Here is a 288,358-nt window from a genome sequence, read left to right on the forward strand (position 1 = left end):
CCCTTAGGAAAGCTCTGGTCACTGTGGAGGCAAATAAAATATGAGTGACATTCAAGAGGCCAGGCCTTCCACTGCTACCAGTGACTGACACCTGTCTTAAGTTCAGAGATCTGCTACAGCAGATACTTTGGTTGCTGGGGTGCAGAACCAGACTTGAGTCTTTACAAAGAGTATGTCTAAAAATTTATTTTGATTTTTCCATGACATGTAACATTAAGGAGGCTATTTTTATGAGCACAGTCAAGGCAAAATTGGGGTGGCATACGACAGGTAACAGGAAGCCCGCTGCACCTTGTAAGTGCAACTCAGAGAAAAACCTTAAATATGACACTTGCAAATATTAACACCTTGTCTCTCCTTAGATCATGGATCTTGAGCTGAACATACTGAAACTAGTCTCGACATAGGAGCAAAAAAGAATATCAGCAGATAAGAAGTTTAGTGATTAAACTCTAAATACCTTCTGTTTTGGCGCACTTTGTGCTAAGCAACATATACGCACGCTGATGACAGCTAATATGAACATTAAGTTTAAACACAATAAGGCAGCACAGAACATGTAAAAATCTGAAATAAGTCAAGCTTTATTGTAAACCATTATACAATGTAAGTACATCATATACCCTTAAACTTTAATGCAACACCACTGAATAAAACAATATGGTTCAAACAGAGGGCAGCAGATTTCAGTGAGTGTTGACAATTTCTACTCCCAATTTACTTATGAACAAATAAACCTGAAGTTCAATTTGACACATACCCAGGCAAGACAAAAACCCCAATTATAAACGAGTCCCTTTTTAAAAAGATAGTGTAGTTTTACCTTGTAAAACCATAGTAGTCATTTTCAATTATTGAAACTAAATATTGTCTAAACAAACAGTTGCACTGCTATTCTGTAGATTTACTCTGACCTGGTGTGGCTGGATTTGTTCACTTTCACTACTGTTTACAGCTGCAAATAGCGCAGAAATTGCAGGCTTGGGGTTAGTCAAGCAAAGTCAGAAATTCCGTAAGATGCTCAACCCTTGTTATGACTGAACATTCCTTCCCCTATCAAGGGCAGCTGGAAACTGTGCGTACACCTGTATGAAGACCTCGGGAACACTTTGCATTGCTTTAGTTAGGTTCACAACTCAAAGATGAGTCTTCCCTGAAGAAAAGCTATTGTTCGTTTTAAACAGCAACACTTATACAACACTTTACGTACATAAATTAAAACAGAGACATGACTGTACTAAAGCCAGAACTTTTATACCACATATAGATGACATGTCACAGCACAGATATGATCTGTTCATGTGTTATAAGGTGGACAACTTGTGATAATCTTGACCTCCACTTTTTCTGCATTTCATCTGTAAATTTAATGTTAGAACTCTTATTTTGCATATGCAACATGAGCTTATTTTAATTCAATGGGAAAATTTTAATGACTACCTCTTAACAACTACTGTCTGAATTAAACCTATTATGAACTGTCTAAAAAGATGGATTTGCCACATTTGAAGGAAAAAAAAAAATCACATTGAGCTGCCAGGTCTTCAGATTATATCAGCTCATTGGGAATAGTTGCTTTTAAACTGTGCTGCCAGCATACTCCAGCTAACAGCAAAGCAGTGAAGTACTAGATGTTACATATCCACGCTTCAAAGAAGAATGCAGAAACTTACAACTACTGCATGGATTCATTTCTTTTTCATTTAAGACTTTTGAAAGCAGAAAAACAATTTAACATTTTCCTTTTCTTTTTTGAAAGGGTAATGAAGCTAATAAGTAAAAATAGTACATCATGCTGTCACCTGGGATGATTTTAAGAGTCTAGTATTAAAAAGCAGGGAGTATGTCAAACAATGTTCAGGCAGTATTTTTAACTAAAGATATTCATTTTCCACCCTGTGACAGTAGGAATGTAAAATGCTTGAGAATCTTTGGCTAACAGAACTTTACCATGTCATAATTCCTATTACGATACCTATAAATCTCACTCAAGAGATACTGAAGCACTTGAGGAAAAAAAAATGGAGGGAAGCATTTTTACCCTTAAAACCATGACAAAAACTGCTTTGTGGTGCTTTATATGATCTGCACTTGTACAATAAGTCTGAGGTCTGTACAAAACAAGCTTATTTTACATGATTAAGGCCATTTGATGGTTCACAGACTAAATTTGAGATTAGAAACAAAATCCATTTTGATATTCTGCATAATTTGAACACAGGAAGTCAAAAATAAAGCTCTTGATTTGCACATTGTTGAAATGACTCCTAGTTACTGAAGTATAATATGATGAATTAGAGAAAGCATCTGCTGTTTTATTTCATTACTTAAAATGGTCAAGACCTAGGAGAGTAGATCTTAATTCTCATGGGGATTGCAAGGCTGTACCAGACTATATTGTGCACTGAAGCGAATTTCTTTTGAGCTACTGTACTGGAGAGGCTGAACCTGCCTGATTGTATAATACTTAAGATAAGGTATAAATGACAAAAGCGGAAACACTTACCAAAAATGTAAGCTAATAAATTGGGAGGCAATATTGATTAGTGACATTTCCCCACCTCATGCTCCACAGAAACTCCAATTAGGCAAGTGTGTGTTTCCCCTTAGTTTCTAGATTTAGTGAGAGAAACATTATTGCAAATATTCTGTTCTAGCACACAGTAATCGTGGTCAGTGGCTCCCGCCAGCTCAGATATCAGGTTCGATAAAATGTCCCTTTTAGGCAGCTGGACAGATTGAGGTGTACAGAGGAAGTCCCAGAACATTTATTTACCTCAAGTAGCTGAGCAATAAACAAAGATTTGAACAGTGAAAGTAAGCAAGGGAGCACGCAGTATTTCCTATGGCCTATCGATCCCACTTCAGGAGGATAGAGAGCATGCCACATTAAGACATACTTAATGTATAAAAAAATGTAAAAAAAAACTTTAAAAAGTTCTGAGCTATCTTCCAGTGAACTTGTTTGGTTTTTTAAGGCTTGAAACACATCTGATGTCCAGATATTACAGCAGACTTGCAACTTGTTTCTGATCTTTGCCATATTACCTTGACCTACATGAGGCTTAACCAAAGCAAAGCAAAAAGTCATCAGAACAGCAACTACTATTTGGGAAACACAAAAGGAACAGGTAGTCGTTGAAAACATATCTACAAGGATTCAGCATCAGCAGATATGTTTTCATATGCCACAGAAAGACTATACTAAAAGCTGCAGATATCTTAGCTGTAGTAACAGGTGCATTATACCTCTCAGTTTTATTCCAAATAGAGAAACCAGTAGGCATTTTTTAAAAAAGGAATTAAGGAATGCATGTGTTGAAGAAGAATGCTTTAAAGCCTTCAAGTGAAGTATTTTTACTGAATATCAGCACTACACATTTATATTTATAGGGAAAAATATTAAGCAAATATGCACCCCAGAGAAATAATTGTATATACTAAAGTAGTGTTAACAGCTCAAATCAGATCAGAATCTCATGAACTACAAGCCCACATAGGAAACATAAAAAGGGAATGTTCTGCCTCTTTTGGAAGAATTGAGAGGTATGATCAGAGACTTGCAAGTTCTTAAGAGACTATTGATGAAGCATCCTTAAAGTTCATTTCACAGACAAAGAAAACTTTTCTATAGTTTCCTCCTCTGCTAAAGTGCATATTGCCAAATATGCAGAGAACATCTCCATTTTACAAAATATTACTGTCAAACAATGTGGCCTAAGCCACTCTTGGGGCTACATTTGGTGGTTTCAGCAGTGAAAGAAAAGCTCTTCCCTTTGCGAAAGCTTCATTTGCTATATCTTAATCAACTGACAAGGATGAATGAGAACTCCACTGCAAATCTTCCAATTGTTTTTCCCCCACACAAAAAGGGAACTGTGTCCTTTTCTCTGACAAAGAGAATTCTTAAATATAACAGTATGAAAATATAACTTAAATATAAAACAGTCAAATAGGTTAGAGGAGACTTGAAAAAAATCCTTGTTCCACCTATTAGTTCATTAGGTACCTGGTAGGAAGTAAACATGTACTTAAAAAAATAACATTAATTACAGCTTGTAACCATAAAACTATTCTGCTCTAAGAATTAATATGTTGCAAAAGCCTGTTTTAGTAATAGAACACATTGGCTCCACTTAGTCAATCCCAATGTCTTGTACGGAATGACTTAGGAACCGTAAGTGAGACACTGAGTAATTGTCTGTGGTCTTCTCTGAAGAGTCAGATACGAACCATTTAGTGACTGGTCCCTAACAATGCTGTGTTTCCATAAATGATGAAAAGACACTCCTGCACATTTGGTCAGTGTTTCTGTAGTGCAACTGAATGGAATGCTTCCAACTACCTGCATCCTAATCACAGAGTTGTTAATAGTTTGTAGCAAAAAAGGATGCTGCTGCAAAGTGAAAAACCCACTGACCAAGAAGCTCATGCCACAAAACCTGCAAATACACAGGTCAGGAATACATCATACAGGCAGGCCAAAACGATGCTTCTTCTTAACAGGTTTTAAGTTAGTCAGTCTCCGTAGGTCCTCTTCAACTTCTGACTCCTCCATTTCATCGTCTGCTGAAATGAGGATCTAAAAACAGAAGTATGAACATGTTTACGGTAAGATGCGATCTCTATTCTTGCTTTTTAAAATCTTTTTGTTTACAAAGAGGTTTTATTAAAACAACAGAATTTGGGATCATTTGTCATCATTTGTCCAGTTCATGTCACTGCATGGCATTACTATGGGATACTTCAAATATTTCACTAAAAAGTAACTTTCAAATATCAAAATGATTTTTCATACTTCAGCTACTCTGCAAGTGATAAAATCTGTGCCCAAAATGTGCATCTAACCCAGAGCAGTTTAAGCAATTTGCCATGAACACATTTGCAGAAACTAAAGACTGCAGCTAGCTTCGTCTCAAATACAGATATTAGCCAATAGAGTCTGCAGGTATTATCTGAGCTTAGAGAAAGGTCATCTGATGCAAGAAAGCCCTGCAGACTGGGACCTATAGTATTCTGGAGTCCACAGATGGTCAGAGAACCTGTTGGCCCACAACTGGAACATCTTTTAATGGCAATTTTATTTATTGAACAGAAGTGGTTACTGTTGATAATGTAGAAAATGGATATTAAACCATGGTGACAAAAGTGCTCACATACGCAGGAAAGCTGCTTGTCCTGAAACAAATCAAAAGGTGCTTCACAAAATTTTAAATGAGATTATCTTAAAAGCACAAAACTTAAAACTGAGAAAGTTAAAAAAAATGGACTTTTGGCCCCTTTACTTTCAGCATCATTATTGAAAGTCCTACATTAGACAAAAAAATGGGCAGCTCAAACATGGTCATGACTCTTACATAGCTCTATGGCCCATCTGAACAGTCTTTCATCATGGTGAAATTCTTTTAGTGTGTATCAATCCAAAGTAACATTTCCATTCCACATTAATTAAAACTCCTTTTTAAAGAGAGACACAGCAGATCAGACTGGATGGTCTCACCCTAATACTGTAAATAAAGTAAAATGCAAGTTATTTGCAATATTGAATGGGGAAGGTGACATGACACTTGTTTGTACAGGTTGAAACCCTGAAATCTGGGACTCTCTGGGCCGACATGCTGGACCACGGATGTTGCTGGACCAGAAAGCCCTGGAGGCCAGGAGCGGGGGCCAAGTGAGAGTCCAGCGGCGGGAGCCCCACCTGGGATCAAGCTGGCAGAAGCCAGTAGTGGCTGGGGCAGCAGAAGTTGGGAGAAGCTGGCAGGAGCTAGGGGAGACAGCAGTGGCCAACACAGACGGAAGCTGGCAGCAGCTGAGGCCAAGGGGAACCATGGCCATGGGGGTCCGTGGTGAGCTGGAAGTGGGCCAGCAGCCTAGAGGAATACCCAGAAGGGGCCAGAAGGGAAGTCTGGTCAGGGACTATTCTGGTCCTGAGTGTGTAACCAGGGAGGTGTAACCTGTAGTTTATAATCTGGTATATGAATGACTAGATACAGTTTTAAAAGTGCTGTAGACACTAATCACACCAACCATAAAAAAACATGGGTTTTATGCTCAGATGTGTAAAATTTTATAATAGAAGATATATCTGTTAAATCTCAAGTCACCATTTTTAGATGCACAATATTCCTTGTAAAAGTAGAAACATAAAACTGAAATTAACTGAATTTGTTAACACTACAGGACCTAAAAACAACCCTTTTGAAAACCATCAGTAGACTTTTGAGGGACCCCCAACTCCATGAAAACCATCAGCAGCTGTGTAAAGGGCCAGTGAATTAGCAGCCCCTGACTTATTCAATGGGGTGGGGTATCTGACAAAACAAGGGTGTGAGCGGTTTGCACCTGGGCCCGGGTGGCCTAGTGGCTAGGCCCCCTGACCAGGGCCTGTTGGGTTGAGTTTGGGGCGTGGCCCCAAGAATCTAGTTCCCCCTTTTGGCAGGAGAGGGGTTCCCCTGGGGGGGGCACCCCGCTCCCCTCAGTACCTGGGGGAGGGTCCTGGGTGCGCCTTCCGGCAGCTAACTGGGTGGCAGCTCTGGCCTGGGGCCTCCTGCCTCAGAGCCAGCTCCTGCCTCTTTGCTGGTCAGCCTCAAACTGAGCTGGCTTCCTTCCCTTTACACCCCTCCAGGCCTGACACTGGTTGCAGGTGAATTTGGGGGAGGGGCAGGGGGGGCTGATTGGGCTAACAGGCCTTGTCTAACCCCTGCCTTGCCTGGCCTCCCTCTTACACTCCTACAAAGGATTATAGGCAAATTTAGCACAATCAATCAAGCTTAAGATAGCATTTAAGTCAATGTTAAGAGGAACGGAGATGATTCACGCACAGCAACTAGTGCATCTACGTACTTCTGACTCCGACTCCTCATGTGATGCTGCTCTTCTGTATCGGACTTTACTTCCATTCCTTGAGTTTTGCCCCACTTCCTTTTCTTCGAGTTTAGCTTTTGTCTTCCCTTTCTTCATAAGAAAATTATCCACCACCCAGAACATTAATGCCTGTTAAAGGGGGGAAATTCACAGTTCAGTTTTTCTCTGTCAGCATGTGTGCTAGTCATTCAGACCTTGCAACAGAGTTGGGTAACAGTTGCACTAAGTGGGAGTTACCCAAACACTGCAAAATTCTGTACAGCTTCAGCCACATGACCTAACCGACTACCTCCTGAAGCTCAGCTGCCCTATCTCCTCGTCTCACACCAATAAGGAAAAAACTGCTGTTCAGGGGACTTTTTTTTTTAAATGCTCTTAATCTGGACATATGGCTAGTCTTGCTTGGCCAAGAGAACTTCAACGGGATGTCTGTTTGGAACTCCAAAGCTAAATTAATGCTTTCTTAAATAAACCTAATTAACTGGATTTTTAACTGGTACAATAGTATTCAAAAAGTACATTCAAAACTGGGCAGTGTATGCACCACTCCCCAGCCAAATGGCATAGCTGACTGTGGATTTTGTAGATACGTAAGTATATAATCACACAGAGGTGCTGAAGACTTGTAACATTAAGATATGACCAAGACACACTGTGCAGTAAGAATTAATTGTAACAGATGGAGAAGGGTATGGGTGGGGGAGACAAGCCAACTATCTCTGAAAAGCACACAGTTGTACTAACATTAACAAAGAAGGGAACTATCAGCATGACGATAGCCAGCTCCAGCTGGGGGTTCTCTATAGGATTCAATAAAGCTACCTGTGAAAAGAAAGAGACCAAATTCAGACCACAACACTATGTGCATGCAATTGGGTTAGAAAGTATTATAGAAAGTATTAGGCTGGCAGCTCAATGAATGAGACAGGAGAGTTTCATAGTAAAGAAATGTAATTTTATTAAAGACGGTATATCATTTGCATTTAGGAAACAAGTGGGGCTGAATGAAAAATCTGCCATCCAACTACTTTGTGATTTCAGAGTGAATGTGAGGAATTGTGGGTAGACAAAGCAACCAGATATTACTTGACAAATTAATCATCTTGTATTTGATGGAGGAAAAAACAAAGCATAGGCTATGTTCAAACAGTCACTTAATCCTTTTCCCAGAAAGCTTTGACTGGAAGAACCAATACCTTCGCCTCGGTTTACACCAGGGAAGAAAGTTGATCCCAGATTTGCAATTCTAGCTACACCATTAGCATAGCTAGAATCAACTTTGTTCCCGGGCTCACACAGGCATCTCTTAACACGATAGTGTGGATTACCAGGTTCAACAGCTGAGCTCAGAGAGATGGATTTTGCCACGTCTCCACACGTGGCAAAAATCGATCTCTGGAAGACTGACTGAACCCTCTGTAAGTATAGACATACCCTTGGAAATGGCTTACAAACATATACTGCAGTTTTAAAGACACTTTAAAGGTGACCTACAATACACTGCAGTGACTTCTGCTGCTACAGTAAGTACTGTCACACGTTATTAATCAGGGCACTTACATGTTAGGATTTTTCACAAAGATGTCAGCCTGAGTCATTCCTCACTACAACTTCATTCTGAGTACTAAATATCCGACCATACACTTACTAGTGCAAATGACCATGCAGCCACAAAATCGAAATGGTGGTTTACAGTACCTGTATAACAAGGTTCAAAATACACTTTGTGATGCAGTAACTGACTTTCGTTTGCAAGCTGCAGGGATGGGGAACATCGGGCCCATGGCTTGCCTTGATCCAGCCTGTGAGGCTTGGGACTGCCCTTCTCTTCTTCCTCCCCTACAGCAGCAGGAGGTGGTGTCTGCAGGGAGCACTTCTTTGTGGAATGCACAGCCATACAAAGATACCTGTGCCCCTCTCTCCCTTGGAGCTGTGCCAGGTAGGCACTCCCATCCACTGCTTTCTTCTGCCCAGATCCTGCATCCCCATCCCAGCCCACTGCTGCACCCTGAACTCCCTGCAAACCTCACTCCCGAGTCCACTCCTGCAAACTACCTCCTGCCAACTCCCTGGCAGCCCCCAGCCACACACTGAACCTCTCATCTTTGGCCCCACCCCACAGCTTGGGGAAGCCTCACAAAATGCATTAGTCCAGGGCCCCCAGAAAAGCTAAGCCAGACCTGGGGGCTCCCCCTGTGGGACTGCAGCTTGAGGTGGGGTGTCTTTTTCTGTTCTCAGTTGGGGGGCACTTCTGGGAGGGTTTTCTTTCCTTCTTACTTGCAGGCCAGGTCAATGAAGGTTGGGGGTTTGGGGTTTTTTTGACTCTCACTGGCTTACTTCCCCACCCCTCCCGCACTTACTGCCTAATGTTCTCAATTCACTAATTCAGGAATGAGTCTTTTGTTGCTGGGTGAATTACTAAGCTTCTCTTACAAAAGATGTAACACTGGTTTTAATTCAAACATTTAGGAGAGATTTTCTAAAACAATGGAAAAGAATACACAGCAGATTGTAATTTAGCTCAAATAAAGGCTGATGCGCTCTCCCCCTTTAGGTGTATCTCAGCTTAGCACGAGATCACATCCTGTACATCAGGGTTCCTCAAACTGTGGGTTGGGACCCCAAAGTGGGTCACATCCCATTTTCACGCGATCACCAGGGCTGATGTTCAGGCCCAGGGCCAAAACCTGAGCTCCACTGCCCCAGGCTGAGCCCTACCACCCAGGAATGAGACCAAAGCCCTGGTGGCATGCCTCAGGTTACAGAGCTTGGAGGGGAGGGGGTCAGGGTGCAATGAAGTTTGAGAAGTCCAGTTGTACCTGATGCCAATACCTGCTAAAAGCAAACACAATGTCACCAGTGAAATATGATAAGTGGTATCAGGTTGCTCCATTACCACAGGCAACAGCTGACTTGCATCAACAGTGGTCCATTACACGGTGTATACGACTTAGTCTTTTTGGATTAAATAATATTATTTTCTAATATTTGAAATTCATTTAACTGCAAAAATGGTGTAAAGACTCAAACCTCTTTCCACTGAGGTATTAGGAGGACTATAATGATGATGGTTTTCTCAAACATCATGATCACTATGTACAGTGCACACTGTCCCACCCAAGCACTGCACTGCAGCGGGTCACCTAAAAAACAAAAAGATTGAACATATCCAAGTTAGCCCATTTTCACTTGACTTACACCCTTTAAAAACAACAATTAGACAAAGGAGAAAACTTAATAAGCCAAAGTCAACTGAAAGATTTGGCAAGCAATTGCTGTGTACAAGCAGTCTATTGAAAGGTCCCCCCATGGGGGAGGGAAAGAGGGCAGTTTTCCCAGGGCCCAGCGACTCTAAGGTGCTGGAGGCTCCTGGCTGCCACTGCTGTGACAGCTGAAGCCCCGTGTGTGCTCCATTATGCACTTCAGAGCTGCACACTGCATGCTCTGGGCACCAACAGGGTGTGGGTGCGGTGCCACGCCACCAATCAGGGTGGTGCTGAAAACTCACTGTGGCAGCCCCACCCATTCCAGGACTGGCAATCATGCCAGTTCCTGTCTATTGATAGTTATGAACAGCAAATTTACCTTCCCTGAGCAGTCTGAATTTTTGTTCTTTAGAGATCTCAAAAGATATAGGTCGAACCTGTCTACTCTGGCACCCTCCGGACCAGACCGGTGCTGAATGAGATAATTTGCTGGACCATGGTCAATTACCAACACTTTCATTGCTTACTGGGCTCTTAAAAGACATTTAGGGGTTAAATTAGAGCTAAACAACAGCACTGAACACTCAGAGCCAGGAGTGGTAGCTGGAAACAAACTTTATGGGACCATAGGAAACTTGGTCACACCGTAAGTGGTCACCAGCTAACTAAAATCATGATGGATTATGGATGTTGCTGGAAAAGAGTGTGTCAGACTACAGAGGTTCAACCTGTATAAACTAATAAACTGACCGTATGAGCGCATTTTGTTCGGTTAGGGCCTACCTTGTTATGGTTGGCTCTATTACACATCACTAAAAGCAGCAGATAAAGCACAGAATGAGCTTGTCCTCATGAGATCTTTACTTTCTCATAAACCCAGTGTTGCTACATATTCTTTCCCATTTTGTCAAATAGTTGTTTTCTAAAGCAGAAAACTTAGACTGTACTTGGCTGTTGCACTGCATCTTGCTCTAGCATAACATAACCTTTTAAAAGAAATTAAAATATTCCTGTACTTGTGCTCTTGCTACCCTGTATCTATAGGTATCGTATACAAATGTCGGCAACTATGATTAACGGATAATTATGGCAAAAGACTGCAACAGATTACAAGAGTAGCTTTCAAAAATATAATTTTATTCAGAGCTTCTGACAAGCTAATCAGGCTGTATCTTCCTTTCACTGATTAATACAGTATAATATGCAAATCTATAAAAAGAGATACAGTTTTGCAGAATCCCAGATAAGGTGTTGCACAATGAATATCAAGCTAATTATCCACTGCTCTGGAATTAGATCTGTCATTCAAGCATTCCAAAAAAAAGGATATGTCCAGGCCTGCCGACCAGGCTGGGGGTGCAAAGAGGGCAGCTGTCTTGGGGCCCAGCATTCAAAGGGGCCCACAGCTCTGGCTGCCGTTGCAGTCAAAGTAACAGCAACAGCAGCTGGAGCTCTGGGCGCCTTTGAAAAGGTGCAGCAGCATTGTGCCGCCACTCTGTGTTCTGCTTTGAGGGTCTATATACCTGACATACCCCAAGGGCTGACTGCACTAAGCCCCTCCCCTTCCAGGGGTGTGGAGCTGGGCCCCTTCCCCACTTACCCCTGGATTCACGGTGGCTCTTGGCCCCACTGTATATAACTACAGCATAATTTAACATATCTGGTTGCCTACTAGGTGGAGTGCCTACTAAAAGTCAAGGGAATTTAAACCAGCATTACCAGGACGTGGCACTCAAGAGCACTTGGCCAACAGGGTGCATAAAAATCATGATTTGTAAGAAGTTTTTTTTAAAAAAAAGTCAATAAAAATACTAATTTTTTTCTTTTAAAGTAACAGTTACAATTAAATTCCATTACAAACATGGTGGACTTCATGCTCAGTCACATAAAAACAAATGAGTGGTTCTAGGCTGTCCAGTTTGACTACCAACTCTTGCTTCTTGAAAGTCTGGATTTTCAATTTCTGTTTCTCAGCAGACTAAAGTGACATGCCATACCTATCTGGCATGTTTTTGCACCTTTCGGTGGTAAGGCCCACTTCCTCCGATTTGGAAGAAAAATAAGAATCCAGGGTGTGTATGTATGTGTGTAATATATAAATAGACAGCAGGGAAGAGGTGGAGGAAGAAGATGGTCGGGGGGGGGGGGAGGGGAGGAGGGATGGGGAGTCAACTGTCAATAGGACCAGAGGAAGAAGTAAATTAAGTTAAGTGGGATGGGTGCCATTCCTGCGACTATCACAGGTAGGAAATTGTCCTTGTAATGTGTAAGATAATTGAGAGCGCTGTTAAACCCCAGGTTAAATATGCCAAACTACAATGACAGTAACTATTCTTGGGGCACAGTCATGCTGTTTTGTTTATACACATTTAATCTGCTGTATAAATGGTAGCCACTTCTAAACTTCAAATTCTGCTATCAGTCATTTTCTTGAGTCATTTACATTTTACAATTAACCTCCATATAAAGACATACTGTCATTACAAGCAGTAATAGTGCTATTTCTGTTGGGCAACATCTCAAGTAAAGAATCTCTCGGGATCAAGTAATAGGGCTAAGAAAGAAGATGATTTCATAGCAAGAACAAGCATGAGAATGATTATATAGTTTCTAGAAATATAAAATAGCCCAGGACTGCATCATTGGGCAGTTTAACAGAGAAGGCAGCCCTGTTTTTTATTTATACTTGCAGTCAACAAGAACACACACTCTTCAGAGGAAAGAAGTTTCTTTGCCTACCTCCAGAGAAGATGTTCAGTAAAATATTGAGGTTTTTGCCCACAGGTCTAGGTCTCCATACCCCACACGGCCTTTAAGGACTTAGATCTGAGAAACCCCTCCCCCCAGTTAACTTCTGAGATGGAGAAATATATTTGTATTTAGTTGATTTATCTTTGAAAATTAAAATTTTGGGGATTAAAGGCATTTCCAAGTGCCCGTGGCTACACAGCATGCTGGCACTTCAAAGTTGCCAAAGGACAGAATTTGCCTAATGACATGCTGCATAGGCATTGCAGCCCTTCATTAATAATCTCCCATCACCCTGATTACCATGCCCCCTTCAAAGAAGGGGACAAGTGTAGATGTAGCATAATTGTTATTTCCGAAAGAAAAGAAAAGCAAAAATAGGGCAGCAAAACACAGCGATTTATCATTTTTAAACAGGTTTCAGTTCTTTCACGTTAAGACCACAAATTGGAGACCAAACACACACTCATTAAGATTAAAAAAAATTTCTTAAAGTGTCATCAGAATGTTCTGTGGGAACTTCACTCCACCTCAGTTAGGGATAAAATAATTGTGCACTCTATAACAAGCTCATTTAAAGGAATCAGATCTTATTTGCACAATTAGTAATTTTTCAACTGGAACTACTTTTGTACATTATGTTTCCACCTTATCCTTGGCATAAATAATTTTTATAGTATAACTTCCTGTAACTGCTCAGTACAAAAGACAAAATAAATTAAACTCATAGGACCTGGAAAAAATGCATGCCAATTTATAACATTAGGAATCACGAGGGAGGAAAACACATGAGATACACATGATTAAAAAGATGCAAAAATAAACAAAACAGTCATCAGATCTTTAAAAATTATCAAATTATTGCAGGCTTCAGTTATAGGTACCCAGCTGGGGGAAAAAAAAAAATCTTGGTTTTCCAAACTGAAACGAAATGTGAATCATATAGCTACTGAGGACAAATAAAGAGACTGCCTTGGTTCCACAATTGAACAGATAAGAATGGTGGTAAGTTAGTTATCCTGATCTGAGGAACATAGCTATTGTGTCCTGGAATAGCCATCAGTGACTCGGGGGGAAAAAAAAGAAAAACAGGCCTTGACCTAAGAGAAACTTTTGAACTTACTCAGGTCTAAGGTGGCTTCTAAGTTGCTTACCTTTCTAGCAGAGATGGGAATATATTATTCAAGGACACAAAAGCAGTTCAGTTAACAACACTAAGACAGAAAGCCTAACAGAAGACACTTCTGACAAAATTCAGGTGCCCAATAACTAGAACTCAGTTAGGTATTTTTGTCTTAACAGAAAGTATAGAGCTAGCTTAGTGATGTGGGTATATGAAAGGACAGACAACTGCCCATATGTAACAACATATTAGTTTCTGGTAACACTCATCACAAACAAGAAATACTGGCTAATATATATTAAAGGTATTAAACTTAAGGAAATCACTATCAAATTGGAGAAGACTGAGCTCCAATTTCTGTTGTATCAACACAATCCCAGTAAGGTTACTGGGGTTACAGTGGTGATCTACATTTCCCAACTTAGATAAAAGTACTTGTGTAGAATTTTTTTTCCCCCTTCAATACCACAACCTAAAGCAAAATTTTGTATCAGTGGCAGAGTTTTTCTTTTATGAAGATTTGCCCTGTGGTACAGACATGAACAGAAACAGTGTTGCATATTAAAAAATAAAGGGACTTTCTGAAATTTTAAAGAGGCAAAAGCGTAACATAGAATATGAGTTAACAGTGTGAAGATTGTGAATTGCAAGGCTTTTTTTTTTAATTAATAAAATAGTTGTCTAGAAATACTCCATATGTAACAAAATGTCAAGTATAGCTGCACTGAGCAGTCATTTAAGACCAATGACTGAAAGTTTCTAAGGATGGTGACTCACCATTACAAGCAGCCAAAAAGGACACAATATCAGCTCTTAATTTAAGAATGGAGTTATTATGGTATCACTATCTTGTCCACTGTGCTATAAGCTTGCCAGCATTTCTATTATAAATATCTGATGTTAGGGTTTTACACTAGAAAATTGTTTGGAGTTGGTCATAAAATTCACAAGTCTCCAGGCAGTAGTATTTTACATGTTTATTTAATGTGTGTTATTTTATTAACTTTAAAAAATAATCATATGTAGTTAACTGCTAGTTACAGTATCTGACGAAAAGTTTTTGTTCTGTTAACTGAAGAAAACCTCATTTAAAAATTATATATTCAACCATAAATAGTTCTTTTCTATAGTATTTGTGAAGTATCTGAGCTGAGTGTTTGCTCTGAACCAAGGCTAGAAGACTCCCAATCTTTGATCTTTAAATGTGGTTGGCTTAGTTCAATTAAAGCTTCATATCCAACTGATGTTAGACTGCAACCAACACCAAGAGATCTTGTAAAATCAGAATTCTGTTGAATATTTTGGAAGATGACTTTTTTTTTGGTCTAGTACATCTTCTTTATACATTTAAAAAAGATCACACAGTACAAATGCAGTAAACCCTCAAGTTACATGGGGGTTGTGTTCCAGCAACCCTGGTCTGACTTGAATTTTTGAGAGCTGGGAAACTATCAGCCCACCCAGGCTGGTTAGTTTCCTGGCTCCAAGAGTGGTGGGGAGCTGGGAACCAAGGGCTGTGAAGTTACTGTCTCCCTGTGACATAAGGGACTGGAAAACTGACCAGCTCACGGCTGGTCAACTTCCCCGTCCTGCAGCAGTGGAGAGCTGGGAACCAAGCTCAAGGCTGGTCAGTTTCTTGGGTCCCACAAGCAGAGGAGAGGGAACCAAGAGGCAGCCTCCATCTGGGGCTGCTGCTGGGGGATGGGCTGGAAGCCCAGCTGTGGGTCTTCCCACCCCCTCCCCCATGGTACTGACATCCCCCAACCCCTCTCGTGTAAAAGTGAGATATGTACATTTCGAATGTCCATATCTCGAGGGATTGCTGTATAAGCCTGTCTGTAAGGTAGCTCATGCTGTGTTCTCTCTCTCTCTCTTTTAAATATAATGAACAAGTTGTTTAATCACAGGCTCCCATGTAACGGTCTAGGTATTACTCTTAAAAACTGCTATAAAGATGCAAGTCAAATGGAAGTCAATTCTAACACAACCATTTTTGTCAGTTAAATGTTAAGTGCAAAGTTATTGCAGTGTTCTTCTCTCCAATTCATTGAGTTGCAAGAAAATAAATATTTACCATATTCACCAAAGCGAAGGGATTCCCATTGCTGCCATTCTACAATGATGCTGACTGCACGCACACCAGCGTAGATTAGCAGCATCCCTAAGGTGGCATCCAACAGGAAGTTTATAAGGTACCTAGAAGGATGTAGAAAGTACAGAAAACAATGAGCATGGATTTTCCTCCACTGAATTTAGGAGGCATCACATTTCTTCAGCTAATGAAGGGCACATGTGCCTGCTTCTCTCTGAACAGCCAGCATCACTATGAGATTTTAAAAAAATTGAACAGCTGTGTATTTGCTCCTGTAACTGTATTCTTATCTTAGATAAGCAGTTTTAGAACCAACTCCCTACTTAGTATTTGTTTTTCAAATTAAAAGTCACAAGAAGCTCCACGTATTTGTGTACAGACTCATTTCATTACTTGGAAAGACTTCATTTAAGTGGAGCCGGAGAACAAAATTTTATTTAATTCCTACCGCTCTTATTTCTCATATTGGCTACGTCTACACGTGCAGCCAACATCGAAATAGGCTATTTCGATGAATAACGTCTACACGTCCTCCAGGGCCGGCAACGTCGATGTTCAACTTCGACGTTGCTCAGCCCAACATCGAAATAGGCGCAGCGAGGGAACGTCTACACGTCAAAGTAGCACACATCGAAATAGGGATGCCAGGCACAGCTGCAGACAGGGTCACAGGGTGGACTCAACAGCAAGCCGCTCCCTTAAAGGGCCCCTCCCAGACACAGTTGCACTAAACAACACAAGATACACAGAGCTGACAATTGGTTGCAGACCCTGTGCCTGCAGCATAGATCCCCAGCTGCCGCAGAAGCAGCCAGAAGCCCTGGGCTAAGGGCTGCTGCCCACGGTGACCATAGAGCCCCGCAGGGGCTGGAGAGAGAGCATCTCTCAACCCCCCAGCTGATGGCCGCCATGGAGGACCCAGCAATTTCGACGTTGCGGGATGCGGATCGTCTACACGGTCCCTACTTCGACGTTGAACGTCGAAGTAGGGCGCTATTCCTATCTCCTCATGAGGTTAGCGACTTCGACGTCTCGCCGCCTAACGTCGAAGTTAACTTCGAAATAGCGCCCGACGCGTGTAGCCGCGACGGGCGCTATTTCGAAGTTGGTGCCGCTACTTCGAAGTAGCGTGCACGTGTAGACGCAGCTATTGTGAGGAAAACAAAGTGAAAAAAATTACACTCATACCAATAAAAATAATGAGGAGTCCTGTGGCACCTTAAAGTCTAACAAATTTATTTGATTACAGAGAGGTAGCCGTGTTCACAAAACCAAAAAAGCAGTCATATAGCACTTTAGAAACTAATAAAATAATTTATTAAGTGATGAGCTTTCGTGGGGCAGACCTGTTTCTTCAGATCTGAAAATGTGACAATCTGAAGAAATGGGCCTGCCCAACGAAAGCTCATCACCTAAGAAATTATTTTGTTAGTCTTTGAAGTGCTAAATTACTTTAAGAAAGTTTTGGGGGATAAGCTGTCATGGGCTGGAATCCATGCTGTCAGATGCATCTGATGAAGTGGGTTCCAGCCTACGAAAGTTCAAGCACGAATATATTTGTTAGTTTTTAAGATGCCACAGGACTTCTCACTGTTTTTACTGAAACAGACTAACACAGCTACCCCTCAAACTCTTTCCAGTGATGGAATATATTGATTTGCTGCAGATGAATGTTAAAGGAAGGTACAGCTCTTAGATATGTCAGATGATAAAACTGTTTTTCTGCTGAAAACTAATACTTGTAGACCCAGCCGTAAACAGCCTGGCGCTGAATACAATACTTTTATGATGTAATAACGATACAGTACAAATTTAAATACAATACAAATTCCAAAAGACAGTAAAATGGACAGACTTAATTCAGCCAAGTCAATTACAGTTTAAACATTCTGAATATTGTAATTGTGTGCAGCTTCAGAAGAAGGCTGTTCAAAGATGCTGCTCTTTTATTATATAATTGATTCAATAGTTGTGCAGTTGCTACGGTACTGTTTATCTTGTTTCAGAAGAAACTTTTGGCTGTATGGCATACAGCAAAAGCGAAAAGGATTATTATGGAATTTAAGTGAATCACGAGTGATACCTTAACCCAAATGTCATCAGAACGTTTGTAAGTCAATGTAGCTCATTTGCTATTCTCCCTATAAATGACTCTTGGCTGAACAAGGTAATAGTGCAGATGCTGCCAGTATCACGACAGTAAACTGTTCTTTTACAGCCACACTGTTGAAAAAATTTTAAAATGAATGTCTGAAGCGAGTCAGGTGGCTTGATGGTAACTTTTTGCACTGCTACCTAGAACTCTTGCTTCCATGTGAGTGACATGCCTGAACGTAAAGGGGGATAGTAAGAAAGAGGAAGCCGTGCTAGTCTATACACTATCAAAACAAAAAGCAGTCAAGTAGCACTTTAAAGACTAGTAAAATGGTTTATTAGGTGAGCTTTCGTGGGACAGACCCACTTCTTCAGACCATAGCCAGACCAGAACAGACTCAATATTTAAGGCACAGAGAACCAAAAACAGTAAGCAAGGAGGACAAATCAGAAAAAGATAATCAAGGTGAGCAAATCAGAGTGGAGGGGTGGAGTGGAAGGTCAAGAATTAGATTGAGCCAAGTATGCAGACAAGCCCCTATAGTGACTCAGAAAGTTACCATCACGATTTAAACCATGTGTTAACGTGCCAAATTTGAATATAAAAGCCAGCTCGGCTGCTTCTCTTTCCAAAACGGTGCGATAATTCCATTTCAGTAACACACATACGTTTGGGTCATTGACAGAATGCCCCATTCCATTAAAATGTTGACTAACTGGTTTGTGGATCTGGGGTGTTTTGATGTCTGTTTTGTGCCCATTGACCCTTTGTCTAAAGGGAGTTAGAAGTCTGTCCAATATACAAAGCATCTGGGCATTGTTGGCACATGATGGCACATATGATGTTAGTAGAGGAGCATGAGAAAGTGTCCGTGATTCTGTGAGTAGCCCGGTTAGGTCCAGTGATGGTATTTCCAGAGAAGATATGTGGACAAAGCTGGCAGCGGGCTTTGTTGCAGGGAAAGGTTCCAGGACTGGTATTCCTGGGGTATAGACAGTGGCTGTTAGTGAGGATCCTCATGAGGTTGGCAGGTTGTCTGTAGGAGAGAACAGGCATGTCACCCAGGGCCTTCTGGAGTGTGGCATCCTGATTAAGGATAGGTTGTAGGTCATTAATAATTCATTGCAGTGGTCTGAGTTGGGGGCTGTAGGTGATGACCAGTGGTGTTCTGTTCTCGACTTTTTTGGGCCGATCTTGGAGTAGCTGGTCTCTGGGTATTCGTCTGGCCCTGTTGATTTGTTTTTTCACTTCTCCTGGTGGGTAATTCAGGTTTATGAATATTTGGTAAAGTTCTTGTAGTTTTTGGTCTTTGTCAGTTGGATCAGAGCAAATGCGATTGTATCTAAGAGCTTGACTGTAAACAATGGATCTAGTCACGTGTGCAGGATGGATACTAGAAGGGTGTAGATAAGTATAGCGATCAGTAGGTTTTCGGTACAGTGTGGTACTGATCAGGCCATCCTTGATTAGTACTGTAGTGTCCAGGAAATGTATCTCTTGCATGTTGTAATTGAGGCGTAAGTTGATGGTGGGGTGTAGATTGTTAGTCTCTGTGGAATTCCTCTAGAGCCTCTGTACCATGGGTCCAAATCATAAAGATGCCATCAATGTCTCTTAAGTACAGGCGTGGTAATAGGGGACAAGAGCTGAGGAATCGTTGTTCCAGGTCAGCCATAAATATATTAGCATATTGTGGGGCCATGCGTGTGCCCATAGCAGTTCCACTAATCTGGAGGTATAAATTGTCCCCAAAACGGAAATAATTGTGTGTGAAAACAAAGTTACAGAGGTCAGACACCAGATTGGCTGTGGTGGCATCAGGGATGGTATTCCTGATTGCTTGTAATCCGTCTTTACGTGGAATATTAGTGTACAGAGCCTCTACATCCATTGTGGCAAGGATGGCGTTATCAGGAACTTTTCTGATGTTTTGTAATTTCCTCAGGAAGTCAGTGGTATCCCACTTTGGAATTCCAAAGGAAATTACAACAACTACTGAAGGAACTCCCTGCTGCTACTCGGAACCTCATTAACTCAGACACACCATCTGAGCCGCAGCCTGGATTATTCTATTTACTTCCCAAAATCCACAAACCTGGAAACCCTGGATGCCCTATCATTTCGGGTATTGGCACCCTTACCACCGGACTATCCAGTTACATAGACTTCCTCCTCAAACCCTATGCCACCAACGCTCCCAGCCATATCCCAGATACCACCGACTTCCTGAGGAAATTACAAAACATCGGAAAAGTTCCCGATAACGCCATCCTTGCCACAATGGATGTGGAGGCTCTGTACACTAACATTTCACATAAAGACAGATTACAAGCAATCAGGAATACCATCCCTGATGCCACCACAGCCAATCTGGTGTCTGACCTCCGTAACTTTGTTCTCACATACAATTATTTCCATTTTGGGGACAATTTATACCTCCAGATTAGTGGAACTGCTATGGGCACCCACATGGCCCCACAACATGCTAATATATTTATGGCTGACCTGGAACAACGATTCCTCAGCTCTCGTCCCCTATTACCACGCCTCTACTTAAGATACATTGATGGCATCTTTATGATTTGGACCCATGGTACAGAGGCTCTAGAGGAATTCCACAGAGACTAACAATCTACACCCCACCATCAACTTACGCCTCGATTACAACATGCAAGAGATACATTTCCCGAACACTACAGTACTAATCAAGGATGGCCTGATCAGTACCACACTGTACCGAAAACCTACTGATCGCTATACTTATCTACACCCTTCTAGTTTCCGTCCTGCACACGTGACTAGATCCATTGTTTACAGTCAAGCTCTTAGGTACAATCGCATTTGCTCTGATCCAACTGACAGAGACCAAAAACTACAAGAACTTTACCAAATATTCATAAACCTGAATTACCCACCAGGAGAAGTGAAAAAACAAATCGACAGGGCCAGACGAATACCCAGAGACCAGCTACTCCAAGATCGGCCCAAAAAAGTCGAGAACAGAACACCACTGGTCATCACCTACAGCCCCCAACTCAGACCACTGCAATGAATTATTAATGACCTACAACCTATCCTTAATCAGGATGCCACACTCCAGAAGGCCCTGGGTGACATGCCTGTTCTCTCCTACAGACAACCTGCCAACCTCATGAGGATCCTCACTAACAGCCACTGTCTATACCCCAGGAATACCAGTCCTGGAACCTTTCCCTGCAACAAAGCCCGCTGCCAGCTTTGTCCACATATCTTCTCTGGAAATACCATCACTGGACCTAACCAGGTTACTCACAGAATCACAGGCACTTTCTCATGCTCCTCTATTAACATCTTATATGCCATCATGTGCCAACAATGCCCAGATGCTTTGTATATTGGACAGACTTCTAACTCCCTTAGACAAAGGGTCAATGGGCACAAAACAGACATTAAAACACCCCAGATCCACAAACCAGTTAGTCAACATTTTAATGGAATGGGGCATTCTGTCAATGACCTAAAGGTATGTGTGTTACTGAAAAGGAATTATCGCACCGTTTTGGAAAGAGAAACAGCCGAGCTGGCTTTTATATTCAAATTCGGCACATTAACACATGGTTTAAATCATGATGGGAACTTTCTGAGTCACTATAGGGGCTTGTCTGCATACTTGGCTCAGTCTAACTCTTGACCTTCCCCCCCACCCCTCCACTCTCTGATTTGCTCACCTTGATTATCTTTTTCTGATTTGTCCTCCTTGCTTACTGTTTTTGGTTCTCTGTGCCTTAAATATTGAGTCTGTTCTGGTCTGGCTATGGTCTGAAGAAGTGGGTCTGTCCCATGAAAGCTCACCTAATAAACCATTTTGCTAGTCTTTAAAGTGCTACTAGACTGCTTTTTGTTTTGATAAAGGGGGATAATGTCTGTTTTGTTTGTACATTTGTAGCAGTAAAACAGGAGCCTCAGAGGAAGCAATTGGCACTCCAGTGTCGGAAGAAAAGGGCTGTAGTGATGAAATTAGGTACTATGAAAAAGAGGAGAGAGTGTGCAACAAAGAATATAATGGTAGTCTCCTAAACTGAGTTTTGGGATTCAGGAAAGGCTCACCAAGAGTACAAAAAGAAAGCAAAACTTCTGCTGACAGACCATATTGTACCCAAGTTTTATATACACAGCTTTTGAATAGAACTGGTATTTACATAATCATTTTAAAAAATGTAAACATCAGTGTGCTCCAAAATTACGATTAAGAGAACCATATAAATCAATTTAAATGCTTAGTAGAGGAAATTCAAGTGTAACACAAGTAACCAACACAAACTATTTTATTCTGAAGACCACAAGGGGTCACTGCCGTTTGAAGAGTGGGAAAATATATTTTATAGTGCTGTTGCTTGCTCATTTTTAATTAAGTACTTAAAATTACAATCTTTATCTCTGAGCATTTAAAACCTACCCATAAAGTTTGTTCAGGGTTTTTAACTGGCAGCTCCCTGAATTCTCAGATAACGTTTCTTGATGCTTTTCTGCGTTCCCAGAAGTTAAAAACGACTCAGTTTAGCTGGACACCCTAACGTGACAATCTGTAGCTCTGCTTTTTGCATCCCCCACAAAATTAGGAGCCACCAATGAAATGATCCAACCGAATAAACTGAAATGAAGAAAAATATTCTTATTACATCTGCAAAAGAGGCTACTGCTGTCAAAACCTGGTTTCCGGCCACTCAACAAACTTTGGTTCCAGATGTTTAGACAGTGAATACCACCAATTCAGTGGTTTGGCTATCTTTAAAACTTTGGCCTCAAACAGGTACTGCTTGAGTATTTCTTTTAGTTAATTTAAACTATTTTACTAGATTGTCAATTTCAAATTTATTTTAAAGCTTTTTTTTTTTTTTTAAAGGAAAATATACTTAATATAAATTTTAAAATCTGCCTTTGTTTCCTCAAGGTATTGATTTTCATTTGCCTGGTACATAAATCATAATCAAATTCTTGAGAGAGAGTGGACTGTGGGAAATGGGGGGGGTGTGATATTTTCTCGGAGACTCAACGTGTTTTCTCCCCTCAACCCAAGGTGTCAGAACACTCAATTGCCTCTAAATGATTCCCAGTTCACGCTGACAAGGAAGTGATACCAGAATTCTGATCTTTCATTAGCTATTCTTAACACGAGCTTTTAAATAACCCTTTATTTAGCCTCAAGACAGTGTTGCAGATTCTTTTATAAATCAACTACAATTTATCAGCTTTTCAATGAAACTCAAAATACCCTTCCCTAACGGATCATTTACTCAAATTCACAGCACTCACAATGAGCAAGGGTCCTCTTCAGTGAGGTCTGATAAATACACATTTGCGAAGTGTATGAACAACATCCCTATGGCTTGTTTGGAGGTATCTAAAAACCTGTATAAAATAAAAAAAGTAGATTTTAAAAAGTACTTATATTAAACTACCAAAATACAGGAAAACCATGTGAAGTCATGCTAATTTTCAGAACCCAGAAATTATGGAATTTTTCAAATCACTAAGTCTGAACATGCTCATCTCTTATACTATACAGTTTTGACTTTTGAATTTTGTAACACAGCAGGTCCTCATAATAAGTCACTTCGCTGTAAGTCATTTCACATATACAACATTAATTAATTCATGAAAGCAGATCCATTGTAAGTTGCACTGATGCACACTTGCATCATTTGGGGGCCGAGGAATCAAAAGCCAGGAACATAGCTGAGCTGGGTGACAGAGGCTGAAGTGCAGAGGCCCTGGAAGTAAACCCTGAAGTCATGGGAGACTGGCAGGGAGCAGCAGAAAGCTTGGAGAAGTTGCGGGGCGGGGGGGGGGGGGGTGGGTGTTGAATTGGCAGGTAGCCAGGGGAGCTGTGGGGAGCCAGTGGAGTCTGGCAGGGAGGAGCTGTGGGGACCAGCAGAGACCTTCATGGAGCCGCAGGGAGCCAGGAGGCTGTGAACAGCTTCAGCCTGCCTGGACCTGTGGGCGGTAAGGAGCCACAGTGAACAGTGGCTGCAAGGACCCAGGAACAGCCAGAAGCTGGGACCTGGAGGGAGGGGCAGGCTGCATGCTGGGCTGAAGAGAGGTGGCAAAATGCAGTGTCCTCCCAGTGAGCAGGGGGAGGACTCACAGGAGCAGGCTGTGTGCCAGGTTGAAGGGAGGTGGCAGTGGTACGTGCCCGCTCTGTGTGCAAGGGCAGCGTCCCATTGTGAAGGGAGAACAGCTGGGGCATGTCTTGATTGCACTCCCTGCAGCAGAGCCAGCTTCCTGCCTCCCCCAGTTAGTGACACTGTGGCCACAGGGAGCAGGACTTTGCTGTGACCCCATAAAAAGTTTTGTGCCCCTCCCCCGAACTTTGCGCATCCCTGCTGTAGTGTGCCGTGACACCACACCACAATCCTGTGTGTTGGCCTTACTGTCTGTAAATTTTGACGTGAATGCATTGCAAGTACATGTGCTTTATCTTAATATATTGTACAGTACTATATTTGTGTACACTATTTCTATTTATGGATTCTGTGGCTTATAGGTTCATTGTATGTACCACATGTATGAACTGTATGTATGTGTTGAGAACATATCTCATGATTCCTCATGGTTTTTAATTCCTTTTTGTAAGTCGTTTCACTATAAATTGTATTATTTAGGAACGTAACCTGGACTTATAACGAGGACCCACTCTATAGTTGTTCCAAATAGTTAAGTTTTCAATAACATGAAACTTCATTATCACCTCTTCCGTTATAATGTAAGCAGTGGGGAGAGGCTGCTGGTATTGTGTGTGGATTAGAGAATAGTACTGCAGTAACATTAAAGAGATTGATAAAATTTTATAAACAAAAATAGCACAGTTTTGCTGGAAAGAATCCCATCCTTTGTTTATGAATTTATAGTAGGTTTATGACACAGCGAAGAAGAAAATGCAGATCACCCAGCCTCTAGTTCTGCTCCTTAACAGTTGGGTAGTGCTTCCTTCTTCAACAGTTTAGTTTACTAAAAAAATCTGATGTTTGTATTTTAGTCTCAAAGTAAATAGCTGAATGTCAATTAATTTACAGTATCTTCTGTTGTATTCAGTGTTATTGTAGCCATGTTGGTCTCAGAAAAATAGAGCGCCAAAGTGAGTGAGGAAATCTCTTTTACTGAACCAATATCTGTTGGCAAGTGCGCCAAGCTTTTGATATGGCAGAGACCTCTTTCTCTTGAAAAAGATAACTAGAAGTACAAGGAACTTCTTCAGCTTACCTTTTCTTGTTTTCTATTTCTTTTAATAAAATGTAGTCCAAGGGAAGTTTTGCAAGGAAGATAGTATTTGTTTATATACAATACTTGTATGGGATGTTTGTGCTGATGTTACTTTTGCCTTTTGGTCTAGCAAGGGGTCAGCAGCAAAGACGGGAGCACAAAATAAATACATGCTCTATTGTTCAACACCTGCACTTTCTGTCCATTTCCACCCCACCATCTCCAAGTAAAGCAAACAGCCCATTAATAGTGGGAGACGAGGCAGGTGAAAGGAATTATTTATTGGATCAACTTCTCTTGCTGAGAGAGGTTTTCAAACTCAGAGAACGCTTCTTTCTGAAAACCTGTCTCCCCATCAACAGAAGCTGGTCCATTAAAATATATTACCTCTCACACTTTCCCCCATAAAATTACCATATACACATCACCTATTACTATTTCAGTTCATACATCAAATATCACAGGCAAGTAACTAATTGAGAAGTATGATCCCTTGCCACTAGTGGAAGTTTTTAAAATATGAGTCCTTTAGACTAGTTCAACACTATCAGAGTCCAGAGCAAGAACATTCTCTTCTCTTCCACACAAAATTGGAGGTCAGACACATTTTGTTCACATTACTACTTACAGGAAATATGTATTTAAATAGGACTAAATCTGTTCTCTACTGCTGTTGCTTAATATTTTTGTCCTTTTCTTTCACTGTCTATTGTTTTGTTTGCTAGCCTTTTTATCAACTCATTTTCTTTTCCTTTTTACTGACTAGCATATCGTTCTTGCCCTGTATTCAACGAACCTTAGGTTAATCAAGCCCCAAACTCATAATCCTCAGCCTGTAAGGCATAAACAGACTAACTGTCACTTTTTTGCCACTTCCTTTCTTTTGTACCACCTTGGTGAGTGAGCAGAACGAATGGGAACGCACATGGCAAAGACACTGCCAAGCTTCATGAGAGGTCACTCACCATCTCACACGAGGCCACTGAGGACTATGTCTGTTTTCAAATGCTAAGTAGTCAACAGCTCAAACTGATTTACTATGGTGTCGTCCTTGTATCTGTGAGCTGAAATGAAGTGCCCCATGGCATATATGCCTTCTTAACTTTCCCACTGTTCCTGAAGGAGAGCGTATACAACAGGAACTTAATCTCCACCAGACAGTGGGTTATGCAGAGGGGATAACAGAATTACTCATGGGAGCGCTGGTTCACTGATGAATGTCTGTGCATAAAATGAGCATTCACAGTAGGTTCCTGCAAAACTGCACTCTCTCTCATGAGGCCACTCCTCCTTTAGGGCCATCAACAACTTCTATCAACATTCTTTTCAAAAGAGTTCATACACCCGATAGCATTCATCCTAAAGCCAGGCCTATGACTGATGCATGTGTTCATCATGAATCTCAGGTACTCCAATAATCACATCACAACATGTGATTTTCAGGTCTTCCTGCAGAAAGCCCTGGCCAGTGAAGTTGTCCAGACAAGAGATAAAACTGAATTTTTTCCTCTCTTAAAGCTGGTATAAATTCTACAGTGATTCTGGAAAAGATCTGGGAGCCACAACCAGAAGTGGTAATGGCCACATGTTCAACAGTGTCATCCAAATGTAAAAAGAAAGTTGCCTGTGGGTAGTGATGGAAGCTGAAAAGAGGTGACATCCATGCACAGAAAGGAAGAGTTGTCTTTGGAACAGAAAAATGGGAATTTCTTACTACAGAGTCTGGCAAAAGCCAGGATTGTAAGTCTACTCTTCTTATGTCTTTGAATAGCTTTAATGTCCCATAAAACTTCCCACAGCAGCAATATGAGCTAGGAATGCATATCCAGGGGCATCTGATTGGAATGATGAAGGCCTCGCATACCTTCATGAAAAGATGTGTCCTGCTATGGTTTTTCTTCCAGGAAGACAACCTTATGCCATGGGATTTCTAGGTTGAGGGCTCGTACCTGCAGTACTGCCCACCCAGTTTAGTACTGTCTGTGAAAGAATGTGAGGGCATTAGTATGTTCAATGGAAGTGCTGTGTAGTAAACAGGCCATAGTTCAGGTAAAAAGTCTGCCCTATTTAGAAACAGTAAGTCCCTGACAATATGGGAAGATAATGACTTGCCCCAAAACCCAGTTTTTCCACAATCTTGCCTCCCTCCTTTCCTGCCTGGGAATGGGTGTGGGGAGCTGAGGCAACCCGCCTGGACTCTGGAGTCTGTGCCTGTGGGTACATTTATACTGCAATGAAGATAAGCATTGCAGGTTGTGCAGGCCCACCCAAAGCTGACATGGGGAGCTCCTTGGATATTTACCCAGTTCTTACACTAAGGATAGCCCCTACTTCCAGAGCTACATTGCTATTGTTCTAGCTTTGATCTAGCTAGATTGCATATCATGTGGGAATACATGAGCTAGCTTCAATCACACCTCCCAGCTGCACAGCAGACATATCCTGCAACCTTCTTGGCCTCTCCAATCCAGCCTAGCTTTTTTGGGCCCAGCTGATGCAAATACATCCCCAGAAGAAACAGCACTAAGAGGACAATGTTCCCAAAAGCAAATGCAACCCTAAGATACTGCTGGTACGTAGACAACTAACTGAGCCAAACTATTATTCAGAAATTTTAAATACAAGGTTGAACCTTCCTTCTGAAAAGCTCTGCTGCAGGGAGAGCTGTCTGGATCCCTTGTCATCATGGAGCCAGAGAAAACTGAAGGGTGCTTCAATGGCCATGACGTTTCCCTGCCACTGGTGAATGGCAGATCTAGTTTTGTCCCCAAGCAGTAAGAAGGCTGAAGGAGCCATACTCATGTATCTGGTGACCTTTACATAATGAAAACAGATTGATTGAAAGGGAAATTAAATTCAAAGGAACACACTGGACCTATTTTCAGAAGGGAAGTCATGATCCTTTGGATGCAGGTTCCACCAGGTATAAGTTACATACTGAAGTAGCTGAAGGAGAGGAGAGCTGTGTGGCAGCACTTAGATGGGGAGGTCTCCAGATGGGCCAGTGTCTCCTACGACTTCTGGGTGGTGGGGAAGCTGAATGGCTCCTTTCACACCGCCCCACCACAAGCTCTGCCTCCATATCTTCTACTGGTTATAGTTCCTGGCCAACGGGAGCTGTGTAGCTGGAACTCATGGAGACACCCGCTCCCCTGCCCCACCTTTCTCTGCTTCCCGAGAGCCGTGTGAAGCTGGAGAGGAAGCCTGCCTGCCCCGCCAACTCTCTCCCTGACCTCCGGCCCCTGCAAATGGCTGCACATTTCCCTTAATGCCTCTGTGAGGACCTGGCCCAAATTATAGTTAGGGGTACACAATACAAGTCATGAAGAGTCATAAGCTGTGACTTTTTCTTTATTGTCTGTTAACACACCCATGACTTTTACTTTTATGGGGGGGAAGGGATCACTCAGTGTTTTGAGCACTGGCCTGGCAAACCCAGGGTTGTGAGTTCAATGCTTGAGGAGGCCATTTAGCAGACTTGGGCAAACAGATTTAAAAAAAAAAAATTGTCAGAGATAGTGCTTTGTCCTGCCAAGAGGGCAGGGGACTGGACTCAATGACCTCCTGGGGTCCCCTTCCAGCTCTATCAGATGTATATCTCCATATATTACTAGAAATACCCATGACTAAAACACAGCTTTAACCATCACTCATTTGAAATTTACTTTAAGATAGTATTCCATAGACAACCACAATGATTTCAAACTCTACAACACCTCTCTAGGATATGATGAAACAAATAGCATGTAAAACAGAGAATTTATTACCATCTTAAACACCTGAAATAGCTGCATGTTGAGCATAAGCTCAAACACTGAAATTACACAGGATAATGTTAAACTTCAAATTACATTTCATGCTCAAACAATAGCTGGGAATTCCAGTCATGTGTAATGCAGCTAGAACATTTACTCTAGCCACAAGCAGCAAGGAATTTACTTTCAACCACTGGCAACTCCTTTCAAGAACGTCAGCTAGGAACCCCTAAACTGACCAGTCTTGGTATTCATTTTAGATACTTTTGTCTGGCATATGATAAAAGTGAAACTGTTTACAGAGGCAACAGATGTATTCAGAAAGTTTGAGCCAAATTTTTAAGCCTGAGGCTTAGGTTTTGAAGTTATAACCCTGGCTGTCCCCAACAGCAGTTGTTAGTGCTGACCCCTTGAAAAGTCAGGTCCAGCTACTTACTTAGATATCAATTTACAAGCCTCAAGGAGATTTCACATGCATATTTTAGGGAAGATTTGCTTTAGTGCACAGAAAAGGGAATAAAACAACTGCTTTAAAAAAGGATCCCTCAATCTTTTACATAAGTATTCTTTGAATTTTTAATGTCTAGAAGGAGGTTTCTAAAGCCACACTTACACAGCACTCCCCTTCCAGAAGGGGAAAGCAAATGAGTGATAAAAATGCAAATGAAGTGTGGATTTACATCTCATTTGCATATTCTCACACATTCATGAGAAGAGACTTTTCTGGGAGCAAGAACAGCTGTATAGCTGGGGTTCCTTTGGGGAAAAACCCATTTTCGAAAGAATCCTTTGAAAGAACCCACTAAACATGCATATTTTGTTCGCATTTATTTCAGGAAGAAGAGTTCTTTTGAAAACTTTTTTTTTTTCTCCCAAAAAGGAACCCCATCTACACAGCTGTTTGTGCTTCTAGAAAAGTTTCCTCTGGAAGCGCAATTGCACAAGAATATGCAAATGAGGTGTGAGATGTTAATCTGCACTTCATTTGCATTTTCAGTCTCACTCATTTGCATTCCCCTTCTGGAAGGTGAGTGCTATGTAGACATGGTCTAAAGGTATTTGTAGTGAAACAGTATGAACAGGGAAAATATAAAGTGAAATAATTGCTGTTCATCATTCCTCATGTAGTCTCCAAGTCTGACTCTATTTAAGTGCTTTCACATGTTACACATTATATGCCAGTAATTCTTTCACTTTCCATAAGCTAAACATCTAGGATATTAAAAAAAATGAAGAATTATTAATAATAGATGACTTACCATATCCTCCAAGGACGTCTTTCATGCTTTGGTTCTCTGAAGCGTTTTACTGAAAGAAAATTAAAGATAATCAGTGATTACCAATGTAAGAAAAATATAAAAATTAAGTAGATCAGCAAATGGAAAGATATTATTCAATATTGTAAGTTTGGAAACATGCTTCAGCATATCAAACTCCTAAGGAAAGCCACATAGAGCTGGCTCATGGGAAGACAGTTACATCAACAGCTATCTTCCAAAATGGTCAGGGACACAGCCGCATGCTTTGGGTGCCCTAAACATCTCCAGAATCTGCGAATGGATGACAGAGGATGGATCACTCAGTATGTGCCCAGTTCTGTTCATTTCCTTTGAAGCATCATCGCTGCAAGATGACATGACATGGGCTAGAAAGACCATTAGTCTGGTTCAGAATGGCTAGTCTCAAGTACAGTAAACCCTCAATTTAATGGACACTGTCTGCCAGCTCTCCCCTGCCCCAAAAACAAAAAAACAAACAAACAAAGCCCGTGACTCACCAGAACTGCAGGAGCAGCTGGTGCCAGCAGGGCTGCTGGAGCTGCCATACACTCCTCCCACCAGGGGTGGGGCACATGCATGGGCAGGCGGCATGCACTGACATTCTGCAGGTTCAGATTTAACTGACTTTTGACATTAAGAGATACCCTTTCCACCCATCAGTCTGTTAAATTGAGGGTTTACTGGACTAAGCAACTGACTTTTTCCAGTTGCAGACTTCTCTCTAGTTTGAAAAAATCAACTATTACAGACTGTTGCGTATAATGACAATGATCTGTCCATAGTCTTGTTCTTCTTGTAAGCCTGGACTATGGTTGGTTCTGTGCCAAGCCATGTTGCAAGGTCACCTGATGCTGGAACCCATTTTGGATGTGGTTACTTTTTCATAAGGCTGTGAAAGGGTTGAGGCTCAACAGAGAGGATTCCTGGATTAGGCAAAATTTATTTATAGGCAGGAAACCAAACAGGAGTGTTGGCAGACCCCAAGGGACCTCCTGCTAACCACCATGGCAACGGTTGGAAACATCTAAGACCGAACAGAGGTACTGAGAAAGGTTGATTACAACTTCTGTTAGGGTAAAAAACGGATGTAGTAAGTTTCTTAGAGCAGTGGTTCCCAACCTGGAGTCCACAAAGATATTGCAGGGGGTCCATGAAAAAATAAAAGAAACAATTATTTTCTCTGATAATTTTTATTGGGGTTGGGGCATACAATAGCTGTGCACCTCTGTTTGTTCACTGATAAAAGGGAAGGAACAACTTTTCAGCATGCTCTGTATACTTTTACATCAAGTAAATATCTGGGGTTCAGGTCCCACTGAGGATGTGCACCTGGGTGCTGTGTCAAATCCATGTGGCTACACCTTCCCAGAGCTGAGCTGCTCTCAGGGTCTCTATTGTTTTGTCATGGGCTGTGATCCCAACTCTGTGTCTCTGGTAGGGGAGACCAGAGGCTCTGGCTCAGCAGGACATGGTGGTGGAGGCACCCAAGAGGTCAGACTAAATTGGTATGCCCAGCTCATCAGATGACTCAAGGGGATTTTGGTGACCGAACCTGTCAGATCTCTTCCGCCACTTGCTACACTCAATAAGCAAATATATACAGCATGAAGCACAACTATGCAGAACAAACTGTTCAGACCGACGAGACTAGAAACTGAAAGGTCATGAGCAAAAGAATTAATATTTACTTGCAGGGCAAACGCAATCTGTTCCTTACTTGAAAGAGGGTACACAGTACTAATTTTACTGGGGGCATCATGATCTTTGTGTAGCTTGTAGAGCTGTCAATTAACATGTGTTAACACCTGCAATTAATGCAGGGCAGAACTGATGAGTCAAATGTGTTAACATGAGTTGATTGACAGCCCTATTAAATAGTGACCCACCTGCTGTCTTCAACACACTGTCTCCCCAGCTGTGCACATCTGGAGCTAACCACACAGCTGCCTGCTCCTGGCCTGGAAGTAGGCTCTCTGGCTTCTGCCAGGTATCAAGTGGGGGAAGACATCCGAGACTACAGGAGGCCGCGGCAGAATGGGATGTGGCAGCTCTGAATTTGGGTGAGTGTCTGCTCCAAAAGCACCCGCCTGTGGTATGTCTGCAGGGGAACATCTTCAGCCCCTCTAATGGTGTCTTTTACAACACTACCGCCATAGCAGTCCACTGTAAAACCTGCCGATGCAATGCTGTACCAGATTTGGCAGCTGTTGCACTGAGACCACAGCCTGTGGCCTTACCTGATGTCTTTTTATTACTTCCTTTTGAGCCTCCCCCACCTGCCTACACCTGTGTGGTGTTGCCTCTTCCCTGCGGCTTCTGCGGGGAGATTTGGTGAAGACGCTGCACAGCACCTAGCACAGCAGCGGTCCCTGCCTGATAACAGCATCACAGCTGGAGCAAGGGTCCCCTCTGGAAGGGTCTGGTGCCTGGGACGTCTCCCCAGCTAGTGGGACCCAGCTAGTCCCGGGACCCTGCCCTGCAGCCATGTGAACTGAAACCAGCAGGTCCCAGTACAGAAGTCTGTGTAAAATTTGTGTGGGAGGGAGACATTAAACATCATTTTAAACCCCAGGAGAAAAGCCTGCATCACAGCAGGCAGAGGCAATCGATACATCTGCAGGAGAACGATTCGTCTTTCTTGTGCCATACCCCCAAAGGGTCTAATGAAACTGGGGGTCTTTGAGTTAAATGGATGCCCACAGCATACCACCCGCTGGGCTTCCATCCTGTCACATGCGCTAGGTCTATAAAAGCACAAAGGGGGCACAGAAAGCGAGTAAGGGATTGTTAGTAAATTAACGTGCATTAATTTTTAAAAATACTGTTTAATCGTGCCTAATTTTTTTAATCGCTTGAGCGCCCTAGTAGCTTGCATTACTCAAAATTAAAGCAGGAATTGTTTTCATACCGGACAAATCCTACATGAAAGAATACTGTATTGCCTTTACTGCCCACTTACAAAAAAAATCCGGCATTGAGTGAAGCCAATGATATAAGCCTACAAAAATAAACAAAGAGCTAAACTGTTCACTCCTTGCACAATTTGTAATGCAATCATTAAGTGATCTACTGCTGTAACCCAAGTTAGTTTGTTTGTTATAAGGTTCTAGATGCTACAGACATCTGAGGTAGTTACAGCACGCCCAGCAGCAGTGAATTGTGAGGTGTGTGGAGAATATTAGTCAAGCTTTGTTCCTTCACATTGGTGGGAACAGGGAGAAAAAAATGGCGCCTGGAAGATAATGGACCATTTCAGTTGGATTTAAAAAGTCACTCTGCCAGCTAAGAAAACAGAAAATACCAAATTAACATATAAATGGTAAAACAAGGAAATTTTGATTTAGTTTACCATAGTACAAGATTTACCTCATAAAATTCCACATGAAAACCATATGCATATGTATTGCAATACTCAGATAAAGCAGAGTTATGCAAAAGATGCCATCAGTGTCCTGGCCAGCCAGACTGCTACTGCACATCAAGATCTAGGAATGAGAGAGTGTTTCTGTGGGGGTTCCACAGGGACTGGTGTGAGATCTAATGCTAATCAACATTTTCCTCATGACTGGAAATATAAAAATCACTTAAGATTTGCACATGATAAAGATTTAGCTAAATCATGGGTAGGCAAGATATGACCTCTGGGCCAGATCAGGCCCACTAAGCCTTTTGATGCAGCCTGTGGCCTGCCCAACCAGGACTTTGAAGCAGCTTCCCTGGCTGCTGCAGCCTGGGGCTGCTCAAAATGTCTGGCAGCTCTCTAGAACCCGGAAGCCTATTGCAGGGGGAAGGGAGACTGTGTGTTGCTCCCATCCCCTACCCAATGACTGCAGCTCTCATTGGACTGGGAGTGAGGGCAGCATATGATGTCTCTCCTCTATGCTCCCCACACAAGAAGCATGCTGCGGAGAGTGGTATGTGAACAGCCTCCAGTAGTTTTGAGCAGATTGGAAGCTGCAGCAAGCAGGGGAGGCTGCTTTGCGGTCCTGCTGGGCTGCTGGTCAGGAGATGCCTCGGTAAGCGCCTCCCATCCAGCACCTGCTTCTGGTACCCTACCCACTATAGCTCCTCAACTCCCTGCCCCAGATAACCACCCAAAAATGTTTTCCTCCCCAGGCAAGCCCCTCCCGCAGGCCAGAATCCTCTCCTGCACCCATACCCCCTCCCTGACACTACACCTCAATCCCCTCCTTCACCAAGACTCCCTTGCAGATCCTGCACTCCTGTCCTCTCCCCCAAGCCTCCTTCTGCACCTAGCTTTCATCCTAGATCCCACACCTCCTCCACAGAAAATTGTGGCTCTTGAACACTTACCAGTTGCTCTCCATCAAAATTATTGCCCGTCTATGAGCTAAATGGCAAAAAAGGAGGAGACACAAGTTATATTGAATTATCTGGATTGCTCGGTAAACTGGGTCCAGTCATTTAATATAGCCAAATGCAAGAGACGTCTAGGAACAAAAATGAAGGTCATGCCTACAGAATGGTGATTGTGTCCTAGAAAGCAGTGACTGACAAGGATCATAGGCTCACAGGACAAGTAACTCAAGGAGGACCTCACTATGCAGAAAGGGATAAACATGATCCTTGAATAAACATAGCAAGGAGATTTTGCTCTGTGTATATAGCTCTGGTGAGACTGATCCTGGAACACTGTGTACAGTTCCAGCATCCGTGTATTTTAAAGGATGTCAAAAAAAGTGCTCAAAATTGGGGAAAATGCCATGGAGTGAGACAGACTAACAGCTGACTTGATTACAGTCAGTAAGTATCTTCATGAGAAGGAAATACGGTGTGCTAAAGTGCTCTTCACTCAACCCCAGAAAAGCATAGCACGATCCAATCAGCAGCAGCCCCTTAAGATTAAGGATGATCCTCCCCCCCACCCCCCACAGGTTTTATTTTTCATGGGTTCTTTTGTGACTGAGGAGTGGTTATGAACTACGGGTTTGTTGGCAGATATCACAGGTAGTAATGGAAGACGCAGTTGGGCCATAATTGCTGCATAAGAGTCGTTTTTCTTCTCTGGCATTTTTCTGTGACTGGGGCAAGGTGGTTTTCCTCAAAAGTGGAAGTTCCCTTTTTGACAAGTTAACCATGTCCTGAGCTGCTGCCTGCTAGCTTGTGGTGTTACTGACTTCTCTTGATGTTTACCTTGGGGATGTCTTTAAAAAGTGTTTCTTTTGGCCTTCCTGCTTTGGTGAGCTGGCCATACAGCAGTTGTTTTGCCAAGCATATATCATGCACGCTCACACAGCATCTGCTTCAACTAAGCTGCTATGGATAATCAGGGCATCAACACTGAAGATGTTAGCTTCTCTGAGGACACTGACAGAGTGATGATCCTCCTACTTTATGTTGTGGCTCTTCTGAAGAAAGTGTTGATGTTGGCATTTCAAGTTCTTGCTATGGGTCACCCAGATCTCACAGCCATAGAAGAGAGTTGAGGTCACCACCACTTTATAAACAAAATGTCTTACGTGTTGTGATTTTTTGAGCACCAAGTGAGACAGTCTGCCAAAGACAAGCCTGGGAGATGGCTGACAAAACAAAGTATTCTACATTTTCCAGCTCTTCTTTTATCAATGTTGATCATTCTTCTTGGGTCTTATGACTGACCAGGTACTGGCTGATGGAGAACTTTTCTTCTACCAATGTTTAGAATTATTCCTAGGCTTTTTTAATCTTCAGAGAGGAAATTATGGAGTTGATTGTGCATACTCAAAAAGGATAACTATATCACAATCATCTATACACTGGAATTGGGTTTTTGTTACCTGTATTACTTTAGTTCTGGAATGGAGAAAAGAAAGGTTGAAGAGGCTGCTGTCAGTCCAACATTGGGTGACAATGCCCTGGGGTAGATAGTTTGGGGTTAATGTTTTCATAGCTGCAAAGAAAATGGAGAAAAGGTGTGCCGCTAAACACCTCATTTTACACCAGTTCAGATGACAGAGGACTCAGCTGTAGAGCCTCTGGACAGGATAGAGGCAACCATCTTGTCATGGAGGAGTCTTACACTGGTGATAAATCATGTCAAAGTTTGACTGCTCAAGAAAAATTTTCAAAGAGCTTTACAGTTGACAGAGTCAAAAGTTATGATCTGATTGATAAAGACCATCTACATCTACATCTACTAGTAGTATTAACATCTTTCCTGGATTTGCTTGGCTATGAAAATCACGTTGGTGATGCCTTGTGATGGTCTAAAACCATACTGGAATTCCTAAACTTCTTCCTCTGCAAGAGGGAGCAAGCAATTCAGTAGGAGTCTATCAAGAATCTTCCCAGAACTGCAGAGGAGGGCAATGCCTTGCTAGGGGCTACAGTCAGCACTGTCTTCCTTTCTGAAAATGAGATATGCAAGTCCACAGGGATTTCTTGGTATGCCACATTTTAAGGAGCAGCAACTGAAGCTTCTTAGTGTTTCTTGCTGCTCCTCCTTCAGTATTCTAGATGGTATGCCACCAAGACCTGGCATGTTATGGTTCTTCATTTGTTTAATTGCTTTGCAGACTTCATCAGGTGCTGGTGAGCTGGCAAGAGTTTCCCAGTTTGGGTGCTGAGGGATGGAGTTGATTGTATAATCAGAGTTGTTTCATGATTTAGAAGTTTTTGGTAGTTTTCCTTCCAGGGCTCTTTGATTGATTAATTGGAATAGAAATATTGTACTTACATTTCAGTGTAAGGTATATAAAGTAGGAACGTATCATTATCCAAATAACCTTTTAGACTGTACTGACTTTAAAAAAAAAACTAGTAATGTAGCTTGTTGTAAACCTAAGCAAATATGTTGATGTACCCCTGGAAGACCTCTGTGTACCCCAAAGGGTACATATACCTCTGGTTATGAAACACTGCCCTAGGGTGTACATATTGGGACCAAGCCTAGTCAAATAATACATAAATGTTTGGAGACATGGGTAACCAGTGAGGTGGAAAATTTTACAGATGATACAAAATTGCTCAAGATAATTAGAGGTCCACAGCAGACTGCAAAGAGCTTCAAAAGGATCTCACAAAACTGGGTGATTGGGCAACAAAATGGCAGATGAAATTCAATGTTGATAAATTCAAAGTAACACTGGAAAAAAAATACTCCCAACTATACCTCTAGAAAGATAAGGTTTAAGTTAGCTGTTGCCACTCAGAGAGATCTTTGAGTCATTGTGGATAGTTCTCTGAAAACATCCAATTAATGTGCAGTGGCAGTCAAAAACCAAACAATGCTGGGAATCACTGAGATAGAAACGATCTTATTATGTATACCTATCTTATTGCCACTCTATTAAATCCATGGCACACCCACATCTTGAATACTTTGTGCAGATGTGGTTGCCCCATCTCAAAAATGTATGGGAACTGGGAAAGGTTCAGAAAAGTGCAACAAAAATTATCAGGGGTATGGAATGGCTGCCACATGAAGAAAGATTAATAAGACTGGGACTTTTCAGCTTGTAAAAGAGATGACCAAAGGGATAGGATAGCTTCTATAAAATCTAAACTAGGATGGAGAAAGTAGATAAGGAAATGCTATTTACTGCTTTCCATCACAAAAGAACCAGGGGTTGGGTGTGTATGTGACCAAATGAAAATTAATAGGCAGCTGGTTTAAACACAAAACAAAGTTTTTTTTTCTCACTGTGTACCATTAACATGTGCAACTTGTTGCCAAAGGGTGCTGTGAAGGCTGGGAGATTGACAGAATTCAAAAAAGAACTAGATAAATTCATGGAAGATAGGTCCATCAACGGCTGTTAGCTCTTCCTTATTTACTTTCCCCATTGCTTTTAGTGTGCTTTGTAAGGTCCAACTGTGCTTGGTTTTTGGCAATTCTCATTTTATCCCTACACTTCCTGACCACCAATAGTTGCTATCCTTGTTGATACATCCTCTTTCCATTCCTTGTGGGCTATTTTTCCGAAGAAGTCTATTTGAGATGCCTGTTCATCTGAAAATGTTCAGAGCCAAGATCAACAATGACAAAAGGCTACCGGATGGTACTGATGGGGTCATATGAAATGAATTAGTATTTCTTTCCAGCTCTCCAGACAACAGATGTGCAATCCACAATTAGCAATACTCAGTAGTCAAACAATAAATGTGTAGAAAGAATCCTAGAATTGATTTTTCAGATCAGAGTTGAAGTACACTGACTACTGTTGTGTGTTGAAAACTTGCATTGATGCTTTTCAGCTATAGTTGTGTGAACAACTAATTTCTGACACAGAAAGTGAGTCTTTTCACAAACACTGCATTCACTTATATAGTCTGCTAACTACAGTATTACAAAGAGAAGTTACTCACCGTAGTAACGGTGGTTCTTCGAGATGTGTCCCCGTGGGTGCTCCACAATAGGTGTTGGGCTCGCCCGGCGCCGCAGATCGGAAATCTTCCAGCAGTTTCTCCTGGATCGCGCATGCGCGGGCACACACCGCCCCCCTGCGCGCCCCCGGCCGTGTGTGCGATCCGGTCCCCGCCAGTTCCTTGACCAACCGCCTCGGATGCTCCTGAAAAATACTAAACAGAGATCCGAAGCGGGGAGGATGGGCGGGTGGTGGAGCACCCACGGGGACACATCTCGAAGAACCACCGTTACTACGGTGAGTAACTTCTCTTTCTTCTTCGAGTGTCCCTGTGGGTGCTCCACAATAGGTGACTACCCAGCAGTAACCCAAGTAAGGAGGTGGGTAATTGGTTTATGTGCAGCTTGCCCCCAAGAGGACTGCTGTCGACAGACGGGTATCCTCTTTGAATACCCGAGGCAGGGCATAATGCTCGGCGAAGGTGTCGTAGGATGACCAGGTCGCCGCTCTACAGATGTCTTAACGTGATGCCCTTGAAGAAGGCTGTTGACACCGTCACGGCCCTGGTGGAGTGAGCCCTGGGCGGGGCCAGCAAAGGAGCATTTTGAAGCTCGTAACACATTTTTATACAGGACACAAATGTGCTTAGAGATTCTCTGTGAAGAGAGACCTTCTCCTTTTGACCTGGGAGAGAGAGAGACTAGGAGCCTGTCCGTTTTCCGGAAGGACTTAGTTCTGTCTATGTAGAAGGCCAACGCCCTCCTCACATCCAGGAGATGCAGGCGTGCCTGCTTGCCGGAGGCTTTGGGTAAAACGAGGGTAAAACTATTGGCTCGTTAAGATTGGACTCCGAAGAGACTTTTGGAACAAAGGCTGGGTGCAGCCTTAAGGTTACTGCCTCCTTTGAGGATACTGTCCAGTGCGGCGTTGCCATAACTGCTGTGAGCTCACTCACCCTGCGAGCTGACATAGTTGCAAGGAGCAAGGTTGTTTTTTTTTTTTTTATCGTAGGGAGACGTATGGGAACTGTGGCTAATGGTTCAAAGGTGGACCCGATAGCATGCTGAGCACCAAGTTCAAATTCCACTATGGTGGAAGCGGTTTCCGAGGGGAGTACAGGTTTACCAGCCCCTTCAAGAACCTGGTAACGATAGGATGGGCGAATACCGTGGGCCCTTCCTCTGTATGCCGAAAGGCTGATATAGCGGCGAGGTGGACCTTTAGCGAGGATAGAGAAAGCCCGCCTCTCGAGGTCCAATAAGTATTCTAGTATTACAGGTATAGGAACGTCAAGGGGAGCTAACTGCTTGGCGGAACACCAGGCTGTGAATCAAGTCCACTTCTGCTTTTAAGTCCTCCTGGTGGAGGTCCTTCGGCTACATTCCAGGACTTGTTGTACTCCCTCCGTACACGTGCTCTTTAAAGAGCTGAGCCATGGATTAGCCATGCTTGTAGGTGCAGACCCTGAGGGTGTGGGTGCACTAAGGACCCCTGAGCCTGCGTGAGTAAGTCCGGCGCCACTGGTAGAGGGAGCGGTGGGCAGTCCGACGAGCAAAAGCAAGAGAAGCCATTGCTGCCGATCCCAAGCGGGGCTATGAGTATCATGCAAGCTCTCTCCCTTCTGGCTTTGTGCAAGACTTTGTGGCAAACAGATCGATCTGGGGAAACCCCCATGTACGAAAAATGCACTGTAGCAGATCGGAACGGATCTGCCATTCGTGCGTGATTGCGAAGCGCCTGCTCAGCTGATCTGCTTTCACATTGTGAGCGCCCGGCAAGTACGAGGCTTTCAACGTTATGTTGTTGGCGATGCACCAATTCTACAATTGGACTGTTTCCGCACACAGAGCACAGGATCGTGCTCCTCCTTGTCGATTGATGTAGAACATAGTGGAGGTATTGTCGGTATTGAATCCCGACTACTTTGCCATGCAGGTAATCTCGAAAATGTTTGCAGGAGTTGAACACTGCTCTGAGCTCCAGCATGGTTATGTGCAGCGTCTGTTCCGCAGGGGACCATAGCCCTTGCGTTACCTTGTCGCCGACGTGCGCTCCCCATCCTACGTGGGAGGCGTTGGTAATAAGAAAAAAATAGAAATTTGTGGTTGGTGAAAAAGGCACACCCACTAGCAGATTCTCGGGGTTTTCCCCACCACGCCAGGGATCTCCGCGCCTCTGTTGTGGGCGACACCACCCTGTGGACAGTGTGGGATGCTGGTTTGTAAACGCTCGCCAGCCAATGCTGCAGGCTTCACATGTGCAACCTGGCATTCTGTACCACAAACGTCGCTGCCGCCATGTGGCCCAGCAGCTGTAAGCACGTTAAGACCGGCACCGTGAGGCTGTATGTGATGACTTGCACCAGCAAACTGATGGCGCGGAAGTGGGCATCGGGTAGACATACCCTTGCTGTAATAGATTTTATGCGTGCCCCTATGAACTCTATATGTTGTGTGGGTTCAGACTTTGACTTTGCGAGGTTGATGACTAGGCCCAGCGAAGAAAAATGTGTCCACTGTGACGCGTATCATGCGTGAGACCTCTGCCTTCGAGGCCCCTTTTAGCAGGCAGTCGCCCAGATATGGGAAAAATAAACACCCCCTGTCTGTGCAGGTAGGCTGACACTACTGCCAGGGTTTTGGTAAAGACTCTGGGGGCTGAGGAGAGGCCGAATGGAAGAACTCTGTGCTGGAAGCGCTCCTGGCCGACCGTGAAGCAGAGGAAGCGCCTGTGTGCCGGGTGGATTGTTATATGAAAGTAAGCATCTTGTAAGTCGAGTGCTGCAACCCAGTCTCCATCGTCCAGTGCCGTGAGTATCAAGGCAACTGTGATCATCCGAAAACATTGCTTGCGCAAGTAACGGTTGAGGCCCCGAAGATCTAAGATGGGCCTCCAGTCTCCTGTTTTCTTCTCTGGTAGGGAGTAGCGTGAATAAAAACACTCCCCTGGAATTATTCCGGCACTCTTTCCACCTCCCCTGTGAACATAAGGTGATTCACCTTCTGCTTGAGCCTCGCCTCGTGGCAGCGTCCCTGAGGTGAGGCCTGGTGGGAGGCTTCATCGGTGGAAGCGACTGGAAGGGGATCGCGTAACCCGTGGCTATGATCTCCAGCACCCATTTGTTTGTGGTGATCTTTTGCCATTGGGAGTGGAACGGTCTGAGGAGATGATAGAACATGAGATGAGAGTGGCATTGAGCGAGGGTATTAATAGTGCAGCCCCCAACATACCCGTCAAACTTGTTGCCTTTGGGCCTGACCCGAGGGCGTACGGCTTTGTTGAGAATGTTGCCTAGGAGTTCTGTACTGTTGCTGCTGTTGATAGCGCCCTTGGCTGTAGCCCCGTTGATATTGAGCACGCTGTGGTTGTAAGCGTAGTGTCTTTGCTGAGGATAAAATTTTTCCCTCCTGTATGGGGGAGTATAAATGCCCAAGGTTCTAAGTGTAGCACTCGAGTCCTTACTGGAGTGAGGGACCGAGTCGGTTGAGTCTGCAAACAGCTTTTATGTATCAAAGGGAAGGGCCACGATCTTCGCCTGTAGGTCCCTCAGGATACCCGACGTCTGGGGCCAGGATTCTCTACGCATGACCACTGCTGTAGCCGTTGAAAGTGCCACCGTGTCCACCACGTCCAGGGCAATCTGGACTCCCATCCGGGGGAGAGACATCCCCGGGGGCCATGGCCTCATCTGGGGAGGATGAGGAGGAACCACTAGGGTAAACCTCCCTCGAACCCTCAGGCTCCTGCGGTCGATGATACACTTGCTCACTGGAGGATTGCGAAGGAAAGTCTCGGGGTTCTAAAATTAACTCCCCTTGAGACAACTGTGTTTCCGTCCCCAATTGGGAGTGCCCACAGGGGTACTGAGCGGCCAGGGGGGACCTGCCCCTGGGTGTAGGCCTGTGGTGTCTGTGTCCAGCATGATAAGGACGACCATAGCAGCATGGGCAAGGGTCCGGGGATGGAGACCTAGACCACTCACGGGGTGTGTACCGCCGATGTCTGGGAGAGCAAGACCTCCACGACGACACAGATAGAGGTGAAACTGGCTTGTGATAATACTCCAGGGGATCCAATCCCAGAAATGGTGAAGGTGGCCCAAGCCATGGTGACATTGGTTGGAGGAACGGAGAAGGAGGTTCCGGATGGGCCGGTGGAGACACAGGCCTTCGGTGCGACGTGTGTATCACAGGGGCAGTGCTTGGTGCTAACAGCAGCGCAGCCCTGTCTGGAGATGGACTGCGGTGCCGGGCTTTTGATTTCGCCTTGCCCCTCCCCCGCGGGGCCAGCACCGCCCCCTTCCGTGCCGGGGATCTTGGCCCCGCTGTCAGCGCTGCGCTCGGCACCGTCAGCTGCGGTGCTGCGCGGGTATCCTCCTCCGGTGCCTGCAGGTTCCGTGCCTGGCGCCCCTGCACCATTGGTGCCGCGGGGGCCAGTGCCGCCTGTGGTGGTGCCGCCGGGTCCGGCGCTTGCCTTGGTGACGCTCTAGGCGCCGCGTGTGCCGGCTGTTGTATAACCGGAGGCTCAGCCTCTGCCATGTGCGCTGCCGCTTGCCCGAGTATGCGGCTGGGGGCTGTGTGCTCTGCTCATCCTGCTCGCTGTAAACGCTGGCAAGGATCGAGCCAGGGAGAGTTTCTTCCGTTTCTGCACCGAGGGGGTCAGAGAAAACTGCCCTCCTCTTATGCAACCCAGAGGACCCTTCTGGGTGAAGCTTCTTCGGCAAGTCCGGCTGGAGAGCCTTTTCAACAAGAGCATTTTACGCCTCATCGCTCTGTCCTTCCTGGCACTGGCTGTGAGCTTAGCACAGTGAGAACACTTCTGGGTAGCCTGTGATTCCCCCAGGCATCGGATGCATTCGCTATGCCCCACGGAGGCCAGCATAGCTTCACGACATGACTCACGCTTTTTAAAACCTAAAGAGGCCATTGCGGTGAGTCCTTTACTGTTAATAGGGTACTCAGCACTTAATCCGTGCCTTTCCACCCCAAATAGTGATCACCTGCCTGCAGGGCAGCGGGCGGCCTAAATGGCCTTCACGTCTGCTCTTCTCTTCTCCGCTCCTCTTATTTTTTTAATAACCAAAAACAACAAATGACACGTAGAAAAAAACCACTATTTAATCTGACTCTGGCCTTAGCCCAAGTAGATTCCGTCTGCAGCCGATGGTGGTTGAGAAGGAACTGGCAGGGACCAGATTGCACATGCAGCCGGGGATGTGCAGGGGGGCGGCGCGTGCCGGTGCATGTGCGATCCAGGAGAAACTGCTGAAAGATTTCCGATCTGCGGCGGCGGGCGAGCCCGACACCTATTGTGGAGCACCCACGGGGACACTTGAAGAAGAAGAATAGTTGTGTTCCATCACTTGGTATAGTAACACTTTACTCTCAGTAAAATTACTACAAATTCATTCTTCCCACTACCTGTACAAGCAAAGCAGCAACAAAAGAAGACACTGCCAGAAAATGGGTAGAGAGGCAGATGGCTGTTTTAGTCCCTTGTCTCAATTGCATTTAGGTGGAATTAGACAATCCCATTTTCCCCACAGTCACTATGTGCCCAGAATACCTTAAGTCAGTGAACAGGAAAAGGAGTATGAGAAAGAACAACAGTACCAAAGACTAATTTTGGGAGACAAAATGTAACACATGACCTAACTGTTGAAGGGCATTAATCAATGCATTTAACTTACAAAAGACTGGTCATGTGAATTATCTGAATTAAATACTTCACACTTTCCCCTATTATTAACACAGATCTATTCAACTGTTATTAAAAGAAAATGTTTCCTTCAATTCTCAGAAATGTGTTTTGATATTGTAGCAGTCTTATGAATGCAGTGCACATACACAATCCTGCTGCTAACACACTAGTTACCTTATATTGACAACCCCTGAAAAAATATGCTTTTCTAGAGAGAATAGAACAATTAGTCACCCTAGGTAATGTCCTAATAGTGCAATAAAGCATATTGATAATAAAATGGTAGGCAATCTTATATTGCTCAGTCAACTGCTTACCTACGATAATGTTTTCAGTATTCAGACCACCACATATCCCAGCAGCACATGAATGGATCAAGCTTTGCTTTTGTGGTGGAGGCATCACTTACAAGCAATGGCTGTTACTCTGTACTATTCATCTGTAATGGAATCATTGCATAAAAGGCAATGAACTCAAAGAATGTTTTGTTTCAAGAACATCTTTTTAATGTCTACTAAGAGGCTTTACCGTAACAGAGCCTTTAAAAGCAGTTAAACAAAGTCACTAATGGAGTACTCTCACTCCTCTCATTTGTTCCTAAATGCCAAGAACAATAGCTTTTACTGTGGATATTAAAGAACAAAAATTCAAACACACCTCCCCTCTGGGAAGTATTGGCAGGAATGTTGTATGCACAAGAAGTAATTCTTTCACTCATGCATTGATGAGGCATCAATTGGAGTACCGTGTCCAGTTCTGGGCATCACATTTCACGGAAGATGTGGAGGAACTGGAGAAGGTCCAGAGAAGAACTACAAAAATGATTAAAAGTCTAGAGAACATGACCTTTGAGGGATGACTAAAAAAAAACTGGGTTTATTTAATTTGGAAAAGAGAAGACAGAGGGGACCTAACAACTTTCAAGTATCTAAAGGGTGCTACAAGGAGGAGGAAGAAAAGTTAGGCTCCTTAATCTCTGATAGGACAAGAAGCAATGGGCTTAAATTACAGAAAGGGGGGTTTAGGCTGGACATTAGGAAAAAACTTCTCATACAGGTCGTTAAGCACTAGGATATATTGCCTAGTAAGGCTGTGGAATCTCCATCATTGGATATATTTAAGAACAGGTTCAAACAAACATCTCCCAGGGATGATTAGATGGTGCTTAGTCCGGCTGTGAGTGCAGGCGACTTGACACAATGACCTAGAGGTCCCTTCCAGTTCTAGTGCTTTATGATTCCACAAGAGCAACAAGAAAGGTTAAAGGTCTAGAGAACATGAGCTATGAGGGAAGACTGAAAGAACTGGGCTTGCTTAGTTCAGAAAACAGAAGACTTAGAATGGACATGATAGTGGTTTTCAAGTACCTCAAAGAGGGTTACAAGGAGGAAGGAGAAAAGATTGTTCTCCTTGGCCCCTGAAGACAGGACAAGGAGCAATGGGCTTAAACTGCAGCAAGGGAGGTTTAGGTTAGACATTAGGAAAAACTTCTTAATTGTCAGGGTGGTTAAACACTGGAATAAGTTACCTAAGGAAGTTGTGGAAACTCCATTGCTGGAGATATTTAAGAGCATGTTAGATTGTCTAGGTGGTGTTTGGTCCTACCAAAAGGCCGGGAACTGGACTCTATGACCTCTTGAGGTTCCTTCCAGTTCTAGTGTTCTAGGATTCTAAGAGTTAGACCTAGGAGATGAACTTTATCTTGCTCTGCTACAGTCTTTCTAGAGAGACTGGAACATGGTGAGATAAGGTGACCATCTTTTGAAGAAGTGAAACCAAGACACATGCAAGAGCCCTTTCCCCTCAGTAGCCCTGTGCCTAGCCCTCTTTTTCCCCCCCATCTCCTGCAAGGCCCTGACAGGAAACACAGTTGGCCAATAGTAAAGCTGTCCAGGGAGCCCTTGAACCCTCCATCTGTCTTGACAGAAGCCCCTGGACTGTGTCCTCATCCTCCTGGATGCACTTCCCAGGGCAGGAGAAGGTCTAGGGCTCCCCTCAGCTGCCCAGACTCCCTGGAATGCTCTTAAAAGTGCCCCACTCTGACTTTGGCCTGTCGGGGCCTTGGGGTGGGGGGAGGGGAGAGGAAGAACAGGAAGGCTAGGCACAGGGCCACTGAGAGGGGAGGATTCTTGCATGTGTCTTGGTTTTGCTTTTTGAAAAGGTGGTTACTTTGTGGTGATTGGGGGAGGCTGGGAATCTAAAGCAATCATCGCACCAGAAGAAGCTACTGCCATCCCTGAGCCTTGGGCAGGTACAGAGGAGCAGTGCATGGAATCAGTGTTAAATGCTATCCCACAGTCAGTCATTCAGCCCAAACTTGAATTCTGCATTTCAGGACTCTCACATTCAACTTGGAAAAGGTGTTCACCCTAGTGAACTGGGAACAGAGCACAGGGAAACAGGCTGAAGGGAGGCTGAGGAGATGCATACAGAACTCGAAGATCATTGGGGTAGTAAGTGGAAAAGGTTGAGAGTGGCAGGTATTCAGAAAGGTCTGTTCCAGCCTTGGAGGGGGAAGCAGCAGATTGAGCAAGAGATGCACAAAGCCAAGGTAGACTCTGGGTACTTCACAGCAGCTGGGAAATTAATTCCCATCTGGGTAGACATACACACAATAAATCGAGAAGAACATTTATGCAGGGAGCCAAGTGGGACTGTACTTGAGCAAGAAGCCCAAGCTGCTATGGCTACATGGCTGATTGATGGGCATATCTACTTTGCAGTTAAAAAAATAAAACACACATGGCTTGCCTGTGCCAGCTGACTTGGGCTTGAGCTAAGGAAGTGTATAAATGAGGTGCAGACACCTACACTTGAGCTGCAACCCAGGAGACCCTGTGAGGTGGGAGGGTCCCAAATCTTAGGTTGCAGGTCAATGTGAAAGATCTACATTGCAATTATACAGTTCCCTAGACGAAGCCCCCTATTTTTAGTTGATGTGTAGACATATCATTAGGTGTTAGTTTGAGCTATTAAGTCTGCCTAAATTGTAAATTACACTTTCCACATGTTGCAAAAACAGACCCTTATAAGGACAGGAAATTGGACAGAATTATTGCAAATGAAGTAACCCAGATACACAGGATCAGCACTGGGAACCAGGCAGGTTGTTTTGACTGCTGAAACCTGCAAGGAAAAATGGCTATGCGGTCCTTGAAAAGACTCTAGAATGTTTGCGGACTTGTAGTCTAATTTACATTTTATCTGGATACCCTGCTAGCTGGAGCTGTGCAGAACTATTGCGGCAGCATGGGAACAACACAGAGGGGCCCTCATCAAGACACACCATGAACTCATCTTGAAAAAGACCTCCCTCCTTCCTTTGGCAACTGAATATTCACATTTCAAAATGTGGGTCTGGATATAACATCTCTGTAGTTTCTATGGATTAAAAAACCATGAATGCTGAGCACTCATAATATCTTGAGCTAGAAGGGGGAACTTGGTTATGAAAAGCAATTGAGATTACGGTACAATCATAAGAAATTCCAGCCCTCTTGTTCAGTTCTAGAAACAAATCCTCTTTAGATTTTTGCAACTACTTCAACAAGAAATTATCAATTTAGCACAACAGAATTTGGCACTAGAAAAGAGAAGTTACTCACCTGTGTAGTAACGATGGTTCTTCAAGATGTGTCCCTGTGGGTGCTCCACAGTAGGTGTCGGGCTCGCCCCGGCGCCGCAGCTCGGAAAATCTTCAGTAGTCTCCGTCGGGTCGCGCGTGCGCCGATGCACTTCAGCTCTTCGCGCGCTTATGGTCATGTGCGCAATCCGGTCCCCGCCAGTTCCTGATCAACCGCTCCGGACGCCCCTGAAAAAACACACAAACAGAGCTCCGAAGTGGGGGGGAACAGGTGGGTAGTGGAGCACCCACGGGGACACATCTCGAAGAACCATCGTTACTACACAGGTGAGTAACTTCTTTCTTCTTCGAGTGGTCCCCGTGGGTGCTCCACAGTAGGTGACTACCCAGCAGTAACCCCCCCCCAAAAAAGGAGGTGGGTACCCGATTTATGTGCAGCTTGCCCGTGAAAGGACTGCTGTCGACAGGCGTGTATCCTCATCAAGCATCCTGTACGTGGCATAGTGCTTGGCGAAGGTGTCATAGGAAGACCACGTCGCCACTCTGCAGATATCTCTCAGCGCGATGCCTTTGAAGAAGGCCGTTGACGCCGCCATCGCCCTAGTAGAGTGGGCTCTTGGCGGAACTGGCAGAGGAGTCTTGCAAATCTCGTAACACAGTCTTATGCAAGACACAATGTGATTTGAAATCCTCTGTGAAGATAGCGCTTCTCCTTTTGACCTGGATGCAATGGACACCAGGAGTCTGTCCGTTTTCCGGAAAGGTTTAGTTCTATCGATGTAGAAGGCCAGTGTCCTTCTTACGTCAAGTAAGTGCAACCGTGCCTCTTCATTTGAGTTGTGAGGCTTAGGATAGAACGAGGGCAGCACTACTGGTTCGTTGATATGAAAGTCTGAAGAGACCTTCGGAACGAAGGCTGGGTGTAATCATAAGACCACCACCTCTTTTGAGAAGATCGTGCAGGGTGGTGTGGACATTATGGCTGCGAGCTCACCTCACTCTGCGAGCTGACGTGATTGCCAGGAGGAAAGTCATTTTAATAGAAAGTAGTTGAAGGGGGACCATAGCCAATGGTTCAAAGGGCGGTCCCGAGAGGGTGTGTAGAACTAGGTCTAAACTCCATGACGGCGGTATTGGTTTCCAAGGGGGGTACAGATTCACCAACCCCTTTAGGAAACGCGAGACAACAGGATGGGCAAATGTGGTTGATCCCTCCTCTTCATGCCGAAATGCTGATATAGCCGCCAGATGCACCTTTATACAGGATAGCGAAAGTCCGTTTTGTTTAAGTTGTAGCAAATAATCCAGAATCATAGGTGTGGTGGCGTCCCGGGGTATTAGTTGCCTGGAGGAACAGCATTCGGAAAAACGCAACCATTTGTGCTGATAAGTCTTTCTGGTGGAAGTTCTCCAACTACATTCAAGGACTTGTTGTACTCCCTCTGAGCATGTAGTCTCTAAGGCGCTTAGCCATGGATTAGCCATGCTTGCAGCCGAAGTCTCTTCGGTTGTGGGTGCAGTATTGACCCCCGAGCCTGAGTGAGAATGTCCAGTACTGTTGGTAGGGGAAATGGCTGATGTTGAGCCATGCGCAAGAGCAATGGGAACCACTGTTGCCGGTCCCAGGTTGGGACTATGAGTATCATGCGTGCTCTCTCCCTTCTGGCCTTCTCCAAGACCTTGTGTCTAAGTGTCGTGGGAGGGAACGCATAAAGTAGAGGGCCCTTCCATGGGATCATGAAGGCGTCCCCCAAAGACTCCTGTCCCATGCCTGCTCTGGAGCAGTATTGGGGACATTTCTTGTTTTCTTGGGTGGCGAACAAGTCGATTTGGGGAAAACCCCATCTGCGGAACACCTGGTGAAGTAGGTCTGAACAGATCTGCCACTCATGAGTGGGTGCAAAGTGTCTGCTGAGTTGGTCCGCCTTGACGTTGTGGACCCCTGGTAGGTATGAAGCCTTTATGATTATATTGTTAGTGATGCACCAGTTCCAGAGTCGGACTGCCTCCGCACAGAGCGTACGAGACCTGGCTCCCCCGTCGGTTTATATAAAACATGGTGGTGGTGTTGTCGGTATTCACGCCGACTATTTTTCTGCGCAGATAATTGTGAAAATGCCTGCACGCATTGAACACTGCCCTGAGCTCTAATATGTTTGTGCGCAGTGTCTTCTCCACGTGGAACCATAATCCTTGAGTGGTTTTGTTGTCCATGTGAGCCCCCCATCCCATATGGGAGGCATCTGTTGTAATGAACACAGTAATTTGCAGTTGGCGGAAGGGCACCCCTGTTAGGAGATTCTTGGGGTTTCCCCACCATGTTAGCGAGCTTCGTGCCTCTGTTGTAAGTGACACCCTCTTGTGGACGGTGTGGATTGAGGGTTTGTATACGGTTGCCAACCAATGCTGCAATCCTCGCATATGGAGCCCGGCGTTTTGCACCACAAACGTGGTGGTTGCCATATGCCCCAACAGTTGTAAGCACGTGAGAACTGGAACAGTGGGGCTGTACGTTAGTAGTTGTACGAGAGATTCGATGGCACGAAAACGAGCCTCGGGTAAATACACCCTTGACGTGACTGAGCCTATCCGAGCCCCTACAAACTCTATATTTTGCGTGGGGTCGGTCTTTGACTTTGAGAAATTGATGGTGAGGCCCAGTGAGGTAAATGTGTTTGTGGTGATGTGTGTCATCCGTAATACCTCCGCCCGGGAAGTTCCCTTTAGCAGGCAATTGTCCAGGTACGGGAAAATGAAAACTCCCTGTCTGTGTAGGTATGCTGACACCACCGCTAAGGTCTTGGTGAAGACTCTGGGTGCTGAAGAGAGTCCGAATGGGAGGACTCTGTACTATCTGTGCCCACAAGGAACCGGAGGAAACGCCTGTGGGCTGGATGAATTGCGATATGAAAATACGCATCCTGTAAGTCGAGGGCTGCAAACCAATCGCCATGGTCTAGTGCCGTGATTACTGAAGCCATCGTAGTCATTTTGAAGCGCTGTTTGCGTAGGTACTGGTTCAGTGCGCGTAGATCCAAAATGGGTCTCCACCCTCCTGTCTTCTTTTCTGTCAGGAAATACCTGGAGTAGAACCCTTTGCCTTGAAATTGTTCCGGTACTCTCTCCACTGCCCCTATGAATAGGAGGTGGTCCACCTCCTGCCTTAATTCCAGTAGGTGAGAGGGGTCTCTGAGAAGGGGTGCGGTGGGAGGATTTGGTGGAGGTAAAGACTGGAAGGGGATCGTGTATCCCGTGTTTACAATCTCCAATACCCACTTGTCCGACATGATGCTTTTCCATTGTGGGTAAAATGGCTTGAGTCAGTGACAGAACATGTACTGAGATTGGCACTGAGGTACAGTCTTGGCTTTGCGGCCCTCGACATACCCGTCAAATTTGCTGTCTTGCACTTTGCCCTGCAGAGGCGTTGCCCTGCTGAGGCCGGCGCCTAGGGCCCTTATAATGTGTTTGTTGATGACGTCCCTGATGATACCCCTGTTGAAATTGGGTACGTTGCTGTTGGTAACCATAACGGAGTTGCTGAGGATAAAATTTCTTCCTTCTGAACGGTGGGGTATATATCCCCAAAGTCCGAAGTGTCGCTCTGGAATCTTTGCTCGAGTGTAGGACTGAGTCGGTCGATTTAACAAACAATTTTATTTTGTCGAAGGGGAGGTCTGCAATTTTGACCTGTAACTCCTTTGGAATGCCGGATGTGTGAAGCCATGACTCTCTCCGTGTTACCACTGCAGTGGCCACGGCGCAGGCCGCTGTGTCCGCCGCATCCAGAGCAATCTGCACGCACGCTCGAGAAGCCGCAGAGCCCTCTTGCACAATTGCCTTAAGAATTGGCCTTTTATCCTCCGGAAGGAAGTCCATGAAGGCAGTAAGCTTGGAATAGTTGTCGAAATTGTGATTCGACAAATGAGCGGCATAGTTGGCCATGCGGAGCAACAGAGTAGAGGAGGAGTAGGCTTTTCTACCCAGAAGATCCAGCTTCTTTACGTCCTTGTCCAATCCCCCAGATTTGTACTGGGACGATTTGGACCTGCGTTGGGACAATTCAACCACTAGCGAGTTTGGCTGTGGATGACTAAATAGAAATTCCATACCTTTCGCAGGGACGAAGTACTTTTTGTCCGCTCTTTTGTTGGTAGGAGGAGCGGATGCTGGAGTCTGCCATATATTAGTGGCTGCCTCCATGATTGCATCATCCAGAGGAACAGCAATTTTAGAAGAAGATGGAGGCCTGAGGTTTTTAAGGAGTCTGTGGTGTTTCTCCTGCACCTCCGCCACTTGAATATCTTGGGATTGAGCTACTCATTTGAACAGCTCCTGGAACTGTTTCAGGTCATCTGGGGTAGAAATGTCTCTAGGGACCACAGCCTCGTCTGGCGAGGATGAGGAGGTATCACTATGGTATCTCTCCTCCAATTCCTCTGGATCCTGGCTGTATTGATGTGATTGCCTTTGGTGGAATTTCGAGGTGGGGTTCAACGTCTTTAGACCCAGCCTCTGATTGGGGAACTCGTGGTGTTCCCCCAGGTGGAAGTAGAACACTGTGGCGTTGAGGGGTGGTCGACGGGGATCCATAGTGAGACGTCGACCTCTTATGCTGACGCCCCACATGATGATGGCGGTCGTAGCAACAGGGACAGGGGCCCGGCGATGGAGACCTGGACCATAACCCAAGGATGTAAGGGTGGTGCCTGGAATGTTGAGACCTCCAAGATGATACCGACATACGAGAGCCTCTGTGAGAAGACTTGTAGGGATCTCTGCTAGATGATGGAGAAAAGCGTGCAGACCCCTGGGATGGACTCCGAAGAAAAGGAGAAGGACGTCTGTGGCAGGCTGAAGGTGTTGCTGCCCGTCGAATCTCCGGTGGTGATCGTGGTGACAGAGGCAGCGCAATTACCTCAGGAGAGGGGCTGCGGTGCCTGGTCTTTTTTTTAGCCTTTACCCTCTCCGGTGGTCTTATCGGTGAACTTGGTACTGGAGCAGGTGTCATGCTGATTTCCACTGCTTCCGGTGCCATTGTTGCTGGTGCCTCTGGGGAAGTCTCGATCGGTGCCGCAGTAGCCGGTGCCGGACTGACTAGTGCCCGCATGGCTCTCGGTGCCGTCTCCCTGGTAGCTGCAGGGCCTTGAGTGGTTGCATGCACCGTGGCTTTACCAGTGGAGGAGGCCAGCGTGCGTGGGCCCTTTGTTACACTCGGCCCGCTCCCAACAGTAAGGGGCAGGGATCGAGTAGGCGAGGCTCTTCTTTTCTTCTGTGCAGAGGAAGTCAAAGAGGCAGCCTTCCTCTTGTGCGATCCTGAAGAGCCCTCTGCATGCGTTGTCTCCGATGAGGCAGGCTGAAGTGCTTTGTCAACTAGTAGCATCTTCAGCCTCATTTCTCTATCTTTTCTAGCTCTATTAGTCAACTTGGAACAATGGGAGCACTTCTGGGGCACGTGCGTCTCCCCGAGGCACCATATGCATCTGCTATGGCCATCCGAAGCAGGCATGGCCTCCCGGCAAGATTCACACTTCTTAAAGCCGGGGGATGGCATTGTTAAAACTTAACTCTGAGTCCTTAGGTGCTAATAGTACACTTAACAGTCTATTAGGAGATGTTAATAACCGTTGGCCTTTGAAGGCTGACAAACAAAAGCAGCGGGCCCGCCCGGAAGCGGCCACTGCAGTTTTAAGATAGCCTTTAACTTTTAACAACTTTTAAACAGAGTAACTAACTATAACAACTATAGACTTGCTAACTATGAACTGTTAAAAACTATTAACACGAGAAAAAATAAGATTTATCTGTCTCAGGTGTTGGAGCCGGAGAGGATTCCGTCTGCAGCCATTAGCTGTTGAGAAGGAACTGGCGGGGACCGGATTGCGCACGTGACCGTAAGCACGCGAAGAGCCGACGCGCATCGGCGCATGCGCGACCCGATGGAGACTGCTGAAGATTTTCCGAGCTGCGGCGCCGGGGCGAGCCCGACACCTACTGTGGAGCACCCACGGGGACCACTCGAAGAAGAATTTAAAGATACAAGGCATACAAAACCTAGAGAATACTGCTTGGAGAAGTGCCTCTTGATTCAAAGGGCATATTTCACTTTCACAGTTACAGGACACAAAAATTCCAGTTTAGAATAAATTGACATGCAGTGGTTTCGTATTTTGGGATGGCAAGAGAAAACAAAAAAGTATACTTAGGTTAAAAAGGATAAGATTTTCAGCTGCAAATCTCGATAAACTTAGAGTGTATACAGCAAAACTGAACTGAAAATATTTCCATCAATGATCATCAAAATGCACAGATAGTCAAAGGAAGCAAAATGTGACTTGACAATTTAAGAGTTTGATTTAAGGATATTCACTGGGTATATTTTGATAAATTTACCTGAAGATTTAAATACTTTGAAACCCATAATTTTACACAACCGAAACCTTAAAATAAAAATTGAAAAATGCCTTACATATTGATATTATCCATGAACATTTTAGAAAAAAATTGAATTCTGCCAATCCTCAATCTGACATGTAGACCCTGCGCATGGCATCTGATGTCTACTACTTCTAATAAAAAAAAAAAAAGATACACCTAGGCTGTGTCTACACTATCTCCCTACGTTGAAGGGAGGCTGGTAAGTAAGGTGCTGGGAGATTATTAATGAAGTGCTGTGCTGCATATGAAGAACTTCATTAAGCTAATTCTCCCCCATGGCAACTTCAAAGTGCTAAACTTCAAAGTGCTGGCTTGCGTGTAGCCACAGCTAACCTTCTGGTACTTCGAAGATGCCGCAGGGGAGAATGAGCTTAATGAAGTGCTGTATATGCAGCGCAGAACTTCATTAATAATCTCCCAACACCCTCATTACCATCTTCCCTTCGAAGTAGGGAAGTAGTGTAGACAAGGCCCTAGATTAAGGGGAGGGATAGCCCAGTGTTTTCAGCATTGGTATACTAAACCTAGGATTGTGAGCTCAATCCTTGAGGGAGCCACTTAGGGATCTGGGGCAAATGGATTTAAATAAATAAAGGGGGATGGTGCTTGGTCCTGCCAAGAGGGCAGGGGACTGAGCTCAATGATCTCCCAAGGTCCCTTCCAAGTCTATGAGATGTGTATCTCCATATATTTATTTATATTTAGACTCATGGCTATCCTAATATGGTAAATATGTACAAAAATGAGAATATGGTAGAACACAGGAAAAGTATAATGCAGCTAAGTCACCACATGAAACTGGTTATACAAATGGGAAAAGGGAAGATACTGCAGACCTAAAAGTCCAATCAATTAACTTAAAAAAAACCCATTTCTGGCCAATTTCAGAACAAGAGCAAATTTGTACTGTGTAAAATGAAGAAATAAAATGAACAAAAATTACTAAATATGCATTAGGAAATTCCATTTCCTTATCCAAGTGAAAAAGTATCAGTGTGTAAAGCGAATACATATCTAGTGCTTGTTTTTACTGGGTGTTTGGGCTAATACAAAGCCAGGACATTTCCGGAAAGCCATTTTCATTAGGAATATTAACTATTCATGCACCTCCCAGTAAGCATTGCTTGTTAAGTTACAAAAACATCCAGCTTCTTAAATGAAATGTAGTTAGCCTTATATACAAAAGTCAGGGCCAACTGTTTAAGACTACAGTAAAATGACAAGGTTTCACCTTCAGAATGGAGGTCTAAAACAGCCAGCTATATGTTTTGTGATTTAGAAAAACCTAGTATCCCCTATTCCATCTAGAGCTTTTCATTCTTGGCTCCTTAGAACAAAAGATCCAAAATAACTAATGCCTTGAAAAACTATGTTTGCACAGTACTATGCATGGGTCAAAGACAAATACAATGCAATAAGTGCTTGAAACAAGTTCAAGAGCTATTAAAATGTGACCCTGCAATCCTTCAATGATGCCGTGAACGTTCATGAGTACAGAAGCCTTTTTGCTTACCAATCAATGTCAATAATTGCAATACACCCATTAAGGCATTTCTCGTGTTCATTAAAACAGAAATCTGTACAGCAGTAGGTGATAACAGTAGTTACATAGACAAATACAATTCGTAGGTGACTTTAAACTGGTATATTTCTTCAATTAAATAATGTAGCAGATTTTTTTAGAACCATGTGTCATCACTTGCTAGAAAGTTGTGGGCCTTCTATTTAGCTATCATAGAAATTGCTTTATTCGTTAGTGCTTCCAGCTGTTCTAACAGTTTTTCCTGGCACCTGTATTACTACTGCACTAACTGGGAGACTCAACCTTATGTCGGTTGACAGATGGAGCTCAATCTGCCAATTCCCAAAAATGTTTAATATAGGGGCAGCCTATCACATATGGTTGAAATATGGGTATGCTATTTTCTCCCCAGCAGGAGTTATCCATAATGGAGTTTGCTTAGATTAACTCTGCACAAAATTTGATAGAGTTATCACGCAGTTGGTATAAATAAAAATATTGTTACTATGTTGATATATTTCATGCCAGAATTCTTCAAAGGAACTTTTGCCAAGCAGTAACATGAACTGCCAGCTGGACAGAAGTTTGTTGAGGGAAGATAAGAGTTGGAGGCTATTCTCTTAGCTATGGAGTAATTAGTAAAAAATATTCAGGATCATTAAACTGTTGTAACAATACATCATTCCTAGAAATAGAATGACTGATCCAGGTGCACTATGTGAGGGATTCTAACAGTTGTTTTAGAATACATTCTAAATAAGGCACTTTAAGTCATGTGGTAAAACTGAACTTTGGAATACTCATGCCAGAAATGGCTTTATATGTACAGGAAAGAATGAAGCTCCTTAGACAAAACAAAGGACAATTAAATTAGTCATTTTCAGACCTCAAGTGAGCAAATTAGCAATGAAAACTGCATTTAAGATTGCCCCACCAAAGAAAGGTTACTCACCGTAGTAACGGTGGTTGTTCGAGATGTGTCCCCGTGTGTGCTCCACATTAGGTGTCGGGCTCGCCCGGCACCGCAGATCGGATCTTCCAAGCAGTTTCTGCCGGTGTGCGCCGCTCCCTTGCGCGCTCCTGGCCACGTGCGCGATCCGGTCCCCACCAGTTACTTGACCAACTGCCTCGAATGCTCCTGCAAAACACTAAACAGAGATCCGAAGTGGGGAGGATGGGCAGGTAGTGGAGCACCCACGGGGACACATCTCGAAGAACCACCGTTACTACGGTGAGTAACCTTTCTTTCTTCTTCAAGTGTCCCCGTGGGTGCTCCACATTAGGTGACTACCCAGCAGTAACCCAAGATAGGAGGTGGGTAATTGGATTATGTGCAGCTTGTCCCCGAGAGGACCGCTGTCGAGAGACGGGTATCCTCTTGGAATACCCTGTGAAGGGCGTAATGTTTGGCGAAGGTGTCATAGGATGACCAGGTCGCCGCTCTGCAAATGTCTTTTAGTGCAATGCCCTTGAAAAAGGCTGTTGATGCCGCCACCGCCCTAGTGGAATGAGGCCTGGGCGTGGCCAGTAAAGGAGTCTTTTTGAGTTCGTAGCACATTTTTATGCAGGATACGATGTGCTTTGAGATTCTCTGCAAAGAGAGACCTTCTCCTTTTGATTTGGGAGCGAGAGAGACTAGGAGTCTATCCGTTTTCCAGAAGGACTTGGTCCTGTCTATACAGAAGGCTAGCGCCCTCCTCACGTCCAGGAGGTGTAGGCGCGCCTCTTTGTTAGAGTTATGAGGCTTTGGATAAAATGAGGGTAAAACAATAGGTTCGTTAATATGAAACTCTGAAGAAACTTTAGGAACAAAGGCTGGATGCAGCCGTATGGTTACCGCCTCCTTGGAAAAAACAGTGCAGGGTGGCGTTGCCATAACTGCCGCAAGCTCGCTCACCCTGCGAGCTGATGTGATTGCGAGAAGAAAGGTCATCTTTATCGTAAGGAGGCGGAGGGAAACCATGGCCCCGTTAGCGCATTAAGCACCAGGTCCAAGTTCCACGAAGGTGGAAGCAGTTTCCGAGGGGGGTATAGGTTTACCAACCCTTTGAGGAACCTGGTAACCATGGGATGGGCGAACATCGCGAGCCCTTCCTCTTCGTGTCTGAACGCCGAAATGGCGGCAAGGTGGACCTTTAACGAGGATAGGGAGAGTCCTCCTCTCGAGGTCCAGTAAATACTCTAATATTACAGGTATAGACACCAAAAGGGGGGGTAGCTGTTTGGTAGAACACCATGCCGTGAAGCGAGTCCATTTCTGCTTGTAGGTCTTCCTGGTGGAAGTCCTCCTGCTACTTTGTAGGACTTGTTGCACTTCCTCCGTACATGTGCGCTCTAGGGAGCTGATCCATGGATTAACCACGCTTGTAGTCGCAGGCCTTGGGGTTGCGGATGCACTATGGACCCCTGCGCTTGCGTGAGCAGATCCGGTGCCACCGGAAGGGGCATCGGTGGCCGGTCCGACATGCGCAGGAGTAGAGGGAACCATTGCTGTCGATCCCACGTTGGAACTATCAGGATCATTCGGGCTCCTTCCCTCCTGGCTTTCTGCAAGACTTTGTGGATCAGCACTGTGGGAGGGAAAGTGTAAAGCAGGGAGCCCCTCCAGGAGATCGCGAATGCGTCCCCCAGGGACCCCCGTCCCAGTCCTGCCCTGGAGCAGAATCGTGGGCACTTCTTGTTGTGTTGAGTAGCAAACAGGTCTATCTGGGGAAAACCCCATGCGTGAAAAATCGGTAGTAGCAGATCGGGACGGATCTGCCACTCGTGCATGAGTGCGAAACGCCTGCTCACCTGGTCTGCCTTCACATTGTGAGCGCCTGGTAAGTACGACGCTTTCAAGGATATATTGTTGGCGATGCACCAGTTCCACAACTGGACTGCTTCCACACATAAGGCGCGGGACCGAGCTCCTCCTTGCCGATTTATATAAAACATGGTGGAGGTATTGTCTGTACTGATCCCGACTACTTTGCCTTGTATATGGTCTCGAAAGTGTCTGCAGGCGTTGAAGACTGCTCTGAGCTCCAGTATATTTATGTGCAGTGACTGCTCCGTGGAGGACCACAGTCCTTGCGTCACCTCTTCGCCCATGTGTGCTCCCCACCCTATGAGGGAGGCATCTGTAGTAAAAAAAAACCCGATATTTGTGGTTGGTGGAAGGGTACCCCTGTTAGCAAGTTCTTGGGGTTTACCCACCATTGCAGGGATTTGCGCACCTCTGTCGTGGGCGACACCACCCTGTGGACGGTGTGCTCTGCCAGTTTGTATACGCTCGCCAGCCAGTGCTGCATGCTGCGCATGTGTAGCCTGGCGTTCTGTACTACGAACGTCGCTGCTGCCATGTGGCCCAGCAGCTGTAAGCACGTCAGAACTGGCACCGTAGGGCTGAAAGTGATGACTTGCACGAGAGAGCCGATGGCCCGAAAGCGTGTCTCTGGTAGATACACGCTCGCTGTAATAGAATTAATGCGTGCCCCTATGAACTCTATGTCCTGTGTGGCATTTATCTTTGATTTTGCCAGATTGATAACCAGGCCGAGTGAAGAGAACGTGCCTGCTGTGACGCGTATCATGCGTAGTACCTCCTCCTTCAAGGCCCCTTTGAGTAGGCAGTCGTCCAGATATGGGAATATAAATACCCCGTCTGTGCAAGTAGGCTGACACCACTGCCAAGGTCTTGGTGAAGACTCTGGGGGCCGAGGAGAGGCCAAACAGTAAGACCTTGTATTGAAAATGTTCTTTGCCTACCATGAACCGGAGGAATCGTCGGTGAGCCGGATGGATAGTTATGTGAAAATACGCGTCTTGTAAGTCGAGGGCTGCGAACCAATCTCCATCGTCTAGTGCCGTAAGGATGGAGGCGATTGTGATCATCCGAAAGCGTTGCTTGCGCAGGTACCGGTTGAGGCCTCGAAGATCTAAGATGGGCCTCCAGCCTCCTGTCTTTTTCTCCGTGAGGAAGTACCTCGAGTAGAACCCTTTCCCTCGAAGTTGCTCCAGCACTCTTTCCACTGCCCCTATGAGGATGAGATGGTCTACCTCCTGCTTGAGCCTCGCTACGTGGGAGGCCTCCTGGAGGTGGGGCCTGGGTGGAGGTCGTGGCAGTGGGAGTGACTGGAAGGGGATGGCGTACCCCGTGGCTATGATCTCCAGCACCCATTTGTCTGTGGTGATCCTTTGCCACTGGTCGTAGAATGGTCGGAGGCGATGGTGGAATAACCGCTTCGGATGACCTTGTGCGATGGTAGTGATGGCGCAGCCCTGGATCTGTGTGTCAAACTTGTGGCCTTTGGCCCTGCCCCGAGGACGCACGGCTCTGTTGGGAACGTCGCCTGGGAGTTCTGTACTGCTGGTGCTGTTGATGTCGCCCTTGCTCGTAACCCCTGTGGTACTGGGGACGCTGTTGCTGGTACCGGTACCGTCTTTGTTGAGGGTAGTACTTTTTCTTTCTGTATGGAGGGGTGTAAATCCCCAGGGTCCTAAGTGTGGCTCTTGAATCTTTACTGGAATGAAGGACCGAGTCTGTTGATTCAGCAAACAGCTTCTGCGAGTCGAAGGGAAGATCAACTATCTTTGCCTGCAGATCCCTCGGTATACCCGAAGTCTGGAGCCAGGACTCTCTTCGCATCACCACTGCTGTAGCTGTGGAGCGTGCTGCTGTGTCCGCAACATCCAGGGCGATCTGAACTCCCGTCCTCGAGGCCGCGTAGCCTTCTTGCACAATGGCCTTGAGCACCGGTTTCTTGTCCTCTGGAAGCGAGTCCATGAGGGAGGTTAACCTAGTGTAGTTGTCCTAATTGTGGTTCGCTAGATGCGCTGCGTAATTTGCCATTTGCAACAGTAGTGTGGAGGAGGAGTAGACCTTTCTGCCGAACAGCTCCAGCTTCTTGGCATCTTTGACTGTTCCCCCTGTCTTGAATTGAGATGTCTTTGATCTTTGTTGCGACGACTCCACCACCAAGGAGTTTGGTTGTGGGTGGCTGAACAGGAACTCCATGCCCTTCGCCGGCACGAAGTATTTCTTGTCCGCTCTCTTGTGGACAGGTGGAATAGTCGCAGGGGTCTGCCATATCATAGTGGCGGACTCCAAGATTGCTTCGTCAAGCGGTATTGCTATTTTGGAGGAGGCCGGAGGTCTCAGATTTTTGAGGAGCTTATGGTGTTTCTCTTGCACCTCTGCTGTCTGGATGCCTTGCGTGAAGGCCACCCTTTTAAACAGTTCTTGAAACTGTTTAAGATCGTCCGGAGGATGGACGTCGCCCTGGGCCGTAGCCTCGTCTGGGGAGGAGAGCGAGGAACCACTAGGGAACGCCTCTCTGGACCTTTCCGGTTCCTGTTGGTGATGGTACGTCCGCTCGCTGGAAGCTTGCAAGGGAAAATCTCGGGGTTCCATAACCAGTTCCCCCTGAGATACTTGAGTCTCTGTCCCCGTTCGCGATTGCCCTTGGGGATATGGGACCATCTGTGGGGATCTTTCCCTGGTAGACTGCCGGTGGTGTCTATGCCCCACATGATAGGGATGACCATGGCAGCATGGGCACTGTTCTTGGGAAGGTGACCTGGACCACTCCCTTGGTGCATACCCCCTGCGTCTGGGGGAGCGAGATCGTCGAGAGACCTGGGACAGTGGAGAGAGCGATTTGTGATAGTACTCCAGCGGCTCAAACCCCAAGAAGGGTGAAGGTGGTCCCAGCCAGGGCGAGGCTGGTTGTAAAAATGGAGACAGGGGCTCCGGGTAAGCTAGTGGGGACCCCTGCCTTCTCGTTGGAGTCTGCAGCATGAGCGGAGGGCTGAGAGAAAGCAAGTCTGCAGCCCTGTCTGGAGAGGGGCTGCGGTGCCTTGTTTTCTGTGCAACCTTCCCCCTCCCTTGAGGGGGTGGCTCCGCCCCCTGCCGTGCAGGGGATCTCGGCCCCGTCCGCGCCGAGCTCGGCACGCTCACGGGCGGTGCTGCACGGGCGGTGTCCTCCGGTGCCTGCAGGCTTCATGCCTGCGTGCTCTGCACCGCCGGTTCCCCGGGGGTCGGTGCCGCTGCCTGCGGTGCCGCCGGTACCGGCGCTTGTTTAGCCGCCGCCCTGCCTGCGGTGTGGGGCGGCTGTTTGATCATCGGAGGCTGAGCCGCCTCCACGTGGCTCTCCGTGCCGCCGCCGATCAGCTGTTGCTGCGGCTGGGGGCTGTGCACTCCTCCCGTCCTGCTTGCTGTTGCTGCCGGCAGGGATCGGGTTGGGGAGACTTTCCTCCGTTTTTGCGCTGATGGGGTGAGGGAGGCAGCTTTCCTTTTATGGGCCCCGGAGGGTCCCTCCTGCTGCGGCTGCTCCGGCACGTCTGGCTGGAGGGCCTTGTCGAATAGCTGCATTTTAAGCCGAATCTCCCTGTCCTTCCTTGCTCTGGCTGTTAATTTTGCACAGAAGGAGCATTTCTGCATGACATGGGACTCCCCAAGGCACCTTATACAGTGACTGTGCCCATCAGACGCTGGCATTGCCTCTCGGCAAGACTCACATTTTTTGAATCCTGAAGAGGACATTGTTGGTGAGCCTTTTAGTTGTTAATGGGGTACTTAGCACCTTCTCTGTGCTGTTTTCCCCCTCTCAGATAGCCTGCCACGGCAGGAGGGCTAATGGCCCTAGGCTCCTGGCCTCCGCTTGTTACTAGGACTGGACTGAATTCCGTCCCGCTTGTTGTTTCTTGTTATTTTCCAAAAAAAAAAAAAAAAAAAAAACAACAACAACTGGTTAACTTAACAATAGCCTAAGAACTTGAAAACTTTAAAGAAAGCAGCTAAAAACCATTGAATACGCTAACTTGGCCGTAGCCTAGTCAGATTCCGTCTGCAGCCGACGGCGGTTAAGAGGAACTGGCGGGGACCGGATCACGCACGTGGCCAGGAGCGCGCAAGGGAGCGGCGCGCACCGGCGCATGCGCAGTCCGGCAGAAACTGCTTGGAAGATCTGATCTGCGGCGCCGGGCGAGCCCGACACCTAATGTGGAGCACCCACGGGAACACTCGAAGAAGAATAACACTTACATTTTGTTAATATGAAGTAATTTCCATACTTTAAGTTTAAGTCGGATTTTTCAAAGACACACAACTTCCCAAAAAAGATAGTTTTCACAATGAACCTTGAAATTTATAAGCCAGTTGTGTGTATCAGTCCTCAACCAGTCTAGAACTACTTTTAATAAGGTCATTGGAGAGGATTCAAAAGTCAAGTGTGGAAAATGATGAAAACAAAGCTACATAATTCTCAAAAGATGATATACAACCAGTTTTCTAGTCTTACAGACTGAAAAATACTCCACAAACACAAATGGGATATCATTCAATCTCCTCAATCCAGTGCTCTAGAAACTTTTTCATCACTGCAAGACCAGGGACTTTGTGAATAAGCACCCTCTGTAGTTTTCAAAAATGTTACATAACAGTATATATATTTCTTTCCTATTTTTCACTGAAAGTGTTCATATAACATTTTGGCCTGGAAATTTTAATCTTCATTTGCTACTAACAGCAGCTTCAGATTCTGACTCCAATATGCCTGTCTGAACAATTTCCAAAAACCTGTTTGTCCATTTTTAGAACAAAGGTGTAGCTACCAATGCTAATTTTGTAAAACATTCATTCATGTGAAATTTGCATACATGAAAAACTGATGTCTAGTAAAAACATAACGAAGCTACAACCACACAAATCATCCTATACAAAAGAAGTAGGATGACAGTTCACATTAGATTTAAACATTTTGTGTCTGTAAATTTTTAAAAAACTTAGATTAAGAAAAATCTACTTGAGAACATACTACAATAAAACCCTGATTTTCGTGATTTCAATTTACATGTTACTTGGATTAATGCAAGTCAAAAATAGTCAGTGAATGTTAAAGGGAAACCCCGGATGTGTCATTCATGTGAATTTGCAAACATGTGCTCCTGGAGTTCCCGGCAGCAATGGGGGTTGGCCAGGGTGCAGCGCTTTAACCCAGCACCAGCCCCAAGGAGCTGCCATGTCTGGGGGGAATCTCTACCAGCAAAGCAGCTATGAGTTGGCCATGTGATGCAGCACTCCACCTGCCGGAGTGAGTTTCCTGGCTCCTGTGCTGCATCTGGCTCTGGGCTCCCTGCTGTTCATGGGAGCAGGCAGCCAGGTGCAATGAGGACCGGGGAACCCATCCCAACTTACGCAAAATTTGACTTACACGTAGTTGTCCAGCAATGCAGCCTACATATAAGTTGGGGGGCGGGGGGAGTCTACTGTAGTTTGATTTAAAGGTACATGTTGAACCTCTCTAATCCAGAATTCTCATCTAGCAACATCTGTAATCCATCATGATTTTAGTTTGCTGGATGACCAAATTATCATGGGTGTGGCAAAGCTTCCTGTGGTCCCATAAAGTTTGTTCACAGCCACTAGTCCTGGCTCTGAGAATTCTTTGTTCTTATTTAGCTCTAATTTACTCCTACACATCTTCTGACAATGTGCTAGACAATGTTGACTTCCTGTGGTCCAGCAAATTCTCTCATCCAACACTGGTCAGGTCCTGCAGGTCCTGGATGAGAGAGGGCCAACCTGTATTCACTTTACATATTTTGGTGTGATTTTGAAAGTGTGTGTTTTAATGGTCATAAAGCTTTCGTATTTTGACTCTCAACATCTGCCATTACATTATTGTCTTATCCCTCTATTGTCTGACCCTCCTGCATAATTTCCCACAACTGTGAAAATTTAAATAGATTAAAAATAAAAATGCTTTAAATATTATAAAATTTAAAATCTCAAGTTAGCCCAAAGACATTTTAGCTCCACCATATTAGATTTTAATGTTTTTATAGCTGCTAACTTTTTAAAATATAAATCAATAAAAATCAGAATGTTTCACATGTACAGAATACTGAAAAGTGAGAGGATAAAAAATATTTAATGATAGCTGATGAGATTTTAAAAGTTAAAGTTTTGTAACCACTAAAATACAGTGAACATGTACACAAATAAAATCTTTATTTAAATTCTAAATTCTCAAAAGCATTTCTTTTACTTCCATACCCATACATTTTAAGTGTCCTGAGGGGAAATATTTTAGTCAGTTTGTATGTGACAAGACAGTCCCTACCCTACACTATTTACTTTATACAGTAATAAAAAAACTGTTACAAGGGATGTAACAGAGAGAAAGTGACAAGGGATGTTTTCAAACAACAAGTTAACAATTCTAAAGTAAACAGCATTCCTCACTAAGGAAGTATTTAGCCAAACATTAATATACGAAGCGGCAACAAGGAGCATACTGTCTCAACTACATATCATCATTTCTTTCTGAAAGATCAAAACTATTTTTCTCAATTCTTGTCTCTCCAGGTGATAGGGTGCCAGTCTACTTGAGTCATTATTACTCAGGGAAGGTCTGGAAAGGATCTTCCACTGTAGCTTAAACATGGTATAACTTGGGTTCATCTCGATGTCTCTGTGGTAACTGCTTTCCAAAGAGAAAAACCAGTCACAACTTGCGTGCTAATTGTAGACAAGAAAAGAAAGCTACCAAAAATTCAACAGCTTTCTCATTGATAACCTTGAAACAGGACTACCCTGCCATAAAACCCTACATATGCATTGCACTCAAAGAAAAGTGTTCAAAGGTTATGCTGCTCATGATGTCAATGTTTGTTTTAGCAGACCGGTGATGAAATACAATATGTGTGAACTAAACGTGCTTGAACGCTGTTTTATGTGGCTTATTCAAGCTTCTTGAGGCAACAGTAAGAAACAGTCCATACCACTATTCTAAAGTACACTTTAGTAACAGGTCTCATCCCTTTGTGGTGGGTGGGGGGAGGCAGAGGTGATTGGTGCTTTTGTGGAGGTGTCTCTGGGAGGCTCTTCATCTGGCAAGAGGGGCAGCAAGTGAGCTCCTGGCTTGGTAAGGCAGCCAGTCTAGTCCCCTCTGGGTAAACTGGCACTGAGCACGGGCCAGGTGAGACTAACCTGTGGTGGCTCCATGGGCATGGGCTGAGGTTGGCAGAAGAAGAGACTGCGTGCAGCCAGGTTTTTATGCCGGCTCCGAGCGGCTGCACCCTGACTGGACCCCTTCCTGGCTGTGGACTGGCCAGCGCCGCCTGTTCTACCAGTGGCTGGAACTCGTGGTCCCTGCTCCCAGCTGGCGGGAGGGACAAGCCTGGCCGAGACACAGTGCCTGGTCACTTTTAGTCAACAATGTCAGAAATGCATATTCCCTAAGCATGCAATACATAACGCTGGTCTGTTTTCTATGCAAAGTCATTTTTAAATTCTACACTGCAGCTAAGCAAACAAGATTGATAAACTATCTACAAGGTCTTCCCCAAATATGCATTACTCAATGATCACTCATTTTCCCCAAAGTCACTTTATTAGTACCCATGCTGTAAATGTACAAGACACATTATCTTCAATATGCCCCGTAAGTTCAATAACTGAACCAAACACCTTTGCACCTTTAAATTGTAATGCTTAGAACATCAGTTATAGGTAGTCACCAGCCTACTTTGATGAGAGATTACTAAATTATCTGAAGTACCATCTTTAACAACATCAGTCACCTTCCCATGATCATCCACCTTTTGAGTCTTGCTTTCTTTCCTATGCCATGAGCTTTCTGGGGCTAAGAGTTTTTGATCTCTTTCTGTGCAATGACTAGGACAAATGAGTGCTGACTGGGACCTCTGCCAACTACTGTAATACAAATACTGAAACTGGTTCCGTGGTCCCAATGTAAAAGGAGCTGTCTGTGGTCTCATACAGAGGACACTGCTAAGAAAAGTTATAAACGGAATTGAGACCGCAAAAGCAGTAATTCCTAGGGAAAGTTTTACTACAGGATGGGTTGATTTAAATCACCCTCCAAAAATCATTGATTTACTCAAGTTCCCCCCAAAACTTCTTCAAATAGTTAAATTATGCAAATCACTAAAATGTTAATTTACAACTTGGACAGCCTTTTACATTATCTAAGATGGTATTCCTTTGTGTAATTTTTTTCAGCTACTTGATTTTATTAAATTTAGGAAATAGTATATAATACTCATTATGGCTACGTCTACACGTGCACGCTACATCGAAAGTCTATTTCGATGAATAACGTCTACACATCCTCCGGGGTGGCAACGTCGACGTTCAACTTCGACGTTGGGCAGCACCACATCGAAATAGGCGCTGCGAGGGAACGTCTACACGCCAAAGTAGCACACATCGAAATAAGGGTGCCAGGAACAGCTGCAGACAGGGTCACGGGGCGGACTCAACAGCAAGCCGCTCCCAGACACAGTTGCACTAAACAACACAAGATCCACAGAGCCGACAACTGGTTGCAGACCCTGTGCATGCAGCATGGATCCCCAGCTGCCGGAGCAGCAGCCAAAACCCCTGGGCTAAGGGCTGCTGCACACGGTGACCATAGAGCCCCACAGGGGCTGGAGAGAGAGCGTCTCTCAACCCCTCAGCTGATGGCCGCCATGGCGGACCCTGCTATTTCGATGTTGCGGGATGCGGATCGTCTACACGTGCCCTACTTCGACATTCAACTTCGAAGTAGGGCGCTATTCCCACCCCCTCGTGGGGTTAGCGAGTTCGACGTCTCGCCACCTAACGTCGATTTCAACTTTGAAATAGCGCCCAACACGTGTAGCTGTGACGGGCGCTATTTCGAAGTAGCGTGCACGTGTAAATGCAGCCTGTGTGTGTCAAACTGCAGATGCAGCAGTACTACATTAGGAATGGTAACAACTAAATCATGTATCCAGACACAATAGCACTTGTATTTTATTTAATAAACTAAATAAATAAAATAAAATAAAAACTTGTACATTGCATAAATTTTTCACATTTGCAAATGCAGCGCACTCCTTTTTAATCTTTTCTCCAAATTTTATGAACTCTTGACAAGACAGAACACTAAATGTAGGGTGTCCTTAAATCTTTGAAAGCTAATTTTCACCTTCCCCATGCCCATTGTCATTTTGATTCACAAAAGACAGAAATACAAGGTTTCCTGCTTTTTTCAACTCCCAGTCAATCCAATTGATGAGAATATTCTCTGTGTGCCCGCAGCAGTAGCTACTGCTATGAAAATTTAGCTTAGTAACTGAATGAACTCTGCATCTGAAGAAGTGGGTCTTTGCCCACGAAAGCTTATGCTCACACATTTCTGTTAGTCTATAAGGTGCCACAGGACCCCTCGTTGCTTTTGAATGAACTCTGTTTCAAGGTATCTGGCTAATGAGTCCCACAAATTCAGGGCAGTGACTTGGTTTAAAACATCATTGATAAACCATAATCACATGGTTTTGCCCCAGCTCTGAAATAACTGGCATAACTGAGGAGTGATTTTAAGATGCCCATGCCATGGCAGCAGCAGCATCTTCAGAGTTGGACATCTACCTTCATATCTGGGGTTGAGAATTTTCACAAGAAAAGGAGGCTGTTTCTGTTTGATCCATCTGCTTCTCTACCACACGATCTTTAACTTTCTGGTCATTTTGAAGTAAGGTATTTCTTTCAGCAATATCTCTGAAGTGCCTTCCAAATTTGAACAGCCTCAGCAATGCAGCAGAATTTATCTGAAGTTCTTTAAGGCAGTGGATAATAGCTTTCAGTAAACTGAGCATATCCCTACATTCCTTTTTAATCTGATGGTACTTCCACCTATTCAACCATGGATTTTCTTCCCACAAAATTTTATGAGAATAAGCCAATTCTTATTAAATGTTGAAAAAACCATCAACCATAACATTCCATTGACCAATCTGAGATCGAATTAGTTTGAATCCCCCTGCTCTCTTCTGTGAAGCTGAAGCAAAATGGTTGCTGTCATGGCTCCTTCCCCACTCTAGCAAGATAAATGCAGAAGTGGGGGCCACAGAAAAACCTAACCTTCTGTCTGCCCCAACCTGAGGCAGCACAAAAACAAAGGGGAAAAAAGAAGAGGAAAAAAATGACAAAGCTTGCAGCACAAAAGAAAACCCTGTCCTTTTAAAAATCCTGGGTTCTCAACACTACTGCCACCATGTCATTGCTCCTTCCCCACTCTAGCAAGATAAATGCAGAAGTGGGGGCCAGCAAAAGCACCTCCAAAACCTTATCTACCAGGTTTTGGTATAAACTTCCCCCCAAAAATCTTACATTTTGGGGATAAAATTCGCAGCCAGCACCCAAGCAATAATAAGGAAACCAGGGAGAGACTACTTGGGAAATCTCAGCCCCAAAAGTAAAAACCAGGACACGAACATTAACCAGTACCAGGTTAAATAAAAAAAAAAAAAAAGAAAACTTTTTATTGCAAGAATATTTGTGTTGCAAGCCTCATAACTAAACGGAAGAATCACAAAGTAAAACACATGGGGAGTCTCCACCATGGGCCTAGAACTTAGTTACAAGGAGAGTAAAAGAACATTTCTAAAAAGTGCACAGACATTAAACCCCACTTCCCAAACCATAGAACAATAAAGCCTAACGGATCTATTTAAACTTTACCCTACTTACAGAAGATTGGAGAGCCTGTTCTTGGAGGGAGATATTCTGTCTCCCTCCCTCATGGCTGAAAAGAAGAAGAAAAGACAGAACAGAAGAGGGAGAAGCCAAAATTCAATTCTTATCTACATTCCTATAGGCCAACCCCACCTGGCTAAGGAGGTTAACCCTTTTACTCCCAGGCTGCTGGCTAACCCTCATGATCATAACAGTTGCCATTGAAGTATTTTGTGACTTCAATATTTTCTTTACTTACTCAAATCATTGGCTAAAAGATGCACTAAATGGGCACTGCAGCCATATTTTATTATTCATTTCTTCTAATTATCTTCTCATCTTTGCCTGTCTGACAAAACTGTGCATGTTACAGCTGAATTTTTGTTCACCATTTATTACGGATTTCACCACCACTTCTGTTAATTATTCTTTTGTGGGGGCATTTCCCGATGTATCTACCCATCATCCGTTGTCATTCACATGGACGTATGTTACTGGATCACTGTGTACATTGCTCTGCCAAGCAAACTGGAAAATTTCCCCTTAGTTCCTTCTCATGCACTGCATCTGAAGGCCTCTACCGAGGTCTGTTCTACCAGGTGGAATGTAGACTGGTCATAAGGATTCAACCATGTCAGTGAAAGCGTTTATTATTAACAATGTGAAAAGAAGAACTTGTGGCATAAACGAACTGAGGCATCTTTTCATCTACAGTAAACCCCAAAATACATGGCTTCAAGCTGCCGGCTTTAATGCAAGCTAAGCGCAACCTGAAGCTGCTCTGCAGCTGGCAGCCTGCCTTCCCCCAGCTGTGCGGCTGGCAGAAGGCAGGCAGAAGCAGCCAGGTGGGCTAGTCAGCAACCCTGGTGGACTGATCAATTTCCCAGGTCCAGCAAGTGGTGGGGAGCTGGGAACCAAGGGGCAGCCTGGTTCCTGGCTCCCCACCCCGATTTGTGCAAAAATTTGCATTACACAGGTCGTGCAGGAATGTAACCTGGGGTTTTACTGTATTGTGTCTTGTTGATATTTGCTGGTCCTCACTAAAAACCCATCCATGGTGCTGGTTTTACTGGATGACAAAATCTTGCGTTTGCTATTGATGCTTTGTTATCTGAAATGTTTAGCTGCAGAACTGCTGCTAAAAGTACTGATGGGCAACTGTGAAGGTGTTTCAGATAGTATACCTCTTTATACTTAAATGGTCTCTTGAAACAAAAATAAAAAAATCAGACTAGGATCATTAATTCATTGTTACGACACCAAGGCTGTGTCTACACTACAAAAATAACTTCCAAGTTGCTTACTTCAAAGTACAACTTTGAAGGTGAGAATCTACACACACCGTACTTCAAAGTTAAACTTTCAAGTAAGGGCACTACTCCATTCCTGGGAATGGAGTAAGGACTTCAAAGCTGGGCTCACTATTTAGACATTAACTTTGAAGTAAAGGAAAATGCCTGTACACTCTGCTGGCTACTTCGATGTAGTGCCTAACTTTGAAGTTAACTTCGAAGTTAGTTCCGAGTGTAGATGCACCCTAAGTGTATGTGTAGCATGTTTGTGAGGAGGTTTAATTGCAACTTATTTTAAAATGAGAAAATTAGTGTTTAAAATCAGATTTAAAATAAAAATAGATTTTTAAATTGTCCATTTTATCCACGTTGCTTACAGCATATTTCCATAACACGCTGTGCAGCAAATTTATCCACACATCTTTATGAAGACAAAAGTTATGCCATTTTCAGTGTTTCTCCATTAATATTTTCTGAATAAGTCCAGTCTTTTATACAGTGAACCCTCAATTTAAGGGACTAATGGGGGCAAGGTGCTGAAAGTCCATTAAATCCAAATGGTTATACTGTATGATGATGCACTGACCCTCCCATCCCATCACTCACTCCTGTCCTCTACCCCTCTCCTTCTCTCCCCTCATCCTGCCCCTTTCTTCTGCCTCACACCTCCATCTCCTTCTCCCAATTAATGGGAAAGGAGCTGTATGCTGGCCTGGCTCCTTCCACGGCTCTTGGCATCCTCAACACCGTCAGCGCTGCGGCTCTTCCCACCCCCAGCTCAGAGCCACCCGCATGAAGGCAGAGTGCGACTGTCACCCCCAGCTGGACAGCAGGCAGCAGCCTCCAACTCCACGGCAGTGGCGGCTGGGTGCCGATATGCGCTGCGCACATGGGACTAGGGGAGATGAACTCCCATGCCCTAATGCAGCTCTTGCTTCTGTGGAAGCCATCTTGTATAGAAGCCATTTCACATCCCTTCCTTCTGCACACACACAAGAGCCTGTCCTTTCCTTGACCTGTTTGGGACTGGCTGGGAGGATGAGCGGTACAGAACGTGTTAATGAACTGTTTGGAGTTGGGGAACCAGCTCCCTTGTACCTGCTTTTCCTTGCTGATAACTGTTTCTCTTTGGAAAGTGATTTACGATTCTCTAACTAATTGCCTCTGACACTGGGCTTGTTTGTGTAAGGGTATAAAATACTAGAGTTAGCTGCATCAAGCAGCCTTGCTGGACCTGGTTTTACTGGTGTCCAGTTTGGCTCATCTGTTGCCTTATTGAATTCAATAAAGCTGAAAGTTAAGCCACCTAAACACAGAGAAGTCATGTGCTTCCACACCTCCCATGCAGCTCCTCCAGCCCTGAGGAGTCACTGGCATTTAATTGGCAGAAGGTGGGGCGTTACTCTACAGTCAAAGCTTTACAACAGTACATCCCATTACTCATACAATGCAGTCATCTACTCATCCTCAACTGATTTTTTGTCACACCATAAATTTAAGTAGTATTGCCCTCTCTCTCTCTTTCCATTCCAGATAGTCAGAAAGAAAGCTACTATGAACACCACCTAAAACAAAATGCCTTACTTTTTTGAAACCTAAGTCTTCATTGGGTCATAAGAAACATCTTGGTTCCTAGTTTGTTTTCCATGAGATGGGCAATCGCAAAGTATGCATATGGAAAGCGTAGTAGAAGAACATTTAAGTTGCTCAGCAAGTTATGCTCAAGTCAACATTCAACTGTACATGGACACAATAAATATCATCCATTAAGTTTTCTAGATGACAAATTCTCAGGAGAAAAAAGTCTATGGACTGTTAAGCAATAAGATTTTCAGTTTACATAGATTTTAGAAAGATGCTTGATCACCTGTGTGCAACTGTCTCCCTCCGAACAGTATTCTTCTATAACAGTTTTTCCCTGACTGAAAATATGTAGCACAAGTATTAATCTGGTAATCATATTGTGATCAAAGTGCTCCAGGTTATATTCAAGAATCCACTTCTAGAGATTTTCAAGAAGATCTATAATCAAAATACCATACTCTGCCTCTCTAACAAATGTGATGTTCAGTCATTTATCAGAAGCAGCAAATATGAACTATTGCTGCAGTCTTCCTTCATGAGTAACAGTGAGGTCTGTTGAACTAACATGCTGCAGTACTGTTAATTTCGACGAACCAAAGACAGAAGCTGTGATCCCCAGCAGCACTAATGAGGCAATGACATTCAAGTCCCCAGTAATTAAGTATACTGGAGAGCACTATCAAGGTCTGCTGAACCAGCTATCTGAGCAGCGCTGGGGACAACACATGGAAAACACACAAAGTCTGGTAACAGACAACAACCCTGAGGTCCCTCGACTACCCAAAGCTGGTAGTGTAGTTATTGCCTTCCACTCAGCCTAAGAGCAGCTCCAGGGTCAGTTAAATAAGGTCACTGATGGCTACTGTGCCCAGTCGTCAGCTGGTAGGATATAGGTTATTACGGAAGTCTGTATTCCAAAACCCTTGCAGCTCTCTGATACAGTTTAAACCAGTGGGGGGCAAACTGCAGCCTGTTGGGATTCCATCTGCAGGTCAGACTCCCTGACTTGCCCGTCTCCTGTGCCCCTCTCACACACTGGAGAAGGAGCACCCCACACTTCCTATGCCTTTTCCTCCCTCCCAGTATTTTTGGAGGAGCCATGTTCATGCTCCATCCCCACTCTTCCCCTTCTCTCCCAGATCTGGAACGCTGTGAATCAGCTCTTTGCGTATTCTGAAAGTGCTGGGAGGGAGGGGGAGGAGCAGGTAAGCATGAGGTTCCAATGCCACACTGTCTGAGAGGCTCATGAGGGAGGGGACTAACAGGGGGCACAGCTGGAACCCCAGTGGATTACATGGTGCTGCAGCCCACTGAGGTGAAAGGCGGCCACGCATGCATCCCGCTTGCTGTTCATTGCTGGCCATTCCTGGTGTAAACTTATTAAAATCCATAAGAAGCCCCTTGGTTCACTAGGACCTGGGTTGTAATTACAATAGAAAATCTCAAAGAAAAGCTTTAAGAGAAGCATGCGAGTCTGGTTATTAGATACAGGGTATACAGAATACGGGAAGTAACACCTAAACACACCAACAGCGTACTCTAATGAAAGCACAAACTGCAAAGGTCTTAATTATTTACTACCTAAGGCCATAGTCTACCCTTGACCTTTGGGCAAACCTTCCACTATCATCCCTGTAAGTTCCACTGAGAAAAAGGGTAGTATGTGGTCCTAAATTTACACATTTCCTGGACTAGATTACAAAACCTTTTAAAAAATGATTATGTCAATAAGGTCCTTAGATTAAGTTTTTCTGTTAATACCTTTGGTCAATTAAAATAAACTCTGATATCTGGCAACCCTGGGACTGCAAGGTTGCTGGATATTCAAATATGCTGGAAACGTGGGAGGTTCCAATATGCTCTGGGCAGCTCGGTGCATGGCTGCGCCATGTGGGGAACCGTCAGCTGCAACAGAATTCCGATTAATAGCGAAGTCCAGTTATTTGGCTGCTGGTTAAAAGAGAGTTTACTATACCTCCTATTTCACTTAGTTAATATGACTTCCGCACTTAGTATATTATGAAACTTTTTACTTAGAACTTGCAGGATGTATGAGCTACATGTTTGGAAAAATGAACATACATTTAATTGCAGTTCTGCAAATACACAATTTTCTGTAGTAAGCAGGAGTGTACATGTGAGAACACTGAAGAAACCACAAAACCACTATAAATGACTTCACCTGCTTTATGTTACTTATATATTATCTGGAAAATATTGCTATAGCATGCTTCCCTCTCGCACTCAGTCACATTTCAATATGCAATACTATCCAGATAATGAGTGAAATAACTAAAGATACAACTTCTTATATCTCAGGTCTCAGATGTAGAATCTTGTCAAGATGATTAGGACACACCACATAAATACGGTTTATCTGAAGACTCAGACATCACTGCATCAATGACTCTCCTCATAGGCATGGGTAATAGAATTTTTCTACAATCTAAGTTTTAGATTTTCTACATATTGTAGAGAAAACCATGCAAGACTGCGAGAAAATCTGACAGCATACCAGCTCAATATGCTATGGATTCATAATCATTAAACCTGGAATGTATGCAGCTCCATACAATTTACAGCTAATATGATATGCATCAATAAACCATCACTCAAGTTTCACTGGTCGCTCTGAGAAGTCTTCATTTACAGTAATTCTCAGTAATATTGAAGTACTTTTTCTAGATTTGATCATCTTGACTGCCAACAGAAATATCAGATTTTTTTTTTTTTTTAAAAAGTGTTGGTCTATTGCAACTTCAACTGAATTCAGAGTTGTTGGGAGATAAAAATATGAAAATGTGATTATTGCAAAAATGAAGTCAATCAATCTTACTATGGTATCAGTAAATTTAAGATGCAAAAAACTGAAGGCATGCGTGCTCAAACAATATAGTGCTGAGCTAGTCAGTAGAACCCAACTAATGTATTTTATAAAATTGTTCTTATTTGCAGGTTCCCCCACTCACCTGAGTCAGACACATACATTTGACAAGGCCATAATCAATCGCTTCAGAACATACTACATTATATCACTATATCAAGACCCAGTGCCTCAATGACCAGAGGATGTCAGTTTTAAGTAGCTACCCCATTTTCATTTGTAAGCCATTTCCTTCCTATGCACTAAGTAGTAGTTCAGGGGCTAATCTCAACAACTGCTTGTGCAAAACTTCGTTTATTTAGTTTCTTGCTGGGCTAGATTGCTTCAGACAAATAAAGAACCAAGATCCTCTAATGAACCAGACAGAAAAAAGAAGCTATTACACTCCATCATGAAAAGGAAGAAAAGACTAAATTATACGTGTTAAGTACCAACTTTGGAAGTGGGGGGGAAATGTGATCTGTTCTCCAAAGAACAAATTACATCTCATGCTCAATACTGTCATCAAATAGTCTGACAGGAGTAACTGTGTTAATCTGTACCTTCACAAAACAAAGCAAGCCATCCTGTAGCACCTTAATGACTAAGGTGCTACAGGACTGCTTGCTTTGTGTTTCAATTAGGCGATGTACTTCAAAACACTATTACTCTTTATATTAAACAGAAGCACGTGCAAGCTTCTGTGAAAAACTCCACTAGATTGTCAACACTTTAAAAAAGAAACTAATTGATGGCATTTTCTCCATATGGTACTAGGAAAAAAAAAGTAGCAAACACAATAAAAGAAGAATGCAGCAAACAATGGCACTCTGCCTTCTAGTCACAGAATCATGATGACAGAATATGAATGTCTTTAAACAGGAAAAAGTCTGACTAGATTTTAATCGTCTCTTCACAAAGGACAATATTGTGCAGGTACAACCGATTAAAGGGGCACTATCACACAAGCCTTACAAAACAGAACCCAAAAGCAAAGATTCCACCTAAACACGTGACACTGATTATATTGGATTTTTTTCATACAAACCAACAGAAACATAAGAGACAAAGTGAGCCTAAACACCAGCATGCAAACAGGGACTTTCTTCCCCAGTGAGAGGTGTTTCGGGTTGAACAAAGAAATGCCTGCATTGCTGATGCAGGAGGTTGCTCACTGAGAATCTAGACAAGGAAACAGCGGTTGCCTGAAGAGGCGAGGGTGGGAAACCCCAACCAGATCCCAATTGCAAAGACACACTCGTGCCAGGGGATGCTGGATAGAAGAGAGCCAGGACAGGGGCACGCCTGCTGTTGCTGAACGAGGAGTCTCACTCGCGCAAGGCGGTGCTGGGGGTGTGAGCAGTGCCCTTAGGGGCACACGGGCTAGAGAGAGAAAGGCTCCCGAATGAGAAAGGTGATAGCAGAGACCAGACCCGGCGGCCGGCTACGGGGGAGAACCCACAGCTGGGTCCCAGAAGTCTCACGTACAGGGGTGTCAGAGGTTCGGGCTCCCCATGTCACACACCCCGTGTGTGTGTGTGTGTGTGTGTGTGTGTGTGTGAGTGTGTGTGAGAGAGAGAGAGAGAGAGAGAGAGAGCGCGAGCGAGCGCCCGCCGGGGAGGCAGGTCCGGACGGGGGAGGGGGGCAGGGGCCGCTGAGGCAGGTGTGTGTGCGGGGTGGGGGAGGGGGGCTGTCACTCACGCATAAGAGTGCTGAAGGCCACGACGCCCAGGAGCCCCTGCAGGAAGATACCGAAGCTGTCCATAAGGGCCCCGTTCTCGCAGCCCCGGTAGCCGCCACCGGGCCCGGCGCCCGAGGAGGACACGGCGGGGCGGCCGGGCCGAGCTGTCAGGCCCAGGCTGCCGTTGGCCGAGACCAAAGCGAGCGGCCCCCCCATGGCAAGGCTCGCCGGCGCGCGCCAGCCTCAGCTCCTCATCGCACCGGCCGAGCAGTCCGCGAGCACCTCGCGTTTCCGGTGCGAGGCCCCCTCCGCGTGACGCAACAAGCCGCCCCTGATTGGCGGAGCCCCCAGCGGAGGGGGCGGGGTTTCACTGCCCTGTGACAGGGGCGGAGCGGGAGCAGGGCGCTGGGAAGCTGCGAGCGCCCGCGCTGCTCGCTGGGGGGGGCGGGAGCGGTAGAGGTGGAGGTGCAGGTGCAGGTGCAGGTGCGTTATTAGGCTACGAACGGGTGAGTGCAAGAATGATGGTAGCACCATCCAAAGCCAGCGTCTCAGTCACTCGGGTGTATTCACCCACCCCTGACAGTGCGGAGGAAGAAACTGGGCCATTCCGTGAAGACTTGACACAGACGGTGGAGGGGAGACTGAAGCAAGAGGTGTCGATCGCTGGAGGAGACTGGAATTCAAAGGTTGGAACAGATGAAGGTTGGGAGAGAGTCATGGGAAGGTTGGGATATGGAGAAAGAAATAAACGAGGTGAGAAACTACGAGAGATTACTAGGGAGCACGAGATGGTGAGCTGCAACGTGAGATGCCAACAAAAGGACTGTAGGAAGTGGACATGGTGATCGAGTGATGGGAAGTCCAAGAACATGATAGATATGATTTTCAGAAACTAAGCCACTCTGCACTGGACAGGGAATGACGGAAAGGAATAGTGAGAGGCATCAGACACCAATGGGTGCTGAGCCTATGGTTATTGATGATGAACAGGTGTCTCTTAGTCGTAGTAGTAGGCATCCTTCAGTCTGCATAGACCATGGATCACGCCCTTCAAAGTTTCAATTGAGGACTTCATTTACAGCATCTATTGTGACTATAAAGACCCACGTGAGAGTGACAGTCCTTGCTGCATCTTTTGCAGATGTAGTGGGTGTCTGGCAAGTCCTTATTGTGCTCTCTGTGCGCTCGCTTCTCCTCTGCTAGCTGTCTAATCTTCAACTCGCCCTTCTGAAGGCCCTTGTGTAACCCCTGCCTCCATCTGCTGCGGTCGTCTGCTAGATCTTCCCAGTTGTCCAGCTCGATGTCTACCTCTCTGAGGTCTCTCTTGCAGACATCTTTGTAACGCAACTGGGGGCGTCCGGGAGGTCTTTTGCCAGAGGCTAGCTCACCATACAGGATGTCTTTTGGAATCCTTCCATCGTTCATCCTGTGGACGTGGCCAAGCCAGCGGAGTCGACGCTGCCTGAGGAGGGCGTGCATGGTTGGGATTCCAGCTTGCTAGAGTACGGCAGTGTTGGTCACTCTGTCCTTCCATGATATTCCAAGGATGCGCCTGAGGCAGCGCAAGTTGAAGACATTCAGCCTCTTTTCCTGGCGGGCATACAGGGTCCAAGTCTCGCTGCCATAAAGGAGGGTGCTGAGGATGCAGGCTCTGTAGACTTGCATTTTGGTGTGAGTGTACAGTTTGTTGTTATTCCACGCTCTCTTGCTGAGTCTGGACAGAGTTGTGGCCACTTTTCTGATCCTCCTATTTAGCTCAGTGTCCAACGACAGGGTGTCAGTGATGGTGGACCCGAGGTAAACGAACTCGTGGACGACCTCTAACGTATAGTTGTCAATGCTGATTGATGGGGATTCAGCAACAGCCTGACCGAGTACGTTCGTCTTCTTTAGGCTGATGGTAAGCCCAAAGTCCTTGCACGCTTTGGAGAACTAATCCAGCAGTTTCTTGCAAGGCTGAAAGCTAAGTCTAAGGTGCGAGAAGTCCTCATCAGAGACATGCTGTTCGCAGACGATGCTGCTGTAGTGTCTCACACAGAAGACCAGCTTCAAAAACTGCTGGATTGGTTCTCCAAAGGTGTCTCTTATAAAAGCCAAAACATGAAAACAACAAACCACCATATAGAGGAGGGACTGGGGGAGGGGGGGAGAAACTATTTACATGTTGGTTTCCTAGAATGGGGATAGGTTTCAGGGTCTAAACACCCCCCTGGAGTGGATAGCCATGACCGGTTCCAGCCTTGATTGCCACTACCGCCCCAAGTCTGGGGTCTCTGTTGGCGCCATGATGGGGCCGTGACTATGGAGAGGTAGGGGTGTTGTTGGGTCACACGGGCCTCAGCCATGGTGGGAAGTGTGCAGGTGGAAGGGGATGCAGGGGGGCTCCAGGAGGTGGTGGTCAGTCACTGCCTGGGTAAGGGTATTAAAGGCACCCACCACCTCACCCCAAGCTTCCCACTCCACTTCCATCCATTTCCTCAACAAGGCATGTTGCTTTCACAGGGTGGCCATGTAGGGGAGGTGCTCTTTGCTTCTGTGCTGGTGGGGGGGATTGGCCTCCTGCCACAGAACATCACAGGCCTAGGAAGTGGGGTTGCCATGGCCATCTTGGTGTCTGCTGCCATGGGGATCCGCCCTGCACAGGGATCATCTGGGACGGCAAAGTTGCGGAGAGAGAAGGGGAGAGGGACAGTCCATTAGTCCCACCCACCCTGGACAGCCCCTCCCATCTGCTGGCCCCGTGTCCCCCTTTGGAGTTCCCAAGTGCCGAGGGGTCCCCATGTTGGTGCAGCAGGCACGCTCCACCTCCCTCATAACCAGACGCGCAGTTGCTGGTGGTGCTGTCCCTGGAAGCGGGTGCTGAGTGCTACACGTTGCCCTTTCTGGGGTCAGCTGGTGTGCATCCAGACCGTGGTCTATGGCCATAACACCAGCCTGCTGCTGGCTGTGGTGTAGCTGGACTCATTCTCCCTCCCCCCGATCCTGGTTTGCCCAAAGTGCACGGTACAAACCTGATGGTCCCTCCAGGAACTCAAGGGAAGCCCTGGTCAATGTTGCCTGGCTGGAGAAGCTGGATGGGATAGTGATAAGCAGGGCACCATCTCTGGGTCCCTCTTCCTCCAACCCAGGCTCAGGCTCTTGCTATATCATTGCAGAGGCCTCAGGCTGGTCCTTCAACTCTTTCCTGGGCTCGTGTTCCGGTGCTGCAGTGTCCTGCACAATAGTTGAGGGGTGGGGGCAGGCTGCCTCCTTGTTCCCAAGGAGCAGGTCCAAGTCCTCATGAGGATAGGTGGCGGGTTCACCTCTTTCCCCCCACCCCCATGTGGTGGGCCACATCTCTGGCCTTCACCCAGGCCTGGCGCAATACTTTTCCTTTTGATTGCACCTGGTCTAGGGTTCGTGGTGGGTACCGCCCCCCATGCGGTCAGGCCAGCTGAGAGATGTGCAAATGCCACAGTGTTGCAGCGTTCTCCCTCCACAGACTGAAGAGGTCCCACAGCTTGCCCGTGGACCCTGCTGGGAACCCCCTACTGAGGGGGCTCTGGAGGGTGCCTGGCTCCTGGCCATGTAGGCAGTCCAAGCAATAGCACAGGAGAATCCTTGCTTGCTACTGACTCACTTGTGCCTCTGAAGCTGATCGCATGCTGCACCTTTAAGATGTAGCTGAATGCAGGGAGCATAGTGCTCCGCTCATGCTGGCCCTGGCATCTCTGCAAACCAGCTGGCCAAAGTCATGGAGGACTGCTCTTCTGAAAGAGCAGCCTGCGGAGCACCTACACGTTTTCTTTCAAAAGAACGCGCCCTTCTTGAAAGGGTGGTGGAAGCGTGTCTTCGAAAGGAGCGCAGTGTTCTTTTGAAATTACATTCAAATGAATGTGCGTGTACACACGCTGAACACTTTCGAATGAGCACCCTCTTTCAAACTAGTTCAAAAGAACATGCTAGTGTATCTGTACCCTCCTTGGTTTAACATAGGAATTTTCTATTGTTTATTACATTTTAAAACCAAGTAACTGAGCATTTATGTTTTCCCTGTGGCCAAGACTTTAGAACATCATTTGCCTGATGATTTTTTTAGCCAGATTTTGATATTTGGGTAGAGTAATGTGTTTTGTTCTGCAGAGTTTGTGCATGGCTTTGCTAACTTACAGTAGACATATGTTGATTTAATTGATTTGTTTTGATTTTTCTTAAGGTTGTTGATTGTATGTTAAAAGTAATAAGTATGAATAGGTTTTCATTTTTTAATTTGAATATAAATTTATATTGTCATTTTTAGAAATAAACAGAATACAGGCACATGGCAAAACAGTTTACATGTATTTCACTAAAGATTTGTTTCCGCCATGCCTCATTGTTTTTGGTATTTGTTTTCCCTTATGCAGGAGTAACAACTGTTTTGCTTTAAAACATCAGAAGCTCAGGTACCAGATTAATCTTGGCACTGTTTTGATTTGTTTGCGCACATGCTAAAGGGCCTACCTCATTCAGCATTATTTTCTTTCATGCTGATGAAATGTAAGCATTACCCACTGCCATGTGACTTTTTGCCATAAACAAGAGCCAGGCAAGAGTAGAACGTGGTCAAAGTGCTACACTTCTGAGCTCCAGTCCTCTACGATTTCCGATAAATGCCCTTGTTTGTTCCTGTCCCACAGGCAGAGTTTGTCATTAAAACAGGAGACTACGAATCAGGATGCTTGAGTTTTATACATTGCTATGAACCCGAGCAAGCCAATTAACAGCAAGCAATTAACAGGTGTGTTGTGAACAAGACATGAGAAGTCATTCTCCTGCTCTACTCTGCGCTGGTTAGGCCTTAGCTGGAGTATTGTGTCCAGTTCTGGGCACTGCAGTTCAGGAAGGATGTGGAGAAATTGGAGAGGGTCCAGAGGAGAGCAACGAGAATGATCAAAGGTCTAGAGAACATGACCTATGAAGAAAGGCTGAAAGAATTGGGCTTGTTTAGTTTGGAAAAGAGAAGATTGAGGGGGGACATGATAGCAGTCTTCAGGTATCTAAAAGGGTGTCATAAGGCAGAGGGAGGGAACTTATTCTTCCTTGCCTCTGAAGGTAGAACAAGAGGCAATGGACTGAAATTGCAGCAGGGGAGGTTCAGGTTGGACATTAGGAAAAAGTTCCTAACTGTCAGGGTGATCAAACACTGGAACGAATTGCCAAAGGAGGTGGTAGAATCTCCATCACTGGAGATATTAAGAAGAGGTTAGATAGATGGCTTTCAGGGATGGTCTAGAAAGTGCTTGGCCCTGCCATGAGGGCAGCGGGCTGGACTCGATGGCCTCTCGAGGTCCCTTCCAGTCCTACTCTTCTATGATTCTAAGCCCCCTACCCTCTGGGAGTCTCAGTTTTCTATAAAAGTAGCACCACTCTCAGAAAAGTAGATGAGTCTTTTTGTGCCTGTAACTATTGAACGGCACAGCACATAGTACACTATGACAAATGCAATCTGCTTGCACTGCTGAAGGCACAGTAAGCAAAAGCCGAGTTCAGTGCTTGTGCTTATTCACTTTTTGACCTCTTGGATAAAAGTTCCAGCAAGCAAGATACCTAAACCATTATGGATGTTGGCTGCTTTTGTGATGTGCCTAAACTCCCAGTTGGAGCTGAACCAAGACCACGGAGGTAGAAGCAGGCCACCAAGAATTTATATTATAAATTCTACGAGTGATCCAGATCCTTGTTTACACTTAACTCTACTTAAAGATTTGATGGACGTTTTTCATTTTTCAACAGCTCAGTAAAGCATTAGTTTGAGTAGATTATAGGTACACATTTATGCATAGTTGCATATTTACAGATATTGAATGTGAACAGATGACTGAGCCAGTTGGAGGGCAGTTTGCTGGATCAGCCCTGAATATAAAGAGCGGCTCAGCAGGGAAGGTGCAAAATCAGCTCCCATTAAGAGCCAGCATTGTAGCTACAGCAGTGCTGGACAGACAAGGGGAGCTAGGGAGAGGATCCATCCTGATTCCTGCCAAACTGCTGGCCCCATTAAAGGGGCCCAAACAGTACAAAGGGCCACAAGGAAAGTTGCCCAGGGAGTGAGAGGTGGTAGAAGGAGAGCGGAGGAATGTGGGACAAGGCTGCAAGGTCTCTGGGTCAGGACTCAAAAGTGCCTAGGCCCCTTATACAACATATAGCCACACTGAGGAGTGGCCTATATGCACAGTGGCCCACTACTGAGATGAGGGGTTAGACAGAGGCTGCAGCTGGCCACAGTGGTGAGTGCACAGAGATGGGACTGTTGAGATCCCTGGAAGGGGATGGGAGACCACAGCAGGCACTGATAGAGGGCTGTGCCTTGAAGAGGATGCTGCAATCTGGGGCTACGTCTACACGTGCAGCCAACATCGAAATAGCTTATTTCGATGTTGCGACATCTATTTCGATGAATAACGTCTACATGTCCTCCAGGGCCAGCAACGTCGATGTTCAACTTCGACGTTGCTCAGCCCAACATCGAAATAGGTGCAGCGAGGGAACGTCTACATGTCAAAGTAGCACACATCGAAATAGGGATGCCAGGCACAGCTGCAGACAGGGTCACAGGGCGGACTCAACAGCAAGCCGCTCCCTTAAAGGGCCCCTCCCAGACACAGTTGCACTAAACAACACAAGATACACAGAGCTGACAACTGGTTGCAGACCCTGTGCCTGCAGCATAGATCCCCAGCTGCCGCAGAAGCAGCCAGAAGCCCTGGGCTAAGGGCTGCTGCCCACGGTGACCATAGAGCCCCGCAGGGGCTGGAGAGAGAGCATCTCTCAACCCCCCAGCTGATGGCCGCCATGGAGGACCCAGCAATTTCGATGTTGCGGGACGCGGATCGTCTACACGGTCCCTACTTCGACGTTGAACGTCGAAGTAGGGCGCTATTCCTATCTCCTCATGAGGTTAGCGACTTCGACGTCTCGCCGCCTAACGTCGAAGTTAACTTCGAAATAGCGCCTGACGCGTGTAGACGCGACGGGCGCTATTTCGAAGTTGGTGCCGCTACTTCGAAGTAGCGTGCACGTGTAGACGCAGCTTGGGAGTGATACAGGTCTTGAGATGGACCATGGAGGACACCAGCCAAAAGGGGGTATCATGCTGAGGAGCAAGCTAATTCCCTGAGCAACCAGCAGGAGGTGCCACGACAGTGAGTTGGCCCCATGACACAGGGATTAAAGTTTTTATGAAGTACTTGATTAAAAGACTGAAATGTTCAGCTTCAGCCACCTCAGTGTTCCACAAGTATTTTTCCATTGTTTATTAGAAAGAAACAGGAGACATAATTTAGCAGACAACCAACCAACTTTCAGACTGTACTAGTTTCAACCTCTCTGTTCCCAAACTCTCTCCACATCCATAATCCCGGCAACATCCATAATCTGGCATGGTTTTAGTTAGCTGGACAACCACTTATGGGTGTGGCCAAGTTTCCCAGGGTCCCATAAAGTTTGTTTACAGCCACCAGTTCTGGCTCTCAGTGTTCTGTGCTGTTATTTAGCTCTAATTTACCCTTAAGTGTCTTCTAACAGACCAGTAAGGAGTGGAAGTGTTGGCAACGTTGCTAGACAATATTGACCTCCTGTGGTCTGGCAAATTCTCCTGTTTGGCACCGGTCAGGTCCTGAGAGAGGTTCAACCTGTAACGATGAATTTGAATCCGCACTCAGTTAATCCGAAGCCCTCAAGTAACCAAACCCAGATTAGAATTCTGCAGCAGGCATTCTATGATGAAAAACCCTGGATCAGAACTGCACCTGACCATTATTTTTTTTATGAGCTTCTATTATGTAGAGCAAATTTTGTGGCTCAGACCCATAAACTAAGCAAGCTTGAGATTCTAAAAACTAGGCACTTGGTTCTTTAGTGAGCAATATTCCTCTTTTAAAGAGGAACTGAGCAGTAACTGAAGAAATAATGAGTAACCATACCGATCAGCATTTTCTGGAGGAATATATAGTTGAAAGGTTGGTCAGTTTAATTCTGTCAAACTGTGCAGCGTAAACCACATTGCAAAATTATGGCAAAAATGGCCTTAATGCTTAAAGCCAGGTTTTGAGTGGGTGTTAGTTTGTAAGGTATTTTTTTTTTCTAACACAGTTACCTGCTGGAGCTGGAGAGAAAAAGTACCAACATCTCACTTACTTAGCAACATACTGCTGTGAGAGTCACAGCCAGATGTGCTCTGATTTAGAGATCAGAACTGGTTTATCGCTCTAAAAAAGTAATTTAAAGAGAAATGATAGCTACACACACTCTGCTGGGCCTTGCAAAATGTCCAAGTTTGCAAGAAGAAGAAGGTTCAAAGCAGGCATCTGAACACACCTTTTTAATTATTGAATAGTAACAGAGAGGAAGCCGTGCTAGTCTATATACTATCAAAACAAAAAGCAGTCAAGTAGCACTTTAAAGGCAAGCAAAATAACTTATTAGGTGAGCTTTCGTGGGACAGACCCACTTCTTCAGACCATAGCCAGACCAGAACAGACTCAATATTTAAGGCACAGAGAACCATAAACAGTAAGCAAGGAGGACAAGTCAGAAAAAATGATCAAGGTGAGCAAATCAGAGAGTGGAGGGGTTGGGGGGAAGGTCAAAAATTAGATTAAGCCAAGTATGCAGACAAGCCCCTATAGTGACTCAGAAAATTAACACGTGGTTTGAATCGAGATGGGAATGTATTGAATTTGAATATAAAAAGACAGCTCAGCTGTTTCCCTTGGAATAGCGGTGCGAAAATTTTTTTTTCAGTAACATGCATTCTCTCAAGTCATTAAGAGAATGCCCCATTCCATTAAAATGTTGACTAACTGGTTTGTGGATCTGGAGTGTTTTGATGTCTGTTTTGTGCCCATTAACCCTTTGTCTAAGGGAGTTAGAAGTCTGTCCAATATACAAAGTATCTGGGCGTTGTTGGCACATGATGGCATATATGATGTTAGTAGAGCAGCATGAGAAAGTGCCCGTGATTCTGTGAACAACCTGGTTAGGTCCAGTGATGGTATTTCCAGAGAAGATATGTGGACAAAGCTGGCAGCGGGCTTTGTTGCAAGGAAAGGTTCCAGGACTGGTGTTCCTGGGGTATAGACTGTGGCTGTTCATGAGGATCCTCATAAAGGTTGGGAGGTTGTCTGTAGGAGAGAACAGGCATGTCACCCAGGGCCTTGTGGAGCGTGGCATCCTGCTTAAGAATTGGTTGTCGGTCTTTAATAATTCGTTGCAGTGGTTTGATTTGGGGGTTGTATGTGATGACCAGTGGTGTTCTGTTCTTGGTTTTTTTGGGCCGATCTTGGAGTAGCTGGTCTCTGGGTATTTGTCTGGCCCTGTCAATTTGTTTTTTTACGTACCCATTAGGAGAATTCAGGTCTATGAATATTTGGTAAAGATCTTGTAGTTTTTGGTCTCTGTCAGTCGGATCAGAGAAAATGCGATTGTACCCGAGAGCTTGACTGTAAACAATGGATCTAGTTATGTGTACAGGATGGAAGCCAGAAGGGTGTAGGTAAGTATAGCGATCAGTGGGTTTTCGTACAGTGTGGTACTGATCAGGCCATCCTTGATTAGTACTGTAGCGTCCAGGAAATGTATCTCTTGCGTGGAGTAATCGAGGCACAAATTGATGGTGGGGTGTAGATTGTTAAAGTCTGTGTGGAGACTTTAATTATGTCCATCGCTTAAAAAAGTTGTCACAACCAGCATAATGAACATCCCTGTTGGCAGTTCAGCAAATAGTCAAAAGACTGAGTGGCCATAGATATGGAATGCTTCTCACCCTTAAGGTGTAGTTTTTTCAGGTTGGAGAATTAGTACCCATGCAAGGCTTTGGGTAATTACTACTCCTGATGCTGTTCTGTAGGAGAAATGGCCCTCCTTCTCCAGGATTATCCACTCAACACCTTTCACCAGCACTAAAATAGATTTTAAAATGAAGTACTAAATTACAATTGGATTCTTTTATCCAGCCCCTGCACCTAAGAGTTTTCTTTTTCTGTAAAGTCTTCCCTTCAGTTGAGGAGCTGCACTGTATGTGAGAGAGCAGTGTGATTGCTCAGAGTTCCAGTATATGGAGGGTGAAAAACTAGTTGAGAGTCTTTGAGTTAAGTTTAGAGATGGTAGCAGCAGAGATGATGTTGTGGTTGGTGTCTGCTATTGACCGCCAGATCAGGTAAATCAGGTAGACAAGGATTTCTTCAGACAACTAAGAGAAGCTTCCAAATCACAGGTGATAGTTCTCATGGGAGACATCTAAGTGGAAGTGAGGCAGCAAAGGCTAAACCAGGCAGCTTCTCGCCTCTCCCATTCTCCATTCGAGTGCTTTGGAGCTCAAAGCATCTGAAGAAAGAGGATTCCAAGAACTTAATTGTAATTTTTTTCATAACCTAAGGTGGGAAGGATTCAAGTTGGGCACATCACCAAACAGCAACTCACCCAGCATGGGTAACATTCATGCAATCACTAGCATAAGGACCACAATGTATAGCACCGCACCTCCTAAACACTCTACATGAGTAAGTACACTCCTGTATTTCATCAGTGGTGCACACGCTAGTACCAGGTGCTGATGACTCAGCTGGTTATAAACCTCCATTATGCTTTTGTACCTGTATTTTTCCATGAATAGGACCCTCAAGCGGACTAATCCTATGCAGTACCTGGCACACACACAATATTGGACACCTCACAGAAATAAGTTGTAGCTCTGGGACCAAGTTTTTACTTACCAAGGAGCCCACACTCTAGACTTCCAATTGAGACTCTCTGGTAACACCTCCCGTTAGGCACGCAGTAGTTGCAAGCTGACATGGCTCTCATGAGGCTCCTGTCTGACAAAGCTCAGGGTTTAAAAGGGCAGATGACACTATGTTCACTGAACACACAATTTGCAAAGTTATTAGGCCTCTCTGTGATGCAAGGTGCTATATGAAAGCAAATGCTGATGTAACTTGCAACATATCCTATTGATTTTATACCAGTGTAGGAGAAACTGTTCAACCCCCACCTACACGCACAGCTTACTTGTGTACTAAGTTTATGGCATAAAATTTGCACAAGGCAGTTAAGTTGCAGGTGGGGGGAACAAACTTAAGTACTCATTTACCGACGAGTATAAAAAACAAACTCACGAAAGGAATGCTATTTCGAAAATGCGAATGGCCCTGTGAAACTCAGTGCCACGTGCTTTTGAGATAGAGCCTAGCCAGATTAAAACAAAGTGCAGTTTAAATGATTTGCTAGATCTCAGCCAGCTACAGCAGCCTCATGGAGGGTAAATATGTGGGCAGTTGGGTGTGTGCCTTTACGTTTCCTAAAGACTGAGGCTTATCCAGGATCACCCAGCAGCAATAGGCTAAACCAGCCCTTGCTGCTAATTCAGCACCTCTGGCTAATTAAAGCCTGCTGAACCCTTCGAAAGGGTTTCCCACAGGTGAGTTGGGGTGGGGGGGAGATACGGGATGGATGAGGAGGAAGCAAAGAGTGTGAAAGGAGAGCTCCCAGGAAGAGAGGGCAGCTGCAGCCACCTGAGAAAGGTACTCGGGGAATGTCTGGTGGTAGTGGCTCAGGGAGGCAGTTGCTATATCAGGAGGGACCAAGGAGGAAAATCCCTCTAGCTGCAGCTGCGAAGGGTCCCTGGGCCAGAACCTGGTGTGTGTGGGAGGGGTCCAGGTTCCCCCCAGAGCACCCCACACTCCGGAGCAGCCCTAGAGGGCAGGAGGCTGGGCACAGCTAAGGGGGTCTCCTCCACTAATGACTATTGTGGACTGTGCCAATGACGAGAATGGCTCAGTGATGCCGTGACCCAGGCCTGTGTGAGGCTAGGAGGCAGAGCAGGGACACGGTGAGTCTGTGAGACCACACCTGAACCACCACAGAGTGCAGGACCCAAGGAGGACAATCCTGGGGCTTTGTCACACTGGTGTCAGAAGTGGCATGTGTTCAGCATGGAGGTGAGGGATACTAAAAAAAGGGGGAAGGCGGAAATCAACTGGGTGAGGGTGGCCTGTTCTCTTCCCGCCCCCCCCATCAAGGTATTCAGAGGGAAGAAGTGGTGAAGGCACTCGCACAGGTGATGTCCACACAACGGAAAGCCACACAAGTCCAGAGGGTAGCTTTGCAGGAAGCCATCCGGCTCCATCAAGAAACAACTAATTTAATAATCAGCCATGTCACCTCAGACTGAGCACTCCAAGATGTGGTTTAGCAGGTGAAAGTACTTGCAACCCTGACTGCTGGGGCTGGAGGTCCAAGTACATTGAGGACCACAGGCTGCTTCCCCAAAATGATGCCAGCCGATGATGCTGAGGCCCACCTCCTTGCATTTGAACGAACTGCGCAGTGAAGCTTGGCCCGAAGGGCAGTGGGTGAGCATCCTCACGCCACTCCTATGTGGAGAGGCACAGAAGGCCTACGACTTGTCCCTTGAGGATGCATCCAAGTACCCCGGCTCAAGGAGAAAACCCTGGCACGGCTCGGGGTGACAGTGACCACCCAGGCCCAGGGGGTACCATGGGGGGAAGTACCAGGATAGTAAGCCCCCCCGTGGGCCCAGCTGTTTGAGTTAATCCACCTAATGCACAAGTGGCTGCGCCCAGAAATACAAAGCCCAGAGGAAATCCTAGAGATCTGGTCGTTGACCAGTTCACAAGAAAGCTTCTGCCTGACCTTTGGGCCTGGTAGGCCAACATGACCCAAACACCTATGATGAAACTGTGGCCCTGCACAGAGCGGGGAAGGAGACCACTCGGGGTTTGAATAAGCAAAACTGAGATGAGCGACTTTTGGGCAAGACCAGATAGAGGACCCTCGGTATGGAAACGCCTGGAGGGAGGTAATGAAGATAGATGTGGTGCCAGTAGAAGGCAAGGCCTGAGGACCCGAACCCTTTTTTATATTGAAGAAAGGCCTCCTTTATCAGGTTGCCCATATACAAGGACAGGAGGTACACCAGCTATTGGCACTGCAGAAGCACCAACTGGCCATGCTAGACCCAGCCCATACCCACTTGTTTGGGGCATATCTTGGAGTGCAGAAGATGCAGGCATGAATCCTGCACCAGTTGTACTGGCCAGGAATACACAAGGATGTATGAAGGTATTATGCATCCTGCCCTGAATGCCAACTGCACAGCTCGCGCCCCCCTCTGAGAGCTCCCCTAGTTCCACTACCCATCACTGAGATCCCATTCCAACAGATTGATATGGACTTGGTAGCCCTCTAAAGAAGACTGCTCACAATCAACAGTATATACTTGTTGTACTGGGCTACGCTACTTGTTACCCAGAGGCTGTCCCACTGTGAACGGTGAGCTCAAAGAGCACAGCGAAAGAAGTGCTGGGAATTTTCTCTGAAGTGGGACTCCACAAAGAGATTCTAACAGACCAGGGAATGCCCTTTATGTCCAGGTTAATGAAGAATCTATGTTCCCTACTCCAAGTAAAGATGCTTCACACCACTGTATATCACTCCCAGACCAACAGCCTCCTAGAGCAAATTGGACTCTAAAAGCCATGATCAGGAAGGTGATGAGTAAGGATGGTAAGGACTGGGGTATGTTACTACCATTCCTCATGTTTGCCCTCTGGGAAGTTCCTCAGCCTCCACCAGATACTCCCCCTTTGAGCTACTGCATGGGTTCCATCCCTGAGGCCTTTTGGGCATAGGTAAAGAACGATGGGAGGAGGAGCCCAGTGGAGGGGGGGAAGCGGACTATGTAGTGCAGCTCAGGAATTGGATAGCTCATGTCACCCCAATTGCGAGGAAACGTATGGGAGAGATCCAGGAGGCCCAACGAACATACTATAATCGACAGGCTAAGCTTCAGCAGTTCCAGCCTGAGAACTGAGTGGTAGTAGTGGTGCCTACTATTGAAAGTAAACTCCTAACCCAGTGGCAGGGCCCCTATGAGGTGACAAAGAGTAGGAGAAGTAACCTATAAAGTGAGGCAACCAGGGAAATAAAAACGAAAACAGATATACCATATTAACCTTTTAAGCCTCAGCAGGAAAGGGAGGCCTGTGTGACCAGCCCAAAGTCTGCCTTAACCACCTCAGCAGAGCCTTCATTATCAGTAAGAGTGGGGCCAGAATGAACACCAGCCCGAAAGGAGGCATCCCAAATGATCCACAGAAACCAGGATGTCTTCTCAGAAAAACAGGAGTGAATGTCCGCAGCCATCCACCATATTATCACCAGCCTTGGGGTCTGGGTAACCATGGAAGCCCTTCCGGGTACCTGCTGCCAAAAGGGAGGAAATACCATCTGAGGTTAAAAAGGATGTTGGAGATAGGGGTCATAAAGGAGTCTCTCAGTCAGAAGTCAAGCCCCCTTGTTCTAGTGCCAAACCCTGATGGCACCATACAGTTCTGTAATGACTTCCAGAGGCTAAAACGAGATTTCCCAATTTGATGTGTACCCCATCCCATGCACAGATGAACTGGTAGACTGACGATGCACCACTCAGTATCTAACTACCTTAGGTTTGACCAAAACCTCTTGGCAAATGCCCCAGTAGAAGATGCCAAGGAAAAGACAGTGTTTTTTACACCAGATGGCCTATTCCAATATACAGTCCTCCCTTTTGACCTCCAGGGGGCCCCAGCAACCTTCCAGCAGTTGATGGATAAGCTACTGCAACCACGCGCAAAAGTACGCTGCTGCCTACCTGGATGATGTAATCATAAACACCCCGGACTGGGAGACCCATCTTGAAAGGGTGAAAGTGGTCCAGGGTGCCTTTCAGCAAGCTGGCCTCATGGCAAATCCATCCAAACGTGCCTTAGGATTTACAGAGGCCAAGTATCTCAGGTACCTAGTAGGAAAAGGACTGGTGCGGCCCCAGAGAAATAAATTAGAAACCATCAAGCAACGGCCCCGGCCACAACAGAAGAAGCAGGTCCTAGTGTTCCTAGGGATTGTGGGGTATTATAGAAGATTCATTCCACATTCCGCCACCTGAGCTAGCCTCCTAATTGACCTGGTGAAAGCTCAAGGCCCTGATCCTGTAAAATGGTCAGAGGACGCGGAACAAGCATTCATGGACCTAAGGACAGCCCTTTGCAACAACCCAGTCCTAATAACTCCAAACTTTTCAAAAGAATTCATGTTACAAACTGATACATCAGAGGTGGGGCTAAAGGCAGTCCTGTCCCAAATAGTGGAGGGAGAGGAGCACCCAATAGCCTACCTCATCAGAAAGCTGCACCTGAAGGAGCGTAAGAATGTGGTGGTTGAACAGGAGTTCTTTGCTGTGAACTGGGCCGTGGAGGCACTATGTTATTGCCTACTTGGACATTGCTTCACCCCGGTGACAGACCATGCCTCAATCCAATGGATGCAGCATAATGAAAAAATGCCAGAATGACCTAGTGGTTTGTCTCCCTTCAACCATTTTAGTTTCCAGTACAACATCGGGTGGGAAGCCACCAAGGCAACACTGACCCAAATGCGCTGCTGCAAGTCCCAAGTGGTTTTAATCATACCTTAACATCGCTTTTGTGCTGTTAAGGAAAGCCATGAAGCACATAGACCAGAGGACTCCTAAGGTTTTATTTTCAGCTCCACCTCTCACTTACTGCCTTATATATAAAAGCCACCACCCTTCTCTGCCACTATTTTTCCAGCTTACAGAAGACAAAAACTGTCCTCCCAAAGTAAGAAAGCTTGGGATAAAAACAGGACTAAGGATTTGATGGGGCTGCACAACCTAAGAAACTACTAGCAGAAGAATTGTGTGACTTGGTTAACTGATGTAAAGTACTCTGCATTTAACTTTCACATGAAGTTCTCAAAATATTATACATTTTTTCCCTGATCTCAAGAGATGGAAATGATAAACACACACACACAAACCTGTGATGGGGTTTTTATGGGGTTTTAATTTTCTTACAACCACTTAAAACTGTCATAATATACCACAAACTTATTTACATTATTATTTACAGAAAAAACAAGCAAAATATTCATCCAAAATATTTTTAAAAACCTTTTGATTAAATTGCTATACCTATCAAAAATGATGGTACTTGATAGGCATATTTTCTTGTGCATATTTCTCTTCCATTTCATATTTCACTCTCAATGCATATATTATATAAAAACAAGAAAAAAAACAAGCAGGATGGACAACACAATAGGCATTTAAATTGGGTTTGTTGTTGTTGGTTTGTTCAAGAACAAGCAGCTAATTTAAAAAGGCAAAAAACAGGAAAAGTGCATCAATTCCAATGAGTTAGTATAAGACTGAGGCCTATGCATGGTGCTAACAATAGCCCGGGGGAGTATCCCAGCAGATCTCTGATTGTCTACAAAGACTTCAACAGAAATAAAAGCAAAACAAAAAGAACAGCCAGGAAAACATGAGACCTCAAGAGAAACATTAAGTATCTTCTCATGAGGCTTCTTGGAAACCAGAGCTAGAGTTTCTAGAAGGTGCAGGTATTCATTTTTGCCTAGACTTCACAAACTCATGTATTCATTCACCCTATTTAACCGAGAGCTCCAGCCTCACCAATAAAGCCAAATCAGTTGTTTTCCTCGTGCACAGTAATGCTAGACACTTCCACATGTTCACGACTTATGGGACAGCAGAGCCCATCACAGGTGTCAGCCTGACTGTGTTAAGTCACTTGGATTCTCTGCTTCTGCAGTCTGTCAAGAGTGGGATCCACTAACTTCCATGGTGTAGGGTTCAGCTTCTCACCACTGGCACCAGACTAAACAGAGTAAATTTGTCTTCTGATCCAACAAGTCCATCTGCTGCGTGTTATGCTGTAGCAAAATGACAGATCCAACTTATGGGGAGCTTGAATCCAGCATGGAAGTCCTACCAATCTTTTATTACTTTTTTGCTGGCCAGTTTTCAAGTAGCAAATAAAAAAAGACAAATTACAGTAAAGATGCTCAAACTGTAGTTAGTGTATCCAAGACCCACTCTAACTTTTCACCCATAAGGCTGCCTTCAACAACAAGGCTATTTGTGTGATCTGGGGAAAGTTAGGCAACACACTAAAATGTGACTCAGCACATCATTTGAAATGGTGTTTTCAACCAACGTTGGCAAAGTCTTTAGACACATCCAGTTATGTTGGCTCAGACCCTCAAAAGGTATTTAGCCTCCCAACTTCCACTGACTTACATGGAAGTTAGGTGCCTAAATATTGTTTACGATCTGGGCCTTTGTGCTTTGTGAATGCATTCTAAACTCACAATAGGCAGTAACCAGTTCCACATTTGGTTAGGAAGGACCTACATGTAGTACCGTATCATGCTTTTGGCTTCAAGATGAGGTAACCTCATCTAAAAATTTTTCTTTTGCCTCGATACTTGCCTTGCTCCTTTGCCCAGAGGGGCAGATTTGCAAAGGCCTCTATTTCTTATCGATTCTTAAACTGCAGAATTTGACGGATTTGGCTGCCCTCAAGATCTCATAAGTCAATCAAGCCTCTTGCCAGTAACGTAACAAAATCTTTGTATACCATGTAGAAAAATGGAGTGCTAAGTCCTGCAAATGATAAATATATTTATATTGCTTAGAACTTGGCAACTTAAGAGTCTTCTCTTCTACATATCATTAGAATTAGGAATAAGAAATCTACCGTCAAAATCCATCAGAACAGAACTCTTAGTGTTTGTGATGTATCAAATCTATAAGGGTCTAGTGAGCTCCTTGGCATTCTTTACTATCCTCAAATACAAATGGCTCTCTCTCTTGGTCCCTAGACAGTGACTCATCTTTTTCTAATGCTAGAAAAAATTGAGAGTAACTTTAGATCAGTGTGACCAGTCCTGTACCTCTCCCCTTTTGAAAGCCTCTTTCCCTTCATCTCTGTGCCTGTTGGGATGAGTAGGCTAAAAGCTGCTCCTGAACCTGATAGTAACTGGGACATGGTAACTTGACATCCAAGGGCTGTTACAGATGCACGTTTTTAGAGACCAAACAACTCTCTCCTATGGGCTCATTTTCAGGGAGTACAGCACTCCACTCTGCTAACGAGGTCTGCTTGTCCAACATGGTTAAATGCTGCACAGGAAGTACATGATATGAAGGCATCCCCAGTTTACTAAAGCTATAATGTACTAAACTCAGACTGTACAACACAGTCACTCAAGTTTATATCATTAAAAGGTGAGGGAGGCAGGAAAAGTAAATCCTGTGCTCCTCAGCTGGTCGCCCATGGAAGATCATCCTTTATCCTCTGTCTGTACAGTAAGTGGTACCTAATAAGAAGCTCATTTTCCTGTTTTGAAGATTTCCTAGAGACTTTCAAGACACCATGCAACACTTATGGTGAGTAAATGCAATATAGTCCCTGAAGCTAACGGTATAACTGAGATCACTGCAGCTCCTGTTAATGAAGATATGATTAGCCTGATGCCAAGATTCATCCAACAAGCGACTCAAAGCCATCCAATTCTGCAGAAACAGAGAAACTACAACATGTGAGCTTATTTCAAGTCATGTCAGTGTAAGATCAACAGATATAAGCCAAAATACCTATTTGTATTGTAGATGGAAAAGGATCTTTTAAAATAGTATCAAAAAGACTATCCATAGGCAATCCCCAAATATCCCCTTTAAATCTAGCAATAAAGAGGGAGTGCATTTTTCCCAAGAAATGAAGTGTACAAAAACTACATGAGCAGCATAGAAACATTATACACAATGGAAAATTTCCCTTTTGAAAACTCAAAAGTGGATCCCATTGGGACCAGACTGCCAATGCCTTCTAAAGTGAGGCAGAGAAATCAGCCTATAAAACATGTCCGAGGTCACCTGTAGCTATTTCACTGGCCTCAGTCAGCTGTTTCAGTTTAATTTATAGGGACAAATTAAGTATGAAATTTATACTTTAAAACAACATGCTAGACTCTGTGATAAAAGGTTTGCTAAATCTTGCTTTATAGTTAAATTCTGTTCTTTTCTGACACCTATCTAAACATGACCATTTTTGTTAGCAAGGCAATGCAGCAGTCTTGGCTACAAAACTGTCAAAAGTTTGGAGTCAGCTTTTCCTTCAATTGAATAGAGGGTCTTGGAAACCTAGTTCTGCATGAGCCTTGTCCTGACATGTTCAGTTGGTCAAGTCTCTCAAGGCAAAGTGCCAAAAGTCACTGAAGTCACTCCAGTTCCCCAATAGGGGGCTGGGGGTGGGATAGGTGGGTAAGTGGAAGGAAATCAAGAACCAAAATTTCCATTATGAGATGCATACTGGAAGGGGCTTGGAACATGATTTAAATTTAAAAAAATGTTTTAAACCTCAGAAGCTGTGGATTGAAAACCGCAAGAAAGAAGTACGCCTCTCTTTCCCATCCCCCACTTGGTACTGACTGGTAAACAGTTTGGCTTACATCTAGATTTTCAGTTTAGGGTGGACGAGAAGGATTCTTTGGATTTTAGCACTTCTCTAAGTATTTTTGCCTTGACTAAATTATTCCAAGGGACTTGCAGCAACAGAAACCATCTGCCTATCCAGAGCTGTATACAACAAAAGCTGCTTTACTGCATTCACCTCCCAGGAATGGACACTAGGACAAGGTGAAACTTACAGCTTTCATTTTACAAAGGATTCCCCAAATGAACCCAGAAGGCTTGTGTGGGGCTCTGAGTGCCTCTGGGGTCAGCCCCTTGGCTGCATTACTTCTTGGAAACCACTAAGCGTATCTTGCCTCAACGCCCTCCTCAAACAAACTTCCTTAGCATGCACCAGGCATGCTTTCTGATTTCAGAAACACAGGCAGAGGTTGAATGTGGTATCTGGAAGTCAATGCTCATTTTCAAGTGATCTGAGGTGTGAATGCCAGAAGTATTAAACAGCAAGGTTGGCTCTTCTTTTGTCCACTAAAAATTGTGAAGAGCTGTGCAGAGCTCCACAGGATGGCTATCTGATTCTGTTCAGGCCTAACACACGGTTCACCACTAGTGCAGCTCCACTGGCAGAAGTTAGTGTAGGCAAGGGTTAGTTTTCAATCATGTTTACCAAATGACTTGCTCAGAAGTCAAAAGCTTGAGTCATGTGCCCACTGCAGCTCCACTCTTTCCCTGGTGGAGCAAAACTGATGGTCAATTTTCCTAGTGTCCATGTAGACCTGAGGTCCACATAGGTGGTGTGGGAGTAGGTGAGGGAGAAGAGCAGCATTGAACATGCTGTGTTATGATCCCAGCTGCTTTGCACAGGTAGAAAAAGAACAAGATTCAAGCCACGTTTTTAAGAACAATGCAGTAATTCCATCTGATGACAGGCACCTCCAACAACGGGAGACTGTGTAAAGCAGAATGTTTTCAAACTCCTCCTCAGGGAAACAGGATGCTCCTAGAGTGCCAAATAGATCTCCAGTTTTCAGTCAAAGCTTTGGAAAAACCGAGCTTATTGGAGATCAGAGTTCCATGGTCACAAGCTTGTGCTCTCTCTGAAGAACAGCAGCTTCTGGGCAGCTATCAATGAACTTCTCAAAAGAATTAACCCCTTACCATCTTCAGTAACTATTTGTACTGTGTAGGCAGCAGAGGTAGTTTGAAAAAAAAAAAATCCAAACACGACTATAAAAGAAACAACATAGTCTTGCTATGCTGTACATTCACAACATTTGTCCTGACGATGACCTCCTTTAAATTAAAAACAAACAAACAAAAAAAAAACAAAAATGTGCTGATGTGTAAAGAGCACATCCTAAAGCCAGTGCTGTCTTAAAGCAAATGCTCTCTTTTAGAGAAAAGATGTGGAGTTCTTCTTGAATGATTAGGAAGAGGTAAAAGGGTTTTTCCAGTAGCTGCCTTCTCACATAAACAGCCTCTGGCTCTCCTTTACCTTTTTAAATTCTGCACATCAAGAACTCTTGACAGGTCTGTCTCCTTATAGAAAATGGTTCTGAAACCCTTTAAAAAATTAAAAAAAAAAAGCGATCAACCAAGAAATATTATCTTGTTCCCAAGCTGGCAGCCAGCTGGTAGGGTAGCTGCTAGGTTTGCATTGACAGTTTGCTCCAGATGTCTTCCTTCCCTCAAAGTGCAAAACTGGCTGAACAGATGTTTGTAGGTCACCAGAACTGGAGCCTCAGTTAACCCCATTTGGCTTTCCCTGCCAGAAATAGAGGAGTACATTGCTGCAGTTGTGCTTCCAAAGGTCCACTTCTGTTTGGCCACCCTCAGTTAGCAAAATTGCTGATAAAAAGCAAACTTGACTCTTTCAATGTGATGACAAAGTTTAATGGCTGGCCCAAGCTTCAAGTCCATGCACTCCTGAAGAGTGGGGAGAGTGAGCAGGAGAAGTGCCTGACCATCTATTTCCTGTCAGGAGACAGACAAAACATCGGTAAGGCAGTTGATCATTTATTCCCCCTTCAAATCTTGGCATCCTCAAAGTTTCAGCTCCTCACTCCCTATCCTAAGGAATCTGCTCTTTCACACGTGCTGCTTCATTTAGCTGGAACTCCCCCCTCTCATCACCTACTACAGAAGTGGGCAATAAGCCATACATGGTTTGCCAAAGTTAACATCTGGAGGGCCACCAGCTCTTTAATTACCTGCCAGTCCACAGCTATGGCCACTTGCAGCTCTCGTTGGCTAGGAATGATGATCCATGGCCAACAGGAGGTGCAGGATGAGATGTCCTAGTCCATGCTGCTTCCTGCAGTTTCCATTGGCTTGCAATGGTGATCTGCAGCCAAAGGATAACTCTGGCAAACCACATCCGGCCTGTGGGCCACATACTGCCCACTGCTGTATTAAAGGGTAAAACACAGTTAATGCAGTTTTTGGTATGGCAAAAAAACTTTACATTTCATGTTTCTTACAGCTGACTGTAGAATACAGGCATTCAGTTGTGTTCCATTTCTTGCTATATGATGCATTTGATCTCCAAAACAAATTTGGAACAAAACAAATAGATATGTAGCAGCTAGAACAGATCTCAATGATTCAGCAACCTATTTTGAAAGAATACAGAGCTTATATTGACCCAAATAGTGCTCCCGCGATCCAATGCTTTATAAATATTGTACCATTTATTATAAATAACGTTTGTGAAGAGCTTTGTAAGCCTTGAAGTTTGAATATTGCTGTTTTGATGCATTAACAAAGGAGTCATTAAGAGAAAGAAACTTGCATGGAAGTTTGAGAGGATATTTTTAAAGGGTTTTTTTTTTAATATTGCATCTGTTTTTCAAAAGGTAGATTTTTGCCAGTTTTATTACTTTAGTAATTAAAACTGGCTTCATGTGGTCAATCAATCAGCAGATGCTCAGAATGTAACAGCAGGCTCATGTATTTTAAGAAGTGTTGCATACCTGATCCAGGAAAATTCTGGCTAACGGGGCGCAGTCTGTGGATCTAAGGAACCGCACGACATCGGCCACACTCCATTCCAGAGGGTTACTGTCCAGCTGCAGCTTTTCAGCAACTTCAATCTTTATTTCCTAATCCACCCACCCCACAAAAAACACCAAAATATTATATTTGCCCTGTCAAAAAACATTGCCATATTCAAACAGAAGGCTTCTAAAGTAACTCCAAATTTGAGCGGCAGCCCACTCCAGCAGAATACTAAGAATGAGCAGACAGGAAGTGCTGAGTTCCAAAATCTCAGCTCGGCCAATAGGTTGCCGCACAGCCTTTGGTAGTGGTGGGGGAGGGTGGAACCTCCAGAACTCACTAGTTAACATTTTTAAATTGGGGCAGTATTCCCCTTCCCTTCCAGGCATGTCGTGAGGAGGAGTTAATATTTGTATGCTGCTTTGGGCATGGGAAGTGCTAATGCCCCTCAATTTCATGGTCCCTGCCTGACACCAGGCATGCTGGTGCACAATCTCAGGGCTTTATTTAATTTCTCTCCACTCTGGGATTCCCAGATAGCACCAAGGTCTTAAAACACATTTATTTTGCACAGCCAGGAGAATGCATCTTTCCCATTGAGATGCACAACTCCCCACAGTTATGACCGTAGTGCACTGGAAATCTGGACTTGAATCACATGCAATACACAGGCAAAACCTTAGCTCTAATCTTGATAATATTAGTGCAAAGTAACTTTCCAGATGAATAAGCTGTTAGGAGATGATCTATTGATATAGAGAATGAGGTCACCATTAAGGCTACGTGGAAGGTGAAGGCTGTGCTATGTATTGCTTTTCGGCCTGTATTGGAGATGAAAGTGAAAACTTTTTGGAATGTTATGGATAGCATTTTAAGCAATATGACATTGGCACATTGGGCCATCTTATTTTCTTGCTTCTAAGGCTCTGGCCGGTCCTAATACAATCAAATTAAGTTTGTTATTTTAAAACTTTAATAATTAAGGATTCAGTGCAGACTTCAGTTCTGAAGAAGCAGTTTATTGCATTCAGTACAGCAGCAGCAGCTTGTCAAGAGTGATTTTTATTATCAATACCAAAACTCATACAATATTGATAATAAATTTCAAAGCTCTTTTGGCCTGGCCTGAGTGGGCAGATGAGCTTAGTCAGCTCATCACAGCTGCTATCAATCTCCTGCAGGAGGCAGCATTTGCCCTTTCAACCCTTCTTGCAATTCAAGGAATGTCACCTTTGCATTGAGTACAGGGAAGACTGGACAAAGAGTGTTCCAGGTATACTTTTGAAACGAAAGGCAACTTTTTATCAGGATGATATGTGAAATTCAGGGCTTACTGCCAAATGGAGGGAAGTTCTGAATTAACAGTACCTCCCTCCCACTATGGGGAAGCCCCTAAACCACTGAGATACTTTATATTCATAGGAGGTACCTTTGGTGAAGGAGGTTTATTTTCATCATCAGAGAAGGAAAAGGTTCGGAGTTTCCTCTTCTGCTTATCTTGATCCTGAGCCAGGCAGCTGGACAATTCACTCTGCGTGGGAGAGGAGGAACGCGATTTCTTCTCTGACACTTCTGACTCTTCAAGCTGTTCTGAAGTGCTGTCCTCAGTCATAGATTCGTCATCCATGTCATCCTCTTCCTCTCCACCACTGCCCTGAAAGAGAAGCAAAATAACACATTCTGAATGGAAAATATAATACATGAAAGTGCTATGATGGTCTCTGATGTTCACATTCATAGTTCCATGCAATATTGTTGGAACAATGTCGGTGTTCTAGGATTTTAGACAGAGAGAAGGTCATGAGGTAATATCTTTCACAGGACCAACCTCTACCAAGGAGACAAGATTTTGAAAGATACTGCCCTCACTCACCTTGTCTCTATGATCTGGCTTCACACGATCTAAAGGAACTGGTAGCTAGGTGTGCATAACGTTCTGTTCCAGCACCAAGGCAGTCTACAGACATGCATTGTACTGAGTAAGTCTCTTGTAGCTGCATACCTGGGGAGAGCCAACTGGAGAGTTTTCCACAGAGGTGGAAGAACGTTTTTTTTTATGGACAAAGAATTGTTTTCGCCTCTTCCTCCTCTTGCTAGATTTCTTCAGGCCTGCATCCAGGTTACTATGACCCCCTGGTGGTCGGCCGATCCTTTTGTTTTTCCTCTTCCCATAATAGTGTGCTACATGGACCAAAGCAAAGGATGTTTGCATCACATGCATTGTATTGCATTGGAACTTCAGCACCATTTGTTATCATTTATCAGTCCTTCGGAATGCAGAATCATTAACAGAAACTTTCCAACAGAAATACTAACTATGGAGAACATCAATGTGAAGGGATTTATTTTTTCCTTCAATAGATCAAGTACACAATTTTTAATAATATTCAGTCAACAAGGAGAGTATATATCTTTTATTTTTGAGAAAGGCCTCAAATGAACAGTTTTTGGTGCAAATAACATCATCAGTAATGGAGTGGCATTTAGTACTGGGGTGCTGCAGAATTTGGCATAGCCTGTAGAGATCTACTGAAGGATACATGATCTAGTCTTACTGTAGGCAGGAGTTTAAATTAGTAAGATCTTATTGAGGCAGCCTGTGCTAAAGCAGAGAGGCAGGAGTGATAAAGACCATAACTTTTGAGGGAAATATCCTAGAATCTTCCTATATAGGATTTTTTTGTCCTAGAAATCATCAACAGGAATTAATAAATATTAGGCATAACATATGACCAGAACTTAATTGCTCAAATAGGTTGCAGCTCACTGTTAGGTAAGCATTGGTTTGACTCACGAATGGGTCTCTAGCTCTAGATTATAAACACTTAGGCTGCTCATCAGTGGAAATTAAGTGACATAAAATCTACAACATACTTTGAAATCCTTCCAGATTGCAGACATTTTTTAAATTGGGGTGGGCAGGATCTGGCCTGCCCCACCAGCACACTTCAGCTGGAAGGCGCCTCAGGGCTCAGAGCAGAAGGCTGCACCATGTGCTTTGCTGTGCAGATGGAAGGGGAAGCTTTGTGTGCTGCCCTGCTCCCCAGCACAATCTTTCAGTTCCCACTGGCTGGTTCCCATTGTCTGCCTCCTCTGCCTTCACAATCCCTCAGCTCCCACTGGCTGGTGGGAGCAGCCAATGAAAACTAGTCAACAGGAGCAGCCAGTGGGAGCTGAGAGATTATGCTGGGGGCAGGAGCAACACACGAAGCCTCCCTTTCCACCCGCAAGGTGCAGAAAGCTTCATGGAGCAACTCTAAGTGCTGGGGCTGGTCAGGATCCAGGGAATCACTGAGATGTTGGCCAGGAGACACCTAGTTAAGTGCCACCTTGCCGGAGTCTGCCTCTGGTACCCCAGCCCCTCCCATACCCCAACTCCCTGCCCTAGGTTACCACCCCGGCTTGCCCCAGGTCACCATGCAAAACTTCTGCAACCTTTCTTCCCTAGGTCACAACTCCTCCCAAAAATTGCACTCCCTCCCCTACACCAGTCCTCCAGGACAGAATCTTCTCTTGTACCCATATCCCATCCCTGACCCCGCACCCCAATCTCTTGCCCCAGGTTACACTTCCCTCTTTCAACCAAACTCTCTCTCTCAGACCCCATTTTTCCTACCCCAAGCTCCCTTCTGCACCCAACCTCCGTCCCAGATCCTGTACCCCACTTCCAGAAAAAAGTGAGGCCCTTAACTACTTACCAAAAATCTTGGAGTCCTCCCTCCCCCCTAAAGATTATTGCCCACCCCTAATCTAAATGAAGATCCTTACACCGGCAAAACATCTGGTGTCTACTCACTGTATTTAGTCTTTGTCAGGACAGAGCAGTTTTCTGAACACTTATCTAACACCATCTGCGGGCCAAAGAGATTTGGACAGCACTCCAGTTTGATGCAGGTTGTCCTGCAGAAATCTGCCACCCGATCTGCCGTTCTCACAACCTCCACGGTGGCACGGTAACTTTTCCCTTTGTACCTGCCATTGGGAGAATATCATCACCATCTAGCTATACTGTAACTCACCGGAGCTAGATTACATTGTCAACACCAGAAATGACACACTCAATAAAAGTTTAAAGCAAGCTTGTGAAGGGCTTTGGACCAACAAAGTCCTCCCTTTAGCAACATAAAACGTGAATAAATATTAACAAGCTGGCACAGCACGGGCTGTTGCTGTTCCACATCTGTGCATGCTGCACTCACAGTAGGCTTCCAATAGGTTTTTATGGTCATGGAGCATAAAGCCATCTAATCTAAGGCGGCACTGCAAAAATTGCCAATTCACGTCCATTGGCATGTAGACATCCGCTTGCTAGGATCTGGACTGACTGCACCAGCTGACTGCAGAGGCCACTGAACAGCTCTGAAATGGATAACTTACAGCCTCTACCAAACGCAGGTACATTTGGCAGTTATCTGGATATGGAAAGCTATTTATCACATTACCAATCCCTTATACTACCTATCACTGTTCCTCAACCTATCTGGCAATTTAACAGGGAATGAAAGGGAAAGTAACACCGTCACGCTGTGTGCCAAAATGGCAGCTTCTCTTTTGATTCAAGACAATACACTTGTGTTTTTCCTGGTACAAATGGGGGATGAAGAAAGGGCATCTTTTCTTTGTCCATTAATCTTGTAGGACACAAAGATTTTGCATGGAGGAACTCCATGTTGTAGGATGTTCTATCAAGTTGAGTTGAGCATCATTTCCCAGCTTTGCTTTTTTCATACATCCAGTCATGCGTGTTAATGTCTACGGGGGATAACTCACACCACAGCTGTTCTACTTAGACTTGTATACTAGCCCTAACTTCTGAAACATGGAGAAAAACCAGGTAGCCTGCCCACCCATTGCTGATCTCAGTCTTACGGGATGAATATATTTAATAATTGGAATAAGCCACTCAAAACTGACCTTGCCTTTGTCACACTATTTTATTTACAAAATTTTTTCCAGGGACTCATCATTACATTTGAGTGCACAGAACTATTGTAAGACAGGTAAGGTAAGCATGTCCATTTTATAGACAGTGCATGGTGGCAGTGAAAGAGCAAGTGACTTTCTTAAGGTCACACAGCAAGACTGAGGTGGAGCTGCACACAGAATCCTCGTCTCCTGGTTGGGTAAAAGTCCAGCACCTCAACTATGGGATCATTCTTCTCTCTTGCGTAGTTAACCAGGTGGCTCAAAAATACTGGGTTTAAAGATTCTATTATGTTTAGCATGATCACAGTATTCTTTCACTGCAATTCCTAGTCCTAGCCTCACACTGGTTTCACAGACCACTAAGGCCCATCACAAGCACTAGGCAGCATATTCACATCAAAAATATAAAAAGAATTTCCCTAACCCAGCTGTACTAAGCACGAGTCAGGCACTGGGAAAACAGGCTAATATTTAAAGGGAATGCTTTTCCCACTATGGAAATTGGCTGAAGGGGCTGACTCCTTCAAAGCAGAAACATCGCAACTATCTTCAATCAAATTACATATCTTTTACACTTTTGCTGCTGATCTACCAATGCATATGCCATGTTGGACTAGTTATTCCAGTAATACTGCACAGATATAAAAGTAGTATCACAGCACACCTATTACGATAAGCTAACAGCATGCTAAGTGCTGGGTGTTCCTGAAACATTTTGTGTGAATTGGAGGGTTACATTTAGCAGTGTCACTATTTGTGCTAAATAAACCACATGTAATTTTCCTAAAAGGCAAATGGATAAAAATGTGATGTGTAGAAGCTATTACTGCTCAGATCAGTAATACAGGATTTTGGGATAGGAATTTACTTTGCTTTCAGGGTCTCTCCATGCCCATGCCATGCAGTATCCTCATCCAGCTGGAGCTCTCGAAGGACGCGGCTAGGTTTGTAGGCTGCGTTGATCAGTAAAGTGAGAACCTAGACATAGAAATGAAAAAAGGAGGAAAAACCCATTGGGTTATTTATATGGCAAATCTCTTTTAGAGTGCTTGGTGGGTGGACTGGCAGATGAATTCTATTTATCTCAATTAGCCAGCATCAAACCACTGCTATCTGACAGTCAAAAACTCAGAGTGGGTTTTCAGGGAGAGGGAAAAAAATTGTGTGCATGATGTATAGTCTTGCCAAGAGGCCAGCATTTGATTGCCAAAAGATTACAGAGTTCAACAGTTCCCAGAAATTTTTTGTCCTTCACTGGCTTAATCTTAGTATTCAACTTAATTCAAGGCTACACATGTGAGGCTTAGGCAGTCCTGGGTACTGCCAGTGAGGTTTTGCGGCCTGTGCATGCCCCTCAATTCCTAAGATTTTTCTGTTAATCGTGTTTATTATGGTAGTTCTTAAGGAGACAACCAAGAAAAGCCCCATTTTGCTGGGCATCATATGAAGAATAGTAGATGGCCACCTCCCAAAGAGCTTGGGATCTAAACAGGTAAGAGACAGCAGGTGGGAAAGAGGGTATAATTCTGGGTTTCACCCAAAGGCTTGGTCCTGTGTACTCCATGATTTCTTGTCTGTGAAATCAGCCATATTTTACAGAACTGGGTTCTAGAATCTGAGGTTTCATATAAAAAGAAGAGTTTCTAAGTCTTTGTTGAGGTGGGGTTTAAAATCACACTGGCATTCAACCATTTTAGCACTCATCTTTTTCAACAGAAACATGTAGAAGGGAGGCTTATCCCTACAGTCCCAAAACTACCTCCAAACACATTCCCAGGTGTCAAAGGCCTCAATTTGTCAAGTCTCCAGCATCAGCTTTCATAAGGCAATTATATGCAGGAGATCAAAACTGAAATATATCCAAAATCAAAAATGAGGGGCAACATAAAATATATTGAGCCCATCAATTAGGGCTGTTGTAGTTCAGGCAAATGCCTGATCACTTTATACTATTACAAATTTTTGCACTGTAAAAGTGATATATAAAATAAATTGAATTTGCAATTCACCTCAGCTACTGTAGTATAATCTCTTTATCATGAAAGTAATTAGAAATGTAGAAGTTTTATTACATAATTGGACTGAAACAATGTAAAAATGTAGAGGTTACATGTCCACTCAGTCCTACTTCTTCAGACAATCATGAAGGCAAACAACGTAGTTTACATTTATGAGAGATAATGGTGCCTGCTTATTTACAATATCACCTGAAAGTGAACAAGCATTGACCCGAAGAAGTGGGTCTGTCCCTCGAAAGCTAATCACCGAATAAATCATTTTGTTAGTCTTTAAAGTGCTACATTTCTTCTGCTTTGGTTTGTTGGAGCACAGACTAACACAGCTACCTCTGTGTTACTATTCAGGCACTTCATGGCATTTTTTTAGCCGGCATTGAAGCACCAGATACACTAAACATTTGTATGGCCCTTCATACTTGGTCACCACTCCAGAGGACATGCTTCCACGCTGATGATGCTTGTTAAAAATAATCCATCAATTAAATTTGTGACTGTACTCTTTGGGGTAGAGCTACAGTAGAACCCCGAGATAAAGGCACTCAAGTTGCACATACCTTGGTTTAAACAGCAACGAAGGGTCCTGTGGCACCTTATAGGCTAACAGAAAAGTTTTGAGCATGAGCTTTCGTGAGCACAGACTCACTTCATCAGATGCTGGTCATGGAAATCTGCAGGGCCAGGTATAAATAAGCCAGAGCAAGGGTGGGGATAACAAGGTTAGCTCAGTCAGCAAGGGTGAGGCTTACTACCAGCAGCTGATCTGGAGGTGTGAACACCAAGGGAGGGGAAGCTGCTTTTGTATTTAGCCAGCCATTCACAGTCCTTGTTTAAGCCTGAGCTGAGGGTATGGAATTTGCAGATGAATTGTAGCTCAGCAATTTCTCTTTGGAGTCTGGTCCTGAAATTTCTTTGCTGTAGGATAGCTACTTTTAAGTCTGCTACTGTGTGGCCCGGGAGATTGAAGCGCTCTCATACGGGTTTTTGTATATTGCCATTTCTGATATCTGATTTGTGTGCGTTTATTCTTTTACGTAAAGACTGTCCAGTTTGTCCGATGTAAATAGCAGAGGGGCACTGCTGGCACATGATGGCATAAATTATATTGGTAGATGTGCAGCTGAATGAACCCACGATGATGTGGCTGATCTGGTTAGGTCCTGTAATGGTATTGCTGGTGTAGATATGTGGGCAGAGCTGGCAATGAGGTTTGTTGCATGGATGGGTCCCTGAGTTAGAGTGATTGTGGTGCGGTGTATAGCTGCTGGTTAGGATTTGCTTCAGGTTGACAGGTTGTCTGTGGGCAAGGACTGGTCTGTCTCCCAAGGCCTGGGAAAGTGGGGGATCATTGTCCAGGATGGGTTGTAAATCCCTGATGACGCGCTGTAGAGGTTTTAGTGAAGGTGCCACAGGACCCTTTGTTGCTGTTACAGATCCAGACTAACACAGCTGCCCCTCCAATACTTGGTTTAACGTGACTCAGGGTGGTGGGGAGCTGGCACCAGGCTGCAGCTCCCTGCCGCTCACAGGAGTGGGGCACAGACCAGAGGTGCAGCACTGGTCAGCTTCCTGTCTCCTGTGAGCGAGGGTAGGGGGGCAGCCCAGAGCCAGGCCCCAGCTCCCCTCCACTTGTGAGCAGGGAAACTGACCAGCGCTGAAGTGCTGGTCAGTTTCCTGGTTTTCCCCAAATAACATGAAATTTGACTTATGTGGAGTAGTGCAAGAACGCAACCTTCACGTAAGTCGGGGGTCTACTGTATGCATCTCTTGTTCTGTTTTACCCACATTGTGCCGTACATTTATTGTCACAGCCATCTCCGATGATGACCCAGCACAAGTTATTCATTTTAAGACCATTTTCACTGCAGATCTGATAAAATGCAAAGAAGGTATCAATGGGTGAGCCGTAAAAATAGTACAACACTCCAACCACGGTTAAGAATCTGCAGTGCTGTCCAAAATCCGAGAGGAAAGCGGTGAGGAACATGCTTTCAGAAGTCTTAAAAGAGCAATGCTGATATGGAAGCTAGAGAACCTGAAAAATCCACCTTCCATTGACGGCACCTGACTTATGAGGATGCAAATGAACATGCATCGATCCTCTCTGCTTTGGACTGTTATGAAGCAAAAGCAGTCATCACCATGGACTTTCATCTGCAGGAATGGTTGTGAAGCACGAAGGGACATATGCATCTTTAGCACATCTGGCAAGTAACTATCTTGTCATGCTGGCTACAATAATGCCATGCCAATGCCTGTTCTCTGATGTTGTAGAGAAGCAGCAGAAAGCATTACCTCCTGCTAATCTAAACAAACTTGTTTGTCCGAGCGACTGGGTGAACAAGAAGCAGGACTGAGAATTTGTAGGCTCTAAAATTTTGTGTTGTTATCTTTGAAAATCCAGCCAGCAATTTGTAGAATTCATTTTAAAGTTAAATAAGCAGTACAACAATAGCTTTTGTGTTCATTCATAAGACAATCACCTGTAGCTGCTACTGACTTTGAGAGGACTTGAAAGTATTCATCAGCACTTCTGGAAGTCAGGACTTTTTTTACATTAAATGAAGCTGCCACAGAATTTCCAGTTTGCCTGATTGGGGATACTGCAGCACCCCAAAGTCTGGCTATACAGATTAAGCCCAGCGTGCTGTGGCATGCTCTGAGCTCTGCTCAAAAGGACTGGTCCATAGCAAAGCAAATTAAATAGTTCAATTCACCCTCTACAAAATGAAACACCCGAGTCAACAGAACATATACTCCTATGTGGGAAGACCTGTCAATGTGTTCATTTTAACACGCCAAGAGACAAAACAAGGCTCATCACACCTAGAAAGGGAGCAAAAGCATCCCCACGAAGAATCTTGTGTAGATGTAAGTGTCTCTCCACCAGAGAACAATTTCTCTCATCAATGGGTACATGAAAACATATACAAAATATGATGATAGTTTACATGTGACCAAAGCTTCCCTCCTCCCTGAGGCTGTTTCTATAATCTGGGGAACTCTTACAGGAATACAGATTTGTTGTGCTTGATAAAGCCACCAGTTCATCCAACATAGCATCCTGCTTTGGGCAGTTTCTCATGCGGTATGCTTTAGAGGAAAGTGACTCCCGTGCTCCCATAATGCTGCCAGGCCAACTGTACACCTAAGTGACAATGAATTACTTCCCAAACCCTTTGGCAGTCATCCTACATCCAAAGCACAATCGAGGCCTGATCAACGCAGAGTTGAGCAGAAGAATTTTCAGTTTACTTGACATGAAAATAAGAAATGCAGTAACAACAAAATGATTACAAGTTTGGCTGTGTTCCTGCTAAGGCGTGCGCCTGTATAGCCACACAGGAGGCCATTAAGGGCCATACACCAACTGCGTAGGCATGCACACAGGTAAACATGGAGGATGTGTAGGGTGGGTGGAGGCAGTGGGATGAGATGGGAGGTGATAAAAGGGGTTTGGGAGAGCTTCAGCCATGCAGGGCTATGGGGCGGAGATGCTTCTCCCCTGGCCCTGCCCCAATTCTGTGGAAGTTTCTCCTTAGTTCTGCCATTGAGCATCTGTGTGGCCTTGGGAAGTTAAGTTAAATTCCCTCACCACACACTGTGCCTCGGTTTCCTCATCTTCCAGATGGGTATAATGATAGTGATCTTCCTCTATAAACCATTGACATTTATAAGAGAAAAGCACCAAATACTGATGGCTTTTAGACTTGTCTTACAAGGAGATTACCCAAACTAGCATTAATAGAAATGTTAGGATTGTTTTTGTCTCATTTCCAATGAGCTATGAGGGAAGACTGAAAGAACTGGACTTGTTTAGTTTAGAAAAGAGACAGCCAAGAGAGGCTGTGATAGCAATTTTTGAGTACTGAAAAGAGCATTACGAGGAGGAGGGAGAAAAAAATTGTTTTCTTTGGCCTCTGAGGATAGGGCAAGGAACAACAGTCTTAAACTGCAGCAGCGGAAGTTTAGGTTGGACATTAAGAAATACTTTCCAACTGTCAGGATGGTTAGACACTGGAATAAATTGCCTAAGGAGGTTACAGAATCTCCATCACTAGAGATATTTAAGACCAGGCTAGACAAACATCTATTGAGGATGGTCTAGACAGTGCTTGGCCCTGCCGTGAGGGCAGGGGACTGGACTCAATGACCTTTCGAGGTCCCTTCCAGTTCTAGTGTTCTATGATTCTATGACAATAATTCTCTGTTGCGTATCTGAACTTCCCCAGAGTCTGCAAAGCTTTTTGTGGACAGAAGAAAACATAGTTTATATAGGGATCTGATCCCACAAAGTATCACCCATACAACTGCTACTCACATGAGTGGTCTCATGGAAAGAAGTGGGAAAACATCATGCCAAGTGTAAGTCTGCCTGAGCCTACATGTTTATAAAGTGCTGAGTAAATTTACAGAGCTGTGTGTTTTTCACTGTAGTAACAGAGACATTGGAACATTATGTGTGTGCATGAGAATGAGAACTTGACTGTGCTATTTTTTATATTTACACTTGGATAACTAAACATGGAAGGTCGAACAGGCTACAGAACTTTTTTTTTAAGTGTTTTGTACTGTTAATATAGAGGATGCTAATAAGGGGCACTGGAATGTTTTTTAAAACTACATGGGGCCTTAGTGTTCTGAATTTAAAAGAATCATTTACTTTGCTTTCTAATATTGAATTGTTATATTTACATTCAGAGGAGACCTTTACAGATGAAGCCCTGTCTGAACATGAAATATTACATGCATTTTGTGTAAGAGGAAAAAGTCTTCCTATCCAAAATTCCCCTTCTCTTTCCTAACTACTACTTAAGTGTTCTGTGCGGTTGGCCTAACTGACTTTCCTCCTTAGAGATGGCTGCATTTCAGCGGTGCATTTAAATGTATAGTTTGAGAAGCATGTACTGACCCATGTGGAAGGACACCATATGAATGGACAGATACTGCAGATGTCACCTCAGAACAGGACTTTCCCTAAGACCCAGCTAGTTACTAGAGCTCTCGGTGGGATAAGGGCTGCTATGAAAGTACAGGGGAGATGGTGCACATCCGCATATTACCTCCATAATGGTGTTGCACAGAATCACATTCATTCTGCATACAGACGGGGAAAAAAAGATGGAACATTATCCCTGGTAGATCAGAGATATTTTACCACATCTCTAACCACTCAATACCTTATGCTTATTTTTAGACAAGAAACAGAACTTTTGGCTCAACAACAGTAATCATTCCCAAATATTGGACTTATCCATTACCTATCTCTAATTAGAGGCCTTCTGGAGTTTAATATGTAGTACTATGCACAGCCACACATACATAATCCTCTCACCTCCTTAAGGACAAGAACACAGTTCCCAGGTCCCACAGACTGAGGCAGCTCTGCGATTCTCCCTTTGTTAAGGTATGGCCCTGAGAAGCACCGGTGGTTGAAGTAGATCTTTGGGCAGCAGTACTTGCCATTAATTACAACTGAGAAATGAAAAACAGCAGCAAAGATTTAGCTCACATAATGCAATCTATCCAGCCTAGACTGGCCTCTTTATGAATTTAAAGCCACATACATTTTCTGAGTTGATGAATTGTTACGTTTGCAGCTCCAGCACTAACTATAATAGAAGTTACTGAAGTGTATTTCTGATATTGTGCATGCATGCTCATCCATTGACATATTGGCAATATCAAAATGAGTCCAAAACTAAATCCAGCCTCAAGCTTTGCAATTTACCATTAGCCTTAGACAGTACTACACCTCTGCACATTGCCAATTCTAAGATACAAAAAACATTTTTTTTTTTAAAAAGCAAGAGAACGGCTGCCTCTTTTTCCTACAAAGTCAAAACAAAAAGCAGTCAAGTAGCACTTTAAAGACTAGCAAAATAGTTTATTAGGTGAGCTTTCGTGGGAGAGACCCACTTCTTCAGACCATAGCCAGACCAGAACAGACTCAATATTTAAGGCACAGAGAACCAAAAACAGTAAGCGAGGAGGACAAATCAGAAAAAGATAATCAAGGTGAGCAAATCAGAGAGTAGAGGGGTAGGGGGGGGGAAGGTCAAGAATTAGATTGAGCCAAGTATGCAGACGAGCCCCGATAGTGACTCAGAAAGTTCCCATCACAATTTAAACCATGCGTTAACGTGCCAAAATTGAATATAAAAGCCAGCTCGGCTGTTTCCCTTTCCAGAATGGTGCGATAATTCTTCTTCAGTAACACACATACCTTTAGGTCATTGACAGAATACCCCATTCCATTAAAATGTTGACTAACTGGTTTGTTATATGCCATCATGTGCCAACAATGCCCAGATGCTTTGTATATTGGACAGACTTCTAACTCCCTTAGGCCGTGTCTACACTAGCCCCAAACTTCGAAACGGCCATGTAAATGGCCGTTTCGAAGTTTACTAATGAAGCGCTGAAATACATATTCAGTGCCTCATTAGCATGCGGGCAGCCACAGCACTTCGAAATTGACGCGGCCTCGCCGCTGTGTGGCTCGTCCTGATGGGGCTCCTTTTTGAAAGGACCCCTCCTACTTCGAAGTCCCCTTATTCCTGTGAGCAGATGGGAATAAGGGGACTTCGAAGCAGGCGGGGTGCTTTCAAAAAGGAGCCCCGTTGGGACGAGCCGCGCGGCGGCAAGCCACGTCAATTTCGAAGTGCCACGGCCACCCGCATGCTAATGAGGCGCTGAATATGTATTTCAGCGCTTCATTAGTAAACTTCGAAACGGCCATTTACATGGCCGTTTCGAAGTTTGGGGCTAGTGTAGACACGGCCTAAGGGAGTTAGAAGTCTGTCCAATATACAAAGCATCTGGGCATTGTTGGCACATGATGGCATATAACAAACCAGTTAGTCAACATTTTAATGGAATGGGGTATTCTGTCAATGATCTAAAGGTATGTGTGTTACTGAAGAAGAATTATCGCACCATTCTGGAAAGGGAAACAGCCGAGCTGGCTTTGATATTCAAATTTGGCACATTAACACATGGTTTAAATCATGATGGGAACCTTCTGAGTCACTATCGGGACTCGTCTGCATACTTGGCTCAATCTAATTCTTGACCTTCCCCCCACACCCCTCCACTCTCTGATTTGCTCACCTTGATTATCTTTTTCTGATTTGTCCTCCTCGCTTACTGTTTTTGGTTCTCTGTGCCTTAAATATTGAGTCTGTTCTGGTCTGGCTATGGTCTGAAGAAGTGGGTCTGTCCCACGAAAGCTCACCTAATAAACTATTTTGCTAGTCTTTAAAGTGCTACTTGACTGCTTTTTGTTTTGATGGCGTATAGACTAGCACGGCTTCCTTTCTGTCACTTTCCTACAAAGTGTTAGTGTTCCGAGGCCCATGACAGAGAATTTACCCTTTCCAAGAGTTATGCAGCACAAATTTCTACTCCTGATAGGAAACACTGGAGCTTACCACCAGTCACTGGTCCTGGCAACAGAAACCTCAGCCCATCATCATCTTGCAGAAATTTAATATTATTCAATGTGGGAAAAGTGGAAGAGGGAGGAGTTGAAAGGGGATGGTCAGTAAATATTTGTGTGGTAAATTTGTTACTTCTACTACATATTTGAGAAAGTTTGATTGTTCTATTTGTCTGACCAAGAACTCCTTCAAGGTAAGAGTTAGAACCATCAAATGCAGTATACTGCTTCCTCTTATTGTAACTTAAAGTAATATAGGGGTTTGGTTGTAAATGGGACATGCCTGCAACGGGATTGCTTCTCATAAAGCTAAACAGAAAAGAGACCAAAACAAGTACACTCCTCCAAACTGACACAAGTGAACAAAATGTTGCGACTGAACCAAGATATCTCAGAAAAATAAGATTAATCTGGAATAGGGTTATTTCTCAATAAACCTTAAAGAAAAAAAAAAAAAAAGAGACGAAATGGGGAATTTTGGAATCTTGCTCTATTTTGATGCAGCTTAATCAATGCTTAAGGCTTGAAAACTAAAAGAAAATGTTATTGGAAACCAAACCGACTATAGCCCTTTTTATTAAAACAGAGCAAATAAGAGTTTATAGGGATGACTAAAATAAATTATGTTTGATGGATTCTCATTTAAAAATGAAAAAATGGAAAAATTTTAAATACCCCTTTTAAAAAGAAATCCAAATAAAAATTAACTTCATAAAACACAGTATTTTGAAAAATACAATCATTCATATAAAACAGGTACACTTTCCTTTTATTTATCCCCCTAATCCCCAACCCCCCAAAAGAGCCAAAAAACAAAAACAACCACAAAAAAAAATAAAAAAGTTAATTAAGCAAGGACCTGAGCAATGCTTGGTAAATCTTCTAGTGAGAAATAAATCAAAACCCACCTATTTAAAGTTTGTCATATGTTTAAAACACTGGATGGCCCAATGAAGGTAGATTGGAGGACATTATACAGGTGAAACGGTCATAAATTTTGACACACCTACACTAGTGAGTAGCTCTGCAACATACGGGCTGTGTCTACACTACTCCTAACAGCAGATGGGAATAAGGGATTTCGAAGTTGCCGGTGTCCTTTCGAACAGGAGCCCCGTCTGGACGAGCTGCGTAGTGGCGAGCCTTGTCAATTTCGAAGTGCCGCGGCTGCCGGCATTCTAATGAGGTGCTGAATATGTACTTCAGCGCTTCATTAGTAAACTTCGAAATGGCCATTTGCATGCAAAGTTTTGGGCTAGCGTAGACAGCCATGGTCAGATTAAATATTACACCCCATGCAAGTCTATAACCTGCACCCATGTTATCTTCTTTTGGGAAGGTATTAGAACAAGCAAGCCATGTACTTCAGTGTACTGAAGAAAATAATACTTGTGATTGACCAGGAGATATTCTTTCTTCAGAGTAAGCCTAATGCTAAAGGAGAAACTACACAATTGGAGGAAAAAAACAATGAAAGTCCTAGCCACCTGCTACCACTGAAGAACCGACTGCACTTCTTGCAAGATTAACGATTCAAGCACCAGCTTTCTGGGTAAGTTTCAAATCCAGTAATTACTGCTCCCTAAATTCCTACTGCAGTGTCAACTGGAGAAGCTGTTTGCCATTTGCAAACCTATACTGTTACACAATAAAGCAAATGAACAATGCAAAAGCAGTTTTTTTTAAAATATTGGCTGAAGTAATACTTGTTTTTAATTTGCACCTCAGTCAATGTCTGTGAAATACCTTGGCACACTTCTGATTTAAGCTGCTATATAGATATATTTATGGGTGTGTAAATATAAAAAATAAAGTAATTTTACTTTAATAGTCAAACACCTATGAAGTCAATGCATGTGGTAGTTCCAGGGTAGATTTGGCGATGTCCATGAGGGACTCTAGAGGTTGTAGGAGATGACTTGTGGATTGTACTAGGGATCTTATAGTGTCTCGTGAAGGGCCTCAAAAAGGAGGCAATCGTCGAGATATGGGAATATGGTGATACCTTCCTGGCTGAGGTGTGCAGCTGCTAGTTTATGCATCTCAATATTACTTTTGCCAGGGGATTCTCAGATAATAAGTTGAGAAGAATTTCCTTCTTACATGCAGCATACGGAGTTTACTGGTATGCATACCACTTAGATTGTTTACAAAACACTTTTCTGTAAGCCATGACTAAATGTTTTGGCTACAGGTGCTCCCAGCACATCCACTGCCAGGAGAAAAGATCAGGTGCTACAGTAACCCAAATTCTAGCATCAAGACAACATGTTCTCATTGTACCATGTGCGGCAGTAATAACAATAATATGCTATTGCCAAGTTCATTCTTTTTTCACCATTTATTATCCCTAGGAAAAGTTTACATTATTGTACTAACTCCATGCTGCTGAAGTTATCCAGCAGCTTGATAATTATGCCATAAACATACAGAATTCTCCTGCCTTTTCAACCCAAAGAATACAATACTTACCTGAGTCAGTGGAGTTCACCTCTGGATTCCTCAGCCTCTCGTGGACTGCCCTCGAAGACAAAATTCTGCCATGGAGAAAGGAGGGTTGGGAAGAGAGCAAGTCTGACATACCAATCTCTCAACTGATAAAAAGCTAGTTCCTCTCTCACTCCTACCTTAGTGTGTCAAGTCTTCAGTTTCAATGTTCTTTACAGTACTTTATTTAACAATTCACTCAGGCTGTTCAAACTACAGGGTCTTGGCACAGAAAGAGCCAATTCTGTTGAACTACCTCAGCACTCTGCCATGGTGTTTTCCCCAGACTTGAAAAACCAGGGTGTTTCAAACAGCTGGTGAAGTCTCAGGAAGGTTATGGCTGGGGAATTCTGTCACTGTACATATGCATAATTAGGGCCCTACCAAAAGCTCATGGTCCATTTTGGTTACAGGATTTTAAAAGTGTTAAAATTTCATGGATTTCAGATGTGTAAATGTGAAATTAGATGGTGGTGTAACTGTGGTGGTACTGACACAAAAAGAAGTTGTGTTGGCAGGGGGGGCGGGGTCGCGGTATTGTTACCTTTATTTCTGCCCAGCTGTCAGCAGTAGCATTGCTTTGAGAGCTCAGTAGCTGGAGAATGGCAGTTGCTGGCCAAGAGTCCAGCTCTGTAGGTGGAGCTATTGCTAGCACCAAGGCAGAAGTAAGTTTCCCTTGGCATGGTATTGCCACTCTTACTTCGGCATTGCCTGGGACCTTAGTCAGCAGCCATCACTCTCTGGCCAGCTCTGAAAGCAGCAGCACAGAAGTAAGAGTGACAGGGATATGGTATTGCCATGCTCACTTCTGCATTGCTGCTAGTGGGGTGCTGCCTTCAGAGCTGGGCACCCAGCCAATGTTACATCCACTGCTCTTCAGCTGCCTTGCTCTGAAGGCAGCATAGAAGTAATGGTGGCAACACCATGACCCTCCTAAAATAACTTTGTGTTCCCCCTGCAACTCCTATTTTTGGTGTCAGGACCCTCAACAATTTGAGAAATGACAGTCTTCCCCATGAAATATGTATAGCATAGGGTAAAAGCACAAAAGAAGCCAGATTTCACAGTCTAACATATTTTGTATGGGTGTAAATTCGGTAGGACTCTATGCATAATTAATAAGCCATGCAGATTCCCCCTCCAACCCCCCATGTAGAACAAAGCTTCTATAAGTTGAAGCTGTCTAATTTGGAACTCTCTTGTCCAGCAACATCCATAATCTGGCATGATTTTATTTAGCCAGGTGCCACTTACCATGGGTGTGGCCAAGTTTCCCATGGTCCCATAAGGTTGGTTTCCAGCCACCATTCCTGGCTCTCAGAGTTCTGGGCTGTTATTTAGCTGTAATCTACCCTTAAATGTCTTTTAAGAGGCCAGTAAGCAGTGGAAGTGTTGATAATGTGCTAGACAATATTGACCTCCTGTGGTCCAGTACCAGTCAGGTTTTGAGGGTGCCAGATGAGAGTTTCAGCCTACAGCAGAATGCTGCTGCAGTTCAGCCTTTTGCCCACCAGACAGTGCTATGCTGATAGATCACAACACAAACTGCTCCCAGCCAGCAAGGGAATAGAAAGAGCCTAGGGCTTTGTTCACTGTCCTTGAAGGGACAAGTTAGGAGATGGGGCTGAAGGGATTCAGATAGCATGGGTTGCTGGGGAGTCAGAATGGGTCTCAAAAGGGCTCGTGGCTGAGGAGAGCCGTGGCAGCAGCTGAATGGGAGTGGAGGCGCAGGGCCGCAGGGCCACAGGGGTAGAGAGAGGAAGCGAGGAAGGTGCAGAGCTGCAGGAGAAAGAGGGATGGCTGAATCGGGGCACAGAGACACACAGTGGCAGGGATGGGGCACAGGCCCACAAAGGAACTGGGGACACAACACATGGAGATGGGGATGGATGCAGGGCTACATGGGATGCGGGGGGAATTGATGTCTGAGTGGGGTGGGAGGGATATTCTGTATTACAGTTTAAATGGACTATTGCGCTGAGTTCAATATTAACATACCTAGGAAAAAACTGATCTGTCAAAAAACGTTGTCTGAATCTTTTTTCTTGTCTGTATTGTTACAATCATACTTGCTGACAGGTATTTTGAAATAAATGACCAGAAATAAATCGAAACTGGTGTAAAAACAGAAAAGCAGTCAAGTAGCTTTAAAGATGAACAAAATAATTTATTAGGTGATATTTCATGGGACAGACCCATTTCTTCAGACCATAGCCATACCAGAACAGACTCAATATTTAAGCCACAGAGAACCACAAATAGTAATCAAGGGGGACAAATCAGAAAAAAAAATTATCAAGGTGGGCAAATCAGAGATTAGAGGGGCAGAAGGTGGGGGGAGGGGGTCAAGAATCAGATTAAGCCAAGTATGCAAACGAGCCCCTATAATGACCCAGAAAATTCCCATCCCGCTTCAAACCACATGTTATTGTGTCAAATTTGAATATAAGAGAGAGTTCAGCAGCCTCTCTTTCAAGAATGTTGTGAAAATTCCTCTTCACTAAGGCGCAAACTTTTAAGTCATTAACAGAATGGCCCACTCCATTAAACTGGTGTGATTATATTGTATTATTTTGACAAATGTGCAGAATTTAAGCACAGAAGTCCCACAGGAGAAAAGGTGCATGATGACACAGTCCTCTACATGAGTGGAGGCACTGCCCCAAGTTTACATTTCATGCTTCAAAGCATGGATTAAAACAAACTAAAGAAAACTTCTAATGATCCCATTTCAAAACCAGGCAGCTTGAGATGTTAGAAGAGTCTATTTTACTGACAACAATGGCCCAAGTATGGAGATGTTCAACCATGTAAAATCAGATACCTGCAATGAGATCAAGGGCAGCAACACCAACTGTAGGGAGATCCATTGTGGGTGTCTCTTGAAAACGCTCATGCTACTTAGTTTCAAAAAACCTTTGGAGACCAGAACACCATTATGGTTTCTATCTAAACTGGATTGACAGGGTCAGATGAATATCCAGAAACCAGCTACTTCTAGGTAGGCCCAAGAAGGCTAATAACAGAACACCGCTTGTTATCACCGATAGCCCCCAACTCAAGCCCTCCAGTGCATTATTGACAATCTGCACCCTAGAGTGGAACATGATGCTGCATTCTCACAGGCCCTCTGTGACAGACCTGTTCTTTCCTGCAGATAGCCACCCAACCTCCATAAAATTCTCACTAGCAACCACAAATACTAATCCTTGAACTTTCCCTTGCAACAAAACCCCACTGACAGCTCTGTCCACATAGCTACACTAGAGACAGCATCACTGGACCCAACCACAGTCAGCCACATGATCATGGACTCCTAGATGCCCGCACTCCACTACTGTGATATATGCCATCATGCACCACCAATGCCCCTCTGTCATGTACACTGGACAATCACTTTGCCAAAGACTGAATGGACAAATCAGATATTAGGAATCTTACCACAAATAAACCAGTAAGTGAGTTTTTCAATTTAGCAGGACACACTACTGAAGACCTAAAGTGTGCATTTTAAAACACAGATTTTAACACCAGCTTACAAAGGGAAACATCTGAATTGGAATTTATTTTCAAGTTTGATACCTATCACCATGGACTCAAAGATTTCAATTATCTTATGCCTTGCAAGGACAATTTCCCCACCTTTGATATTCACAGTGATCACAGGCATCCAATTTAACTTAATAGGTATTTCCTGAGGCTTTCTCTCTCTTCCCTCCCCACATCTAGCAGATTTGTCAGCTTTTTTCTATATTTTTACATTCTTTTTCTCTCAATTATCAGTTATTCTCCAGATCTGAAGTGAGTCTGTCCCATGAAAGCTCATCACCTAATCAATAATACTGTTAGTCTTTAAGGTGCTATAGGACTGCTTTTTTGTTCTGTCAGAACTAGTTGTTCCCCCAACTCTTCTCTCCTTTAGTCCAGGAAGCAGTTCTTGTAATACAGCTCCAGACACTGGAGTTGGGTCACACGGGCTGCATACCTTTTAAATAAGAGCTCTCACATGGCACAGCTGAATGTCCCCAAATCATAACATGTAAATCTCAGCTGCATGACAGAATACTAAAGTCAAATCCTGTTCCTCAGAACACACATACACTGCACTCACATTAACACCAGTGAACGTGGCTGTGTGCTCTGAAGGGAGAATGAATCTGAACATTAATTGAAAAGACTCAGAAGTAACCATCTGAACTTAGGAGAACCACTACAATAGTTGAATATTTCCATCATGACATCCACACGATGACAATCCTGACAAATATTTTTTAGACAGCATAAAAAAAATAAACTAGTGTCCTCCAGTACTGGAAGATCACTCAGTTCCTAAATATGAGGGAAGAAGCCACAGCTAAAATCCCAGAGTGAGGAGATATATTAACAGGCAATGCAGTGAATATGTATTTGTGTATTATTTTTCAGTATCACTGGGAATTAAGTACAACCTAGGGGTCAACAAGCTTCATTGTAACTTTTCTATGAAACCAGAATTGCAAAGGTAAATCACCATTCACACTGATTATAACTGTTATGAACTTGTTACTCACTGTTTCTCTGGTTGAACCACAGCGATTTTTCTTTGTTTGTTCACTGTAAATCCAGATTGGGTGTGGGCAGGAAGAAAAGAAAAGGAGAGAAGAAACGATACAAAGAAAAGCCACATCTGTTAAGCCTCCATTATAAAACCGTATGACAGCACTCCCTCTAAATTCTAAGAGGAAAGTATCTACATGTAAAAATTACTGCAGTCATTTAATAACTGACAAGTTTTATACCACCATCATCTGAGTTGAGATTATCCAAAGACGCTTAGAGGATCTGGATGCCCATTTTTCACTGAAATTAAAATTGGGAATCAAATCCCCCAGCCAGCTGTGAAAAAGAATCTCAGGCTTTGTGCATAGAATTATCTTCTTCACAGACTCGTACTTTTCAGGCCAGTCATCAAAGCATGTACAATAGCAGCCAAGATATATCAATCTGCATTCCTGCCTTCCCTCACACCCATCAGTGCTATGGCATTTGAACGTTTAACAGGTCAAACTGGGCAATTTAATTTCACCGGGAAGTTCCAGACAAGGACACGTGAATAAGAATGCTGTGAAGTTGTACAAAAATACGTCCATATTAAGAGCAGCATTCAGCTACCAATACATATTACAGTCCAGGCATTTGCTATAATGAAAACAATTCTGCTATCAGAAAAAGATACAGGCGGGTTTAGCAAAACATAGTCCTATGCTTGAGCTTGGAGGAGGAGATAGACACTTCAAACAACTGTCTGTCTGACAGAGTGATGAAATTAAAAGCTCACATGGACTGCTTTTATGGACTGACTAATGTTGGAGGCTGCAACACAGTCTGTGTATAAAATAGACAGCATCCAAAATAGTGCGGCTGGCACAGGGTGTCACCCCTGTGTCCCTTGTGTTATTTTCAATTTCATTCTGAACTGAGCAAGACTACAAGCTGTCTGTACTACTGTGTTGCATAATGCATATGAATGCATGTCTGTACTGTCTTCCCATTCTCCCAAGTGAAAGATTCCTAAAAATAGCCCACTTTCATATTTTGTGCCTCAGACATCAGTAATTGCATACATTTAAAAAAAATTAGATGACAGCTTCATTTACAGTTTCCTGAAGTAGGATGAAGATAATTCTGCAGCAGACACACCTGTTGGAGCTTCTGAGACTTCATATCTCGTACCTTTGCTGATGATAATTATGAAGAGAACAGAACTAATTACCTATTGCTTTGCGAGGAGGTCTCAGCTGGTATCCATTGGTTTCACACCAACCCACTGGAAATATATTCATTGATTCCACACTCACTATGCATTCAGGAATGGGCTTTTTGGAACCTGTTCAGGTAGAAGAAGCAAGATTTAACTAGAACAGCAGTTTTCAAAATTCTGTACTGGGGCCTGCTAGATACATTTCAACATGGTCGCAAAATAATGTCACTGGTTTATTATTTTCCACTTCCTGCATTGATCATCTGCTATTTCCAGGCTTCATTTGTTCCCTTCCAAAGGCTGGAAAAGAAGGGAGGTGGCCATCTTTCATTCAGCAGAGTAGCATAGTACACAGTAAACACACCTTTAAATAAAATCAAGTAGTGTTCACATTGTGCTCTCCATCCACACAGGCCACAGAAGCAGATGATTTAACTAGCAGACCAAATTTGGTGATGAATCTGGGCCACATGCTATGTGAGGCACACTGTACACGCATTCAGATGTTAATAGTAGGACCACGGAGTTACGGACGCCTCAGGAATGGAGACTGTCCACCACTCTGAAATGTTCTCCAAGTCCGAAGAGGTTATAGACACCAGCCACATAGCAGGTTGGGGCTGCAGCTGCAAGGAGGGGCAGAGCTTTGGGGGACATGGGGATCAGGATTTTTGACTCTGAGGGTGCCAGGGGCTCAGGGCATCTACACCATTGGAGTATTGGGGCTGAGGGCTTTAGACTTCAGGGGAGTTCAGGGCAGCAGGGAGGCCCACACCATGGCCTGGGGCTTTAACTACAGAAAGGAAGAGTGTTGCTGCCCACTTGCAGACTTCTGGTTCCACCATAACTCTGGTGGCTCATATCTCTGAGGTTCTGCTGTAAAATAAATGGGCTACAAGGACGCTTGTAATGTCTAGCTTTAATTGGTCAGATTTTCTGTTGCAGTTTTTTTTCCCCAACAGGTGCCATGTTGCTCAGCTTGGATCAAACCTTCACTCAAGTGAAAGGCCCCTCTGTGCAAAGATATAGCACAAGGTCCATACTCCACTTAATCCCACACCGGCCTTCAGAATAAATGCTGAAGACAGATACACAGTGATTTGTGCCAAATCTCTTCCTGGGGCAATCTTAACACCAAGATAAGTGAACATTTCCATTTCGAACCTTGATCACTAGGAGAGGAGCAAGAGAAAGGGCTAACAACATGGTCCTTCAGTTACACAAGACAAGGCCAATTTTAGCAGTGTCTTCAGCTGATGATTTGTAACAATTAATCGCCAGGGGAGACTAGTATACCAATATGGCTCATGGCAAAGTCAGACCTGGGCACATGTTCTGTTCTCTTAAGGAGCACTTACCCTCCAATTGAAGCCAGAGGTAGGACTCTTTCACCTTGGTGACCGTGGCAATGCAAATTTCCTCTGGATCAACAGGGTTCACAGCCTCAAGCTTCATGTTCTCTTTAAATCCATGGTTAGATGTTAGCTGATGAAAAGATAAGTGTTTAGCAGTGTATCAGATGTAGACAGCCCTGTGGAGGACTAAGACATACAAACTTCATTACACAAACATGATGGTGGGGGCTTCAAGCATGGCTGGGTAATCCAGGATTCAGAAAGAATTTCTGGCATTATTAGCCGATGACGGAATAGGTAACCATATTAAGGTTAAAGGGAATTTCAGACAAGCAAGGCAGAATAGTATAAGGACCCAGTCTCAGAGGGCTGCATTTACACTGGAGCATGAGAAAAATCAACTGAGAGACTGACAGGAATTAGTCAAAACTAGAACCAAGAAACTCCTTCCAGTTATTTATCGGTAAGACATACCAGCAGAGAGCAAATAATCAGACTGAGGCAGAAGGCAACTTCAATTTCATTTATTTCATTTTGTTAATCAGGAAAGCCTTTAAAAACTTAGTGACAATCCCAGCTACATTAAATCCCATATACGTTTCCTTCCTCATCTAGAGGGATACTAGGTATGCACACAGCAAAGTAGGCTTTTCGGGTGGCAGGGTGGGAAACGTGGTTTTACATTATTTCTCACTCTTCTTACAACACTTATCTGAATCACAGAATTGTAAGACTGTAAAGGGATCTCAAGAGGTCATCTAGTTCAGTCTCCTGCAAGGCAGGGTTAAGTACTATCAATTAGAGATGCTGTACAGTCATCCTCAAAACCTCTCAATCACTACTCCTCTCAGAAAAGCCTAGAGTCTTTAATTTCAGACAATGAGAGAGGGCAAGGAGGAAGAGGAGGAGGAGAAGTTGCAAATGAAAGCTTTGCCAGCTTCCCCCTCTTCTGAACCTGAAAGTTAGTGTTCCCCTGATAAGTGCATCTGCCTCCATATTTTCCAAAGAGTGCCTTGGCATGGGTTCTCAGAAAAGCTCCCTGGTACTGCTTTCACAAATTGTACTGCTAGTAATACTACCACTGTGGTACAGAATGGCAAAACCCCAAACACAAGTCCTAGCAGGTAGATCCCTTACGTATTAACTCACAATTTTTTTCCCTATTGGAACATTTTATTGAATTTAAGTCAAATCATAATTACAATTAAGGAAAAAGAGTGGCGGAAAAAAAAACAAACCCAAGAAAGGTGGCACGTGATGGTAAAGGGAAAGGTATTATTTTAACACATACACACACACACGAAGGTCCAGCACAGTGGTAGTGGGTCCATGAACAGTTACATCACATATGAACCTTTTACATTGCCCTTTACAGACTGCTGTCATGGGTTAATTTAGGAACTCTGATTTTTATTTATTTTATTTTTTTTTGGTACAAGCACTTCAGTTCACCTTTTTTACACTCTCTAGACACTTCTGTTTCCATGAATAAGAGCTCAGTTTAGGTCATAGGGTCAAAAGCATCACATGTCCCCTGGTATATATGTAAGTAGACATCATGTAGGAGTAGTCACCAGTATAGGAAAAAGCATTATTCTGCAAAAGCTCACCAAAGGAAAGCAGCTCTGGGGAGCAGCCTCAGCACCACACTGTTTGAGGTAGTCCGCCCAATCAAAGTCCTGCCCGGGATAACCTGAGCAAAGAGCAAGCAAAGTAGTTGCTTAATTGCATTACATCAGATGATTCCAGTCACCCAAATGCTTGCATCATCCAAGTGATGAAAGATTTAATTCCCTGAATTGCATGGTCACATGGAAGGCCCAGTCGAACACTATTCCTACAGAAGCGATATAAGGAAATATACAGGATTTTTGTCAAATAAACAACAAAAGATCAGGCCCTGAGTGCTTTCACGTGGTTTCCCTTACGTCCTACTGTTTGAGAGTTTGTTTACACTGCAGGGTTAGCTCAAGGCATAACTTGAGTGCTGCCCATAATCTGATTCCTGTTCACACATGCAAGGCTCTGGGCAAGTGATGTGGGTGTTTGAATTTGCACTAGCTGGCTTGTTCCGAGATGTGGTTGGAAACTTGAATGCTGCTGACCCCAGGGTGCTCATGTAGTGACAACTCAGTTACTCTGTGCTGCTAATACAAACCCATTGTGCTCTAAGTGTTGTTTGCCACTAATCGGAACCCTGCAGTGAAGTCAAACCCTGCAATGTCCTTCTATTAGCTTCTGGCTATTACAACTGAATCTTTATTACAGTAAGTTCAATTGCACCCTTTTGAAAATGAGATGTAGGCTCCTAAATCAGGTTGGTGTTGTAACACATAGTACTGTGACACCTGAACACCTGTAAAAATCTAGGCCTTTAGAGATTGTCTATTTGAAGACAGACAGAAGATGAAGGGTTACAATCCAGAAAGGCTTTCATTTAAATAGAAGTAGTTATTGACATAGTGCCTTAGACATAGACGCTGATGTACTATGTAATAAATAAATGGCAATTAGCGTAAAAAGGATAAATCACAATGCGTATCCACTAGGACGCCATTAAGCAAAATAGTCAACCTTTCATAAAAGTTTTCACAATCTATTTGTCACTCCAAAATTCTGATTTTAATAAAGCTATATTAATTTGCAGTATGGAAGAGTTAAACACAGAGCTGTTTAGAGAGCTCTAAGTCCAAACCATCAGTGCCCAGGCAAAGGAATTTCTTCTTGAAGCAGATATTTAGACAGAGGACTGGAAAGGGGAATAAGATGAACACAAAGGAAGGGAAGCAGGGATCAAGAAAAGAGAAGTTACTCACCGTAGTAACGGTGGTTCTTCGAGATGTGTCCCTGTGGGTGCTCCACGTTAGGTGTCAGGCTCGCCCTGGCGCCGCAGGTCGGATCTTTCCAGCAGTTTCTGCCGGAACGTGCATGCGCCGGCGTGCGCCGCTCCCTTGCGCGATCCGGTCCCCGCCAGTTCCTTGACCAACCGCCTCGGATGCTCCTGCGAAACACTAAACAGAGATCCGAAGCGGGGAGGATGGGCGGGTGGTAGAGCACCCACGGGGACACATCTCGAAGAACCACCGTTACTATGGTGAGTAACTTCTCTTTCTTCTACGAGTGTCCCCGTGGGTGCTCCACGTTAGGTGACTACCCAGCAGTAACCCAAGATAGGAGGTGGGTAATCGGATTATGTGCAGCTTGTCCCTGAGAGGACCACTGTCGAGAGACGGGTATCCTCTTGGAATACCCTGTGAAGGGCGTAATGTTTGGCGAAGGTGTCATAGGATGACCAGGTCACCGCTCTGCAAATGTCTTTTAGTGCAATGCCCTTGAAAAAGGCTGTTGATGCCGCCACCGCCCTAGTGGAGTGAGCCCTGGGCGGGGCCAGTAAAGAAGTCTTTTTGAGTTCGTAGCACATTTTTATGCAGGATACGATGTGCTTCGAGATTCTCTGCGAAGACAGACCTTCTCCTTTTGATTTGGGAGCAAGAGAGACTAGGAGTCTATCCGTTTTCCGGAAGGACTTAGTCCTGTCTATATAGAAAGCCAGCGCCCTCCTCACGTCCAGGAGGTGTAGGCGCGCCTCTTTGTTAGAGTTATGAGGCTTTGGATAAAACGAGGGTAAAACTATAGGTTCGTTAATATGAAACTCTGAAGAAACTTTGGGAACAAAGGCTGGATGCAGCCATAAGATTACCGCCTCCTTGGAAAATACTGTGCAGGGTGGCGTTGCCATAACTGCTGCAAGCTCGCTCACCCTGCGAGCTGACGTGATTGCGAGAAGAAAGGTCGTCTTTATCGTAAGGAGACGGAGGGAAACCGTGGCTAAAGGTTCAAACGGTGGTCCCGTTAGCACACTAAGCACCAGGTCCAAGCTCCACGAAGTTGGAAGCGGTTTCCGAGGGGGATATAGGTTTACCAGCCCTTTAAGGAACCTGGTAACCATGGGATGGGCAAACACCATGTGCCCTTCCCTCTTCATGTCTGAAAGCCAAAATAGCAGCAAGGTGGACCTTTAACGAGGATAGGGAGAGTCCTCCTCTCTTGAGGTCCAGTAAATACTCTAATATTACAGGAAAAGGCACAGCAAGGGGGGCTAACTGTTTGGTAGAACACCATGCAGTGAAGCGAGTCCAATTCTGCTTGTAGGTCTTCCTGGGGGAAGTCCTCCTGCTACTTTCTAGGACTTGTTGCACTCCCTCCGTACATGTGCTCTCTAGGGAGCTGAGCCAGGGATTAACCATGCCTGTAGTCATAGGTCTTGGGGGTGTGGATGCACTATGGACCCCTGAGCTTGCGTGAGCAGATCCGGCGCCACCGGGAGGGGCATCGGTGGATGGTCCGACATGCGCAGGAATAAGGGGAACCACTGCTGTCGATACCACGTTGGGACTACTAGGATCATTCGGGCTCCCTCTCTCCTGGCTTTCTGCAAGACTTTGTGGATAAGCACTGTAGGAGGAAATGCGTAAAGCAGGGGGCCCCTCCACAAGATCGCGAATGTGTCCCCCAGGGACCCCCGTCCCAGTCCTGCCCTGGAGCAGTATCGTGGGCACTTCTTGTTGTGTTGAGTGGCAAACAGGTCTATCTGGGGAAAACCCCATGCGTGAAAGATCGGTCGTAGCAGATCGGAACGGATCTGCCACTCGTGCGTGAGTGCGAAGCGCCTGCTCAGCTGGTCTGTTTTCACATTGTGAGCGCCTGGTAAGTACGAGGTTTTCAAGGTTATATTGTTAGCGATGCACCAGTTCCGCAAATCGGACTGCTTCCGCACATAAGGCACGGGACCAAGCTCCTCTTTGCCGATTTATATAGAACATGGTGGAGGTATTGTCTGTACTGATCCCGACTACTTTGCCTTGTATATGGTCTCGAAAGTGTCTGCAGGTGTTGAACACTGCTCTGAGCTCCAGTATATTTATGTGCAGTGACTGTTCCGTGGAGGACCACAGTCCTTGCGTCACCTCTTTGCCCATGTGTGCTCCCCACCCTATGTGGGAGGCGTCTGTAGTGAGGAAAACAGATATTTGTGGTTGGTGAAAGGGCACCCCTGTTAGCATGTTCTTGGGGTTCACCCACCATTGCAGGGATCTGTGCACCTCTGTCGTGGGCGACACCACCCTGTGAATGGTATGTGCTGCCGGTTTGTAGACGCTCGCCAGCCAGTGCTGCATGCTGCGCATGTGTAACCTGGCGTTTTGTACTACAAATGTCGCTGCTGCCATGTGGCCCAGCAGCTGTAAGCACGTCAGAACTGGCACCGTAGGGCTGAAGGTGATGACCTGCACGAGGGAACCGATGGCTCGAAAGCATGTCTTTGGTAGATAAACCCTTGCTGTGATAGAATTTATACGTGCCCCTATGAACTCTATGTCCTGTGTGGGGTCTATCTTTGATTTTGCCAGATTGATGACCAGGCCCAGCGAAGAGAATGTGCCTGCTGTGACGTGTATCATGCGAAGTACCTCCTCCTTCAAGGCCCCTTTCAGTAGGCAGTCATCCAGATATGGGAATATAAACCCCCCGTCTGTGCAGGTAGGCTGACACCACTGCCAAGGTCTTGGTGAAGACTCTGGGGGCCGAGGAGAGGCCGAACGGCAGAACCTTGTATTGAAAATGTGCTTTGCCTACCATAAACCAGAGAAAGCGTCTGTGACCCGGGTGGATAGTTATGTGGAAATACACGTCCTGTAAGTCGAGGGCTGCGAACCAATCTCCATCGTCCAGTGCCGTAAGTATAGAGGCGACTGTAATCATCCGAAAGCGTTGCTTGCACAGGTACCGGTTGAGGCCCCGAAGATCTAGGATGGGCCTCCAGCCTCCTGTCCTTCCCGCCCCCCCCCCCCCCCGGTGAGGAAATATCTGGAGTAGAACCCTTTCCCTCGAAGTTGCTCCGGCACTCTTTCCACTGCCCCTATGAGTATGAGATGGTCTACTTCCTGCTTGAGTCTCGCTTCGTGGGAGGCATCCTTTAGGTGGGGCCTGGGTGGAGGTCGTGGCGGTGGGAGCGACTGGAAGGGGATGGCGTACCCTGTGGCTATGATCTCCAGTACCCATTTGTCTGTGGTGATCCTTTGCCACTGGTCATAGAATGGTCGGAGGCGATGGTGGAATAGCAGCTTCGGATGACATTGCGCGATGGTAGTGATGGTGCAGCCCTGGATCTGTGTGTAAAACTTGTGGCCTTTGGCCCTGCCCCGAGGACGCACGGCTCTGTTGGGAACGTCGCCTGGGAGTTCTGTATTGCTGGTGCTGTTGATGTCGCCCTTGCTCGTAACCCCTGTGGTACTAGGGACGCTGTGGTTGATACTGGTACTGTCTTTGCTGAGGGTAATACTTTTTCCTCCTGTATGGAGGGGTGTAAATCCCCAACATCCTAAGAGTAGCTCTTGAATCTTTACTGGAATGAAGGACCAAGTTGGTTGATTCAGCAAACAGCTTCTGCGTGTCAAAGGGGAGATCGACGATCTTCGCCTGCAAATCCCTCGGGATACCCGATGTTTCGAGCCAGGACTCCCTGCGCATGACCACTGCTGTAGCTGTTGAGCGTGCTGCCGTGCCCGCTACGTCTAGGGCGATCTGAACTCCTGTCCTCGAGGCTGCGTAGCCTTCCTGCACGATGGCCTTGAGCACCGGCTTCTTGTCCTCTGGAAGCGAGTCCATGAGGGAAGTCAGCCTGGAGTAGTAGTCAAAATTATGGTTCGCTAGATGTGCTGCGTAATTCGCCATTCTCAACAGCAGGGTAGAGGAGGAGTAGACCTTTCAGTCGAACAACTCTAGTTTCTTGGCATCTTTGTCCGTTCCCCCTGTCTTGTACTGAGAAGTTTTCGACCTCTGTTGAGACGATTCCACCACCAGAGAATTTGGTTGCGGGTGGCTGAACAGGAACTCCATGCCCTTCGCCGGGACGAAGTACTTCTTATCCGCTCTCTTGTTTATAGGCGTAGTGGACGCAGGGGTCTGCCATATTGTGGTGGCGAACTCCATGATTGCTTCATCAAGCGGAATAGCTATTTTGGAAGAGGCCGGAGGTCTCAGGTTTTTAAGGAGCTTATAGTGTTTCTCCTGCACCTCTGCTGTTTGGATGCCTTGCGTGAAGGCCACCCTTTTAAACAGCTCTTGGAACTGTTTGAGATCGTCCGGAGGATGGATGTCCCCTGGGGCCGTGGCCTCGTCAGGGGAAGATAGCGAGGAACCGCGAGGGTAAGCCTCTCTGGACCCCTCTGGGTCCTGTTGATGGTGATACATCCTCTCGCTAGATACTTGCAAGGGAAAATCTCGCGGTTCCAGAATCAACTCCCCCTGAGATATCTGCGTTTCCGTCCCTGTCTGCGATTGCCCTCGGGGATATTGAATCGTCTGGGGGGGATCTGTCCCTGGGAGTATGCCTATGGTGTCTATGCCCCGCGTGATAGGGGCGACCATAGCAACACGGGCACTGCTCCTGAGATGGGGACCTGGACCACTTTTGAGGCGCATACCCCCTGCGCCTGGGGGAGCGAGATCGTCTGGATAATTGAGATACTGGAGAGACTGACTTTTGGTAGTACTCCAAAGGTTCAAAGCCCAAAAAGGGCGAAGGTGGTCCGAGCCATGGTGAAGCTGGCTGTAGGAACGGGGATGGGGGCTCAGGATAGGCTGGGGGTGACCCCTGCCTTCTTGTTGGGGTCCGCAGCATGAGCGGAGGGCTCAGAACGAGCAGCCCAGCAGCCCTGTCTGGAGGTGCCAGGTTTTCTGTGCTGCCTTTCCCCTCCCCTGCGGGGCTGGCTCCACCCCCTTTCACGTCGGGGATCTCGGCCCCGTTGTCTGCGCTGCGCTCGGCACGCTCCGCTGCGGTGCCACGCAGGTGGTCTCCGCTGGTGCCTGCAGGCTGCGTGCCTGCGCGCTCTGCACTGCCGGTTCCCCGGGCATCGGTGCTGCTGCCTGCGGTGCCGCCGGTTCCGGTGCTTGCCTGGCCGCCGCCCAGCCAGTGGTGTGGGGTGACTGTTTGATTATTGGAGGCTCAGCCTCTGCCACGTACGTCTCCGCGCCGCCACCGCTCAGCTGTGACTGTGGCTGGGGGCTATGCGCTCCACCCGTCCTGCTCGCTGTAGCTGCCGGCAGGGATCGGGTTGGTGAGAGCTTCCTCCATTTTTGCGCTGACGGGGTGAGGGAGGCAGCTTTCCTTTTATGGGCCCCTGCGGGTCCCTCCTGCTGAGGCCGATCCGGCACATCTGCCTGGAGGGCCTTGTCGAAGAGCAGCATTTTGAGCCGCCTCTCCCTGTCCTTCCTTGCTCTGGCTATGAGCTTAGCGCAGAAGGAACATTTCTGGGTGACATGAGATTCCCCAAGGCACCTTATACACTGACTGTGCCCGTCGGAGGCCGGCATCGCTTCGCGACATGACTCACACTTTTTGAATCCTGAAGAGGACATTATGGTGAGTCTGAGATGTTAATAGGGTGCTTAGCACCTTCTCTGTGCCTGTTCCCCTCTCTGACTCAGCCTGCCGTGGCAGGAGGCCTAATGGCCCTACGTCCCCGGGCCTCCGGTGCTCTGCTTGTTACTAAGACTGGAAGCTTTACTCCTTCTTTTTTTTTTTTTTTTTTGGAAAACAACAACAACAAGCTAACAATCTAAAAGACTGAAAAAGAAACTCTAAAACACTTTAAGAACGTTAAATACGCTGACTCTGGCCGTAGCCTGAGCGGATTCCGTCTGCAGCCGATGGCGGTTAAAGAGGAACTGGCGGGGACCGGATCGTGCACGTGGCCGGGAGCGCGCAAGGGAGTGGAGCGCGCCAGCGCATGCGCGGTCTGGCAGAAACTGATGGAAAGATCCGACCTGCAGTGCCGGGGCGAGCCCGACACCTAACGTGGAGCACCCATGGGGACACTCGTAGAAGAACTGCTATCCTGCCAGCACAGAACACTACATGTGGTCGAAAACAGCAGGGCTTTGGCAACTGAATAATTACAGTAAAAGCCAAGTTATCAGGAATTTGGGTAAATGGCATGCTCAGTTAACTAGCACCTACTCTGCAGGGCTGGCAGTAATAGCAGTAGAGCCAGGGCTGATTGTCATGCTGGGAGCCAGCTGCTTGGTCAGTGGTGGTGGGGCTGGCTGCTCAAGTGGTGGTAGCAGCAGCTGGGCTGGCTGCCATGCTGGGGCTGGAGGCTGCAGGATTTGGGGCCAGCATTCATGCTGCAGTCTGTGGCACCTAGCCCAGGGGTTGGCTGTTATGCCATGGCCTGCAGCAGTGGGGGTGTGGGCCAGCTGCTATGCCAGGGCCAGTGGCACCAGGGCCAGGAGCTAGCTGTCTGGCTCATGGCTGCAGGAGTGGTGTGGATGGTGCAGGGGCAACAGCCCCATGCCACTATCTGGCCCATTTGGGTCTAAAGTATTCCCTACAGAGTACAATTACACCTGTGGTTTAGGAATTTATAGAAGATAAAAAATTACACATGCAACAGCATCTATGATACTGTTATGGGTTAAACTGCAACAATTCTAACCAACCTCTCCAGGGATTAATCAAAACAGGGCCTGTTCTTCCTCCCTGCCTCCACCCTATTTTTGTCAGGCACAGCTACGTCCAATAGGAATCTCAAAGGCACCACACTTCCTCCACAGGAGGCACTATTTCTGTGGATGCTACTTAGAGAAGCTGGAAACTTTTTAAAGGGCTCTGAACACATGCCCAGGGAGGTGAGCTGCTGGAGAAGCAGGGCTGCCTGGCCACAGTACCTTTATACACCTGGCTTAAGAACAGGAAAGCAGCAAGTATTATGACTTCTGCACCTATTAACGCATGAAAAGTTAAAATGAAGCTCAGGCTGATGAGCAGCAGCATAAAACCCCCAAGTCTTTTGCCCCCTCCCCTTGACAGTTCCCATCATCAAACACCTGGGGAGTGAGGAAATGAAAGTGAACAGACAGGAAAGGAAAAAGGAATATTTTAGGAATCAGCATACTAGTGCAATAATTACTATTACCGCATAAAAATAAATTTTTCCCAGTAGCAAAAGTGAGAAAGAAAAATAAATTGCACTACGAGGCAGAGGAGGGGAACCTTCTATGCATGAGCAGAAGATTCCTCACAGTGCTCCATGGATTATCACCTCTTCCTTTCAAAGAGGCCTACTGCGGTGAGAGAGACAAAAAGTGCAGACACATACCTGGCGGAGGGCTGAGATGCAAGCCATTTTTCAGACTCCACTGCACAGGAAAGATACCAGCACTGTTGATGTGACAAACGTATGACCGGCTGGTTGTGCGTTCTGCTCGCAAGTCATCAATTTCTACCAAGAAATATTTGTCATTGAACACCTGCAAATTTATCCAAAAAGAGAGACCAAATAGCAGATACAGTATCTTAATTTCTAAAGGCTAATCTATTGTCAGGTATTTTCCAAATCCCTCATCTCTAAATATTAGAGGGATGGGGGAAAAAGACAGGATGATTTACAGAATCACAGACCAGCAGACTGCACAATAGTGTCTGGAAATATAATAGAACAACTAACAACACAGTCAATTTATAGGCACTTAGAGAGGAATGAGGCCATAAATGGCTAGCAATAAGTAATTGTCTAGAAAGCTTATATGGCTCCAAGTAAATAAAAATGGGATAATCAAAACAATCCATATCAAGGTAACTTAATTTATTTCTCCTTGATGAGATAACAAGCTTAGTAGAAAAAAGGAAACAGAGTGGACATATATCCTGGCTTCATGTTTCTCAAATTACATATAAGATATAGGGAACATTATTTAAAAACCTGCACTTAGGTTGATTTTGTTTTATTTTTTCACCTATTAACATATGAGAATCTTGAGTGGGATTATAGGTGCTTAGTTATTTCATAAATTCACTATTTTCAATAGCGACTGATGATGAGAAACGATTAAATTCATGTCTGAGCCAAAGCTTGGAGAGACATGTCCAGTATGTTTTCAGAAGACAGCATTATGAGACTGCAGTTGAAGTTTAAGAACTGAGAAGGGAAACAAATATGTAAAACTATACAAAACTGTGACATCTAGCAAGGAGAGAACAAAAACACCAAGAATGAGGACTCTGATTAGGAACCTGAGCCATAGAAATGATATAATGAGCGCTAAATGGGATAGGCCAGCTTTGCAGCACTGCCAGAAACATACACAAATGCCTTATTATTTATTTTTTATCTTAGAATGTTAGATTAAAAAAGCCAAACAAATGTGGCAGAATGAGTCTTCTCCACTCTAAACCGGCTGTACCTCAGGTGCCTTACAGTACAGGTTGCACCTCTCAACTCTGGTACTCTCTTGTTTGGCAACATCCTACCAGATCATAAATGTTGCCACACAAGAAAGTGCTGGGCTGGGGCTGGTGCAGTAGTCCTGCCTGCCCCACAGCAGCATGGGGCCAGAAGCCAGAGCCCCACCTGCCCTACAGCAGTGTGAGGAAGAGCAGGAGCCCCCCACCTGCCTTGCTGGGCCAGGGGACAAAGCTGGAGTCCCCTGGCAGCCCCATGGCAGCTGGAGGAGAGGAGGCAGGGGAGGCTGGAGCCCCATGGCAGCCCTGGAGAGCCCAGGCAGCAGCTGAAGTCCTGGCAGAGGGAGGCTGGAGCTGCAGCAGCCCTGGGAGTGCAGCGTTGTCTGGGGGCAGAAGCCCTGACTTCCCCTGGTCCAGCAAATTCTCTTGGTCAGGACCTGGTATTCCTGACCATGCCAGACAGGGGAGGCGCAACCTGTAGTACCATGTAGGAGAAGAGACTGATAGGTTAGAATTCACAGTAGAGAGAAATAACATGCCTGAAATAAGACATGATGCAAAGAAAAGGGAGCACAACATTTGTTTGAAAATACAGAAATGAAGACTAAATAAACTGTGTAATTTATGGTTTACGATCTTGTTTGGAAACTGCATAGTGTGTGGGTGCACTGTCTGTTCTCGAAACCTCTTAGTTATTGTCTAAGCCATGCTACGATCTCAAATCTATACTTGGCATCTTTTGAAAATCACAAGTCTCCACTAATTCTACAGAAATTAATGGCAGCTATTCAGCACTATGTGAAAATAAAGCTGATCCTAGCTGCATGGACATGACGAAGTGGGGAATTTTTGTATGAATGCAGTGTGCCTTGGATTCCCCTTTGTGTTGCATGTTTAACAAGATGTTAGCAAAGGTGTTTTTTTTTTTTTGGTAAGAAAGAAACAGTGTGACCTTGCCTACCAGCCCTGAGCCTGCCTAGCAACCAAGACCTAGAAACATTACGTTTTGGAAACTGATGGCCCACTCCACCTTGTCTGTGTCTACACTACCACCTTCCTTCGAAGGAAGGATGGTAATTATGGTGCTGGGAGTTTACTAGTGAAGTGCTGCTGTGCATAGGCAGCACTTCATTAAGCAAATTCCTCCCCAGGGCAACTTCTAAGTTTTAAACTTCGAAACACTGGCACGCATCTAGCCGCAGCTCACCCGCTGGTACTTCGAAGTGCTGGGGCAACTTCAAAGTCCCCTTACTCCTCAAAGTTGCCACAGGGGGGAATTTGCTTAATGATGTGCTGCCTATGCATGGCAGCGCTTCATTAGTAAGCTCCCAACACCTTAATTACCATCCTTCCTTCGAAGGAAGGTGGTAGTGTAGATAAACCCCTTGAGAGCTAGCCAGCTTTGACCCACCCAGAGAACCAAGGGCTAGAGAGAGAGAGACCAGCTGATCTGTTTGCTTAGGAAAGATAATCAAGGAAGGAGAAGGGGCTTTGGAGGTGATACAGCATGGGCTACTGGAAGGACCGCTCACTTCCAGACCGCGAAGAGCAATCTGAACTCGTCTGGAAGCTGGACAATCCCAGATGGGGTTGGCTAAAACTTTCTATGCTTCTGGCCCCTGAAATCTTTCTGTGACAGGTTCATTTTGCCGCTGCAACATTTATCTTTTTGTGCTGGCTGAGTCACTCCAATCTAAAGATTACATTGCTCTCCCTGGGTGGGGAGGCCCTTCAAAGGGCCCATTGTTAGTGGACTCTCCCTGAGACACCTTCTCCCCTGAGAGACAGGTGTGTTGATGGTGTAAAGGTGCAGCTCCAGGAGGCAGTGGAGCCTAGAGCTTAACTCCCAACAGAGAGATGGGCTCCCTCCCATGAGGGGCTGTCACACTGCTGGGGGTTCCTCCCAGGGACTGTTCAGAGCTGAGAGTGTGGCACACACGACACATGCCAAATTGGGATTCAGGAGTCGACATTTAGATACCCAATTTTGGTCTTTTTGGCTGTTCATTTCCCACCGTAGCAATTTTTAACTAAAAACTAACGTCACTTAACAGTACCTGACCAACAGGTGATCTGGGCAAAAGTCTAAAGTAAGATTTTAGAACACACACGGGGGAATTCTCATCAGTCAAATAGCAAAGAACATAAGCATCAACTCAGCTTCAGCTATAGCTGGGCGAGTTCAGAACAAACTCTGGTACCTTAACAACTGTAGCAGGGGAGAGGACAAAAGGAGCCACTGGATCCACAGCCTCTAACTTCATGTTTGCTGTGAATGCATGCACTCCAATCACAGGCTTGTCCTGAAAGCCACAAGAGCAGAGTACAGATTAATCATGTTTCTTGATGATTTTAGCTATCCCACCTTGTTCCAATAAACAGTAAATTTGGCAACAGTGACTAAATACCAACAAGAATCATATAATGGAAATCAGTGGGAAATTGCCCTTCCACTGAGCTGTGAATTTGCCCACTAATATTGTGAGTGGGAAGGCAGGAAAGGGAGTTGGGCCCAACCATAGGCTGGCCAGGCCCTGTAAATGCCATACATCCAGCACTCCTGAGCCAGAACAGGTACTCCCATTTGGCCAGTGAAGAAGGTGGGGAAGCAAAAGGGGCTAGAGAGGATCAAGAAGAAACAGAGGGGAGAGCCCATGTGAGTTAGGAGGGGCAGGTGAGAGTGTTCAGAGACCAAGAGACTATAAGGCTTGGGAAGGATACCAAAGTTGTTTCCTGGGAGAAGGCTGTAGGCAGGAAATCAGTATGAAAGGTTTGCTGGCTGATGTCTCCAAGTCAGACATCCAAGGAAAGGGGGCTGGAGAGGGAGTCCTTAGCTAAACAGGAGAGTAGCAGAGGAATTTAACCTGCTGCTATCTCCACCAAGGCTAGAGTGCAGGAAGTAAGGTAAAGTGTGTGTGTGTGTGTGTGGGGTGGGGGTAGGATATTTCTACTGGCAAGATAAGGGTTTCCCTTTAGTTGGAAATGCTGGCATAGCTGTTCCATCAGAGAGGCATAAGGATGGGCAATAAGCCTTGAGGTGGTGGAAGACACTGGCATGTAGTATGTGGTCATGGGATTTTAAGGACTACATTGGATATTTTTACCTTAAAGAGATCAGTGGGTACTGAGGACCCTTCTTCTTCCTCTTTCACTTTTGTCAGTATGTCCTGCCATTCTTCTTCACTCTTCAGGGACCGGATTGCTTCAGCCAGAAAAAGAAGCACAGTGAATGAGCAGGGTTTTCATATCTCCCACAGAAAATGAAGGGGACAAAGCTACTTTTATTTTTGATCCATTGAGTGCTACACAGAGCATCCATTAAGCAACCTTATTGCTTTATATCAGAGCTGCTTCTAAGACCTCACAGCTTTAGGATACCTTGCAAATGAAAAAGAATTATATAAAAATCAAGTTCCACTGTGTAAACTATATGAATCTCCATCTTTAATTTGATGGAAAGCCTGGTGTTATACAGCCTGGTGATCACAGCTGTAGTATAATAAAAGAATCAACAATACCAAAAATACTAATGAAATGAGATTTACTGCCAGCCATTTTCTCTTATTTTTATGGCTTTAGGTTAAATAGGCAGCAAGAAATGAAGCATCACAGTACAGTTAGTTGGGGCTATTTCCCTGAGTATGCCCAATCACAGATATGGTCTGAAACAGTTTGGGTTCCTGCTAAGATTTATTAAGGGATTCCTGGAAATGGACAGCTGGTGAGCCTGGGCTGATTCCTGCTTCCTGTATCTTACTTCCTGCTTGCATGGATTGCAGCAGAGGTGAAAGCAATGGTCAGAACAGACATACTGGATGGTATTGTGGGATACTTCTGGAGGCCAATGAAACCGAGTTAAACAATGCTGTGTCTACACAAACATTAAGTCGACCATGTAAATTCAAATTTGGCATCACTCCTCATGAAAAAGCTGGAGTAGAAAATTCAGCCGCAGGACCCCTTAAAAAAAAAAAAGACCTAATATTTGTAGTGAAGACAGGTACATTATAAAAATCAACTTAACTCCCCTAAAATCGACTTTATGCTCTACTGTAGACATAGCCTAAGCATGGTCATATGCTAAATTTCTGTGCTTTTAAAAAAAAAAAAAGCGACTTCTAAAAAAAGTTAAATGCACATGCACTATTTAAATTTTAGAAATTAACGTAGGTGCCCATCACTGAGACCCTGAGCCTTTCGTGTCTCGAGTAAATTTTCTTCTGCTTTTGCAGATAAAAAGGAAAGGCCCAACACTTTTCAGTTTATACCAAAAATCTTGCTGCTTTTTGAAGTGGTGACTGAAAACAAAGGCTAATGTGATTTAGGGTGTAATTTCTAAGGTAGAGAAAGGGTATACCTTCAAAACACAAGTGTAATCAGCCTCTCCCAACTGTTGTTAAGCAAGCTACAACACACAGCAGCGTGTAATTAGTAAGAACATTAGCCCTTTGGAGGAACTGCAGCCACATACCAAAAGCAATAGAGAAGTAAAGGCACTTTGCAAAACAACAACATGTTTAGAAGCGTGCTCCCATTCAGCTAATTACTGCCCAAAGTGTGACCCTGACACTACTGGATACTTGGACAATGAATTTTCACAATCCATTTCAATTAGCTCCTCTTTCAGAATATGTATTATGACTGATCATCTTGTGTGGTTTTGTTGATGAAAGAGGCACTTATGCTGAAGTAAGAGTGGCACCATCTCCACTTTCCTGAGCTTCAGGAAGAGCCATCTACAGTGATAAATATTTGAACAGGGCACTACATGCGTAGTACACCCTAAGGATTGTGGGGGTGGAAAAAAAAAAAAAAAAAAACTGTCCAGGACAACCTACAAAGCCCTGTTGTACTGCCATTCCAGATAAAACTCTGGGCATCCTAGAGGGCTAGGAAGTCTCTATTGGAATGGCTCAATTGGAGGTGTGCTGATAAAGAGCGAGAAATGGGGACTTTCGTGCAGCACTCTGGGATCCCATGCTGCCTCCTGAGAGATGAAATACAGCATCACTTTAGTTACAAGGATTATTTTCCTACAACCAGAACCCATGGCCATAAAATAAGTGTCAAACAAACCTTCCCCCCACACTGACTGCCTAATACAAGCAAGTTAAAGGTGATAGCAGACAAAAGCATCAAGGAACAAAGTGGGTGTAATCTCGGTCATACTATTAAATGAAATGCTCATTCATGCTTTTCTGGAGTGGGAAGCTTGTTAGATCCCAGTCCCATGCAGTGTACATGCATTGATCTCAAATCCAGATTCAGAGAACGGAAGAGGGAACCGCAGTCTCAAGCTCATGATCAGTAGCTCTGCTGATAATAGATTTAAAATGTTACTTTGTACCTGCTGGAGGTTTGAGGTTGTAACCCTGTTGAGTTGCCCAGCCCATCTGATGGAGAAATGGATCCAAGTAGAACATCCACTGATCTGATTGGTCAGAACCTTCCAACCCCTCATAGCGCAACTTGAGCCTCCCACCAACATTTTCCACCACCTTCACAATCCAGGCTTCCAGGGAATCTTGGGAGTTCTGACATTCCAGTCTGGAATCTGGTGCAATGAGATCCAAGGGATTCTTTCCTCTGTGAAGCTGCAGGCCAAAATGGACAGAGCAAGAGAAAAACATAAGAAAAGCGACCCATCCAAGTGGATCAGAAGAGGCTGAGCTATGTAGATTGTGCACTGTCGCTGATATTGTGTCCTAGGCACACCTATGTATTGTGGACTATTTGTACACACAATCAAAAAGATTAGACCTCACTAGCCACAGCTGCTTGCATAAGACCTGCGGCACCTGCAGTCATAGTCATAAAATTATGCATTTTCTTTGGAAAGGCATGGGACTATTATGTTGTTCATCTGTCATAGCAGAAACATTTGACAGCTGTACATGCAGGGCTTGAAGTGGAGTATTACAGCCCACTCTTTAAAGATGTAAGGGGACAGGACAGAAAAGAAGTGAAGATACCCATGTTAAAGTGTGGCATATAAACATTGAAATGGTAAATGTATCTCTCATCTTCCAAAGTGCAATCTCACTGCTCTGCACGGCACACAGTTTTGGTTCTTGATCTTATTTTATTCAAATCAAAGTCTAGTCACAGAAAAAATGACAGTGAAATGGTTCTGAATTTGTCCCATTTAAAGCAGAGGTACACAAGATAAGGAGGGAGAATGGGCAGAAAAAAAATCTCTGTTCAGGAATAAAGAGAAGATTAACAGGGTCCATGACAGAGGAAGGAGGCATTTTGAACGTCAGACAAGGACATTCCTCAAAGCCCTTCAGAAGGAGAGCAGGCTAAGGGAAAGGACTGGGCACTCAGACAATTTTTGATGGGCTCCTTTATTTGACAGGCATTAAAGGGTGAAAGAGAATCTGAAGAGGAAGTTATTCACTTTGTGTAGTGAAGATGGTTCTTTGAGATGTGCGCTCCCATGGGTGCTCCATTCTGGGTGTTAATGTGTCCTCACACCAGTGCTCGGAGATTCTTCCGTAGCCGTAGTTTCCTGAGCCACACATGTGCAGTAACACCTCCTAGTGTTATCTGGTGTGTGTGCTGTGCAGCATCCTCTGTTCCTTCTCTATCTGACAACTAGAGCAGGATGCTCCAAAGCAGGGGGAAGAGAAGTGGCACACCCACAGGGGGAACACATCTCAAAAAAAAAAAAAAAAAAAAAAAAAGTTACTGCACAAGGTGAGTAATTTCCTCTTCTTCAAGTAGCGTCCCCGTAGGTGCTCCCCTCTGTGTGACTAGCAGGCAGTAGTTCCAGAATGGAGGTGGGTTTGGAGCTCAGTTACTACTACTACAGTAGACAACGTGGCTTGGTCCACTTCTATAGAAGACGCAATGATAGACGAGAGAGCATAATGCCAAGCAAACATGTTACTGAAAGGCCACACAGCTGCCTTGCAAATGACCATGAGGTGGACATTCTTGAGAAAGATGGTAGTGGAGGACACTGTTGACTGGGCGGTAACAGTGCCCGGCAGCTCCCTATGAGGAGTTGCATAACAGGTGTGCATACAGGTAGAAATCCACTTGGAAAGACATTGGAATGATACAGGCAGACCTTTAGACAGCTACGCAACAGACAGGAAGAGCTGGGGCTGGAGGGGATTTGTGCCACAGCTTCGTATGGTCAATGTAGAAAGTCAACGCCCAGTGGACATGCAGGGTGTGCCATGCCACATGCATAGGGCTGGAGCACAGTTTTAGGGGAAAACATTGGTATGTGGATGGATTTGTTAATGTGGACTAGACAGGGAACCTAAGGAAGAAACTGGGGATGAGGTTGAAGAGTAACTCTATCCTTGCTCAAAATCATATAGGGAGGCTCAGCCATCTGAGCAGTGAGCTACCCAACTTTCTGGGCTGAAGTGATGGCCATGAGAAATGAGACTTTGAAACTGCTACTGAGGCTGTTGGTATGGCGGGTAATGCACCTGTTTGAATGGGGGAAATCTACATGCAGAGTGTGCACAAGGTAAATCGGCAGTCCTTCATAGAATGCAGGACCTCGTTGGTAATCTCAGCAAAAAAAGGTGCTGGCAATCAAATAAGAGGTCTTCAAACCTTTACTGTAGCTCCTCTGGAAGCCTGAGGGTATAAGCCAGAATGTGCAACACATGACCACCACTGATGCTGTAACTTGAGCCACTATATCTGCAATAGGTATTGGAGAGGTAGCCATGTTAGTCTGTATCTTCGTGAACAACAAGAAGTCCTGTGGCACCTTATAGACTAACAGATATTTTGGAGCATAAGCTTTCATGGGCAAAGACCCGCTTCATCAGATGCATGAGTTTGGGGGGTGGTTTCAGAAGAGAATTTAAAAAGTGGGGTCCCAGTAAGAGGGAGGGCCAGAGCTGACAAGATCTATTCAGCAAGGTGGAAATGGCCCATTATCAGTAGTATGTATTAAAAGAGGAAAAAACAAGGCAGATCAGACAGAGGGATGTGACCCGTTCTCAGAGTCTAATGGGGAGATATTAACAGGCGGGGCAAAGAAGCTGCTTTTGTAAGGGGCCAGCCACTCCCTTGACTCCCATCTACAGTTAACGAGAATGCGTTTTACCTCTTCAGAACAAGCAGTTTCAGCATTTTGGTGCCATGAAGGAGCCACACGTAAAGAAGGAGAGGGAGGCGGCTCAGGTTCTGCCAGGAGCAGCTCAGCTGTCAGCAGGGGCAGCTCTGGCCCTGGTGAGGTGGGGGGTGGGGTTAAGTCACTGGGGATGGGTTGGGGCTTGAGTTCCACCCTTTTTTCCCCCCTCAGAAGAAAAAAGAACCCCAGGGATATCCCTTTTTTGCTGGGCTTTGTCTGGGGACAGAGGGGGGGAAGGTCGAATGAAATTTCCTAGTTTTGTTGCAGACAGCATCCACAACAAGGGGGTGCAGGTGCCCGTGTGGGTGTGTTAATAGGAATTTGGCATCCTTAGAAGCCACAAAGCACTTTTTGTCCGCCCATTTATTACTAAGGTCAAAGGATGCTGGGGTGCGTCAGAGCACTGTGGCCAGGTCCATTATAGCATTTTCCATGGGTAGTGACACCCTGGATGAGGAAGGTGGTTACACAGAGTGCAGAAACCAATATTGCTTGACAAGCACCTCCTGCATGTCCTTGTCCTGTGCCACCAGCGGAAGAAGTCTTGAAAGGCCCTAGGATCATCCACAGGAGCAGGTGACAGGCTGAGCAACACATTGCCTGTGAGAAGGAAGGGTGTGTGGTGGGGAAGCCCTTTTCCCCTTCAGAAAGGGAGCCCTCAGTGCCAAAATCCAAGGATGGTTGGCAAAGGGCCGAGACAGATGGCTGTGGTGATGGTGGGCAAGGTTCCAGTGCCAACTGGGTATGTAAGTGTGGAGACCAGGTATGCCACGAAGGCCACTGTTGCTCTGGGTGAAAACAGCAGTGGGCAACCACAGCGGTGGCAAGGGTGGATATGGCATGGTGGGCGGCACATCCTGCCATCTGGGGTGCACCGGACTGGAATGTCGTGAGGACAACATTCTTGCACACTCAGAATCACACCCCCAGGTGGCAGGGATCTGGGTGTAGGAAACGCATGACGATGCCAAGCAATGAGAAAGGCACGGGGCAGTAGGTGGCCAAGAAGAGGGTCAATACTGGGGGGACGATGCTGGATGTGGCTCATGAGTGTGCAATGCCACTCTGGATGTTTTCCTTGGTGCTGAATGCTTCGGTGCAGGGAGTACCAGGCAGTGGTCACTAGCCCAGTACTGCTGGGGCATTTTGGCAGTCTGTGCCCAGGAGTGGGGCAATGTTTCATCCCTGGATTTATGAGGTGATGCCGACTGGTGCAGAGATCGCAACTGGTGCCGTTTGTGGGCCAAGCTGGGTGCCGGCGGGTGGAGCTGTTGCCTTTGCAGGCTTAGTGTGCCCTGCTTTAGCCGTTGCTGGGCTCAGTGGAGCAGTCAGTGCCAATGCCAGTGCCGAGTGTTTGCATCTCAGCTCCAAGAGTGCTCAGCTAGGCAGTGATGGCAAAGATGGTTCTGGCAAGCTCACAGTGGCTTTGCCTTCCAGTATGGCCCATGAAGACAGAATTGGAGGCCAGGAATGGGTCAGGGACGGGTCCAGTGCCGTGGCTGGAGATTGAGAAGATGCTGGCTTGCGCTGAGAGACCAGATCCTTAGATTTTAACTGTTGGATCTTTAGCAGGTGGCTTGTCTGGGCCTGCCAGTTATAGGAACTTTTCGTGGAAAATTTTGAGCCAATTGGCTTGGTCCCTGAGGACTCTTGCTGTGAGGTTGAAGCAATGAACACGCGATTGTGTCTTGTGGCCCTCACCCAGACACTTAATACAGGACGCATGGCTATCAGAAACCAGCATGGCGCCCTTTCAGGACTCACACCACTTAAAGCCCGGGGAGCTTGGCATAGCGGTGATGAAGCAACTAAAACTAAACTTTTAAAAACACTAATGAACTAGGGAAATGAATTTGGACTAGGTAAATGTCTAAATTAACTGTAAACTAGCTAACTAACTTGCTTTGTAGAGAAACATGATGCTCTGTCTGTAGCCAAGGATGGTAGAGAAGGAAATGAGGCGCCTGAGGCAGATAGCACGAGGAGGCGTTACCGCGCATGTGCAGTGCAGGAAACTATGGCTGTGGAAGAATCGCCGAGTGTCAGCACAAGGACGCACTGACACCCAGAATGTTACCTGAAGAACCTGCAGTTACAAACACACCCAGAAAAGAATCTGACAAAACACAATATGCTACACAGACACCAGAAGGGGGACAGAACAGATTTTTCTGAAGTTCAACAACTTATAACAATATTTAATTTTAAGGAAGATGTAGAAATTATTCACTTACAAAGAGCTTTTCTTAATATACTGCTCTAAAAAGAGCATCGTAGCCCTAAAAAAGAAGATGCACTATACTTTCAAGCTGAGTTAACTCAGGCTATTTGAATAAACACTCACACCCTCTAGCAGGTTAGCAGGAGCACTGCATGCTCCTTTTAGTGTCTGTTGAAGGAATTCTTCCTGGTCAGAGATCTTGTCCTTGATACCTAAACAAAAAACAAAAGAAGGAGATTACTTCTGTGGCCATGTAAAGGCTACTTAAAAGGAACAAGTCATTTGAATGCCCTTGTGACATTTACTTCTGTAGGGTATATTTGATATCCCACTGTAAATAAGAACTTGCTTATGTAATGTAATGTACCCAACGTAAATAACCAACATGCTCCTACAACAGAGTATCACTTTACCTCATGACAAGCAAGGTTACACATTAGTGCTCTTTCAGATAGGGTCAACTTACAACTTTTCTTCGTTTCAAAACAAGCGTACAAAGCCTTCAGATAACAGACATGAGGTGATGACCATCAGCAAGTCTCAAGTTTTAAATAATATCTATCATACTTTGTTAAATAACTGAACCCTCTTTCATCCGCATTGACATGTGAGCTCCAACCACTCTGATAAACAGGTTTCAGAGGAAGCTAGTATGGAGAACTGCTCTTGGGCCATCAGGTCTGAGCAGCTGCCCAGAAATGATGCAAGGCAGCTAACATAAGCCTCTCTTGGGGAATGGCCTACCATCCATTCCATTCCATCGGCAGGAACCGTGTGAGAACCAAGAGCACAACCCCAACAGCATCTTCATGTTAGTTTCGGGTTGTTTTCCTTCCAGACTCTGGCAATAGACATCAATGGGAGTACCATACGGATATGCAGTAATGAGGGGAAAAGAAATGTTCAGAAAGAAGACAGATGTTCTATGTACAGAAGGCCTGTGCTGAAGTGGTCAGACAGACACTGTTACACTTACCTACCTTACTGGCTCTCCTTGTAAGACAATGATTGTGCAGATCAAAATTAACCTGGGATCATATTTTGCTTTTAGTACATTATGGCCCATGGTTTTTGGAAAGACAATTACAGGCACAAAGCACACAGTCATATATACAGCAGCTTCTATGCAAACACAAGTAGGTTTATGGGGGAAAAAAGAAAAAAAAAAAAACCACGCACCTTGTTGGCAAATGCCTAAAAACTAGCAAAACCAAAACAAACAATGTGGGGTGAGAATGATTACTGAATACTTAAAACATATTTGAGGACGGTCTAATTTGGGTCCCAGCTACTGTTGCACCTGAGATGAAAAGAGGATCCCCTTAAACTGCAAGTACACGGAACTTTTTGAAATGAAGTGGACAGTCAAATTAGCTCTACAGTTTTATAGCAAGTGCAAACTGCTCTCCTAGCAGTTACTACAAGCCTATTGCCATCTGTTACGAAGGACCAAAGCATACATCAAAAATAAAATTCAACACTTCCTCAATTTCCATGGAGAGTTGTTACCTTCAGGCACTTTGAGAATCTTTTTGTTCTGCTCACACCAACCAACTGGGTGTAAGTCAGCTGTCATGATGTCACACCAGAAGTCTGCCTTGCGGTCTTCCCCATAGCCATCGTAGCGTAATAAGAGCAACTGCCCACAGGTAGTGATGATCGTGGCTACCCAGTAGGTGTTGTGGTCAGGCTTGACAGCAACCTCTAGCTTCATACCAGGTGCAAAGCCATTCTGCAAACTAGTGTCCACCTGAAAAAAAAGCAAAAACCACCACAGTTCAAAGGCTGATACAAATAATAGAGCAAGGGAGGTAAGTACACTCTTTTCTGATTTGGGTAGCAGCAGTATCCTGCCAAAGCTCACAACTGTCACCTCCAAAAATGCCAGTCCGCCTTCTCAGGAAAATATTTGGAGCATCTAAATAATTCAACACGACCACATTTTAAAGGGAGTGAGGAGATATTTTTTATCATTAATTAAAATAAAACCTGCTCGTTCCAGTACATCATCTGTTAGCCATGAGCTCAGTAGGTCACCCCGGGCAATCAGGCCAGTTGATGCTAAAAGTAAGATATTTCAGCACACTCTCTGACCCCTGGTGTAAAAGAATATCATTTGCATTATTCCTCATTATTTTGAATTCTCCCACTTGGCACCTCTCCATCCTATTTTCTCGAACCTCTTTGGATCAAGCCCTCTTAAAAGCGTAAATCAATGCTTTGTACTGAAACGCCACTCCATGGGCTGATTCTTATTTGTCAAACGAGGTCTAACTCAGCTACACAGCAAACTCTAGGCTTAAATGCTTTTCCTGAGGCTAAGTCCTAGTCAGCATACTCTTCTGTTCCTTCACTAAGCAGATGGCGTCTCCTCTGGTCACACTTCTTCCAAATTTTATTCTTTTCATGTTTTGTTCACCTTGGATGACACCTGTTCTCTTTGTTCTGTCCTTTACCATAGGCCGTGCACCCCATTACTACCGTGAATACCTTAGAGAGTGGGTTGATTTTACCACTTCACCCCAGTAACGTCCACATAAAGCGCGAGATTGACTTGCAGAATTTGAAGAACATTAAGAGCCATGAGGAACCTCATATTCCCAATTTTAATTCAAAACTTACTATTCAAGCTCCTTTCCTCAGCTGAATTTGAGTTAATTGGTACATGGCTGATCCCAAAGTCCTATTTTTCTTTAACTTCTAGAAACACTTTGCCATGAGTTAGACACAGGTTATTGACTGAATTTTTTGTTGTGGTTGTGACAGTAAACTCTTTCCTGTCCGGCAGCCCTGAGACTCTGAGGTTTCCACATATTCAAATAGTTTGGATAATAATGCATAACACTAAAGAAAAACAAGATTAGATATTCAGATACAAATAAATACAGCAAATACAGTGTACAATAGTACTACATTTTTGTTTGTATTTACTTTCACTATACTGTGTATTTATGGGAAACGTAACTAAAGCTTACTTACAGTTAAAATGCAGGTTATTTGAGAGCTCCAGATGACAGAATGCCAGACTGTCAATACAGTAAACTCTTTCCTGTCAACTTTGTTACTCACTGGTATGTAATTACTAGGACCATTAGAGCCACTTAAGCACAAGTTTATTATACACAGAAACGTCAGGAACAGCAAAAGAAAACCAAGGTATATGTTTATAGATGCTTATTATTATGTGCTTTTTTAACTCTTGTTCTTTATTTTTGGAGTTCCTATTTGACATTCAGAATCCTTAAGGTAAAGAGTCACTTAAAACTAGCCTATTTAAAATAAAAAATTAAAATTAAAGATATTTTACCCTCTAAATCTTAAGAAAGCCACAAGCACTCTTCTCTCTTGCAGTTGTACTGCACAGCCCCTGAAAGAGGCAAAGTGACTCTGCATTTTCAAGACAGTTAAGTGGAATTCCCTTCACTCAGCATTACTTAGATAATCACATTTAATTAGAACTTGTTTTACTGACTGAAGTAGCTGCCTGTGAAAGGACTGTAATGCCACTGTCTCATGCAACTGCAACAGAGGATCTATTGGAGCGACAGAGGAGAGGGCCCTCTTCTGGTACAGAAACAACTCTAATAAAATTACATTTTGTAGATAAAAATGTGCGATTTGTTTGTGCTTGAAAACGGATGGAATTCTGATGGGTGAGACACCCTGCAGAACAGCTCTGAAAATCTGGTAAAATTTCAAGCACTGAATTTAGAGAAGGGAAACACCTAGCTTGTTATCAGGTTCTGCAAGGATAGGAATGAGTTGCCTGACCAAGGATACATCTCGTTATTGTGGCCTCACTATGACCAAGTACCTCATTAGTATAATTGCACTAGTTGCTCTACTGATACAGAAAAGACCCTCCTTTTCCCTAAGACAACACGGGGGCAAAGAACCCACAAGATGCAATGAACATAACAGGAGGAAGGAAAAGGAGCCATGGGGAGCCGGATCCAGGCCAGCAGTGCCAGTGCGCTCCTGGGTCCCCACACTGTGAGTCAGGCAGCAGCCACACTGCTCAGGCGCCTGGCTCCCAACTCCCTGCTGCTCGGGGGAGCTGGATCCCATGTGGCATGGCTGCTGTCTTGCTCCCAGCTCTCCCCAGCTTGGGGAAGCTAGGAGCTGCTGCTGCCCCCTGCAGCGAGGGAGCACCTCTCCCCAGCAATGTGGCAGCCCCCATGGGGCAGCCACCACCTAAATGGTATAGGGTGGCCATCTGTCCCATTTTGGCCAGGACACTAGCTCATCCCCCTGTCCTGTATTTGGCCTAGGGCGGTCTGGTTACCCTACTGAAAGCATGTAATTTAAATAACCTGTCTTACTTCTCCCATTACTTGCTATTCAATTTTACGAAAAGAGGAAGCAAATTGCTTCCAGGTTCTTAGTCAACTTAATGTTGTGATTAGAACAACATTTTGCAAGTAGCCCAAGGAGTTATTCCAGGGGCCACAGACTAGATCAAAGGTTCCCCAACTGTACATATTCTACTGGTAATAGTGTACTTCCACAAAAAGCTTAATCACTGAGCTGATTCCCTTGTTCCTAGCTGCAAATAAGTCATTCATGGATTCATCTATTAAGGCTAAAAAGGGACCATTATGATCATCTAAGCTTGACCTCCTGCATTATACTGACTTGGAATTTCAAAAAGTGGTCTGATGGGTATTAACACCGTAACAGAAACTACACCTTATTTCTAGGCTGAATTATGCTAGCTTAATTTTCCAGCTATTACATCTTGTAACAGTAGAAGGCTCCTTTATCTACAAGACAAAGGTGTAACAAGTTACACCATATGTAAGTATTTACAGGCTAATGAAGTCCCTTCATAACGTTCCTTGTTACCTAAAATAGATTTAGCTTCTCAATTTCACAGTTAAACAGGTTTCCCAACATCAGATTGTTCTCATGGCTCTCTTCTGAGCTCTCTAATTTACCAACATCCTTTTTAAAGTCTTTACACTAGAACCTGACAGTCTTACTAATACCATATGACTCTTATTGACAGGCTTCCCTTGTACATCCATGTCTTTGCTATCTTCATCTGAGGAAGTGGGTCTTACCCATAAAACATCATGGCCCAATAGATGTCTTAGTCACCAAACAGACAGAGGACCTATATTTCTGGCCCTTCATTTTCATTTAATAAATTCTTTTACTTGATTTCTGTGGAATTTGTCAGTGACTATTACCACAAAAACAAGTGAAAATCAGTGCAAAAAATCTATTAATGCTTCTTTGGAGTAAATATTAGGGCTTATTTTAGTGGGCAGAAGGATGGAGAAAAAGTACCCAGTATATTAACGCTTTGAATTCCATTCAGAAATGCAATCTGCTGCAAAACTGAAACAGACCTAAAAATGCCATACCACCTCTGAGTATAAGAAGTATAAGAAAACAATTTCTCTCTAATCCCCAAACAATTATTTTTCCATGTGAATAAATAAATTTACTGTTGCAGACTTAGAACTACTAGCCAAAAATATTTACATTATTAATTGGACCACAACATCTGCAATGCATACATTTAACTTCATCCTTTTCTGTGGTGGTTTTTAAAAATCTTTGAATAGCTCCTTGCATTTCTTCCCATGTTAGCATGTCAGATCTTTAAACAGTATTCTGCTAACAGCTTGAAACACGCTTGTGGCCACAGTGAGATTCATCAGCATGTTCAGATGCACATACGCACTTCAGAGACTGTGTGTAAGCCTGTTTGTTTATTGTGTGTCATCTAAATTAAAACTTTGTCTACATTCGCAAGTTTTGTTGAGGAGAAGTGCCTACTGCTGCTAAAGCCACACAAGAACGCTCACTCTGCTATGTGACTTTTGTAGGGAAAAACTGCCATTTTTGTACCAAAAAACTTCTAGCACCATAAAAGGAACTTTTCTCTTTTCCCCACCATGTCAACCAATATGCAGTATAGATACTTCAACGCATTTGGTCACTGATTCTGGCCTCCAGGAAGTGGCCCACAATTCCCCATCAGCCACTCTGAGCAGTAGTTTGAACTCTACTGTCCTACAGCCAGGTGACCAGCTACCCACCCTGCCCCTTTGAAAGTCCCCCAAAGTTTAAATCTCATTTCCTGCTAGCTGGAGGAGTGGAGCATGCTTTCGTATGTCTTAGAAGAGCAAGAGTACGATGAAGCAGCTAAAGAACCTGAACCACCAAAAAAGAAAGATGGCATGGTGGCATCTGACTTGGATGATAAAAATGAACATGCATTGGTCTGCAATACTTTGGATCATTACTGAGTGCAACCTACCATCAGCATGAATGCACATCCTCTAGAATGGTGGCTGAAATAGGAAGGGACATATGACTCATTAGCACATCTGGCATGTAAATCTCTCATGATGCCAGCTACAACAGTGCCACGTGAATTCCTGTTCTCACTTTCACGTGACACCTAAACAAGCAGCATTATCCCCTCAACTGTAAACCAAGTTGCTTGCCTGAGCAATTGGCTGAACAAAGAGGTAGACTGAGTGGATCTCTAGGTGCTAAAGTTTTATACTGTTTAACTTCTTAAATGCAGTTTTTGGTTTTTTAATTCTACATTTGTAAGTTGAATTTTCATGACAAAGAGATGCAGTACAGGTTGAACCTCTCTAACTTGGAACTCTCATCCGGCAAACTCCAATGTGGCATGATTTTAGTTAGCTGGATGACCACTTATGGGTGTGGCCAAGTTTCCTGTCATCCCATAAAGTTATTTTATAGCTGCCAGTCCTGGTTCTCAGTGTTCTGTGCTGTTATTTAGTTGTAATTTACCCTTATGTGTATTCAAGAGCCCAGTAAGCAGTGGAAGTGTTGATAATGGGCTAGAAAATATTGATCTCCCATAGTCTGGCCAATTCTCCCATTTGGCACTGGTCAGCTCCCAAAAGTGCCAGATGAGAGAGGTTCACCCTGTTCAGTACTTGTCCTGAGGAAGTGAAAAATACTGTTTATTTACAGTGCAAATATTTGTATTCAAAAATGAGAGTGATCACTATATATCTTGTATTGTGCTGTAATAATCAATATTTGAAATTGTAGAAAACATCAAAAATGTTTAAATAAATGGTATTCTATTATTGTTTAATGGAATCATAAAAATCACACAATTAACAGCTCCTAGTAGACAGCCCCTACTTTATAAATAAATAATTTATCCTGATGAATTAGGGCTCCCAGAAAGTGCATTTCACTCGACTCGTGATATTTCTAACAGAGTGAAAAACTAAGTCTGAAGACAGAGATTTGATCTTATCAGATTTTGAAGTTCAGAGGACCATTTACACTAGAACCTCAGAACTAGGAACACCAGAGTTGTGAATTGACCCCATCAACCACTTTGCTTAGTTGGAAATGAAAGTATGCAAGCATGTAGCTTCAGAAACACAAAAAAAGCAAGCAGCATGTGAAGTGCAATACAGTGTTAAAAGTAAAACTATTAAAAAAAGGAAAGTTTAAAAATTTGATGAAATATGGAAATTTTTACATCCTTGTTTCATTTACATTACGATGGCTAAGAGCAGCATTTTCTTCTGCATAGTAAAGTTTCTAAGCTGTATTATAGTCAATCTGTAATGGGAAAGGGAAGGCTCATGAGGTCACAGAAAATCCTTAAATATTTTGGGGGGAAGTTTACAGAGGATCATCTTCACAAATCTGTTTCAGCATGAAGGGAGGAAATGAGTCTTGAAGGGTTAGCAACTTCAATTCTTTATCCAAATGTATTTGAAGCAGCTCCATCAATCCTCAAAAACTGATTTTGATGCTTTTCAGAACCACAACTACTTACTCAAAAATGAATTTCTACTATTAAAAATGACTAATGTTCTAAAAATTCATGTGCAAAGCTCCTTTTTCTACCTGAATTTCAATCAGGGCAATGATTCCAGGTTTCAGGTAGACACTTCCACAGGCAGCCTCAGGCAGGAATTACCTGCAGCTCCCACTGAAGTCAGCTGGGAGATGGAAGTACTCTGCACTTCTGGAAAGCAGACCAGTTCAGCACTTAATTTTAAACCACCTGGTTTGAAAATTTTTGGTGGCTGGATACACATTTGGATGCACCCACACACATTGTTGCCTCTTGAGGTGATTTGTAGATTCATATGTTCAAATTTTAACAAACTTTAATACAAAAAAAGTGTTAAATTTACCAGTCACATACTACCTACAAATGTATAAAACTGATGAGAAAAACACTTATTTGGTGAAAAAAGATTCTGAAAATTAATCATTATGAAGATCTGACAGCTTTAAAAGACAGAGCCAGAGTCCTACATGTTTAAATTGTCAACTTACAGAAGACAATTACAGCATTTTTTTAATCTCTCTTCTCCTAAGCTTCACGTACCCAGGTAATAGAGCTCTGAAGAAGGTGTGGGGAGAGGGAGGTAGTTGTTCCAATTATTTGAGTATTTAACACTTATTTGTAAAACACCCACGAGAAAAATATTTATGTGGGGCTGAAGTGTTTTTTTAAATGCACAAGAAAGCGAAAGATCCACTCTAGACAGTAGTGTTAGAAGTTCATTAACAGCTGTAAAGAAAGCAAATTCACAGAAATACCATACCAACAAGATCTGAATTCAGCTGTAATACAAGTTGTTTAAGAGAGCCTGGTTAAGCATGTCTGGAGTTAGCTTACATGACAAGGTTACTTAGATCAATTAATAAGACATTTTTGGCCACAAGAGGGCACTCTTGTTTACAATAATGAAATGGGAAGTAGAATTAAAAAAAAGGCATTTCAGGCCCTGTGTACTCAAGGAGTGTTTTGCAAATAACGTGTTCATAGTGATGGTGCAATTTATGCCAATAAAACTGTGCTTTCCCCCATATAGCTTACAGCAAAAGCTTGGTTATTTGGCATTCAGGTAGCCAGTACATTGGGTTAACCGGCATGCCTGGCTGGGACTGGCTGCGGTAGAGCCAGCAACGCTCGCCAGTTTCCTGTCTCTTGTGAGTGGTGGGCAGCCCAGAGCCAGGCTCTGGGCTACTGGACGCTCACTGGAGAGGGGAACTGACCAGCACTGCTCCTATCGGGATTTTCCCAGCTCTCATCAGGGGAGTCAGGCTCTCAGCTGCCACCACAGACAGGAGCGTGGAAAATGACCAGCCCAGCAGCGCTGGTCAGTTTCCCTGCTCCTGCAAGTGGTGGGGAGCTGGTGCCTAGGTCCTGGCTGCTGGCCACTCATGGGAGCCAGGAACTGACCAGTGCTGCTGCACTGGTCACTTTCCTGGCTCCCCTGAGTGGTGTGCAGCCTGGAACCAGGTCCAGGTGCCAGCTCCCCGCTGTTCAGAGTTGCATTAACAAGAGAGTTGCACAACTTAAGTGTGTGTATCTCGGGGTTCTATTGTACTGGAAAAAGGACAGTTTTGCTAGTACAAGTTGAACCTCTCTAGTCTACCATCCTTGGGATCTGATCAGTGCTGAACCAGAGAGTTTGCCAAACCAAAGAAGGTCAATATTCTTCATCATCATCAACCATGGTGGCTGATGCCTCTCTCATTTCCTCCCATCTTTCTCTGTCCAGTGTGGAATGGCTTAATTTCTGTAGACTAGCTCCACACCAGTCTCCCTCTCCTATTTGAGTCATCCATGATGATGAATACCAGGGTCTTGATTTTTTGTTCATTCTGCAAATATGCCCTGATAACTGTAACTTCAGTTGTATAACCTTCTGTAGTAAGGTCAATATTGTCTAGCAGAAATATCAACAGTGCCACTGCTTACTGTGTTCTTAGAAGACATTTAGGGGTAAATTACAGCTAAATAACAGCCCAGAACAGCAAGGACTGTGCAAAATTAATGAAGCGGTGGAAACTTGGATTTCCAGCTAACTAAAATCATGCTGGTTGCTAGACCAGAGTGTTCAGGACTAGAGAGGTTCAACCTGTATAACTGTAGTTCCACCACAGGCTTTTGTCAGCTCAGCTCAGCTCAAACACCCATATGCTAGCAGAATTTTCTATCATAACAATGGCCTTAATAAAATGTTGCAAGCATATGAACTCAAAATGCCCAACTATAATGAAGTTGCTATATTTACAGACTGAGCCCTACACTGACTTTTGACATCAGAGATCACCCAGTTAAACTATTGAAACCCATAACAAAAGATCAAATAGAAGGGACATACCTCAGAAGCATTAAATGCCCTATCCCAAGCCCTCTGGCCCAAAAGACTCTTACTGTCATTGCAAAAGTTTTTAGGAAGCATCATGTAATTCCAGTAATATTTTCTGCCTACTCCTTTGTAGTCCATCACAAAATCTTCCCCTTTAGAGCACATCTGGCCAGTTTCAAATACTTTGCATCCCAAGCTCTGCAGAGCCAACTTTCCATCACGCAGCTCCCTTGGACCAAGTCCTCACAGCAAAAGACAGTTCACTGGCACACTTCAGAGGGGAATAAAGAGACCGAGCAGATCACATTATCACAGAAGGTGCTCAGACCCAGAGTTAATACGGAGGCACTCAGGAGACTCCAGCTCATTCCATTATTAATGCTAACTAGAGATGAGGTCACTTCTTGATAGCCAAGGAGAAAGGAAAATCCATAGGCCAGAGGCGAGCGAGGGGGCAGCGCAGAGGGGAAAGCATTCCCTGCTATTCTCAAATGTATGTGATCAACAGTTCTTCCATTAGCAAGAGAGCGTTTCAGAAACCATGAACCTTCAGGACACTGGGAAGTCAAAGAAGAAAGTAACTGAGAAACAAGAGAGCTCTTACGTGTTTAAAAGATCCATGGGGGGCTGCAGTTGCTCCAGTGTCTTCTAGATACTCATCCCAATTGAATTCTGCTTCTTCCACACCAGACCCAGCATCTAGCATAAAAAACAAACAAAAAACAAATCTCAATCTAGTATCTGACACAGATGTAGTACTTCTTGGGGAGAGTCTGTCACTGGATTTACTGCTTTAACCACCAAACTAAAACATTTTTGGTTTCTATTCATCTGCCTTTTAAATACAATTTCTAGTGTGAATGTATTAGTGGGAAGCTCAAATGACAAATGAAAAGTAACCTGTAAATTGTATGGGAATCACTAGCAACAGGGGTGGATTTCTAAAGGGACTGATTTAAAAAACTATTTCATTACCTAATAAAATTATCGATCTAGCAATTTTCTAGGCAAGCGTATAGCAGGTACTAATGGGGAAATTAAAGGGATTCTAAAACAAGCTTAACTTTTGTATCACAAAACACTGAGGGGCTGCAGTAGGCACTCTTCAACAGGACTTTACAAAGCAGCTGATGAAGTGCTTCAATGAAATCTGATTTGGCAGAGATTCATTCATGGGCTGTGATATGAGCACTGTCAGATGGGCTGAATACTATCCAAAGTATAATACAGGAGCCACCAGATAAAACAAAGTGTGAAATGCTCCAGGGATCAGTGTCATGTCTGATTTTTTTTTTTTAAACAAAATCTTTATCAGAGATTGGGAATTTCGGTAAAAAAAAAAAAAAAAAGGACATCATCGTTTATCAACATTAGCAAAGACAACTGGTATTCAAATGGATTTAAAAATTAAAATGGAAGTTGGCAAATAAAAAATGGCAATCACTCAATTTTCCTTTAATTAATGGGACTATTTAGGCCAGCTGTAGTTAATGTTGAGAACATAAAGGAGCCTCACTGTAAAAAAGCCTGGAGAAACATGGATATTATTTAAACAGTTACATTTACATCTGAAACGACAGTGATTGCTGCTTTCAAACTATTATGCATTTCTAAAGAACTAACACCAGTTTGCAGACAGCTAAACCAGCTCAGAGTTTTCCAAAAGCCCTCTCCACAGGTAATTTGATTCTGGGGTACATGCACATGTGCCTGGATGGCTATAGGTTATTCCTATGGGACATTAGCAAAGTAGTACTTCGGTACCTCAGAGCATCCTGATCAGGTGCTGCCTGGTTGGACTGTTGATCCACCCGAGCAACCCTAGCTCAGCTGTCTAAACAATTCTAGGGCATATGAGCAGACATAGAAGGGTTCAGTGTACGGTACATGGATCTGGACTCCAGCTCAGCTGCTGCAGTAGTAGTAGAAGTAGTATGGAAAGAAGTACAGTTTGCAAACTAAGGCCACTTTTACTGACAGGGGCTACGTCTACACGTGAAGCCAACATCGAAATAGGCTATTTCGATGAATAACGTCTACACGTCCTCCAGGGCTAGCAACGTCGATGTTCAACTTCAACGTTGCGCGGCACCACATCGAAATAGGTGCTGCGAGGGTACGTCTACACGCCAAAGTAGCACACATCGAAATAAGGGTGCCAGGCACAGCTGCAGACAGGGTCACAGGGCGGACTCAACAGCAAGCCGCTCCCTTAAAGGGCCCCTCCCAGACACAGTTGCACTAAACACCACAAGATCCACAGAGCCGACAACTGGTTGCAGACCCTGTGCCTGCAGCATGGATCCCCAGCTGCTGCAGCAGCAGCCAGAAGCCCTGGGCTAAGGGCTGCTGCCCACAGTGACCATAGAGCCCCGCAGGGGCTGGAGAGAGAGCATCTCTCAACCCCCCAGCTGACGGCTGCCATGGAGGACCCGGCAATTTCGATGTTGCGGGACGCGGATCGTCTACACGGTCCCTACTTCGACGTTGAACGTCGAAGTAGGGCGCTATTCCGATCCCCTCATGAGGTTAGCGACTTCGACGTCTCGCCGCCTAACGTCGAAGTTAACTTCGAAATAGCGCCCGACGCGTGTAGCCGCGACGGGCGCTATTTCGAAGTTAGTGCCGCTACTTCGAAGTAGCGTGCACGTGTAGACACAGCTAGGGACTTCAAATTCACAGAGCTAATCTGGCTCAGTTCTCCTGAGTGTAGACAATCCCTTAAGTGAAAGTGTCCTTCACTTTGGACCATTTGCTATATCTCAGGGACACAAGGGCCGTGTCTACACTAGCCCCAAACTTCCAAATGGCCACGCAAATGGCCATTTCGAAGTTTACTAACGACGAAGCGCTGAAATACATATTCAGCTCCTCATTAACATGCAGGCGGTCGCGGCACTTCGAAATTGACACGGCACGCCGCCACGCGGCTCGTCCTGACAGGGCTCCTTTTTGAAAGGACCCTGCCTACTTTGAAGTCCCCTTATTCCTACCTGCTCATAGGAATAAGGGGACTTCGAAGTAGGCAGGGTCCTTTTGAAAAGGAGCCCCGTTGGGACGAGCCGCGTCAATTTCAAAGTGCCGCGGCCACCTGCATGCTAATAAGGCGCTGAATATGTATTTCAGCGCTTCATTAGTAAACTTCGAAATGGCCATTTGCATGGCCATTTGGAAGTTTGGGGCTAGAGTAGACATAGCCAAGGTGGGCAAGGCAATATCTTGTACTGGAGCAACATCTGAGATAAGCTTACGCAGACCTGACCTGAACATCTGGGTACGCTCAACGGTTTCTCTTTCACCAAGAAAAGTAAAGTATTACCTCACCCACCACATCCTTCCAACATCCTGGGACTCGCACAGCTACAATACTGCATACAATAATGGCACGCCTCATGCAAGGGACAATCTGGGGTATTTTGTCTGGGTATTGGCTGTTCACATCAAAGGAGAGTTTACACTGATGCAGGCACTTAGAATGTGGTGCAGAATTCTAGATGCACCCAGCCTGTAATGTCAAGTTATAGAGTATTCAGAAGGTAGCAAGAGAAGACTGATGTGAATGTTGATTGAGCAAAGTGTCCCAGGAGAGCAAACAGAGGGAGAAACAGCAAGGAAATTCCTCTCTCCCCTTGGTGTTGACACTTGAAAGGAATTCAGGTTGGTTTCAACCTTTTAGGTTTGATGCACCGTACAAAATGAGTCCCAGGGAACACTGCCTCATCATGAAGTCTGTTTGACAGTATTGGAACAACATCTTCAGAGAAAAAAATCCCATTGCTAAGGGCCTTCTAAAAGTAGAATGGACAAAGACACTTGTAACAAACATTGCATGGGCAAAGTAAAGACAAGGTGATTAATACAACTAGCGACTTCTCAGTTCCAGTTTTACAACTAAAGTACATAAACTGAACACCATGGTAGCCTTTTTCAAGGCAACTGAAAGATCATCAGGAAAAAATTAGATCTAGTTTGTAAGCTAAATGCACAGGCAGAACTATCATTTAGTATCTAGTTAATAATTATTACCGGTTTGGTAAATTCTGGGTGGGACTCATTAAGATTATTAGAGGGCTATACAGCAATAAGGCTTCCACACTTCCAGCCCTTATAAGGCAGGTAACAAACAGTCTTGCAGAGGGAGTGGCTTGGGTGGAGAAAGCCAGGTGTCCTACAAGCAGCATTCCCTCTAATGTTTTCCATTCATGGGCAGAATAAATTTTGTTATGGCACCAAAGTATGTGCAGACATATACCAGCAGTAAAATCATATGCTGTGGGCTCTCTGCTAATCAGCTAGGCAGCACCAGAATCTCTCTGGGGTGGCCAGCCAAGCACTCAGCTTCCAAGGAACACTGTCTACAAGTAATAAAATAGTAAGATTTTAAAACCATCTCACCTAACCCATTCACATCCTCAGGTTTTCACACCTTTCTGACCTTAAAACCAAACACAGATCTATTTCTTAAGCAAACTTTTGTACATTCACACAAAGTAGCATAGGTTTCTCCAAATATGGAAAACTTGAAATTTTTATGTAAAAACACAATATAACCAAGTCCTCAGCACAAGTGAGATTCATTTTATCTGAACAGGTTGCAGGATAGGGTTATGGAAGATGCTGAAAGTGTGGTCCTTTGTTTTAAAACACTTTAGTGCTAGGTGTAAAGTGCTATGTGTTCTGCAGTGCCAGGAAGCAGCATTATCCTCCGGTTTTAGAAAAGCACATTTCATTTGTTGATTAGTAAGTAGATTTAAACGGTGCTGCTCATGTCCTTAACTCAATTAAGGTTTTAAAAGAAGTAAGGAAACATGGGCATGTTTTATTTAAATAGCTTTTTCCTTGTTAAAACATAGGAAATTAGGAGAGTTAATCAGGATTAACAAAAAAAAAAAAACTTGATGGAATTCCCATTTAAAAATACTAACAAATAAATGAACAAATTTGAACAATTCTGTAAAATGCTTTTCTGAAAAACTATCATCCATTTGGTTTCCAATAACATTTTCTTCTAGTTTTCAAACCTTAAGCATTGATTTAGGTGTGGCAAAAGAAAGCACTACTCCAAATTTCTCTATTTTATCTCTTTTCTTTATAGTTTATTGAAAAGCACTCCTATTCCAGGTTCATTCTATTATTTTCTAGCTCACCTTGGTTCAGTCTCTTTCAACATTTGCTCAGTTATGTCAATTTTGAGGATGATATGTGATTTGGTGAGTTTATCTATTTTCAATTTGATTTTATGAGAAGCAATCCCATTCCAGGCACACCCCGAATTCCTGGCACAACCAAACCCTTGTCTTGCTTTAAAACTTGATAAAAGGAAGCTGTATACTGAACTTGGAGATCCTAGCACTTACTGTTTAGGGTGAGTTTGATCAAGCGGACAAACCTAAAATATATAGTGTGCACACGCACGCGCACACACACACACACACACAATAGATGACAATATCTGCTACAAAGGAAACAATCCACAACCTGCTTTTGATAATGAAAAGAATCAGAAGCTGGTTGTATTGGCCCTTGCAAAAATTTGGAGTTCAAAATGCAGAGATACTGAATATGAAGCTCAGGGGGGAAAATGAAGTCATGGTTACTGGGTGAGCCTTTAGTTTACAGGCCTGGCTTTTCGGTGAAACCACTGGACCCAACTGTTGAGACTGGGCCTACGGACTACAACTGGTTCCCAGACATATTACAACATAGGTCCAACTCAGTTGACACCTGCATGAGTTTCCCCGAAGGAGGCTATGGGAATATATGAATGCAGTGATACAGAAACATCTACAAAACGAACATTTATTTCTCTGTCCAAAGGGTACAAAATATGTATAGCCAGGGAAAGCAGTTGCTCTGGACAAATGCAGTCTTTCTTCCCATCAGATCTTCCTTGACACCATATGCAGCATCTCACAGTTCATCCAGGATCCTTCCTTTCTCGAGGTCTCTAAGCATTTAGATTTCCCTTTGAAATAAGCTTAGTCTTGGGACGAGTAAAACTAGCCTGAAAGGAATCTCTTCCCCTTCAGCAGCTCAGCCATTGTTATCTTAACAGAAGCCAATAAGCATGGGATGACTTGCACTGCACGTCTATGAATTTCTTCATTTATCCTCTTTTGATTTAAGTGCAGAGCCAAATAACTCTTCATAACCTGCAAAATATTCATAAATAACTACTCAGGAATTGCCAGTTTGTCTTAAATGGGTCCTTACTTGGAAGGCACTGGTCGAAACCTGTAGGCAATGACTTCCATTTGAAGACACAGCTAAAACAAACAAATGCCTTGAGTATATTAGCCACTGCCAGGTTGAAGGTTAAGTAGTTTAACATGGGAACACTAGATGGATATTGAGAACACACACACACACACACACACACAAACTTACTGCCGAGCTGCTTTCAGCATCAAGTCTTCTACAATGATAGTCATCAGATAACTGCCTTCAGGGCAGTTAAGCTCCTTAGAAGAGGCAGAGGTCACTTAACACACTGAAAAGGTCAATTAGTAGCTTATGTTGCTACCTAATTGCTACAAGGACCTCCAAGAAAGAAGCAGTGTGTTGGCCTGTTTTCTAGTGACCATGTGCCCACTATTAGTGATGTCCTAAACAGTTCAAAATAAATTGGAACGGAGAGTTATGTCATGTCTATTTTATTTTGCTAATCTCATCAGTCTGCTTTAAGCTGTATACGAATTGTTAGTTTTTAGGGTTTCTCCTAAAAGTGTGATGGGCCATTGTCTTGTACATTACATAAACCGCCACTTTCAGCATAGGTGACCTGTGAGGGGGCATGTGCTCCACAAACGCCATGGGTGGGAGAAGCAAGAGGCAAATCAGCAGCGGGGTGGGAGCAGTTGTTTCTGATGCCCAAGGCAGGAGTCTGCCCTTTCCCCTGCACTCACTGGCAGTAGCAGGGCAAGCAGAAAAATGGCCCCAAAGCTCACCGCGCTCTCCATGGCCAGTGAGCGTGTGGGTGGGAGGGCAGGTGAACCCCTGCTGCTAGTGCCAGTCTCCAATTTTACCAGACCCTGGGCTGCATCACTGTGGGGAAAGGGAAAAAGGCTGGGTAGGGGGAGGGTGCGGCCTTCCCTTGGGTTGGGAGTGGGAGTTATAGGCCCACCCACCTCCCTTCAGTCACCTTTGACTTTCAGCAACCCTCAACAAGCACAAAGTCACTGAAACAAAATTTTGGAATGTTAAATTACAAACTTTTTACTCTCACTTTTGTGAAAAGGAGTTTAATGGTTTCCCTCCACCTTTTACAACTAAATACTCAGTGTTGCAATATTTAAACTCCAATGTACCATATGGCAAATTGTTCCGCCTTACACCCATGTGCTACCTTTCTGTAGTGCTGAAATTTCCAGTTCATAGAATCCTAGGGCTGGAAGGGATCTCAGGAGCTCATCTAGTCCAGCCCCCTGCCAAAAGCAGGATCAACCCCAACTAAATTTAAGTTAATTTACCACAACTGTTACAGGGTGAAAAATAAACATGAAAAGCTTATTTAATAATGTCCCCAAGCTAAAATGCTACATTACATTAAATGGAGGGAAGGATAAATACTTCCCCACTCCAACTGATAGATACATTACGCATGAAGAAACAAGAAGTCCTGTGGCACCTTATAGACTAACAGATTTTTTGGACCTTAAGCTTTCCTGGGCAAAGACCCGCTTCATCAGATGCATGAGTGGGGCGTTCCAGAGTAGGGTTTAAAAGAGGGCGTTGCAGTCAAGGGGAGGGTTAGTGAGAAACTGCTTTTGTAACTGATCACCTGCTCCTGATGTTCACAACTCCACAATAACTGCGGATAATGGGCCACATCCTCCATGACTGAACGGACCTTGTCAACACTGGCCCTCCCCTTTTACTTTCTGCATTCAATTTCAGAAGTACAGCAGAACCTTGAGTTAGGTATACCTCAGGAATGGAGACTGTCCATAACTAGAACTCTACCACATTCACAGTTCATTTTGGTTAATTTCATGGTCACAGGATTTTAAATATCTCTGCTTTTTGTTATTTGAGCTATTTAAATGTGAAATTTCACCACCTTCTAGCAGGCGCTCTAACTTCTTGACCCAAAAAAGGAGCTGTGCGTGGTGGAGGGTTGTGGTTACTGCTGCCCCTACTTGGGCACTGCTGGGCAGCAGCACTGCCTTCAGAACTCAGCAGCTGGAGAGCAGTGGCTGCTGACTAGGAGTGCCACCTCTGAAGGCAGAGCCACAGCCAGCAGCAGTGCAGAAGTAAAGACAGCAAGGTATTCTATTGTCATCCTTACTTCCACGCTGCTTCCTGAGGATCTGGGCTTTGAGTCAGCAGCCACCATGCTCCAGTCATGCAGCTTTGGAGGACAGCAGCACAGAAGTAAGGATACTGTATAATGCTTCTGTGCTGCTGCTGCTGTCAGAGCTGGATGCCTGCACTCCAGCTGTGAAGACAATGCAAAAATGAGGGTGGCAAAATACTGCTACCCTCTTGCCTCTCCTCCCCCTGGCAACTCCCTTTGGGGTAAGATTCCACTATTTGAAAAAGGCTGTTTTCCTCCATTAAATCTCTATAGTATAGAGAACAGTGAGCAAATATCAGCCAGAGGCCATAGCTGGTTTCCCAGGGTTAGCATCGAGGAAGTGCGGGGGTCGGGGGGGGAAGAAGGGCACTGCTGTTGTATTTACCTGCTCCTCCACATATATGGACAATTGCAGCTCCCATTGGCCACAGATTGCCAGTCCCAGCCAACAGGGGCTTCCAGAAGCAGAGAGGACCAGCTCACTGCTTCCTGCAGTTCCCATTGTCTGGGCACGGCAATTCGTGACCTACAGGAGCTGAAATCCTGTACCTATGGGAGGTGCAAGTAAATATACCACTGGCAGCCTGTCAAGGGCTAGCCCCAGAGAACGGCCACTATTTTGTTGCCCCGGTATAATGTAAAAGCATACTGAACACTAGATTTCCTGTGGGGGAAACAAGATTTCACAGTCCATGACACATTTCTCATGTCCACGAATGTAACAGGACCCTACCTGTAACTAGTAAGTGTCCATAACTCTGAACAAAGCACAATTTGGGCTCCCGCAGCTGACACTCCAGATCAGGGAGGCAGCTCCTTTCCTTAGAGTCAGACCAGCATTCCCTGTAAGGTGGGTCCTTGTGCAGCTACAAGGCAGAGTCAATCGCTGCCCAGAAGATTAGTAGAATGCCCACAGCTAGGTTTTTTGTTTTGACTGGCTGTGCACAGTCACGCATGCTTTGGTGCACACAAAACAACTTATTCCACATGTGCTACATCTCTACTAGAGAGCTTTTTTTTTTTTTTGTTAAAAAAAACAAAAAACAAATGTCTACACCCAAAATGCACCTTTTTTATATGAAATTGGAAAAAATGTGGCCCCTCCTCTGGCAGCCCTCTTCCACACTCAGATGAGGAAGAACATTTTTTTTTGAAAGCTTCTTTCAAAAAAAGGCATGTGTAGATGCTCTAGGGGGCCCTTCTTTTGAAGGAGGAGTCCTATGTGTCACCGGCCAGCTGGAGTCTGGAGATGCCCTGGCTAGAGATATGATCTATGCACCCTGTGTCTAGCTGCCTTAAAGGCACAGGGAGCCCTGGAGACCACATGGCAAGAAGCTGTGAACATGGAGGCAGCAAGGAGCTGAGCTCAGCAGCCCCACGCCTTCACAGCCATCCCTGCAGCGACCAGAGTGACCATGTTAAGTAGGCAGCCAGCCAGCTGCCCCCCAAGACCCAGGGGCCCCCCAGGGAGCTGGCCAAAGGTTCCCAAGAGTTCCCTATGGCCACCAAAAGGAGGGTCCCCTCCTGCACTGAGCCCAAGCTCTGGGACCTCCTGGGCCTCTGGCAGGATGAGGAGGTCCTGAGGGTAACTACAGGGAAGAGGAATGCCCCTGCCCATAGCTGGCTGGCCACCGACCTCACAGCCAGAGGACACCCTGCACAGACCTTGGAGCATTCCAGGGTGAAGGAGTTGCACCAGGGGTACATACGGGACAAGGATATGTCCAGGAGTTCAGGGGCAGCACCAGCCCCCTATCCCTTCTACTGGGAGCTGCACGGCATCCTCATGGGTAGGACAGCTCCCCACGCTGCATCCTCCTCGACACAGCAGCAGATGAGCCACCTGCGGTGCCAGAGGTGGAGCCAAGCCCAGATAAGGACCAGCTGGGACTGTGAAGCTGGAGACAGAGGCCCCTTCAAATGACAGCTTGATAGGTGGAACTCTCCTCATTGCCATGCCCTCAGGCTCGCTGAGCTGGGTGACCTCAAGCCAGTCGTCCCTGGACATCTTCGAGGGACCCTCCAGTAAAGCATCCAGTGTGTCGCACACACCAGAGCATGGGATGGAGGGGCACTCCTGCCACAGCTGGAAGTGGGTCAGCTACATGGGTGATGGCCCAACCGTGGAGACACAGAACAGCATGGGCACACCAGCTGGTGACAGTCAGCACCTGCCCCAGTGGGCAGCACCGTGGGCCACACACACGCAAAGGGGGTGAGGAGAGGGATGAGGCCTGGGAATGTCCAGGCTGCCCCCGGCTCACCTACCACCTATGGGGGACCCCTCTGTGGCTGGACATGCCCCTTGCCTACTAGCCCTTTTCCTGGCAGGGAGGCCTGAAATGGTCATCAACCCCATCCCCAAGGCACCACGGAGTCTGCGTGTGGCAGGGCCCGCCATGCTGGGCACACATGCCAGTACTCTCGGACATGCCCACCCTTTGGCCCAGGAGAGGGGTTGCTGCTCACAGGAGTTGCAGGGTGCTGACCTCTGTGTTTGGGCTTCAGGACTGACATTCTTTCCTTCTCTCCTCTTCCACCCTTACAGCTGCGCTGGCCGAAGGCCAGACAAGCCACACTGCACCTCTGGGACCAGCCAGCCCCATCCACACCATTGAGCCATGAAGCCCAGGAGCGGCACAGAAGAGGGCCAAGGACACCCCTACCACCATTGCCTGGGTGGCCCCTCAAGCAGAGGCCACGTCACCGCACCTGGGATAACAGTGTTGCCCACACAGCTGCCCTGGTCAAGCGGCAGCTGAGGCTGACCTAGCTTGGTGGCAGGAGGCCTGGTCCGAGTTGATGGACAACCTATGGACCATCAGCAAGGCCCTGAGGGAGCAGCCAGCCCAGTCTCCCACTCCCGCTTCCCTGCTCCTACCTGACCTACCCCAGATGTCCTGCCTGGTGGATCATAGCCATGATGAGTGCCGCCGTGCCAACCCCCCTTTCCCTTCCGTCCCCTCCCCCGTGGCCACCATGGCTAGTTGCCCCCCCACCCCCTCAGGGAACTAAGGGCCCCCCCATCTCATCTCCCCCAGGGACTCAACCCCTCCCCCACAAGGTCACCCTCTGACAGCAGGCCTGTGTAAGCCTGGAGCATAACAGTCCTCCAGGGGTAGGCCTCCCCCCAACACCTCACACCCCCGCTCCCAGGCCGAGAGTCTCCCTTGCCCAGAAGCCCCCTCCCCCTTGCTGCCTCCCCATGCTGGGCCTGTGAGCTGAGCATGGCTTACCTCCATGGAGGACAGCCGTCTTGCCCACTCCAAACTGCTGTCCCACGGAATGGTAGCTGTCCAGAGCGGCCAGCTTCCACATGGCAATGGCTACACACTTCTCAAGGGTCAGGGTGGGCTACATGTGCCTATCCAGGCACTGGAGGGTGGCAGAGAGCGAACTGCAGAGCTCCAGAAATGTCTCCTTCCTCATGTGGAAGTTCTGGAGCCACTGCACATCATCCTGCTCTCCCACCAACAGCCAGTCCCACAAGCTGGAGATGGTCAGGAAGCTCCAGAGGGGCTGGATTGCCTAGCGGGGTGGGGCGTGGCCAGGGCATGTTGGGGTCCTCAGCCCCAGTGCCAGGTCTCAGTCACCAGACAAGCTGGAGGGCAGCTGCAATGATGGTGGCCAGCAGCCCAACTAGGACGTGGATGTGGTGGTGGAGCTGCTATTGGTCCATAGCTCTCAGGTATGGGCTTGTGGCCCCTGCACCAGCTCTGCTTGTGGCCCCTGCACCTGGCCAGAGCTCCTGGAAGGGCTTGCTGGTCATGGGAACCCATCTGCGGCATTTCCTGCCCTGTTGTTTCTAAAGAGAGGCCAGGGCTGTGTGGCTGCTCTTTCAAAAGAGCAGATCCATCTTTTGGTCCGCTTTTTGAGTGCGGCCGCACTCTTTCAAAGGAAGTTTTTTTGGAAGATCTCCAAAAGTACTTCTTTTGAATGACCACTGTAGTGTAGACATACCCATGGATGGAAAAGATTAGACCGAACATTGGGTAAGACAGAGTTTGTCTTCATGTGTGGGCTTGTGCAAGTCCCCCACCCTTTTGGGTCAGGCCCCCCAGTTTGAGAAATGCTCGGTTCCCACATGAAATCACTATAGTATTTGTGTACTTTTACTCTAAAGCATAAATTTCATGGTCCATGAATTTGGCAGGGCCCTATTTATACTGCACAGCCGACAGTTTATCACAACATATTATGAGTGAAATAAGGGGACGAGAATGCAATTAAAAGGACTGCGATTGAACTACTGAGGTTAGCGCATCCTGTTAGGTTTTTTTTTTGGTGTGGCTGAGGTAAAAGATTTTCAATTAACTATTTTATCACTTCTGAAGAAAAGACTAAAGTAGAAATACCATCAACTGACTGAAGGAAATTGACAGGCGGTATGTATCCACTATGGTCTGTTTTTCAAAAAAATCAATACAGTTGTAATTCTCAAAAACACAATGATGAAAAATAATTTCATCCAATTTTAAATAAATTTGCTTTCACTGTGACCATCTCGTGTATTATTTTGTGAGTGTTTGAATAATTCGTATATTAGGAAAAGTATTTACTTAAAGTGAATTTCAAAACTTGCACATGCAAGTATTCATGGGAAATCAATTTGAAGTTCATGCCAGAAACACTGACATGCGTGTAGTTTTATTTTATAAACTACGTGATTCAGATAAAAAAAAAAATCACAACTAAGCAACACCTTGAATACAGAATAAATGCACTGAGTCATAAAGAATGATCTATGGAAAGATGGACAATTCAAGAAAAAGCAACAGTTCACAGATATTCCATAGGTAGCACAGACTAACGACACATGGTGGATTTTAATTTTTCAAAGCACTTATGTGCTTCAGTGCTCAGATGTGGATTTTTAAATCTTGGTACAGCCCCAACATTTCTAATCTTTTCATAGTCAGGTAACTTCTGCTTTTACCCTCTCAGTTTTGCACATATAGCACGAGTTTACACAAGTGCTTTAGCGAAACTTCAGCCGCTACTGTAAAATAGGTTTATATGTCACGTAACATTTACTCCATTTCTGTGTGCTCTTTTTCTGCTCATCTGAGGGTACATCGTCACTGCAGGGAAGATCAACCCTGCCGTGGTCAATTTTCTCACATTTGATTAAGTGCACCTAGTAGGGACATGCTAAATTGAATTTATAGAGTGTTTGCATTGGTGCCAGTACTCCTGTCCCTCATCAGGAGTAAGGGAAGTCAACAGGACCAAACGCTCCTATCCATCTCCCTTAGTGGAGACAGTGTGGAAATCCGAATTAAGGTACATTGACTCCAGCCGCATAATTAACATAGCTGGAACTGTGTACCTTAATTTGACCTGCCAATGTAGCGTAGACCTGCCCTGAGAACAGTAAACCCTCAACACATGTGTCTTCAAGTTGTGCATAACTCACTTTAATGTGAGTTAAACACAACTTGACACTGCTCTGTAGCCCCTTCTCCTTTGCCTTCTCCCAGCCACACAGCTGTCAAGCTGACAGCCACACCACAGGGGGAAGGCAGGGGAAAGGCTTTAAACTCACCTAGCTGCGGGCAGGTAGGCAAGCTAAAAGCCCCTTCTCCTTGCCTGCTGACAACCACACTGTTGGGAGAAGGCAGGGCGAAGCAGCCAGGAAACTGACCACCCCTGGTTGGCTTGTCACTTTCCTGGATCCGCAAGCCGAAGGGAGCTGGGAACCAAGCGGCAGCCTGGTTCCTATTTCTCCCGACTTGCGCAAAAATTTGAGTTACGCGGGGGCTGCAGGAACACAACCCCCACGTAACTCAAAGGTTTATTGTATACTGCAAAGAGAAGAAGGTTGGTAGCAGGATGACTGGTTGGTTGGGTGCAATTATTTCTCAGAGATCATATTTCATGATCAGAAAAAAAATCCATGCACTGGACATAGCAATGAAAAAAAAAAAACTACTACTGTAACAATAAAGAGTACAGTCTTCCCCCACCTTATGAGGGTAATTCATTCCTGAAAAACTCCTCTTAGGGCGAGCTCTTATAAGTCGAAAGCATAATTACCATTAATTTCAATGGGAAAAAATTTTATGCATTCCTGAGCCCCAAAATTTACACCCATTTATGCTAAAACAACACCAAATCCCATTAAAATGAACACAACTACTTCAATAGTTAACATTAGTTATCATAACACAACCTAACAAGGCATTTTCCCTTCATTAATTACTCTATAATATGGCTGTTTACCTGCTCTCATTAAGCTCTTTTGTAGCTATTACGCACCATACACTTAAGACTACGCTCACAAACAAAACATACATATGATACTCAATGTTTATGTAATTCAACCTTTAATGCAAAAACTAAGAGTAAAGACAACATAAATCAATGAAAACAGACAATGCAAGTGATATCACACTCAGCAAACAAGTTGACATCGTGTGGAAAGGCGATAAGATAAGGCGAGGGAGACTGCAAGGAGAGTCACTGTTTGTTGGTTGGTGATGGTGGCATTGGTGTGAATGGACTAGAAAATGCACGCAAAGGTGACGAGGATGAAGAGTGGCTGAGTTCTTCACACTCTATAATTTCTGAATCGCCAACGTCATCATCTTCTTCCTCTTCCATTGCACTGGGAGGACGAGGGATGCCACAGGTTGAATGCTGAGGCTCAGAAATGGCAGAAGTACCAACAGCAGCAGTAGCAGGGGTGGCTGGAAGAAAAACAATAAAATATTTGCTTGCCTTCTCGCACCTATCATACAGTTGTTTGTAACATTCAAGCAATTCGCTTATGAGAATTTTAGCTTTCCGAACTCTTTCAAAATTGCCATTGTCTTCGTCCAGCAAAGCACAAGCACTATCGATAATAGAGAACAAATTCCGTAACTGTTTCGTGCCAAATTCTTTTACTGGTTCTTCCTCTTTGTCGAATTTCCTTTCTTTCAAAACTTTCAGCCTCCTCCTTCAAACTCTCCTTCTCATTGAATTAGCTCGTCATCTGTCAGGTCTTCAGGAGTGAGCTTCCAACACCTCTTGCACCTCTTCAATGTCAACCTCATCAAAACCTGCTTTCACTGCCAGCTGTACAATGTCATCACAGATCATCTTGTTCACGGATTCAAAACCTTGAAAGCCATGCACAGCCTCAGAAAGAAGTTTTTTCCGAACAGCATTCATACTGTTCACGGTCACTTTGTCCCAAGCAATTGCTATGTTTTCAATGGCCATTTTTATGTTGTAATTTTTCCATAATTCCCTGACCATCACTGTGTCATCTTGTCCAAACCATCAATGAGATACTTCATCACAAGCTGCACATAGTAAGCCTTAAATGTAGCAATGGCACCTTGGTCCATCGGCTGTATCAAAGATGTTGTGTTCAGAGGCAAAAATACGACCTGAACATTGCTACTGTAATCAAGAATTGTTGCTGGATGGCCTGGAGCATTGCGGACGATTAAAAGTGCTTTGTTGTTGAGGTTATTTTCTTTGCAATATTTTTCGATGAAAGGACAAAAGTAACTCGGCACATAGTCTAGTAACACTTGTTGGGTCACCCATGCACTTCTATTTAAACGCCAAATCACTGGAAGGCTTATCTTATTGATACCTTTCAAAGCCCGTGGATTTTCCAAATGGTATACGAGAAAAGGTTTGACCGTTACGTCACCCTCAGCATTGCCATCAAGCAACAATGTTAACCTGTCTTTAGAGGCTTTATGTCCTTTGGCTTGCTTTTTGTCTTTGGAGATGTAGGTACGAGACATCATTTGCTTCCAAAACAAGCCAGTCTCATTCATATTGAAAAATCTGCTTGTTAGTGTAGCCGCCTTCTTGCATAATTTTCTTCAGCTTTTCAGGAAAAGCACTGCCTGCTGCAAAATTGGTGGATGCTGCCTCACCTGTAAACTTGAGGCTATGCAAGAGTCTCCTCTTCCTGAAACAGCTGAGCCATCCATTACTGCCTTTAAAGTTCAAATCCTTGGCCATCTCATCACCCTCCTCAATTGCCTGTGCCTTCAATCGCTCAAACAATGATAGTGCCTTTTCTCTTATGAGAAGAAAGCTAAGTCATGTGGCGTTTCACTGAATTCTCTATCCATTGCAACAAAAGTGTCTCAAGTTTCTGCATAACGGGATGCCTACTCAAAGACAGCATTGTTAAACTTGCACCATCAACAGCAGTTTCAGCAGCTTTCAATATTTTTTCCTTGTGCATGTAGATAGTACGCACAGTAGATGAAGATAAATGGAGTGCCTGCATCACATCTTCGTCACAGTGTCCTTCATCGATACGCTTTATCACATCCAATTTTACGCTTAGAAGTATGGCTTTTCTGTCTTTTTTTTTGGGTTTTCTAGCTCATTACTTGTTTTTTTTAGCACTTTCTTCATTTTAGGGGACATGATGCACAAGATTATCACTGCTATAAACTATCAAACCATGAGTACTCTGAGAGGAAAACTCAATGCAACACACAACAACTACATATACAACTGCGAAGCTCAGAGAAGTCCTCCTGGTAGTGAGGCCTGGGGAGCAGAGCCGGGGGTCTGTCCCACGTGCAGAGACAGGGGAATGGAAATCAAAGAGTGCCTGGGAGGGGGGCACAAAGCTGGGTAGCTGTGTGCGGGGCTGTGTGGCAGAGAGGCCCCACCGCTGGCGGCCGAGGCAGAGCTATGCAGGGTGGGCAGCGGCGGCCCCCTAGCTGCCTGGGGGGTGAGCGGCAGGGTTGGGGCCGGGATGGGCTGTGTGCCCAGCAGCCATGTCTCCCAGGAGCACCTGGGAGCCCACAGCTGTCAGCTGGGCTCGGGTGCGCCACTGCTGTAGCGTGGAGTCAGAGACCCAGACCAGCCACAGGTAGAGGCTGGGCTGGGGGCTCCGGGAAACCGCAGGCAGGCGGCGAGCAGCGCCCGAGGCACATCTCTGCAGGGCGGGTGGTGGTGGTGGCGGCGGCGGCACCTGAGCTGCCCAGGTGTGAGCGGCATGGGAAAGACCAGGATGGGCTGCGTGCCCAGCAGCCACGTCTCCCAGGAGTGCCTGGGAGCCCATGGCCATCGGCTGCACCCGGGCGTGCTGCTGCTGCAGCGCTGAGGCGGAAACCCAGACCAGCCACAGGTAAAGGCTGGGCTGGGGGCTCCAGGAAACAGACGCTGGATGCTGTGGAGAGATGTGCCGGGCGAGATGCAGCTGCGGGCAGCCGTTGCCTGGAGCCACGGCCTTTCTGCCACTGCAGGGTATCCGCATCCCGCTGAGGCACTCGTAAATTCGAGGAAATGCTTCGTTAGGTGAAGTTGTGGTTTCAAATCAAGCTGCTCGTAAATTGAATTCTCGCAGCCCGAATGGGCATATCTCAGGGTATGACTAATTATATTTTCCCAAAGCAACCAAGGAAACTACAAATAGCAATGGTAAAGGGAAAACTAGTTTCTTTGATACTTTTCCATTAAACAAAGTGAAATTTGGAGAGTAGCCTTGTCCAGTTGTTTGGCTAGAGAATTAGAACTCAGGACTAATGACTACTCGAAGCTCTTATTTAATTTATTTTAACATAGCTCCTAGAAGCCCTATTCAAGGACCCCGCCTCCCAAAGTTGACAGGTCATGTATGAAGACAGAGAAAAGGATAATCCTGACCAGGGGAACTGGAAGAGGTGGGGTCATGACCCCCTCATTTTTGAGAGTGGAAGGTTTACACATACACACAGCAAACAAGCTGAACTTCAAATAAAAAAAGATATCAATGCAGCAGAGTTTAAATCTTACTGATGTATGGAGAATCAATTTGTGCTTAGGTTTGTGAGGCCTGCCTGCAGAAAGCTGGGCACCACTGGTGTAGCGAGACAGGAGGTAGGGACAGACAGACAGGAGTAAAATAAATGAGGTAATATTGGTCAATGTGATAGGCAATGATCTGAGCACCCCACTGACCTAACTGTGAAGTTATTTGCAGGCATCCTAGCAAAGGGCAGGATTTGAAGGAGGATAACGAATGACTGAAACACACCTCTCAACCCTTCTAGTTCAGCTTATATAAGGGTAAACATGGGTAATTTTGACCTGCTTCAACGTAGTGAGAGGCAATTTGTATTTGCAGTATGCTTTAGGTGTGTAAATTTTAAGGGGAGACTTCTCTGTTCTTAAAGCGCACACACACACACACACACACACACACACACACACAAAAAATGAAGCAACACATGTAAATAACCCATATTTACAATGCACAGAAAAAGCTCACTTTTTAAAGTATTTTTATGAATACAGGGCCAATCATGGTTTCCTTGGTACTATGTGTGGAGTAAGGTACTACTTAACATGTGCAAGGAAACCAAAATCTCACAGTAATTGCAATGTGAAGCTACTCCCTTATATACAATGTCACAGTCATGCACCAAGATTAAAAACATCTAAACTCATCTGCTGGTTCAGTGCAGCTTGACTTTAACAATCACTGTGCGGAGAGAACCTCTCACCCTGGTTCCTCCATGGTACTACCTGCATCATGCTGCTGTTCTCCATTCATTTCCACAGCAATCCAGCAGTAACACTCAGCAGGATGAAGTTTTGTGAGCCAACTCTGTCACCGTGTGGTGCTCATGTGCTGTTTTTCACCTTTGCTTCTACAGGTATCCAGAGAGTTCCAGCAAGTACACTAATAAAAAAGTAAACAAACAAACCTCAAAAGTTAAAAAAAAAACAAAACAACATTTAATTTCAGAAGCAAGACGAGTGTTTGGCTTACTGCCAAGGCCAATAAAAGGAGAGCTGTTCACTTTGATACGTCTTTTTAAGCTAGTGGCCTTCATTTTTCTGATTAGAAAGGGCAGTTTGACTTCACAAATTTGCGTTGTAATTACACACACACACACACACACACACAGATCTGCACTCCACTCACTTTCAGATGGCTTATAAGAACATAATAGAACCAGCTACACAGATTTGTTTCAAAACTACTGTGGTATATATCACACCTGCCGGATAGCTCACCACTTCTTCAGGTTTCCAAAGGAAAAGTTGGACAGGTCCATCTTCCATCAGCTTCTTGGCTTTGGTAGCTGGCTTGAGGTGGCTGGCAATCTAATGTCCACCTTACTGAAGAGAAACTGAGTAGGCTGAGTGACCTGCCCAATGAGCACACAGGAAGCCTGTGGCAAAGTAGGGACCTGAACCCAGCGCTCCCACGTGCCAGCTCAGCATCCCTAATATGAGACCACCTTTCCCCTCCCCTCTGATCACAATATACAAAGTGAAGTGGACATGTAACACCACTTAAGTCTGTTTAGGTAAAATCAGAATCTGGCCCACTGTATGTTAGTTTAAGGACATTTATTCAGAATATTTTAGCAGCACACTTTCCATGAGTTTTCAAGGGATTCAGCAATGCTTGTATTCTGTCATATTATAAGTTATGAAAACAGGAAAAAAACTTCTTAAAAATCTTCAACAATGAGCCATTACTTCTTTACTTTAACAGGATCAAGAGAAGTAAACTATCACAAGCATTTGGCTGCGACACATCTAGACCTATTACCTGAATACTATGTGTGTGTGTTTTTTTTAAACACACAAATGAAGAAAAAAAAAAAAACCTAACAAAGCACCTTTACATTTCCATGAGCCAGGATAGAGTACTTAATTATCTTTTCATTTATATTCTTTACCAGATCATTTTACACAATTTGATCATCTTCCTAGTCATTTTTGGTATTTGTTTAGCAACCCATTTAATTATTACATTTCATCTTGTGATGCACAAAAATGTTTAAGAAACTGAAGTGAGAAGAATCTATTGTACTGAAATAGATCTGCTTAGCTCTGTGAATGGAAAGTTGATGGATTTTATTCTTATGTTATGGTGCTTAAAAACAACACACTCATTTTAAAAAGCAAAAAACCTAGATTACCATTTCTAAAAGCCTCAAGTACTACTGTTAGGTTTAGCACTGACTGGAAAGAGTACTAATGTCTGGAAAGACAGCTGTCGAACATTTTAAAACATGACAAACATTCATCTCATGTCACAAAGGTACTCCATGTAAAATCCTGGTGGAAGATTTTCAGCAGTTACCCAACTTCTAATGTAGGTGGTAAGCATAACACTGTTTTCATCTGTAAGCCAAGTGAAGTATTTTCTTGATAGGTAAACTTAAATCTTCTCAATAATCATTGTGAAGTGTGATCAGAATATGCAAACTCCCACCAAATAAACTGCTGCCTAATTTAGTTAGGATAAAATTATAAAGGCCAAATTTCCCAGTAGTGCAATGGGCTCAAATCCATTTAACTTGAAGGAATTTTTGTGCAGCAAAATCACTGCCTTTATTAACTGTCCTTGTCAAGAGCTGTTTATGGAGAAACTCTCAAGAAAGCCCATTTAAAAAGTATAGGCTGAACTTTCGGGCCTGGGACTCTCGCCCAGCAAGACCACAGATTTTGTTAGATCAGAAAGCCTGGCCAGTTAGGGCTGGGGGTTCAGAAACAACTCCACCATGAAGCCTCACGAGCTGCATGCCAGTCCCAAGCCTGGATGAAGGAGGAGGGTTGGTCAGATGTGTGTCGATGCGCTGACCATCAAACAACAATACGAATAAAACCTGATGCCAGTACAACTAAATGATAAAAAGATGCCAGCTTGGACATCGCCCAGATAAACAAGGTCCGCAATACCAGTTGAGCAATACGTGTTGGGTCAATAAGTTGGTTACTGAATGAAAATTACAACTAACACACGTGCTATCCATTGGAACACGGAACGTCCGAATACCGTGGGCAACTGGAAAATTTAGCTGCTTCAGAAGGAGATGGCGAGATACCGATGCGATAGACTTGGACTGGCAGAGATGTGCTGGACAAGATCAGGAGAGATATGTGGTTTTGAAGTCATTTGGTCAGGAAACAAAATGAAGCATGAAGCAGGAGTTGGATTCCTTCTTAGCAAAACAGCTAGAAGAGCATTATTAGGATACAAACTGGTGAGTGCAAGAATGATGGTAGCGAGATTCGAAGCAAAACTGTTCAACATCTCAGTCATTCAGGTGCATGCACCCAACTCAGACAGTGCAGAGGAAGAGATTGGGCTATTTTACGAAGACTTGACAAAGACCACGAAGGAGACACCGAAGAAAGATGCATTGATCATTGGAGGAAATTGGAATGCGAAGGCTGGAACAGATAACTAAGATTGGGAGAGTCATGGGAAAGTTTAGATATGGACAAAGAAATGAACGAGGTGAGAAACTACTAGAGAGTTTGCTACAGAGCATGAGATGGTGATCTGCAACACAAGATTCCAACAAAAGGACTGCAGGAAGTGGATGTGGTGATCGAATGATAGGAAGTCCAAGAATATGATATATACGATTTTGATAAGCAGATAGATAACATCAGTACAGCAGTGGCGAACTTTCCAAGGATATCGACTCAGACCACAGTCTAGTGATCACAAACATCAAGATAAAACTCAAAAGAAAATGTAAGACACAGTTTAAGAAGAGAAGAGATGTGGCAAGGTTATGTGAGGAAGAAACAGGGAATGCACACAGAGCAATGCTCAAAGAGAAGATTAAGAATATCACCACAGGGAAAGACCTAGATAAGAGAGTTGCAGGGATAGCCATCACTACAGAAGAGGCAATTGAGCAGACCGTTCCAGAAGAAGAAAAGATCAATAAGAAGTGGATTTCCCAGGAGACACTAAAGTTGGTTCAAGAGAAGAGTGTTGAAGATCAGAAGGGATGTTTCTGAGATGGCAGAACAGCAATATAAGAAGAAATGCAATGAGGTAAGGAAAGCAGCCTGAGAGGATAAGGAGAAATGGTTAGAGGAGCAATGTGAAGATAACGAGAGGTATTACGGCGAATGTAAGACCAGGAAGGTGTATAAGACAATTAGGAACATTAGTAGGAAACGGCAACCGAAGCAGATGGCAATCAAAGGAGGAGAATGAAGAAGTGCTCATGAACAGGGAGAAGATCGTGCAGCAATGGATGAGATATTGCACCGATTTATACAAAAACCACAGTCAGACCCGAGTGTCTCAGATGGACTGATTGAAAAACTGAAAGAGATATGTCCACCAAGCATCGAGAGCGAGACTGATATTTTGAAGGTGGAAGTAGAAAAAGCAGTAAAACGACTAAAGAACAGCAAGAGCCCTGGATATAAGAACACGGGAGAGATGATCAAATATGGTGGAGAAACCATGATTCAAGAAATATACCAACTATGTAATATAGCATGGAAAGAAGAGAAGGCGCCTAAGGAATGGACAAGATTTGTGCTAGTGACAATATCCAAAAAAGGAAGTACATAGGAATGCAAGCACTACAGAACAATTGCTTTAATGAGTCATCTAGGCAACGTGCTGCTGATATTGACAGAGACTAAGATCACAGATAGAAGAACATATAGCAGACAAGCAAGCGGGGTTCAGAAAAGACAGAAGTACCATACAACAGATATTGGCACTAAGACTAAGACTGATAGTGGAAAAAGCTTGATGAAAGAACAAAAACATATACACGTGCTTTGTTGATTTTCAAAAGGCATTTGACAGTACAGATCAGAAAGTGAATTGGGTGGTGCTGGGAGTCATACGGAGTGGATAGCAGACTGATAGGGTTGTTGAAGGATATCAATGACAATGTGGAGGCAGTGGTGAGAACATGCGGGGAGTTGGGAAATTGATTTGAAACAAGTAGAGGTACGAGAAAAGGAGATCCAATATCACTAAGTATCTTCATCACACGCCTGCAGAGAGCAATGGACAAGATCAAGGAAGAGGTAGAAGGGATATCTGTGCACGGGAAAAGAATTAACAACTTGAGGTTTGCAGATGATATAGTTATCATTGAGGAAGATGAGGAGAAGCTAGTAAAAACAGTGCAGGTGTTAAACAAAGAAGGGAAGCGTTATGGACTGATTATGAACGTCGATAAAAACCAATAGTATTTGGAGATAAGGAAATAGGAAGATCAGCGTCGATGGTTTTGAACTAGAAAACGTAGAGAAGTTCACATATCTGGGGAGCAACATAACATATGATCTACGAAGAAGGAAATAGCAACTAGAATAGCGAAAGCAAGAGCGAGTTTGAAGGCGATGGATAAGATCTGGAAAAGCAAAGCAATTAGCTTAAGAACAAAGCTGAGTGTCTTGAAAATGTGTGTATTCAGCAGCACGTTGTACAGATGTGAGATATGGGTGATAATGAAAGACTTGAAGAGAAGAACATTGGCATTTGAAAGGAGTTGTTACAGAAAGATTCTGAGAATAGGATGGATGCAGGTGGTCACCGATGAGGAATTATATAGAAAGATACAGCCAAAAGAGAACCTGCTGCAGAAGGTTATAAAGGTTATAAAACGGAAGCTACAACTATTGGGGCATATTTGCAGAATGAATGACGAACAAAAAAAAAAAAAAATCCAAGGCCCTGGTATTCAGCATAATGGATGGTTTGAATAGAAGAGGCAGGCCCCACAGAGAATGGATAGATTGGTGCAGAGCTAGTCTACAGAGACTAAGCCACTTCGCACTGGACAGGGAAAGATAGAAGGAAATAGTGAGAGGCATCAGACACCAACAGGCACTGAGCCCATGGTTATTGATACTGATGATGATGATGGTGGTGGTGATGGCGGCGGCAGCGGCACAGAACCCAATGTACTGGGGCCTATGGCCAGTTGGGGAGACCACACAGGTCTGATGAAGGACCCTGGAGCGTTCAGACTCCAGCAGCAGAGGGGCTGGAACTAACAGCCCCTGGTCCAGAAAACTTCCTGATCTGGGACAGGTCAGGTACTGAGGGTGCCAGACTAGGGATATGCAACCTGTATGATATCATGCAGCACAACTGCTTCCAACTACTGTGTAAATACACAAAGTGAATTGCATTGTGCTGCAGGTGAAAAATCTCCCAAGGGATAACACAGAATCCATTGTCTGAGGCTACTTGCAGCACTGCTCCTGTGACTCCCAGTCCTTCTTCTAGCCTGGCCTGGAATGCCTTATTTGGACCTTCTGGGAAGAACTAAGCAACTGCCAGATGTTAACTGATGACTAACCCTCTCTCATGAAAAGGTCCAGTTCCTTTGCCTCTGTTTTTGAGAGTAGCTCCCGATTGGCCCTGCTACTCCTGCTCATTGACCACTAACGAGTTATGAGCAGGGTGGGTATAAAGATACTGCTACCCATTGGTGAGTACATAGCATTAGCACCCTGCCCGCTTGGAGCTTGAGGGAAGCAATGAGGGAGCTTGCCAAAAGGCTTTAATAATTTTGGACACCCTCTCTCATACCAACTGTGAGAATCTGACTGTTGTTGCTGAGCAGAGGATGTTGAAGAGGTTGTCCAAGGGCTCCTCTACTTCCTCCGTTATCAGCCCCAATGTCATGGCAGCCCAACAATAGCCTCCTCCACGGAATTCAGTAACCTGCTCCATCAGGCATTCATGCACCATTTTGGAGCATCTGGAGAGTTCCGAGTAGGGTATGAGTATGAGAGTTAGCCACGTTAGTCTGTACCCATGAAAACAACAAGAAGTCCCATGGCACCTTATAGGCTAACGTTTATTAGAGCATAAGACCCACTTTGTCAGATGCAGGCTACCCCCCAGTAGGGCAGCCTCCACTGCTGATGGGTGGGAGAATGTACCCGAAGTTCTGTCTGAGCTAGGCTGACCATACCTCCCCAGGCCAAATATGGGACAAGGGTGATGACGCTAGGTGTTCCAGCCAAAATGAGACGGTCCGCCTATGAGTAAGATGGCAGCTGCCCTGTGGGGCTGCCAGCCTACTCCGTGTGCGCACGCGCACGCGCGGGTGTGTGAGGGGCAGAACAGGAGTGCTTCCTGGTCGCCTGGCGGGAGGGGTGGGGAGCTGTGGCTCCCGGCTTCCTCACGCTGAGGGGACCTGAGAAAGGGCAACAGCCGCCATGCTGGTCTTCCTCCGGCTACCGTGAGCTGCAGGGAGCCAAATCTCAGCCAATTGTGCTTGTGCAGCTCCCAGACACTCAGGAAGCCAGGACACAGGCAGCAGCTGTGCTGGTGCAGCTTCTGGCTCCCCTGAGCTGTGGGGAGCTGGGAACTAGGCTCCTCCCAGCTCCCTTGAGACACAAGGAGCCGGGAGCTGGGCATAAATATGGGGTAATTAATCCCTTTTAAAAAATAAATTAGGACTCCTTCCTGGCACTTGAAATGTGGGGCTTTCCCTGCCAATTTGGGACAGACAGTCACCCTAGTCTGAGTTTATGGACACAAGCTTTTGCCCTTGTGGTGGTTGTGTGAACCCCCTACCTTCCCACCCCATAGGCTGCATATGAACCAAGGTGCCAGCCATTGGCAGCCCTGGGGCCAGGAGAGACCTGGCAGTACCAGTAATTCAAGAATTCCAACCGCCATGAAATGAAGTTTGCCTTACAAGAAATTGTACTGGTATTCAGGAGCAGGAATTCCTGAAAAGGAGGGATAATTCTATGAAAATGACAAGTCAGTAAAGGACACACAAGTAATGTTGTCACTGATAAACACAAACTTTTCCCAAATATACTTCTGAAGAAATTCACAGAATCAGGGAAGAAAAAAAGGCAGGAGATCTTGTCTGATGAATAAGAGATTGTAATAATTAGCAATGGTTAAATCCTACATGATATAAACACAGTTCCTGTCATTCATAATGACTCCAGAGTCTTTCATAAACAATACATGCAAAACCATCACTGAAATGCAGCTATTTCTGGTCTCAACAACATTCAACTAGCACACAGCACAATGTACAGCTACAGATAAGGCAATCATACTATGGTCTTGAGTATGTTATAAAAACAAAAAGAGGTTCTGACAAATGATAGAGGGGGCCACTGTGGCCAACAGCAACATAAAATAACCTTGATAAGTTTTAACACCTCCAAAGTACATGGATTTCAATATTTACCTGTAGTTCAGTTAAATAATAAAATTGAGCCAGTTAACCATTTAAGTTCATTTTGATATTAACTTGTCCTTATGCCAGCAGAAATACTGCATGCTGCTAGTACAGGCTGAACATCTCTAGACAGGCACTCTCTCCTTTGGCAACATCCGTAATCTGGCATGATTTTAGTCCTGGCTCTCAGTATTCTGTGCTGTTACTCAACGCTATTTTTCACATAAACGTCTTTTAAGAGCCCAGTAAACAGCAGAAGTATCGGTAATGATTCTAGATCGGGGGTCAGCAACCCCGGACACACATGCCAAGGATGGCATGTGAGCAGATTTTCATCAGTATGTGAGGCAGGAGCTCAGCCCCACCTCTCCTCTCCTATGCAGCCAGGAGCTTGCTCAAAGCCATGCTGCCCGTGGATTAACAAAAAACCAGCTAATGCTACCAACCACCACTTAAGACAGTAAACCACTGCACCTTTATTTATTTATGAAGCTGTTATAAGGACTGTTAGTGACTTTGAAAAAGTATCACTGGCACTTGGACCGTACATAGGTCAAATTTTGGCACTCTGCATTGGAAAGGTTGCTGACCCCCGTGCTAGACAATACTGACCTACCATGGTCCGGGAAATTCTCTCGTTCGGCACCAATCAGGTCCAGAGGGTTCCAGACTAGAGGGGTTAAATCTGTATTATACAAAAGAAAAAGTCATCTTAGAAGAACGAGGGACTCTGCCACAATTTTTTTTTGTACAATGTTTCCAGTGAAAATGAAATTTTCACAAGACAGTCATAATTGCCATCCATGAAAGTACAAATCCTTTTAGGCACTGAAGAGATGTTTTTGTCATTGTCTAAAACTCAGGCTCTTGTTAGAACTATTCACACCTTACAGGAAAAGAAACTGAGTATCTATTAAAAACCCACTGCTGATATGGCATAAACATATGGTATTACATACCATACTTCCTTTGCTCAGATACACACACACTTACTGGACTCACAGCTGGTGAAAACAACATAGTAACTTTTGTTTACATCTTTCCACCTGAACTCAAGAGCCTTACTCTCTAACTTGTCAAGCTGGCACAAGTCAAGAATAAAACCAAGAGTAAAACATGAAGTTTAAAGTCACATAAAATTACCTAGTTAAGTTTCACAACCCACACATGAAGCAGACCGTATGATCAGTCTTACAGACCCAGTACCAAGGTAGGGAGTACATAAAGTGCTTTACTTAAGACCATATAACAAGCCATTCATTCATCAGAACGTACAGGTGAATGAAAAACTATTAGCTAGTGTCAGCTCCTGGCTTCCACTCTGGACTCTGAGAAAGAGGAAAGCATGCATGGGAATGCAGAGCTATCTCGCTGCTGCTTGGATGACTTTTCCCACCCACGGAGGGAGAGGAGGAAAGGGTGGCAATGCAGTATGCAGGTAGGATTGAAATAAAGAAGAAGATGCTCACTCTAAGCCTTGTGCACACAAGACCATGCTTTCTCTTCTACTACTTCATTTGCTGACTGATATTTGAGAACCAACGAACAATACACACACAGCACATCCCCAAAGCCTCCGATTTACTAGTCATCTCCCCAAGCAGAAATTACATTTTTTAGAAAAATATAGTCAAAAGGAAATGGTAGCTGAATGGATGATTAAGTTTATTATTTAAATTTGAATATAATTTACTTGTGTCCGGTCACCTGGAAACAGCGATGCTCTAACCTCTGCTGTGGAGTCGTAAGTGATTGTATCAACCAGTCAACGGCCAGTGTTACAATGCTTTTCGGCAGTTTATCCTAAAGTACACTTTTGTAGGCATGTCAGGCAGACACATAGAAACCATGAAAAGCAGATTTCATTAGTTCTATATTCAATGACACATTACATACTGTATAGCATGATTCCAAGCAGCTGCCTCAAGGACACCACCACCATTTTTTTAAAAGCAGTAATAAAGTACATTTGCTTTTAGGTCAAAGTGCCAACTTGTCAGCCGTGAAAACTAATGCTCTCAACATAAAGAAAAAAAGCGTAGGCAAGTTGCTGTATAGCATGCTCTCAACCTGCATAAGTGTGTATTATGTTGTGAGGAGGTCACTTGTAAGGGCAAAAAAATAACGCAGTCTCCATCCCTTATTGAATCCTTTTGTCTAATGAGATTCCCCATTTAGTGTCAACTGTAGTGTCTGTGATATGTACCACAGTCCAATTTAAACTGGATTAAGATCACTATCATAGGCCACTGAGCAGCAGCAGAGTAAAGAAACGTGGTTGCTGTCAGCAGAAACTAGAAAGGAAAGATTCCAATTACACTAACAGCACCTTGAACTATCAATTTTCTTCACTTCCACACAACAAGTGCATGGCTTGGATTGAACCTGAAACTTGTTTAAACGGCTGCTGCAATCCACCTGGCTTTTCACCCTGGAAATGCAGAAGCAGAGAAGGTACAACTGCAAGGCATCTTGAGGCCAAGGTGCAACCAGTCTCATCTCATAGAGCTTACAAGGCACCCATATATTTTATGAACCCAGGGAATGGAAAGCTTTACCATGTTAAATGAGAAACACATGCCTATTTTACAGCATGGAGAGAGAACACATCCACAGGCAAACAAGGTGTTTGACACATTTCCCAACCTCCAGTGCTGATTTTCTGACTACAACGTACTCAGGCTGACACTACTAACCAATTAAGTACGTGAACACAGATATTTTTAAATACAAGACATACTGATTACACGCCTTCCAGTCAATAAAAGAAAAGCTTTGTATTATCAAACAAGTGCAGCATTAAATAGGCATTCATGATAAGTGACACTTTCCCCAGTAAATGCTGCTATTACTACTAATACCACTATAACGTGTTTTTCCATCCATGCTCTGGAGTATAAAGATCACAAAAAGATTATTAACAGACAATTCAGATGTCTTTTTAAGTAGTTATGGTACTAGATCTGGAGACTAAATTCAGTATAACTGATTTCAGTCCTGATCTAAGTGCAAAGGACAATGAAGTCCTTATGGACCTGTAGTATAGACCTCTACAATATTGGGATATTGCTTGATTTGTTCAAGCGTGTCCTCTTGTTAGATGCCTGGATTCTAGAACAGTATATAGAAATCAGGGGTTTTTTCCCCCCTGGCAGAATGCAGCGGAGGGAAGGCGTTAAGCCTGTGGCAGGTTTGGGTCAGAGATGGGGTTAAGGCTGCAGTGGGGGCAGAGTTCCGGCACCTTTTTACCTAGAAAACAAGCACTGCACAAAATATATTCAAACAACATATTGAAACAGGCACTTTTAAATCATAAACAGAAACATGGATGTGCATTAACTTCCTAATTCATCCCCTGAAATCAAACTACTCCTTCCAGAAAATCCTAGACAAATTGCTGCTTCTCCTAAAAGGCTTTTAAATCCAGGCAGTGAACTATCAAGGAGGAAAAATATTTATAGGACGTAGACACTTGATTTGATTTTACAGGGTTAATAACTTGTAAATACATACTTCTGCATATTTCCTTCCTGCTCTGCACTAAATACCATTTCCACCAAAATGCAAAGGTAATATATTTTACCCACTTCTCAGAACAGCTTCTAAAAACCACAAACTATACACCTAAAATCACACAACTGCCACATAAAACTTAGTGTCTTATTTGCTTGAGTGGAGGAGCTACTAGCACATAGCCATGCAGACCACAAGATGCACTCAGATCTGGGTCAGTCACAGATATATCTGCAGATATTGCATCAATTCCAAGTTTGGTATCTCAATGTTCAAATGTGCCTGCCTCTGTAATGATCAACATGAATGTTTCACCCTCAGCATCAGTCATGACTCAAAAACAGGAACAAAGTTTGGCTGCTGAATGCTAAAAAGGGGCACAAATTTTCGAGTGTGCTCAGCAGATCCAGCTGACTTCAATAGGAGAATGTTACATGCTCAATACTTGTAAAGAACTGGATATCTAAAAGTATCCAAATCCAAATTCAGTACTTGAACTTTGGGTCCCTATGGCTAGAAAATGTTGGCATCATTAGGATGGGAAAAACCATACCTAAGAAGCCAGCCACCTTCAAAGGCCGATTCATTTTTAAAATCCTCCATATTGGGGCCCAATTTTGTCCTGCCATTTATTTACACAGAAAGCCACTCACTTGTAGCCTGTAGCCATGAAAGTGACTATTGCTAACAGAAACTAGGCAAGGGGGAAGAGTTCCTCATTGGACAAACATCTCAATTCCTAGTAAGTCAGAAGGGGATTAGAGGTTTTTTTTCCCCCTGCCCCAAGCCTTTCCATAGTTCTGTGCTGTATTTAATGAAGGCAGGTGACTCAGACATCTATACAGCAATGAAAAGCCTTGCAGCCCAAGCGCTGAAGCCCATCAGCAGGCACCAGTTAGCTGCAGGTGCCTACCTCCTGCATAGACATACCCTAAGGGACCATTCAAGATGAAGGGTATGTCTATACTTGCCACAGGGTTGGCGCACTGTGATCAATCTTCCAGGGATCGAATCTGCTGCATGTGAAGACACAGCAAAACCAATTTCGCTGGGCTCAGCTGTTAACCCTGGTATTCCATGCCGACACACAGAGTAAGGCTTATCTAAGCGAACCCAAAGAGGCCCATATACACCAGGGAAGAAAGATGATCCTGATATGTCAGTTCTAGCTATGCACATGGTGTGTTTAGAACTGCCTATCTGGGATCGACTTTGATCCCCAGTGTAAACCAGGCCACTGTAAACCCTTAACACCTGCTGTAGTTAAGTGGAAAATGTTTTAATAAGCTATAAATCAAAGTTCTTTTTAATATCATGATTATTAGTCCAGCCAAGTCAGGATTTTGACCCTAGGCTCACCTTCTGAAGGTGCTGTGCAGATATCCTTTAAAGGCAGGGACAGAGAAGTCGCATATGGAGTGATTCTTTTGAGAAAAGTGCTTGTCCGCAATATGGGCATTGCAGTGTCTCCAGAAGACCTTGTAGTCTACAGGTGAAACATTACAATGTTATATCTTTGACAGTGCAACTGCATTGCTGTTGTGCTTCAATTTAGATACTATTTTCTCTGATAGGCGGTTTTCCTAACTGTAGGGGTAATCCACCTTCCTGGGAGGCACAGTAGCAAGCCCCGATGTCTACACTAGGGGTTAAGTCAGCTTATCATCAACTATAGGGTATGGATTTTAAACACCCAGGGCTGCGTCTACACGTGCACGCTACTTCGAAGTAGCGGCAGTAACTTCGAAATAGCGCCCGTCACGTCTACACGTGTTGGGCGCTATTTCGAAGTTGAAATCGACGTTAGGCGGCGAGACGTCGAAGTCGCTAACCCCATGAGCGGATGGGAATAGCGCCCTACTTCGACGTTCAACATCGAAGTAGGGACGTGTAGACGATCCGCGTCCCGCAACATCGAAATAGCGGGGTCCTCCATGGCGGCCATCAGCTGGGGGGTTGAGAGATACTCTCTCTCCAGCCCTTGCGGGGCTCTGTGGTCACCGTGGGCAGCAGCCCTTAGCCCAGGGCTTCTGGCTGCTGCTGCTGCAGCTGGGGGTCCGTGCTGCATATACAGGGTCTGCAACTAGTTGTTGGCTCTGTGTATCTTGCACTGTTTAATGAAAGTGTGTCTGGGAGGGGCCCTTTAAGGGAGCGACTTGCTGTTGAGTCCGCCCCGTGACCCTGTCTGCGGCTGTGCCTGGCTCCCTTATTTCGATGTGTGCTACTTTGGCGTGTAGACGTTCCCTCGCTGTGCCTATTTCGATGTTGGGCTGAGCAACGTCGAAGTTGAACATCGACGTTGCCAGCCCTGGAGGACGTGTAGACGTTATTCATCGAAATAGCCTATTTCGATGTCGCAACATCGAAATAAGCTATTTCGAAGTTGGGTGCACGTGTAGACGTAGCCCAGGTGACCTAGCTCGGTCAACCTAACATTTTAGCATAGGCCAGGCTTAAGCAATTACATTTTGCCAAAAAACACTTCTGTACTTTTAATTTTATACTTAATTTTTTACTTAATGCCCATATCTGTTGTAAAGGTTTCTTGTTAATCAGGTGCAGTTTTCCCCACCTCAAAGCAACATCCACCAACATCCACCCTGAGATACTCAAATACCTCCAAGGATTTCAGCTAATGTTATGGACTACATTGCACAATCCTTGTACAAGGTAACTTTGCAGTGCTTATACTGACAACTAATAAAGTAATCTAAGCTGTATCTCAAAAGTTCTTTCCAAATGTACTGAGTCTTGACACGTGAGATTTTATACACACATATAAAAAATCAGCCCTACGCCACAGGAGATGGCACTACAAAAAAGCAGGCTGCATGCAGGGAATCAATTAATGACTGAATGCTCAGATACTATGGAGATTTGAAGCGTACAGTACTTAGCAGAAATCTCCAGGCTATCCATTCTGTGCTTTAATCAAAAAGCTATGCCAGGGTAAGAAGTTAGAGTGAAAAACCAACAATTGGCCTTGGTACAAGGAGAAGGAATTCTGAGATCTTGCACACTACAGTTTCGAGGGGTCTGGTACATCTATCACAAGGCCTTGCATAAATTTAAGCAGCTGAAACGTATACCTGATCAATTTGGCCTTTGGCTGTGGAACACTTTTTAATGTAAATTAAAGTGACTACATAGAGATAGGATCATCAATTTTGGTCACTTTTAAAATCCTCATGCTTCCAATCTTTGCTTCCCATACCTCAGTTCCTTTGAGACATTACAAAATAAGTAGATTTTTTTCCAGATGCCTCAGAGAGGGACAGGGTAAATTGTGTGAAGTGTACTTTGTCCACTTCTTCAAAAGAAAGAAGTTTGATCACTGTGAGCATTCTTTCAAAAGGAAAATTTCCACCTCATTTAACGTAAAATTTCTCTGCCTCCCGCAAATAACATTTTATTTATAGCTGTGTAACTGATTGGGGAAGGCTGTAAATGAGCATGACTGCATATATATGGAAAACAATGATAAAGTAATCAAAAAAGCTACATAAGATTTAAATGATATTCAAATAAGGCAATCTGCATAAATCCCCCCCACCTGAATTTTAATTTTGTGGCACTTATTTCATAGCTTTACGCTAGCCCGAGGTAAGTCACTGCGGAACATCTTAGAAAGTTGTTCCTTCTCCACCAGGGGAAAATGGCACGGCAAAGGGATCTTAATAGATGACTGTGTGTCTCACATGTAAATACTGGACTCAAATACAGTAAAGCTGGAACAGGGCTGGGCACGGGTTTTTCCTGCAAGAGAATGCAGATGAGGAGCTATTACAAAATTCTAGTTCATGAAATTTAGAGTGCTGCAGATCAAAAAGACAAGTGTGATGATTGCTGATGGTACACATTGGCCCTGGACTGAAAGAGGGTTATTCATCTGCCAAGAAAAAATGACACGACATTTTGTTGTTATCCCACAAATTTCAGTGGGGGGTGGGGGGGTGGGGGCAAAAAAAAACAAAACCCCACCATGCCTCTTATGTAACATGTTAATAAACTCAGAGATCCCATTTGGCATCCTCATTGGGGCATGGCTTCACAAGGGAGAATGTACAAATTTGATCTCAGGGGAAAAAAAAAAAAAAAAAAGAAGGGGAACAGCAACAAAAACAAGCCACAAAGATACTCTCACACATTAAATGTTTAATGGAACATTCCAGTGGTTACGTGACTCATACGCAATCCAGGCCATAAAGTGACCCAAAGCTATGGCTCAGGCAGACCCGAAAACAACGTTCATGTGCCTTCCTGGAGCGATGCACTGCTGAGGATAGAAATAAAGGAATGTATTTGGCTGTGAGCACGTCAGCGTCAGACAAGTAATCGCTTTTATCCTCCAAACCTTTTAAAGTAAACTCTCGAGTTACACAGGGGTCGTGTTCCTGCAACCCTCGTGTAACTCGAATTATCACACGAGTCTGGGGTTGGAGGGATGGGAACCAGGCTGCTGCTTGGTTCCCAATTCCCCTCTGTTTCCAGACCTGGGAAACTGAACAGGACGGGTCAGTTTCCTGGCTGCTTCTCCCTGCCCTTGCCCAGAGGCATGGCTGTCAGGTTGACAGCTGTGCAGCTGGGAGAAGGGGATGCATAGCAGTGTTGAGTTGTGCTTAACTCACATTAAAGTGAATTACGCGCAACTTGAAGCCACTTATATCGAGGGTTTACTGTACTTTAAAATTCTCTCTAGAGCAAGCTAGATTTTAACAGTCAACTATATTAACACCTGGACAAGGACTTCAAAAGCACACTTTTTTTTTTTTTTTTTTATGTAGACTGCACTTGGTTGGAGATGTTAAGCTGTTTTCTGTATGTTTGCATCTTAAAATTATTCTGACAGGAGATGTTAAAGAGGGCCACTTTCCAAGGGATTTTCCTAGTTTTGCTTGCAACAATACTTAGCAATTAAAAGGCAGCATCCTTATTCAGTATTAATTCTGCCACTGTATTTGCACTGTATTGTCAGGTTGTGAATACAGATTTAATAAAGCTGTATGCTTAGGAATGTTTTCAAATAAACTGTAAGTTGCAAAAATTGCAACAAGGTTAGTATTAATCCCAAATTTAAACCAAAAGTGTTAGAGAAGTGCATGCACTGCAGAAAAGACACTAAAAGTATCATAAATACCCAATGCTCGGTCAAGCCAAATGTGGGCTATCACTTGTTAACTTGTTTCAGACTGCAAATTGAACTTCCTCCTCTGGAGATGCACATTTAAAATGTGTGTTTTAATACTAACTGATAGAACTCCAACTGCAGTAGGTGCCAAGTTAGAAGTTCACATATATACCATAACCTGTGATAAATAGGAATGAAAGAGAACAAAAGCTCTCTGGGACAGATTTCACTTTAGGGCGTGTTTACAGGGTGAATGATTACAGAATAGCCACTTGTGATTAACTCCATCTGTGAACACATTTATTCCATTATAAGAACGCTTTTTTCTTGAAGCTTTACTCCAAAAGAAGAGTGCCTTATTCCGAATTAGAATAATCCACTTCCCAATTGAGTTAGAACTAGTTTAGAATAAAGCACTCTTATTGCAGAATACGAGCTTTCACACATGGAGTTTATCAGAAATAGTTACTCTGGTTTAAATGATTCCCCTATATTATTCAAAATTAACTTTCATGTTTAGACAAGCATTTACTTAAATTGGTGTTTACAACTGGCAGTATGTATCCCACTGCTTTTCCAGCATGTGCCCAAAAGGAAGTGGAGACCCAGGGAAATTTAGAGACTAGCTCATTTATGCATTTATTGCAACATACCCAGCTGCGATGGCACACGGGTTCAGTGCCCGCATTCTTACCCTGTAGAACAACAGTAAAGATGAAACCCCCGTGGCTAGCACTTCAAGGCTGAAGAGGTCTTTTTTATTCCCCTCAAATAGGTTACCTAAGTGATAGCCATGGCCCATAGCTTGTATTCTAGCACCTGTAAAACCCACACACTCCTGGGGGTGGGGGAAAGCTTCCCAACAGAAATAACCCTCAGCACTCAGGTCCAGCGCTGCTCCTTCAAATTCTATAACCACGTTATGGGTATCACACAGAGAAAGAGATACAAAGTTCCCTCCCATTTCCTGCTCTCTTTCAGCAGTTTTGTTGGAGCTCAGGTGTCATACTGATGGGAGTGCTGGAATACAGCAGACATTGCTAAGTCACCTCGAACAGTAGGAGTCAGACTTTGGCTTTCCCACAAAATTTCTCTGTTTTTTCCATTTAACTTTCCCAGCTCTGTCTCCACATTGCATGATATAAAAGTTGCAACAACTTAAGCAACAACTAGGTAAAGCGAATATGGTAGTGTGCAAGACTGTTCATTTAATTCATCTCAATTTTCAAGTCAGGTCAGTCTGCCAGTTACCATAGTGAGAGCAGATATAACTGGGTTTATGCATTCTCATTTTAAATGACAAATATTGTTCCCATCAACCACTATGTTTCAGTGCCCAAGCTAAGCATTACTTCCAGTTTGGGGATCAGGGAACAGATTCACATGAAGGAAAGAGGATAAAAGGAAACTTTTATTCCATGAACACACATTTCAACAGCTGACATAAGGAAAAATAACTGAAAGATGATAGCATTGGGAAAGAAAGTATGCCTTTTCCGCCTTCCAGAAATGAGAACAAAGTTTCACTTTACGTAGCTACCACAGCTTAGAACAATAATAGAATACCTTAAAATGCAGTCTGGGCACTCGCTCATTCTTATTCAAACTCTTGTATAACATAGACCATGTCTGTTATTTGCACCAGGCACATCTGCACTACAAAGTTCAGCTGACCTAACTTACATCAACGTACAGGTATCCCAGTAATTAAATCACTTTTCCACATCCACAGTATGCTCCTTTTGTCTGCAGTCCATATCCTTGCCAGGAGGGCTTGTACCAATTTCACTGTCAGCGCTGCAGGATGGCAAATGAAAGGCAGCAACAGTCGACTCAATTAGTGTAGTTTCTATGCACAAATTGGATTGTCTCAAGCACTATGCCTCTCATGGAGGTGGCATTAAATCAGTGCCATCGATGAGTAACATTGGTTGAAGTTACATTTTAGAGCATGTTGTTACAGAGTTAGGTTAAGTAAAGCACCTTACATTGAACCAACTAGTCTAATCACAGCTGCAGTCCTATTTTATATGTTTCTTCATGTGTTTAAGAATCACTGAATGAAGGGTCATACAATGGAGGCTAAGTTTGCAATGTGAAAAAGCTCACTTTACACACCTGCAATGGAATACGGAATGCCTAACAATTAGCATATGGTCTCTTCAACCTGTACTATAAGCAGAATCATTGAGCTTAAGGAGAGAGGAGCATGAAGGCAAAGGCAAGACTTGGCTTGGAAAATAGAGCTTATCAGGTCAGAGCCTCAATATAGGTGGTTTGCCCCTCCCTAAATATTCCCTCCATCAGTTATACATTAAACAATCCAAGAAATCAACAAAAGTAGTCAAATGCCTCCTGGTTGCTTTCATCGGATAATGGATCTGTCCTAATCAATCAACCGCTGCTTTGTAGGGAAGAGGTCACTTACCTCAAAGTCTGAAATCTTTCTGCAAATAACTAAAGCATAGCTTCAGAGTTACAGCTTTTAAGAGACATCCCATTTTTGTTTCATTTTCATTTTAACTTGGTTAAGCCTCTCTTTGTAGGAACAGCACTTTACAGCCTTTCCTTAAAGGCAGTCCCCATGGACCTGACTCTGTACAAACTGCAATCAGTCCTCCAACACGTCACACGCACCAACCCTTCAAAAACGCTCACACTACCATCATCTTGGTTCTGAAGAAGTGGGTCTGTCACATGAAAGCTCATCGCCTAATTTTGTTTACATGACTGCTTTTTTGTTTTGATAGAATACAGACTAACACAGCTATCTCTGTCACTCATCATCCTGGAAGAGAGCCTAGAAAGCTTTGCTCAAGTCCAGCACTGCTGTGACTTTACCTTGGCTTAAACCAGACCTTATGGGTGCCAGAGACTACTCCTCCAAAATGAGCACGGTCAGATAATAGAAGGACACAGGTGTTGCCTGCCTAGATCTCTCTGATCACATTACAGAGTATTAACATCCAGGCTCTAACCACAGACAAAGCTGGGCAGTTTTTGTCCTAGTAGCTTCCACAGTAATCTGAATTTTGTCTGAATGGGATCTGTGCAAACATAATCTTCAAATGCATTCTGTGATTAGACTGGATAATTCTAGGGATAGACAACTGCAGATCTGCCTCCCCCGCGCCCCCCCCCCAAAAAAAAAATCCCCACCAACTTCTTCCAGACAAAATAAACTAAAGCTCACAAGTTTTGCTACTTTCCCCCATACTCTCCAATGCATGTTTATGCTGAAACAGTTATTAATGAGATACATAGCACAAGAAACTGGCCTGAAAAACGTTTTTACAAGACGCAATGGTTTACAGTCAGCAATTTGCACAGCATTAGTATCAAGTTTTGGAGGGGAAAAAACTGGACTTAGACTACTGTCCAATCATTAAATTGCTTGCACCATGATAAAACACTGTAACTAAACATAAGCCTCTCTTTACATATTAAAAAGATAGCTCTAAACTATAGCTATTACTTTACATTTTTAGACAGTTTGAGGTGCTGAAGCTGGAGAAGGAATGCTATTAACAAAATAAAGACAACGCTAGTTCTGCTGTTTCATCCATATAGTCTAACTGCAATAGGGTAGCATAGACGTAACAGAGAGGAATTTGTTTTTTGTGATCTTAATCCCCTATCCTACTGTGGATTTCAGCACCCAGCAGCTGTGAACATCTCCATTTGTCCTGCAATTTCGCACAGCAGCTGCCTGGTGCCAAGGACAGTTGGCTTTGACTATTATGGGTTAAGTTGGAAATCTGTGTAAGTAGAACGTATGTCTGGTTTTAAATATAATTTCACTGAGTATTTCCTAAGGCTCAGGACTAACTCTGACAGCCAACACACTTGAGTTGAAAAATCTCACAAAAATGGCTCTTTTTTCCATTAGCCATATGTAGGGCACTAGTTAAAATTATTGCATTATTCCTCTGATCATCCTTGTTCTTCTCTCTTTGATGCCACCTGCTCCTAAAGCTGTTAAGTGTAAAGGACAGAATTGTTACATATAACTCCTTCCAGCATTGTTCGTAACAGTAACTAGCTACTTTAGAAACATTGTACCACAGAATATTAGAAATACGAATAGCCATATAGAAATAATCATGAGCCCTAAAGTTTCTATCACATTTCCCATTACGTTTCTTTAGCCCCAAATGAATACTTTGTGAAGAAAAGTTTTGAAAACAATTTTTTTCAATAAATAAATAAATCTGGTTTTAAAACAATACAATAGATTCAGAGAGAAAAATATCATGATGGTTAGCTAACTTAAAACGTTAACACTCATTACGACTCGAATTTACTTTTTAAAACCATATTTAAAGATTGTTATTTTTCTCATTTCCTCAGTAACTCAGCTCACAAAATATTCTAATGGCTACTCATGCTTTGTGTTCTACAGTAGTCCCACATGTTATGAGAGGGTTGCATTCCCCACACATGCTCACATAACTCAAATTTCACATAAGTTGGGGGGAGGGTGGCCTTTTCCCCCAGTAGAATGTACTTTCTGCAGTTGGGGAAGTAGCAGGAGCACCTGGAGCTCCTTCAGAAAAGGTAAGTCCTGGGGTTGCGGGAGGCAGTTGAGGAGGGTTAAGCCTGGTGATGAATTGGGGCTGCAGAGGGAAACGGGGGGGCGTGGAGTTGAGCTGGAGCCATGCGGGGGTGAAGAGGTAGATGGGGCTGGGTTCAAGCAGGGAAACTTCCACTAACAGCAACAGCTTTTTCTGAACAATGGTTGCTTGATTCAGTTTACGTCATGCATAGATAGGCATTTTTTTTCTTTTTACTGCATTTATTTTTGCATTTCATCTTTGATATCTGAAGGACTGAGCTCACTATTAAATCCTGGACATGTGCCAAATACACATTGTAAACTGAAGGTCTACATACAGCTTCGGTAGTTTAAATTTCTCATGCACAATAGCAACATAACAAACGAGGATGGATTTTAAAAAAATCTATTTAAAAAGGCCAGTTATTTAAGCGCAGATTGTTTAAAATTAAATTTGAAATTAAGACAACCTAGGTTAAGGCCAGAAAGTTACTGACATTTATTAATTAAATTAAATATTGAGCAATACATTTTGCTAACTAAGTTTTAAAGAAAATCAAACTAGCAGAAGTCAACACCATGGCTAGGTCTAGATTGCAGGCTTCTGTCCAACAGAAGTCTGCTGCGTCTGGAGCCTGCTTCTGACATCTTGGTCATCCTCGTTCTATGAAGAAGGCGGTTTTCCCTGACTTTTGGCCCCGTGTGGATGCCCCAAATGCTGGGAAAGCCTCTCCCAACAGAGCTGTCAGCAGGAGAGCCAAAAATGCTTTGTGCAATTTACATATCTTTTGCTGACAATTCTCAGCAATATAGATAATAGCATATGCCGACAGAACCAAATTCTATTGAGGAGCAAGATCAGCTTTTGATAGTAGGCATCTCTTCTACAGAGACACAGAGAACATTTTTTAACTGAAATTATTCAATGAAGAAAATACAGGTTGAACTGGTCCAGTCCATCTCTCTCATCCAGCAACATCCTTGGTTCAGCATGATTTTAGTTAGCTGGATGTCACGTTATCATGGGTGTGGCCAAGTTTCCCATTAAGTTTGTTTACGGTCACCAGTCCTGGTTCTCAGCATTCTGTGCTGTTATTTACTTGCAATTTTCCCCTGAATGTCTCCTCAGAGCCCAGTCAGCAGTGCAAGTGTTGGTCCAGTTCAATAATTGTAAATACTTCTTTTGTTTTATTTAGTAAGTTAAATTATCAGAAAAATTTTAAAGTTTTGTTGGTATATTTTAATTGAACTTCGATTTCTATTCAAATACAGCTTGACAAAGTAAAAAAAAAAAAAAAAAATCAGATTTAAAAGCAACTCAATCTATTATGAATGACCTAGTGAAGCTAGTGCAAGCTCATGTGCTGACACTTATGTCAATTTATTCCTTGATTTATCTATTTTGCTTACTTGTGTCACTTAGATGCAAAATAAACTCATGAAGTTTAAGCTGAAATAACCGTATGCATACAGGGTTTACAAATGGTTTAAGTCAACCACATTTTAGTTCCATTTTATTTCTCCCTCTGAATTTGGGACGACAAAATGTTAAATCAAAAACATAAGAACAGCCATAGTGGGTCACACCAAAGGTCCTTTAGCTCAGTATCCTGTCTTCCGACAGCAGTCAGTGCCCCAGAGGGAATGAAAAGAACAAGTAATCATCCAGTGATCCAAGCTCATCTTGACATGAGCTTATCTCATTATTTTTTTTTATCCTGTTATGGTCTGGGCCTTCACAACATCTTTTGCAAAAGGGGTTCCACAGGTTGTTATTGTGTGAAGAAATACTTCATTGGCTTTAAATCTGTCGGCTATTAACTTTATTTGGTGACCCCCTTATTCTTGTGTTTTGAGGAGTAATCGGAAATTCCTTATTTACCTTCTCTACACCAGTCATGATTTACAGACCTTTATCGTATCACCTACAGTTGCCCATTTTCCAAGCTGAGAAGTCCCAATTTTATTAGTACGTCCTCATATAGAAGCCATACCCCTAATAATTTTTGTTGCTCTCTTCTGAACCTTTTCTAATTATGCTATTTTTTTTTAGATGGGGCAACCACATCTGCAGTAGTATTCAAGGGCATACCATGGATTTATATAGAGGCAATGTGACATTTGCTATCCTTTTCTTAATGATTCACAGATTTCTATTGGCTTTTTGACTGCCACTGCACATGAAGGAATGTTTTCAGAGAACTACCCACAATGCCTCCCCAATCTCTTTTTTGAGAGTTAGCAGCTATTTTAGACCCCTTCATTTTATATGCATAGTGGAGATTGTGTCTTCCAATGTGCATTACTTGGCATTTATCCACACTGAATTTCATCTGCCATCTTGCTGCCCAGTCACCCAGCTTTGTGAGATCCTTTTGAAATTCTTTGCAATCTTGAGTAGAGCTTAAGTTAATTGGGAAAGGATTTGAAGTAAATCAGTGTAAGCATTCATACAGAAAGTTAACCGGTGTAAATTTGTACATAGACAAATGTGTACGTAAACAAATGGGCTGCTCCACTTAAACCATGTAATTTAACTAGCGTATGCAACTCGTCCCATGTTAGATTACACCTGCTTATAAGTATTAAACTGTAAGGTCTTTAGAGAAGGGACCCTGTTATTGTCTACCACCTGTAATTTTCCCTGAAGTGGCTCAAGAGTATTATTACTAACCTCAGGACAGCCTACTTGGAACCAGAGCACAAACCCCAAATTGGTCTGGTGAATTTTAACTACACTCCTCTTCACCACTAATCAAGCTCGAACTCCTCAGGTACTATAAACTGCTGGAGCATTGAATCAAAGATCCTAATCTTGCCACCCATGTGAGTATATCTTTGTGACAGATGGTCTCTTTCACTAAGAATCGCAGCAATTCAAAGGTTTACTTTGTGTGCCAAAGGATACTTACACCAGGTCAATGCACCGTAGACCTCATAACAAAGGCAACTTTTGTAATCAAACCTATAATAAAGATTTATTAACTAGAAAAACAAAATTAGAGGAGTTGTTTACAACTTTAAAGCAGGTAACAAACACGCATACAAAATGAGTTATAATCTCAAATGTCAAAAGATAATAGAAGTTTTGTACAACCAAGCTCTACATGTTCTCTAGATATAATCAGTGCTAAGCAGCTGGGGATCTCTTGTTTATGCCTAGGAAATCCACTGCCCTCCCCTCCACCAAGACTCCAAGCAACACATAGATCATGTGCTCTGACCTACATCATCATCATCATCTGATAAAAGGAGCCCATTTTTGTGACTCATGTTTAGGAGGAGGAGAGCATCAGAACAGAGTCTTCTGCTCTTTAACATCTCACACTATTGTCTTTGGGATTGATGGACCTGATCTGTTGGGAAGGACATAAAACATCTCTTGTAAATCAATACTTACCATTAGTCCATCTCCCCCTCTGGAAATTTACATGGGACTTGTCTACACTTAATGCTCCATAAGTATGGGGAGTCCATTTACCTGAAAAGTGGTAGCTACAAAGAATTCCATCCTACCTTCTTCCACTGATTTAGGACTAACTACATTACTCAGGGAGTGTGGATTCTTCACACCTGAGTAACATAGCTGGGTCAACTTAATTGTTTAGTATAAATCTGTGTATAGGCAGAGAGGTTCACAATACAATCAATCACCTTATAGGATACAGATGTTATTAGTGAGATTAAGGCATGCAACAATTCTAAACACATTCTTACAATACCTATTTTTCCAATATTAAACACCCAGCTGAACCAGACTGATTCCAGCTACATATTTGTCAGCATTCAGTTCAGACACGGGGACTTTGGCACGAGAGGATACCTGGTTTGCCAACATCACAGCGCAGTTCAGCACAAGTACCAACAGCATACCCCACAGTATGAGCTGCTTGCAGTTGCTAATTAAGCTAGTAATACTACATACAATCATTCTAAATCATTTAGCAGCTTCTAGTGATAAGTAGATTGAACACATGGCACAATTTGTGATTGCATAATTGTGTAAGAAAGTAGGCAGAACTAGAATAAGATCAGCATGCATTAGCACAACAACATAAGATTGAAGTCTGGTCGACATGAGGAACCTGCAGTATTACAGCCTCACCTCTGAGAAATACCTAGGGCAACATAACCCCCAATGTAGACAGTGCTAAGTCAATATCATTCTTCTATTGACCTTACTACTGCCTGTTAGGGAAAAGAATTACTCACGACAATGGGAGACCCCCCCCGCCCCAACATCAGTGTAAGCACTGTCTAACTGAACTACTAGAGAAAAGCTGCTGCTATGCTGTAGTGGTTTAAGTGTAGACACACACAAAAGTTATTGAAGGCTATTCCACTCTACACTGAAGTAGGGGTTGGCAATCAAAATAGTAAGAACCACCTTTTTTCGAATTCAGCAAAAAGCTCAATATTTCAAGAGCCCCAATGCAAGTGAATAGGCGACTGTCCTTAATAAATGAAGTCAAACTGTGCTTTTCGTAACTCTAATTTGTTTTCTCTCTAAAAATGCCTGTTGCTCTTCACAGCAGGAATGCCACAACATTCCTTTTCAAAAAAAAAATCAAGACTTTATTAGCAATGCAATCAAAAATACAGATACAGTATCATATCCTACAATGTACTGCAAATATTAAAGGAGGAGTTATCCAATGTTTCAAGATCACATATTGTTTACTATTTAGATAGCAACTTCTCATATTTAGGCTTTTAGACATTCACTATTTATCAATAATAATCAGAAAAAGGTTTTTTTAACTTGGCAATTTCACATCAGGAGCCACAAAGAAGTCCTTATAGAAACACATGCTGCTCCAGAGCCACAGGTGGCAGACCCCCGCACTGTGGTAACTGGATGTCCTGATTTTATAGGGACAGCCCAGATATTCAGGGCTTTTCTTGTACAGGTTCCTCTTATCTCCCACACTGCCAGCCTAATTTTTTACACTTGCTATCAAGTCATTCTACTCTATGCTAGCTGTGTTTACACTATAGTGTAGTCTGGAACCTCTGAAATCTTTAAACGTGGTTGCTATGATTCTCTTTTTCAGGGAGAGATCTTTAAAAGAAATGAAACAAGCCTGATTACCCTTCTGTGTGTCAACCAAAATTCTTAGTTTCAACAACATTAAAAAAACCCCATATTTGTACCACTTCAATCAGGCCTTCTCCATACTACAAAAATACCTAGACCTATGTGAAACTGACATAGAGGCACTGCAGTAATTACAGTTTTCATGGGGAAGGAACTCAAGGCACTTACTCAGGTTTCTGACCTGTGGACATTTCCTTAAAAATCTATTACAATAACTCATCCCATCTCCACTTAACTCAGGATTTCTCTTCTAAGTGGTCTTCAGTAACTTCAAGGAAGTATCTTCTCCAATAATGAGTTTTTACTGTCCTCCCACTTATTAAAATGGTTGTGTGAATACTAACACTTCAAGTACCATACATAATAAGCAAGGAGAAATTTATCTACGTTTTCACCTGTGCCCTCAACTGTCCACAGTTTTCTTTTTCATTTATGTTTAGCACATTGGATAGAGACTACTCAAAATTACTTGAGGAGAAATAATAGTTACAGGTGCAAAAACAGTCAGTCTCACCATTGTGGGGAAAAAATGTTATGAAAATAAGGAAAGCAGAAAAATAGGTATATGCTACACAAGGTTTTGGCATGCTATGTATAAGTGTAAACATAACTAATTAGGTGAGCAGGTCATTTAAAAAAACTGTATGTACTGTGGAGACATAATGGCTCAGGGAATTAGAATTAGAGCACATCACTTCTAGAAGCCAATCAACACAGTTTAAACACTGATTCAGAAATGGATCCATTCACAACCAGCACAAGCCTCTCATATGAACACATTTCAGATAAACAGAAACAAAACAGGATGTTGAAGTGTTTTTTACCTGACTGAAGCTAAACAGATACAATGCAAACTGACTTAAGACTTTCTACACAACACGTCAGCACCAAATCAGCTTCTCAGTCAGGGATGGGCAATAATGAGAGAAAGGTGGTTCACCTCAGTTAGTCCCTAGCAAGCCACCAATGCTATATTTACCTGCAGTTCTGCACGTATTGGGTGATCACAGCTCTCGTTGGCGGCAGATCACCTTTTGTGGCCAATGGGAGCCACAAAGCTGTGTCCTGGTCCATGCCGATTCCCACTACTCCCATAGGCTGTGGATCAGTGTTCATGGCCAAAGAGAGCTGCAATCATCCAATACCTGCAGGGGCACAGGTAAATATAGAAACAGAGGCTCACTAGGGACTAATGCTGGTGGACTGGATCCAGCCCATGGGCTGGTCGGTATTTGCCCATTCCTGCTCTAAATCGAGTTGTTAAATGAGTGGTTTGTGTGGTTAGACAAGCCATAGACTATGAGTGTGGGAACATCTGAAGTTGGCAGTGACCAAAAGCCATTGTCATCTGATAGCTGTTTGTGGTGCAAGCAACTCCACTTGCTGCCAGAGCACCTCCTGGCATCAGACCATTGTATTTCAGGGTCTCTTCTGCTTTAGTACCCACTTCTGTCAGCCCATCTAGCTCTGCCATGGTCCCTTCTGGGTGACTCAGCCCTCTGGTCAGGCTTCACTCTTAAAGGTCAGTCCCATATGGAGGGGTAACAGAAGGCCAATTAAATCACTGAACACAATCAATCAAACCACATCTTCTGCCAGACAGGTCATCTGCTACTTCCCCTCTCTGGGGACTCCAGCAGCACTTCCCAGGGACTGCCCTGGTTCTCACAGGTCCCATCCCAGGACTTCCCACAAGAGCCTGTGGTTTCTACCCCAGCTTTTTCCCTGACTGTTCTGTTAAGCCATTATTTAAAACAGTGATCAGCAGATGTTTGTTAACTCCCGTATCCCTGCCCCCTCATGCTTAAATGCACTTAATTATGGCTCATATGGCCATGACTGAACAGGCCTAGGTCCACAGCAAGCCACTTTTATGTGTCACTTATTTCACACAGGCCACATGTATGTCCACTCATATCCTATGTCACAAAGCCACTTCAAGAACCACCACCACAGTACCAGAGAAGTCATGTACCAAACATGAATAATAATCAGCTATTCATAGGAGGTGGTGGTCATGTTTAGGGATGATTGTTAGCAGCCTGGTGAAGTCCATGTTACGTCACTTCAGTGGAGAAAGAGTTTCAGCCTCCAAGTAAACGTACTTCTAGCTCTTTGATCATTTCTCTCACGAAGATGGTTAAGGAGATGTTCAGTGATGAACAGCTCACAGGTAGTCTGAAGACAAAACTGCCCTTGCTGTAGTGTTCAGTTTGCATACATTATTAGTGGGATTAAATCACTGGCTGCTCCCAGCAGGCCTCCACTCTGTGTCCTGGACTTCTAGCTCACAGAAGTGAAACAGCAGCAACCTTAACCAGAAGGCCACTGGTATGTGGAAGGTCTTTTCTGTATTAAAGCATCTTGCTCCCCTCCTTGTAGGCAAAGATCTAAGGAACAATTTTCAAGCTCCAATAGCACCTCTTTATCCACAGAAGTACATTCATCATCATGGACAAACATGCAGAACTTCCTGACCTCCCCACCAATGCTGTGTAATTTCTATGGGGGCATAGGATAGATATCCTCTACTCTACTCAGACCACTCGGATTTCCAATATCAGACACTATTCCAAAAGCAAGAGATCAATCTAAAAAGGCATTCATTTAAAACTGAAGCTGAAATTTTGACAGAAACTCCCTCCCCTAAAATCTCTAAACCCACCCCATAGAAATCCAACACTTCTTAGCTGCTGGAACTATAAAACTCAAATGGTCATAATTTAAAAAAAAAAAAAGGACAGGGGAAAAAAAAAAAACAGGTTTGTATTTGTTTTTGCATTTTATTACATGTAAAGGGCCAAGAGGTTTTTTTGTTTGTTTTTAAGTGTAGCTATGTGCCCATGGCCATGGGTGCTTTTTTAAAATTAAAAATTCTTATAGTCTCTACTTTCTAACACAATGGTGATCAAAAAATCCTAATTATGAATTTATGGCCATGGGATGTCATTCAGACTTTAACTCCATTGCAGTACCTAATTAAAAAAATTAGTATAAACACTTGCTAATGCTTATCACCACCACCAAAAGCAACAAAGACCAGAACATGTGACATCTGGGGTGGGGAACAAGATGTAATGAACAGTTTTTAAACTAGCACACATCAAATTTTTAAGACACCTGAGGTCACCATTAAAGGACAGTAAGAAACTATTCATTTTCAAATCAGGACTTTATACTACAGCACTATACTCACTGAAAAGCCTTTTAAAGTAAAAATGGTTCCTGGTAAACTATTTAGTCAGTTCTTTTGGATAAAACGGTAACTATTAAGTGATTACAGGCCAATGACTGTTACAGTCTAGGTGACACAAAATTCTTCCACAGCCTGGATGGGCATATAGTTCAGCCTCTTTGGCTCCATCCATGTGAACTAGTTTAGCTTGGATTGAGGACTTGTCTTTACTTACGATGCTAAAGCAGCACAGCTGTGCTGCTACAGTACTCTTCAGCGTAAGTGCTATCCACACCAAAGTGAGGGGTTCTCCCCTTTGCCATAACTAATGCTCCTCTTCTAGGAGGGACTAAGTAAATCATTGGAAGAATTCTTCTGTTAACCTACTGCTGCCTTCACAGAGATTTAGGTTAACTTAACTACACAACTCAGGTGTGTGAATTTTTCCCCACCTTTAGCCAACACAGTCAAGCAGAACTCATCTTCTTGTGCAGACCAGAATTCAGACTGTTTATTGGAGGGCCAGGTAAGTAACGTGGCCTCCTCTATGTTGGAAACTTAGGCTGGTTTAACTATGTTACTCAGGGAAAAATCCACACCAGCCTAAGTCCCCACGCAGACAGCACTAAGTCAGTAGAAGAATCCTTGTGATGATCAAGTCGTTGCTTCTCGAGGACACATTAACTATGCCAATGGGAGAATCCCTCCTGTGGGCAAAGGCACTGCGCAAGCTGAAGAACTTGAGCAGTGCAGTTGTGCCACTGTAGAGTTTTTACTGTAGGCAAATCCTTAGGTTATTTAAATATAGCATAAGCACTGATCTTGATTTGGTTGAGCTCTAGATCCACTTTATGTGAGTTGTGACAGGGCTTTTCCCCCCACTCCTCAAAAATAGGTTAAAAAGTGAAATGGGTAGGAAGTAGCCCATTCATCCTAGATTTCCAGCAGGAACAGGAAACCCAGGATGACACTGTTCTATTTCGTCAACGTGTGCACTACAGCCTATGCTGGCATAACATACGTTGCTCAGAAGTGTGAAAAAAGCACGCCCTGAATGATACACATTTCACTGACATAAGCATCAGGGTAGACAGCGCTATGTCAGCAGGAGAGCTGTCAGGTCAGCATGGAGCATTTTACTAGATGCGCTGCAGTGGCACAGCGGTTATCAGTAGAGCTGCATGGCTGCCCTGCTGTGTATTTAGACATGGCCTAACTAGTATTTGACACAGGACTGAAAGCAATTGTAACTATGCTATCCAGATCATGCAAGTAATCAGTGTAACTGGTCCCAAACAACCTAAATCCTCCAACTATTTTAATACATACATGTGAAAAGTCCTACTGATTTTAATGGGACTGTCCATGTGAACAAAACTGATCAAAGCTTGTGGTAACTTTAGTTATTTTAGACTTCCTGATTGACATCACACTGAGAAAAATGGGGATATTTATACGCTACTAGTTCTAATTTGGTGTCCTGTTTGTATGGGTGCTCACAACAATGGTGCGAAACTTTAAAGAAATAAGCTTAGTATAGAAAAAAAGACATGAGTGAATTAGTTTACATTTGAGGTTTTTCCACAACCAAAATAAATGAAATTCTGCAGGAAAGACTCCTCTGTGGAATTTAGCAGACCATTTGCTAATGTTTCTCACAAAAAGATGGAAAAAGTCCTCTGTGATCGTGAGAGCTCTTTTAATTCAGGGCCACCAGAACCTCTAAAATTAACCTGTTCACTAACCAAAACACACATGATTTTTCTATTGCTTTGCTTCCTTTAAAAGACATCTCAGGGCTTGTCTACAGAGGAAAGTTATATTGTGGTTACCTTACACAGGAATTTAATCTGCTGTGGTTATACCTTTGTAACTCCCTGCAATCAACAGACTTCTACTATAGGTAGTACAAGTTTTGTACTTGAAATCAAGGCATAAGTTTCTACCATATGCATCTCCCACAGCAAATGCTAGCACAATGCACTCCTTAATCTTCAGCACATGGCAGAATTTGTCATTTAGACTTTGAAATACAGCTGCCAGTTAAAAGTTTCCCAAACATCAAGGCAATTGGATCATGCTGCTTTCAGTAATCTGACCGTCAGAGCTCAATGATTATATACTTGCATTGTCTGGATGAGGAGCATGCCATTGTTAATCCAAGAAATTAAACTGGCGCGTGTTATTCTTATAAAAATGAAAGATGGGCATCAGATATAGAAATACAGGGAATAGACTAGATTAGCAGGAAAGTCAAGAATACGCATTATAAAACATGTTGCTGACTTGTTTTACCTAGTTCATCTAATATAGCAGTCGGTTCCATTTCTCTTTTTATTCTTGTCAATCATTCATATCAGTATACATTTGTTTTAGCAACCATAGTGATAAAATCATGTAGTGGCTGGTGTTACAGTGAATCCAAACTATTTATTACCAGTCATTCAACACATTTCCTTAACACCATAATCTTTATAAATACAAGTCTTCAAATATTTCCATTAATATTTAATCAAACTGGTTTAAGATATTTCAAGGAGAAGACATACTGAAAAACACCAACTACTGGTTTCTGGATGGATTTTCTTTGGTTTTGTTAGCATTCCTTTCCACCACAAAAAAAAAAAAAGCAGCAAAGAAAGCATGATTACCATCTGTTAAATGTAACAAATTTCCATGTAACTTTTAAAATAAAAAAAATACACAGATATTTATACTCATTTAGTTTTATACACATCCATGCAGTACCTTATTTTAAAGTGAATATAAGTATCACTGCCCTCTGCTGGTTACAGTGAGTACTGCTTGTTTATCACAGGCACCATACTGTTAACAGAATAGCTCAAATAGAGTCCTTTGCTTTTGAAACATGCAAAAATGCACTCTCCCCACCATCATCCTGACATTGAATGACTATGACGTGCAGGAGCATTGTGACAAAATGGCTGTGGAGTTGTTACAACATGTTGTTAGTTTTTATCACTTAATCTCCAAAGAGACATGTAATAATTAGAGAATAAGAGCATGGAAGGGCTTAAACTACTAGACTGAGAAATAAGTGCAGGCATCAAAGATCAGTGTCTTTTGAAAGAGCTGCCTTTGTTCTGGCCTTAGCTTTATGTGCTGTCTTGCCAACTGGAAGATGGCTAGTGCTGGCAACTGCTCCTCTCTGGTAGTTAAGAATTGCCACTTTCATATTTAAATAAAAGAAAAAAAAAAAAAAAAAGAGAGATTGAGAACTAAACTGTGAGATACACAGTGCACTTTATTGGCCTGCCCAAAATACAATGCTTTGAGCATCATTCTGAACCCAGGAATAGAATATGGTCGTGCATTACATTTTTTTTAAATAGCCTTACAGCAAATAATTGCAAACAAGCACCACTAAACCAGGAAAGAAGATTTAAGTACAACATTAAGAAACACTGAGTGTTGTTCTTCATTAATGATTTAACTACTCATCCTTTTGTCTCCTCTTTGCTTCATCATTGCATTTTTTAAAAGAAAAAAAAAATTCCAAAAAAGCTGGATTTATTCATAAGAGGCTCTGGAAGGCACAGTATTCAATCGTTTCATGGCAAAGTTCTATGATCTCCTGCAGCTTTCCAAGGATTCTTTCACATTTTGTTTTCAGTACTTCTAGTCCAGGCTGGTAAATAGTTTTGTTTTCCACATGATATATTAATAATGGCAGATTATAAAGATAACAAAATAAACAGCATCTCAAGATATACCCACCTCCCAACAGTTCCAAATCAGAATCTCAATAATATAAAGGTTTATAATTTTATTACAGAGCTTAGGAAAAAATCCTATTCAGCTATGTCCATTAAACCAGAAAATTGCAAGATCTTATATTTGCCTGAAAGTCCACATTTTTCTTTACAGGGAGGAAAAAAAAAATGTTCATCAAGTCTCAGAGGCATACAAATGAACTTGCCAATAAATGCTACTGGCACCCCATGTAACCCCACAACACTGGAGTATTTTAATATATAAAAAAAGAAAAAACAACCTTCCTAAAACTGTTCTTATTTACACTACAAAGCTCAGCCCCCTTTCCAGTTCTCACATGTCAGCAGCCTCCTCAAATCCCATTTCTACCAGTTATCAGAGTCAGATCTCATCACGCAGAAGTAACACTGTTACTTCGCACCACACAAGCTGAATTACAAAACACATGTGTAGCATCCATGAGGTGGCAACGCCTGAGCCACACAGATTCGAAGCAAAGTTCCACAACACTTCAAGAAGTCCCCACACAAACCACCAGGTCTGGAGTACTGAATTTTTAAGTTAGAGAGTTTAAACACAACTCTCACAACAATTGGCTATGAAGTCAGAACAAATCTCAGCAGATTTACCCTTCCTCACAAAATTAATCCCATATAGTTCAGCTCGTCCACTCATCATCTGTATCAGCTGCTCCATGTTCAGTGGTAAGAGAATACTCAAAACCACCAACTGCCTCCAGCGGCACTGCTTTGGTTTGACAGCATTCTTGATCAGACAATATTACTAAGAGAAGACAATGAGCTCTGAAGTGTGTGTTTACCAATAAAAGTTGCTAGGTGGCCAGCAATCACATGGGTGTCAAAAGCTTCAAAAAGACACAATAAAAGTGAAAGTAATGGACATAAACATCCAACCCACCGACCTCCAGGACCAAGCCAGATATCAACCAGGTGATGCTTTAAGAGAAAAAGGATTGTGTCCTCTTGTTATAGTCATGGCAGATTTCAACAACCATGTTCAACATTTTTGTTTTGCCTAGCATGACTTACAAGCTCCTTGGCAAGTGGATCAAAGGGCTATCTAGTCTCACCACATCTTATCAAATCTTTTTGCGTCAGCTACTGAAATCTTACTTTTAAGTTCTTGGTAAAGAAAAGCTCCACTGCGAGTTGCAACCAAATAATCCATTATCTTTCAATGCCACCACACAACATGGGAACCAATTCATTCTCCATCCTCTTTTGTTACAGTAATGGAATCACAGTATAGGTTGAACCCCTCTAGTCTGGCACTCTTGTCAGGCAACATCCATAATCTGGCACAATTTTAGTTAACCACTTATCACAGGTGTGGCCATAAGGTTTGATTACAGCCACCAGTCTTGACTTTCAGTGTTTTGTGCTGTTATTTATCTGTAATTTACTTTTAAATGTCTTCTAAGGGCCCAGTGAGCAGTGGAAGTGTAGGTAATGCAGCTAGACTATATTGACACCCTATGGTCCAGCAAATTCTCTCATGTGGCATCAGTCAGGTCCCAAGGGTGCCAGGCTCGAGAGGTTCAACCTGTAGCATCAGCATCCCATGCCACCTCAAAAAGCAGTCACGCCGCACAGTTCTCAAAGGTCTAAAAATTTGACTCTGTAGCCTGTTATTTCCCACTATTAGATTTAAGACATAGAACACTTAACATTGACAAGTTACAGCAACAATATACTTTTTAAATCACAGGCATATTGCCAGGTAGTTTACAGGCCAACAGTATTGGCAGCCCTTGATTTTTTATTGAGGGCTCTCAGTATCAGATTGCTTCATCAAAGTCCCAGGTCTTAGAATGACAAATAAATGAGGATCTTGCTCTCATTTCAATAAATTTCTAGCCCTTAGCCCAATGTGTTTGTACAGCACTTCATACAATCAATACTTGCTCTATGACTAGGGGTACTAGTTATTGTTAATTCAAATACTGTACTAAAAATGGAAATAGAAACCCTAATGCTTGGAACTGACAATATTGCCTTTTAGACTGTTGTAAAATAGTGTTTTAAAAATCTAACAAAAAAACCCTCATTTTATTCTATGAAGTTTTGCAGCTCCATATAATATTTCAAAATCACTGTATAATGCGATGCTGGAGTATGAGTATGGTCAGTATGAGACTGACCAAGAAGTGAAATTTATTGCTCTATTGCTATTTTCTGTGTTTAAAAAAAAATATACAGGACTTGATTTATTTTTTGTTTATGATTATTCATTTTTAATATTCAATTAGTAATACCAACAAGAGCACTTTCTAAAAATGGCCTGGGTACTAAGCTCATAGCTTTTTTTTTTTGGAGGAGGAGGAGGAGAAGCAGGGACAGCCCCAGTGTTTTAGGTGTCCAGGAGCATGACTCCTTTCCATCGAGTAGTTCTTAAAACAAACAAACAAACAAACCCTTTTTTGAAGGCTTCTTGCATTCCTCTCCTTGCCTACTTTGTGCATCTGAACACTTGTCTCACAGAGTGTGCTAGTATATGAAGTAGAGACCATTATTTTTTAAATGCTCTCTAGGGTGCCACATGAGTGTATTTGTACAGCATTCCACATATTTTCCCTCTTTACAGATGGAATGTTTGATTTTGAATCACCTCTACCGTATGTTTTTCAAAAAGACCCCTCTGATGCTAAAAAAGCACAGCTCCTTATCTGATTTGATTTGTACATATCTTTAACTGCTAACAGAAAACAAGTGTGGTTTTTGAAAGTGAGGGACTGTTAAGCACCACACAACTCCAAATGAAAAAGAGACACAACCGAGCACTGCTACAAACATTTACTTCTACTAGTAGTAAGGTTTAAAATAACTATTTTAGGCCATACCTGGCCTACACCCAAAGTGTAAAGCCAAAACAAGTAAAAAACAGTGCTACAAAAATGCCCAGGAACTATTTCCCATGCAGTCTCACACTCTACAGAATCAAAAGCTTTTGGATTTAAAAAAGAAGAGTTTCTAGCCCTTGTGGTTGTGGATTTAATCCTGGTTTGTCTTTCAAGGGTTAATTCCATGCAGTGCTGTCTAGCTAAAATAGGAAAGTAAATTCAGAAGGCACTATGACAATTGTCACAAATGGAAAAGGAAACCTTGCAGAAGTACAAAACGAATTTTACTGAGACTAAATAGATACTCATTAATAATTAGGAAAAACTCATTTCTTTGGATTTAGACAGGCTGGTACATTTTCATAATGCTGTCAATTGTCTGTTTACTGTTACCAGTGGTTATATTTTACACTTGCTTTGCTCAGGTTTAACCAAATGGCAAGACACAAAGTAGCAGCAAATTAAGCCCTCTAAATTACTCTATGTCTTACGCAAGAAGAATTCCTGTAGGACATACATCCCTTAGATTTTAAAGGGATCAACATACTGCTATGATTAACATAACTGACATTAAAGATCTAGGTCCTCATACTTGCACGAGAGAGGTGGTGGGGATGGGGAATTCTGTAAGGAGAAAAACTGATTATCTCTATGTTGTCACTAGCTCATTTGGTCAGGGGAACTGATGGATATGGATGTGGTTAGTGTAAATTTAAATGCCTGTCAGGCATCGGATAGGCACTTTTAGTGTGGTTCAATAAAAATGTGAATAGTTGAATCTGGCTCAAGAGCACAGTAGATTCTCTTCAGCAGCCAATGACTGGTATTTAGTTAAACATCGTCTGGACTACACAGCAGAACTCAAGGATGCTTTATGTCATGGTTGCAGAGACTGAGGTCATTTTAGAATGTAAACAAACTATAGGCACCCAAGCTAAGTGAATAGAGTAGATCAGCAGTTCTCTAACCAAAGATCAGTAATCCAAAATGCGTCATGACTGCATTTCAATGGGGTCCCCAGAGCTGAAGCCCAAGCCCCACTGCTCAGGGCTGAAAAGTTTATGCCCTCAGGCTTCAGTTTTGGGCAAGGAGGCTCAGGTTGCTGGCCCCCTGTCTGGAGCTGAAAGCTTTGTCCTTTCTGCCTGAGGAAGCGGGGTCAGGCTTTGGCCCTCCCACCCACGGCAGCAGGGTTTGGGTAGGCTCAAGCTTTGGTCTCCCCTCCAGGTGTTGTACGGTAATTTTTGTTGTCAGAAGGGGGGGTCACGTGGCACTGAAGTTTGAAAACGCTGTGAGTACCTCAAATCAAGTCTGAAGACAAACCAAAATATTTACGTGAACAGATAAGGGTGTTCTCAGTCAGAGCTGGACCTTCCATATGACGATCTGGAGCAATCATCCCAGGTCCCACACTTTGGGGGGCCCTGAGCTTCAGAGGGACATGTGGTAGCCTGAAGGTTTAACAGAGGGGCTGCTGACAGCAGTGGAAAGCAACCCAGGCCCACCCCACCCTGCCAGCTCCTAGTATCACTTGTGGAAGGGGACAGAAGTTGGAAAAATGGTACAGGGCCTGGGTGGAGGCCCCCTAGAGATGGCCCTGCTTTCAGTATTTCTGTTATATATCCCAGCCCTTCTGCCACCAGAACAGAATGCCTTTACTAATTAAACACAAAATAGGAATCTTATTTTATATAACAGTTGCCAGTATAAGAATCCTCTGCATATGGGAACAATTTTCCAGTATTAAAATAATTCTATTTAGGCTTCATTGGCTAAAGTTCTTGTTTCAGAATATATGGCTCATAAACATTAACAGAAACTGAAGTTTCCTCTGAATAAGCCCACAGGTCATTTATCCGTTACACAAAAGTTCTCTTGGCCCCTCCATACTGTTCCCCATACCCCTCATTAATCAACGCTATAGAGACCACCTCCTCTGGAAATTTCAGCACAATCAGAGAATGTGCTCCCTATCACTTAAATGTGAATTTCTCCAGAGCATGTACTCTGTACTTGTGCTCTGTTATGGATCTGATCCTGTTCAGTGCTCAGCACCCAGAACTCCCATTATGTATCTAGAAAATGAGGGAGCCAAACACCCTGCATGACTGAGGCCTATATAGCATTTTTTGTCCATTCCTGACTCTTCTCTACTGTAGATGGAGCTTATACTATCAACTTATTTATTTCACTTATTCACTATTGTCTATACTAGAGATATTACAATGATACTGCTGTGAGATCTCTCTCATTTAGCCACTTTATATAGATGTAAGAGAGCTCTCCTGCCCACATAATTAAGCCACCCCTGAACAAGCTATGTTGGTGGGAGACGTTCTGTTGATATAGTGCAGTGTGCACTAGCATGAATGCCAGCAAACCTAAATCATTTGCGGGGGTTATTTTTCTTCACACCCCTCAGCAACACAAGTTTTACTGACTTAAGTGGTAGGTTAGACATAGCATTTTTTTTCGTCCTTCTACACCTGAACAAGGTTTTGTATCCAGCTTTAAGCTTTCTTCAGCTCCCTGAAGTTCTTCGGTGACATCTGTCAGATTCTCACTAGTACAGTAAACTCTTTCATAGCCGACATTCTATCATCAAAGACTTTCAAACAAATGGCATGTCAACCATAAGTAAATTTTAGTTACATTTTCCGTAAGTACAGTATAATGAAAGTAAGCACATAATACAGCAAGTACAGTATAAAGATACTGTTGGTAAATGAAGTGCTTTGCATATGTTTGTTTGTTTCTTAATATCTAATCTTGTTCTTCTTTAGTATTATGCATTGCTAAGTATACCTCTCTACTACCCAGAATACTACTCAACCTCCCAGTACCGGAGCTGACAGATATGGAAGGGCTTACTGTATTTTTAGTCCAGGGCCACTGTAAATGATAACGATTTGCAGAAGGTCAATAAGGAGTAGAAGATACTTCGGAGAAACTGGATTTTGATGTGAGCTTTTTTACCTTTGTAGTTCAATGTATTCCACCAAATTCATAGACCAGCAGGTTATGGACTCAAATAGAATTGGAAAATTCCCAGAAGCAGTCCAACCTGTAACAGCTTGGCTTTTTGAAAAGTTGATTTAGAAACATGCCCAGTGATATTTCTGCCATAGCAATTAAATACAAATATCATGCATATATAAGCCATAATTACCAGGTAAATTAAAAATGCTTTTACAATTGCTAAAAGTTAGTGATATTTAAGTGAAAGTCACACATTTAATCTCTCTCTCTCTTTCTCTCTGTACTACAGTACTAATACCATAGAAGCAGCAAATTGCTGGGTAGGGGGGAAGAGGGGGCAGTCTCAAGACATTTTGATGGGATGCTGGACCAGAGCACCTCAAAAATTTTGCTGCCTGTCAAACCTGAACGCAACAACATTGGAAGTTTGGGGAAGAAGGGGAAAATATCAACCTAAAGTATGGAAGGGATACTCAGAAAGCCAGGCCCCAAATCTTAATCAGTTAAAAGAGTTCGAGTCTTGTCCAATTGACCAATTGGTAATAAGCGATTAAATGTTCCTATTTTGATTGCGTTCTAGTCACTAAGCAATTTTGAGACACTGAACAGAGTTAACCGTAAAACTAACATTTATTTCAATTACTTCAATAAATTATTGAAGTTTATGTAACACTGCCACACTGTGTACCAAGAAAGTGCACAAATTGCAACACACGTTCATACCATTCTGTGAGAAATTATGTACCTATTTTTATATTCTCAAATTCTTAGTATTTGGTTAGCTCACCATATGATATTATGCAACTATGTAGCATACTTTATTGAGGTAAGATTGTGTCCATTAGATCATTCTGGCACACAAGGTTAGGTACGAGATAAAATGGGAGCATATATGCATATTTGTCTGCCTTGCAATAAAGAAGTGGTTGTTTTGAGAGTTTAAAATTTAGAAAATGCATAAAAAGCATCAGCCTATGTATCATCTATTCTTTTTCAGGAAAATCTGGTCATGTGAGCCAGCAGCAGCCTCCCTTCAAGAGAAACAGTTGGCAAGAGTGGAAAATTTTTGTGAAAAGTGCCTAGTTTAAACAAGTCTTTAGAGCAGGGGAGCTTCTTAGCTGAAATTCTAATGTCAGTCATCACTAAACTTTAAGGGACATTACATTTTGGAAGCATTCTATACAAATGCATCTCAAAGGATAAATAACCTGATTTCTACACATGATCTGTCATTGCTTCTAATGAGAAAAACTATGAGTTTAGGGGAAGGATTTGAACAAAACATTGGAATCTTCAGAATTCAACACCTAATTCTCAGATACCTTAATACTTTATAAATATCTTAGAATAAACACTTTATTGATTGCATTCAGCCTCTTTTTAGAGAAGAAAAGCCTTACATTTGACACCTCAGATCCCAAAGGACACTAAGAAACTGATATTACGCTCACTGACTAATTGCTTAACTCAAATAGCCACCTTTAGAGTGAGCCATGACCATCAGCTATGACAATGCATGACAACATTACTGGAAGTATCTTCACTTTCCAACTCAGTGTTCTTTTTGAGGCGGCCGGGGGGGGCGGGGAAGCACACTCTAACCATACTGTTTATAGAATTCACCTCTGTTCCCAAAAACGAAGTCTTCAGAATACAGTCAGAGTGAATTCAATGCTTCCCCCAAAATTTTTTACTGTAGCATTCCTGCTTCATACATCTCTACCCCCAGAAAATATTAACAATGATGCAAACATTAACACGCTGCAGCATTTGTCTTTCTACCAAATTCCACAATCCCTACTCTCGTCACATTAGAGACCCAATCCTCTAGATGAAAGAGCACCTAATTCCAATCACTTGAAATGGGAGATGAGAGTGCCCAGCACTGCATAAGATTTCATTCTAGAAGCAAAGATACAGCAGCTTCTTTATTTCCATCTGCACACATGAAACAACAAAGTTGGTTTGATAGCCACATTATTTTCAGACATCAGATTTAGCTCTTTCCTACCAGGCAAAATTCCTTCTAACTGATCTCTCCAAAGAAAGAAAGATAAAGAAAAAGAATGACCTAAAAAGTGTCATGGCAAATAAACCAAACCACTATAAATGAAGTGGCACAGTAGTACAAACAGCAATCTTGAATACCGGCAAGCTGTTGCCAAGGGTGACCCAAACAGAGAGCAAAGGACTGTTTATGGTCAATTTAACCTCCACAAATTATTAAGACTTATGACAGTAGTCAGTTGCTAGTTATAGTGTTAATAACTAATTATCTCCAATCAGGCTAATTTACCAGGAGTTATTTGTGCTGAAATTTGCCAGTACAATAAAAGATTTCTGTTATAGCAGAAAAAATGTAGGGACCTCTTTTCAGCCTAAAGGGAAGGTATCCCTCAAAAGCTGATTTGCACATGCCATCAGTACACACTGAATCAGAAAGTCATCAAAATACACATACGTTCATCGCCCATAAATACATAAGTTTTGAGAAAACAAGAATTTAAAAAACAAAAACAAAAAACCCTTTAGATACATTTAAATTCTTGCACATTTTGATTATGCTCTCTTGTAGCTATATACTGCCTACCAGCCACATCGTCACTTTTTGCATTTAGATTTTCTTTGGAGCAGGGACCATCTTTTAAGTTTTGTATGCACTGTGCTAGCACAGTGCCCCACAATCTTGACTGGGGACTCTAGGGGTTACTTCAGGAGTGAAAAATAAATTGTAAATCATAAAAGCTAATGCATCTTAGCATTTATGCTACACTTTATATCTTTAAGGTGTTTTACAAACACTAATCCACACATTAACCAAAAGCACAGCCCTACATTACACACGTTTAAACAGACAGGAAGAAGGAAGCTCCACAATGCCACACAGAGAATCATTGCTAGAGGTGAAACTATAATAATTCAGGAGATTCCAGTTCTAAGTTATACTCAGATCATGCTTTGTCTAAAAGGGAGTCTCTTTTTAAACAATGGATTCCCATAAATTATGCCATATTAAAGTATAGTACTCAATGTCATGTACTTCAGGAGGGATTTTTTTTGGCCTGGTCTGGAATTATGACCTCACTCATTACAAATTAAGCTTGTTTTAGGACATATTCTGAGAATATCAATTTATATTTTCTCTCTCTTTTTTTGGCTTTTGCTAGTATTTTTGTGGAGCAACATGCATCTTACATATCGCTTTAATACAAAATGCACAGACTATATACTTTGTTCTGTAGGGTCCTGTGGTGAAATACAGAAGTTACTCTTTTGCACATTTTTACAATATTGGTCTTATATTGGCAAGTACAGAGTAACTCCACATGTTAAACACATCAGTTAAGATGAAACTCATCTTAAAAACCACATCTTTGCTTGCATTACTCAAAATGAGATTATTAAAAATAAATGTTCTGAAAAGGTAGTTTCTTTCTCACCTTTACTCAATTTGGACAAAGTGGATGAATGAGTTTTGTTTTCAGGGTCACAGAAGGTTCGTCTACAGAACAAGTCAGGAAAATGTTTTCTACTTAAAGCATGTTAAGATTAAGAGCTTCGTCTTTTGTCCTAGTTTAGAAGCAACAGATCTTCTGTTTGAAAGACAAAGACTTGTCACATATAAACTTGAGGCCAAGAACTAGTTAAGTCCCTTTCTAACTTCACAACCATATTCTCTTCCAGCAGCACTGATGGGACAAACGAGATAAACAGAAGAAACTGAAGTTCACCACCAGTCCAATACAGAAACATGGTACTGCTACATACAACAGCCAGATATTTGGAATCCATTAAACATCAGGTATAGTCCCTGTTTGTGGTTCTGCACAGCCACATTAGATAAGCACTTCTCTACCTTGAAATCTGTAAGATTTATATAGTAAGTAAGCATTTAATGAGAAAAGTTAAAATTACCAGAAGATACATGACAGGTCAGATTCCTTGTATTCTACGTAACTGACTTCCATTAACAGCATACTATGAAAACATACATCTGAAAAGGAGACTATGTAGTGGCCAGAGGTTTCAGAGAGGTAGCCGTGTTAGTCTGTTTCATCAAAAAACAACAAGAAATGTGGTAGCACCTTAAACACATGTAGGGCATAAGCTTTCATGAGATACAACTCACTCAGATGCTAGCAGTGAAAGAAAGGGCTGCAGAGGATGGAAGTGTAATAATCAGTGCTAATTAAAATCAGTGATGAGAAGGTGGGAGTACCTGGAGGGGAAATTATTTATTGTACGGAGAGACTTAGTGGTCACTTCCCTGCTCAGGTTGCAAACAAACTTGCAGCAAGGCTGAGGGTGGGGGACAAACCTACCCATTCTTTTGTATTGTTATTAGCCGACACATGAAGATCACATGACAAGAATTTCACACATGTAGTACCACTGATGTTCAGATGTGTGAGAAGGAACTTCTAACACGACCTCCTCACATAACAACTTACCTGCATTTATAGCCCTTTTTAGGCTCTTTAATTTACTCTGTTCAGCAAGAACATGCTCACGTATATAAGGTCCCAACCCTGTGGATTGCATTATTTTAAGTCTAGTTACTTGCGTTCAGCTATCAGAAAATGACAGTGTAGGTGTCCACATCATGAGAGCATGTTGCTATGGCAGAAATTAGTAAAAAGAAACAGCACTGTGAAGTTACAAGTGACTTGCAAAGGTGGAACAGTAGGGATTTTGCAAAGGAGTGTGCAGAAAGGCAAATGGATTGAGAATCAAAAGGGAAGGGTAATCTTATCAGATCTGCCACTAGTTTGCTGAGGAACACACCACCGTCAAAACCTAAACTCTAAAACATTACTAAAATCCTTGATTGGCAACAGTTTGAGGATCTATTCTTTATAAAGCCATTTGAAATCCTCAGATGAAAGGTGCTGAAAAGGCACAGAGAATATAAAAATCAGAGCATCCAACCAAGAATATTGCAGGTGTTACCATGTTTCCTCACACTATATTCTCCCCATGCTGTAAAAGCAGCAGTCTACTGAACAACTGCTCAGCTAAAGAACCAGATAAGGTAGTTCAACAGTAGGAAGTCAATGAAAAAGCACAGAAGGAGGGGAAAAAAAAAAAAGGTATGGATCAATAATTACTAAGTCAGCCAGTCTAGCTCTGTTATTTATTCCATAAAGTTGTTTTCCTCTGGTGAAATTTGTGCACCAGCTTTAGCCACAGGAAATATTTCACTGGTTTTATGAAGTGAGATTAAGTCACCCAGCAAAAAAATAAAATTAAAAATTAGTAAACTGCATTATCCTCACCCTCTCATTTTAAAACAAGAGAAACCACAAAAGAGGGTTTGAAGCGAGTTCTTTCAGTTTTATGATCACTGACATCTAAGATGTCCCATAAGTCATTCGAGTATCTCTTCCTGTTACATACTCCACTAATAATGGTGCTGGAACAGCACAGCCTCATCCTCCAACCAGAATGACAAGAAACAAATCACAGTAAAACACGATTATTTTGCAAAACCTACGCAAACTGAAATTAAGGAAGTGGGCCAGACAGATGTGTTTCTGCAGCAAGTCATTTTATAATGTATATTCAACATTTTAAATAAAGTTATGGCTAGAACACCTACTATAAGCGAATCCCTCCATTGATGTACTTTATTTCAGAGAATTATTATGTTGCAAAAACACCTAGAGGTGTTCATTAAATCAGAGATCCACTGTATTAGGTGCTATAAAGATAATATTTCCTGCCCTGCAGAGCTTACAAACTTTTCTTCTCTGTGATTGGAAGCCAAATGCCAACTAACCAACAAATCCACATGCAACTTATGTCAGATTTATGATGCATTATAAGGCTATCATTATAATGTGCAAGACACTTCCTTAGTTTTTCCATGATTTCAGCACTATCCACCTTACGCTCCGGATTACTAAAATGTTCACTGGGCTACTGACAGCAACAAGCTCCCTTGAGGGACCTGACAGACAAAAAGTAGCAATGTAGGCCTTTTTTCCCACATTACAAAAACCACTACAGCAGCTGTCATTAGAATTCTACTGTCAAAGTGGGTAGAGCTACCAGATACCAATGTTACTCTTTTTAAACCTCTTTTATGACGGCAAGAAGTTTCTCCAAAGTAGATGCAATCATTCCACTAAAGCCCACATGGGACCGTTAAAACAGCCATCACCCTGGCCTGTTATGCAGTTGAAAGGCAGGCCTTGTGCGATATTAATAGCCCACCTTGTTAGAAACTCACAATAACTGCTGGGCTTGTTTTTTCCTCTTCCCAGCACTAGAGCGAGCCTACGCTCTTCCCCTTGCTCCAACCATTTTCTCCTTGTTTGGCGGGGGGGGGAGATAACAAGACCTGCTGGTGGCCTATGGAGAACTTTCGGCATCTTTCCCCCTCAGAACGGACCCCGCTTGAACCCTGTTTTTCTGCTCTCCAGGAGCCGGTTTATTTTTGCTGTCTCCCCGCCCCAAACGCTGAAGTTGGAGTCCTCGGGCATGGCGACAACGTGCACAGCAGCCGCCCAGCGGTTGTGTCAAGCCCTGGGGCGCCACCCCGGCAGGGCTCGCACGAGCCACCCCGGGCAGAGGAACAGCCAGGAAACAAAGCTCCTGCTTCAGCGAGCCCAGCCCGCTGGTGACAGAGAAGGGGGCTGGGGAGATGCGGCCAAACGTCACGGGGAAAGCCGCGAGCGCGGGGCTGTGTTCAAAGGCAGCGCAAAGTGCTGGCGGGGGGGGGGGGGGAGGGGCGCCGCCGCTCCGGGGGGAGGGGCCCCTCGGCAGTGCGCACCGCGGGGACCCAAACAGCCGGGACCGGCGCCGCTCCCGCTCCGCGGAGCCAGAGGCCGATTCCCGGAACGGGGCGGGGCGGGGCGGGGCGGGGGCGCGCCGGCTGAGGGGGCAGGAGCCGGCCGGCCCTGCCCACCCCCCGGCGGGCCCGAAGTACCTGACACAAAGTTGGCGCGGGAGCGGCGCGGCGCGGCCCCGCGACTGGCGGGCTCGGCGGGGCGCGCGCCGGGGAACTTCGGCCGGCCGCGGCCCCTCTGGCGGGGAGTGGCGGGGCCGCCCCTGCGCGCGGCGCGGGCGCGCCCGCAGCGGCCCCTTCGCCGGCCCGCGCATCTCCCCGCGCATCCCGCCGCGCGCCGCCGAGAAGGGGGAGGGGGGGCGGTGGTGGTGGAAAAAGCCGGCGGGGCCCGCGGCCGGCGAAACGCGCCCAGCCGCTGCGGCCGGCGCCCGCCTTACCTGCGGCGAGTTCCCTCAGCCCCGCGCCGCCGGCTGCCGCGGCTCGGGCGCCGCTCGCCGCCTCATTCCAATATGGCACGGACGGGCGGAGCGCATGCGCCCGCCGCCCCGCTGCGCTCCCCTCCCCGCCCCGCCCGCGCGGCTTTTTGGGCGCTCCGGCGCGCCTCGGCCGCCGGCCGGAGCCCAGCGCCGGGCGGGGACGGGCGCCCACCTGCGCCGCCCGCGGGCTCAGCCCCGCCCGCTCGCGCCCGCGCCCGCGCCCGCGCCCGCGCCCGCGCCGGGCACCTGTCTGCCGGGGCGCGGGGCGTCCGCGCGCGCGCGCGGCGGGCGCCCCATTGGAACGCGCGGAGCCCGCGCGCTCCGCCGCGGGAATGGGCGGGTGGGACACGTGCGTCCCCGCGCCCGCCCGCCCGCCTCTGATCCCGGGACTCGCTCTGCAGCCGGGGGCGCGGGGTGTCACCCTCCCAACCGGGGGCCGCGCCGCTCCCCGTCCCGCCAGCGCCTTGCCCTGCTCGGTTGCCGGGCTGCGCCCCCGGGCGCTGGCCTGCGGCGATGCGAATCCGACATTATCGCCATAGGAAGACTGAGAATGCGAGGTTGTTACGGTGGTGGCCCCCCAGAGCTGGCTGCAGCACGCACCGAAGGCGCCCTCAGGCTCGAGTCCCCGGCGTGATTGCACCGCAAGCAGGGCCCGATGCAGCAGCGATTGACTGACTCGCCCTGCTCGGGTGAAAGGGGGCGGCGGAAAGCGCCCGCTGTCTGGTGTGCAACACCGACGCGCGCTCTGAACCAGACAGAAGAAGGAAGCGGATTGTGCAAGACCGCGATCCTCATGGCCAGAGGCCCGTGCAACGAGGGAACGGGGAAGGGAGCGGAATCGACTTGCACAGCGCACCAGGCAGGGAAGTCTGACGCAAGCAAAAAATCCATGAATGGCGAATAATCTCCAGGATTCACCTGGGGAAAAAGTGAACCCCAGATCCACCCTGACTTTGGGTTTCACCGCGTCACCCAAGAAAAAAGGCGTCGTCCATCCCGCTGCCAGCGTCACTGCTTTAGCCGCTCGCTCTTTGAGAACTGGTCCGTATGACTGAACCCCACACCGCTTTTACTCCCCGATCTACCCCGCTTTCTTTAGCACGGCCCCTGGAACGGATCGCACCAGGGCTGGGGGCGCCTATCAAAGCGCATTAAAAGATCCGCAGACGAAGCTACCAGGCTTCCTGGTTAGGCAGCAGTTATTTTAACCTTGATTAGGGAGACTGTGCATCCTGTCTGGCTCTCCTCATTATGGCTGACACCAGTTGATTGCCTATAGAAATAAGTGTTCAGAGGTGAAAAACACAGGGAACGGAATAGGCTCTCATCATCTGTCTCTGAAGCAGAGTTGTGCCAAGAAATAAACAGACCAAACAGTGCTGGAACTCCAGACAGGAAGAAAAAATGTAGGGAGGATTAGGGGATCCAACAGGCAAAATGTACATTGGGTTTGTTTTTTCACTCTCTCAAAGCAGAGGCATTTGAGAGAACAAGAAATCAAGTCATTTCAAAGATGTATTTTATATTCAACTGATTCTTTTTTTTTTTTTGGGGGGGGGGGGGGATTTTGATAACCAACCAGCAAATCCCCTTTGATTAAAATAAAATTCCACATACATCTTGACTAACCCATGAAAATGGTTACAGAACCTGCTGCTGGGAAGATTTTAAACATGATTTAACAAAATGCCTTTTTCCCAGCTATTTAAAGGTTATTGGACCTTAAAAAAGTAAAGCACCAGCATTACACGGGACTTGGTGTCTCGCTGCCTGCCTCGTCTTGGGAAAATTCACATTTAGCATAAGCAAAGCTAAATGAAAGCTATTCCCAGTAGTGATGAAGGTGGTAAGTGAGAAAGGACTTACCTTATCTCACTTCAATTCAATTTCATGCTTATTACAACCACTTCCAGATTTGGGGCTGCAGAATGGAGAATTCTCCTTTCTGTAAAGCGCAGAAATAAATGACTGGAGAGTGAAATATTCTCTCTCTCTGTCCACTAGAGGGTGGTCTCTCCTTGTCAGTTTAGGACCTGTGAGCAAAACTTGAAGAGACTTGCGGTATAGACCTTCCTGAGCTAGGACAGTTAGGACTTGGTAATAGCAGTCTCTTGGGGTGTGTTGGGAAATGGGGCTTTTCAGTGGGGAGCCAGTTGAAGTAGCCCCTCCAAATATGTTAGCTGCCAGGAGAGACTTCCCCCCACCGCCCCGGTGGCATCAACCCCCGAATATCTTAGCCACCATGGGAGACTTTCCCCGGGGCAGCAAAAAGGCCCTGAAAATATTTTTGGGGAGGGGCCAGTTGAAGTAGTCCCCCTATGTGGCAGAAAGGCCCCAAATATATATTTGTGGGGAGCCAGTTGAAGTAGTCCCCACAAATATCTTAGCTGTTGGGGGAGACTTCCCACCAGCAGCTGCAAGTCCCTGAAATTCTCTTCCGCCCTTGGAGCCCTAACTGTGCATAAGCCAGGAGGTGGTGCTGCCTGGCAGCATGGTCAGCACTGAATAGTAGGCATGTCCTTTTACTGAGTTGGGGGCTAACCACATAACATGGCTGAGCGTGGAAAAGACTCCGACTGCATGGTGCCTCTGGGTTAGGGGGGCAAACACAAATGTCAACCGGAAAAAAACCACCAAATATAGGGACAGAACCACAATCTCCATACTGAGGCTATTTGTAATGGGTAGATGCGCTCACAGCACGAATAGCAAAGAAAGAAAGAAAGACATTTGTCAGGCTCTCATACAAACATGACCCCACAGCCACACACTTCCTGGTCCTGATTTGAAATTCATGGTCCTGTTACCTAATTCCTGTGCACCTGGAGAGCAGCAGCCAGAGTGGAGCACTGAGGATTGCATACCTCGGGAGGCTAATAAATTCAATTTTAAGATGCAGTGCTTCCACACTGGCCTTTAATCGAACGTTTGAATTCAAGCTTGATGCTACACCTAGCAGCTACCAATGACATTATAACAATATGGCTGTGTCTACACGTGCCCCAAACTTCGATTTCGAAGTTTACTAATGAAGCGCTGAAATGCATATTCAGCGCTTCATTAGCATGCGGGCGGCAGCCGCGCTTCGAAATTGACACTCCTTGCCGCGTCGCGTCGCGTCCAGACGGGGCTCCTTTTCGAAAGGACGCCGCTTAATAAGGGGACTTCGAAGTAGGCGGCGTCCTTTCGAAAAGGAGCCCCGTCTGGACGCGACGCGCCGCGGCAAGGAGCGTCAATTTCGAAGCGCGGCTGCCGCCCGCATGCTAATGAAGCACTGAATATGCATTTCAGCGCTTCATTAGTAAACTTCGAAATGGCCATTTGCATGGCCATTTCGAAGTTTGGGGCACATGTAGACACAGCCTATTAGTGCACCCTACGTCTAGCTAATGGTATTTACAGTGAAGACAGTCACATGGTAATATTGAGCTAACTGCCTTAAACTCAAATTTATCTCATAGCATAGATGCAGCCTTAGTGTTTGGGCTCAATTCTAATATCACATAGCATGGACCTAAATATTAAGTATCACATTTAAATTGTTTCTCCACAACTTTCTCCTTAGAATAAACATTCTGCTTTTTTTGGGGGGTGGGGAGGGGAAAAGTATCAGTAATTCATTAGTCTGCTTTCAACAACTGTTTAAAACAAGCAGCAATTCATACAGGTACTCCTTTCTGTAAGGTATTTTTGTTCATGTTGCTCTTTTATTGGCAAGCTGATGATACAACCTAACTGGCTTGAGGCCCGTTTAAAAGCAGGCAGAAATGTAATATGAAATAAGCATGCAATGAACTCTTGATCATTCAAATTTCCAAGATATGTTTAATCTTTTAAAAATGAACTGCTGAACCTATGCAGACAGTTGCCTTGTTTTTACTCATGCAGAGGCTACTTTTGTTTCAATCACAATACTAAGTAGTAATCTTTTCTATGAAGTTAAACACAAAGACATGTTCCAAAATAAAATATTTTTAAGACCCTGAGCAACATACTTAGGAAAACCACTTGTTTAACTAACTGAGTGACTAGGAAGTGCTCCTGGTTTTGTCCTAATTCATATTTATCTTGGGAGGCTGCATGAACATTAGATAACTAATAAGACACCCAACATATACTTTCATCTTAACAAGTGAAGTACTTTCTTGGAGAAACTGGACAGTCTCTATGTAAGAGAATAAATGGACATAAATCAGACATCAGGAATGGTAACATACAAAAACCTATAGGAGAACAATCTCCCTGGACACTCACTAACAGATTTAAAAGTAGCAGTCCTACAACAACAACAACAAATTCAAAAATAAACTCCACAAAGAGAAACTTCTGAGCTGCAATTCATTTGCAAATTTGACACCATCAACCAAGGATTGAACAGAGACTGGGAGTGGTTGGCCCATTGCAAAAGCAGTTTCTCCAGTCTTGATGTTCACACCTCCACATTACCTACTGATAATGGGCCATGTTCTCCCTGACTGAACTGACTTGATTTCTTGTCTCTTGATGTTCCCATCTTCACATTAACTGCTGATAATGGGCCACATCCTCTGTGACTGAACAAACCTTGTCAAATCTGGCCCTCCCCTTGACTGAGACTGTGTCTTTTAAACCCTCCTCTGGAACGCCCCAGTCATGCATCCGATGAAGGGGGTCTTTGCCCACAAAAGCTTATGCTCCAGAATATCTGTTAGTCTATAAGGTGCCACAGGACTTGTTGCTGTTTTCTTGGAGTTGTTTGTCAATATGCTGATCAGACTGTGGAGTAAACTGAAGTCATTCAACGTCTCCAAAAGCAAATGGCAGCACCTACAGGCTATGCGTAGGCAAAATTTCTGGTGGCTTCACTGATAAAACTAATGCAAAAAATGTTTGAGCATGTTTGACTACACTTTTGTTAATATTCCTAAAATTCAGTGCATCTTAAATATGTTTAAGTTACAAATTATGGCACGCGTCGGCAGTTTTCAATCACCCAGATGCCCCATTGACTTCAATGGAATTTTTGAAAGTCTATAGTAAGGCCAAGCCCTGTATCAAATGATGCAACATATTAAGCATGACATTAAGATTTAGATTTCAATCATGCACCTAACGCACGAGTGTAACTTCATATAGCTCAGTACTCTTAGTTCAGTGTGAGTGTTCACCAGCACTAAGCATTTAAATGTTTGCAAGATCAGAAACATCGCCAGGAAAAAATAGTCTATTCATTTCTTATAGTTATGTATGTACAATTTTATATTAATTAAAGTAATTAGTTTACAAGTTTAGGTATGTGCTATGAGTGGGTGGAAGACTCATTTAATGAAGGACTTCAAGATTGGGCCTTGGTAAGAGCAATTTAGTGCCATATCCTGCTCCCATTGGGGCCTGCAAGTTTAACCCTTTACTGACATGGGAACAAAGTAGGTCTTATAGTCTGACTCCAATCTTTGGCTACGTCTACACTTAGGAAGAATCGAAATAGCCATCCTAATGGCCAAATCAAAGAACACTAATGAGGTGCTGAAATGAATATTCAGAGCCTCATAAGCATGCTGCCGGCCGCGGCACTTCGGAAGTGCCACGTTTTGCTCATGTGCGGTTCGTCTACATGGGGGTCCTTTTTGAAAGGACCTTGCAAACATTGAAATCCCCTCATTCCTATAGGCTGATAGGATTAAGGGGATTTTGATGTTTGCAGGGTCCTTTCAAAAAGGGCCCCCGTGTAGACGAGCCGCGCGCAAGTAAAACACAGCACTTTTGAAGTGCTGCGGCCAGCAGCATGCTAATGAGGCGCTGAATATTCATTTCAGCACCTTATTAGTTTTCTTTGATTTGGCCATTAGCATGGCCATTTTGAAGTTTTTCCTAAGTGTAGACATGGCCCTTGTGTGATCTCCAAGGGTAGGTCTACACAGTGTACTTATTTCAAAATAACTGTCCTAGCATCTACACGTTGCAACCACTAGTTGGAAATAAATTTGAAATAGCATTTGAGTTATTTCAAAATTGGTAACCCTCATTCTAGGAGGAATAGCAGTCTATAGCACCTATAGGCTGCAGCTACACTGCATTCCCCTTTTGGAAGTGGAATGCAAATGAGCAAGATTGAAAATGCAAACGAGACATGTATTTACATATATCACACCTCATTTGCATATTCTCACACAATCTCGCTTCTGGAAGAGCCTTTTCCAGAAGCAAAAACAGCCGTGTGGACAGGGTTCCTTCGAAAAGAAACCCAGTTTTTGAAAGAACCCTTCTTCCTGAAACAAAATAGGTTGTTCCAGAATAGCTTATTTTGAAATAGGGCAGCTGCGTAGACATATCCCAAAACATGCAGGCCATATTTACACATGCCTCTTCCTCCGGAAGCAGCATGGTAATGAGCAGCCTGGAAGATGCGAATGAGGTGCAGAAGTAAATGTAAAATTTCCCACACCTCATTAGCCTAGGGCCACATGATTTGGAGTCCAGAAGAAGCTCTTCCGGACTCCAAAATAACTGTGGTCAGCTATTTTGGAGCCCAGAAGAGCTTCTTCTGGACTCAAAATCACATCACCATATGATAATGAAGCACAGGAAATTTACATAAACACCTCATTAGCATCTTCCAGGCTGCTTATTACCATGCGGCTTCCAGAGGAAGAGGCATGTGTAGACACAGCCCTACAGTATATATAAACGTCCAGTACATTCTGCAATAGTAGAAATTTCTCCCACAATGTGACATCAGCATATTTCAGCACTAACAAAGACCACAGTTAGAGGCAAATGCAATGTGTATTGCTTTGTTGGTTGGCCTCATCAGTGACGCTGCCAGCAAAGATGCTAAAAAGTGCCAGATGTGATGGTTATTATTGCAGTGCTGACACTGCAATGGGCGAGCGACAACAATCCTTACTGAGATATCTCCCTCCCTCTCCTTTGTACCATAAAATCAGCTCAGCCCTCACATATAAATCAACCTTAGTGGGCGTGTATTCATGCTGAAGTAGATACAGCTATACCAAGGGAGCAGGGGGAAACAGAGATGCAGTAGTTTGATTTACCCTTCCCAGTCTCCACCATCCTCAGAACAAGAACTAGATAGTAGATTCTGCAAGACTCATGTGGCACCATCCTTCTCTCCAGCCACATTAGGTCAGACAAAAATAGCTGGAAATCCTAGAACCAGCCCGGAATTAAGCTAGTGAGAGTGAAGGAAATCACCTGCAGGCTCCAGCGTAGGTGCTGTGGATGTTTCTGCAATGCCTTGTGTGAAGTAGTTTCCATTTTATACAAAATTAACAGTTTGGTTCAATGGATCTCAACACTTTCACTCTACAAATTGTTCCAGCACCCTTGACTCTGATGTCAGCAACAGCCAAACGGGTTTTTTTTTGTATATTCAGGGCCCTTGAGAAGCCCACCCACCCCCTGCTTGCTATTTCCATGCTCTGACAGTCATGAAGTCATTAAAATTTAGGACTGGAAAGGACCTCAGGAGGTGATCTAGCCTGGCCCCCTGCAATCAGGCATGACCAAGAGGAGACTATCCCTGACCGTTTCTCCAGCCTGTTCTTAAAAGCCTCCAATAACAGGGATGCCATAACCAAACTTATGGCACTACTTAACTATTCTTAAAAAGTTTGCCCTAATATCTATCCATAATCTCCCTTGCTGCATAATAAATTGCTTTACTTCATTTTCAGTGGACGTGTAGAACCATTGATTACTGTCCTATTTCTAACAGCCCTCCTCGTATTTAAAGACTGTCACGTCCCCTCAGTCTTCTTTTCAAGCCATGTTTTCTCTGCCTTTATCACTTTTATTATTCCCCTCTGGACTCTTACCAGTATGGCTGCATCTTTCTTAAAAATGGGACATCTGAAACTATGACTCCAGCATCTGCCTCACCAGTGCTGAACAGAGCAAGATAGCAACCTCTTTGCAACTGTATTACATTGTTGACCATTTAATCCACTATTACCATGAGATTGTTTTTCAGCAGGCCTTTTGCTTATCCTTCTACATTTCATCCTCATACCAACTGCCCTGTCTATTCCCCTTCTTCTTTGCCCTCCCACTTTAATAACCACACTACTTTACGTGGCTTTTTTCACCTCATTCTCTCCCAACAAAACCTGATCCAAAATATTCAAGAATTGTTTTTTAAGTTGAACTGCCATGACATTTGCTACCAATTACATCTTTTCACCCCACTTGCATTATCTATCCTCCCCCCACCACAAGACCGTTGTTTGATCTAGTTAGACCAGGATTCTCCAACTTCATTGGATTGCGTGACCACCTTCTAACAAAAAGCATTCCATGACCCCAGAAAGGGGCACCAAAGCCTGAGCCCAGATGCTCCAGGAAGCCTGGCCAAAACCTGAGCCCCACCATCCCATCATCTGAGCCCCACCATCCAGGGTTACAACTCTTGGGCTTTGGATTCAGTGTGGCTTGAGCTTTGGCCCAAGTCTGAGCCAGCCCTGTTGACCCCACTGAAATGAAGTCATGACTCACTTTGGGATCCCAACCAACAGTCTGAGAACAGCTGGTTTAGATTAAGGCCATGTCTTCATTACCATGGAAGATGGACTCGCTCAGGGCAGCATTACCTCCCATTAATGTAAGCAAATGTGTTGGCTGAACAAGAAGTAGGACTGAGTGGACCAGAAAGTGATAAAGTTTTACATTGTTTCGTTTTTGTGTTCAGTTATGTAAAAATATAGTTCTACATTTGCAAATTGTAATTTCAGAACAATGATATTACACTACAGTACTTGCATGAGGTGAACTACAAAAAACTATTTCTTATGCAGGGTGAACCTCTCTTGTTTGGCACTTTCTCATTGGGCAAACATCCATGATCTGGCATGATTTTAGTTAGCTGGATGTCCACTTATCTTGATTGTAGCCAAGTTTCCTGTGGTCCCATAAAATTTGTTTACAGCCACCAGTCCTGGCTCTCTGTGTTCTGGAATGTTAGCTCTAATTTACCCCTAAATGTTTTCTAAGAGCCCCTCAAGCAGCAGAAGCATTGGTAATGCTGCTAGAGGACAATGACTTCTCGTGTTCCAGCACTAGTCAGCTCCTGGGGGTGTCGGAGTAGAGATGTGCAACCTGTATCTTTTTTACAATGCAAATATTTGCAATAAAAATAATATAAAGTGAACACTGTACCTTTGCATTCTGTATTGTAATTGAAATCAATATTTCTGAAAATATATAAAAACATGAAAATATTTATAATACATTTAAAATGAGGATTCCATTTTTGGTTAATGACTGGATTAAACTGTGATTAAATGCAATTAATTATAATCTAGTTAATTTGTTTTGAGTTAATCACTTGAATTAATTGTGATTGACAGCCCCAATATATAGAGATATACTTTCCTTAAAGGGGGAAATTAAGAAGTAAAAAATTATTTTCTTCAACAATAATTTACCAGCAAAACAAGTGCTCTCCATTCAATGTAACCTTTATGGAATTTTATATGGCTTTAATTATTTTAATATTCAGGATTTGTAGCCCCTGAAACTAAGTCTTCTACTTATATCTATTGAGGAGGGAGTGTGCAAGCAGACAACTGATTATGTTAGCCCCACTGTCAGCTGCAATAACCTTTCAGCAGAAATCTGCACCGCGGTGTGGCTCAACAGACATGTTGCTACATACACTTAAGCATACAGCCGGCAGTGGCAGGAGAGCGTAATCTCAAAGTAGAAACAGACTCAGAAAAGCTGGTAGTACGCTTGCACGTGTGATGCTCCTTTATTACAGATTCTGTTGAACGAGAGAGAGTGCGAGAACAGCAACTTGCATCTTCCCAACACAGCAGCAGCTGCAGCTTTATGGTGGCTTCAGAAGGTGTTTTTATTCATGCCCACTGCTGGTTACTCGAAGCATTTTTCCCACGGCTGGCTCAGGGACTGTGAATTGATTTCTGCAGCTCCCGTGTGTAGTTAAACATTTGAGGATCATAGCATACACATAGCTTTGCTAAGAATTCACAGAAGGAGCGGAAATTGCCCCTTCTGATGGGGCAAAATCTGTGGGGTGCAGAGGCGGGAGGTGGGGCAGGATGATGATGGGGAGGAAAGCTAAGACTCTCCTTGCAGTTGTCTCAGGTCTTTCAATGAAAGGGCTGGTTGGCTCCTGCAATGCCAAGCAGGAGTTTGCTGCCGGACTCTGCACATCTGGATTACTTGTCAAAGCAAACATCTGTCCACAGAGATGCCCTGTTTTATGGTATGAGATCTGCCCCTTTACACTGCTCCCTGAGAGCACCTGTCCAACAGAGCCATGGACTTCTCATCTGCTTCTTTGCTCTGGAAACTGCCTTCAAAGATAGCTCCTTAGCCTGGAAGGGGACTCCACATTTCTGCCCCACCTCCCTCTTGCTCTACATTGCTGCAGAGGCAGCTGATCCTCAGCTGTGAGCCAAGGGCGAAATATCCACTTGTGCCATCAGAGAGGGGACAATCTTTTAATAACGAGCTAATGCAGGGGTCTGCTGCCGGCAGCTCTGGAGTCAGACGTCTTTCTTTAAGAACTTCTTTGTGGCTCCCTACACTATAACTGCAAAGTAAAAAAACAAATGAACAAACAAACAAAAAGCCCTCCTGATTATTTTTGATAAACAGTGAACATTTAAGAGCCCAACAATGAACAACACATATCTAAATAGCAAATTATATGTGATCTCAAAATGTTGGATAACACCCCCTTTAATGCATAAAGTGCATTGTGGGATATGATACTGTACCTGTGTTTTGATCATCCTGCTAATAAAGTTTTAATTTGGAAAAGGAAAAGGAGGCTTGTGGCATTCTCGCTATGAAGGGTAACATGCATTTTAAGAAAGAAAACTAAACACTGAAGGTGAAGTAAAATTGGCATAATTAAAGTGGGTTTGGAAGTGAAAATCAGGAAGATAGTAGTGCAAACACACATGTAGGCTGTGTCTACACTTGCATTCCTCTTTCGAAAGACGCATGCAAATGAAGTACAGATTTACATATCTCATGCATCATTTGCATATTCTCCTTTTGAAAGAGCTCCTTTCGAAAGCAGAAGAGCTATGTAGACATGGCTCTTTCAAAAGTGAAAAAGAAAGGGAAGAAGCGGGGGCTCACTTTACTTCAAAGATGGTGTTTACTTTAGAAAAAGCCGTGCCTACCCTGCTTTTCTTCTTTTGAAAGAAGCTTTTTCAAAAGAAGAATATACAAATGAGGCACCAGACATGTAAATCTGCACCTCATTTGCATTTTCAATTTCCCTCATTTGCATACCTCTTTCGAAAGAGGAATGCAAGTGTAGACACAGCTGCAAAGTGTGAGAAAATGGAATAAGTAAAATGTTTGTGAACGTCCTACAGCAAACATGTATCACATTACAAATCATTGTGTGCGCGTTGTTCTTAAAATAGGAGTCATAGAAAGCATGGCTTGATGTTATTTATTACGGGCAGTCTTGTATTTACATGCATTATGGCTCTTGAATTATTGAATTTTTACCAAATTCAGAAAAAAAAAAGGCTCTTCTTGCTATTTTGGTTGCCAACCACTGACCTAATGAACCTGCCAGGCCACAATTATGACAACTATGGGCGCAATTACGATGGTGGTGGTTGAGGTGAGATTGAGAGCTGGTCCTCTAGTACGTATTTAAATACTCTTTGCTTTATCTTGTTTGTTCTGAGCAACATGAAAATGTATTTAGTGATTACATTACTGTGATTACTGCTGTACAGCCCCCTAGAAACATCCTTAAGTGGTTTATTTTAGTTCATACCTGCATGTTGAGATGCACCAGGCGGTTTGGTTCTAGTTAGATGGGCACAGGATTTTTCTGGCATTTAGAATTCTACATTTAAAAAAAGGCAGGCGAGAAGGAAGATCACATCCCTCAAGTACTGCAGCAGGCGGTCATCATGTGTACAGCAGCTTTGGCTATGCTGCTAGTTACTTAATGAGCATGTGGCCCAGCACAAAATGGTTACTGCCTACACTAGAGATGTGGGGATGTTGTTAGTCATCGCAGCACGTACTGAGTGCAAGCAGCAGAGTACAGTGGGTGCTTATGCTGCAGAATAAGCTGTTCTGAAGCATGAGCAACTGGCACAGCATCGTCATTGTCTTCACTGGCCATCTCATTTAACCCTTTAATGGCCAGCTACAGATTCTGGCTGATTTGCTGGTGCTTTTAATAGTAGAAGACATTGACATCTTGGAATGAGAAACCTCACTTATTGAATACAATACTTCAACTGCTATTTGTTTATACATTCAGATATTTTGAGTTCTGGGGCAGATTTGTTCCCTATTTATCACATGATCAGGTCTTTTCAGGTGGCTGGGCGGATTTACGGTTTTTAATGATTTTGTTAAGTCATACTTTTCATTGTTTCATCCATTTTTGCGACTTGCTTTATTTCAAAACATAAAGGGTGGGTCTACACGTGCACAGTATTTCGAAAAGACCGGCCCTCTTTCAAAAGAGTGAAGTGGGCGTCTCCACGTACCATGCACTCTTTCGATGTGAAATCGAAGGAACGCAGCCCAGACAGCGAAAGCTGGACACCGATCCCGCATGGGAAAAGCGCCACCCATCGAAAACAACATCGAAAGAAGGCACGTGTAGACGCGCCACGGCCCGCTCTTTCAAAAGAGGAGTTCTCCACAACGGCTCCCAGTCCGAGTGCAGAGACACCCTGCCCCACCAAGCGGAGCTCTATGACCTGCGCGTCCGGCCGCTCTTAAAGCCACACGGACCCAGAAACCCCGTGGCAGGAAGCTGAGACTGTGAAAGCACGAGCTCCAGGCAGCACGCCCTCTCAGCCGCACCCGACCACAGTGACAGGCACATGGCCAATGCCCAGCAGTCCCTCGAGCCCCGAGGTCCCCCCTCAGAGCCCCCACAGCACTCCCAGGGGTCTGTCCCTGAAAAAAAGAAAAGGGCCCCCCCCGGACAGACTGTGAACTGAGAGACCTCCTGGGCCTCTGGAGGGAAGAGGAGGTCCTCCGGGAGATGGGGGTAAAGTGAGGAACGCTGCTGCCTTCACCTGCCTTGCCTGGGGGCTGACCAGCCAAGGCCACCCGGAGCAGACCCCGGAGCAAGTCCGAAGCAAAGTTAAAGAGCTCCGGCAGGGGTATGCCCGGGCCCGGGATGAGGCCGGGCGCTCAGGAGCAGGCCCCTCCACCTGCCCTTACTATGGGGAGCTCCATAGCATCCTGGGGCCCCGGGATAGCTCCCTACCAAAAGTGGTCCTGGACAGCTCAGCAGACAAGCCCGAGCTGGAGGAGCTGCAGGAACCAGGACCAGCCAGCCTGAGCCAGGGGGCGGACACCACCCGGGACTGGTCCAGTGAGGAGGGCAACCTCGTCATCGACGTCCCCTCACGGTTGTCCAGCCGGGCCACAGGGAGCCGGGCATCCCTGGAGATCCTTGAAGTCCCCCCAGTAAGTGCACAGCGGGGCCAGCATGCCTGTGGGCAGGGCAGGGGTGGCACCCCTGACAGTGGCCTGGGCACAAGCCCGGAGGCCCGGAGGCCCAGGGCCACACACTCCAGCTGGCCACAGACCGGAACATGCCCTCTGCACCTGCCAGCACCACCCAGCACCCGGACCTATGGACAGTTCCAAGCACCCAGTTGCCCAGTGGGACACCCGCGGGCCAGCCCACACCCGGGGATGGTTCCACCCGGGGGGAAGCCTGTGTGCACTTGATGCCACAGAGGTGCCATGTCCACAATGGCCAGGCCCTGGGAGGGTCCAGGGAGGCGGGGCCCAGGGGGACAGGGTTCCAGGGGAAGGGGACAAGGTCCTGCTTGGAGACTGACATGCTATCCATCACCCCTTGCAGGTGTAACAAGTGAGGGCCCACGCAGTCCATCGGCGTCGGTGGGCCCCGAGAGCCCCCCGGAGGCATCGGACAGAGGCCAGGCACCCTCAGCAGCATCGTTACACTGGGTGCACAGCTGGAGGTCACAGTGTCGCCTGGTGGATGACCCTGCCAACCTCCACCAGGTGGAGCTTATGGAGCGCCGGCTCCGGCTGGAGCAGTCCGCCCTGGCATGGCAGAGGGAGGCCTGGGACAGGCTCATGTCCCACCTGGATGCCATTCATGGGACTTTACAAGAGCACGTGGGCAATGTGGCCCAGCTGCTGGCCCTCCACACCACCCCCCTAGCTGCCCAATCCCCTGAGCGCCTCCCCAGGGTCCCCCCCAAAAGGTCCCACCCAGGGTCTCCTGCCCACCCCACACAGATGCCCCCCTGCCATCCCACCATGCCCGTACCTTCCGGTGCTCCCCACCCCGCCCCACCCCGGCTCCGCCGTGGCACCCGCTCCCGGAGGGGAAGGGGAGCTCGGGGCCAGCATGGCTCTCGGCCCACAACCCCCTTGCCCGAGTGACCCTCCCAGTTCTAGCCCCCTCCCCACCCCCTTCCAAGTTCAGGTCCCCTCTCCCAGTTCTAGCCCCCCGCCCTATATCCCCCCCACCGCACATAGTTGAACTTTTACACCAGTTTTTTACAGTTTGTTATTGATAAAGGTTTATGTTGTGCACTACTACCCATGTCCCGTGGTCCCATGGGGGGAGGCATGGCACTGTCGTGGTGGCAGTGCATGTGGTGGGGGGTGGATGTAGGGGGGAAGGGGGAGGTGTGGGCATTGAGGTGCTCAGTGCGGCCCCGGGGCAAGACTTGCACGAAGGGCCTCCCGGATCTGGACACCCTCGTGGTTCGCCTGGCAGCTCGTGACAGCACCCGGCTGCTCGAACCCCATGGTGGCCTCAGCTGCCCATCCCTGGATGTAGGCACCCCCCTTGGCCTCCACAACGTTGTGGAGGACGCAGCAGGCACCCACCACTTGTGGGACATTGCGTATCCCCACCTCGAGGTGGGCAAGAAGGCACTGCCACCACCCCTTGAGGCGCCCAAAGGCCCACTCGACCACGTGCCGGGCCTGGTTGAGGTGGGCATTGAAGGCCTCCATGCTGGGGTCAAGGTGGCCAGTATAGGGCTGCATCAGCCATGGCAGTAGCGGGTATGCCGCATTCGCAACAATGCATAGCAGCATGGTGGTGTCCCCAACTGGCATTTCCCTCTGGGGGATGAAGGTGCCGGCCTCCATATGCTGGCACAAGCCAGAATTGCGGAAGACCCTGGTGTTGTGGGTTCGCCCCGACCAGCCCACGTTGATGTCCATGAACCGGCCTTTGTGGTCCACCAGGGCCTGGAAGACCACCGAATGGTAGCCCTTCCGGTTGATATAGCGTCCGGCACTGTGTGGTGGGGCGTGGATGGGGATATGCGTCCCGTCCAGAGCACCAAAGCAGTTCGGAAACTCCAAAGAAGAGAAACCCTTGATGATGGAGTCCAGATCCCCGATGCAGACGACCGGGTGCAGAAGCATGGCGTTCAGGGCACAGACAACCTGCAGGGAGGGAGGCCGTGCACTCTTGTGAGGGTGTGGCAGGGTGTTCCCAGCTGGCAACCCTCTCCTGCCCCCCGAGCCAGCAACCCCCGCTTCCAGCCCTTCCCGGCCGGCGACCCCCGAGTGGTCCCTGTGTCCACGGGCCCCCTTCCCCCTTCCTATACTGGGAGTGTGCTCCGGGCCCGGCTTACCTCCATGAGCACTGCTTCGACAGTGGCCTTGCCCACCCCGAACTGGTGACCCACTGAGTGGTAGGAGTCCGGGGTGACAAGTTTCCACACCACAATGGCGACTCACTTCTCGAGGGGGAGCGCAGGCCGCATGGTGGTGTCCTGATGCTTCAGTGCAGGTGCCAGCCAGTGACACAGCTCCTGGAAGGTGTCCCGGCTCATGCGAAAGTTCCGGAGCCAGGTGACATCATCCCATTGCCCCAGAACCAGTCGCTCCCACCGGTCCCTGCTGCTGGGGTGGCTCCACAGGTGCCGGGGTGCAAGGGGGCGGGGTGCAGGCTGGGCGTGCTCCGTGTCCTCGGGGGGGCTGTTCTGTCTCCCAAGGAGGAGGGGAGCCGCTGCGGCGACCGTGCAGACATTGTGGGCAACAGTGCCCACGATGACTGTATCCAGTGCTAGGAGCAGGGTGTCGTCAGCCATGGTGCTGCTGCGCTGGCGTCCTGCGTTGCTCCTGGCAGCTCGGCAGGCCTCGGCTAGTGCAGGGCTGGGCAGGTGAAGGGGGGCCCTTTAAGGTGGCGGCTGGCTGCAGGCCCTGGAAGGCCTTGGCGGCCATGTGACCCCGTCCGCGGCATCTCCGCCTCCCTTCTTTCGAAAGAGCGTTCATACACATGTGGATGCTCTCTTTCAAAATAATGGGACGGGGTCTTTGAAAGAGTGGGTCGGAACTGCGATCCGCCTTTGCCGTGTGGTCGTGCTCTTTCGAAAGACGGTAAATCGATTTCTGAATTTCGATTTTGCTCTTTCGATGGTGGGCTCCTGTGTAGACACACCCAAATAGAATAAACTAGATAGCTTTTTAAGGGTTGCAGCGTTAAAAACAATGTAAAAAGCACCCGGCATTAACTCCTTCGGTTTCTTGTAAGCTGTTCAACTAGTGGATAATAAATGTCACAACGAAAAATACAGAGAAAAGAAGCAGGATTCAGAACACACATCAGGATATAAATATGTTGTGAGGCCTTCAGCTGTGCCAAACTGATCCAATACATAAAACATGAAGTTTTCCACCATCCCAAAGACCAAGTCAGAAGTCTTTGCACAGGGCAACCAAGAGTGGAAGCAAAATGAAGGGTTACCATTCAGCTGCAGGACAGAGCAGGTAAACATTCCAACTCCATCTTCCGCTTCAGACTCATGGCTCATATACTTCTGCACAGAGAGCCACTTCGTTGCCAGGCCCCCCCCAGGATTAGCAAAGCGGGGAGTGGGTCCCCTTGGAGGCCATGAAATTTGAAAAGGGGGGCACAGCATGATTGGCTACGATGTGTCAGGCTCATTCATCTCATTAAAAATGTTGAAATATGTAATATTTTTAATGTATGTGTATTCACATTTATATAGTGATTGATGAAGATGTTACAATCTACAGACTTACTTTCATACACATGCTGAAAGGAGGTTTTTTCGTATGAACATAACTGAAATTTCTGTCGGTTTGGATTACACTAGACAGGGAGGAGCAGACCCTGCTAATTGCCAGGACAAAAACTGTGGTTCAATGTAAAAAGTTTTTTCACCCCTGATCTAAGCCACTGCAGTGAAACTTACATCAGCTCCAGTGGAAACAGGATTGGGCTAAGAAGCACAGAATAAAGAATTACATACAAGGCCTACAGTTTGTAAAAGTGCCATGAATACTTAAAATATGCTCCAGACAAGCCACTTTTAATACTGGAATAACTTATTCTCATCCATGTGAAACAGCAGAGTAATTTCTCTTTTCACTACAATAGCAGTGACTTGCATGCCCGAACTTTTATAGGCACTGCTCAAATATCAGCAGGTTAAACCTAATATGACTGTAAGGTAGATATTATTAACCTCCCAACTCCCCCCCTCCAAAAACAAAAACAAAAAACAAACAAACAAACAAAAACCCTGATACACCCTGTATTTAGGTAAGGCCAACGTATTCTTCCTATGATTAAACATGAGAAGCCATGGAAGATCCCACATTTTACTGTAGTTCTGCCAACATCTTTTAGTATGCATTAAAGAAATATCAAGGGATTGTCATTTAGTAGTGTGAAGCTCTCTGATATTTTGTTAAGGTCAGGGAGGCATGCAACATCTAAATAGAATTTAGACCCAAAGTAACGTTGTGCAAAACACTTAAGGTATTACAAAATTTAGTTATAGAAATGTTCACGATTTTTTAAAAAGTTGGAATTTAAATATAAGGTGGTATTTTTAATTTAAATGTTCCTTTGCAATTTTTGAAACCAAGGACAGGCTTATGTTAGTACATGAGAAAAGAACAGGAGTGCAGACTATAGAATTAAACTGGCCTATCTAATTTAATTATCAAGCTGAATAAAATATAAAAATTAATGAATGACCATGAAAAATTAATAAGACAAATTTTTGCCTGGAATACCCCTAACTTTCATTAGTAACAGATGAGGAAGTGTGATTATCTTATTTAGGATAAGAACATCCATACAGAAGCCTTGAGTATGATGATAATAATTAAACCTTCACTAATGACAACAACTCAGCAGCATTTAATATAAATACACCAATAAATTAACTGTCAGTCAGAAATGTCACATAATCAAATGAAAAATTTAACTCAACCAGCTAATAAGTCTGCTTATTCAGAAAGCCCTTCCCTATTAACAAGGAACAAGCTCTCATCCTTCTTTCCTAGTTCACCTATCAAATAATTTGTCCTGACAGCATCCAATTAATTTGCATTTGTATCACCACAGATAAACCTTGAGACTTTAGACAACAAATTGTCCTTCTTGTGTGGTGAAAACTCATTCTCTTCCAACCAACACGTGCAGCCATGTAGAAATATTTCTGAGTCACAGTAAACGGACATTGAAGTACAAACTTTGATATGCAGAATCTTGGCTACAAATCAAGATTAATTTTAAATAACCAATTTTTGGCATTAATTTTGAATACTTGTGAATCTCCTTATAAGCCCATAACATACCATCATGGCAATTATTTGTTGGGAGGACAAGGCCCCTGTGTCTTGAAATAAAACCTCCTGACGTTTTGCAGTCTCCACTTTAATTAAATTATTTGGTGTGCCTATGTAAGCACATAGTCAGCTACTGTGCTGAACTGCCACCACGTTGGAAAAGAGACAGGGCCTGGGACTTGTGAGCAGTGAAATGATGCAGATGAACAAATGGTTCTTTACATTACAGTAAATGTTGTTCTTTAGGGATGTGTTATCTACACATACACATACAGTCTTGGTGCAGCTGTACTCCACATACTCAGATGAGCATCTTTTGTTCAGCAGCAGCTGTTGGGCAAGGTCTACACCCTGAGTGCCTCACTCTCCTCACTTAAGGGCATACAGAGCAGAGATGTGCCAGCTGACTCTCAGCATCTAAGGGCTCCGACTACACAGTAATGGACAACATGGGGCAGGTGACAGAATATACATGGGCCAAATTTTGCAGCATAGTTGCTGTAAAGCAAGTAACCATTTCAAATGCTTGTCCATCCCTATTTCACTCTTCAAAGTTAACTTCGAAGTTAGGCACTACATTGAAGTAGCCAGCAGAGAGTCTACACACATTTTCCCTTACTTGAAGTTAACTTTGAAGTAGGGAGCCCAACTTTGAAGTCTTTACTCCATTCCCAGGAATGAAGTAGTGCCCTACTTCAAAGTTTAAACTTTGAAGTAGGGTGTGTGTAGATGCTCCATTTCAAAGTTGTACTTTGAAGTAAGCAACTTCAAAGTTATTTTTGTAGTGTAGACACAGCCTTGGTGATTCACAAGCCCTAACATGAAGGAAGCAGGTGGTTGGAACCTATCGGCATAAAGATGGTAAGATACATCTCCCAAAACCAATTTAAAGGGATCTTTTTTTTTTAAAATGTATTAACTGATATCCACCCTCCCAAGTAGCTACTCAAATGGGAACATATCTGAAAGAAGTTGTTTGAACTTCTGGAATGAGCCTTGATCAAACAAAAATTATGGAAGGTCAAGAAAATATGACCTAGGAGAGAAGATTAAAGACTTGGGTTTGTTTAGTTTGGAAAGAAGGCAGAGGGGACAGCTTTGAAGACCTAAAAGTTTATTACAAGGAGGGGGTAAAAATTATTCTCCTTAGCCTCTGAAAATAGAACAAGAAGCAGCTGGATTAAATTGCAAGTTTATATTGGACAGTAGGAAAAATTTCCTGTCCGGGTGATTACTTACTGGAATAAATTGCCAAGGGTGATTGTAGAATCTCCATCATCGGAGATATTTAAGAACAAGCTGGATAAATATCTAATGGGGATGATATAGATGGTGCTTGGTCCTGCCGCAAGGGCAGAGAACTGGACTTGATGACCTCTTGAGGTCCTTTCCAGTTCTAGTGTTCTGAGACTCTAAACTAGATAGCTGATAACACAGCCAAGACCCATTTTGATTACCTTTGGGAGGGTATGGCTTCTTTCTTTTCTTTCTCCCTGCAAAGGCAACAAACAGCCTCCGCAAGGTCTAACTGATTTAGTTCTACCCTGACAGCTTGAGAAGGCCCTGAGAATTCTGAGTGCATGAGATCTTGCTTTCCCTTGGTTGGTGTGGAGTTTATGAAAAATACAAGCGACTGCATGTTAGAAATCACCTAAGGAAGAAATTTTGAAGGGTGAGAGGGTCTGAGCATAACCTCATCTTTACAGAAGACAGAGGATGGGGGAATCTGCCACACATGCTTTTATTTCCCTCACCCTAAAAGATGAGAGAAAGTGGAGAAAGTGAATATAGAAAAATTATTTACCTTTTCCCATAATACAAGAACTAGGGGACACCAAATGAAATTGGTGGGTAGTAGGTAGTAGGTTCAAAACTAATAAAAGGAAATTTTTCTTCACACAGCACACAGTCAACCTGTGGAACTCCTTGTCGGAGGAGGCTGTGAAGGCCAGGACTCTATTAGTGTTTAAAAAAGAGCTCGATAAATTTTTGCAGGTTAGGTCCATAAATGGCTATTAGCCAGGGGTAAAGTATGGTGCCCTAGCCTTCAGCACAAGGGCAGGAGATGGATGGCAGGAGATAAATCACTTGATCATTGTCTTCTGTTCTCCTTCTCTGGGGCACCTGGCATTGGCCACTGTCGGCAGACGGGATGCTGGGCTGGATGGACCTTTGGTTTGACCCAGTATGGCCATTCTTATGTTCTTATGCGATGACTATCAAAAAGATAATTGTCTTCATTGACAGATGGAATAAAGCATATGATAGGAGGGCTGACATGGGGAAACACACCAACCTAGCTAGAACCACTGTGAAATCCCATAAAATAGGGGATGCTATGTCAGTGGTATTCATGCATTAACCCTGTAACGAATCTCCTTCCTCAATTATGCAAAAACACAATGTGGTCTTATATACAATGTCTGAGATGATGCAGTCGCCAGGTGCACTCTTCGGAAGCTGATTGGAAGTCTTGAGATTTTTAATGAGTAGTCCAAAATATGAGAAATAATAGCATATATGAGAAAGCCGAAGTTCCTCAGTTCACACAAATAACCTTTTCAACTTTGCCGCAAAAGTTTATTTCCTCCTAGCTTTTTCTAAGGTACTATGAAAGACACATCACATTGTGCCAACCGTTCAGTACTTCCAGACTCAGAGCTCATGACCAACAAAATCACCAGCCAGATTTATATATTCCCAATCTTCAATTTTAAAGCATTTCACAACCAAGCAAAGTCTTTCCTGACTGTAAAATGAATGCTTACACTTCTAAAGCATAAAAAGGGATGACAAGCTAAGATAGACTCTCAGGACTCATTAAAAGTGGAAAAGCTGTTAAATCCATCCCTATTTCTTTTTGTCTATTTGTGCCAAACAAGGAAGAAATTGAGAGAATTTGTGATCCCAGCAGAATTATGAGGAATATTCCATTTTTGGGGCACTGATTTGGACACAATTGATCTACAGAAACTTTTGAAGTCCAGCCAGTTCTGAAATACTATACAGCAAAAATGAAAGCACAACCACTTTTCTCCCCCATATGAGGTATTCTGGAAAAAGACAGTCAGGAGTTGGTATCTAAGAGATACTCCTCTTTGATTAAACTACTTCTATATTGTCCTCCTTCCTCTCTATTTCTGTGGGTATGGTTGCTTTAGCCTGTGAACTCTTTAGCTACCTCTTCACTAGAAAGTTTTGTAAACAAAACTGGGGTTTTATTGACAAAACTCGCAGTGCATCTACACACAAAATGCATTTGGTTGACAGAAACTGTGGACGAAAAAGCCATGTAGACACTCCAGGGGGCCCTTTTTTCAACAGAGCAGATCAAAAGATCAGCGTGCTTTTATGTGTAGATGTGATCTGTCAACAGAAGTTTTGTCAGAACATTTCTTCCGGCGAACTTCTGTAGGCAGATTCTTCTAGTGTAGACATAGTCTCTGAGGCAGGGTCTATAGTTTATGTGGAAAGCCCCACATTTGAAATAGAACCAAAAAAACTTAATACTGTGGAATATTTATCTTCTAGTTATGTAGTAGAAGGTTATATCAAGACCAGTAAGACTGGGGAGAGGGAATGGGAATTTACAAATGAAAAAGAAAAATCAGAAGGAATAGTAGTAGTAGTAGTAAAGGCATCCTTCAGTCTATGTAGACTATGGATCGCACACTTAGTAGTTCCATTTGGGATCATCATTTGCAGTGTCGACTGTGACTGTGAAGGCCCACACAAGAGTGACAGTCCTTGCTGCAACTGTTGCATATGTAATGGGTGTCTGGCAGGTCCTTACTGTGGGCTTGCTTCTCCTCTGCTAGCTATCTGATCCTCATCTCACCCTTCTGAAGGCCCTTGTGTAGTTCCTGCCTCCATCTGCTGCCATCGTCTGCCAGCTCCTCCCAGCTGTCTGGTTTGAAGTCTACTTCCCTGAGGTCTTTCTTGCAAACATCTTTGTAGCGCAGCTGGGGGCGTCCGGGAGGTCTTTTGCCAGAGGCTAGCTCGCCATACAGGATGTCTTTTGGGATCCTTCCATCATTCATCCTGTGGACGTGGCCAAGCCAGCGGAGCCGCCGCTGCCTGAGGAGGGTGTGCATGGTTGAGATTCCAGCTTGCTCGAGGACGGTAGTGTTGGACACTCTGTCCTTCCATGATATTCCAAGGATGCGCCTGAGGCAGCGCAAGTGAAAGATGTTCAGCCTCTTTTCCTGGCAGGCGTGCGGGGTCCAAGACTCGCTGCTGTAAAGGAGGGTGCTAAGGATGCAGGCTCTGTAGACTTGCATTTTGGTGTGGGTGTACAGCTTGTTGTTATTCCACACTCTCTCGCTCAGTCTGGACAGAGTTGTGGCTGCTTTTCCAATCCTCCTATTTAGCTCAGACTCCAGTAACAGGGTGTCAGTGATGGTGGACCCGAGGTAAATGAACTCAAGGACGACCTCTAACATATAGTTGTCAATGCTGATGGATGGAGGTTCATCAACGTCCTGAGCAAGTACATTTGTCTTCTTTAGGCTGATGGAAAGCCCGAAGTCTTTGCACGCTTTGGAGAACCGATCCAGCAGTTTCTGAAGCTGGTCTTCTGTGTGTGACACTACAGCAGCGTCATCTGTGAACAGCATATCTCTGATGAGGACTTCCCGCACCTTAGATTTAGCTTTCAGCCTTGCAAGATTAAACAGTTTCCCATCAGATCTTGTGTGCAAAAAGATGCCCTCTGTTGAAGATCCAAAGGCGTGCTTCAGGAGGAGCACAAAGAAGATCCCGAACAATGTCGGAGCAAGGACGCATCCTTGTTTGATGCCGCTCCTGATGCTGAAAACATCCGATAATGTGCCGTCATATTGGATGGTTCCTCTCATGTCTTCATGGAAAGACTAGATCATCTTGAGTAACCGTGGTGGACAGCCTATCTTGTGGAGCAGTTTGAACAGTCCATCCCTGCTGACCAAGTTGGAGGCCTTGGTCAGGTCGATGAAGGCAATGTAGAGTGGCTTCCTCTGCTCCCTGCATTTCTCCTGCAGCTGCCTCAGAGAGAAGACCATGTCGATGGTAGATCTCTCTGCGTGGAATCTGCACTGTGAGTTGGGATACACCCTCTCAGCAATCTTCTGGAGTCTGCCGAGGATGACACGAGTGAACAGTTTACCAGTGATGCTTAGGAGGGAGATTCCACGGTAATTGTTGCAGTCACTCCTGTCTCCTTTGTTCTTATACAAGGTTACGATGTTAGCGTTGCGCATATCCTGTGGAACCTCTCCCTCTCTCCAGCACAGGCACAGTAGCTCATGTAGGGGTTTCAGGAGAGTGTCCGTGGCACACTTGATTACCTCTGGTGGTATACCATCCTGGCGCGGGGCCTTTCCTACTGCAATGTTGTCAATGGCTTTCTTCAGTTTATCCACAGTTGGTTCCTGGTCCAGTTTGTCCATTACTGGTAGGAGCTCGACAGCATTGAGGGCTGTATCAACCACTATGTTCTCGCGTGAGTACAGCTCGGAGTAGTGCTCAACCCAGCGCTCCATCTGTTTGGCTTTGTCAGCGATGACTTCACCAGATTTGGATTTCAGAGGTGCCATCTTGTTTGTACTCCAGGAGTGCAGCACGCTTCTTTTCGATGGCTGGAATCATCTCATCGGAGTTAGCTTCGAACCAAGTCATTTGTGTTTCTAGCTCTTCTTCCAAACACCGAGAAGGCTGTGTTGTAAATTGTATCCCTCAGATGCTGCCATCTGGATGTCACATTGGCACCCCCAGGGCTGCTGCGCAGATTCTCCTCGAGGGTCTCTTTGAACTTTTCGGCTGTCTCTGAGTTTGCTGTCTTTCTGGCATCAATGCAGGGCCTTCCAGTTGGTTTAGAGTGGTACAGCTTCTTGGCAATCACCTTGAGTTTGGAGCAAACTAGCGAGTGATCTGTATGGCAGTCGGCACTATGATAGCTGCATGTCAGAAGGATGTTTCTGAGCTTATCACGTCTAGCGATGACCACGTCTAGTTGATGCCAGTGTTTCGAGCATGGGTGTCTCCATGACACTCTGTACTGTGGCTTGGTTTGGAAAAATGTGTTTGTGATGCACAGATTGTGGTATGTGCAAAGTTCAAGAAGACACTGTCCGTTTTCATTCATTTTTCCCACACTGAAGTGGCCTAAGCAGGAAGGCCATGAGTTGCGATTGGCTCCAACTCTTGCATTGAAGCCACCCAAAATGTACAGTTGTTCGCGAGCAGGTATTTGCGCTATGGCAGCACTAAGCCATCATAGAACTTGTCTTTTACTTCTGGTGTGGCGTACAGGGTTGGAGCGTAAGCGCTGATCAGGTGGAGAGGACCGGCGCAAATTTGAAGTATGACCTGAAGGAGTCTTTCTGATCCACCCATGACTAATTCCACCATTTGTAGAAGGGTGTTTCTGATGACGAAGCCAACACCATGCTCCCTGGGTTCTTCTTGGGCTCTACCCTGCCAGAAAAAGGTGTAGTCCTTTTCCTTTAGAGATCCTGAATCTGCAAGTCATGTCTCTTGCAGGGCAGCAATGGCAACTTGGAGCCTCTTCAGTTCCTCATTGATGACAGCGGTCTTTCGGGTGTTCCTGATGTCCTGAAGATCTTCAGTCAAACCGGTCAGCATGGTCCACACTTTGCAGCAAGCAAGCTTAAAACTTTGATGGTTTCCTTTTCTTGTTGATTTTCTTATTGGTTTGCCTGGTGCTCAAATTTCAGTCACTTGTCAGGTTTGGGAACCTTAAGCCTCACGCACCCAGTGAGGCAGGTGAACTGTGGCAGACAGTACCCTACTGGTTGGGGGCTGCCCAGCCTGAGGTGGGCGGTGACTGTCCAGTGAGATGCGACGATCTCGCCCACCATCGAAGGCAACCCCTGGCGCTCGTTCTCTACACCAATCGAGCAAGAGCTTATAACCGGTATCTGTTACCTCCTGTGTTGGTTCAACGCTGTTAAGCGATGCTGGAGTACCTTTCCAGGCACAAGCCTGGAGAATTTTTTGGGTTGCCCAGACACCAGTGTTCCCCTCTCGGCTTTACTGATATAGTCCAAAGGAGAGGATAACCTCTACGTCTGGTACCAGCTCAGCTGCAGGAGTTGCCGAGTCAATGCCAGAAGTTGGCACAGAACCGCCTTAGGACTCCCCTCCGGATTTTCTGTCAGGGTTTACTCCCTTAGCCTTGCTCCTTCCCAGGATAACCCACAAGGCAGTGGGGCATGGAGAATGTGGGTATAAATCCCACTACCTCTTGCAGCACCCTGGCACCACATGTCCCCAAAGCTCCCCGTGGCCTGACAACCTCCTCACCTCCCCAAGACCCTCCTCCCCACCCCTCTGTCTCCCATCAGCTACCATCACCCCCAGATCCCTCCTCCCTACCCCCTTGCCCCCCATCCACTCCCATGTCCCCCCACCTCACCACACTGCCCACTATCAGCCCTCATCTTCCCCAGGTCTCCCTTCCCCTGGCCTCTCTGCACCTGGCCGCACGCTGCTGCAGACCCACGTCCTCCAGGAAGGTGCCAATCTCGCGGGCCAGCCACGCCCTGGGTCCCTGCCAAAGCTACCAACTCTTCTTCTGGCTGCGGTTGCCCCTGGAGCCCCCCAGAGCTGCTGCAGGATGCGCATGCAGGCATCGCAGGACTGGGCCTGGAAGCCCAGGCAATCTGAGCCGGGCGTGCCACCACCAGCCTCCTTGGGTGCCACCATCCACACAGCTGTACCACACGCCCCCAAACCATGTGCCCACAACCAACACCCCTCGGTCTCGCCCCCCTTGCCCCCCCACACTCCCCCAAGCCCACTTGTGTCCCACTGCCCACGCTGCACCCTGGGGGCGGCGGGTCCCTCAGCTCCAGCCAGCAGTTGGGAATGCCGCCGCCGTAACCATCTTGCTGCCTCTTACCCCTGTAGAAGTAACTAGCTCTCTCTAAACTCCCCTCTCAAAACTCCCTCCTGTTAGCTACCACCCTGTTTGCAAGCACCCAGTTGCAAGCTCCCTGGTCGCTTGCCAGCAGGGTTTAAAAAGCTCTGCTCTTCCTGAGAGCCCCTCCCTGTGACTACTGCTCAGCCAATTGGCATGCAGAGTTTAGATTTCAAACCTAAACCTCATCAAGGCTAACAGCTTCCAACTGCCAGCCTGAGCACATGGCCTTTCAAACAAACAGACAGCTCAGCACTCCAAACACCAAACAAACAGACAAACCCAGGCCCAGAACCCCCAAACACTCCAGAGAGCCACTTACCCGAAGGTGCTGTCAGGAGGAATAATGAAACAAAAAAGACAAAAGACAAAAGACAAAAAGCAGTGAGGTGGCAAAGTTTGCAGATGACACCAAGTTGTTCAGGACAGTCAAAACCAAAAGGGATTGTGAAGAACTACAAAAAGATCTCAGCAAACTGAGTGATTGGGCAGCAAAATGGCAAATGAAATTTAATGTGGGTAAGTGTAAGGTAATGCATGTTGGAAAAAATAACCCAAATTACACGTACTACATGATGGGGTCAAATTTAGCTACGACAGATCAGGAAAGGGATCTTGGAGTTATAGTGGATAGTTCTCTGAAGACATCCACGCAGTGTGCAGCGGCAGTTAGTAAGGCAAATAGGATGTTAGGAATTATTAAAAAAGGGATCGATAATAAGACAAAAGATATCATACTTCCCCTATATAAAACTATGGTACGCCCACATCTTGAGTACTGCGTGCAGATGTGGTCTCCTCACCTCAAAAAAGATATATTGGCATTAGAAAAGGTTCAGAAAAGGGTGACTAAGATGATTAGGGGCTTGGAACGGGTCCCATATGGGGAGAGGCTAGAGAGACTGGGACTTTTCAGTTTGGAAAAGAGGCAATTGAGGGGCGATATGATAGAGGTATATAAAATCATGAATGGTGTGGAGAAAGTGAATATAGAAAAATTATTTACTTTTTCCCATAATACAAGAACTAGGGGACACCAAATGAAATTGATGGGTAGTAGGTTCAAAACTAATAAAAGGAAATTTTTCTTCACACAGCGCACAGTCAACCTGTGGAACTCCTTGCCCGAGGAGGCTGTGAAGGCCAGGACTCTATTAGGGTTTAAAAAAGAGCTTGATAAATTTTTGCAGGTTAGGTCCATAAATGGCTATTAGCCAGGGATAAAGTATGGTGCCCTAGCCTTCTGAACAAGGGCAGGAGATGGATGGCAGGAGATAAATCACTTGATCATTGTCTTCTGTTCTCCTTCTCTGGGGCACCTGGCATTGGCCACCGTCGGCAGATGGGATGCTGGGCTGGATGGACCTTTGGTCTGACCCAGTATGGCCATTCTTATGTACTTATGTACTTATGTAAAATAAATTACTTTGCTAACTAAGGCTGCTGCTACACTACCATTCTCCTGTCAGAAGTGCCACGGTAATGAGGCAATTCGAAGCAGGCTAATGAGGCACTAACATGCATATTCAGCACCTCATTAGCATAATAGTGGCCATGCGAAGAGACTTTGAAGTGCAGATTGACAGTGAAGATGGGGGCAGCTTGGAAATAGGTGCCTTGCTTCAACAATGCCTTACTCCGATCTAGTTCTGTGGGAGTAAGGCAACGTCAAAGAAGGGCACTTATTTCAAAGCTGCTGCTCTTTTCACTGTCAATCTGCACTTTGAAGTCTGTTCATGTGGTCGCCATTATGCTAATGAGGTGCTGAATATGTTTTGAGTTGCCTCATTACCACTGCTCCTCCGACGGGAGAATGGTAGTGTAGCAGTAGCCTAAGAGAAGTTGATTTGCGAGCATGTTAAATGTCCACACGCTCCCACACTGATTTGAACCTAGACATTTTAGAATGTTATTTATTTAATAACTCTTTTCAGCTCACCTTTCTGAATGCTGTTTCACATAAGGAATGCTTCAGGGAGAAACACAATAGGTTTAATACAGAGTTTTTGACTGACTCCAGTCAAGGTAAACAGTGGACATTAACAGGGAATGCTTGTTGGACATTTACTTTTCTCTTTTAAATTTGCCTCTTCCTCACTGCCTGCACTTAATAGAAAATACAACAAAGAATCATAGCACAATATTTAAAGGAAATGTACTGTTTGATCAGGGTTACTGGGTTCTCTTTCCAGCTGTATTACTGACTGTAAAACATTGGAAATATTTTATTTCTCTGTGCTTTAGTATATCTACCTGTAAAGAGAGTATAACAGTACTAGGCTGGCTTTTTATAATTAATGTAAATTAAGCCTTCTGAGAATATTGCATTAAGTGTGTGGTTCAGGTAGCCTTATGACTAAGAGGTTCTTTTTTCTGTACACACTGTGTACTTACGGGCCTCTAAGTCCACCTTCCCTGTGACAGAGGCAGGTGACATTTTTTATTCTTGTTCAGATGTAGACGTTACAGAAAGAGGCCAGGTTCTTTAATCTCAGAGAGAAAATATTTGTTCGTCACCTTAATCTAAAACAAAAGTCTTCACGGACAAAGTCAACTTACACATGACAGTCCTAAACAATGTAGTATGGGAAGGTGGAGGGCAGCCATCTGTAGAGAAGGAACAAGTTCTGAGCTATCTAGAAAAACTAGATGTTCACAAGTCCATGGGTCTGGATTTAATGCACCCAAGGGTACGAAGGGAATTGGCAGAGGCCATTGCTGAACCTTTGGCTATTATCCTTGAAGACTCTTGGTGATCAGGAGAGATCCCAGATGACTGGAAAAAGGCGAACGTAGTGCCCATCTTTAGAAAAGGAAAGAAGGACAATCCAGAGAACTATAGACCGGTCAGCCTTTCCTCAATCCCTGGGAAAATAATGGAGGGAATCCTCAAGGAATCCATTTTGGAGCACTTGGAAGAGGGGAAAGTGATCAAAAGTAGCCAACATGGATTCACAACGGGCAAGTCCTGCCTCACCAATCTGATTAGCTTCTATGACGAGGTGATGAAAAGCTCTGTAGACATGGGGAAGTCAGTGGACGTGATATACCTTGACTTCAGAAAGGCTTTTGATATGGTCTCCCACAACATTCTTGTCCATAAGTTAAGGACATACGGATTGGATCTTTTGACTATAAAATGGATAGAAAGCTGGCTTGAGGGCCGGGCCCAACGGGTGGTGGTCAGTGGCTCAATATCTGGATGGGGGCTGGTTTCAAGTGGAGTGCCGCAAGGCTCAGTTCTGGGGCCGGTGTTGTTCAATGTCTTTATTAATTACCTGGATGAGGGACTGGATTGCACCCTCAGCAAGTTTGCGGGCAACACAAAACTAGGGGGAGAGGTAAATATGTTGGAGGGCAGAGAGAGAATCCAGAGGGACCTGGATAAATTGGAGGACTGGACTAAAAGAAATCTGATACAGTTCAACAAGGAGAAGTGTAGAGTCCTGCACCTGGGGTGGAAGAATCCCAAGCATTGTTACAGGCTAGGGACTGACAGGTTCAGCAGCAGTACAACGGAAAGGGACCGAGGGGTTATGGTGGATGAAAGGCTGGATATGAGTAAACAGTGTGCCGTTGTAGCCAAGAAGGCTAACGGTATACTAGGGTGCATCAGGAGGAGCATTTCGAGCAGATCTAGAGAAGTAGTTATTCCCCTCTGTTCGGCACTGGTGAGGTCACATCTTGAATATTGTGTCCAGTTTTGGCCCTCCAGTATAAAAAAGATGTGAATTTGCTGGAGCAGGTTCAGTGGAGGGCAACAAAAATGATTAAGGGGCTGTAGCACAAGACCTATGAGGATAGGCTGTGGGATTTGGGCTTGTTTAGTTTACAGAAGAGAAGATTTAGGGGTGATTTAATAGAAGCCTTCAACTTCCTGACGAGGAGCTCTAAAGAGGAGGGTGAGAAACTGTTCTCAGTGGTGTCAGATGGCAGAACAAGGAGTAATGGTCTGAAGCTGAAGAGGGAGAGGTGTAGGTTAGGTATTAGGAAAAACTACATCACCAGGAGGGTGGTGAAGCATTGGAATGCGTTGCCTAGAGAGGTGGTGGATTCTCTATCCCATGAGGTTTTTAAGTACCGGCTGGCCAAGGTCCTGGCTGGGATGACTTCGTGGGGGTTGATCCTGCTTGAAGCAGGAAGCTGGACTAGATGAAATTATGCAGATACACACAAAATGCATTTTGAAGTAGCGTTCAGCTCTTTTAAAATACAGAGTCTACATATAATAGCGCCTGTTTCGAAATAGCACCTTTGGATGCACGGTGGCTTACTTCAAATAGGTGATATTCCCTGTCTACACAGCCCCGATTTCCAAACAGGCGCTATTCCTCATGTAGTGAGGTTCACCTGTTTCAAAATAAGCCAACTGCTGTTTCAAAACGATTTCAAAACAGCAGCTGCATTGTGTAGATGCTGACAAAGTGGTTTTGAAAGGGCGGCTGGTTTATTGAAATAACTTTGCTGTTTAGACATACCCCAAGTTATCACAGGACTCTGAAGCCACGTTTAGCTGTCAGGGTGTTGCGGACGAGATTCACAAAATTAGAGGCAATCAGTCGATCTTGCAAAACTGAGAATAAATCTTGGTTCCAATAATAAGTGGTATAAACATGATGGAAAAAGCCACTGAAGGGCTGTGTTCCAGCAGCATTAATGTTATTTGTACACAGTGGCTCACTGTCACCAAAGAAACACGAGACTGGGGTGACCAACCAGTTGGAGACTAAGAGCCAAAATAGCTGTGGATGGAGTGCAAAGAACCACATATATATTTATTTTTATCTGCTTCTGTATAAATATATCTATCTATTTATACAGAAACAGATCTATATATGGATACATAAATATAGATACATAATTCATTAATATATAATAAGTGGCTCAATGCTCTCCCCTGGAGCTAGGCACTCCCAGCTCCCCCACTTGCACGCAACCTCCCAGAAACAGGCACCCCCAGACACCGCCTCCCTCCCACTGTAACCCAATGTCTGGGTCTGGTTGCAGCCGCAGCCACTGCAGCCATGTGCTTCTCCTTCCAGACACTAGGGCACATGAGCAGAGGGGTGGTGAACAGTCTGGGCAGGTGGTTCTGAGCAGGAGCTGCATTTCACTGAGCAAAGGACCACATGCAGCTCAAGAGCCATGGGTTGGCCACCCCTGCACTAGACTGAACACACCAGCAGCTCATAAATCCCATTTTCATCCTGTAGTGAATCACAGAATAAAAACAACAAAGACTTCTCATAAAAACTGATATTATTACAGCTCTAATAATAGAGAACTAACTCCTCACCTTAGAATCAACACGAAACATAAAGCGTCTGATTACAGTAGCATTAGATAAAAAAATACCTAAAACGTTCTGATTATCTTCAGGCCTTTCCTCCGTGTATATGCTCATTGTTTACTTGAGCCAGAACCTCAATAATTTGTTCAACAATGCCTTAAATTGTTATTTCTTTCTAATCTGTTACTGAAGGAGAGTGATGCCAATACGGGCAGTTTTACTGTGTAGTTCACACACATGACAAAAAGAGTCAGTATCCAGTTATTTCTCAGAATTCATCATTCCTAAATGTTAACTTTCCAGACAACAATCAGTAATTTACCAATAGTTACTTAATTTTGACGACTTGGTTGGCCCTGTCTGCTTAAGCCACCTGTTTGTCAGTTTTATTACTTCCAAAGAGCAGCAGGAAGTAGACAATGCATTAGCCATTCATCATCTGAGTCTCTGGAACATGATGATTATCTGCTGTGTATGTCTGTGTGCTTGAAAAGCATTACATAATGTAGCACTGGCAGCGCAGTTAGACAAGATAATTACTTTTGGCAGTGGCCAGAAGCACGCAAGGCATCCCACACTATTCCAGTGTGTTTATAAATGAAGAATCTGGACTCAGATTCAAATGTTACCTGCCCAGTGGGAAACAAGATAGTAGATATCTTGACAGAAGTGGGTCACAAGGAGTGACTTGAAGAAGAAGGGTTAGTGGCCCTGTGCACTAGCTCAGGAAGGATGTTGTAAATATAGACATAGGAGAAAGGCTCAGGGGAAAATTGCACAACATGTATATAATATAGTTGTGGCTGTGTTGGTTTCAGGTTATTAGAGAGACAAGAGTGGGTGAGGTTATACCTTTCATTGGGCCAACTTCTATTGGTGAGAGAGACAGCTTTTGAGCCAGAGAGAGCTCAAGTTTCTCAGACCTCAAGAAAAAAAAACAGACCAACTGGGTATCAAGATTACCTTCATTAGCTGGAAAGCAACACTATTAGGTACAGGTCTTTTGATACTTAAGACATTGTTGCCTTGAGAAACGTGAAGACCGGTCATGTTTGAGAAGAGAAAGGAAGACACTCTTAGCTAGGATGGGCAGGAATGCAACCCCAGGCTCTGAGTGTCCCAGAAGCTGGTAGTGGCCAACAGGGGATGGATCACTTACTGATAGCCTGTGGTGTTTCCTTTCTCTGAAGCATCTGGCATTGGCTGCTGTAGGAAGACAGCATAGTGGGCTATATGGACCATTATTGTGACCGAGTATATTTTAATCTTGAGGATGGAGAATGCTGCAGAGGAGAAAGCAAGGAAGCCATGTTGCTGGAAAGGTGCTTGTCAGAGGTCTGACTGTTAAATAGGAAATAAAGATAATTTATAATCAGTGTGGCGTGGCATTGCTGCACTTACGCCTGAGGAGGGCAGCATAACGGTGAGTACAGGTAGTGTCCTGGCTCCAATTACTTAAAAACCTGGGGTTATATTTAGCCTACAGGTCTTGGTAGTTCAACGTCCATACTCAAAGAAATGGAACAAAGCTGCTGTAATCTCACTTCTGCTGGACAAGTCGTAAGGCCCAAGAAGTGGGGAGAAAAGACAGTAAAGCTGTGCCCCTCAGACCAATGAAAATGTTGGTTAGATACTGCTGGCCAGGCCTTTTCTGCAGCACCTTTGCTCCACTTTCTCAAGTGTTCTGCTGGGGAATTGCAGTTTTAGTTTTGACACTCTTGGGCTACGTCTACATGTGAAGCCTACATCGAAGTAGCCTATTTCGATGTGGCGACATCGAAATAGGCTATTTCGATGAATAACGTCTACACGTCCTCCAGGGCTGGCAACGTCGATGTTCAACATCGACGTTGCGCAGCACCACATCGACATAGGCGCAGCGAGGGAACGTCTACACGCCACAGTAGCACACATCGAAATAAGGGTGCCAGGCACAGCTGCAGACAGGGTCACACGGCGGACTCAACAGCCAGCTGCTCCCTTAAAGGGCCCCTCCCAGACACACTTGCACTAAACACCACAAGATCCACAGAGCCGACAACGAGTTGCAGACCCTGTGCATGCAGCATGAATCCCCCGCTGCAGCAGCAGCAGCCAGAAGCCCTGGGCTAAGGGCTGCTGCCCACGGTGACCATAGAGCCCCGCACGGGCTGGAGAGACAGCGTCTCTCAACCCCCCAGCTGATGGCTGCCATGGAGGACCCCACAATTTCGACGTTGCGGGACGCGGATCGTCTACACGGTCCCTACTTCGACGTTGAACGTTGAAGTAGGGCGCTATTCCGATCCCCTCATGAGGTTAGCGACTTCGACGTCTCGCCGCCTAACATCGAAGTTAACTTCGAAATAGCGCCCGACGCGTGTAGCCACGACGGGCGCTATTTCGAAGTTAGTGCCGCTACTTCGAAGTAGCATGCACGTGTAGACACAGCTTTGGAGAGTCTTGGGGAGCCAATACAGAAATCAAAGATGTTTGCCCATAGCAGAACTCTTGAGAAATGCAAGCAAATAAGACAGTTTTCTCCTCCCTCAAGGGCGATTTCCTGAGGCACAGCAGGCCTGGCTAGCACAGGGAGGTACAACTGTCACGTTCTTGTACCAGTGGGCATGATTTGATCCCATGTATGTTTTGAATCTGGTTTTTAAGGAAACTGATAGCTCGTTAAATGTAAATATGATGTGTAATATCGTAACAATCTGTTTCCAGAGAGTAGTTATCAGTGGTTCACAGTCAAGCTGGTAAGGCACTAACAAGTACTCCATTAAAGGATGATACAACTCGTTAAGTTGCTCCATGGCAACATGGTTCATAGGTTACAAAGCCAGAAATGACCACTACAGCCATCTAGAATGACCCCCTTTATAGTATAGGCAATAGACATTTCCTGAACTAATGCCTGGTTGAACTAGACCATATCTTTTAAGGGAAAAGTAATCTTAATTGTAAAATTTCTATGGTCAGAGAATTTTTGGTTCCACTGCTTATTAGCCTCCCAGTTAAAAATCTGCACCTGACATTTTTGCATCTGAATTTGCTTAACTTCAGCTTCTACCCACTAGATCTTCTTAAATGTTTGTCGACTGGATTTAAGTGTCTTATCAACATTCTTTTGTTTCCCATACAAGTACTTACCGACTGCGATCAAATCAATCCTTAACCTTCTCTTTGTTAAGTTAAAGAGACAGAGCTCCTCTAGGTTTTTCACTATAAAGCCTGGCATGTTTTCTCAGTTTTTAAATTATTCTTGTGGCCAGTGTTGTCAGATGCTACCAGCATGGTGCTCTGCTCTCTCCAATGTTGGTATCACTCGGCTGCATGCGTGTTCCCTCTGTGCGCTGCCCCAGCTGTGCAGATAGCCGACACAGAAGACCCAAAGAGAACCCCCAATGACCACAGAGTCTAGTAAGGTGCGAAGGCACATCGGCCAGGTTTATTGCCGTATTGGACACAATAGTAGTTCCCTGTAGACTTCTTAGTCTAAGTCAGGGCATACTACAAATATGCACCCACGATCAATGGACTCAGCTCAGTCAGTGGCAGGACCTTGCACTGCCCCCTCGGCTGGACCCAGACCACACCCCAGGGGTACATTCTTATACACAGGTACAAACAATTTACACATCACTCCTGATGTATTGAGGTACAACCCTTCTACGTAGTCAGGTGCCGCCTCTCACCTTGTACATGTTGGTTCAAACAAAACAACTCTATCCATCATATTACCCTTTTGCCCCTGTCATTGGGAGGGGTCGGCCTGTTCTTTCTTGTCTGTGGAATGTTCCAGGGTAGGGTGTTCTGGTACCATGCTCATACTTCAATATGCTAGGTAGATGTGATTATGCAACATCAACCTCTTCTTGCCAACTTCTGTGAGCAATGCATTCCTTTAGCTCACAGCTGAACTTTGCTTTCTGTTAGCAAAGTCTTAACCATTACTTTAGTTCAGGCCTAAGGCCTCATACTGGGCCTGTACTTACTACAGCCAGTGTTGCCTGGAAGCTGAATACTTGGGCAGCCACCCAGAAGAGATTCATGTCCTTCCCAGATGATTAGCAGAGCGCCCAGAGCCACCCAGAACTGGCAGCATGTGTTTCTATTGGTGCACATCTACACATGCCTTGGTGTACATAACAAAATTTATTGGGCGCATGGATGGAAAAACTTGGGACCTGTACATTACAGAGTTAGTCCAGAATAACTTATTCCAGAGTTATTATTCCAAAATAAAATAGTCTGGAACAACATGTCCACACAACAAGGAAGCCCCAAAATAAGCAAATCTTATTCTGAAATAGTGTGTCCACACACAATAGAACCTAATTTGGATTAGAGCCCCTGAAAGCGCATAGAAGATAGGCACTTGCAACCAGTGTTATACGTTCACACAGCAGCATTATTTCAGATAAGCTATTGTGGAATCGTTTGTTATGAACTAGCCATTACCTAGCCACGTCGACACTAGCGAGGACTTTTGAAATTTCAGGCCCTCTTTCGAAAGAGAGTGCAGAGCAGCTGCACACACAGCACACCCTTTCAAAAGGAAAAGCAAAGGAATGTGCCCCCCTGCTTTCAAAATCACTCTTCCAAGATATAAATAAGAAAAGTTCCCCCTTTCGAAAGGCTCTTTTGAAAGAAAACGTGTGTAGACACTCCGTGACCCATCCTTTTGAAAGAGCGGGTCCACCATGGTGCCGGCCAGCTGGGACAGGGAGATGTGTGGCCCAGTGCCTGCAGAGCTCTATGGTCTGTGCATGCAGCAGCCTTTAAAGCTGCATGGACCCAGAACCCTTTTGCAGGAAGCGGAGAGCGTGCAGGCAGTGGCCATTGCACGTTCTGCTCCTGCACGCTCCTGAGACACACCCAGCACCTTCTGGAGCACCATGGACAGCAGCCAGGCACAGGAGGAGCCCCACGGCCCCCACTCAGAGTGTGCAGGGGTCCAACCAGATGGGGGCAAAAAGCAACCTGCCCCCCGTCCCTGGACTGAGCATGAGCTCAGGGACCTCCTGGGCCTCTGGCAGGAGGAGGAGGGCCTCTGGAAAATGAGCAGAAAGTGGCTGAAAATGACCACTTTTGCCTGGATGGCCGACAGCCAGTCCTCCAGGGACCACCCTGTCTGCACTCCTGACTAGGTCAGGAGTAAGGTCAAAGAGCTGTGGCAGGGATATGCCTGGGCCAGGGACTCAGCCAGTCAGTCATGGGCAGCACCCATATCCTGCCCCTTTTATAAGAAGCTGAGGAGCCTCCTCGGGTCCAGGGAGACCATCTCCCCACTTGCCATCCTGGACACTGCCGCTGAGAAGTCCTGCCTCGGGGAGAATGAAGAGCCAGGACCCACAGCCAACCCCACCACACCGGGACCAGAGAGAGAGAAACAGTCAGCTCCAGAGCAGTCCAGCGAGGAGGATGAGCTGGTCATTGACCCCTTCTCCCCCTACTCCTCCAGCCATGCCTCTGCCAGTCCAGCATCATTTGACCTCGGCAGAGGACCCTCTGGTAAGTACCCAACAGGGCTCACACATCGGATCACAGGGTGGGAGCTCCATACCTGCCAGAGGGCCCCCCCGCACCTCCCGCAGAACCTGGCTGGCCACAGTCCAGCTGGGATGTGGCCCTCGAGATGGTGTCACAGCTGCCAGTGGCCTTCAGCACCCACTCTCATTGATAGTAACAGAGAGGAAGCCGTGCTAGTCTATACACTATCAAAACAAAAAGCAGTCAAGTAGCACTTTAAAGACTAGCAAAACAGTTTATTAGGTGAGCTTTCGTGGGACAGACCCACTTCTTCAGACCATAGCCAGACCAGAACAGAGTCAATATTCAAGACACAGAGAACCAAGAACAGTAAGCAAGGAGGACAAATCGCAAAAAGATAATCAAGGTGAGCAAATCAGAGAGTGGAGGGGTGGGGGGGAAGGTCAAGAATTAGATTGAGCCAAGTATGCAGACGAGCCCCTATAGTGACTCAGAAAGTTCCCACCACGATTTAAACCATGTGTTAATGTGCCGAATTTGAATATAAAAGCCAGCTCGGCTGCTTCTCCTTCCAGAACGGTGCGATAATTCCTCTTCAGTAACACACATACCTTTAGGTCGTTGACAGAATGCCCCATTCCATTAAAATGTTGACTAACTGGTTTGTGGATCTGGAGTGTTTTGATGTCTGTTTCGTGCCCGTTGACCCTTTGTTTAAGGGAGTTAGAAGTCTGTCCAATATACAAAGCATCTGGGCATTGTTGGCACATGATGGCATATATGATGTTAGTAGAGGAGCATGAGAAAGTGCCTGTGATTCTGTGAGTACCCTGGTTAGGTCCAGTGATGGTATTTCCAGAGAAGATATGTGGACAAAGCTGGCAGCGGGCTTTGTTGCAGGGAAAGGTTCCAGGACTGGTGTTCCGGGGGTAGAGACTGTGGCTGTTAGTGAGGATCCTCATGAGGTTGGGAGGTTGTCTGTAGGAGAGAACAGGCATGTCACCCAGGGCCTTCTGGAGTGTAGCATCCTGATTAAGAATAGGTTGTAGTCTCATTGATAGTGCCACAGCCTGCTCCCGGGGGGAGGGGATAGGCGGGACTGGACCTTGCAAAGGGGTCACCCCTTCTGGGTCCTTGATCCCGCAGGGCAGCCCTGCCATCAGAGGGAGGATAGGGACCTGCTGCCCATGGGGGGACAGGGGGTGTGGGCCACAGGGCAGCCTGTCCCTTTCTTCTTTTCCATTCCTGCAGCAGCAGAGAGAAGCACCCCAGTGGCGTCAGGGGGCCATTGTGACATAGGGTATGGAACAGCAGTTTAGGCCCCTACTTGCTGAGCCCCTACTACGCCGCTGGGAGGGAGAGTGAGGCCACAGTCTAGATTAGTGGAGGCTTAGCCTGCCCTGGCATTAAATACCCATTGCCCATGATATTTTGGAATAGCTTAATTTGTGGTAGTTTTAACCCCTAGAGAGCATTGCCTAGTCATCAGGTTTTAGGCCCTTTGAATTGTGCAGGGGGATGGTTATTAGGGGATCCCAGACCCTGCCACTCCACTGGGCTCCCACTGGGCTACTGAAGGTCTGACACCAATGAACACATTAAGGCTGTCCTGTCTGGGACACTTCTTGCCATCGCAATGTGTGACAAGGAAGTGTGAAGTGTTCGGCGCACTGCTGAGCATCTCCTCATGACCATGTTTGGTGTGGCAGCTCTCTCTTTCTGGACACAATAAAGGTGAAGAGTTAAGGTTGTCCTAATGCTTATTTTCTGGCTTCTGAGTACGTAATGCAACTGTGGCAGGTAAGGTTTTTAAAATTAGAATTCAAAAAAGGGGAAAAATTGAAAAAGTGTGAAATAAATATAATTTACCCCGAAATGTCTTTTAAGAGCCCAGTAAGCAGTGGAAGTGTTAGTAATGCTGCTCGACGATATTGACTTCCCGTGGTTCAGCAAATTTTCTCATTTGGCACCCGTCAGGTCCCAAGGATGCTGGACTAGAGAGGTTCTAGAGGACTAGAGAGCAAGACAGCAGTAGTTTCCCAGACCTGAGAAAGAGCTCTGTGTAAGCTCAAAAGCTTGACTCTGTCACAACAGAAGTAGGTCCAATAAAAGATATTACCTCACCCACCTTGGCCCTCCTCAAAGATTCTGTGTCTGTGGTACTGCTGTCTGACCTCCACTACACATGGAGACAGCACTGCTGGGGGATCTGAGGCAGGAATCGAGGCACGGCCCTTATAGTACTGAAACTGGGCCCTACCCCAGACTCTAGGGTTACCATATTTGAACTTTCAAAAAAGAGGACACCCCTCATTAATAATAACACATCAATGCAATGTGAATTGGTAGATACTGGTGCAGACGTACTCCCTCTCAGGGGTGTCCTCTTTTTGAGAAGGTCAAATATGGTAGCCCTCCCATACTGCCTGTTTCAATAACTGCTCTCTAAACCAATAAATCCCTTGCAAATTAAGAACCAGATTTATCAGTAATTTTTACCATTTAGCCATTCAGACAGCTGAAACCCACAGCAAGAAGTTGAAATTTCTACATATCCTAAAAGCAACATAACCATGCCACAGTAGCATTCTCATTGGGAGTTAATTCATGTTCAAGGGCATAATTTATAAATTTAAATAGAAAAAGAAAATTGCCAGACAAAAATCTGAGGCTAGCATTAAAGATTATAGTATTTAACAGTAAAAGTATTATGGGGATGTTGTAATTATTCCAAAATAAAGTACTATACCACAAACACAAGAAATTCAAAACTAGTTACACTTAAAAGAAATCCAAACATGCTATGTCACAGACATGCAATTAAGTCGCTCAAACAACCTTAACTTTACCCTGTAGATACGCAATGAGAAGAAAAATAAGAAAGACCCACTGTCCGTAAAATAGGACTGATCTAATCTGGCAACAAAAACATCAAAAATACCTTAGTTTTAACTGTATGGCTGTTGCAGGACATCATTACAGGACAGGGTAAAAGGTTGTTTGACTGTCTGTGCCTCTTAGATCAGGAGAGGGGAATCGTTTTTTGACTGGAGGCCACTGACCCTGGCCTGAAGAAACAAAAGCAAGCCTATAATCAACCAACCAAAAAGAAATGAATCTTGAGGAAAAAATAGCACAAAACAAAAAGAAACAGCTCTTGCTGTGCATGGGGTCTCACTCAAGCCGGCCTGCAGTCAGATCAGGGCCTCCCTTCTCCCCAAGTAGGGCTAGTCAGCTCTAGTGTTCTAGCCCCACAAGGGGTGGCTGGGGCGGGGGCAGTCAGGGAGACTTGCGGTGGGGCTGGTGCGTGAGTGCCAGCTTGCCCCACTGCAGGGTTGGAAGAGAAGCCCCAAGCCTTGCCAGGGGCCAGGTCCAGCCTATGGCCCACAGATTCCTCACTGCTGCGTTAGATTAACCGTAACTGCTCATTAATCCCCATTATATGTTCCAAGCCAAAGTTGTAAATTGAAAATTCATAAGAAAACAGCTGTGTTGGTAGTTCATTAGCCAGCGCAGTTTCAGTTAGTACTGTATGTAGGAGGCATTTCAAGAGAATTAATACCTCAAGCATTAGCCAAAACAGATTTTGAATCTTCTGTTCATCTTGTTTAATCTGTCATGTTTTATTCATGATTTTTGAGTTCGTTTACAAAATTACAATGCTTAACGAAATCGGTACAGTGCTAGCAGACCTTTTAAAAACACTCATGAACTCTGTTTCATGGTAAGATCATACAAAATGATAATGAAAGATAGCTTTCTTATCAACTAGGCAAAAGCTATTTAATAACTGCAATAACACACTCAGCTGTAATAACACACTCCAGTGGCTTGATTATCACCAGATAAACACACTTCTCGGTTAGCTGAGTACATCAAGCATAATGCACACATTGTGAGGAACATGCTGATTTTGGGGTCACACAGTATCTGCAAGCTTTGGGACAGCATCACTTCAGTACTGGGGGTTGTAACAGAACAAGCCTAGGTGTTTTGTAATTAATAGCTTCTGTCATTTTTTTCTAGGGCTAGCTACAATGAAACAATTTAAAAACACGCTTGACTCACCTGTGATGGCAAATCATTGACAAAAAAAACCTGCTTAAATTATCTAAAATTCAAGCTGAGCTAAAGAACAAATGTAAAGCAAAGGCAACCTCCGTTCCCTTTTACTTTCAGAGGCAAACAATACATTAAAAACATATACAGGTGACTAATAACGTCACGATGTGATTGCCAAACAGTATTTTTAAAAAAATAGTGGCCAAGGCCAGAGGCCAATTGTGTTAAGCACTGTGTGAAAGAGAGTAAGACACAGTCCCTGCTTCCAGGTGCTTATAGTTGAAACAGACAAGTCAAACACAGGGTAGAAGAAAGTGCAAAATATATAACCTTCAAACATTAATAGTAGTTATGTGATTTTATTTGGTGTTGAATTCTGTTGCATACCTTTCAGTGGGATGATGGTAGGAGAGGCTAACTACAAGTTGAACTGCTCTGATCTGGCATCCTCAGGACCTAACTAGTGCTGGACAAGAGAATTTGCCAGATGACGGGAGGTCACTATTTTCTAGACCATTACCAACACTTCCACTGCTTACTGGGCTCTTAGAAGACATTTGGGGTAACTTACAGCTAAACAACAGCACAGAACACTGAGAGCCAGGACAGGTGGCTGAAAACAAACTTTACAGGACCCTGGGAAAGTTGGCCACACCCAAGATAAGTGGTGGTCCAGCTAACTAAAATCATGCCAGATTACAGGACAAGAGAGTTCCAGATCAGAGAGGTTCAACCTGTAGATGGAAAGACAAAGTGAGAAAGTGGGAGAGCAGAAAGAATTGATGCAAATGGCCCATCAGCACAAGGGAGAGAACATTTGGCATAAAACTTACAGAAAGCAATATGACTTCAGCCCATACCTGGAGGAACTGTTTTCTGTAGCCGAAGGGATGCCGACAGCCTCAGCCTCCCAGCAGTTTCCTTTCAGAAAGCCAAGGGGCTGGAGGTGAGGAGAGATGCCATATGGTTCCTAATGCCTCTGAGATCTCCCTGCACGATTCTGCTCTGCGGGCGATTATTAATTAACACTTGTATCAATCAATGATTGTTCCCTAACCACTTTCTATCTCAATTATGATTCCAAACAACAACTTAGTGTGAGACTACAGGTGGAATTATTATATTCCCACACCAGGGACAGTTTAAAACTGGACTACCTTGTTAACAGTAAAATCCGACAAACCAAAAACAGTTGCTATACGCACAAGGTCTTCTGCTGTGTTGTCTCTCAAGCACGCTCCATTTCACAGCACTCACATCTTAAATATTCCTTTTCTCAACTGTCCCTCATTTGGGAGCATACCAATCAGCAAATACTACTAAGAAATGCAGGACTGCTGGGAGGAGATATCCACCCAGCAGCTGTGCCACCAGATGTCACCTGGAAATCCTAGTCTGGGACTGAAGTCAAGGGCAAAAATTTCCAAGGAGATCAGAATTTGGCCCTTGATTGCTGTTGCTGCAGGTGGGGTATGAAGAATTCACCCTGAGTAATAAATCTTAAACCTAAACCCTGGCTAAGGGCAAACTGTATTCTCAGATATATGCACACAGCTCTGGTTGCACCAGATTCTGCCAGAAGGTGGCCTACTGACTTGGACAGGGAAGAAGTTTAAGGGTTGTGCTGTACACGGTGTGGTGCCATTTCAACAGATTCTTCCTGGAGCCTGTCCATCCACGGACCCTCTGGAACTCAGACTGGAATTTAAATTGACTGTCACCCAATGGACCCCTAAAGGGAAGGTAGTGATAGAGATATAACTTGTGAAAGTGTGAGGCATAGTAGCACTTCGTTGTACAGGGAACTGTGCTCTTCCCTGTGCCAACAGAGGAGACACACTCATTGTGTACAACAGAGTAACACCAGTGAGGAGTTCATCCCACGTAGTTTCCTTGGAACCACTTGAGTGCAGCGTGCCTGTGAGGAACTGCCAGGTTAAACCACCTGCTCCTGGAACTCCCTGATCCAGTAAAGCACAGCCAAACTCTTGATGAAGAAAAGTGGCTTTTAAGAGCTGCAGGAACACATGAGCCAGAGTTTCAAGATGCACTAATAGATTTATACAAGCCTGTGACCTCTGTGGTTGCCATGGAAACTAAGGTACTGTGGCACAATGAAACCTATTTGTGATCACCATCATCACTGTTGTGTGTACCTCAATCAGCACTGCTTGCTAACAGCTTGAGCACAGAGAATACCTGCACATCAGATGTCACGCGTGTCCATGGGATCTAGACAAAACTTAGCGGGATTTAGTCCCCACCAGCTGTCCTACCCCTACTGGAGTTAGGAGAATTCAATGGGCTTCAGCCCATATCTCAATGACCACACCCATGTCCCCTTCAGAATGAAAATAACCATCAACTTGGAAAAACACTTTTGAAACTCATATAAAAAACTAGACAGAACTCTGACCTACTTTGTTTGCCTTAGCATTACTAATTCTATCGATGCCACAATGGTTTTTATGGGGGCGATTTTTGGCCAATAATCAGCGGAAATCAAGGGACGGCATCTCAGCATGACAGGTGATTAATACACTCCTGTTGGTCTGTTTTTGTGTGCATTTGGAGATGAGTGGAGAATAACTTTTTTCACTACACAAATTGGAGGGTGTATTTTTAAACATTCAGAAAGAACAAATGTCTTCTTTCAAACTGTGTTTTCTCTGGATTACTGGCTTTCATTTAACCTTTCTTTTACAAGTAATGTATTACCGCCTAAAACCCTCAGTAGTCTTGGTTTTCGAGATTTGCACTGAAGGAGGAATTTAAACTAGTGTAAATGAGATGAGAACCTGGCCTAGTATTCCTCCAACAGGACTCAATTTAGACATCAAAACTGAGTTAAGATGGTCTCTTTTCAGAGGAATGATTTAAAACTGAAAGTCTAAGCTGTAATAGTTGGATCTGCACTTCTGTTCATGCAGAAATAGAATACTGATAAGGACTGGACAAGTAGGGGGCCAGACACCCACAGTAATTCCTTACGCTAGTTAAACTCATTGAAAATTATTCTCAAAAAAAAAAAGGAAATGTTACCATAAAATGATGATATATTTGGGGAACTTTTCTGTGGAATGGATGGGAGGGTACTGAACAAGATATTCTCTCTCATTTGCCACAAGCTTTTCACTTGCTGGAATGTTATTAGCAACAAATTCCCTGAGGCTATGTCTATACTAGAGGTAGAAGTCGACCACAGATACACAATTTTAACTACACCAACTGCGTAGCTAACATTGATTTATCTACTGTTGACTTCCATGTCTGTCCACTTGGCGGAAGGCTGATGGCAGCATTTCTCCCTTTGACCTTCCTTATTCCATGCCTCTTGCAGAGTACAGGGGTCGACATCAACCCTTGAGAACGTCATTTTGTGTATGTGCAAAACAAAACCGTAGAAGATCAACCCTGAGCGGGTCAATCTTCCTCGATACTGTGGATTTAACCTATGAAGCTGCATGGACTAGAAAGTCCCAGAGAGGAGTTTTAAAAAGAAGGTGAGAAGGCACATGCCATGAGCCAGCTGAATGCTGGACTAGCTGAGAAACAGACAGCTGTACTGGGCACCTGTGCTCCTATCGTCTACTGCTTCATAGAAAGTATGCAGAAGTTGAGCCATTCAGATTTCTAATGTTAGGACGTTCTTCAGAGTTATCAAAGTGGTTTGAAGACTGGAAACTAAGGAATAGATGCCAGATGTTTGGCAGAGGAACTAATGCCTCATAACTCTGTTTCCTCTTTGGGGACTCTGTGAGTTCACATTTTTAATAGGCCTGAATACCTTCTCAGAGCCCAGTAAAGAGTGGAAGTGATGGCAGTACTTCTAGACAATATTGACCTCTTGGCTATGTGTACACTTACTAAAAATTCAAAATGGCCATGCTGAAGGCCAAATCGAAGAATACTAATGAGGTGCTGAAATGCATATTCAGCACCTCATTAGCATGCCGGCAGCTGCAACACTTTGAAAGTGCCGCGGTTCGCTCCCGCATGGCTCATCTACATCAGAGTCCTTTTTGAAAGGTCCCCACCAACACTGAAATCCCCTTATTCCTAAGAGCTCATAGGAATAAGGGGATTTCGATGTTAGTGGTGACCTTTCGAAGAGGACCCCGATGTAGACGAGCCACGTGGAAGCAAACCTCGGTACTTTTGAAGTGCCGCGGCCGCCGGCATGCTCATGAGGTACTGACTATGCATTTCAGCGCCTCATTAGTATTCTTCGATTTGGCCATTAGCATGGCCATTTCAAAGTTTTTACTAAGTGTAGACACAGCCCTTATGGTCCAGAAATTCTCTCATTCGGCACCAGACAGGTCCTGAGGATACCGGACTAGAGAGGTTCCACCTGTAGTTGATTAAACTTCACAAGGCTTATTCTACGCTCTGTGAATATTTGACAGTCAGGCTGTTGCTCAGGAGTAATATTTGCTCTATTCCCTGACTGAATGAGTGCACAAGCATGTCTGATGTGCATATTTGCGGGTAAAAGCTGAAAATTCATTTCCCACAAATACTCAGGCATAAAGGAAACCGGTTTCCTATATGCACTTGGGCCAGTAAAATTTAACGACTCAAATATTTGAGTGAAGCAAGCGTGAACTTCAATTGGATTTACTCATTTAAATATTGTAGCCTATTGCCTAGAGGCCCTGACCAATGTCATGGCCCCACAGGTACTATATAAACACCTGTCAGTCCATGGAACATTTTAAATATTTAAATAGATAAGACAAGCGCTGGTGGAAAGTAAGTATTATCCCCAATTTTACAGCTCAGGAATAGATGCAAAAATATTAAGGGATGTGTCTGAGGTCAGTTTAATGGTAGAACCAGAGCTTCCGCCCAGTCCCTGAAGAAGAAGATCATCCTTCCTCAATTATCCATTGTTCAGACACCGTGCCAGAAGGGTCTGCCTTGATCATCTAGTCTGAATGGAAATATTCAAGGAAACTTGTTTGAATTCTTCTTCTCTAGTTTTTTTATACTTCTCTTTTCTTTGGTACATGTTGTAATGTGATTCAAGGGTCCCCAAGCTCTGCACCCCATCCACAGGCAGGAGTGACTCTCACTCAGCAGGAGAACAGCGGGTTTATTAGCCAACATGGCTCAGCATCATACAGAGGAGTCAATACAGCAGGCAGAGACAGTCATTCCAATTCATGTTGGGGGGAGGAGGCCCCAAGGGGCCCCCAGAGCTGGGGCTGTGCCCCCTCCTTTGTCCGTCTGTGTGTCTGTCTATCTCTCTCTCTCCCCCAGACTAACTGTTTTCCAACTCCCAGTTCCAATTTAAAAGCTCACACTCCTCCTTTGTCAAAACAAAAAGCAGTCAAGTAGCACTTTAAAGACGAGCAAAATAATTTATTAAGTGAGCTTTCATGGGACAGAGCCACTTCTTCAGACCATAGCCAGACCAGAACAGACTCAATATTTAAGACACAGAGAACCAAAAACAGTAAGCAAGGAGGACAAATCAGAAAAAAATGATCAAGGTGAGCAAATCAGAGAGTGGAGGGGTGGAGGGGAAGGTCAAGAATTAGATTAAGCCAAGTATGCAGACGAGCCCCTATAGTGACTCAGAAAATTCCCATCCCGTTTCAAACCACGTGTTAATGTGACGAATTTGAATATAAAAGACAGCTCAACTGTTTCCTGTAGTGTCCAGGAAATGTATCTAATATGCTAATATATTTATGGCTGACCTGGAACAACGATTCCTCAAATCTCGTCCCCTATTACCCCTCCTCTACTTAAGATACATTGATTACATCTTTATGAATTGGACCCATGGTATAGAGACTCTAGAAGAATTCCACACAGACTCTAACAATCTACACCCCACCATCAACTTATGCCTCGATTACTCCACTCAAGAGACACATTTCCTGGACACCACAGTACTAATCAAGGATGGCCTGCTCAGTACCACACTGTACCGAAAACCCACTGATCGCTATACTTATCTACACCCTTCTACCTTCCATCCTGCACACATAACTAGATCCATTGTTTACCGTCAAGCTCTTGGGTACAATCACATTTTGCTCTGATGCAACTGACAGAGACCAAAAACTACAAGATCTTTACCAAATATTCATAAACCTGAATTACACACCAGGAGAAGTAAAAAAACAAATCGACAGGGCCAGACGAATACCCAGAGACCAGCTACTCCAAGATCAGCTCAAAAAAGCCAAGAACAGACCACCACTGGTCATCACCTACATCCCACAACTCAGACCACTGCAACGAATGATCAAAGACCTACAACCTATCCTTAATCAGGATGCCACACTCCAGAAGGCCCTGGGTGACATGCCTGTTCTCTCCTACAGACAACCTCCCAACCTTATGAGGATCCTCATGAACAGCCACAGTCTATACCCCAGGAATACCGGTCCTGGAACCTTTCCTTGCAACAAAGCCCGCTGCCAGCTTTGTCCATATATCTTCTCTGGAAATACCATCACTGGACCTAACCAGGTTATTCACAGAATCACAGGCACTTTCTTGTGCTCCTCAACTAACATCATATATGCCATCATGTGCCAACAATGCCCAGATGCTTTGTATATTGGACAGACTTCTCACTCCCTTAGACAAAGGGTTAATCGGCACGAAACAGACATCAAAACACTCCAGATCCACAAACCAGTTAGTCAACATTTTAATGCAGTGGACCATTCTGTTAATGACTTAAAAGTACTCGTGTAACTGAAAAAAAAATTTTGCAACGCTATTCAAAGGGAAACAGTCGAGCTGTCTTTTATATTCAAATTCAGCACATTAAACACATGGTTTGAACCGGGATGGGAATTTTCTGTGTCACTATAGGGGCTTGTCTGCATACTTGGCTTAATCTAATTCTTGTCCTCCCCCACCCCCCGCCACCCCTCCACCCTCTGATTTGCTCACCTTGATCATTTTTTTCTGGTTTGTCCTCCTTGATTACTGTTCTTGGTTCTCTGTGTCTTGAATATTGAGTCTGTTCTGGTCTGGCTATGGTCTGAAGAAGTGGGTCTTCCCACTAAAGCTCACCTAATAAATTATTTTGCTAGTCTTTAAAGTGCTACTTGACTGCTTTTTGTTTTGATAGTATATAGAATAGTACGGCTCCCTCTCTGTTACTATTCCTCCCCCTTTGTGTGCAGCACAGAGGTGTCACCTGGTTGCCTAGGTTACCCTCAGCAAGAGTCCCACACTCTCTGAGCGCTAGACACACAAACACACATATCCACCACTACATCACACGTGTGTGCTACAACCAGATAAATATTGTATCAAGGATTCATGAATGTGTTGGTTAAATGCAACCAATGCCGCAAAGAGAAGCGCTACCACCTCCCTGGCCTTGCAAACTACGCCTATGTTAATGCAACCTAAAAAAATCACATTTACTCTTTTTGCAACAATGTCACATGTTGACTCATGCTGAGGTTGTGATCCACCATGACTCCCAAATTCTTCTGAGCAACTCTGTTGCCAACCTGGTTATCCTCCATTTTGTATTTGTGCATTTGGTTTGTCTTTCCTATGTGTAGCACATGACATTTGTCTTTGCTGAATTTCATTTTGTTGTCTATAACCCAGATCTCCAATTTATCTCCAGTAAGCAGTTCGTCCCGTTGTGTTTCAGTTTTTAAAAAATATACCGTTACGTATCCTTGACGTCTTTGGTGTTGGTGGGGTAGCACAGCAATGCAAAGTTTCCAGCACACTGAGACTTTCAGAAGCCCAGTTTAACAGAACATCTATTTATTTCTGGCAATTCCCCTCATGCTACTCATACAATCAGCCCCTTGCTATACAAAGCATGAGAAAAAAGCTCTTACTTCCTCTCACTTAGTTCTGGAAATGGGCTCTCTTTCGATCTGTAATAAGCCCTGAACAGAGCTGTGTATGGATTTCCCAACACAATGACCCAGCCAACACAGCAATTGTTACAACACCAGGAAACAAATACAACATTATAATGTTGCCAAAGTAAGCGCCATTGTCATTCCAATTCCCTGATATTGACGATTGATTTCTAAGACTTAAAGGTTGAAATTTCTACCAAAGGCATTAAACAAGAAAGAACTTTAGCACGTCATACACATTACTTTATACATCTGGTACTGAAATAGCCCAGAGACAAATTATTTTTATTTTACTGCATTCTTCAAGCTGCAAGCTTCGATGCTCTTTTAATAAACGGTCGCATCAGCTGTAACTTTACCCTGTGCAGCCACAGATTTTGGTCAACTGTTTCTCCAATTTCAGCTTCTAGTCTTTGTCTTTTAATTTTTAAAATTTCTACCTGAACAGAATAGTTGATAAGCCTCTAGGAAACCCTGTTAATCCTGAGTCAGTGAAGTGGAATTCATAACTCGTGCACTGCAGGTGCCATCATCTCTTCCATGCACAGCTATTTGTCATACACAGGGATTTAACAAACTAAAATTCCATCTGATTCAAATTGTGTTAAGTGTCAGAAAGGAACCCTTCAAATGGTTATATTCAGACACTTAAACACAGAAATAGTATGCTCACAATATGCATTTTTAAAGTAATTACATTTATTGCAGATTTTTTAAATGTAAGTGGGATAAGCTAACAGACTCTTGGATACACAGATAAAAACTTCTGCACCCAAAAGGCTAATCAATAAAGAATGATCACAAACCTACTCTTGCATGAACTTGTGCAGCTGCTTTTTTCAAACTCAGTGGGATGGCTCATGAGTAAAATACTCTTGTCAGGAACACCTTAAAGGAATAAATCGAAGGGTGGGCAGACCAAAACATGTCCTTTGCTGCATCAGCAACAATTGGCTCCTTCTCTGGCATTAGTCTACTAAAGTGACCTTTGAAACTCCTTGGGAACATAGCACATTCTTAAATGAGAGGACTGAGGAGGTATGTGACTAAATTCAGTTTTGACATAAGGAAAGCCAAAAGCAAAGGAAACAAAGCTTCAGAGTTGAAGGACTGATGGTTACTGCTGTAACTGTGTGCCAAAATCATTTCCACAAACATCTAACTTTGAGTCCAAAGCCCTATGTATTGTTCTCATTTGAACAACCAACGATCACAAAAGGAAGAAAAACACACAAATCTTACGATTAGCCTAGTTAAGCTGCATGTAAAAGTATGGTGCAAACCAGCCTTTATGGGTCCTTCCAGTGCTGTAAGAAAAACATATCACAGGATTATCTTTGAGTCCTGCTGGAGGGTTAGTCTATAACAAAGCTCTGATTTGCAGTAGTTTTCTTCCTCTCCGTGAGCTAGATTGCATATGGTGCTACAGACGGTAAGTGGCTGTATTAACTCAGCTTTGAACTTGGCTTACCTTCTCGTTATTGTAAAGAGAACTACTGAATTGGTCAATGTTTCTTATCCAGCAATTTAGAACAGGGACAGCAGTTTGCTCAACATTTCACTGTAAGAGTTTTACAAACAAATAGAAACAAAACAAAATAACTAACATTTATGCAATGAACTGTACTTTTAGTTATTTTCATTTTTCTTTGCAGAACACAAAGTACTGAATTTTTAAAACAACTTAAGGCATGTCAGTCATTAAACCTGCAGCACTCTGCAAATTAGGCTGATCATTTAGGTGTGTGATACTTCCGTTACTCAGGGAAGTATCTTTTGATAGCCTGGCTATGCCTCACTTGCTCATCCACAGTTTTCCAATTTTTCTTTATGTTTTAGGAAAGCACCAGACTTCGGAAATACTTTGCAACTAAAAGATCAGAGAAAACTTGAGCATGGAACACCCAGTTGTGCTCTAGCACAGTGTTTCTTAAACTTTTAAGACCATGAAACACCAAATAATAATTTTTTTTTATGCAGAACACCAATGCAAATTTTTTCAAAAAAATGTTGCGAGACCAAATAAAAACCAAACAGCAACATATACAACAAAATCAAAATGAAGTATATTTAATTAGGTAGCATAGCAAGGAAGTAGTAACATTGCATCTGGTTTTAATAACAGAAAATATATACCATCAGTGTATGATACCAAAAAAATGCTTGTGGCACACCTGTGACTTGCTCACAGAACATGAGTGTTCCTCAGAATTTAGTTTAATAAACAATGCTCTAGCATAAACATAGTGGGTCCTTTTCTACAGCTTCCCATTTTAAAGATTCCATTGTTACATTGTCACTAAAACATTTGAAACAATCTTTGTTGTGGGTAGTATTAGTCAAGAGCTATTTGCATTTCCTTGGCACTTTTTGCATCACAAATGGGCAGGTAGCCCTTTCAAAGCAGCCAACTCCTTCTGACACCCAGCTCTGCTAAAAGACTTCAAATGAAGCCGTGAGCAAGAGCCGCCCAGATACACAAATCTAGCACTGTGCCCTCACTCTGAACTAACCTTTGCTGCTTTTTGTTGAACTCCAGAGAGGTTTGAGCTCTCTTTGGCAACCAGCATCACCTTTAAAACACTTGACGTTATTTCATGTTGCTCTATATTGTAAAGAATTGCTAGGTAGGCTTGAGAGGAAGCCTTGAGAGGTAGAGAAGTTCTATACCAGACCTGAAAGTCGATCATAGATACACAATTCCAGCTATGACAGTTGTGTAGCTGTAATCAACTTATCTACGATCAGCTTATTTTGCTGTCCTCACTGAGGGAGGTCGACAGGAGAAATTCTCCAGTCAACCTCCTTTACCTACTCGCGATAATGAGTAGAGGGGTTGACTAATGAGCCCTCATAGTTTGATTTTGTGCATCCCCCCAGGCATGTGAGACTGAACCCCAGAAGACTGACCCTGACCAGGTTCTTCTCTGGTAAATGTAGATGTTCCCTTAGGCTCTACTACATAAACATGGCACAGTCACTGTGATCTACTTTGTCTTCTTGAACATATTTTGATAGCTTCTCCTTATGATTGCCACATTGTTTAGACCATCAAAGCCTTGAGCATCAAACACCCTCCAGTCAGCTTCTTACTGCAGTGTCCCAACTGTTCCCCTCTACAGCCTCTTCAGCCACATCTTGGTAACATGCACACAGTGAGGCTGATATTTTCCCAGAGTCTGACTCTGACATGAAGTTCAATTTTTTCACTTCTCGCCAGGTTCTTACACTTTTTGTGATCAGACTGTGCTGGTGTCAATCTCCCAGTTCTACTGTAGCATCTGTTTTGATTGAACTCCCCAGCTAGCAAAGCCCTTCTTGCCCTTTGCAAGTTATTGCTTTCCAATAACCTAATAAAAGATGCATCTGGAAGCCTTTAGAGATTTAGAGAGGCCCTGTTTGATTTACAGTGCAGAAGAGGAAGAAGATTAAAATGGTAAGAAAGATTGAAAACAAATGTACTGTTGTAAAACCTGAGAACTTCAACTCCTCTCCTCAGTCAAACTCTGCTGTTAGTATACCCACACAATCCATATTAATGGAAAGTGACAGAAAGGGTCTCAGTAAATGGTATGACTTAATAAATACTTAACAGAGGTTGAACCTCTCTAATCCAGAACTCTCTTGTCTGGCAACATCTGTAATCCGGCATGATTTTAGTCAGCTGGATGACCACTAATAATGGGTGTTGTCAAGTTTCCCATGGTCCCATAAAGTTTATTGCCAGCCACTAGCCCTGGCGCTCAGTGTTCTGTGCAGTTATTTAACTGTAATTACTCCTAAATGTCTTCTAAGAGCTCAGTAAGCAGTGGAAGTGTTGGTGATGCGCTAGACAATATTGACCTCCCATGGTTTGGCAAATTCTTTCATCTGGCACCAGTCATGTCCCAAGGGTGCTGAATTAGAGAGGTTCAACCTATACTTTGCCAACAATCTGAGGCCCTCAAAACTATATACACCACGCCCTTGAGTGATAGGCAAATATCATTCTCCAGAACAATCTACCACAACCCTATATTCACTCACAGAGGTAACTTGAGGACGGCCAGGTAAGTAGACTGCAGCTACACAATTGGCGTAGCTAGAACTGCATATCTGCAACTGACTTGCTTGCCTCGTGTAGACCAAACCTCAGCAGTACTGTTTGCTCTTCCCGCTGTCTTCCAGACCCTGCCCTACTATCTCTTGTTTCTCAGATTCACTGTGACTTGCAGTCATCCACCATTTTCTTTTGGCTGCCATAAAATCCTGCATGAAAAGTCAGCTTGTGACTTCATACAGGCAAACTCTTATGTTCCATGTCTTTAATTAGCTTTGTGGGCTGAAGCTGTAGATTAAATTCCTCCCCGTTGGGCTTGCGAATGGTGGCGCTCCACATCCTAAGAAAGTTAACTTGATTGTTGTTCGCCCCATTTAGCTTTCCATTTGAATTCGAAAGATTTTTTAAACCTTTATCTACCCAGAAAGATGAAAAACATCTCTACAAACCAATAAAAAGTAGAAAAAATACCTGCAGCTAAATTACAAGAATGCTAATGACAAACACTTGCCCACAGCTGTATCTTTTGTATTCAAACATGATTAAGTTTGTAACGTTGCCTGGCATGAAGCCAGAGGTGCATTGCAGACAGTAGCACAGGTGAGCAAAGAAATTCAATCCTTCCACTTATTTCCAGGTAATTAGCAATTGACAGAATCTTCTCCCCAAGTGGGAGTAGAGCAGCTGCACAGCCTTTTCATCTGCCACTGTCACACGCTGTAGTGTTTGTGCCCATCTGGAAAGTGTTCTAGCAACAGACAGGCCAAATAAGAATAAGCGTTTCTTCTTCTAGCCAGCCGCGTATAGAAAAGCAGATTAATGGGGAGGTGGACACAGTGTGTGTCAATGATAAAAATATCTGGGGCAGAAATGAGGTGGACACAAATAAATCAAGATAACTGAACAAACTCTTGCCTGCACTGTATTCACTGACAACCCATTTTGAATCCAGATAGAGATTTGGTTGACATAGTCTGAGAAGGAGTGAACTGAACAAAAGTTTTATATATTTGTATTGTGGGCTACATTTTGGAGAGTGATAGATTTAAGGTGCCTTGAATTTTGGAGGTTGAAGTGGATATGCTAAAGCGGGTTAATTTTCAACTTTCAACATCCCCCAAGGCTGCCCTGGGCCTTGCAAGTCTTGTCTGTTGGATTCTTGAGGCATCCGCTACATGGCTTTCCAAAGCCCCGGGTCTGAACTGTCCTGTGGACAAAGCAGCTCTGTCTGTCTCACAGAGATTAGTGAAGCTTGGCATTACATGAGTCACCCAAGTGACCTCAGGTGATACTCTCATGAGAGTACAGTGTTCTACTGTCAGCATCAGTGAAAAGCTCTGATTCATTAGCGCTAATTGCAAGTTTCCAAACCATGGTAGCAATTGTTTACCTTTATAGTAGTCAAGTCGTTTGCATTCAGTGTTGGTTTATTTGAAACCCTTATCCACTTAATTTCTTTCATTTAGGCTGTGTCTACACAACCTCCCTACTTCAAAGGGAGGATGGTAAGTAAGGTGTTGGGAGTTTATTAATGAAGTGCTGTGGTGCATATTCAGCACTTCCTTAAGCAAATTCTCCCTGCCCCATGGAAACTTCGAAGCGTTAAACTTCAAAGTGCTGGCTCGTGTCTAGCCGCAGCTCACCCGCTGGTACTTCAAAGTCCCTTTACTCCTCAAAATTTTGAGGAGTAAAAGGGACTTTGAAGTTGCCTGAACACTTTGAAGTACCGGTGGGTTAGCTGAGGCTAGACGCCAGCTGGCACTTTGAAGTTGCCGTGGGGGGCGAATTTGCTTAATGAAGTGCTGCATATGCACTGCACCACTTCATTAATAAACTCCCAACACCCTACTTACCATCCTCCCTTTGAAGTAAGGAGGTAGTGTAGACAAGCCTTTAGACAACTAGGACAGCGGAGTGACTGAATGATGGTACTCTTTGAATTTGATCCGTCAAATGAGAAACTGGTTTCAAGTCAGGAATTCAGATATGGGAGTTCTGACTCATTTCTCGACTCCACAGCTAGCCAAAGACCTTGTTTCGGTTTAGATGAATCAGAACCATATTCAGTACAACAACAACAAAAAAAAGGCTAGAAAATGCAGTCCAATTGCTAGTTTTCCTATTAATCCACAATGAAGGGAATAAATGGTATCCAACCTTTGTTATATTCCTGATGCATCTCTGTAGTGTCTTCTCATCTCTTCTCCCACCCCTTCCTCTGCTACTGTCTTGTACCAGGCTTTACTTGTTTTCTGTCATAATTCCCTGATGCTCTCCTCTTTCATCACTATTAAGTAGTATTTAAAATTTACTGTGTGTAAGGAACTAGCTAGTTCTTGGCAATAGGACTTTTATGTGGAGAGGTGGATGGTTGGTTGTAGAAGTAGTTAAGTAGAAAGTCATAGCAGGCATTTTGAGATAACATAGAATGGAACAAAATTGCACACATCTCAGTGAGACTATTCTATTGCCTAGGTCCTCTCCCTTTGATGGCTTAATACTGGCACAATTTACAAAATCATGCTTGATACTTTTGTAGCACCCAGAGATGCTGAGACCTCATCTGGGGTGAATGAAGTATCTGCTCTACAGCCTTAGCTGAGAGCCAGCCAGCCTTTAGCTCACGTGGTAGAGTGTAGGGCTTTAGACCCTATGCTCTCACATTCTGTCCCTGGGCTGGCAACCCGGCTCTGTTGGTGTTACTCTTTGAAAAGTCCTGGAAGCCAGGAGAGATTCCAGAAGACTGGAAAAGGGTAAATATAGTGCCCATCTATAAAAAGGGAAAAAACAACCTAGGAAACTGCAGAGCAGTCAGTCTAACTTCTGTGCCAGGAAAGATAACGGAGCAAGTATTTAAGAAATTCATCTGCTAATAGGTAACAACCAGCATAGATTTGTTAAGCACAAATCATGCCAGAGCAATGTGGTAGCTTTCTTTGAGTGGATAACAAGTCTTGTGGATGAGGGAGAAGTGGTGGATGTGGTATACCTAGACTTTAATAAGGCATTTGATATGGTCTCACGTGATCTTCTTATCAACAAATTAGGAAAATACAACCTAGTTGGGGCTACTGTAAGGTGGGTGCATAACTGGCCGGATAAGCATTCTCTGAGAGTAGGTATTAAGGGTTTGTTGTCATGCTGGAAGGGTACAACAAGGGAGGTTCTGCAGCAGTCTGTTTTGGGACTGGATCTATTCAGTATCTTCATCAATGATTTAGATATTGGCATAGAGAGTATGCTTATTAAGTTTGCAGATAATACCAAGCTGGGAGGGGTTGCAACTTCTTTAGAGGAGAGGGTCAGAATTCAAAATGATTTGAACAAACTAGAGAAATGGTCTCAGGTAAACAGGATGAAGTTTAATAAGGAAAAATGCGAAGTACTCCACTGAGGAAAGAACAATCACTTCACACTTACAAAATAGTAAGCGACTGTCTTATCCTCCAAAATATCTGGTAGTCTACAAAAGTGCCACAAGACTTTTTTGTTTTTGAAGATACAGACTAACATGGCTACCTCTCTGATACTTGTCTTGGAAGAAGTATTGTGGAAAGGGATTTAGGGGTCAAAGTGGACCACAAGCTAAATGCGTCAACAGTGTGGTGCTGTTGCAAAAAAACCAAACATGATTCTTGGATGCATTAACAGGAGTGTTGAGAGCAAGACTCGGGAAGTCATTCTTCTGCTCTACTCAGCGCTCTTTAGGTCTCAACTGGAGTATTGTGACCAGTTCTGGGTACCATATTTCAAGAAAGATGTGAAGAAATTGGGGAAGGTCCAGAGAAGAACAACAAGAAAGATTAAAAGTCTAGAGAACATGAGCTGTGAGGGAAGACAAAGAAAAAACTGAAAGAACTGGGCTTGTTTAGTTTAGCAAAGAGAAGACTTGATAGCCGTTTTCAAGTCCTTAAAAGAGGGATACAAGTAGGAGGGAGAAAAATTGTTCTCCTTGGCCTCTGACGATAGGACAAGGAGCAATGGGCTGAAACTACAGCAAGGGAGGCTTAGGTTGGACATTAGGAAAATCTTCCTAGCTGTCAGGGTCGTTCAAACTAGAATGGATTGCCTAGAGAAGTTGTGAAATCTCCATCACTGGAGACAGTTAAGAGCAGGTTAGACAGACATCTATCAGAGATGGTCTAGACAGTGCTTGGCCTTGCTGTAAGGGCAGGGGACTTGACTCAATGACCTCTCAAGGTCCCTTCCAGTCTAGTGTTCTGTGATCTCCAACGTGGTTCTATCTAGCACTGTTTCTTCAACACAGCAAACAAGCCTTTCTAAAGGGCCTTGCCACCCAAAAATGTTTCTCATATATGTACTCAATAAGGGGACGAACAAAAACAGTTGCTGAGTTGTTTTTCTCATTGTAGAATTATTCTCCTTTGATTTGGAAGTGGCTGCCTCCACTGTCAGGGGTGGGAGGTTGCCTCATAAGCAAGGGCACCATTTTTTTGCGGGGGGGGGCAGCAGCCATGCTTAGCAGGACAGTCCTTGCTCTTCTTCCCCTTCCCTTGACTACCAGGGAGCAAGGGGAAAGTACACAGATTGCCTGAATTATCCCTCTGCCCCACCCTCAGACCAGCCAGTTGGCAGGCACACAATTCCCCTCACTCCCTGACTGTCAGGAGAACACAACAAAGAGCAAGCAGTGTCCGAGCATGCATGGCTTCTGCCCCTTCTGCCCTTCCAATATGGTCCCCTGCTCATAAGGATGCTCTGTTCGACTGGATACATAGCACACATTTAATTAATTAATTTTAAGATAGAATGAATGATAGAATGATAGAATACTAGGACTGGAAGGGACCTCGAGAGGCCATCGAGCCCAGCCCCCTGCCCCCATGGCAGGACCAAGTACTGTCTAGACCATCCCTGATAGACATTTATCTAACCTGTTCTTAAATATCTCCAGAGATGGAGATTCCACAACCTCCCCAGGCAATTTATTCCAGCGTTTGACCACCCTGACAGTGAGGAACTTTTTCCAAATGTCCAACCTAAACCTCCCTTGCTGCAGTTTACGCCCATTGCTTCTTGTTCTATCCTCAAAGGCCAAGAAGAACAAGTTTTCTCCCTCCTCTTTATGACACCCTTTTACATAACTTAAAACCGCTCTCATGTCCCCCTCAATCTTCTCTTTTCTAAACTAAAGAAGCCAAATTTGACAAAGGGGTGAGGCATCCCTGAGACAAATCATTCAAAAGGTCAAGTTGATTTGATAGGAGAAAGCATCTCATCAGAAGTGGGTCTTACCCATGACCTAATAAATGTTAGCCTCCCAAGTGCTGCAGGACTGCTTGTTATTTGTGGTTACAGACTAACACGGCTACCTCTCTGAGACAAGAGTAACCAGCAACTCCCAGGAAATAATGAAAAAAAATTGACAGCTAGACAAGGGCTATGGCAAATGCTTATGGCAGTAGTTTTTGAGATGTATAGAAAAGGAAACCACCACCCACGGATTCTAGGATATCAAGTAGGTAATATAAAAATAATTTTTCATGTAAAAAAAAAACCTACCAGCTTATACCTCTCCTGCATATTCTATGGTTTGTGAAACTGGCAACACTGAATGAGCTCTGACTCAGACTAGGAGAACTCAAGAGTAGAGAAGCATGCTTTCAGAACAGCATGGCTAAGAGCCAATCAAATCTCTTAACCTGCTTACCACATTGAACAAAATTCAGGAATCATGTCAGCTATTTAGCAAGGCATCACTTGACCCCCACCCCAGCTGAACAATGTATTTCATGTAGTAATGCATCAAATGTTCCGATCTTGATATACGTGTATATGTACCTGAAGATGAAAAACACTTAAAAAATCAAAGGTATTCATGCCCAAAACATTAATGTACCAACCCATAAACCTAATCTACAATATTATGAAACTGACAGCACATGTCCAATGCTGCAAGTTAAAAGATGAGCTCAACTCATGTACCAGCCACTGAATCTGATGTTAAATACTGAAATAGATCAACCCTTTAGGGCCACATAGCCCCAGCCTTGTAAAGCTTTCCTCACAGCAACCACGCCATTGACTTGGAGGTAACTAAACATGTGAATAAGAAAGAGCTACTTACATGAGTAAATGCTTGGAAAGCTGGGTTCTATTTCTAGGACTGTAGGAAAAAGCACGCATTAAATAGTTCAGAATGCAGACTCCGTGAAGCACATGTATACACTTAATACCACATAAGAGGGGGAAACTCTCCTGATTGACAACAGGGCATCAAAACACAAATGTGAAAACTAAAAACCAGGAAAACCAATGAGGCTACAATGTGAGTTTACTCTCTTGCAATGAACAAGCCTATGCAACTGTAATACAAACAACAGTTCTCTAACTTCATTGTATATGGTCCAGCCCACAAGCACGATGCACCGTGAGTAAGGAAGATGGACAAAAGGACATCCCGTTTCAACTCAAAGCAGACTACTCACAGATATTTCACATAGATGAAGTTAAAAATATACCTCATCTATTGGATTTATACAGAAGCCTCTTACACATTTGCACAAGGTCTTCCTCTACGCAAGGAGAGCATTCCTGTTGTTGATCGTAGCTTATTCCCACCCACCAGTGAAGGCTGCCCCTAGATGAGATGACCTGAATACTACCTTTATTCCATTTTCAGTCCTAGAGAAAACAGAGGTTCAAAGCTATCCGGTTCTTGCAGAGCTGATAGCAGTAAGATACAAAAATACACTTGCTGGAGGAAACAGATGTGAGTAAACCACAAAGGAGCTCCATCACATCACAGCCAGAGGCATGGTAGAACTCAGGATATTATTCATACCATCACACCAAGGATATGATACAGGGGGATTAATTAGGAGTAATGAGAGAAAGTAAGATGGAGAAAATTTGGACTGGACTGTCAAGGGAAAAGTTTCTGACAATGTCGTGGATTAGGTTGTAAAACTGTCTCCCAAAGGAAGTGTGGGTCACCCCATCATTTGTGACTTTTTAAAGCAAGATTGGGAGATGCATTAGAAAATATAATGAAGGGAGCAGTCCTCTATTGCCCTGGAGATTGACAGGATGATCTAACAGCCCTTCTCTCTCTCTGGCTGCCATGATAATACAAACCCTCACCAATATATTGTAATCTGAAGGGTTTGGCACAGATTGACAAGAGCCTGGAATGCAACAGCTAAGACTGCCAATGCTGATTTTATGCTCCTTTCTCCCACAAACTTGGGTATGTGAATTCAGGTCCTGAGGTATGACTGAGGCCTTACCCTTGTATATTTTACATGCTTATGTGGGTGGGCAACATAGCCATATTTCACACCAGGACAGACAGGTTAGAAAACAGTCTCTGTTTTAGTACTACAATGCTTGATTTCAGGATGCATGAATCAGAATGGCTCAGTTGTTTTTTGCACAGATTTGTTTGTGTTTTCTGACCTTTGATTTTTAGGGAATATTGAAGAACATACACATTGCGCATCTGTTCACTCAATCCCTGCCTGCCAGAAACTTCCTGAGACCAAAAAAGAAAGGTCCAAATGATTCCGAAAAGAATTATACACTAAATACTCACTAGTCTGAGGAAATGGTCAGAATGGTATTTATTAGGGCTGTCAAGCAATTAAAAATTAATTGAGATTAACTGCCCTATTAAACAATAATAGAAAACCATATATTTAAATATTGCTGAATGTTTTTTACATGTTCAAATATTTTGATTTCAATTACCACACCCAAAATGAAGTTTGCAACTCTTACTTATTTTGATTACAAACATTTGCAATGTGAAAAAATAAAAGCAGTATTTTTCAATTAATCTAATACAACTACAGTAGTGCAATCTTTTTACCATGGACCTGGAATTTACAAATGTAGAACTATGTACAAAAATGGCATTAAATAACAATGTAAAACTTTAGAGACTAGAAAGTCCACTCAGTACTGCTTCTTGTACAGCCAATTGATCAGACAAACAAGTTTATTTACATTTGCAGGAGATAATGCTGCCCCCTTCTTATTTACAATGTCATCTGAAAGTGAGGACAGGCATTTGAGAGGCACTGCGATAGCCAGTGTAGCATTTATGTGCTGGATAGGCTAAAGTTTCATATGTCCCTTCATGCTTCAACCACCATTCCATGCAGCCATGCTGATGACAGGTTCTGCTAGATAATATAACTCAGAGCAGCATCTACAGACTGATGCACCTTCATTTTCATTATTTGAGTCAGATACCACCAGCAAATTTTCCTTTGTGGTGATTCAGGTTCTTCAATTTCTGTGTTAAAGTGTTGCTCTTTTAAGACGTCTGAAATCATGCACCACACTTTGTCCATCTCAATTTTAGAAGGAACTTCATGTTCTTAAGTGTCCGGTCAAGTACTCTAGCTATAGTTAGCAATTCCACAGTAGTACCTTCTTTGAATTTTGTTTAATCTGTTATGAAAATGTTCTTAAAATGAACAATCAGTGTTGGGTATCAGCTGAGACTGCTATAACATGAAAGACACAGCAGAATGCAGGTAAAACAGCAGGAGACATACAATTCTCCCTCAAGGAGTTCAGGCATACATTTAATTAATGCATTATTTTTTAAAAACAAGAATCATGACCACGGCAGTAAGTCCTTAGGAATGGTGGCGGAAGCATGAAGAGGCATATGAATATTTAGCATATCTGTCATGTACATACCTTGCAATGCCAGCTATAAAACTGCCATGTGAATGTCTGTTCTCACTTTCAGCTGACTTTGTAAATAAGACACAGGTTGCATTATTCCCTGTAAATGTAAACAAACTTATTTCTCCTGGCAACTGGTTGAACAAGTAGTAAGACTGAGTAGACTTGGTGGCGTTAAAGTTTTATAATTTTTAATCCAGTTACATAACAACATATCTACATTTACAAGTTGCACTTTCACAATAAAAACAATGAGATGCATCTGATGAATTGATCTTTGCCCATGAAAGCTTATGCTCCAAAAATCTGTTAGTCTATAAAGTGCCACAAGACTTCTCCTAGTTTTTGCGGATACAGACTAACACAGCTACCCCTCTGATATTTTTCACATTAAAGACATTGCACTATAGTACTTGCATGAGGTGAACTGAAAAGTGCTGTCTCTTTTGTTTATCATATCTACAGTGTAAATATTGGTAATAAAAATAAAGTGAGCACTGTGCCCTTTGTATTCTACTTGAATTAAAATCAACATATTAGAAAATGTAGAAAACATCCAAATATTTAATGCATTTCAATCGATACTCTATTATTTAACTACAATTGACACTGAATTATCGCAATTATTTTTGAGGTAATTATGTGAATTAACTGCAATTAATCAACTATACTCGTCTTTATATACATTTACATTCTCCCTAAAGCAAGTCTGTGTCTGATTTCCTCCTTACGGCTTCTTACTTTGTGTTACAATGGCAAACTGGATATTGCTGGGTTGCCAACAAACTACCTGCCCAGCCACATTCAAGTAAGAAGTTAATTCTGCTCTTTGCTTGTGTCACCCAGATGAAAGTAAACATAGTGGCAATTAACCTGAAATTCCAAAAATTCTGCTGTTTGTGCATAAGTCATTGGAGTTGCATTGGGACTATCTGTAATTTTCATTGGCCAGATTTTGTGGACCATGCTTGACTGTAACTTTGTAGTAGCCAACATGGATTCACAACGGGCAAGTCCTGCCTCACCAATCTGATTAGCTTCTATGAAGAGGTAACAAGCTCTGTGGACATGGGAAAGTCAGTGGATGTGATATACCTTGAGTTAAGCAAGGCTTTTGATACAGTCTCCCACAACATTCTTGTCCATAAGTTAACGAAATATGGATTGGATCCTTGGATTATAAGATGGATAGAAAGCTGGCTTGATGGTTGAGCCCAAAGGGTAGTGGTCAATAGCTCAATATCTGGATAGCAGTCTGTTTCAAGTGGAGTGCCGCAAGGCTCGGTTCTGGGGCCAGTGTTATTCAATATCTTTATAAATGACCTGGATGAGGGACTGGATTGCACCCTCAGCAAGTTTGTGGATGACACAAAACTATGGGAAAAGGTAGATACGTTGGAGGGTAGAGAGAGAATACAGAGGGACCTGGATAAATTGGAGGGCTGGGCCAAAAGAAATGTGACGTGGTTCAATAAGGGGAAGTGTAGACTCCTGCACCTGGGGCGGAAGAATCCCAAGCATTGTTACAGGCTGGGGACCGACTGGCTCAGCAGCAGTACGATGGAAAGGGACCTAGGGGTTATGGTGGATGAAAGGCTGGATATGAGTAACCAGTGTGCCGTTGTAGCCAAGAGGGCTAACTGCACACTAGGGTGCATTAGGAGGAACATTTCGAGCAGATCTAGAGAAGTAGTTATTCCTCTTTCTTCGGCACTGGTGAGGCCACATCTGGAATATTGTGTCCAGTTTTGGGCCCCCCAGTATAAAAAGGATGCGGATTTGCTGGAGCAGGTTCAGTGAAGGGCAACAAAAATGATTAAGGGTCTGGAGCACAAGACCTATGAGGATAGGCTGAGGGATTTTGGCTTGTTTAGTTTACAGAAGAGAAGACTTAGAGGTGATTTAATAGCAGCCTTCAACTTCCTAAAGGGGAGCTCTAAAAAGGAGGGTGAGAAACTGTTCTCAGTGGTGTCAGATGGCAGAACAAGGAGTAATGGTCAGACGTTGAAGAGGGAAAGGTATAGGTTAGATATTAGGAAAAACTACTTCACCAGATGGGTGGTGAAGCATTGGAATGCGTTGCCTAGAGAGGTGGTGGATTCTCCACCCCTTGAGGTTTTTAAGTCCCAGCTGGACAAGGTCCTGGCTGGGATGACTTAGTGGGGGTTGATCCTGCTTGAAGCAGGGGGCTGGACTAGATGACCTCCTGAGTTCCCTTCCAGTCCTGTGATTCTGTAACTTTGACAGTTTACATACCAGTGAGATTTCCACTGCTTTCTTACACTGAATGCAATGTGTCAGTGGAATCTGTAAGCAGCAGCTACACAACTCAAGCAAAAATGCAGAGATACAGTCAAAGGAGCTGCCAGTGTCCTGAAAGCCTTTGGTAATGTTACTTTGAAGACTAGCAAGTTTATTGGAGCATGAGGTAGACGAGCATTCATCAGACAACTAAAAAAAGCTTTCAAATCACAGGCCCCCGTTCTCATGGGAGACTTTAATTACCCTGATATTTGTTGGGAGACCAATACAGCAGCACACAGACAATCCAGGAAGTTTTTGGAGAATGCTGGGGATACCTTCCTGGTTCAAGTGCTGAAGGAACCGTCCAGGGGCCGTGTGCAGCTTAACCTGATGCTCACAAACAGGGAAGATCTATTAGGAAAAATAGAAATGGGTGGCAACCTGGCCTGCAGCGATCATGAGATGGTGGATTTTGGGACCCTGACAAAAGGAAGAAAGGTAAGCAGTAAAATACAGACCCTTAATTTCGAACAGCAGACTTTGGCTCTTTCAGAAAACTGCTGGGCAGGATCCCCAGGAAGATAATATGAAGGGGAAAAGAGTTCAGGAGAACTGGCAGTATTTTAAAGAAGCCTTATTGAAGGCTGATGTGCAGTAAGAAAAGCAAAGATGGTAGGCATATAAGAAGTGGAAACTTGGACAGATGATTAAGGAGGAATATAAATATATTGTTGGAGAATGCAGGGGAGTAATAGGAAGGTGAAAGCACAACTGGAGCTGCTGCTAACAAGGGATGTGAAGGCTAACAAGAAGGGTTTTTACAGACGTTAACAATAACAGAGAGAGATAGCCGTGCTAGTCTATATACTATCAAAACATAAAAGCAGTCCAGTAGCACTTTAAAGACTAACAAAGTAACTTATTAGGTGGTGAGCTTTCGTGGGATAGAAGTGGGTCTATCCCACAAAAGCTCACCACCTAATAAATTATTTTGTTAGTCTTTGAAGTGCTACTGGTCCGCTTTTTTGTTTTGATGTTAACAATAAGAGGGTGATCAGGGAGGGTGTGGTGCCATTACTGGATGAGGGAGGTAACCTGGTGACAGATAATGTGGCAAAAACTGAAGTAGTAAATGCTTTTTTTGCCTCAGTCTTCACAGATGAGGTCAGCTCCTAGACTAAGGCACAAGTCAATGCAGTATAAGGAGCTGAGCAGCCCGCGATGGAGAAAGAACAGGTTAAGGGCTATTTAGAAAAGCTACACACACAAATCCATGGGTTTGGATTTAATGCATCCAAGGGTACTGAGAGAATTGGCAAATGTCATTCCAGAGCCTTTGGCTATTATCTTTGAAAACTCCTGGAGATTGGGAGAGGTCCCAGATGATTGAAAAAAGGCAAATAGAGGGCCCGTCTTCAAAAAAAGGAAAGAAAGACGATCCAAGGAACTATAGACTGGTCAGTCTTACCTCTTTCCTTGGAAAAATCATGGAGAAATTCCTGAGATTGGGGGTGGCAGTTGGGGAGGGTTCAGCCTGGTGGTGAGTTGAAGCCAAGGGAGTGGGGCAGAGGGCGTTAAGCCTGGGGTGGATTAGGACTGCAGGGAAATCAGCAGGTTGGTGAGGTGGGGCCATGCGGCCCTTTGGGGATTTGAGCCGGAGCTGTGCTGGTGGCAGGGGGTGAGCTGGAGCTGCAGGGGGTGGGGGTGAGCCAAAGCTGGGTGCAGGAGGAGGGATGTGTGAACCAGAGCTCACTCTTCTCTCTTGTAGACTAAATAAGTCCAAATCCCTCAGCCCCTCCTCATAAGTCACTTGCTGCAGCCCCCTAATCATTTTTGTTGCTCAGCATTGGACCCTCTCCAATGCGCCCACATCATTTTTGTAATGGGGGTGAGGGGTGGCCAAGAATTGGACACGATACTCCAGATGTGGCCTCACTAGTGTTGAGTAAGCGCAGGAGCTGGCTCCTACTTCAGATCCAGGACAGTGGCATCTGGCTGCCCACATCAGTGGGTTAAACATTCCTTTAGAAAAGATAGTAGCTTTCAAGACAATCTGGAATTGTGCAAACAGCATCATGACCGAGGTACCGCTTGAAAAGACATTCACGCTTTTTACTTGGGTGAGAGAGACAGACAAGTACCTGACCCTGTGATATTTGTTTCCCAGTTAAAAAAGAACTAACATGTTGTAAAGAAATTGCCTCCACCGAAGGATCGAAGGCCAGCTTTGTTTCCTCCAGCTGCCACAGTCAGTTTTTTTTCATTCATTCACACTATGCTAAGAGACAGAGAGCTTAAGCAAGAGCTCCGCCTATTTCCCAGAGGAGCAGTGCCCTCACACCCTAACAAATATTGCCATTGAGAACAAAAGGCATATACACATCTACACTTCCTTCCACCCAGCTCCCACAATGACCCACACCAATAGGAAGAAGAAGGCAGAGAAAAACTCTCCTTAATTTACACTTTCTCCCACTTCACTTTTCTGCTATTGTAGGACTTGATCCTGCCAAGTGTGGAGCATTATGGTCCTGGGCCAGCAAAACATGTTGTGCATACTTAACTGCAAATACCAAAGTAGTCCCACTGAAATCACTGTGGTCTCATCCTGCTGGCTTAGGCCAGGTGTACACTAGACAAAGTCAATTGCAGATACACAGTTCTAGCTATGTCAATTGAATAGCTGGAATCAACTTATTTACAATCAACTCACCTGGCAATCCGCACAGAGGGAGGTTGATGTGAGAAACTCTCCCATCGACCTCCCTTACTCTTTGTGATACTGCCTATGAATTCGACTGCTGACCCCAGATAGTTCGATTTTGCAGGTCAATACTAGGAGCAAGAAATCAAACCCTGGATCGACCCTCACTGGGCTGATGTTCCACTCGTGAAGACTCACCCTTAAAAACACATGACAAATATGTTCCCTATACCCTCAGACAAAGTGAAGCCAAAATTTCCACATAAGGGAATTTCCACATCATTTCCTTGCACAGATGTTTTTTTGTTGGTGGTGGTTTGTTTCTCTTTTAATCATGTTACACACTTTTTTGCTCCTTTTGTTTTGGTTCTTTAACTTCTGTTTGTATTAGAAGCCAGCGATGGTCAAAGCAGAATTTGAATGAGGATGCAGTTGCTTCTGCACACTAATTCCTATGCTCTTTGTTGGTTTTTTTCCCTTACACATTCACTGTAGCACTGCCTGTGATCTATTAATGTTAGCGGTTGTGGCTCTAGCTATCTCCCTCTAAAATTAGTATGGCTTAATCATCAATGTAAGGTTCTGCATTTTCACTTAAATCAGACATTATGGAGAACTTTCCTACATAATTAACCTTTCATTTGAGACTTAGTTGGTGTAACTCAGCACAGCGCCACTGAGTCCCATCCCAGGGGGCTACAATTGCTCACACTGGCTGAGGATGTGATCTGCTTTTTTCTGTTGAGTTTAACTTAAATAAGGCCCTACAAACTCTCTGGCAAGCTGGACCTGAATCCTGCAGTGAGAACCACAGGTTTATGCTGTACCCTGATGCTGTGTTCTGTAATTAATTAACAGCATCTATCTTCAAGTAAACTCAGACACGTTTGTTGAATTAAAAATGAGAATAAATAGTCAGTGCAGTAATCCTCAACGGAAGGTGAGGCTTTGTCCATTGTTTGACCCTTGGATTTTGCATGAATTCAGATACTTGCCACCAGTTCAAGTGGCTTGAAGGCACCCAAATCATATCTCCCAAGAAGTTGGTGTGGCAGGTTTTACTGTCCAACCACATTGCTTTCTAATGGAAAGGGATAGAAAAAGGAGCCTGAATTAATAAATTAAACCCAGACACCTCTGAATTAAATCTGGCTACCAAGATGGAGCTGAGTATAAATTAGAATTTGCTTCCACTGTGGGCCAGCCTGGAACCTCAAATTCAAATGCTCCTCAGACTATGAGGAGTCTGAATCCAGACGGAGAGGGATCACCCATAGGTACAGCCTCTCTCTCGTGTGGTAGGTGGGCTAAACAGCTGAACACAGCAACACCTGGGAGTGAGGGGGTCTGCAATGTGCTGAGAGCAGGGCCATTCTTTATTGGGGGCTGAAGCAGAGACTGGTATTGAATGCACAAAATTCAAGGCACATCTGAAGATCCAAACAGGACCCAAGTTTTACATCTCTGGTTCATCTGTACAGTGTTCAATTCTGATAATGGTTAAACCGACCTGCTCATGAGGCAAATGCTGGCAGGTCTGTACATGGCTTTGTTAGTCACACAACCCATGGAAGCCAACATTAAGCCATTAAGACACAGCTGTCACACTGCAACTACAAGTACGAGAGTTGAGAGCTGCTCAGAATATGGGGGAAAAAAGCCATTTTAACTTTAAGTTAAAAAATTCATAGCAAAAATCCAAATGATGGCTCTGCAGCGACCTGCCTGGAAAGGTTTTGTTAATTTTACTTCCTACCTACTTCCAGGAAGGTTGCCAAGGCTGAGCACCCTATCTCCTGACCTTCTCAGAAGGCTGCCAGGCAGCCAAGAGAGTTCACCACAGCTCTCCTCAAAACAGAATTTTTTCTTGAAATCCCGCCCTGCAAAAGAAATCGTGTTTCTGATGTCTCATCCCAGTTCAGGATAAAGTTTTGTTTCTTTTTCTGATCAACTCAGCTAGATAACTCAAAGGCTGAGACAAACTACAAGTGGCCAACTACAGCTCTGTCTTCCACCTCAGCTAGCAGTCTGAGGCTCGTGCTGCCATAAGTGTATGATACCTCTCCATAAAAGGGGCCCTAGTTTCCTTCCTATGAGAGCCCTCCATTTGCATTCTGATTGAGTCTGTCCACCCGCACACAATGCTTCCAACAGTTGCTGTGTTGTCC

The 288,358-nt window shown here is 44.3% G+C and overlaps 2 protein-coding genes across 3 annotated transcripts; both read right to left on the reverse strand.

Moving 5' to 3' along the window:
• Nucleotides 1-572: 572 nt before the first annotated feature.
• Nucleotides 573-77,149, reverse strand: STIMATE (STIM activating enhancer). Its single transcript, XM_075006207.1, has 8 exons — nucleotides 76,887-77,149; nucleotides 30,385-30,433; nucleotides 23,424-23,519; nucleotides 16,019-16,140; nucleotides 9,898-10,010; nucleotides 7,612-7,689; nucleotides 6,847-6,996; nucleotides 573-4,582 (listed from the first exon to the last, which is right to left on the reverse strand). Exons 1-8 carry the CDS (start codon nucleotides 77,080-77,082, stop codon nucleotides 4,469-4,471), a joined length of 918 nt encoding a protein of 305 aa, XP_074862308.1. The 5' UTR covers nucleotides 77,083-77,149; the 3' UTR covers nucleotides 573-4,468.
• Nucleotides 77,150-92,734: 15,585 nt separating this feature from the next.
• On the reverse strand, nucleotides 92,735-219,386 carry SFMBT1 (Scm like with four mbt domains 1). Of its 2 annotated transcripts, none has more exons than XM_075005748.1 (22): nucleotides 219,315-219,386; nucleotides 181,664-181,732; nucleotides 173,618-173,774; nucleotides 155,450-155,544; nucleotides 146,222-146,462; nucleotides 144,836-144,924; nucleotides 139,732-139,978; nucleotides 137,489-137,586; nucleotides 136,586-136,687; nucleotides 133,303-133,453; nucleotides 124,753-124,835; nucleotides 123,146-123,272; nucleotides 121,800-121,913; nucleotides 120,598-120,640; nucleotides 116,033-116,097; nucleotides 111,455-111,594; nucleotides 104,973-105,082; nucleotides 102,975-103,150; nucleotides 101,181-101,359; nucleotides 100,608-100,832; nucleotides 99,154-99,282; nucleotides 92,735-98,155 (listed from the first exon to the last, which is right to left on the reverse strand). In XM_075005748.1, the coding sequence occupies exons 3-22, from the start codon at nucleotides 173,643-173,645 to the stop codon at nucleotides 98,018-98,020; spliced, it is 2,580 nt and encodes an 859-aa protein (XP_074861849.1). In that variant the 5' UTR covers nucleotides 173,646-173,774; nucleotides 181,664-181,732; nucleotides 219,315-219,386; the 3' UTR covers nucleotides 92,735-98,017. The 2 variants fall into 2 exon arrangements, with proteins under 2 accessions (XP_074861849.1, XP_074861848.1); XM_075005747.1 differs by having other exon boundaries at nucleotides 181,660-181,732.
• Nucleotides 219,387-288,358: the final 68,972 nt, after the last annotated feature.

This window comes from Carettochelys insculpta, chromosome 11, assembly GCF_033958435.1.
Source record: "Carettochelys insculpta isolate YL-2023 chromosome 11, ASM3395843v1, whole genome shotgun sequence".
In the NCBI taxonomy this organism is placed as follows: Eukaryota; Metazoa; Chordata; order Testudines; family Carettochelyidae; genus Carettochelys; species Carettochelys insculpta.

Excerpts from the sequence above, each read along its gene's own strand:
- SFMBT1 (XM_075005748.1), bottom strand. The coding sequence starts at position 173,645 with ATGAATGGAGAACAGCAGCATGATGCAG. Across the intron at positions 121,914-123,145 it reads CCTCTGGCTTCAATTGGAGG|GTTCCAAAAAGCCCATTCCT; the intron begins GTAAGTGCTCCT and ends CTACCTGAACAG. Across the intron at positions 116,098-120,597 it reads GTGGTTCAACCAGAGAAACA|AATTTTGTCTTCGAGGGCAG; the intron begins GTGAGTAACAAG and ends TCTCCATGGCAG.
- STIMATE (XM_075006207.1), bottom strand. The coding sequence starts at position 77,082 with ATGGGGGGGCCGCTCGCTTTGGTCTCGGCCAACGGCAGCCTGGGCCTG. Across the intron at positions 16,141-23,423 it reads GAAGAGGACCCTTGCTCATT|GTACCTTATAAACTTCCTGT; the intron begins GTGAGTGCTGTG and ends ACATCCTTCTAG. Across the intron at positions 4,583-6,846 it reads ATGAGGAGTCGGAGTCAGAA|ATCCTCATTTCAGCAGACGA; the intron begins GTACGTAGATGC and ends TTCTGTTTTTAG.